Source organism: Pongo pygmaeus, chromosome 1 (genome assembly GCF_028885625.2).
Source record: "Pongo pygmaeus isolate AG05252 chromosome 1, NHGRI_mPonPyg2-v2.0_pri, whole genome shotgun sequence".
In the NCBI taxonomy this organism is placed as follows: domain Eukaryota; kingdom Metazoa; phylum Chordata; class Mammalia; order Primates; family Hominidae; genus Pongo; species Pongo pygmaeus.
The window spans coordinates 12,857,991-13,146,348 of NC_072373.2; the positions used below are offsets into that span (position 1 = coordinate 12,857,991).

General features: G+C 42.6%; 2 protein-coding genes and 4 pseudogenes across 5 annotated transcripts; 2 read left to right on the forward strand and 4 right to left on the reverse strand.

Moving 5' to 3' along the window:
• Positions 1–72,365: 72,365 nt before the first annotated feature.
• Positions 72,366–72,437, reverse strand: LOC129024273 (small nucleolar RNA U13; annotated as a pseudogene).
• A 13,821-nt stretch (positions 72,438–86,258) lies between these two features.
• On the forward strand, positions 86,259–87,270 carry LOC129014501 (peptidyl-prolyl cis-trans isomerase FKBP3-like; annotated as a pseudogene).
• A 4,044-nt stretch (positions 87,271–91,314) lies between these two features.
• ERO1B (endoplasmic reticulum oxidoreductase 1 beta) lies at positions 91,315–162,244 on the forward strand. Of its 3 annotated transcripts, XM_054479596.2 has the most exons (16): positions 91,316–91,631; positions 103,651–103,770; positions 120,665–120,748; positions 122,076–122,117; positions 124,255–124,337; positions 130,461–130,534; positions 137,434–137,554; positions 138,015–138,061; positions 143,801–143,812; positions 146,355–146,381; positions 149,881–149,973; positions 150,104–150,350; positions 151,399–151,468; positions 154,544–154,630; positions 155,599–155,732; positions 157,981–162,244. In XM_054479596.2, exons 1-16 carry the CDS (start codon positions 91,530–91,532, stop codon positions 158,039–158,041), a joined length of 1,404 nt encoding a protein of 467 aa, XP_054335571.1. In that variant the 5' UTR covers positions 91,316–91,529; the 3' UTR covers positions 158,042–162,244. The 3 variants fall into 3 exon arrangements, with proteins under 3 accessions (XP_054335588.1, XP_054335571.1, XP_063526937.1); XM_054479613.2 differs by lacking the exon at positions 103,651–103,770 and having other exon boundaries at positions 91,315–91,631; XM_063670867.1 differs by lacking the exon at positions 143,801–143,812.
• Positions 106,185–106,364, reverse strand: LOC129022756 (U2 spliceosomal RNA; annotated as a pseudogene).
• GPR137B (G protein-coupled receptor 137B) lies at positions 161,454–234,697 on the reverse strand. Of its 2 annotated transcripts, XM_054479637.2 has the most exons (8): positions 234,113–234,697; positions 208,369–208,418; positions 198,510–198,732; positions 197,120–197,269; positions 193,198–193,326; positions 171,480–171,604; positions 169,548–169,599; positions 168,468–168,599 (listed from the first exon to the last, which is right to left on the reverse strand). In XM_054479637.2, exons 1-7 carry the CDS (start codon positions 234,524–234,526, stop codon positions 169,551–169,553), a joined length of 1,140 nt encoding a protein of 379 aa, XP_054335612.1. In that variant the 5' UTR covers positions 234,527–234,697; the 3' UTR covers positions 168,468–168,599; positions 169,548–169,550. The 2 variants fall into 2 exon arrangements, with proteins under 2 accessions (XP_054335603.1, XP_054335612.1); XM_054479628.2 differs by lacking the exon at positions 169,548–169,599 and having other exon boundaries at positions 161,454–168,599; positions 234,113–234,693.
• A 30,215-nt stretch (positions 234,698–264,912) lies between these two features.
• Positions 264,913–267,222, reverse strand: LOC129008195 (aconitate hydratase, mitochondrial-like; annotated as a pseudogene).
• Positions 267,223–288,358: the final 21,136 nt, after the last annotated feature.

The following is a 288,358-nucleotide window of genomic DNA, read 5'->3' on the forward strand; positions in this document are numbered from 1 at the left end:
TTGGTTAAAACTATGCACCTACAAATCTAAGAAATCAGACCCAAGATTCATGAAGTAAAGTAAACCAAGCAGGCACAGTGGCTCATTCCTATAATCTCAGCACTTTGGGAGGCCAAGCTGGGAGGATTGCTTGAGGCCAGGAGTTCAAGACCAGCCTGGGCAACATAGTGAGAGCAACTCTGTCTCTACAAAATATAAAAAATTTAAAAATTGGTTGGGTGCAGTGGTTCATGCCTGTAATGCTAGAACTTTGGGAAGCCAAGGCTGGAGGATTGCTTAAGCCTAGGAGTTTGAGATCATCCTGGGCAACATAGTGAGACCTTGTCTCTACAAAAGATAAACAAAATTAGCCAGGTGTGGTGGCACACGCCTGTGGTCCCAGCTACTTGGAAGGCTGAGGTGGGAGGATCGCTTGGGCCTGGGAGGTTGAGGCTGCACTGAGCCCTGATTGTGCCACTGCATTCCAGCATGAGTGACAGAGAAAGACCCTGTCTCAAAAAGAAAGAGAGATAGAGAGAGAAAGAAAAGAAAAGAAAAGAAAAGAAAACCTATGTGATCACCTCAATAGATGCAGAAAAACTTTTGACCAAATCCAACATCTATTCCTGATAGTCTCAGTAAACTTGGAATAAAAGGGAATTTCCTCAAACTGATAGAGAAAATCCAAAAAACTACATCTAACATTATACTCAGTGGTGAAAAATGAATGTTTTCCTCCAGGAACATATTAGATAAGGAATAATACAAGGATGTCTGCTTTCAACAATTCTATTCAGCATTCTGCTAGAGGTTCTTGCCAGTGGAATCAAGCCAAGAAAAAGAAATAAAAAGCATCAGATTGGAAAGAAATTAAAACTGTTATTCATAGATGACATGATATCTATGTAGAAAATGTGATAGATTCTACAAAAGAGCTATTAGAACTAATAAGTGAGTTTAGCAAGTTTGCAGAGCACAAAATCAACATACTCAGATGAATTATATTTACCAGCAACAAACAATCAGAAATGGAAATTAAGAACTACAATTTACAATAGAATTCTAAAAGATGATGAAACACTTAGGGATTAATCTGAGTATGTGAAAGACCTGTATGCTGGTAACTAAAAACATTGCTGAGCTGTCTTAAAGAAGATATGAATAAATGGAGAAGTATACCTTGTTCATGGGTTAGAAGACTCAATACTGTTAAGATGTCAATTTCCTCCAAGTTGATCTATCTATTCAAAGTAATTATAATCAAAATCCCAGCTAGTTTTTTTTTTGTGGAAATTGAGAAGCTATTTAAAAAGTGACCTGGCAATGCAGAGTTCATAGAGTGGGTAAACAACTCTGCCAAAGGACAAAGGTGGAGGGCTGACACCACCTGATTTCAAGACAAGGCTATGACAGACCAAATAGCTTCATATTAGCAGTAAGATAGGCATACATCTGGGATAATGTATTAGTTCATTCTCGCATTGCTATAAAATGAAAACTGTTGTTAATTCCTTTAACTATAGGAATTAAGTTAAATATTATAAATACTATCAAGACTGGGGAATTTTTTTTTTTATTTTTTATTTTTTTGAGATGGGCAGTGGCGCAATCTTAGCTCGCTGCAACCTCCACCTCCTGGGTTCAAGCAATTCTCCTGCGTCAGCCTCCTGAGTAACTGGAATTACAGGTGCAGGTCACCACACCCAGCTAATTTTTTGTAGAGACAGAGGCTTGCTATGTTGTCCAGGCTGGTCTCAAACTCCTGACCTCAAGTGATCTGCCCACCTCGGCCTCCCAAAGTGCTGGGATTGCAGGTGTGAGCCACTGAGCGTGGCCAAGATGGGGTAATTTATAAAGAAAAGGGGTTCACTTGGCTCATGGTTCCACAGGCTGTATAGGAAGCATGATGCTGGCATCTGCTGGTCTTCTAGGGAGGCCTCAGGAAACAACCATGGCAGAAGGCAAAAGGGGAGCTGGATCTACCCCTTTTTATAGTGGATCTACTTCTTTTTAAAAATTGTTTGTGGACTGGTTGTGGTAGCTCATGCCTGTAATCCCAGCACTTTGGGAAGCTGAGGTAGGAGAATCGCTTTAGCCCAGGAGTTCAAGATCCCATCTTATTTTTTTAAGTAAAAATAAATAAATAAATACAAATCATTTGTGTAGAGACAGAGTCTTGCTATGTTGTCTAGGCTGGTCTCAAACTCCTGGCCTCAAGTGATCCTCCTGCCTTGGCCTCCCAAAGTGCTGGGATTACAGGCATGAACCGTGGCTGGAGAAGGAACATGTGGGGGACGTGACACACTTTTCAACAACCAGATCTCAGAAGAACTCACTGACTACCAGAACAGCACCAAGAGGGAAATCCACCCCTATGATCCAATCACTCCCACCAGGCCTCACCCCCAACATTGACATTACTTCTTGACACGAGATTTGGGTGGGGACACAGATCCAAACCATATCAGATGATAAAACAAACAAACAAAAGTTGACACATGGATCAATGAAAGAGAGTAGAGATGTCAGAAATAGATCTGGGCCAGGTGTAGTGGTTCATGCCTGTAATCCCAGCATTTTGGGAGGCCAAGGCAGGAGGATCACTTGAGGCCAGGAGTTTGAGACCAGTCTGGACAACACAGCAACATAGCAAGACTCTGTCTCTACACAAATTTTATATATATATATATATATATATATTTTTTTTTTTTTTTTTTTTTTTTTTTTTACTTAAAAAAATAAGACGGGGTCTTGAACTCCTGGGCTCAAGAGATTCTCCCACCTCAGCTTCCCAAAATGCTGGGATTACAGGCATGAGGCACCGCAACCAGCCCACAAATAATTTTAAAGAAGTAGATCCACACATAAATCGACAATAAGTTTTTGGTAAGGGCACAAGGCAAGGCAGCGGAGATAAGATGGCCTTTACAACAAATGTTCCTGGAAAAACTGGATATTGATTCGGAATAAAAAAAGAATTTGAATACTTCACAATATACAAAAATTAACTCAAAATTGATTCTAGATCTAATAAATCCTAAAACTATAAAACTTCTAGAAGAAGCAAAGGAGAAAACCCTTGGTGACGTTGGGTTAGGCATTTCTTAGGTGCAACACCAAAAGTGGAATCCATAAAATAGTAACATCAAATGAAAACTTGGACTTCACCAAAATTAAAACTTCTGCTCCACAAAAGACACTGCTAAAAGAACAGAAAGACAAGCCACAGGCTGGGGAAGTGTTTTGCAAAGCATCTACTTGATAAAGGATTTGTATCCATCATAAATAAATATCTCACAAAACTTGACAATAAGAAAACGAACAGCAAAATTAAAACTAGGCTAAATATCTAGGCAGGCAATTCACCAGAAAGATATGTGGGTGGCAAAGAGGAACAAAATAGACACTCAACATCATCAGTTTTTTCCATACTTGCAAATTAAAGCCACGACAAGATGCCACTGCAGACTCTTTAGATGGCAGAGATTTAAAAAGATGACAAGTAATCCCAATACTTTGGGAGGCCAAGGTGCGAGGATCACTGAGCCCAGGAGTTTGAGGTTACAGTGAACTACGATTGTAGCACTGCACTCCAGCCTGGATGACAAAGCGAAACCCTGTCTCAAAAAAGAAACAGATGACAATACCAATTGCGGGTAAATATTGGAGCAACTGGGACTCTCCTATTCTGCTTGTGAGACTGTAAATTGACAAAGCCCCTTTAGCAAACCATTAGACAATTTCTTAAAATGTTAAACATACGTCTACCATATAATCCAGGCATTCCATGCCTAAATATTTCCCTAAGATAAAAGAAAGCATATAATTATACAAAAACTTGTGTACAGATGTTCAGAAAAGTATTATTTGTAATAGCCCCAAACTGGAAACAACCTAAATGACCATCAGTACGTGAATGAATAAACAAACTGTGGTATAGCCACACAAAAGCCATAGTATTATGGAACAATAAAAAGGGACCACTGATACTAACAACAGATGAATCTGAAAATAATTGTTCTCAGTGCAAGAAACTAGACAAAAGTAGAATACCTATGGTATGAATGAATATATTTATATAAAATTTGGCCATGTGTGGTAGCTCACGCCTGTAATCCTAGCACTTTGGGAGGCTGAGGTGGGCAGATCACTGAAGGTCAGGAGTTCGAGACCAGCCTGGCCAACATGGCAAAACACCGTCTCTACTAAAAATACAAAAATTAGCTGGGTGTGGTGGCAGGCACCTGTAATTCCAGCTACTCGGGAGGCTGAGGGAGGAGAATCGCTTGAACCCAGGAGGTGGAGGTTGCAGAGAGTCAAGATCGCGCCACTGCACTCCAGCCTGGGTGACAGAGCAAGATTCCATCTCAATAAAATTAAATATAAAATAAAATATAAAACAAAACCAAGGAATCAATAGTGGTATAAAGTAGATCATTGTTGCTTAAGGACTGGTGGCTTAGGGGAAGGGGATTACACAGGATTATGAGGAAACTATTGGAGATGATAGACTTGTTCACTGTCTTGACTAGGTAATGCTTTCATGGGTGTACACATATGTCAACATTTATCAAATTTTATTCTTTAGATATGTGCACTTTGTTGTGTGTCATCTGTATGTCAATACAGCAGGGTTCTTTGTTTTTGTTTTTTACAAAAACCTTAAAATGAGACTGTTTTAGGTGTCACTCCAACACCTGTTTCCAGGCCCTGGCAATGCTGCCTCTTTCCTTGTGTCCTTATTGTTGGCTGCCTTCCTACTCTGGCTGATCTCTGTTTCATCTCACTGTCCAGTTTGGCTTCCCAGTTCCTTCATCACCAGTGTAAAAAAGTACCCCTGGCTGGGCATGGTAGCTCATATCTATAATCCCAGCACTTTGAGAGGCCAAGGTGGGCAAATCACTTGAGCTCAGGAGTTTGAGACCACCCTGGGCAACACAGAAAAACCCTGTCTCTACAAAAAAATACAAAAATTAGCTGGGCACAGTGGCTCACACCTGTGGTCCCAGCTGCCTGAGAGGCTGAAGTGGAAGGGGCACTTGAGCCTGGGAGGTGTAGGTTGCAGTGAATCAAGATGGCACCACTGCACTCCAGCCTGGGTGACAGAGCAAGACTCTGTCTCAAAAAAAAAAAAAAAAAAAAAAAAATCCATGAATTAAAATCCCTCTGTCCTGAATATTTGAGGTTGCTTCTGTTTACCTGATAGATCCTGTCTGATATATTTGGTCACCACACAGTAATAATTTATCCAGGCCAGTAGATGAATCTCTGCGTGACCTTGGATGGATGTCATAAGGCTACCTGTTTTCTCCTTCTAGTCTCCTAAGTACCTGAAATTCCCACTTCTTTTTCTTTTTTTTTTTTAAGACAGGATCTAGCTCTGTTGTCCAGGCTGGAGTGCAATGGCTCAATCATGGCTAACTGCAACCTTGACCTCCTGAGTTCAATTCACCCTTGCCTTGGCCTCCCAAGTAGCTGGAACTACAGGTGTGCACCACCACATCTAACTAATTTTTTTTAAATTTTTCTTTTGTAGAGACAAGCTCTTGCTATGTTGACCAGACTGGTCTTGAACTCCTGGCCTCAAGCCATCCTCCCTGCCTCAGCCTCCCAAAGTGGTGGAATTACAGGAGTGAGCCACCACACCTGGCCCTCCAGTCTTAATGTCATGCTTTGTTGGCTTTCTAGAGAAATAGATATCTATTTAGGGGAAGATTTTAGTAGTTGTCTTAGCCCACTTGTGTTGCTATAACAAAATATCACAGACTGGGTAATTTATAAAGAACAGAAATTTATTTCTAACAGGAGGCTGGTGATATGGTTTGGCTGTGTCCTCACCCAAATCTCATCTTGAATTCCCATGTGTTGTGGGAGGGACCCTGTAGGAGGTAACTGAATCATGGGGGCAAGTCTTTCCCATGCTGTTCTCATGATAGTGAATAAGTCTCATGAGATCTGATGGTTTTAAAAAGAGGAGTTCCCCTGCACGAGCTCTCTCTCTTTATCTGCTGCCACCACCTAAGACGTGACTTGCTCCTCCCTGCCTTCTGCCATGACTGTGAGGCTTCCCCAGCCACTGGGAACTGTAAGTCCATTAAACCTCTTTCTTTTGTAAATTGCCCAATCTCAGTTATGCCTTTATCAGTAGTGTAAAAATGGACTAATACAGCTGGGAAGTTCAAGATCAAAGTGCCACCAGGGTTGGCTGTCTGATGAAGATCAGATCTCTGCTCCCAAGATGGCACCTTAAACACTATGTCCTCACATGGCAGAAGGTTGAAGGCAAAAAGAGCTCAAACTCCCTTCAATCAAGCCCTTTTATAATGGAATGAATCTATTAATGAGGGCAGAACCCTCATGACCTCCCTAAACATTCCAATTCCTAAGATTGCTGCATTGGGAATTGCATTTTTAATACAGGAATTTGGGGGATACATTCAGACCACAGCAGTGGTTAAAAAGGACAGTGTGCATCCAATAGGGGACTAAATATCTAGAGAGTGAGGGTGAGATGACATCAGGAAAGGGATCCTAATAGGACAAAAAGTTTCCAAAAAGATGTGGAGAATTTGAAGATCAAGTTTACCTCTTTTACAACTGTGCTTAGAACTATCTACTAATTCATACAAGAGCACTCAGATTCATAAAACAAGTTCTTAGAGACCTACAAAGAGACTTAGACTCCCACACAATAATATTGGGAGACTTTAACACCTAACTGTCAATATTAGATAGATCATCAAGACAGAAAATTAACAAATGTATTCAGGACATGAACTCAGCTCTGGATCAAGTGGACCTGATAGATATCTACAGAACTCTCCACCTAAAAACAACAGAATATACATTCTCCTTGGTGCCATATGGCACTTACTCTAAAATTGATCACATAATTGGAAGTAAATCACTCCTCAGCAAATGCAAAAGAACTGAAATCATAAAAAACAGTCTCTCAGACCACAGCGCAATCAAATTAGAACTCAAGATAAAGAAACTCACTCAAAACCACACAACTACATGGAAATTGAACAACCTGCTCCTGAATGATTCTTGGGTAAATAATGAAATTAAGATAGAAATCAAGAAGTTCTTTGAAACCAATGAGAACAAACAGACAATGTACCAGAATCCCTGGGATGCAGCTAAAGCTGTGTTAAGAGGGAAATTTATAGCACTAAATGCCCACATCAAATTGACACCTTAACATCACAACTAAAAGAACCAGAGAACCAAGAGCAAACAAACGTCAAAGGTAGCAGAAGACAAGAAATAACCAAAAATATTTTAAAAATTCTTTGCATATTGTGAAAAGACAAACCTACAACGAATTTAGTTAAAGATCTCAGTTGGCTTTATTTTGATTGTAGAATTGGGCAACAGTTCGTTCCATAAAATAGAATAAGTATTCCAATGAGTTGAGCAAGGGGATTGTCTTTATAAACAGAAAGGGCTGAATAAATCAGAAACAAAGAACAAAAAGCAGATTGGTCATTTTAAAGTTACTTTCCTTGTGGCCAGGTGCAGTGGCTCATGCCTACAATCCTAGCACTCTGGGAGGTGAAGGTGGGTGGAACACCTGAGGTCAGGAGTTTGAGACCAGCCTGGCCAACATGGCAAAACCCCATCTCTTCTAAAAATACAAAATTAGCCGGGCGTGGTGGCAGCACCTATAATCCCTGCTATTCGGGAAGCTGAGGCAGGAGAATCGGTTGAACCTAAGGGGCAGAGGTTGCAGTGAGCCAAGGTCATGCCATTTCGCTCCAGCCTGGGCGAAAGAGCGAAACTTCATCTCAAAAAAAAAAATTAAATAAAATAAAGTTACTTTCCTTGTAAGGTAGTGATATAGTTTGAATATACGTCCCCGCCACATCTCATGTTGAACTGTAATCCCCAGTGTTGGAGGTGGGGCCTGGTGGAAGGTATTTAAGTCACTGGGGCAGATCCCTCATGTCTCGGTGCTGTTCTCACACTGGCGAGTGAGTTCTCGGGAGATCTGGTTTGTGAAGTCTGTGGCACCTCTTGCTGCACTCATGCTTGCTCCTGCTTTCCTCATGTGAAGTGCCTTCTCCTGCTTCACCTTCCACCATGAGTAAAAGCTCCCTGAGACCTCCCCAGAAGCCAAGCAGATGCTGGTGCCACGCTTGTAAAGCTGGAAGAACCTCTTTTCTTATAAATTACCCAGTCTCAGGTATTTCTTTATAGCAATGCAAGAATGGCCTAATACAGGCAAGGACAGGGAGACAGAACAATTGAAAGATAACTGACTGGTTCTCATGTTTCTTGTACAGCCCACAGAACTGTGAGCCAAATAAACCTCTTTTCTTCATAACTTACCCAGCCTCAGGCATTCCTTTATAGAAACACAAACAGACTAATGCAGTATTTTGTGAAAAAGCCTGCTGATTCAGCTCACAGCTGAACCAGATGAGTGTTTTCTTTAAGATAACCATTGTACTTGGATTTGCAGCACAAGTGCTTTCTTCATTCTTCCTATTTTGTCACACAGAATATTAGAAAGATATGTACTCAAAGATTAAGATTTAATGAAATCAATCATTTTTATTGCTCTATCAAAAACTTTTTTTTTTTTTTTTTATTTGAGACAGAGCCTCACTCTTGTTGCCCAGGCTGGAGTACAGTGGCGCAATCTTGGCTCACTGCCATCTCCCCCTCCTGGGTTCAAGCAATTCTAGTGCCTCAGCCTCTAGAGTAGCTGGGATTACAGGCATGCACCACCATGCCCGGCTAAGTTTTGTATTTTTAGTAGAGACGGGGTTTCTCCATGTTGTCCAGGCTGGTCTCGAGCTCCTGATCTCAGGTGATCTGCCCACCTCGGCCTCCCAAAGTGCTGGGATTACAGGTGTGAGCCACCACTCCTGGCCTCATCAAGAACATTCTTAAGCCAAATTGGTGTGTTTTTTTGTTTTGTTTTGTTTTGTTTTGTTTTAAAGGAGCTGTACGTACACGGTAGTAGAGAATATGATTATTTGCACTGTTTGAAGCCACAGCCTTAATTCTTGCCATAGCCCACCATTTACATATCATTTAATTTATTTTGCCATTTTATCAATATTACCATTTTACCCACCATTGCTTTTAACTGTGCAAATGTTAGCACAGTTTAAAAGACAAAGAATATCATGGTATACTATGAAAACAGCTTTGACCTCACAGGCCCCTTGCAGAAAGGTTCTCTGGCCTAGCCGCAAGAACAGTGATACTCAAACTGGGGTCTGGGCATCCCTGGGGGAGAATCATTGTTCTCCGGGCTAAGCCAGAGTGCCCAGTAAACATAATTGCTCCAGAAAACGGCATAAAGGGCTGTCTTGTTCTTATCAGTGTATCTCCTCTGACAGGAGGCTACTTTGATTGCTCATTGAGAATCTCTACTGTTTCCAGAAATATTCATCTCCTCCCTTCCTCCCCTGCTCCGTAACCTTCATCCAGAATTCATGTCAGAGCTCTGAGTTGAAGGACTAGGGAGAGGCTACTGCTGGTATCCTGAGATGAAGTCACTGAGCCCTGAAAGCCATAAAACAACTGCTAAGTTTTTCCTCTCTGCCCTACTCTCTGCTGGCCTGTCAAGCAATCTTCCCAAATTTTGGAAGATCTGAAATCCAGTCTCAGGAGTCTGATAAGATGCTGCAGACACTGATGAGTTTTTTATCTGCATAAAATAAACCCTATTTAAAAAAATTTTTTTTTTTTTTGCCTGTGATAAAGCCCCCAGGAGGTCCTGGGAACACGTGCCCCATGTTTTTAAGAGTTTAGCCTGACAAATATCCACTGACAGGAGCCTTAGAACTGGTCATGGGTTTGGTGTGATGAAGACAGGAGCAATCAGCTGTGAGGTCCAGAAGAGAATGAGTGAGCCGGGAGTGGTGGCTCACGCCTGTAATCCCAGCACTTTGGGAGGCTGAGGCAGGTGGATCACCTGAGGTCAGGAGTTCGAGACCAGCCTGGCCAACATGGTGAAACCTCGTCTCTACTAAAAATACAAAAATTAGCCAGGCATGATGGCGTGCACCTGTAATCTCAGCTATTGGGGAGGCTGAGTCACAAGAATCACCTGAACCCGGGAGACTGCGGTTGCAGTGAGCCGAGATCGTGCCACTGTACTCCAGCCTCAGTGACAAGAGCAAAACTCTGTCTCAAAAAAAAAAAAAAAGAAAAAAGAAGAAGACAATGAGTGGATGGGAAATGTAAGAATAAGCACAGAGCATTCACAGGATGCATTAGCAAAACATCAAAGAGAGATTAGAGAGGGCTAACAGAGTCTAACACACAAATACATTTTGAAGCTAGTCATGGTTGAGCATGTCTTAATCTAGCATAAAAGAGTGATAGAAAAAAAGTGATGGAATGAGTGAAGGTACTTTGAAAAATACAAAAGTGGATGACAACAAGAGGAAGAAAATAATAACAATCATAACAGCAACGTAGCAGTAAGTATGGGCCATCTACTTCACTCAATTCAGATACACTGAATGTATATCATATTGTACTGTTTCTCACTTAGTCTTTAAAACAAATCTATGAGATGTATGGTCCAAAAGACCATCAGGATAGCTTAACAGTAGAAAGGAGAGCTTTGTGATATCGGTTTGCAAACCAGGAAAAGACAGTTTTGGCATGTAATAAAGGTGCTTCCTCTCCAAAGAGGGAAAGGGCAGGATGGTTTTTGTGCCTCACAGGGTCTGTATTACACAATAGTCATACATATTCAGGTTTTGGAGGAAAGCTATACATATTTATGAGGGAAGCCAAATGCATGCACAATGGCTACACATATAGGTAATAATCCATCCCATGTTCACTTTGGGGAAGGGTTTTGGCATTAAAATGAGATGGAATTTGGCTCTTTACATTAAAGGTGACCTATAGGACACAGAGACAGTTTGTGTGTGCAGTCTCTACAGTTTGCTAAAACTGGCTTGAGGTTGGCAGTTACTTGTCAAGAAAGTGTTTCTAAGGCCAGGTCTCTGTCCAATCGGGGCTGTAGTGGTCTGGATTGTACGTCAGACTTAGGAAGTGTCTGATAATTTGCCTGATAATTCCTACTGTTAGGGAGTTTAGCAAGAGTGTGGTTTTTCTTGTAGCCACAGGAATTTAGGAAATTGCCATGCCAGCTGAGCCCTGAACCCTTGATTCGTTGGTAACTTTTGTTTCCATAACCTAAAGGTTTGACTTAGTTGATAAAGGGATGCCAACTTGGCTCTCCCAGATCACAGATATTATCATCATCTTATGGCTGGGGAACCTGAGGCTCAGAGAGTTTAATTAATTTGTCCAAGGTCACAAAGCCAAGAAGGAGAATGCTGGATTCGAACCCAAGTATTTCTGACATTCTATATTCTAGCCTTTTCCCTCATTCTGATATTTTCTCTGAAAACCCCTGGGTTTATCCTGGCACTTTCATGTGTGTAAGTCATTTGTGCACAAGCCAAGGTTTGTTTCCTGGGTAGGCGCTGCAATACCTACTTGGTATTTGAGCTCAGTACATTATAGGAATAAATTGTGCTGTGTCTAGGCTTTTAAGTATCTAAATGATTGAGAGTTCATCTTCAAAGGAGAAAATAGCCTTATAAAACAGGATTACAAAGGCAAGGCTTAGTGTCTTAGAATCCCTAAGCCTCGCAACCCGAAGAGCAGAAGAGAAAAAATGTCTCCAGCTATAAGAGAACTAATGAGCTTTAAATGAAAGAGCTAGAGTCACATTTTCCCCTGAACTCTCATACATACATGAATATAAATTCATCTTTTCTCTTGCAAAAAAAAATTTTTTTTTTAAGGAAAGAGCTGTCATTTTGCTAAGCAACACCAAAAGCTGATTATCTGGTGCCTGCTCTGGGTAAAAGGCAGAAAAGCCAAATGATGAAAAGATGCCACCTCATTTAACAACTAAAATATTACACACAGTCGAGTAACTACCAAATAGGGTCCATTTAAACACCAACCTTCGTCCAATATCTTTTTTTTTTTTTTTTTTTTTGAGATGGAGTCTCGCTGTGTTACCCAGGCTGAAGTGCAGTTGTGCAATCTTGGCTCACTGCAACCTCCGCCTCCTGGGTTCAAGTAATTATCTGCCTCAGCCTCCTGAGTAGCTGGGATTATAGGCTAATTTTTGTATTTTAGTAGAGACAGGGTTTCACCATGTTGGCCAGGCTGGTCTTGAACTCCTGACCTCGTCATCCACCTGCCCCGGCCTCCCAAAGTGCTGGGATTACAGGTGTGAGCCACCGCGCCTAGCTGTCCAATATCTTAATGTAACATCTCCTTGTGTAAGCAGTCGCCTCATGCACAGTGGGTGTCCAATAATCCTACAAACTCAGAGCTAGAACGACTTTTACCACCACTTATCATAGCTGTGTGCCGATACAGATAAGGGAGACCAGGAGGGGAAGAGTTTGCCCAAGGTCACACAGTTCTCTCCTGCAGAGCTGAAACAAATCCCAGGTCTGTGGGGACTGAGAGGTAACAACCCTGGCCTGTGAAGTGAGGCTGCCTCAGTTCAAGGCTGGAGTCCTGTGACAATCCCAAGAAAGGATGAGTCATGAGGTATGTGGTGTGTTTGCCCTAAATTCACTACTGTTAGTACCATTATTACTGTTAGGTAATTTGTTTTTTTTTTTTTTTAGAGACAGAGTCTTGCTCTGTTGCCCAGGCTCAAGTGCCATGGCATGGTCATAGCTCACTGCAGCCTTGAACTCCTGGACTCAAGTGATCCTTCTGCCTCAGCCTCCCGAGTAGCTGGCACTACATGCACACACCACTGCACCTGGCTTATTTATTTATTTATGAGATGGAGTTTTGCTCTGTCGCCCAGGCTGGAGTACAGTGGCACAATCTCGGCTCACTGCAACCTCCACCTTCCAGGTTCAAGCGATTCTCCTGCCTCAGCCTCCCCTGTAGCTGGGATTACAGGTGCCCACCACCATGCCTGGCTAATTTTTGTATTTTTAGTAGAGACAGGGTTTCACCATGTTGGCCAGGCTGGTCTTGAACTCCTGACCTCAAGTGATCCACCTGCCTCGGTCTCCCAAAGTGCTGGGATTACAGGCGTGAGCCACCACGCCTGGCCCTGGCTAATTTATTTTATTTCTTGTAGAGATGGGGTTCTTGCTTTGTTGCCCAGGCTGATCTTGAACTCTTGGCTTCAAATGATCCTCCTGCCTAGACCTCCCAAAATGCTGAGATTACAGGCAGGAGCCACTGAACCTGGTCTATTAGATAAAATTTACGGGAGGCTATTGGTTTAGACTGAGCTCCTGCACTTGGCTCAACAGACCAAACTAAAATGGAGCCACTCATGCTGAAGTTCCACACCACCAAGCCAAACCTAAGTTGTTTATCTGATCTTCCAAGAAATCAGGAGAGACAGAGATAATAACCTAACCCCCTAAAAGGCCAGTTTTAGTGGGCATTGAGACGGAAATAATACAGGGTGGTCATAGGAGTATAGAATATTCTAGGCAGCAGTTTCACATGAGCAGCCAAAGGAAACTGTAAATAGCTACAGAAGCTATGGGCTGATAAGACCCTAAAAAACCAGGGTGTGGACCAAGCTGGCTAAGACTGACTGGACCCAACATGGCACTGGAGTGACCTGGGTTTCACCTGGGACCTCATTATGCACTCATTAACATACCAAACACACACACCCCAGCGCCATGACAGTTCTGGGAACATCCATATTTGGTGTAAAAATGAGTGGCACCACAGTTCTGAGAAACCTCCACATTTTTCCAGGAATTCTCATGAATATTCGGCCCCTTGATTAAAAAAACCCATAAAGGTAGCACCCCCAAACCCCCTTGTGTGTGACTCTCTAGTGAGTACACATACACTCCCTTTTCTTGAGTGTATACTTTTCACTCTGCAATAAATCTCCCTGTTTTCACTATTTCCTCACTCGTTCTTTTTTTTTTTTTTTTTTTTTTTTTTTTTTTTTTTTGGTGAGACAGAGTCTCGCTCTGTTGCCAGGCTAGTGTGCAGTGCGGTGATCTCGGCTCACTGCAACCTCTGCCTCCTGGGTTCAAGCGATTCTCCTGCCTCAGCCTCCTGAGTAGCTGGGATTACAGGCATGTGCCACCACGCCCAGCGAATTTTTGTATTTTTAGAAGAGACAGGGTTTCACCATGTTGGCCAGGATGGTCTCTATCTCTTGATCTGCCTGCCTTGGACTCCCAAAGTGCTAGGATTATAGGCATGAGCCACCGCACCCAGCCTCCTCATTCATCCTTGAATTCCTTATTGAGATGGTGTCAAGAGCCTGGACACGGGCCAGGGTCAAGGTCCCACTGGTATTTGGAGACCTCCTCTGGCCCACTGGTATCAACAAGATAAGGAAGCCCCCTCTGCTTTAACCTGTCTACCTAACAGGAAGAGGCTGAAGCAAAATTAATGTAAATAGTTTATTTGGGCCAAGCTTGAGATTGCATCCCGAGAGCATAGATTCAAGCTGCCCAGTGAATATTCACTGGGACTAGCAACAATTACAAGTAGGGTTTTAAAATTTTGTTTTGTTTAGAGATGGGGTCTCACCGTCGCCTAGGCTGGAGTGCAGTGGTGTGATCATGGCTCACCGCAGCCTTCAATTCCTGGGCTCCAGCAATCCTCCTGCCTCAGCCTCCCAAGTACTTGGGAATGCAGGGACTTACTACCTTGAGGTTTTTAAAGGAAAAGAAGAGGCAGTTCCTAAATTGTTTACCAAGATTTCACATTAAAATAATATAAGCTATTGATTGGCTATACATTGTTCTTTGTATCACAAATTCCAGGAACAGGAAGACACTGGGTGAGGTAGCTAGTCAGGAACAAAATTACCTTAAACAATTGACCCCAGGTATGCGGCAGGGGGAGGGCTAGAGGCGAGCATGACTGAAGTCTCACACTCCTGTGTCTCTGGTCCCGAGTACTTTACAGAGCTCAGAATGCTTGGAGCTATTTTTCTTCTCTCAAACCTGTAGGAGGAAAATAACTTTGAAAGGACCAATCTGCTTTTTGTTCTCAGCTTCTACTAATACTTTCCTCAGCCTTTTTCTGTCTACCAAGCCAACCGCCTCTGCTCAGCTCAACAGAACACTCATTCTGTCCCAGCCTGTTGGCTCACACCTATAATCCCAGCACTTAGGGAGGCTGAGGCGGGAGGATCACCTGAGGTCAGGAGTGCGAGACCAGCCTGGCAAACATGGTGGAAACCCTGTCTCTACTAAAAAAAAATTAGCTGGGTGTGGTGGCACACACCCGAGGACTAAGCCCTGATTTTTTTTTTTTAATCTTGCCCAAATTCCTATCTAAGGGATCTGGGGAGCCATACCCTACAAACCACAAATTCTCATCAGATGGGTTTTATTTAACCCTATATATCATGACTTACTTTCCAATTTGACCCTGGCATAACAAGGAAGAAAATCAAAATATTTTACCCCAAAACATGTTTCTCTGCCACATCTTGAAATGGCCCTGCAAAGCCATCCCTTGTGGGAAAAATCCACATCTACAGAGAATCCTCTTTCCCCCTTTTTATCGTTGCTCTTTTTTGTTTTTGTTTTTTTGAGACAGGGTCTCACTCTGTCGCCAGGCTGGAGTGTAGTGGCAAGATCTTGGCTCACTGCAACCTCTGCCTCCTGGGTTCAAGCAATCCTCTTGCCTCAGCCTCCTGAGTAGCTGGGACTACAGGTGTGCACCACCTCACTGGGCTAGTTTTTGTATTTTTAGTAGAGACAAGGTTTCGTCATGTTGGCCAGGCTGGTCTTGAACTCATGACCTCAGGCGATCTGCCTGCCTCGATCTTCCAAAATGCTGGGAATACAGGCATGAGCCACTGCGCCTGCCACCCGCCCCCACCCCCCGGCCCTTTTTTTTCCTTCCTTCCTTTCCAGATCCAGGAGATAATCAACTAAGAGCCAGACACTCTTTTAGGTCCGATAAGAAACATTTTACAACCTGCTCTCTCTGAAGTCTGCTATTGGAGAACTTCCTCTACACAATAAAACTTGGTCTCCACAATCCTTTATCTTAACCTGAACATTTCCTTTCTCTTGATCCAAGGATAAACTCAACCAATTGTCAACCAGAAAATGTTTAAATTTACCTATAGCCTGGAAGTAACCCCACCCCCACTTGAGTTGTCCCACCTTTGAGTTGTCCCCGCTTTGAGTTGTCCCACCTTTCTGAACCAAACCAATGTATTTCTTAAATGTATTTGATTGATGTCTCATGCCTCCCTAAAATGTATAAAACCAAGTTGTACCCTGACCACCCTGGGCACATGTTCTCAGGACCGCCTGAGAGCTGTGTCATGGGACACGGCCACTCATATTTGGCCATCTCATATTTAAGAGAATAAACCTCTTAAAATATTTTACAGAGTTTGACTCTTTTTGTCAACGTGCCTATAGTCCCAGCTACTGGGGAGGCTGAGGCAGGAGAATTGCTTTGAACCCAGGAGGTAGAGTTGCAGTGAGCCAAGATCCCATGACTACAGTCCAGCCTGGGTGACAGAGCAAGACTCCCTCTCAAAAAAAAATTTGAGTACACCGTGGTGCCTGCCTGTAGTCCCAGCTCCTTGGGAGGCTGAGGCAGGAGGATCACGTGAGCCCAGGAGTTCGAATCTAGTCTGGGCAATATAGCAAGACCCTGTCTCCAAAAAAAAGGAAAGAAAAGAAAATCAACTATTTACTGGGCTAACACAGGAGACATTTCTGGGCCTTGTTTTTATTTTTATTTTGGGGGTACCTTCTTTTTAGACACCAGCCAAAATCAGTAGGAAGCTGTAGGCAACCAACACTTCGGATTGCAATATTTTACCACAATTCAAACTTGAAATGGGTTCATTCAGGGATTCTTCCATTTTGATAGGGCACTCAGTTAGAGAAGGACTGGAGAAAAGGTGGGCGCCTTCCACAGAGGTTCACGTGTTGCAGCTTCATTGGGCAGTACATGGACGGCAGCTTGAAAGTAGGTCTTTTGAGTTTGCACCTGTGGACCGAGCAGGGTACCAGATTTCCAAAAGCAGCTTCTGTTTACTCCAGGATCCTACAAGTCACTGGTGTAATGTCTAACAGCCTGTAGGTATGAGGCTACAGAAAGACTCATGAAGGAGGAGAGCCCCCTGTTTGCAAAAGTCCAGGCCTATCTTTGGAAAATCAAGGCTGTGCAGGGTGAGGGCGCAAACGCTACATTTAGAGACTGTAACCAGGGATGTGGGAGGACCCAGGGAGGGGCGCGGCGACGGCCGGCTGGGCCAAGAAGAGGGCGCCCAGCAGCCCCGCCGGCACCTCAGGGTGTTTTGGAGGCCCACGTGGTCCCGCCTCATTGGCCGTCAGGGAGCTCCAGCCCCAAGGAGGCGGAGCCGCCACCGCAGCTGTAGTTCCCGAGTTTCCTCAACCGGCTCCCCAGTCAGTCTGCTGGTCCCTACCCTACGGTCTTCCGGGATCAGAACTCCCAGAAGGCTTCGCGCTCGGGGGCGTGGCACTGCAGGGTGGGCGTTGCAGAAACGCAAATAAAGTCGCCGCGCCCGGCATCTGCGTGCCCTCAGTGGGCTTCCAGGGGGCGGGGTAAAGTTTTCTCACCGCTCGACGGGTTCCTCCTCCTCTGACCTCTGGACTCTCTCACCTCCCCGAACGTCACGTCGGACCACTGCTCGACGGGCAGCATGTTCCAGAGTGGCTGGGGAGGCGCAGGGCTGGGGACTGGGTTGCGTTGAAGCTGCTGCTCCTCCGGGCTGCCTGGGCAGCCTGTTTGGCGCCCAGGAGGTTACAGTGCTAAGAGGGGAATCACGGGGCAACTCCGGGGGTCCCCACCCAGGACCCTCAAGTCCAAACCAGCACCACGGGGCGGAAGCTGACTGTAATTGGGAAAAAGCTGAGCCGCTAAGGTACTTTAATTTTGGATAAGAAGATGAGCAGGAAAGACTACAGCCAAATCAATGGGATGAATGTCTGTGAATTATGCTGCGGCGTTTAAATCTGTCCTCCATAATTCCTTGTCTGCCTTTCATAAAGCTTTGATCATTTTATCCCTTAAGTTACCTTCTGGGAGAATTCCTTGGCTTCGTATTTATTCCAGCTCTCTGGTTTGCTTTTCAGCCGTGCCTGGTCTGCTGTTTTGCCCACCTATTGAAGGTTTCTTTTTCTTTCAGTAGTTGTTTGTATGTCCAAGATCTCTGGTTAATTATTCTTATTATTCTTATTCTTATTTTTAGATGGAGTCTCGCTCTGTTGCCCAGGCTGGAATGCAGTGGTGAGATCTCGGCTCACTGCAACCTCCACCTCCTAGGTTCAAGCGATTCTCCTGCCTCGACCTCCGGAGTAGCTGGGATTACACGCACGCGTCACCACACCTGGCTAATTTTTGTATTTTTAGTAGAGACGGGGTTTCACCATGTTAGCCAGGCTGGTCTCGAACTCCTGACCTCAGGTGAGGCCTGCTTCAGCCTCCTACAGTGCTGGGATTACAGGCGTGAGCCACCTTGCCCAGCCTGGCTTTCTTTTCATAACTGCCTGCTGTCATTTCACGCTGTGATATTCTTGCTTATCCCTATACGTATTTTAGTTACACTGATTTTCACTTTTAAACTGTTTTTTTCCAAGTGCAGGTTCTCCTTTAGAAAAAAAATGAGGCCAACTGCGGTGGCTCACGCCTGTAATCCCAGCACTTTGGGAGGCCGAGGCGGGCAGATCACCTGAAGTCAGGAGTTGGAGACCAGCCTGACCAACACAGAGAAACCCCGTCTCTACTAAAAATACAAAATTAACTGGGCGTGGTGGTGCATGCCTGTAATCCCAGCTACTCAGGAGGCTGAGGCAGGAGAATTGCTTGAACCTGGAAGCGGAGGTTGCAGTGAGCCAAGACAGTGCCATTGCACTTCAGCCTGGGCAACAAGAGTGAAACTCTGGCAAAAAGAAAAGAAAGAAAAGAAAAAAGAAAGAAAAATATATAAGGTTATTCTTTCCGCGTGTGGTTTTCCTCAAATGTTTGTGACTGGTTATGTCCCATTTCTGTACCTGAGATTCCTCGTTAGCCTGTTTTCCACTCTTTGCACAGATTTGCCCCTCCCCCAAGTGTGCAAAGAGAGGTGGGAGCTACAGGATTTAATTAAAATTTTTTTTTTCTTTTTGAGATGGAGTCTCGCTGTTGTTGGCCCGGGCTAGAGTTCAATGGTATGATATTGGCTCACTGCAACCTCCACCTCCTGGGTTCAAGCGATTCTCCTGCCTTAGCCTCCTGAGTAGCTGAGATTACAGGTGCCTGCCACCATCCCTGGAAAATTTTTGTATTTTTAGTGGAGATGGGATTTCACCATGTTGGCCAGGCTGGTCTCAAACTCCTGACCTCAGGTGATCCACCTGCCTCGGCCTCCCAAAGTGCTGGGATTACAGGCGTGAGCCACCGCGCCCGGCCAATTTGTTTGTTTTTTATTTTATTTTAAGAGACAGGGTCTCATTCTATCACCCAGGTTGAAGTGCAGTGGCATAATCATAGCTCACCGCAGCCTCAAACTCCTGGGCTCAAGGGATCCTCCCACCTCAGCCTCCCAAGTAGTTGGGACTACAGGCATATGCCCCAACACTTGGCTAATTTTTTAATTTTTTTGTGGAAATGGGGTCTGGCTTTGTTGACCAGGCTGGTCTTCAACTCGTGGCCTCAAGTGATCCTCCTACCTGGGCTTCTGAAAATGTTCGGATTCCAGGCACTGTAATCCCACAGTGAACCACTGTGTCTGGCCCTAGTTTTTTTTGTTGTTGTTGTTGTTTTTTTTTTTTTTTTTTTTTTAATGAGAAAAGGGCAGTATTTGTAGCCTAGTGGCCAGCTGGGGGCTCCCTGTTCCCCGCTAGTGTGATAATCATTGGCATACTCACAGATGGAAGCAGAGACCCCATTTTCTGTTTGCTGGAAGGTTGTATTTTGGTGAAACTTTTTGTTGTAGTGTCTCAGTTACCCTGTCACTCACTGGTCAGATGTCTTATTGCTTGAGATATTTGCACAATAGACTGATTAAAATCCATCTCCAGCTACTTGCAAACTATTACAGGCAGTGGAGCTTTGAAGGCTTTTGCTACAAGTCAAAGCCCTGGTTGTTAAAATTGTAGAACAGGCTATTATGTAGCTTAGGCAGTGTGGCAAATTGGCACCAATTGTTTGTAGGGGTGAGAAACATCTGGAAGGTTCCCAGGAAGTGGTGGGTTTTGGGGGGAAAGAAAATGAGGGTGGGATTACCAGATTTAGGAGGTAATGAATAACGCTTGAGAGGTAGGACTCGAGTCATGAATTTTTGTTGTTGGCCTGGCAGGAGCTGAGGTATGAGAGGGCATCCTGGTGCGACACTGAGGTGGATGGGATGCAGGGAGCTAGCAAAGTTGCTACTCCAAAATGAAGCCGGCATTCAAATTTGGGTATCCAGAAACCACCAATGTAATTCAGCTGAATTATCATATTTGTAGTTTTGTGTGTGTGTGTGCACATGTGTGTGTCTCATGTGGGTATGTTATGGTAGCATGTGTCCCAAGCCCCCAGTGAGTTTATTTTATCCATAACCAGACCCAGATCCTTGGGCTCCAAGTCTGCTAGTTGGGCTGACCATCCTATATGTCAGGTGCAAGACAACCACTGGTGAGAGGTAGATACCTTTCATTTCCCCTTGCAGAGAGGGTGGACCACCTCTATGAACTCTGACCAATAAGGGAAACCCAGCAAGTCCCTGGGACTGCATGCCCGGGGCAGAGTGTGCTGGTAGGAGACTGACAGGAGGCGGGCAGGAGGTGCCTCCACTTGTTCTCCTGCCATCACGGAAGGTGCTTTGAGGTAGAGCATGGAGCAGTGTGGAGATGGAGCAGCAACAGGCCTAGAGAAGACTGGAGCCATTGGAACGGGAGGGTTTGGTTATTGTTTTTGATTTTGCAAGTGTGTATGCATGTGTATGTGTGTGCGTGAGAGAAAATGCACTAATTTTTTTTTTAATTTTTTTTTGAGACGAGTCTCTGTGTCACCGAAGCTGGAGGGGTGGCACAATTACGGCTCACTGCAACCTCCACCTCCTGGGCTCAAGGGATCCTCCTACCTCAGCCTCCTGAGTAGCTGGGATTACAGACATGTGCCAATTTTTTCCATACATATATGTGTATACATATATTTTATATATGTGTGTGTGTATATACATATATATGTGTGTGTATACATATATTTTATATATATTCTTTAGAGACGGCTTTTGCCATGTTGTTGTTGCCCAGGCTGATCTCGAACTCAAGCTATCTGCCTGTCTCTGCCTCCCAAAATGCTGGGATTATAGGTGTGAGCCACCATGCCCAGCCTAAATTTTTAAATAAGAAAATAGCATTTGCTTTTTGTCTGATGAGTTTTTTTTTCTGTGATACCAAGAAATTCAATATGATTATAAATGGAGTGCCAGTGCTAGACCCAAAGATTTGGAGAGGCAGATCCAAAGAGCTATCTTCTTCTTTTTTTGTTGTTGTTTTTTTGTTTGTTTGTTTATTTATTTGAGATGGAGTTTCACTCTTGTCACCCAAGCTGGAGCGCAGTGACGCAATCTGGGCTCACTTCAACCTACGCCTCCTGGGTTCAAGTGATTCTGCTGCCTCAGCCTCCCGAGTAGCTGGGATTACAGGCACATGCCACCATGCCCAGCTAATTTTCTTTTTGTTTTTAGTAGAGATAGGGTTTCACCATGTTGGCCAGGCTGGTCTCGAACTGTTGACCTCAAGTGATCCTCCCGCCTTGGCCTCCCAAAGTGCTGGGATTACAGGCGTGAGCCACTGCTTCTGGACTAGGAGCTATCTTCTTAAGTGATATAAACACCTAGCCATTGGCAAGACTGCAGTTCTAACAATACAATATGCCCAATGTAGTATTGAACCTGCTAAACTTGCCTCACTGTTTTTAATCTAATGGAACGAATCTTCGTGGCATTAAGTGAAAAGGGCCCTGCTGCAGTGCAGTGTGAGGAAGTTGTGGGCAGCTGTGCCCTTTGGGGCCTTTGTGCATGGTGCCCTCCTGGCCTCCCCTCAGGGCCACTGACTTGCCACTTCAGCAGCATTCAGCTTGTACTCGCTGTGCAACCTATAGCAGTAAAAATAGCAACGGAGGTCAGTTACGGGTGCTTACTCTACTCTGTTCCAGGCACTGTGCTATCACCTGGGTTTATAATGGTGAGATAAAAATAGAAATAAAAAGAGATTTGGTCTCTATTTCCATGAAGCTGAAGCCCCCCTGTTCTCTTTCCCATTCTGTCTTCTTGAATCACTGTGCAAGTGCCTACAGGGTTGCAAGTGTCTGATTCTGTAAAATGACTGCAGTGTCCTCAGTGGGCTCCTAAGTTTGGCTCCGCCTTGAAAAGGCAGGGCATTTCTCTTCTTTCCATTCAGTAACTATTTTGTACTCTGGTGGCGGTTTCTAGTTGCTGAAAGTTGTAATTAATCTGCAATGTCCAAGGTGTTATTTGTGAGAGAAGAGTGGGGAATCATGGAAGAAGAGCAAGTCCCCGGTGGTCCCTCTTACTCTTGGGAGTCAAGCATATTCCAAGAATGTGGCTAGTTCCCAAAGGATGGTAGGCATGCTGTGCAGAGTGGTTTGGCATTTAAAAGCAATGCTAACAGCCCAGTTATGTTAACTGACTTCCTGATGTTTTGCAATTCTGCAAGGCCTCTTGTGCTGAATAAGGTGGTCTGTGGAACAAAGGGGAGAATGATGGAAGAAGTTTGCCAGTCATCGAGTTTGTTAAGTTTTTTCATTCTGAACAGCATTCATTAATCTCTAGCCTAGTTGATATGTTAGTTATAAAAATGGGCTTTCTTTAAACTGACAATTCTAGTTTTATATCCTCTTTTAGGAATGCAAATCATTCTAACTTTATCCCAAATTTATCTAACCCTGTCTAGTAAAGTCAACTTGAGAGTTTTATAGTTCTATAAACATTGAAGAAAAACAGTGGATTCATTCTAGTTACTTTTTATCCTGTGTACTTGCCAAAGAAAGGAGAAAGTAAATATCAGAAATCTTATCACCAAGTACAAATTGCTATTTATGCCCACGTCAAAATCATCAGGCTCTTCAGAAGCCATATTTCTTGTCATATCTCTATTATACCATACAGATTAAGGTAGTTACCAGACCCCAGTTGGTTCATTTATCAGAGTTCGGCTTACTCCTGGAAGTACAGTTTGTTACACTTTTTTTTTTTTTTGAGATGGAGTCTCACTCTGTCACTCAGGCTGGAGTGCAGTGGCGCAATCTTGGGCTCACTGCAACCTCCGCCTCCTGGGTTCAAGTGATTCTCCTGCCTCAGCCTCCCTAGTAGCTGGAACTATAGGTATACACCACCACGCCCGGCTAATTTTTTTTGTATTTTTAGTACAGATGAGGTTTCTCCATGTTGGCCAGGCTGGTCTCGAACCCCTGACCTCAAGTGAACCACCAGCCTTGGCCTCCCAAAGTGCTGGGATTACAGGCATGAGCCACCGTGCCCGGCCGTTAGTTTTTTTGTTTTTGTTTTTTGAGTTTTTTTTTTTTTTTGAGATGGAGTTTCGCCCTGTTGCCCAGGCTAAAGTGCAGTGGTGCAATCTTGGCTCACTGCAGTCTCTGCCTCCCAGGTTCAAGCGACTGTCTGCTTCAGCCTCCCTAGTAGCTGGGATTACAGGTGCGCACCACCACTCTCAGCTAATTTTTGTATTTTTAGTAGAGATGGGGTTTCATATGTTGGCCAGGCTGATCTCAAACTCCTGGCCTCAAGTGATCCACCCACCTTGGCCTCCCAAAGTGCTGAGATTACAGGTGACAGCCACTGCACCTGGCCGTTTGTTACACTTTCATCTCATTACCTTGACACTAATACAGAATTAGCTGATTCATTAGCTGATTCCTAAATCAGGAGCCCACAAAATTTTAATGGCAAACAATACCTTCGATTGTATCATGAAACTGTAAGTGCCCAGAGCAAGCTTCTTAATTTGTACAATTACTTAACCACTATAATAAATGAACCAATGCCATTGTCAAGCTTCTGTCAAGGAGAGTCATTAACTAGAGGAATAATTTCCCATTGCTTTTGGGGATGATAACCACCCGCCCCCCCACCCCCGCCCCATGCCATGAGCTGACAGGTTCCATTACTTGGCTACACACATTTGGCCGCCTTGCAGACTTTTTGACAGCTGAATAGCAGACCTATATTTAAAGCTTTGTAATCCTTTTTCTTGACGCAAGAATGCTAGTTTTATTACCTTTAAGGTCGCTGCCCTCCTCAGGAAAGGTACTGACTCACAGAGTATGAACCAGCTCTCCAAGGGAATTTTCAGGAGAACCAGCTCCAAGGTGATCACCTGAGATATCATTCAAGGCAAAACTGCAATTCTAAACAACATTTACCATAAGTCTGTTAATATTTATAAGACAAGGATTTCCCCCTGCATACCGTAATGTCATAAACACCCATATATGGTAGGATAACTCAAAAAAACAGAGCAGCCCAATAAATGGAAGGAAGAATAGGCCGGGCTTGGTGGCTCATGCCTGTAATCCCAGCACTTTGGGAGGCTGAGGCGGGCAGATCACTTGAGGTCAGGAGTTCAAGACCAACCTGGCCAACATGGTGAAACCCCCATCTCTACTAAAAATACAAAAAATTAGCTGGGCGTGGTGGCGCGCACCTATAGTCCCAGCTACTGGGGAGGCTGAGATGGGAGAATCGCTTGAACCTGGGAGGCGGAGGTTGCAGTGAGCCAAGATCATGCCATTGCACTCCAGCCTGGGTGACAACAGTGAGACCTCGTCTCAAAAAAAAACCCCACAAACAAACAAATGGAAGGAAGAGTAAACATGAAAATTCTGAGGAGTAAGCCCTCTAATATATGGACTCCATGAGATCAAGGTCTTGGCCTGTTTTGTTCACTGCTGTGTTACCAGCACCTAGAACAGCACCCGGCACTTCGTAGCCACTCAAAATCAAATAGTTTTGAATGAATCACTTTGGTCTTTGACAGTGAAGTCGTTGGTTAGCTTATGAGACTCAGGCAAGGGGTGAGATTTGTGTTGGGATTTCAAGAATGGAAGGAGCCAAACAGCAAAATTGAGAGGCTAAGACTCTAAAGGACACACTTTGGTGGATTGGAGTGGGTATAAATTCATTTTTTAAAAGTTTATTGATGTATAATAGATGTACATAGTTTCAGGATACATGTGATAATTTAATACATTCATATAATTTGTAAAGATCAAATTAACATACTTGGGGTACCATCACCTTAAATATTTGTCTTTTGTTTATGCTCAAACCACTTGAATTCTTCTAGCTATTTTGAAATATACAATAGATTACTGTAGACTATTGTCACCCTACTGATGTAACAGGAGGTCTTATTTCTTTGATCAGACTGTCTATTTGTAGCCATTAATAAACTTTTCTTCACTCCCCACCCATCCTTCCCGGCTTCTAGTAACCACTAATCTACTCTCTACCTCCATGAGATTCACTTTGTTAGCTCACACATATAAGTAAGAACGTGTGATATTTGTCTTTCTGTGCTTGGCTTATTTCGCTTAGCATAATGACCTCCAGTTCCATCCATGTTACTGCAAACGACAGGATTATGGCTGAATAATATCCCATCGTGTAAATATACTATGTTATCTTTATCCATTCATCCATTGATGGGCACTTAGGTTGATTCCATGTTTTTGCTATTGTGAATAGAGCCTCCATAAACATGGGAGTGCTGATGTCTTTTTGATATATTGATTTCCTTTCTTTTAGGTATATACCCAAGAGTGAAATTGCTGGATCAATCATATGGTGATTCTATTTTCAGTTTTTTGTTTTGTTTTGTTTTGTTTTTGAGACAGAGTTTTGCTGTTATTGCCCAGGCTGGAGTACAGTAGTGGGTTCAACCTCCCAGGTTAAAGTGATTCTCCTGCCTCGGCCTCCTCAGTAGCTGGGATTACAGGTCCACGCCACCACACCCAGCTAATTTGTATTTTTAGTAGAGACGGGGTTTCACCATGTTGGCCAGGCTGGTCTCGAACTCCTGACCTCAGGTGATCCGCCCACCTTGGCCTCCCAAAGTGCTGGGATTACAGGAGGGAGCCACCGTGCCCAGCCTATTTTCAGTTTTTTGAGGAATCTCCATACTCTTCTCCATAGTGGCTGTACTAATTTACATTCCCACCAACAGTGTATGAGGATTTCTCTTTCTCTGCATCCTCACCAGCTTCTGTTATTCCCTTTTTGACAAAAGCCATTTAAAGTGGGGTGAGATGATATCTCATCGTAGTTTTGATTTGCATTTTTCTGATGATTAGCAAACGTTGAACATTCTTTCATATACTTGTTAGCCGTTTGTAGGTTTCATTTGAGAAATGTCCATTCAGATATTCTGCCCATTTTTCATTTAAATCATAATTAGTCTATGGCTGTGGTCTGCACCCATTCTGATAATTTTCATTTGAAAATGTGAGGCATGTAGATGTTGCCCACAGTGAATTCTCTTTGGCCATGTACAGAATCACAAAAAAGGTCCTGACTGAACTCATTCCTCTCCCTCCAAGTTTTTCTGATGTCGTGTACTTTCAGGTTGAGCCCTCCCGTGTTCAGACCCACTCCCATCAGTTGTAGATTATTTGCAGTGTTTGCAATCTTGGACTTGCAGTACTGCCTGACTTTGTCATACTAAGTCTTTGAAAGCCATTGTGTGTTTTAAATTTAAGTTTATAGCATATCTCAGTTTAGACTAGCCACATTTCAAGTGTTCACTAGCCATGTGTGGCTACTGGTCACAGTATAGGACAGTACAGGTCTAGATAGTCCACATATTCTTCCATTCAAAAGATGTTGTTCTGAGTTATTCTTCATCTTAATTTCAATTAAGTCAATTAATTAAGTGGTGGTAATAACTCAGTCATGGAATCATGGTTTTTTTGTCGTTGTTGTTTTGAGACAAGATCTTATGCTGTCACTCAGGCTGGAGAGCAGTGGCATAATCACAGCTCACTGTAGCCTCCAATTCCTGAGCTCAAGTGATCCTCCTGCCCCAGCCACCAGAGTAGCTGAGACTACAGGTGTATGCCACCATGCCTGGCTAATTAAATTTTTTTTTCTTTTTGTAGAGACAGGGTCTTGCTATGTTGATCAAGCTGGTCTTAAACTCCTGACTTCAAGCTGTCCTCCTGCCTTGGCCTCCTAGAGTGTTGGGATTACAGGCATAAACCACTGAGCCCAGACCTGGAATCATGTATTCTAAACCTAACAAGGCGAGTTGTTGCACTGCCCGTGTCTCTGCCAGAGTGCTTATATATGTTGTTGTTTTTACGGTTTTAATGCTCCTCACTTACTGTGTGTTTGATAAAAGAATTAACGAAATGTGTGGCTGCAAAAAATAGGATGAGTCATGACAAAGACTCTCTCCTTTAACCAAACTAGAGTCAGGCTCCTCTGAGTTCTTCTGACTAATCACCAACTTTGGGCTCTGTCCTTCGTCCAGTGACTCTGCCCACTTAATCCAGTTTTAGCAAGAACCCTGCTGTGTCAGTTTAGTGAAAATCTTTCACACTTGCTATCTGACCATTCTTTTTGTTTTTGTTTTTGAAATGGAGTCTTGCTCTGTTACCCAGGCTGAAGTGCAGTGGCGCAATCTCAGCTCACTTCAACCTCTGCCTCCTGAATTCAAGTGATTCTCCTGCTTCAGCCTCCTGAGTAGTTGGAGTTACAGGTGTGTGCCTCCATGCCCGGCTAATTTTTGTATTTTTAGTAGAGACAGGGTTTCTCCATGTTGTCCAGGCTGGTCTCCAACTCCTGACCTAAAGCGATCTGCCCCCCTGGGCCTCCCAATGTGCTGGGACCACAAGTGTGCACCACCATGCCCAGCCTATCTGATCCTTCTTGATAGCTGATCAAATTCCTTATCCTCCACCCTCAATATCTCGTCACCCTTGCCTGCCTTACACAATAATCCTGCCAAGGTGGCTTAGCCAGAATCCCAACTTATCCCTGGTGTTTTCTCTTAGTAATTTTCTCTCCACTGACACTCACCATACTCCTTGGCTATAAATTTCCACTGGTCCTTGTATTCAGGGTTGAGCCTTGTTTCTCTCCCTTACTACAAAACCCCATTGTCAGAGCTTGCCTTGAATAAAGTCTCCCTTACCATCTTTAACAAGAGTTGTGACTAATTCTTTCTTTACAAGTCAAAAGGTTGCTAATGGAAAAATGTGACTGAAACATGACCTCCTATAATGGACATTTGTTGGGTTTGCTAAACCAATATACTTTTCCTATCCCTCCGGGGTACTACCATCCCCAATTGCAGGTGGTCTTAGTGGAACTAAGTGAGTGTGGACAAGTGAATCAGAGTAGACCAAAATTAAAAGTCTGTTCTGAAATTGAACCTTGAGGATTCAAACCAAGAATGAAAAGGGACTGTTGGTGTTCCATTATTCTGATGACCCATTGATTCTTGCTTTCTTGGTCCCTAGATCTACCGAACTTCCTTTCTTTTTTATGTTTTATTTTTTTAGAGACAGGATCTTGCTCTGTTGCCCCCACTGGAGTGCAGTGGCTCCACCATAGCTCACTGCTGCCTCAACCTCCCAGGCTCAAGTGATTCTCCCACCTCAGCCTCCTGAGTAGCTAGGAGTACAGGTGCATGCCACCACACCCAGCTAATTAAAAAAAAATTGTAGAGACGGGGTTTCACAATGTTGCCCAGGCTGGTCTCAAACTCTTGGGTTCAAGGGATCCTCCTACCTTGGCCTCCTAAAGTGTTGAGACTACAGGCGTGAGTCACCTGGCCCAGCCACTTCCTGCCTTTCTGAAGATAATGACCACTTGTTTGAGTCTATTGTTTGCAGAGTGTCTCTATAATGACCTATGCGGGCCAAGGTGTGGAGCATATGATGAACCTCTGTAAGTTTTAAAAAGATGCCTTTGTCCCTGTTGTACGTGACCATTCAAGATAGAAGGTCTGGGTGTGGGTGGGAGATGATTGAAAAAAGGTGAAGTTCTAGTTACTGGGTAGGCTCACTGAGTGTGTGATGGTGGGGGAGGAGCAACACTCAGGTACCTGGAGAGGGAACACCCTTGACCCCAAGTGGTGTTGGGGAGGGATTGACATTAATGATCTTTTGCCTTTCAGAAATGTACTTGAAGCCATCCTCACATAGGAAAATGCCCTGGTGCAGGTTCTCCTAAATCCTGACAAGCCCTTCACATTTAACTGACTGTTGTACCTCCCATCCCCTGCCAGATAGCTCTAACCATGGTTTGATTGTCATGCCTCTTCATCTGACCAAAAAGGCCACTGCAGGGGATGGCCCAACTCCTGCACGTCCCACACAAAACACCTGTCAACACCTGTGGTCATCTTCCCTACCCTATTTCTGTAGATGTTGCTTGGTCTTGGTCATCCCTTGGGTAGATGAACACTGCCTGGTTGGTGATATGGACAAACTGGATAAACTGGACTTGAAGCAAAACAAGGACTAGATATTACTCAAACTAAGCTGGGAACTTTAGGGTTTTCAGCCTGCCAGGAAGCCATGTTGGAGGCACTCAACCTATGCCCTTCAACTGATGTGGGTCTTACTTGGGGGATCCCAACAATTGTTACTTTTTTTCCCAGGGGCACCATGTGGTGCCCTGACACTGCACTTCCGGTGTGGAAGCCATGCATTATTTTGCCTTCCTTCCAAAATACATGGATTTGTATTTTAGGGGTGGGCCTAAGAGACCTTAAGAGTATTTAAGAAAACACCACTAGGGAATTAAGTAGCCCTAAGGTAACTGCAGAGATCTCTCCAAAATGAAGCTGTTCTTGGTGTCTTGGGGGAAACTTCCAGGGGGATAACTGACCCATTTTATTTATGTATGTATGTATGTATGTATTTATTTATTTATTTATTTATTTATTTATTTTTTGAGACAGAGTCTCACTCTGCTGCCCAGGCTGGAGTACAGTGGCACTATCTCAGCTCACTGCAACCTCTGCCTCCCAGGTTCAAGTGATTCTCCTGCCTCAACCTCCTGAGTAGCTGGGATTACAGGTGTGCGCCGCCACGCCCAGCTAATTTTTGTATTTTTAGTAGAGACAGGATTTCACCATGTTGGCTAGGCTGGTCTTGAACTTCTGACCTCAGGTGATCTGCCTGCCTTGGCCTCCCAAAGTGCTGAGATTACAGATGTGAGCCACCACGCCCAGCCAAGCGACCCATTTTAATGCACACATTACAGGCTGTTTTCTCTACCATGGGAGTCACCTAGTTAGAAAAAGTGGTACAAATTTGTCCCTGACTTTAATTATCACCACTTTGGACCGTCAGGTCAACCTGGACCCATCAGCCAGGTGTCAGAATTGCTCTCGATTTCTTTCTTGTGAGCCAAGGCGAGACTGTGCCTCACTAATACATCCTGCTGCACCTGGGCTAATGCCTCAAGCCACGTGGAGAGGTCAGTACAGAACTTTAGTGATAATGATGGCTTATGAGATTTGTTTAGCTGGGTCAGTCCAGGATCTTGGAGGAAATGGTTGAGGTCAGTACTGTAAGTTGGCCTCATCCTGATGCTTGGGTCCTGTGGATACTGGCTTTAAATGCTGTGTCCGATAAAATGAATAGATTTGGTCCCAGCCTCTATTGGTCAGAGCAATCAGAGTGGCTGACAAAGTGACTCACTTATGACGAAATTCACCAGAAGCCAAGAGTGTAGAAATAAAAAGTGAATATTGTTTGGAGACAATTCTCCATCAGTTGCTCCATTTCTGCACATTTTGTAAGCAGAGGCACTGAAAGCGTTTGTTCTAGACTACATTGTCAGTGATGTTAATATAGTAAACCTTCCTGGACTATAGAGGGAATGTCTCTTTCCAAAGCAGAGGGCAGATTTGTTAACTGCCTAGTGCAATAAAGACCATGTCACCCTCTGGGGAAAGAGCATCAGACAGGCTTACTGTCAAAAAAAAAATTTTTTTTTTTGAGATGGAGTCTCACTCTGTTGCCCAGGCTGGAGTGCAGTGGCATGATCTCAGCTCACTTCAACCTCCATCTCCCAGGTTCAAGTGATTCTCCTATTTCAGCCTCCCAAGTAGCTGGGATTACACGTGCGTGCCACCACGTCCGGCTGATTTTTTTTTTTTTTTTTTTTTTTGTATTTTTAGTAGAGATAGGGTTTTACCATGTTGGCCAGACTGGTCTTGAATTCTTGACCTCAAATGATCCACCCACCTCAGCCTCCGAAAGTGCTGGGATTACAGGCATGAGCCACCGCGCCGGCCTGCTGTCAATTTTAAAAGGTTTGGGTTCCCAGTGCTCAGAGTTCCTCACTGTGATGCAGACTTACTGCATGTGCAGCTTCCACCTGAGCCGCTCTCTGTTATCTGGGGAGCCAGGGAAACTGACATGAACAGGAAGCTCATGCTACCTGCTGTGCTATGAGGAATAAAGTTCTTCATTTCTGACTTCAACACCTTGTGCTTTCTGTCAGCATCCAAGAAACTATGGCAGGCTAGCTTCTTTGCTAGCAGGTTGGGCAAAGTCTCAGACCCTTCACAGTTCTTGATAGAAAGTCAAGTAGGTAGTTGAATTTCCAAACTGGAGTTCACAGGAATGGCCTGGGAATCTTATGTCCTGGAACATCCCTAATTTGCAGACAAAGAGCCTGAACCTTAGGCATAAGCAGCCTATCCAACATTATGGCAAAGTTACAACCGAGCTGAAGCTGGAACCAGGTCTGTATGTTTATTGGTTAAGACTGAATGTGAAGTCAGACATTCTGGATTCAAATCTTGGTTCTTCTTTTTGCTACTTCTTGTTCTGTGTCCCTGTTTCACAATGTATGAAATCGAAATAATAATAGTACCTGCTTTAGGCCGGGCATGGTGGCTCACACCTGTAATCCCAGCACTTTGCAGGGCTGAGGCAGGTGGATCACTTGAGGTCAGGAGTTCAAGACCAGCCTGGCCAACATAGTGAAACCCGGTCTCTATTAAAAATACAAAACTTAGCCGGGCGTGGTGGCAGGTGCCTGTAATCCCAGCTACTCAGGAGGCTGAGGCAGGAGAATCGCTTGAACCCAGGAGCCAGAGGTTGCAGTGAGCCAAGATCACGCCACTGCACTCCAGCCTGGGCAACAGAGTGAGACTCCGTCTCAAAAAAAAAAAAGTACCTGCTTCAAAGGGTTATTTTTGAGTTTCACGTTTTAGATTTTGTCAGGCATTTATCACAAACTTGGTGTGTGCACACACACGGAAATGCCTGGCACCCAGAAAATCCCTCGTATTGGGATAATGTATCAGTGCACTTTGTACCCAATATCGATAGACTCTTTTGTCAAGAGCTCATTAAAACAGAGTTGTCCTAAGAACTGGCACCTGGAGCCCTGTGAGAAACTGGCACCTGGGAGGGTTTATCTTGGCTGTCCCTCCTGATTAGGAGGTGGCAAAACAGGCCTCAGAGAAGCGGCTCACCCCTTCATGATCCAGTCTATCAGGAAATTTCTCAGAGGTATTAAAGCCGAATCTTCCAAAGACCACCACGGACAAGCCTGTAGCCTGTTCAAATCAAACTCTTTGACTCGGTGCAGTGAGAGGGACATTCCATAGGAACCATAGCATCCTATTCAAAATGAGGGAGGAGAAATGCCTCTTTAGCAAGGTTTAGGATCCCACTGTAGGAGTCTGAGGCAGATCTAAGGGAAGCAGAGATCAGTTCTGGATTGGTTGTGGTGTCTAAAGTGGGGTTCATAGAAGCAGGGATTAATCACGACGTGGGTGCTGTCGTAAACCCTTCCCAGTTGGGTATTGCCAGTAATGGACAAGATTCGCAAAGCAGGTCTGGGGGCGTCATCGGTGAGAAACCAGTAGTCACTCAAAGAGGGGATCCTGTGACCCTTATGGCATTTCAAACTGCAGCATGACCTTGGAGCAGCAGTCCCTAACATTTTTGGCACCAGGGACCAGTTTTGTGGAAGACCATTTTTCCGCAGACAGTGTGTAGGGTGGCAGGGGGGATGGTTTCCAGATGAAACTGTTCCACCTCAGATCATCAGGAATTCGATTCTCATAAGGAGAATCACATGTACAGTTCACAGTAGGGTCCGTGCTCCTGTGAGAATCGAATGTGGCTGCTGATCGGATAGGAGGCGGAGCTCAGGTGGTAATGCGTGCTCACCTCCGGCTGTGCAACCCAGTTCCTAACGGGCCACAGACTGGTACCAGTCTGCAGCCCGGGAGTTTGGGGACCCCTGCCTTAGAGAAATGATGATTCTCGTACCTTTGCAGCTAGTCTCTCTGCCTGTCCTCCGAGCCTGATCCACAGCAGAGCCACTGTTTCCTTTTTCAGTTCAAACTGATTTCCTCTTTCAGTGCTGACATATTGTGGCCTTCTCAGAGTTAGCGTGTTGTCCATCAGAATTTAGCAAGTTTGTTTGCACAATTGTGGAAACTGCCAAAGGTCTAGGGTCACTGGTCTCTGAACCCAGCCTCTGTCGGTGTTCACGAGTTAGGGAACTCTAGTCTTGTTCACATCCTGGGCTGCCACCAATGGGTTCATATACATTGGCTTGTTTTTGTTTTTTAAATTTAATTGCTTATATGTGTGTTTATATATATATGTGTGTGTGTGTGTGTGTATTTTTGTTGTTGTAGAAATGGGTCTCGTCATGTAACCCAGGCTGGTCTTGAATCCTGGCTTAAAGCGATCCTCCCACCTTGGCGTCTCAAAATGCTGAGATTATGTGTGACCCACCATGCCTGGCCTTATGTGTGTGTTTAAATAGCAGTGATAGTGAGAGCCCTTAATTGGGCTTTCAGTGAAAATGCGGCAGAAGCTGCACCTAGAAGTTGCTAATGAAACTTCTAAGAACTCCCAGTTGGTATGAGGCTAAAGAGTGAAAGAGAGAGAAGCACTTCTGCCTCTATTTTTTGAAAGTCTGGGCCAAGTGCCAGGGCTATGTGTGGTCCCAGGACAGGCTAAATTAGTTAAAGAACTTTGGAGACTCCACGCAGGGAGGTCCTCCTAAGCCTCATTTACTTGGGCTGTTCCAGGAGCAAACTTTAGTTTAAAGCCTAGGCTTGGGAAGGAGGAGCAGCAGGCCAGGATACAAAGAGCAGGAACACACCTCAGACAATGTGGCACAAGAGGGCAAGGTCAAGTGCGGTGGCTCAGACCTGTAATCCCAGAACTTTGGGAGGCCAAGGCAGGCAGATCACTTGAGGCCAGGAGTTCAAGACCAGCCTGGCCAACATGGTGAAACCCTGTCTCTACTAAAAATACAAAATTAGCTGGTGTGGTGGTGCACAGCTATAATCCCAGCTACTCCAGAGGCTGAGGCAGGAGAATCACTTGAACCTGGGAGGCAGAGGCTTCAGTGAGCCGAGATTGCACCACTGCACTCCAGCCTGGGCAACAGAGCAAGACTCCATCTCAAAAAAAAAAAAAAAAAAAAAGAGGGCATGCTCTCTGGCCAGGCTGGTACCTCCTCAGCTCTTCAGGTGTGGTGGTGCCTTTGGCCCCTGTAATGGGGTGTGCAATACCCCAAATCCAGGGCAGAGAAGAGGCTGGCTAACAGAACTTATTTTGGGCTAAGAAGAAAAGCAAGAAGCTGGTCTTTACTTATGACAGTCACATCAGCAAAGTAACTTGGAAATAATGGAACTCGAGGATCTGTCCCTCCTATCTTTTAACTTTTCTTTCATAACTTGCCTCTCCTGTGTGTTGTATTCTCAAAGAAGTCCTTCGCTTCATATTCTAGTTCACTGATTTGCTCTTGGACTGTGTCTTATCTGCTATTCAGCCCATCTGTTGAATTTTTTACCTTTAAAAGCTATTTTTCTCATGAAAAACCTTTTCTTATCATCCAGTCTACATTTTGCAGGTGATACTGGCTCTTAGCCCTCCAAAAATATTAACTATAGTTATTTTAGAACCCCCTTCTGCTTCGTTAAAGTCTCCTCATGTATAGAGATTACTGTCTCTCAGGACATTGGTTTTCCTCAAATGTTTGTGATTGTTGATTATTAACAAATCTAAGTTTGAGAGTTCCTAATAACTTGATATCTTGCTGTCCATATCATTGTGGGAAAAACTCTTGTCTAAAGGCAGGCCCTCCATGTGCTGCTACCTAGCTCAAAGAGAGGCATGAAGCATTCTGGTTGCATTTTCCTCATCTCTGTGTTGTGATGAGAGGATGATTTAATATGTCAAAACATTGAATTTTTATAGTTTCTTCATAACTGAGACTTAAACAGGCATATATTCTGGGAATATCAAAGAACATAAAAAATATTAAGCATTACATTTTTTATAGAAACCACTATTTTGCATAGTGGTTTTTAGTGGTAAATCTTATCATAAAATAAGATTTTTTATGTTGTCAAAGATACAAATAATTAAAAATATATATTTTTAAAAATTAGCTGGGTGCGGTAGCATACATCTGTAGTCCCAACTACTCAGGAGGCTTAGGTAAGAGGATTGCTTGAGCCCAGGAGGTGGAGGTTGCAATGAGCCGAGATTGCACCACTGTACTCCTGCCTGGGTGACAAAGCAAGACCCTGCCTCAAAAAAAAAATCTATACATATTTAGATAGATAGATAGATAGATAGATAGATAGATAGATAGATATAAAGAATTAATTTTTAAAAACTTATGTTTTAGATATGAGAGTAGGTTGCAGATAATCATATAGCATATTCTTTCTCATTTCCAAACTCATATTTAAAATAGCAACAAAAGGACCACCTCTCATTCTAGCTTCTCCTCAAAGTTTTTGTAATATTGACCCTTAAAGAAAATTATCTGAAAACTGGCGAAATGCAATTAATAGTTTAAATCCTGTAAGTACCATCAATCCCTGGAATAATAAAATTGTATTTTTTTTTTAGTTGAGAAAGTTGAGGTCAAATGTCTTTAGTTTATCCAATTTTGACTTCTCAGCATTCTTCAGGTAAATAACCAAGGGCGCATAGAGTTATCCAAAGCTCAAATGTATTCTTATGGAAAAGTATGGTATGAAGGTGTCTAAGATTTGAACTAACAGAATTAGAATATTATATTCCTATTTTATATTACTGAACTTTAGATGAATTAATGTTTTCTTTTCTTTTCTTTTCTTTTTTTTTTTTTTTGAGACAAAGTCTTGCTCTGTCACCCAGGCTAGAGTGCAGTGGTGTGATCTTGGCTCAGTGCAACCTCCACCTCCCAGGTTCAAGTGATTCTACTGCCTCAGCCTCCCGAGGAGCTGGGATTACAGATGCCCGCCACCACTTCCAGCTAATTTTTGTATTTTTAGTAGAGACAGGGTTTCACCATCTTGGCCAAGCTGGTCTTGAACTCCTGACCTCGTGATCCACCCGCCTTGGCCTCCCAAAGTGCTGGGATTACAGGCGTGAGCTACCATGCCCGGCCTGTTTTGTTTTATAATATCCCCAAGATCATAGTGAGCTTATTTCAAAGACAGGCTATGACAGTATCAGACATCACCAGATTTTAAAATATAATATTTCCCTTTATAAAAATTCCCATTTTCCTCTTTCCTTAAGACAAGAAGAAATTCTTTTTTTCTTTTTTTGAGATGGAGTCTCACTCTGTTGCCCAGGCTGGAGTGCCGTGGTACCATCTCAGCTCACTGCAACCTCCACCTCCCAGATTCATGTGATCCTCCCACCTCAGCCTCCCGAGTAGCTGGAATTACAGGCCCATGCCACCACGCATGGCTAATTTTTTGTATTTTTAGTAGAGACAGGGTTTCATTATGTTGGCCAGGCTGGTCTTGAACTCCTGACCTCAAGTGATCCACCTGCCTCGGCCTTCCAAAGTGCTGGGATGACAGGCGTGAGCCACCGCGCCTGGCCAACAACAGGAAATTCCACAAAACTAGACAAAATATATAGGGCAATGGTTTCAAGGCACTAGGCAAACGCAACATAGACTGCAATCCCTGAGAGAAGGGAAACTCAGACAAAGACTTCTACAGTTGCCCAGCACTCTGTCTAGGAACAATTTCCTGACTGCATTGCAGGAACCTGGAACCCAAGCAGAGCCTGGTGGTCCCATGGAGCTGAGGAGGGACTTTAGAGTTTGGGGCTATTGATATGGCTGGATTCCGCAGAGCAGGACACTAGAAACGAAAGAACTGCACAGTGAACAAAGGCAGAGTTGTGTGTGGGAGTTTTCTGAAAATCCATGCCAGGGAGAAATCTGAATGGGTTTCCTGCAAATCTGTGGCAGAGGGATGGGATTTATATGCACGTGGAAAGATAAATCAAGGATTATCTGATAGTGGCTGCTATGGGGTTGAGAGTGGAACAGAGATATTAGAAGTTAAGAGTTGCTGGAAGACCAAGTTCTGGCCCTGTTAGATAATGACTTTTACAACACCTCGTGCATCAATATAAAACAACAGAAATCCCGTACCTTAGGAATAAAGTCCGTGCTCTAGATCACGGGTTGGTGACCTTTTTCTGTAAGAGGCAAGATAATAAATGCTTTAGGCTCATGGGACTAGAAAATATGATCACTAGATGGCCCAGATGTCAGATTTCATCAAAGATATTAAAACAGCTAGTATAAATGTCCAATGACTTAAAGGAAAATATGGTTTTATAAATAAACACATTAGATAAAAAATGTCAGCAGAGAAATTAAAATTACAAAAAAATAACAAACAAAAAAGCTAAAGCTAAAAGTATAACTGAGCTGAGAACAGAGGTTCTGTTTTATAAGGTCATTTTTTTTTTTTTTTTACTTCCCCCTCCATTCTTCTAATTCTCTCTCTCTTCTAGCCTCATCTGGTGCAGGTAGGATACATGCAAGCACATGGAGGGACACATAGCTAGGATTTAGGTGCCCTGGATTATCTGCAGCAAAGAGCTACTTCCTCTTTGGTTGCTCTGTTCTCATTGTGCTGGAGCTCTTCACACTATTAAAATAACTTAAAAAAAAAAAAAAAATCCCAAGCTGGGCACAGTGGTGCATGCCTGTAGTCCCAGATACTCAGGAGGACTGAGGCAGGAGCATCCTTTGGGCCCAGCAGCTCAAGGCCAGGCTGGGTGAAATAGCAAGACCCATCTCAAAAATTAAAAAACATCCTCTTTAGTGCAATCAATTTTTTAATGTTTTAAGTGTTTAATTACAAATCTGATAATAATAACCTCTTATTAAAAGAATAAAAAAGGAAGCATCTCCCTTTCTCAACTTCTAATACTCAGATAATGCAATGTTAAACTGACTCAAAATTTAAAATGACCCATACTATAGTTTCTTCCCCTTCAAAGGCTTTTTAACTATGGAGAGGCCTCATGTGTTCTGCCTATTTCTCCTTACTTTAGTGAGCTTCAATCCAGGAAAGGCATCTTCCCCTAAGTGAAAATGTGTTGAAAGTAGTTAACATTATTACTAAAAGCTTTATGTAAATTGCACTAAAATTATTTATTTATTTATTTAATTTATTTTTGAGACGGAGTTTCACTCTTGTTGCCCAGGCTGGAGTGCAATGGCACGATCTTGGCTGACCGCAACCTCCGCCTCCCAGGTTCAAGCGATTCTCCTGCCTCAGCCTCCCGAGTAGCTGGGGTTACAGGCATGCGCCACCACACCTGGCTAATTTTTGTGTTTTTGTAGAGACAGGGTTTCTCTGTGCTGGTCAGGCTGGTCTTGAACTCCCAACCTCAGGTGATCCACCCACCTCGGCCTCCCAAAGTGCTGGGATTACAGGTGTGAGCCACCGTGCCTGGCCTTGTGCTAAAATTATTTCACTTAAATATGTCTATAAACTATAGATCTTCATGGAAATGACTTTTGAAAATTACAGACACGCATAGCACCACATCAAAGTTTTCAGTGTAAAGGAAAATATACATGAAAATAAAAGTAATAAGTAAAAAATAATAAATCCTATAATGTTAAATTTGAATTGGGACTAGCAATATGAATTCATGTGCACTGAAAGGATCTAAAAGTAGTGATATCCTTTAGCAATATCAAATAGCAAACAGATTGGTATTTCTAAATACCATTTTTTACCTATAAAGAAATGGCAAATTCAAGGTCTAGATCAACAAATACTGTATTGCAGATAAGCCTGCCACTTTTGTGCCGAAAAGCAAGGAAGCTGTGAAATACTGTGAACACAGCTAATTTAAAGGGACTCTCACTGGTGAAAGAATCAAGTTGAGCATCAAAAAGAATAATGACTACAATTCCTGAATTATATTCCATTGTATGTATATACCACATTTTGTTTATCCATTCATCTATTGATGGAGAATTGGGTTGCTTCCACTTTTGTTGTTGTTGTTGTTGTTGTTTTGTTTAGATGGAATCTAGCTCTGTCGCCCAGGCTGGAGTGCAATGGAATGATCTTGGCTCACTGCAACCTCTGCTTCCCGTGTTCAAGTGATTCTCCTGCCTCAGCCTCCTGAGTAGCTGGATTACAGGCAAATGCCACCAGGCCCGGCTAATTTTTGTATTTTTAGTAGAGATGGGGTCTCACCATGTTGGCTAGGCTGGTCTCAAACTCCTAACCTCAAGTGATCCCCCTGCCTCAGCCTCCCAAAGTGCTGGTATTACAGGTGTGAGCCACTGTACCCGTCCTGCTTCCACTTTGTGACTATTGTGTATAATGCTCCCATGGGTGGACAAATATCTGTTTGAATCCCTGCATTCAGTTATTGGGAGGTGTGTTTCACAATGGGCAGGTCTATGCAAACCTACCCCAAAGTCCAAGGAAGCTGAGAGGCTCAAGAGGTGGACAAATCCAGTTTCTTAGGAAGAAACATTTAATAGAGATTTGTGAGAATCTCTATTTGTGAGAGTGCCCTGATTTACGGCGAGTAGGTGGTCTTACACAAGGAGCAATAGACAAATTGGAAATCTCAGAGGCCTTCCCAGATTTGGGGTTAATCAGAAGGTAATATGGCATATGAGCATCTAAGATGGAGTTGCTTCAGCCTGCACAGGGTATATACTCAGAAGTGAAATTGCTGAATCATGTGCTGAAATTGCTGAATCATGTGGTAATTCACTTTTTAAATGATTGACTTTCATTTGCTGCACCATCCTTGTATTCCAGGAAAAAAATCCTATTTTCTCATGGGGTATGATCCTTTCAGTATGCTGTTGAATTTGGTTTGCTAGTATTTTGTTGAGTGTTTTTTACATTAATATTCATAAGGATTATTGGTCAGTAGTTTTCTTGTATTGTCTTTGTCTGGCTTTGACATTAAGGGTAATGCTAATCTCACAGAATGAGTTAGGAATGTTCCCTCATCTTCAATTATTACGTTATCCAATTTGTTGGGATAACAGTTGTTGATAGTACTCTCCTATAAATCTTCTTATTTCTGTAAAATCAGTACTTATGTTCCCACTTTTGTTTCTGGTAGTAGTAATTTGAGTCTTGTCTCTTTTCTAAGTGTATCTAAAGACTTATAATTTTGTTCATAATTTCCAAGAATGAACTTTTGGTTTTTTATTTTTTTATTGTTTTTCTATTCTCTATTTTATTTATTGCTGTTCTGATCTTTATTGTTTCCTTCCTTTTGCTAGCTTTGGATTTAGTTTGTTCTTCTTTTTCTAGTTTCTTAAGGTGTAAACTTAGTTTTCTGTTATTTGAGAGTTTTTCTTTTTTTTTTTTTTTTTTGAGATGGAGTCTTTCACTGTCACCCAGGCTGGAGTGCAATGGCGTGATCTCGGCTCACTGCAAGCTCTGCCTCCTGGGTTCATGCCACTCTCCTGCCTCAGCCTACCGAGCAGCTGGGACTACAGGCACCCGCCACCATGTGTGGCTAATATTTTGTATTTTTAGTAGAGACGGGTTTCACCGTGTTAGCCAGGATGGTCTGGATCTCCTGACCTCGTGATCCGCCTGCCTCAGCCTCCCAAAGTGCTGGGATTACAGGCGTAGCCACCGCGCCCGGCCGAGTTTTTTTTTTTTAATGAAAGCATTTCCAGCTATATATTTTCCTCTTAGCACTGCTTTCACTGCATTTTATAAGTTTTGATATGCTGTATTTTGATTTTCACTTTCATTAGTCTCAAGATATTTTCTAATTCCTGTTGTGATTTCTTCTTTGACCTTTGGTTGCTTAAGACTGTGTTAATTAATTTCCACATATTTATAAATTTTCCAGTTTTCCTTCTGCTATTGATTTCTAGTTTAATTCCATTGTGATCAGAAAAGATGCTTTGTATGATTTTATTCTTTTCAAAATTTTTAAGACTTGGTTTGTGACCTAATATATTAACCTATATTGAAGAATGTTCTACGTACACTTAAGTAGAATATACATTTTGCTCTTGTTTGGTGGAATGTTCTATGGATGTCTTTTATTATTATTGTAGAGCTGTCTATTTCCCCCTTTAATTCTATCAATGTTTGCTTCATATGTAGGAGATTTGATGTTTATTGCATACATATTTATAATTGTTATGTTTTCTTTGTGAATTGAAGCCTTTATTATTATTCAATATTCTTCTTTGTCTCTTGTGACAGTTTTCTACTTACAGTCTATATATCTATATTTTTTTAGTATAGCCACCCCTAGTCTCTTTTGGTTACTATTTGCATAGAATCTTTTTATGCTTTCATTTTCAATCTATGTGTGCCCTTAAATCTAAAGTGAATCTTCTGTAGACAGCAGATAGCTGGATCCTGTTTTGTTTGTTTTAAATCCATTTTGCCAATCTATGTCTATTCATGGAGGAATTTAATCCATTTACATTTAATGTAACTACTGACAGGGAAAGACTTACTTTTGGCATTATATTGTATATTTTCTGCATATTGTACAAATTTTTGTCCTTCATTTCCTGCATTACTGCTTTTCTTTGTTTTTAGCTGATATTTTGCAGTGACACATTTTGATTCCCTTTTCATTTCCATTTGTGTGTTTTCATAGATACTTCCTTTGTGGTGACCTTGGTGATTACATATAACATCCTGAAGTTATAACAATCTATTTTGAATTAACGTCAACTTTAATCACATACAAACACTCTATTCCATTATAGCCCTGTTGCCACTTCACTTTATGTTGTTGATGTTGTAAATTACACCTTTATGTGCCCATTAACATAGATTTATGATTACTTTATGCATTTGTCTTCTAAATTCTTTAGAAAATAAAAAGTGGAATTACAAACCAAAATTATAGTAATACTGGTTTTTGCATTCATCTATGTATTTACCTTTACCAGAGCTCTTCATATTGTTGATTTATAGTCTAGTATACTTTCATTTCAAACTGAGAGAATCTCTTTAGCATTTATTGCAGGGAAGGTCTAGTGGTAATGAATTTCCTCAGCTTTTTAAATCTGGGAATGTCTTAATTTTCCTCATATTTTTGAAGGACAGTTTTGTTGAATATAAAATTCTCAGTTGACAGGTTTTTTTTTTTTTCTTTTAGTATGTTAAAGATATTAACCCACTGCCTTCTGGCCTGCTAAGAAATATGTGTGTAGTCTAATTAAAGATCCCTTGTATGTGACAAGTTGCTTTATTCTTGCTGCCCCTCCCCATCTTTTTTTAAGATAGAGTCTTGCTCTGTTGCCCAGGCTGGAATACAGTGGCATGATCATAGCTCACTGCAGCCTCAAACTCCTGGGCTCATGGGGCTCATGTGATCCTCCCACTTTACCTTCTAAAATAGCTGGGACTACAGGTGCATGCCACCATGCCTGGCTAAATTTTGTATTTTTTGTAGAGACAGGGTCTCACTGTGTTGCCCAGGCTGGATTCAAACTCCTGGCTTCAAGTGATCCTCTCACCTCAGCTTCCCAAAGTGCTAAGATTACAGGCATGAGCCACCACACCCAGCCACTCTTCCTGCTTTCAGGATTCTCTCTTTGTCTTTGGTTTTTGACAGTTCTATCATAATGCATCTCAGTGTGGGTCTATTTGGGTTTGTCCTTCTTAAAGTTCACTAGGCTTCTTGGATTTGTAGATTTGCATCTTTCATCAAATTTGGGGAGTCTTTTGTCCGTTACTTTTTCAGATAAACTCTACTCCTTTCTCTGCCCCTTCCACTTCTTAAATTTTCATAATGCCTATGTTGGTCGAGGTGGAGGAAAAGTTAAATATCAAATTTGAACTCAACAACATGGACACAAACAATGGTCACCAAGTCCTGGAACAGGCTGTGTAAGCCCCTTGAGGCATTCATCCAACACTGTTTCAGAGAAATCTCTACTTCGATCTATTCCTATATATATTAGTTATTGGAAAATAACAGACAATTCCAAAAACAAGTTGACCTTTTTGTGTTCCTTGAGCCCAGTGTGAAGGGCCCTCATGACTGGGCCTCATGCCAAACAACTTGTTACAAAAAGAGCTAGGGTCCCAGACTACATCAAAGCTTCATGAGACCTCTCCTCATCTGTGCACAGACAAGTGGCCGACTCTGGAGCCCAGGCTGTTGCTTCCTGGCCTGGTGGTGAATCCTCCATAGTCTGGTGAGTGTAGTGTCTGACTCTGGCGCCCAAGTTATTGCTTCCCGGTCTGGTGATGAATCCTCCATAGTCTAGTGAGTGTGTGTATATATATATATATGTAAATATATATATATATACACACACACATATATCTTTTCTCTTCTCCCCTTCCCATTGCAGTTTGCTTATTATATCAATTTGCTTATTATATCATTTGCTTATTATATCTCCATTGCCATTTATGTGGGATAAAGGTTGTTTGCCCTTAAAGGTATTGTGTGTGTGTCTTTTCTTCTCCCCTCATGTGTTTCAGGCACAGAATAGTCTGCTAGATGGTGTCCCATAAGTTGGACTCTGTTCACTTTTTAAATATCATTTTTCTTTTTGTTCCTCAGATTCAATACTTTAAAATAACTTGTCTTAATTGTTTGAACCTGGGAGGCGGAGGTTGCAGTGAGCCGAGATTGCGCCACTGCACTCCAGCCTGGGCAACAGAGCAAGACTCCATCTAAAAAATAAATAAATAAATAAATAAATAAATAATAACCTGTCTTAATGTTCATTGATTCTTCTACATGTTCAAGTTTGCTGTTAAACCCCTCAGCTGTATTTTTTAAATAGTTATTGCATTTTCCAATTCCAGAATTTATGTCTGGTTTTTATTTTAATAATTTAAATCTTTTTTTGTGGTGGTGGTTCTCATTTTGTTCATATGTTGTTTTCCTGGTGTCCTTTAGTCTTTCTCCATGTTTTTCCTTAGTTCTTTGAACATATGTAAGATCACGGGTTTAAAGCCTTTGTCTGGTAATTCCAATGCCTGTGCTTCTTCAGTTACAGCTTCTGTAGATTTATTTTGTTCCTTTGAATGGACTATGTTTTTTTCTGTTTCTTTGTACGCCTTGTGATTTTTTTTTAACCGGGCATTTGCTAAAACAGCCACCTCTCTCAGTCTTTGCAGACTGGACTGTGACAAGGAAGATCTAATTAGCAGTATAATTTCTAAGACTCGTGATCAGCTTGGGAATTCTCAGTTTTCTTTTGGATGTGTACCCTGCCTGGGCGTGTGTGTTTGCATGTTTTTTATTACCCCCATATACATATCTCTTTTTACATGTCTTAATTTCCCGAAGAGTCTCACCACAGCTTCTTCTCAGGGCCTTAGATGTTCTCATGTATTTATCCACAGTCTCTTGCCCCAGGCATCTAAAGATCTGCAGTCCCCCTATAGCTTTCACATGCTATGGTGCCTGTCACACTACTTTCTAGCCTGCACTCTGAACTATTCTGCCTTTTCCCATCTGAAAATTAATACACCTATCTTGATGTCATTTAGTTTGGAAAATTTTAATTTTAGGCAAGGATAGCTGGCAAGGCTTTGAACAGGGTAGAGAGGCTTGAGAGTTCTATGCTATGGGAAGACCAAATCAATAGTGACAGCATATGGTGATTCTTAAGCAAATGTTTATCAGAAGGCCAGCTGCCAAAAAGACATTACAGAATGTTCTGCTTAAGAGATCATTTAGAACCAACTGCACCCTGAGAAATTCTGTGCTTTGATGTAAAGATTACTGTCTCACTCTAATTTTGTGATCTTGATCTGCCCATTATTCTTGAATTCTGTAACCATATAACTTGAGATATTCATTTATGGCAGTCATATTCACCACCCATGCTCCTTGATACCTCATCTCTTCACTGACATGGCTTTCCTCATGTATAAAAGACAAGAACTCAATAGCCTTTTCACCTCAGCAAAGTTCACTGCTGAGAAAGAGCTGTATATTTCTTTCACCTGGAGTAGATAGTGGTGGAATGCCTGATTCCAAGAATAAGGAGAGCATTATTCCCAAGTGGTATGGGCTGCCACCATTGATCATACCCCAATGACTACTGAATTCTGTCATTAGAGTCCATACTAGCCACAGAGTGAAGATGGATGGGGAAAAAGGTATGACAGCAATAGGCTTGAAGAACAAAATTCCCCAGAGGGGACCCTTGTCCTGCTCTACACAACTGAAGCTCCTTGGGAAATATTTGTGACTTGTTTGAGTTAATGTGCAAAAATAAACAAAATATTTTAAACTAATATTTTTAAATTTTAGGTAATTGTCAATTCTTACTTGAAAATCACAATAAATAGTTTCTTTTGCTGTGCAGAAGCTCTTTAGTTTAATTAGATCCCATTTGTCAATTTTGGCTTTTGTTGCCATTGCTTTTGGTGTTTTAGACATGAAGTCCTTGCCCATGCCTATGTCCGGAATGGTAATGCCTAGGTTTTCTTCTAGGGTTTTTATGGGTTTAGGTCTAACGTTTAAGTTTTTAATCCATCTTGAATTAATTTTTGTATAACGTGTAAGGAAGGGATCCAGTTTCAGCTTTCTACATATGGCTAGCCAGTTTTCCCAGCACCATTTATTAAATAGGGAATCCTTTCCCCATTGCTTGTTTTTGTCAGGTTTGTCAAAGATCAGATAGTTGTAGATATGCAGCGTTATTTCTGAGGGCTCTGTTCTGTTCCATTGATCTATATCTCTGTTTTGGTACCAGGACCATGCTGTTTTGGTTACTGTAGCCTTGTAGTATAGTTTGAAGTCAGGTAGCGTGATGCCTCCAGCTTTGTTATTTTGGCTTAGGATTGACTTGGTGATGCAGGCTCTTTTTTGGTTCCATATGAACTTTAAAGTAGTTTTTTCCAATTCTGTGAAGAAAGTCATTGGTAGCTTGATGGGAATGGCATTGAATCTGTAAATTACCTTGGGCAGTATGGCCATTTTCACGATATTGATTCTTCCTACCCATGAGCATGGAATGTTCTTCCATTTCTTTGTATCCTCTTTTATTTTATTGAGCAGTGGTTTATATATAGTTCTCCTTGAAGAGGTCCTTCACGTCCCTTGTAAGTTGGATTCCTAAGTATTTTATTCTCTTTGAAGCAATTGTGAATGGGAGTTCACTCATGATTTGGCTCTCTGTTTGTCTGTTATTGGTGTATAAGAATGCTTATGATTTTTGTACGTCGATTTTGTATCCTGAGACTTTGCTGAAGTTGCTTATCAGCTTAAGGAGATTTTGATCAGAGTGAACAGGCAACCTACAAAATGGGAGAAAATTTTTGCAACCTACTCATCTGACAAAGGGCTAATATCCAGAATCTACAATGAACTCAAACAAATTTACAAGAAAAAAACAAACAACCCCATCAAAAAGTGGGCAAAGGATATGAACAGACACTTCTCAAAAGAAGACATTTATGCAGTCAAAAGACACATGAAAAAATGCTCATCATCACTGGCCATCAGAGAAATGCAAATCAAAACCACAATGAGATACCATCTCACACCAGTTAGAATGGCAATCATTAAAAAGTCAGGAAACAACAGGTGCTGGAGAGGATGTGGAGAAATAGGAACACTTTTACACTGTTGGTGGGACTGTAAACTAGTTCAATCATTGTGGAAGTCAGTGTGGCGATTCCTCAGGGATCTAGAACTAGAAATACCATTTGACCCAGCAATCCCATTACTGGGTATATACCCAAAGGAGTATAAATCATGCTGCTATAAAGACACATGCACACATATTTTTATTGCGGCACTATTCACAATAGCAAAGACTTGGAACCAACCCAAATGTCCAACAATGATAGACTGGATTAAGAAAATGTGACACATATAAACCATGGAATACTATGCAGCCATAAAAAAGGATGAGTTCATGTCCTTTGTAGGGACATGGATGAAATTGGAAATCATCCTTCTCAGTAAACTATCGCAAGGACAAAAAACCAAACACCACATGTTCTCACTCATAGATGGGAATTGAACAATGAGAACACATGGACACAGGAAGGGGAACATCACACTCTGGGGACTGTTGTGGGGTGGGGGGAGGGCGGAGGGATAGCATTAGGAGATATACCTAATGCTAAATGGCTAGTTAATGGGTGCAGCACACCAGCATGGCACATGTATACATATGTAACTAACCTGCACATTGTGCACATGTACCCTAAAACTTAAAGTATAATAATAAAAAAAAGAAAAAGAAAATCACAATAAATAATATGCATTTCCCAGAATTCATATATACAGATTAGAAATTATTAAAAAGACTGAATCCTAGATATCAAAGGAGATATCAAATTATCAGAAGAAAACACCCTGTAGGTAAAGAGTCCACTGTATGTTTAATATTAACATACAACATGATTTATATAATCTTGGTCTTTAAAAAAACTTGTCTCCTTGTTTTTATTTTTCTCATCTTGATAAAATTACCACTATTAAGGTTCTTATTAAGTTTTACTGTCAGCTCTGTAATGGGCCTTGGTCTAGAAAAGAGTGAAGATTGAGGAACCAGCACCAGATAAGGCCATGATACGGAGTCCACTGTCTTTCACCTTGTATCACTAGTTTCCACTTCAGCAATTTTTAATACCATTACCTTTATGACTTCTCCAAAAATTAAAACAGCAGCTAATGTGAATGTTTCCTCCGTATCAAGGAAGGCTCATGAGCTGTGGATCTAGTAGAACAAGGCTAACATCTTCCATTTAAGGAAATTCAATAAAGCTCACTCTTGTCTCTGTCCTTTTTTGCTTCGTTATGGGCATTACTTAATGGCACTGGGTGCTGTCAGGTTTAAAAATAGCTACTGATCCTGTTTCTTACTTTGTAAATTCATAAAGCTATACCTAAATTGGCTGGGCGCGGTGGCTTACGCCTGTAATCCCAGCACTTTGGGAGGCCGAGGCGGGTGTATCACCTGAGGTCAGGAGTTCAAGACCAGCCTGGCCAACATGGTGAAACCCAGTCTCTACCAAAATATAAAAATTAGCCGGGTGTGGTGGTACATTCTTATAATCCCAGCTACTCCGGAGGCTGAGGCAGTAGAATCACTTGAACCCAGGAGGCGAAGGTTGCAGTGAGCCAAGACTGTGCCACTGCACTCCAGCCTGGGTGACAGAGTGAGACTCTATCTCAAAAGAAAAAAAAAAAAAAGCATACCTAAGTTGATGGGTTCAAGAAGAGACAGCGGTCCAAAAATTATTTCTCATTTGCGTTTCAGTATAATCTAAACGTAGTAGATACTTATTGGGTTGCCTGTTCGTCTTTCTCTACAGCAACCCCTTACCTTTCCCCCTTTCAGAAAACTGTCCATTCATACCTATAGGTTTGCAGAAGGAGCAGCCACAATTGTACCACATGTCCTTGCCTCAGCCCCAGTTGCTGTTCTGAGAGTTAACATCTAATCCCTGCTGAGCCAAAGTCCTTTTACTGAGAATTAGGAATTATTACCAAGGTATCCCCGTTACAGACTAGGCGCTTTTAAAAGGGGTGCTGTAGAAGTCGGGGTACTGGGGTTGTCCATGTCCTGCCATGTACACTGAGAAGCAGAAAGGTCTGATCTGCAATGACATATGAGGGTAAAACAGATGTTCAGGGAGGAATGGAGGGGTGTGTGTGTGTGTGTGTGTGTGTGTGTGTGTGTGTGTGTGTGTGTGTGAGAGAGAGAGAGAGAGAGAGACAGAGAGAGAAAGAGAATATCCTGGAGTTTTAGGTTGCCCATTTCCAGTTTGTTTCCAAAATTAGACACCCTCGTAGTCCTCGTTGGCCTGAGCCAACTTAAACAACAGAAACATAAGGCACAGACCCTGAAGCCAGACTCAGTGGTATAAATCCCAGGTCCATCACTTACTAGATATGTAACCTTTGGCGAGTTACTCAACTTTTCCAAGAAAAAACAACTCTGAGGGTTGCTAGAAGGATTAAACATTTTCAATATACTTAAGGCACTAAGACCAGTGCCTGGCACACAGAAAATACTGAATCAATGACAGCTACCATGGACCAAGTGGTTCCCTGTTCTCACAGTGGCTAGAGGACAGTATGAGGGGCTATTCAGACCATTTCCTCTCCCCATAATAATTGCTCCACACACAGGAACCTAGCAGTCATTGGTCAGAATTCCAGGTGAGCGCTACTTGAATCAGAACCAGCAGTGCCAGAAATATCTTGAAACCAGCGCGGGGGCAGTGGCTCACGCCTGTAATCCCAACACTTTGGGAGGCCGAGGGGGATGGATCACCTAAAGTCAGGAGTTCGAGACCTGCCTGACCAAGATGGTGAAACCCCGTCTTTACTAAAAATACAAAAAATTAGCCGGGTGTGGTGGCGGGCACCTGTAATCCTAGCTACTTCGGAGGCTGAGGCAGGAGAATCGCTTTAACCTGGGAGGTGGCGGTTGCAGTGAGCTGAGATCGCATCACTGCACTCCAGCTTGGGCAATAAGAGTGAAACTCTCTCAAAACAACAAAAACAACAAAAAGAAATATCTTGAAAACAACTTCTCTCTACTGTCTCATCCTATGCTCACTTTCCAGGAGGCTATTTCTGTCACCAAGCATTATACAGCATTCCTATTTAAAGAGTATAATCTGTATTTTATGATGATACTTTGTTTTTCACACAATTTTATTAAAGAACTAAAAAATTCATTTTAAAACACCATGCTTTCAATATGTTAAATAAGTTAGATAATAAAACTAGAAATCATCCACTGACTGGCCAGGTGCAGTGGCTCATGCCTGTAATGCCAGCACTTTGGGAGGTGTCAAAGTGGGAGGATTGCTTGAGCCCAGGAGTTCAAGACCAGCCTGGGCAACATAGCAAGACCCTGTCTCTACTAAAATAAAATTAAAAATTTCATTTTAAAAAAGGACTCATCCATTGACTATGCAGGCTAGCTGATATTTGGTGAGAACCTAAAAGGAAGGGAGATTCTGTAAATGGCTGATGGGGGATACAATTGTCCCAGCTATGTGGTTTGCTGTGACAGTCACTCGCATTAGCAATATATCAAGAAATGAGAAAGCTGGGCCGGGCGCGGTGGCTTATGCCTGTAATCCCAGCACTTTGGGAGGCTGAGGCTGGTGGATCACTTGAAGTCAGGAGTTCAAGACCAGCCTGGCCAACATGGTGAAGCCCTGTCTCTACTAAAAATACAAAAATTAGCCAGGCATGGTGGGTGGCACACACCTGTAATCCCAGCTACTTGGGAGGCTGAGGCAGGAGAATCTCTGGAACCCGGGAGGCAGAGGTTGCAGTGAGCCAAGATTGCACCATTGCACTCCAGCCTGGGTGACAGAGCCAGAGTCCGTCTAAAAAAAAAAAAAAAGAAGAAAAGAAACAAAAGAAAAAGAAAAGAAATAAGAAACCCTATTAAGGACTAAGTTGGACAGTTTTATTTTTATTTTTTGTTTTATAGAGGCAGAGTCTTGCTCTGTAGTCCAGGCTGAAGTGCACCACTATACTCAACTAGTGAAAAAAAAATTTTTTTAAGAGACAGAGTCTCACTATATTTCCCAGTCTGGACTTGAACTCCTGGCTTCAAGTAATCCTCCTGTTTCAGCTTCCCAAAGTGCTGGGATTACAGGCGTGAGCCACTGCACCTGGCCCAAATTGGATTATTTTAAAGACTTGCAAAACATGTATATCTGCTTACCTTTCCTCCAAACAAAAACACGGGATTAGTGTATATCATTCAAAATGCCAGCTACTAGCTGGGTACAGTGGCATTCACCTGTAGTCCCAGCTACTTGGGAAGTTGAGGTGAAAGGATTGCTTGAGCCCAGGAGTTTGAGGCCAGCCTGGGCAACATAGTGAGATCCCATCTCTAAAACCAACAACAAAAAAAATACAAGCTACTGTCTTCTTAAGGAGAAGGCAAAAATACTTGAAGAATATATGCTGGTTCTATTCCATTTCTTTATGATTCCTGTTTTATTTTTATTTTTTTTTTTATTTTTCAAGACAGGGTCTCATTCTGGGTCTCATTCTGTCACCCAGGCTGGAGTGCAGTGGCACGATCAAAGCTCACCGCAGCCTTGACCACCCAGGCTCAGGTGATTCTCCTGTAACCGCCCAACAGGTTCTCCTTGCCCGCTGCCTAGACAGAGCTGATTTATCAAGACAGGAGATTGCAATAGAGAAAGAGTTTAATTCACACAGAGCTAGCTGTACGGGAGATGGGAGTCTTATTATTACTCTAATCAGTCTCCCCCAACACTCAGGAACTGGGGTTTTTGAGGATAGTTTGGTGGGTAGGGGTTTGGAATGTGGGGAGTGCTAGCTAGTTGGTCGGGTCAGAGATGCAATCAAAGGGAATCAAAGCTGCCCCTTGTACTGAGTCAGTTTCTGGGTGGGGGCCACAAGACGAGATGAGCCACTTTACTGATCTGGGTGGTGCCAGCTGAGCGTCAAGTACAGGGTCTTGACAAAATATCTCAAGCACTGATCTTAGGTTTTACAACAGTGATGTTATCCTCAGTGACAATCTGGGGAAATTCAGAATCTTGCAGCCTCCAGCTGCATGACTCCCAGACCATAATGTCTAATCTCGTGGCTGATTTGTTAGTCCTACAGAGGTAGTCTAGTCCCCAGGCAGGAAGAGAGTTTGTTTTGGGAAAGGGCTGTGATCATCTTTGTTTCAAAGTTAAACTAGAAACTAAGTTCCTCCCAAAGTTAGTTCAGCCTCATCCCAGGAATGAACAAGGGCCGCTTTGAGGTTAGAAGCAAGATGGAGTCGGTTAGGTCAGATCTCTTTCACTGTCATAATTTTCTCAGTTACAATTTTTGCAAAGGCAATTTCAATCCCACCTCAGCTTCTCTAGTAGCTGGGACCACAGGCATGTGCCACCACACCTGACTAATTTTTGTATTTCTTGTAGAGATGGGGTTTCTGAGCTCAAGCAATCCTCCCGCCTCGGCCTCCCGAAGTGCTGGGATTACAGGCGTGAGCCACTGCACCCTGCGATTTGCAGTTAGAAGTTAGTGTGTGAAGAAATGGTGCAGAATTATGGCATGACTTTTGCCCATGTTTTGAATATTAGAGCCTCCTAAACATGTCTAGCACATTAAACTCTAGCCTAGTACAATATGTTAGTCATTTTATTTATTTATTTATTTATTTATTTATTTATTTACTATAGAAGGAATTTCATTCTTGTCACCCAGGCTGGAGCGCAACGGCACAATCACGGCTCACTGCAACCTCCGCCTCCCAGGTTCAAGCAATTCTCTTGCTTCAGCTTCCCAAGTAGCAGGGCTTACAGTTGTGTGTCACCATGCCTGGCTAATTTTTGTTTTGGTTTTTTTTCAGTAGAGACAGGGTTTCACCGTGTTGGCCAGACTGGTCTCACCTGACCTCAGGTGATCCACCTAGCTCAGCCTCCCAAAGTGCTGGGATTACAGGAGTGAGCCACCACACCCAACCATGTTGGTTGTTAGAAAAAGGTCTTTCTCTTGCCAGGTGCTGCAGCTCACACCTGTGATCCCAGCATTTTGAGAGGCTGAGGCGAGAGGATCCCTTGAGCCTAGGAGTCTGAGACCAGCCTGGGAAACATAAGGAGATCCCATCTCTTCAAAAATAAAATTTAAAAATTAGCCAGGTGTGTGCCTGTGATCCCAGCTACTTGGTAGGTTCAGGTGGGAGTGTACAGGAAAGGGATCTCGATCCAGACCCAAAGAGAGGGTTCTTGGATCTTGAGCAAGAAAGAATTCAGGGCAAGTCCACAGAGTAAAGCAAAAGCAAGTTTATAAAGACAGTAAAGGAATAAGAGAATGGCTATTCCATAAACAAAGCAGCCTCCAAGGCCAGCTGGTTGCCCATTTTTATGGTTAGTTCTTGATATGCTAAACAAGGGGTGCATTATTCATGCCTCCCCTTTCTAGACCATATAGGGTAACTTCCTGACATTGCCAAGGCATCCATAAACTGTCATGGAGCTGGTGAGGATGACCAGAGGTCACTCTCGTGGCCATCTTAGTTTTGGTGGGTTTTAGCCGGCTTCTTTACTGCAAACTGTTTTATCAGCAAGGTCTTTATGACCTATATCTTGTGCCAACCTCCTATCTCATCCTGCAAGTGAGACTACCTTAACCATCTGGGAATGCAGCCCAGTGGGTTTCAACCTCATTTTACCCAGCCCCATTCAAGATGGAGTTGCTTTGGTTCACATGCCTCTGACAGGAGGATCGCTCGAGTCTGGGAAGTCGAGGATGCAGTGAGCTGTAATCGAGTACTCTAGCCTGGGCGACAGAACAAGACGTTGTCTTGAAAAATAAAAATAAAATAATCAAAAGGTATTTTTCCACACAACATTTCTCATTACATAAACTCAGAGCCTTTAATGATTTTGAGTTATTCCATGTTTTTTTTTTTAATGTCGTACGGTAAAGAGAAGAAAGTTTTAGACTCAAGAAATATTTCAGGGGAAAAGGATTTCTTTCACTTTGGTAACTTTTTATTCCTTTCATTTTTCAAAAGAAAGAGGAGTGTCCTCAGAAAAGGCCAGAAAATCTAAGGTCAAGCAAAAATTCACTCCTATAAATCCAAGAAATGAATCACTAGTCTCCCCAGGACACCATTACAGTATTTGTAAACACCAATATCCAGCTGCTTTATTAATACAAATTCGCTTGGCTATTAAAATGCAAATTATGTTATTACATTTTTATGCTAACACCTTTACATTGAAATAGAACTGTTCCCCAACGGTTTCCTCATTCCGTAAACTGACAAGTCAACCGAAACCCAGTCCTGGTAGAATGGTAATACATTTGCTAGTGTCATGGAAATGCAAACCCTCAGTGCAATTTAATTCACACACTCTCTTATGCATTATAGTAATCTTACTAGCTGCTCTGAAAGCTTTGTTACCAAAATATATTGTCAGTCACTTAAAATAGTGCTTCAGCGAAAACCTGGAGCTGATGGGATCCCATGCACTGGTACCACACACAGGATAAGCATTAAGATGTTTTGATGCTGATGACCTTTTTTGGAAGAAGCTATAATATCCTTTTTTTTTTTTTTTTTTTTTTTTTTGGTGAGATGGAGTCTGGCTCTGTCACCCAGGCTGGAGTACAGTGGCGCTATCTCGGCTCACTGCAACCTCCGCCTCCCGGGTTCAAGTGATTCTCCTGCCTCAGCCTCCCAAGTAGCTGGGATTACAGGCGTGCGTCACCACGCCCGGTTTATTTTTGTATTTTTAGTAGAGAAGGGTTTCACCATGTTGGCCAGGCTGGTCTCGAACACCTGACCTCAGGTAACCACCCGCCTCGGCCTCCCAAAGTGCTAGGATTACAAGCGTAAGCTATTGAGCCCAGCCTATAATATCCTTTCTTAGTGAAAGATCACTTTCCATCTTGCTGCCTTTTCCAGAAATGCCATATTTAAGTCATTTAAAAGAAATATTCAAGATATCGGAAAAACAAGAATCATATTTTACTTAGAAATATGTCTGTTAAAATCATAAAATGTATTTTTCCTAAACAGGTGTGAGAAAGATTGTAAAGACAAAGTGTCTTAGTGCTTTCTGCCTAGAAAATGGATTTGTGCTACATATATACTGGTGAAGTTATAGCAGAATGTTATAAGGCCATAGATGGTGAACTAATCATAGAGATGGTGTTCCGTTGTTCCTACGTATCCATGGGGAATCGGTTCCAGTATCCTCCATGGATACCAAAATCCACAGATGCTCAAGTCCCTTATATAAAACAGTATAGTATTTGCATATAACCTATGCATATCCACCCATATACTTTAAATCATTTCTAGATTATTTATAGTACCTAATCAATGTAAATGCTATGTAAATAGCTGTTATTCTGTATTGTTTAGGGAATAATGATAAGAAAAAAAGTCTATAAATGGTCAGTACAACACAGCCATCCTTGTTTCCCCCCCTCCCGCCACCCAAAATTACGGGTATTTTTGAGACAGGGTCTCACTCCGTCACGCAAATTGGAGTGCAGTGGCGCTATCAAGGCTTACTGCAGTCTCAACTTCCCATGCTCAGACAATCCTCCCATCTCAGCCTCCCAAGTAGCCAAAACTACAGGTGCACACCACCATGCCTGGCTAATATTTTAAATTTTTGTAGAGTCAAGGTCTTGTTATATTGCCCAAGTTGGTCTCGAACTCCTGGGTTCAAGTGATCCTCCCACCTCAACCTCCCAAAGTGCTAGGATCACAGGCATGAGCCAACACAACCCAGCCTCCAAATATTTTTGATCCATGGGTGGTTCAATCAGCAGATGCCATATGGAGGGCCAATTGCATACATTAAAACTTAGGTGGGTAAGCTAAATTTTTACAATAAATGAGTTAAAAAGTTGCATTTCCCTATAATAAACATATAATAAATACAGTATCCGACAACAAACTTGTAACCTCAGACTCAAAGTTAAGGGTTAAATTCCATAGGAGTGGGCAAAAAAAATTTGCACTTAAAAATTTATTATTACAAGAGGATGTTTTGCCCTTCATTAAAAAAAAATTAGCCAGAAACATGACTTTATGATACTAAAAATCAGAATAAGTTCAGAACTTTACCCCACTTGGCTAATGCTCTTTTCTCCTTGTGTTGTTATGGTGACTGACAAGTAAATATTTTTCAGCCTTCTCCCTCTTCTCTGTCCAAGGGTAACAAGTTCAGAGTTTCCTTCTCAAAAGTCTTTGCATCATGGGTCATCTTACCATCTCAAAGAAATACTATCCTGATTTTTCTCTCCCTATGGCTTCACTTTTAATAAGAGCTAAGTCAAAGTCTAGGGTTTATAATTTTCTCTTTGCACAAAGGGCACCAATTCTAGAAGGGTCATCTGAGATATCCTTGACATCAAATGGAACATTGAAACACTATCAATGATTCAAGCAACTAATGTTTACTGGCAACTGTGGAGGGGTGCTGTGAGAAATAGAGAGCTATTGCACGGATGAGGAATTCTCTCCTCAGGGATGTTACATTCTGGATAGATTATGATACAAACACACATAAAAGACAACTCATAACACGCAGCAACTAATGGTGAGTGGTAAATAGATTGTGATGGACTACTGTTGCCAATGAACTTCAAAGAAGAGAGAGATTGCTTTAGCCTGTGGCCGTGAGGTTGGCTGCACTGCAGGGTAAAGAAAGAAATCCCTTGGGATGGTGTAGAACAGTGGTTCTTACAACTGGGCAGTGTCCACAGCCAGTTTTGACTGTCATAACCGGCAGGGGGCTACAGTCTTCTACTGGGTAGAGGTCAGAGGTACTGCGAAATACTACGATGCCCCAAAATGACCACAGTGCCAAGGCTGAGAATCCCTGATGGAGGGGAAGGAATGCCAAGACTTGGAACGGTAGAAATACTGGCTCTGAGCCACATGTATGTCAAACTCATCCATGTCCCCTCACTACACCCCAAGAAGGCCAAGAAGATTATTTAGACCCCATTGCAAAGGAAGTTTTAAAATAAGGAAGCAAGATCACCTGAGGTCTAAATGTTAGTCTCCTTTTCCCCTTGCCAACCCAGTGTGTTCATAAATATATCATTCTTTTTTTTTTTTTTTAAGACTGAGTCTAGCTCTGTTCCCCAGGCTGGAGTGCAGTGGCATGATCTTGGCTCACTGCAATCTCTGCCTCTCGGGTGCAAGTGATTCTTCTGCCTCAGCCTCCTGAGTAGCTGGGATTACAGGCAGCCACCATGCCCGGCTAATTTTTATATTTTTAGTAGAGACAGGGTTTCGCCATGTTGGCCCTGCTGGTCTCAAACTCCTGATCTCAGGTGACCCGCCCGCCTCGGCCTCCTAAAGTGCTGGGATTACAAGGGTGAGCCACTGTGCCTGGCCATGAATATATCATTTAGTGGCAAGGCTTCAAGTTATGTAAAAGCTCATTAATATGGGCTTTCCATCATCAAAGCTTTCACTGCTGAGTGCCTAATTTTTCTATTTTTTCTGGCCACCTTAATTCACACTGGACACCTACTCTGGCACCCTATCTCAAGGTGACCAGCCAGCTACCTGGTGGTATGCCAGTGACTTTGGACTCCTTTCTTCTTGGAAAGGGCAGCAATTTTTCCTGCCCCAGGAGATATCCATTCTGCATTTGGATTTGCTTTCTCTGTCTGCCTCGACTCTGTCAGCATCATTATCTATGAGTTCTCTCCTGCAATTGGCAATGATCAAGAATGAAGCAGTGGGTCAATAAGTTATTTGGGGCTGTAAAACACAGCAGAACACATTAGTAAGAATAATCAAAAGACTTTTAAAGATCCTAAACCTGATGAAACTTGTTCTCTGACAGCTAAAACTTGGTTACCTATGGAAAGAGAAATATTATGAAATTGCAAGAGATCTGTTACATTGCTTACACTGTGTTTGATTAGCAGTTGAAATATCATATAACAAAGAAATTGATTTCTTTTTAGTAATTTAGAAAAACAGAATTCTGCTTTGAGCACTGCGCTTTTACAATAAATTAGGGCTGGGTGTGGTGGCTCATGCCTGTAATCCCAGCACTTTGGGAGGCCAAGGTGGGCAGATCATCTGAGGTCGGGAGTTCGAGACCAGCCTGGCTAACATGGTGAAACCCAGTCTCTACTAAAAATACAAAAATTGGCCAGGTGCGGTGGCTCACACCTATAATCCCAGCACTTTGGGAGGCCGAGGCGGGTGGATTACGAGGTCGAGATGGAGACCATCCTGGCCGACATGGTGAAACCCCGTCTCTACTGAAAATACAAAAATTAGCTGGGTGTGGTGGTGGGCACCTGTAGTCCCAGCTACTCGGGAGGCTGAGGCAGGAGAATCACTTGAACCTGGGAGGCGGAGGTTGCAGTGAGCCGAGATCGTGCCACTGCACTCCAGCCTAGGAAATAGAGCGAGACTCTGTCTCAAAAGAAAAAGAAAAAGAAAAAGAAGATTAAAATAAATTAGAAGTGATTTGGTTAAACATAGGAATAAGGATCTAGTAACCCTGATTAAACATTTAAGCAATGTAGCAGAGAAGACTGCAGACTCCCTTCCCTCCAGGGCACAAGATGGCCGCTAGTAGCTTCTAGAACAAGACACTTCTTCACTTACCTCTATCCTAGCCCTTCCCATATGTCCCACTGGACCAACTTTGATCACTTATCCTATGTCTGAACCAATAATATTGCCAGAGATTGTCATGAGGACAACTTGGAGTTGAGATTTTTTTTTTAAAAAGTAAAATTAGATGTGACCAAGATTGCAATCCAGGTAGATTTGCAGACATGGTATCATGAATTGAAATGATACCAAGATAAGAGAGGGTGCAGATTTTGTTGGCAGCATTGTGTGTCACCAACAGCTGTGATTTCAGAGGCTGCCAAAGCCTACTGATGTTGAATGGCAGAGAACTTTGGGTGCCCTGTAAAATATCGTAAGTAGATGGCTGCCTTCCTAGGGAATTGTGGTTAAAATATTTTATGAAAATTAAAAGTAAACAAAACTATGAGTTGTCCTATAAATATTTAAAAAGACATAAAGTTTGGGCATGGTGGCTCACGCCTGTAATCTCAACACTTTGGGAGGCTGAGGCAGGCAGATTACCTGAGGTCAGGAGTTCGAGACCAGCCTGGCCAACATGGTGAAACTCTGTCTCTACTAAAAATACAAAAATTGGCCAGGTGTGGTGGCACACGCCTGTAATCCCAGCTACCCTAGAGGCTGAGGCAGGAGAATTGCTTGAGCCCGGGAGACGGAGGTTGCAGTGAGCCGAGATAGTGCTGCTGCACTCTAGCCTGGCTGACAGAGCGAGACTCCATCTCAAAAAATAAATTAATTAATTAAAATAAAAATAAAAAGACATAAAGTAATTTTAATTGTGTCATTAAATAAAGTTCAACAAAAACTAGGCTTGCAAATATAAGACTTCAAACTACTATGTACACTCCTTGTTCTTTCTGGATAGCACATCTATTGTCAGCAATGTTTTCTCATTTCTACTTGAGAAATGATAAAATGTGATGCTTTTTATACTGTACAGTACCAGCTTTAAGAGATGCTAAATATAACATAAATCTATAATTACTGATTACTTATGGGAGAGGTGATATTCTCAATTATGGCTTTGATGATACTGCTCTCTTTGTTCGTATCCACTTAAATCTGAATGGACTTTCATTATATATGGGACTATAGCTCTAGATTTTCCAGAGGTCTTGATTAAATATGGTTTAACTATTGTCAAAAATAATGAGTTCTGTAGTAGATCTATTACCAAAGGTTCCATAGTGAGATACTATCTTAGAAAGTATCAAATTAGGAAAAAAAAAATCTAAGACCGCAACTGGAGACTGAAAAGTTGCTCATGAAGAATTATCATCAAGAAAATTCTCTCTATGAAGGATTTTGTTTTATTCACTTATGTACATATTATTTTAGGAGTTTTTAAGAAACAATCCCTTAATAAGTTAGCAATAAGTCGATCGTCAGTACAGATTTCTTTAGACATGACATTTGGAACATATTATCCATATAATTCTGGATCTTGACTTATCCATTTCTCAAAATGAGTCACTTCTCAAAAGTGACTACTGGTAAAATAAAAACTCTATAAAGAAACTATAGCCTTAAAATGTCTCTAATATGTGCCCTGAAGATGATTTATTGTCAAGCAAATCCTGCTGAAAGGCCATTTATAACATGGGTCTTCTGGACTCCTGAAATCCTATTAATCCTATTCCCTTAATGGCCTCTAGGGAGATGTTTGCATTTTAGCAAGGCCATGTTTCCGGGTTTTTTAAAAACCTGGAAAGAGTCTCTAATTGAGTTAATGAAGCGGACAGACTTCAACCAGCAAAGTGCTAGGCATTTGGTGAAAAGGGCTGATGTCAGGGAAAGGCAGGAGTCGTGATGGCCATTTCAGTTGCTATTAGGAGCCAGGAGGTATGGACATTAGTGAAATGGGACATTAGTGAAAGGAACATTCGTGAGGGGGCTGTGGGGAAGTGCGGTACATGCCCATTCCAGTAGCAGCAGTGCCTGCTAAGCTCCAGATGATGATTGACATGTCGGACTGTTGTCAGATATTCTGATTTTTCTTTCTTTTTAAAAATCTTTCCATTTTTATTTATTTATTGATAGAGACAGGGTCTCACTGTGTTGCCCAGGCTGGTCTCAATTTCCTGGGCTCAAGTGATCCTCCTGCCTTGGCCCCCCAACATGGTGGAAATACAGGCTAGAGCCACTGTGCCTGGCTCCTTCAGATTTTTCAATGGGCCAGCAGCTTGAATATAAATGTGAATTGCCCTTCTTGTTAAATGTTAGTAACTAATTCAATTTAAGCAAAATCTGTATGTCAACACTTTGCAAGCCAAACAGGATAGTTTTGCATCATATGGTGCCACAAATTTCAGACCACCAGTTTGAAACCCTAAGGACAGGACATTTCCCAAAGGAAGCTGAAGAATCTTGAAGACAAAAGTTGCCCTCTTTTGGCCCAGCGCGGTGGCTCACGCCTGTAATTCCAGCACTTTGGGAGGCCGAGGTGGGTGAATCACCTGAGGTCAGGAATTCGAGATCAGCCTGACCAACATGTCAAAACCCATCTCTACTAAAAATACAAAAATTAACCAGGCGTGGTGGTGGCCGCCTGTAATCTCAGCTACTCAGGAGGCTGAGGCAGGAGAATCGCTTGAACCCAGGAGGCAGAGGTTGTAGTGAGCTGAGATGGTGCCACTGCACTCCAGCCTGGGTGACAGAGCGAGACTTCATCTCAAAAAAAAAAAAAAAACCGTTGCCCTCTTCTCAGCTTAACCTAGAGCTAATGACACAAGGAATTCTCACCTTTATTCTTGGTGAACTATCCATGATCAAGCTTTGCCTGAGAAACGTTTCCATGAGCTAGGCCTGAAGATGAAGTTCAAAGCCAATATTCAGCTCTGTCAACATTTTCAGAACAAGCAGAGGCCCTATCCTTGCCCAGAAGTCACAAGTCAATCTTCTGAGTTAATGAAATCATGGGAAATCCTGCTGCTACTTCTTCCAGGGATTTAAGAGCATAAAAGTTTTGAGATACTTCCCTTACTCAGCTCTCCTTCCATATATTGTATATATAGTACAGTGCTTGGTTCCTTCAATGACAAATTACTAGGAGCTTGGAATATGAATGTCAGGATTGGGAGTTGGGAGTTGGTATTATATACACTACTAAGTCAGTTACGGTTCTGCTATGTTTAAGAACATGACCCCTGGAGCCAACTGCCTGGCTCAGATTCCGTCTCCACCACTTAGTAACTGAGCTTAGGCAAGTTGCATAACCCATCTGTAAGATTGGGGATAATAAAATATCTACCTCGGTGGTTGTTCTGAGGATTGAACAAGTTAATACTTAGAACAGGGCACCATATAGTTGTTTGTTATTATGGGGAAAATATTACTTTGAAGAGCTGAGGAAACTAGTGCTCAGAGAAGCTAATTGGCTTATCTAAAGTCACACTAACTAAAAAAAAAAAAAAAAAAAAAAAAAGTAGGTGCTGACATTTGAACTCCAGTTTGTCTAATTCTAAACATACTATTAAAATATTCCGATCCTTTCACTCCACCCCAAATGTTCTTATATGATGTTGGGTTTATTTGATTGTTCTGTGTTAGGCTTGTCTGATTGTTCAATATACCTTTTTTTTTTTCTTTTGAGATGGAATCATGCTCTGTCGCCCAGGCTGGAATGCAATGGCACAATCTCTGCTCACTGCAACCTCCACCTCCTGGGCTCAAGCAATTCTCCTGCCTCAGCCTCCTGAGTAGCTGGCACTACAGGCACCTACCACCACGCCCGACTAATTTTTTAGTAGAGATGGGGTTTCACCATGTTGGCCAGGATGGTTTCGAACTCCTGGCCTCAAATGATCCACCTGTCTTGGCCTCCCAAAGTGCTGGGATTATAAGAGTGAGCCACCATGCCCAGCCTGTTCAATGTAACTTATAAGTTCAATATAAGTTTATATATAACCATGTTTTGCTGCAAATCCTGGTTGCATCTGAATCAGTATATTATAGAATTCAATGGAGGTAATTCTAGGTCAATAGCCTTCTAAATGATCAAGACTGATTCTCTAAAGAGGAAAGCGGGTTCAAGTCAATAGATGAACATTAATAAGGCAAAGCTGGTATAGGTCCTATAACCCAGAGGGCGGGGGTAAAAGAGTCTCTCCAGAGACAGTGGATTGATTCCAAATATTAATTAAAAGTTTTGTTCTTTTAGTGGAGAAAATGAAAAGCTTTTCACTTGGTGCTTGTTTGGGGATGTGGTAGAATAAATTCAAGACTGGGTAATAAACCAGTCAGTAAAGCCTAGAGACTGAAAGAGGACTCCTGAGCTAAATGGCCTTGCGAAATTAATGTACAGCAAAAAGTTCACCCAAAAACACTTACAGCAGTTCGACATCTCTCTATCAGCAAAGGCCTTCTAAACAGCAGATGCTCAGTAATAGTCATAAAACTTCAGCTAAAAGCGGCTTAATGTGATAATTTATTTACAGATAAGGAAACCAAGGCCGTGACAGATGACTGACTTGCACAATGTCACCCAGTGAGTTAGCAACAGAATGAAAGCTAGACTCCAAGCCCATATACATTAGTGGATGGGCCCAGGTCCCTGGAATCGAATTCTATGGAGCCATATCCTACATTGCCTGTTGTTGCCTCTGTTAGTTTAGGGTATTGTGAACTATTTCTGAGCTTCAGTTTTCTCATGTCTAAAATAAAAGGGAGAGCAGCCCTTGCTTCATCACACTGTTGTTCTGAGGTTGTGATCCATGAAAAGCCTTCGCCATAAAGCCTGGCACAGAGGAAGCACTCAGACATTAGGTCTTACTGAGATTGACAGCTCGCACAGTGCATCTTCAACTGCACAACTGTATTTAATAAATAAAGGAGGAAAATGGAATAAAAGGATCATTTTATTGGGTTGATACAGGAAGGTACTTCTCCCCCAAATCAGTTCAAAGCAGTAAAAGCTGTGGACAACCTGCACTTGCTAGGTTTAACCAGGCCTGGGATTAGGCTTCTCATGAAGCAGGTTCACTCAGGCCTCTGGAGTCCATTAATAACGGGTGGTAACTAGGGTTTCAGTGGGGCAGTCGGACTCTGTGGACAGGTAAATCTGGGCACGTTTAGGTGAGTAGGCTGTGACTGCTTTCGCAGGCTGAGGGGAGAGTCACATTCGGCCTGCCTCTCTCTCTTGCTTTGCTTTAAAGGCTGCTTGGTTCTCACCCTTTTCGAGCCCCAAGGTCATGGGCTCCCCTGGAGGCTAAGCTCCTGCCACTGCTTACTACCCAGGGCTGCTTCCTCTGGTTGCTACATTGCATACTCCACTGGGGGACCTGGAGACCCAAGACAAGACTCCAAATACCACAATGCAAGACAAGCCACTGCAGGGCCCTGGCCCAGGGCAAAGGAGCAGGTTTGGGCATGAAGGAGAAACTGACGGCATTGAGCTTTGGGGTCTTCACCGAGGACTACTAGCAGTTGGAGGGGGATTTTTCTTTTTCTTTTTTTATTTTTTTTAATTGTACTTTAAGTTCTAGGGTACATGTGCACAACGTGCAGGTTAGTTACGTATGTATACATGTGCCATGTTGGTGTGCTGCACCCATTAACTCATCATTTAACATTAGGTATATCTCCTATGCTATCCTTCCCCACTTCACCCACCCCACAACAGGCCCTGGTGTGTGATGTTCCCTTTCCTGTGTCCATGTGTTCTCATTGTTCAATTCCTACTTATGAATGAGAACATGCGGTGTTTGGTTTTTTGTCCTTGCAATAGTTTGCTCAGAATGATGGTTTCCAGCTTCATCCATGTCCCTACAAAGGACATGAACTCATCATTTCTTATGGCTGCATAGTATTCCATGGTGTATATGTGCCACATTTTCTTAATCTAGTCTATCGTTGTTGGACATCTGGATTGGTTCCAAGTCTTTGCTATTGTGAATAGTGCCACAATAAACATATGTGCGCATGTGTCTTTATAGCAGCATGATATATAATCCTCTGGGTATATACCCAGTAATGGGATTGCTGGGTCAAATGGTATTTCTAGTTCTAGATCCCTGAGGAATCGCCACACTGACTTCCACAATGGTTGAACTAGTTTACAGTCCCACCAACAGTGTAAAAGTGTTCCTATTTCTCCACATCCTCTCCAGCACCTGTTGTTTCCTGACTTTTTAATGATTGCCATTCTAACTGGTGTGAGATGGTATCTCATTGTGGTTTTGATTTGCATTTCTCTGATGGCCAGTGATGATGAGCATTTTTTCATGTGTCTTTTGGCTGCATAAATGTCTTCTTTTGAGAAGTGTCTGTTCATATTCTTTGCCCACTTTTTGATGGGGTTGTTTGATTTTTCTTGTAAATTTGTTTGAGTTCTTTGTAGATTCTGGATATTAGCCCTTTGTCAGATAAGTAGATTGCAAAAATTTTCTCCCATGCTGCAGGTTGCCTGTTCACTCTGATGGTAGTTTCTTTTGCTGTGCAGAAGCTCTTTAGTTTAATTAGATCCCATTTGTCAATTTTGGCTTTTGTTGCCATTGCTTTTGGTGTTTTAGACATGAAGGCCTTGCCCATGCCTGTGTCCTGAATGGTATTGCCTAGGTTTTCTTCTAGGACTTTTATGGTTTTAGGTCTAACATTTAAGTCTTTAATCCATCTTGAATTAATTTTTGTGTAAGGTGTAAGGAAGGGATCCAGTTTCAGCTTTCTACATATGGCTAGCCAGTTTTCCCAGCACCATTTATTAAATAGGGAATCCTTTCCCCATTGCTCGTTTTTCTCAGGTTTGTCAAAGATCAGATGGTTGTAGATATGTGGCATTATTTCTGAGGGCTCTGTTCTGTTCCAGTCATCTATATCTCTGTTTTGGTACCAGTACCATGCTGTTTTGGTTACCGTAGCCTTGTAGTATAGTTTGAAGTCAGGTAGCGTGATGCCTCCAGCTTTGTTGTTTTGGCTTAGGATTGACTTGGTGATGCGGGCTCTTTTTTGGTTCCATATGAACTTTAAAGTAGTTTTTTCCAATTCTGTGAAGAAAGTCATTGGTAGCTTGATGGGAATGGCATTGAATCTATAAATTACCTTGGGCAGTATGGCCATTTTCACGATATTGATTCTTCCTACCCATGAGCATGGAATGTTCTTCCATTTGTTTGTATCCTCTTTTATTTCATTGAGCAGTGGTTTGTAGTTCTCCTTGAAGAGGTCCTTCACATCCCTTGTAAGTTGGATTCCTAAGTATTTTATTCTCTTTGAAGCAACTGTGAATGGGAGTTCACTCATGATTTGGCTTTCTGTTTGTCTGTTATTGGTGTATAAGAATGCTTGTGATTTTTGCACATTGATTTTGTACCCTGAGACTTTGCTGAAGTTGCCTATCAGCTTAAGGAGATTTTGGGCTGAGACGATGGGGTTTTCTAGATATACAATCATGTCATCTGCAAACAGGGACAATTTGACTTCCTCTTTTCCTAATTGAATACCCTTTATTTCCTTCTCCTGCCTGATTGCCCTGGCCATAACTTCCAACACTATGTTGAATAGGGGTGGTGAGAGAGGGCATCCCTGTCTTGTGCCAGTTTTCAAAGGGAATGCTTCCAGTTTTTGCCCATTCAGTATGATATTGGTTGTGGGTTTGTCATAGATAGCTCTTATTATTTTGAGATATGTCGCATCAATACCTAATTTATTGAGAGTTTTTAGCAAGAAGTGTTGTTGAATTTTGTCAAAGGCCTTTTCTGCATCTATTGAGATAATCATATGGTTTTTGTCTTTGGTTCTGTTTATATGCTGGATTACGTTTATTGATTTGCGTGTGTTGAACCAGCCTTGCATCCCAGGGATGAAGCCCACTTGATCATGGTGGATAAGCTTTTTGATGTGCAGCTGGATTTGGTTTGCCAGTATTTTATCGAGGATTTTTGCATCAATGTTCATCAGGGATATTGGTGTAAAATTCTCTTTTTTCGTTGTGTCTCTGCCAGGCTTTGGTATCAGGATGATGCTGGCCTCATAAAATGAGTTAGGGAGGATTCCCTCTTTTTCTATTGATTGGAATAGTTTCAGAAGGAATGGTACCAGTTCCTCCTTGTACCTCTGGTAGAATTTGGCTGTGAATCCATCTGGTCCTGGACTCTTTTTGGTTGGTAAGCTATTGATTATTGCCTCAATTTCGGAGCCTGTTTTTGGTCTGTTCAGAGATTCCACTTCTTCCTGGTTTAGTCTTGGGTGGGTGTATGTGTCAAGGAATTTATCCATTTCTTCTAGATTTTCTAGTTTATTTGCATAGAGGTGTTTATGGTATTCTTTGATGGTAGTTTGTATTTCTGTGGGATCGGTGGCGATATCCCCTTTATCATTTTTTATTGCGTCTATTTGATTCTTGTCTCTTTTCTTCTTTATTCGTCTTGCTAGCGGTCTATCAATTTTGTTGATCTTTTCAAAAAACCAGCTCCTGGATTCATTGATTTTTTGAAGGGTTTTTTGTGTCTCTATTTCCTTCAGTTCTGCTCTGATCTGAGTTATTTCTTGCCTTCTGCTAGCTTTTGAATGTGTTTGCTCTGGCTTCTCTAGTTCTTTTCATTGTGATGTTAGGGTGTCAATTTTAGATCTTTCCTGCTTTCTCTTGTGGGCATTTAGTGCTATAAATTTCCCTCTACACACTGCTTTAAATGTGTCCCAGAGATTCTGCTATGTTGTGTCTTTGTTCTCGTTGGTTTCAAAGAACATCTTTATTTCTGCTTTCATTTTGTTATGTACTCAGTAGTCCTTCAGGAGTAGGTTGTTCAGTCTCCATGTAGTTGAGCGGTTTTGAATGAGTTTCTTAATCCTGAGTTCTAGTTTGATTGCACTGTGGTCTGAGAGACAGCTTGTTTTAATTTCTATTCTTTTACATTTGCTGAGGAGTGCTTTACTTCCAACTATGTGGTCAATTTTGGAATAAGTGCGGTGTGGTGCTGAGAAGAATGTATATTCTGTTGATTTGGGGTGGAGAGTTCTGTAGATGTCTATTAGGTCTGCTTGGTGGGGAGCTGAGTTCAATTCCTGGATATCCTTGTTAACTTTCTGTCTCATTGATCTGTCTAATGTTGACAGTGGGGTGTGAAAGTCTCCCATTATTATTGTGTGGGAGTCTAAGTCTCTTTGTAGGTCTCTAAGGACTTGCTTGATGACTCTGGGTGCTCCTGTATTGGGTGCATATATATTTAGGATAGTTAGCTCTTCTTGTTGAATTGATCCCTTTACCATTATGTAATGGCCTTCTTTGTCTCTTTTGATCTTTGTTGGTTTAAAGTCTGTTTTATCAGAGACTAGGATTGCAACCCCTGCCTTTTTTTGTTTTCCATTTGCTTGGTAGATCTTCCTCCATCCCTTTATTTTGAGCCTATGTGTGTCTCTGCACGTGAGATGGGTTTCCTGAATACAGCACACTGATGGGTCTTGACTCTTTATCCAATTTGCCAGTCTGTGTCTTTTAATTGGAGCATTTAGCCCATTTACATTTAAGGTTAATATTATTATGTGTGAATTTGATCCTGTCATTATGATGTTAGCTGGTTATTTTGCTCATTAGTTGATGCAGTTTCTTCCTAGCCTCGATGGTCTTTACAATTTGACATGTTTTTGCACTGGCTGGTACTGGTTGTTCCTTTCCATGTTTAGTGCTTTCTTCAGGAGTTCTTTTAGGGCAGGCCTGGTGGTGAGAAAATCTCTCAGCATTTGCTTGTCTGTAAAGTATTTTATTTCTCCTTCACTTTTGAAGCTTAGTTTGGCTGGATATGAAATTCTGGGTTGAAAATTCTTTTCTTTAAGAATGTCGAATATTGGTCCCCACTGTCTTCTGGCTTGTACAGTTTCTGCCGAGAGATCAGCTGTTAGTCTGATGGGCTTCCCTTTGTGGGTAATCTGACTTTTCTCTCTGGCTGCCCTTAATATTTTTTCCTTCATTTCAACTTTGATGAATCTGACAATTATGTGTCTTGGAATTGCTCTTCTCGAGGAGTATCTTGTGGCATTCTCTGTATTTCCTGAATTTGAATGTTGGCCTGCCTTGCTAGATTGGGGAAGTTCTCTTGTATAATATCCTGCAGAGTGTTTTCCAACTTGGTTCCATTCTCCCTGTCACTTTCAGGTACACCAATCAGACGTAGATTTGGTCTTTTCACATAGTGCCATATTTCTTGGAGGCTTTGTTCCTTTCTTTTTATTCTTTTTTCTCTAAACTTCTCTTCTCACTTCATTTCATTCATTTCATCTTCCATCACTGATACCCTTTCTTCCAGTTGATCAAATCGGCTACTGAGGCTTGTGCATTCGTCATGTAGTTCTCGTGCCTTGGTTTTCAGCTCCATCAGGTCTTTTAAGGACTTCTCTGCATTGGTTATTCTAGTTAGCCATTCGTCTAATTTTTTTTCAAGGTTTTTAACTTCTTTGCCATGGGTTTGAACTTCCTCCTTTAGCTCGGAGTAGTTTGATCGTCTGAAGCCTTCTTCTCTCAACTCGTCAAAGTCATTCTCCGTCCAGCTTTGTTCCGTTGCTGGTGAGGAGCTGTGTTCCTTTGGAGGAGGAGAGGTGCTCTGATTTTTAGAGTTTCCAATTTTTCTGCTCTGTTTTTTTCCCCATCTTTGTGGTTTTATCTACTTTTGGTCTTTGATGATGGTGACGTACAGATGGGGTTTTGGTGTGGATGTCCTTTCTGTTTGTTAGTTTTCCTTCTAACAGTCAGAACCCTCAGCTGCAGGTCTGTTGGAGTTTGCTGGAGGTCCACTCCAGACCCTGTTTGCCTGGGTATCAGCAACGGAGACTGCAGAACAGCGGATATTGGTGAGCAGCAAATGTTGCTGCCTGATCGTTCCTCTGGAAGTTTTGTCTCAGAGGAGTACCCGGCCGTGTGAGGTGTCAGTCTGCCCCTACTGGGGGGTGCCTCCCAGTTAGGCTACTCGGGGGTCAGGGACCCACTTGAGGAGGCAGTCTGTCCATTCTCAGATCTCAAGCTGCATGCTGGGAGAACCATTACTCTCTTCAAAGCTGTCAAGGACATTTAAGTCTGCAGAGGATTCTGCTGCCTTTTGTTTGGCTATGCCCTGCCCCGCAGAGGTGGAGTCTAGAGAGGCAGGCAGGCCTCCTTGAGCTGCAGTGGGCTCCACCCAGTTCGAGCTTCCTGGCCACTTTGTTTACCTACTCAAGCCTGGGCAATGGCAGACACCCCTCCGGAGGGGGATTTTTCATGTGCTTTGGAGTAATTGACTAATTCTGGTCTTTCATTTTCTGAGAACTGTGCTCTAGATGGGGACAGCCTGAGCCGTGCAGATGTCCACATCTTACTGGAGACTGCAGGGGCTGCTGAGGGGCTGCTGTTGGGTCTGGGCTTCTTAGAGTGCTCCTTGGAGGCACATGTGTTGGCCAAGGCACAAGCCCAGGCTCCAGTCCAGGCAACCAGTAGGGCCAGTGCTGCTGGCTGGAACCTATTGCTAGGTGGAAATTGGGATGGGGGTGGGACTGAATTAGGCCCCTTAAGGTAATTTCTCTGGGGGTGAAGTTGATGAGGCACGAGGACAATGAAATCAATGAAATGCATGAGCCCCAATGTTAGAACTTTTAGTTGTATCCACTTTGCCTCTTAAATTGGGGTGAAATTATTCAGCTGCTATTCTCATTCTTCTATGTAAAACAAAGTGGTTTTTCTCTTTTCTCCTTCTCCTTCTCTTCCTTCTCCTTCTCCTTCTCCTTCCTGTTCTTCTTCTTCTTCTTCTTCCTCTTCTTCTTCTTCTAGAAATGGGGTCTTACTATTTGCCCAGGCTGCTCTTGAACTCCTGGCCTCAAGGGATTCTCCTGTCTCATCCTCCCAAGGTGCTGGGATTACAGGTGTGAACCACCATGCCTAGCCCCATAGTGATTTTTCTAAAATTGTGGTAAAATATGCATAACATAAAATGTATCATTTTAACTATTTTAAGTTAAATTCAGTGGCATTAAGTACATTCATACTTTGTGCAACCATCAGCACTATACATTCCCAGAACCTTTTATCATCTCAAACAGAAACTCTGCACCCAAAACAATAACTCCCCACTCCTTTCTTTTCCCAGCCATAGCTAATCTTTGTTACACTTTCTGTCTCTATGTATTTGCCTATTCTAGGTACCTCTTGTAAGTGGAATCATACAACATTTCTCCTTTTGTGTCTGCCTTATTTAACTTAGCATAATGTCCTCCAGGTTTATCCATGTTGTGGCATACTTCAGAATCTCTTTCCTTGGCCAGGTGCAGTGGCTCATGCCTGTAATCCCAGCACTTTGGAAGGCCAAGGCAGGAGGATTACTTGAGCCCAGGAGTTGGAGACAAGCCTGGGAAATACAGCAATCCTGTCTCTACAAAAAATAAAAAAAAAAAATTAGCTGGGAGTTGTAGCACCACTGCACTCTAGCTTGGGTGACAGAGCAAGACCCTGTCTCAAAAAAAAAAAGAAGATAAAAAAAAGAAATTCTTTCCTTTTTAAGGCTGAAAAATATTCCATTGTATGTCTATATCATATTTAGTTGACCTATTCATCTGTTATTGGCCAAAAATGATTTTTGAACAACTAGGCATTTCATTTCCAAGATCCCTAAATGTTTTTAAAATACATAATAGCCTTTCATGTAAGTAACGTCTTCTCTTAAATTTGGAGACTATGTACTTTTTAAATATATAAAGCCCTGACTTGTTTCCTTTATTAACTCTGTTTTCTCCTGAGTAAGTAATCCCTTTATTTTCTGTTCTCCAGTGTCGGCTTGCCCCAGGTATTTGTTAAGTTTAGACCATGGGCTTATCTTTCGGGATCAGAGTCCCTATAGAGTGTCTGTTGCCCTTATTTGTACACCTTCGGGAGAGGGGTGATGAGAGTCTACAGAGGCAACAGAGACTTATGTTCTGGCCAATTTCTGGTTGGAATGAGGGAGAAGCAGGATGTGCTGCCCACCCTTACAAGTCCAGCCTAGAGGCAGATCCCCTCCCACTTCTCACTCCAGGCCCAGAAGAGGGAGAGGGAAGAACCCAGGTGCCGGGACTACCTTTGCTTCAGTTTCCTAACTAATTGGCTTGGCTGTTGTCCCAGGGCCTCCTTCTGTGATGATTTCTCCCACCTCCATTTCCACAGGTGTAAAAATGGGCATGAAAGCAGAAAGAATGTTTCCAATAGATTAACATTAAATTCTTATGCTCTTTTCTTCAGTATATATATTTTTTTAATGTCAGGTGGGTAATGTGCGGATGTAGTAACAAAGTTTTGAATCAGCAAGTTTCCCTGACCCCTTCATGAGCGGGAACTGGAGTGCAGCTGCTGGAACTAGCTGGCTACTTCCACGCCAGCAGGGGTGAACTCCAGTCACTTGAACCCGCTGCACTCAACCTCTCCCAGGAGGGAACATGCAGGTGAGCAGGTGCAGGAGCCAGGGTGACTGCTTTTGGGCGCCAGCAGGAACAAATTTTTACTGCCCCATGGCAGCCTCTAGGGGTGTGCCCACAACCCCTGAAGCCCCAGAAGGAGTGTTACAGTCAGTGCTCTTTTAGCTTTGCTCTCCACAGACAGCTTAAGTGTTAACAGCTTGGTGGAGGGTCAGTGTGACAGCCTTTCACACCCGTACCTGAGTTCTTGTCCAGCATCCAGAAGGAATGAGGTCACACAAACAAATTGGAGATGGTAAATGCAGGGGATTTTATTGCCGATGAAAGCAGCTCTCAGCAGGAAGGGGAGCTGAAAAGGGGATGGAGCAGGAAGGTAATCTTCCCCCAGAGTCTGGCCACCCTCAGCTAGACGCCTCTCCAAAGCTATATGGTCAAGCTGTCCCTCTGAAGTTAAGCCACTTCTCTCTGATGTTCACCCGTAGTCTCCGACATCCAGCTGCTTCTCCTCTTCTCTGCCCGCAGAGTCTGGGGTTTTTATAGGCACAGGATCGGGGGTGGAGCGGGCCATGGGTGGTCTTGGAAAAGGCAACATTTGAGTGGGAAAACAGAGATGTCAGTTCTCACTTTGGGCTGCGGTTCCAGGCTTAAGAGTGGGGCCCTTGCCAGGGACCCACTCACTTCTGCCCAGAATTTCCCTGCCTTCTGTCCCTGTCAGTTTGAGGGAGGCACATTTCATAAATGTGTGTGAAACCTCAATCATCATGCTTATGAGCTACAAAAGGATCTAGTGTTTCCATTAGAGAGAGTCTTTCCTAGGAATATCAAAGAAACCACATGTATCCATGTACACACAGGAACTATGATGTATCCATGGTGAATATATGTGTGTGTGATTTTGAGAAATGCTATATAAAAAGGAGTAGTGATTTTAAAATTATGGGCTTTTTGTTTTTGTTTTTGTTTTTGTTTTGAGAGGGTCTTGCTCTGTTGCCCAGGCTGGAGTGCAGTGGCGTGATCTTGGCTCACTGCAACCCCCACCTCCCGGGTTCATGTGACTCTCCTGCCTCAGCCTCCCAAGTAACTGGGACTACAGGCACGCATCACCACACCCAGCTAATTTTTTGTATTTTTAGTAGAGACAGGTTTTGCCATGGTGGCCAGGCTGGTCTTGAACTCCTGGCCTGAAGTGATCCACCCGCCTTGGCCTCCCAAAGTACTGGGATTACAGGTGTGAGCCGCCATGCCCAGCCTGAAATTATGATTTAAATATGAAATTATTTGGATGTATTTATTTGGAAAATGAGGCATTAAAAAGTAATTTCTGTGTTGCCAGGAACTGAAGGGTTCTATTGCAACTTAAACTAACAATAAAATGATAATCCATTCTTCTTAGGTAAAACAAATTCTCTTAAAGCTGTAAAAATAACACAAGCTACTTCAACAAATATAGAACATTGGTCCAATATAATTATTAAATTAGTTCTTATCTGGGCAACAATTACAATTTTAAAATTGAACCAGTGTTTTTTAACAGAGAACTTCTTTGTAGGTGAAAATTTGTTAACCCTTAGCAAATATTGGTTAGGAAAAAAAGACAAATATGAAATTTCTAAACCTCGTAGATGGACTTATGAAAAATAAGAGTAAATGATGAAGTAACGGAAGGCTTCAAACTAACAGGGTTTTTTTTTTTTTTGTACAGTATCCCTATCTTATTGTTTATTTATTTATTTATTTATTGAGATGAAGTCTCACTCTGTCACCCAGGCTGGAGTGCAGTGGCACGATCTTGGCTCACTGCAACCTCCGGCTCCCAGGTTCAAACGATTCTCCTGCCTCAGCCTCCCGAGTAGCTGGGAATACAGGCATGCGCCACGACGCAAGGCTAATTTTTGTATTTTTAGTAGAGATGGGGTTTTGCCATGTTGGCCAGGCTGGTCTTGAACTCCTGACCTCAAGTGATCCGCCCACCTCGGCCTTCCAAAGTGCTGAGATTACAGGTATGAGCCACCGCGCTCGTCCTGTATTTTAAATTACCGTAATTTTTGGTTGAATAAATTGTTGTAAGCCAGCATAGAGTCTAGCTGTTTATAAGCCTGCCTTCAAGACAGCAGCGGGTACTAGAGTTTCCAGGCCTGCTGGCGAGGCTCAGCTCAGAACAATCAATGCCAGGATCAGATTTTGTTCAAATTATGAACTATAATCATTCCTTTTCCTCATTCCCATTTTTCCCCTTTTCTTCTCAGGTGGAGGGAATATTTGCTTCAAGGGTACTACATATTTGTGTCTGGCTCCTGAGAGAGAGAAAGAACTTTTTACGAAATGACCCAGAAATGAAAAATTTTAAATCATTATAAGGAGGTTCATTCAGCCCATCTTTTATGATGTAGCTATATAATCTATTAAAGAGAGAGAATTGTCATGAGGACCTATAACCAGAACTGAATGAACCAAGAACAGTGATCTATCCAAAGGGACTTATAACCAAGGTTACTTGGGTCTGAGTCTTCTAGGGAGCTGTCCTCACTACAAACACAACAACAAAGACCACAGTTCATCCAGCAAACACTTTAACTGACATTACTGTTAATGCTGTCTGTGAACTACCTACCTGTAACATTTGAAGAGCCAGTGATTTCCTTAACTCTATATAACAAATCAAGTAACATATGGCTGTTTTGAGTAATCTCTACCCACATTCATATCCACATTTATAGATATGTAGACTTCAAAGACAACATAGAATACTGCTTAAGCAAGCAAGTAGAGAGCCATTAGTATATACTTTCCAAATCCCTCCCTGTCCGGCTGCCTTCTACATCTCGTAGAATATTGAACACTGCGCGGGTACAGGGGCTCACGCCTGTAATCACAGCACTTTGGGAGGCCAAGGCAGGCGGATCACGAGGTCAGGAGTTCAAGACCAGTCTGGCCAACATAGTGAAACCCCATCTCTACTAAAAATACAAAAAATTAGCCACATGTGGCGGTGTCGCCTGTAATCCCAACTACTCAGGAGTCTGAGGCCAGAGAATCGCATGAACCCAGGAGGCAGAGGTTGCAGTGAGCCGAGTTCGTGCCATTGCACTCCAGCCCGAGCAACAGTGCAAGACTCTGTCTAAAAAAAAACAGAAAAGAATATTTACTACTGCATTCACATCCTAAGTACAGGCTACTTTCTCAGAGCTAATTTCTCCATAGAGATAACCATGAAGGCCAATCTGCATGTCCATTTGACAAATATCTGTAGACTGACTACTTATGTGTTAGTCTCCTGGCCTGGGGCTGAGCATTCAGTTGTGACCAAACAGACCCTGTCCTTGCCTTCGTGGATGTTAAGGTTTTGACATCTGGGTTTATTTTTGCAATTCACAATCCAAAATATGGTTCCATTTATAGTCCTTTTATTATGAAGTTGGATCCTCCAGTGAAGCTTGGGTGAACCTTGAAATGAAAGGAAAATTGCCTGAAAATAGTAAGGAGTCAGTACCACCAAATGCTATTATTTCATTTTACTTGTACATCAGCTTTATAAGGCTTAAGGAAGGCAAGAATTATTGCACTCACTTTACAGATGAGGATATCTAAAAACAAAGGTTAGATGACTTGACTCAGTCACTTGGTGGTAGAAAAAGGACTGGAAGTTTGGTTTCCTATAGACGGGTTACCAGTAAGTAGCATCACTGTTCTTTTCTCTTACTGAACAAAGTCTCCCTTCTACTTTCCCCAAAGGGCCCAACTTCCCATGAAAAGAAAAATTGTAGTGCATCCCAGTGGACACTAAGCATTATCAGGACTAGTGTTCCTTAAGTCCCTTTAGTAAGTCTTATCAAATTGCCACTTCAATAAATCTTTTCCAGAGACTTCCCAAGTTCTGAAAATCTGAACTTAGGACTGTTTCCTAGAGAGTTGGTAGTAAACTTTTAAGAACAGGCAAAGGGCATATAGATATAATACTTAAAAGATTAACTCAGTTTGAAAACATTTGATCACACATATATGCATGCATGCCTGTTCCCATCCTATCTTTGTCTCTCGCTGTAGATATGCAGTGTCATCACTAACTTTATGTCACAGATAAGGTAGCTATATAAATGTATGTGGCTGACTGCCACTACTGCTACTTGAGACCGTCACTAGAGCAATTACTACTGTTACTGCTTGAGACCTTCGTTATGACTGAACAAAGAGACGAAGGTAGAAATGATAACTTAAAACAAAAGTAGCTATTTTAAGGAAAGACTAGCATGAGGAAGAAGAAGAGAGCTCCCTGCTTCTAGTGAGTAAAGGCAGTCCCCCAGCTTCTACAGCTCTTCCTATTTATTGGGTAACAAGAGCAGGAAGGAGGAGGTAATGATTGGTCAGCTGCTTAATTGTTCATATTGTTACTGACAGGCTTATGATTATGCCTAATCATAAGAAACATTTGTGCCTCCAACAAAAGTACATTTAAATAAACATTTAAAAATGTACCTACATTTTTGCAAGCATATCAAACCGATTTCATTTGTCCATGTTTTCTAACCGGATCTTATCCACATGCATACAAATGCCATATGTAGTTTTTAATCATCGTTCAACTTTTAACAATTTTTTATTTATTTTTTGAGAAAGGGTTTTCTCTCTCACCCAGGCTGGAGTGCAGTGGTGTGATCATGGTTCACTGCAGCCATGAACCCCTGGGCTCAAGCAGTCCTCCCACTTCAGCATCCTGAGTAGCTTGGCTATAGGCACACACCACCACACGTGGCTAATTTTCAAAATTTTGTAGAGATTTAGTCTTGCTATGTTGCCCAGACTGGTCTCTAGCCCCTGGGCTCAAGTGATCTTCCTGCCTCAGCCTCCCACAGCACTGAGAGTGCAGGTATTAGCCACTATGCCCAGCCTCAACTTTTATTTTTTTAAAAAGTATGTAAATAACATTACCCTAATTGACTTATGGTCATTTTATTCACTTTAAAAATTTTGATTGATCTAAAGGAAAGAAAATCAAAGACCATTGCATCATACTTGAACCCTCAACTGAAGGATTACGTCTTCATAAAAAATTCTTTCCTGGCCGGGCGTGGTGGCTCAGGCCTGTAATCCCAGCACTTTGGGAGGCCAAGGCAGGTGGATCACCTGAGGTTGGGAGTTCGGGATCAGCCTGACCAGTATGGAGAAATCCCATCTTTACTAAAAATACAAAAAATTAGCCGGACATGGTGGTGCATGCCTGTAATTCCAGCTACTCAGGAGGCTGAGGCAAGAGAATAACTTGAACTCGGGAAGCGGAGGCTGCGGTGAGTGGAGATCGTGCCATTGCACTCCAGCCTGGACAACAAGAGCCAAACTCTGTCTCAAAAAAAAAAAACTTCTTTCCTTCATGGGTCATAGAAAGTAGAAGAGAGACATGCACCAGTTTTGCCTTTCAGCATAGGAAGTACTTACAGATGAGAATCCATGTGGAAGAACAAGAAAAAAATTTTGGGGGGATAGGAAGGACTCATTTAAAACAAGTCTCAGCTTGCTTTTTTTTTTAATTTAAAAAGGAAAAATTGACTCAAATGCTCATTCACAACACAGAAAATCCTATAAAAGTGGCAAATATAGTACAGCATATTATTTTCTTTCCTTTTCTTTTTCTTTTTTTTGATACAGAGTTTCGCTCTTGTAGCCCAGGCTGGAATGCAGTGATGTGGTCTTGGCTCACTGCAACCTCCACCTTCAGGGTTCAAATGATTCTCCTGCCTCAGCCTCCCAAGTAGCTGGGATTACGGGTGCCCGCCACCACACCTGGCTAATGTTTGTAATTTTAGTAGAGACAGATTTCACCATGTTGGCCAGGCTGGTCTCAAACTCCCGACCTCAGGTGATTTGCCCTCCTTGGCCTCCCAAAGTGCTAGGATTACAGGCATGAGCCATTGTGCCCAGCCAACATACTTATATTTTAAATATAATGACAGTGATGGATGAGACACTCACTCTGGGATGAAAAGATTGTCTTCAAAATCTGCAAAGTCCTAATGTTGCTAATGCTGGTGCTATGAATGTTGGAAGAAACGGTGTACTGATATCCCAGGACAGTCCAATGACGTTTCTCCCAAATAGTTATTTATGACACTAATATCCAGATACTTTAAAGTATTTCTTTAGTAATCAACTATATTAAAATAACCCCACAATAACTAGTTCCCTTCATGTCAACAACAGCTTTTATTTGTTTCGAGCTTCAATCTTTGAGTCAGAAAGTTTTTCTTTTTTTTTTTTATTTTTATTTTTTGAGACAGTTTCACTCTGTCATCCAGGCTGGAGTGCAGTGGTGCGGTCTTGCTCACTGCAATCTCTGCCTGCTGGGTTCAGGCAACTCTCCTGCCTCAGCCTCCCAAGTAGCTGGGATTACAGGCATGCACCACCATGCCCCTAATTTTTTATATTTTTAGTAGAGAGGAGGTTTTACTCTGTTAGTCAGGCTGGTCTCAAACTCCTGATCTCAAGTGAACCTCCCACCTCAGCCTCCCAAAGTGCTGGGATTACTGGCTTGAGCCACAACGCCCGTCCACTTCCTTTTTTTTTTTTTTTTTTTTTGTTAAGTATACTACATTCCCGTTTCCTGGGCATTATTATATGTAGTCTAGTCTAGTTTATTTCGTGACTATGAAGACTGTGACTACTGATGGCCCCATTCACTCAATCCAGTTCAAACTATTGAATGTGGGAGGACAGGACAATGGGCCACTTACTGAGTTGCTGACACTGATTTTCATACTAAAAATAAAATGGGATTATTCTAAAATGTTTCAAATAGGTTAGAAAAAGTGTTTTTCATTTGTTGGTTGGTTGGAAAAAAGCTCAGTACAGCTCTATTTTTTAGGTGGAATCATGAAAGTCAAGGTTGAAAAACTCTTAAAACCCATGTGGCCCAATCCTTCATTTTGATGCCCAAAACCCCTATAACATCCCTGCGAAGTGGTTGTCTACCCTTTACTTATCTCTAGTGGCAGGGGAGTGTCTATTCCTCCACATCATAGAAATTAACAAACAAGAACACATTAGTAGGTTTCCATTAAAAAATGATTCAGAAAGGGCCGGGCATGGTGGCTCATGCCTGTAATCCCAGCACCTTGGGAGGCTGAAGCAGGCAGATCATGAGGTCAGGAGTTTGAGACCAGCCTGACCAACATGGTGAAACCCTGTCTCTACTAAAAATACAAAATTTAGCCAGGCATGATGGCGCGTGCCTGTAATCCCAGCTACTCAGGAGGCTGAGGCAGGAGAATCACTTGAACCCAGGAGATGGAGGTTGCAGTGAGCCAAGATTGCACACTGCACTCCAGCCAGGACAACAGAGTGAGACTCTGTCTCAAAAAAAAAAAAAAAAGATTAAGAATTGTATGCAACTTTTCAGGACAGTAAGGGGATTTTTTAGTTGTCACTCAAAACATGATGTCAGAGCTATGTTTTTTACATGGGGAAATGCAGGTGGCATAGATACCTTATGCAGCAGGCTGAGGTGTAGAGAATCCTAAGCCAATTCTGGTCGGAAGCACTTCAGAGGTGACCGCACAGAATGATGTGGGAAGTCTTTGCTGTAGGGTGTTATTCCAAAGACACCTAAGGAAAATCACTGTCTTTCTGTCTGGGCTTCTATAACAGAAATACCATAGACCACATAGCTTAAACAACAAATATTTATTTCTCACAGTTCTGGAGGCTGGGAGTCCAAGATCAACGTGCCAGGTTCTGTGTCTGGTGAAGGCCCACTTCCTGGTTCATAGACTGCCATCTTTTCTCTGGGTCCTCATATGGAGAAGAGATGAAGGAGCTCTCTGCAGTCTCTTTTATAAGGGCACTAATCCCATTCATGAGAGCTCAACCCTCATGGCTTAATCACCTCCCAAAGGCCCCACTTCTAAATACCATCATTTTAGTGTGCATACATTTTGGGGGGGGTATGCAAATAGTCTACAGCAGTCATCGTATCTTAATTTTCTTCCATAACCTTGACAGTGCTACAGAGATTTTTCTTATCTGTGATTTAGCTTATGCCATCTGGATTGCTGCAAGATTTAAAATCTCACTTTCCTGGTTCATAATTTTGGTCAGAATATTAAGTTGATAATCATTAATGTTTTATAAGATAACTAGGCACAACGACCCATCAGTTCTTTTTCTCTTGAAACCACATCATGCGGACAGAATGAAGAGAAACCATTTTAAGCTAATGAATTTGATGTCTTGTTTTAATCTACATGGTTAGAATGAATTCCAGCTCATATAGACTCTTCCATTTGTGAGATAAACCTCTAGGTAGTAAGGTTTATTTTAAAATTATTTCACTAGGGCAGAGAGGAATGAAAAGGTGGAGTGCAGGGGATTTTTAAGGCAGCAAAACTATTCTGTATGATTCTACAACAGTAGATACACGTTATTAAACACTTGTCAAAACCCCCAGGGTGGGCCGGGCGCGGTGGCTCCCACCTGTAATCCCAGCACTTTGGGAGGCCAAGGTGAGTGGATCATTCGAGGTCAGGAGTTCAAGACCAGCCTGGCCAACATGGTGAAACCCTGTCTCTACTAAAAATACAAAAATTAGCCAAGTGTGATGGCACCCTCCTGTAATCCCAGCTACTCGAGAGGCTGAGGCAGGAGAATCGCTTGAACCCGGGATGCGGAGGTTGCAGTGAGCCAAGATCCCGCCATTGCACTCCAGCCTAGGTTACAGAGCCAGACTCCATCTCAAAACAAAACAAAACAAAAACCCCATAGGATATATAATACAAAGAGTTAACCCTAATGTAAACTACGAACTTGATAATGATGTGTCAATGCTGCTTAATTGATTGTAACAAATGCACCCCGGAGGTGGTGATGTTGACTCCAGGGAGGCAGTGTGCACAGGGCAGGGTTATAGGAGAACTCTCTGTACTTTCCACTTGACTTTGCTATGAGACTAAAACTGCTCTAAAAGATAAAGCCTATTTTTAAAAAATGACTACACAAAGCTTTCACATATAAACATTTGGTTTCGAATAAGCACACCTTCTGATTTTCAAAAATGTTTTTTCCATTATTAAAAGTCTTAGAGCCTTTTTTTGATAAATTAGTAAATTTTATGTATGGTGATTTCAAAAGTACAATGAAGTTATTAGGTAGGAAAACCTCTTTGGTAAGTTATTTTGTATGGTGAAGAATCGCTCTAATGTGGTTGTATGATAAATCCAGGGATCCCTTTAAGAAGCACCACCAGGAGGCTGGGCGCAGTGGCTCACGCCTGTAATCCTAGCACTTTGGGAGGCCGATGCGGGCGGATCACGAGGTCAGGAGATCGAGACCATCCTGACTAACACGGTGAAATCCCGTCTCTACTAAAAATAAAAAAAAATAAAAAAAAAAAAAATTGGCCTGGTGAAGTGGCGGGTGCCTGTAGTCCCAGCTACTGGGGAGGTTGAGGCAGGAGAATGGCGTGAACCCAGGAGGCGGAGCTTGCAGTGAGGGGAGATCGCGCCACTACACTCCAGCCTGGGTGACAGAGCGAGACTCCGTCTAAAAAAAAATAATAATAATAAATAAAAACCACCACCAGGAACATGAGACTTTAAAACATCATTAAAACAGTATCTGGGCCGGGTGCAGTGGCTTATGCCTGTAATCCCAGCACTTTGGGAGGCTGAGGTAGGTGGATCACGAAGTCAGGAGTTCAAGAGCAGCCTGGCCACATGGTGAAACCTCATCTCTACTAAAAATACAAAAATTAGCTGGGCGTGGTGGTGGGCACCTGTAATCCCAGCTACTTGGGAGGCTGAGGCAGAGAATTGCTTGAACCTGGGAGGCGGAGCTTGCAGTGAGCCGAGATCGCGCCAATGCACTCCAGCCTGGGCAACAAAATGAGACTGTCTCAAACAAACAACCAACCAAAAAAACAGTATCTGAAAACTGGGGAGAAGATACTCCCAAATAATTATAATCTCTGAAATAATTGGACATTTTCTCTCTGTTTTCTGATTGTTTTATAACTTGGTGGCAATGCAGACTGGTGAAAATATTCCTAAGAAATAGCGAGATGATTTCATTGGATAACAGAATAGAAAGCAAATCCCTGGAATCACGGGAAAAAGGAGACACATAAAATGGCCTTTTTCATTCTTGGGGACTAGAATAATTTTCTCACGTAAGTTTACTATGGTGCTCACTCATCCTGCTTCTGTGGGTGACTGTCTGTGGATGATCACAAACAAGAATTCCACTGGGATTCCAACCTTGAGAAGTATTAGGTAAGAGGCACTTTTAGTGCCTTGCGGATTATATGATAAGCTTGTCTTTTCTAGAAAAGGAGCACAGCATGTTTAAATACAATTCTATATGCAAGGCCATGCTGCTCAAGTAGAAGAAAAGGATCCTTGAAGAATGTGTATCTCTGAGAGATCATCAAAAGTCCCTAAATGGAACAATGGAAATTATATAAAATAAAACCGGCAAGCAGGTGATTCTGTTAAGGCTAAGTGGAATCCAAATCTAAGTCCAGATGTGGGCAAGTGTGAGAGAGGATAACACACAGGAGGTCGGGATTTTACCTCACTGAGGCTGCACAATAAAAACCCGACTCTCGGCTGGGCGTGGTGGTTAATGCCTGTAATCCCAGCACTTTGGGAGGCCGAGGCAGGAGGATCATGAGGTCAAGAGATCAAGAGTATCCTGGCCAACATGGTGAAACCCCATCCCTACTAAAAATACAAAAACTAGATGGGCGTGATGGTGCGTGCCTGTAATCCCAGCTACTCGGGAGGCTGAGGCAGGAGAATCGCTTGAACCCCGGAGGCAGAGGTTGCAGTGAGCTGAGATCGTGCCACTGCACTCCAGCCTGGCGACAGAGCAAGACTCCATCTCAAAAAACAACAACAGCAACAACAAAACCAGACTGTCCTGGCAGGTGGGTGGGGAAGGGGGACAGTAAGGCAATAGCGGCAGAGAAGCAGCAGCAGCATAAGGCATGGATGACGCATCTGACTGTAATCCATGTACATACTCAACTGAACTCACGAAAAAGCAGCTGAATGTAGAGAAACTAAACTTATTGAGGCTCCCAGTGACTTGGGGTACAGACCAACAGGAGGGAAGAACTTAGTACCAGCATAGAACCACCCACTGGCCACCATGTCCAGCTGGGCTATGCAGTCAGCGTTTTCCTATTTGCTGTCATCATCTCTATGACCGTGATCCTTTCTACGTCCTGTGATGTTCCTGGTATTAGCTGTCACTGTGATTTACCCTGGACCCTATGTGGAATGCAGTGGATAAGGAGAGTGGGTAGAAGTCAAGTGGTCCCAATGTGCCTCACGATTCTTTGGTTATGTGAAGGCTTTTTTTTTTTTTTTTTTTGCACTATAGAAGTTATGTGGGGGGTGGAAATTGGTAGAATTATGTTTCTAGTTTTTCCAATTATTTAGATTCCTCGTCACATCATATATTAACTTCTAGCATAGTATCATGTTTGTTATAGAAAAGGTTTTATCCAAACTATATCACCATGTCAACTCCTTTAGAAATGGAATTAATTCTAACTGATTCAAGTTTATCAGCTTTAATGCTCTTAAGTGAAAATACTTGAGAATGACACAGCTGAGTAAATATTAAAGAAAAACAAGGAATACTTAAGGTAGCATAACTAATAACAAGCCGCAGGCCAGACAAGTTCTTTGATTTTAACAACTTTTAATCCCTATTAATTGTCAAAAGACAAGGCGAAGAAATCCCCTCAGTAAAATTCAGAAATCTAATCACCAAGCCAAAATTCCCCTATAACTATGTCACAGATGGAAATCCAGTTTTAAGAAACTGGCATGGTCAGTTGTTAACACACCAGTACTATCTACAAACACAGTTGTTTAAACACAACAGATTGCCATTACACAGCAGGTTCATTAATCACAATTCAGCTTGCTATTAGGAGAGAAAATTACTGGTGTATTTAGTTTCCATCCCATTACCTTGACTTTCATTTAGAGCCATTCAACAATTTCCTCCTTCATTAGAAGTCACAAGTTAACCAAGCCATACGGTCATCAAAGAAACACAGTACATTTGATGATATCTTGAAAATGTAAATGCTTAGTGCAATTTTGTTAATTCACCACGTTTCTTAAGCATTACAGCAATCTATTCAAGATAATTCTCAAGCCTTTGCTTCAGAATCCGTTAGCTATAGACATTCCAAGTACTGCTTGAGGCAAACTCCTGCAGTAATGGTTTCCAGCAATGGGCCTCCACCAGTCTGAGGAGTCTGTTACTCCCTCAGTCTTTTTCATAGCCCCCAAATGCACCTCTGTTGTAAAAAAAACTGTAATCCTTTGCTTTAATGGAAGACTGTCAGTTTCATTTTACTGCATTCTCCAGGAATATTCCTTTCTAACGAAGCCACTTCCCAGCCCTCCACAGGAAATGTTCAGGGGCCCCCACATTCAGGATTGGTTCTGAGATATTATCTCCTAAGATAAATTGAGATAGTAAACAATATCCAGTCAATGAACAAGTGTTTACTGACTATTGTTCTTAGGAACAGTAGCCACTAAAGAGAATACCGTACAAATAGAGTCTACTAAAACTTTGCACTCTAGATGGGCTATAATACACATACACAGTACACAGAAAAGCTAACTCTGATACAGAGTGGCAGATTGTTGGTGCTACGTGAATACTGTGTGTAGGAACTGCCATAGGACTCCACTGATTCACTCTGGACTACAGAGATGAGATGATTAGCCACCCTTCCACAGAAAAGGGGAACATGGAGTGGGAAGAAGGGAAGGGAAGCATAGAAACAAAGAGATGAGGGGAATCATTTCTATTTGAGAGTAAAACAGAGTCCATCTGTAATAAATGTAAATCTGTTTTTGTTTAATTTTTTCTGTTCTTCTGGCTTCTCAACATCAATCTGTTTTTGTACACGGTGTCAGTGTGACTACATTTCCAATACAAATAAGGTTAATCTTGATCGAAACACTTTTTGAAGCGGCTTCGTTGTCTGGGGTAAATACCCAGGATTCGTCGTCTTGCGCCAGGAAGATTTAGGACAGGAACACACATGAGTTTAGGAGCAGAGGCTTAACAGTGAGACAAAGGCTTCTGCAAGGAAAGACGGGTGGGTGGTGGAGTGCGCTGGATTTTATAGTTCAGCTTGAGGAGGCGGTGTCTGATTTACATAAGGCCCATAGATTGGACGGATCAGGTGTGACATTTCCATAGCGGGCGGGGAAGGTTGGCTACCCCACCCTAATCTTATTATGCAAATGGACTTTCCACTTGACCAGGCCATCTTGCCTGCTCCTTTCTGACAAAGAAAAGGGAAGATGGGGCCACTAATTTGAAGATGTCTAGACCCAGGTGGCTTTTTTCCTACCGTTATTCACCCCTGCAAGCTTCCGGCTTGAATGTCTACGTCTGCAGCTCAATTTTGCAGGCTGCTCTTCGTTAGAAAATGATTTGGGGACTGATTTCATTAAAAAGAAAAACCTTACTGAGGACTCCCATACCCTCACTATCTGCCTAAGTAGTTTCTTCTTAACTCCTCTGTCATTTTGACACTATCCATTTGAAAAGGTGAAGCACACTGAGGTCATCCATGGTTGAGTCTGTTTGGCTTCATTTAGAATCACAGGAAATACAGTCTCATGGCTGGTCAAGCTTGTCCAACCCACCTTCTTCTGTCGTTGTTTTGTTTAGTTTAGTTTTAGGCTTTCGGCGGCCTGAAGCCATAGTTTTTAGTTTCTGTCTCTAGTGATAAGCAGAAAAAAGGGATGAGGAAGGCGCTCGTTAAAAGAAAAACTTCAGCCAAACTAAATTTAAAAGAGTTTGAGCAATGAACGATTTGTGAATCGTGCAGCCCCCAGAATCACAGCAGATTCAGAGAGACTCCCGTGCTGCCACGTGGTGGAAGATTTATGGACAGCAAAAGGAAAGTGACCTACAGGAAATGGAAGTGAGGTACAGAAACAACTGGATTGGTTACAGCTTGGCGTTTGCCTTATTTTAACACGGTTCAAACAGTTGGCTACATTTCTTTGGCCAAAACTTAGTGACCGGCACAGGTGTGGGCCACAGTTGGTTTATACCTCCAGTTGTTATAGTTCATGATGTATAGAAATACCTTTAGGCTGAAATTAAATATGTAAGGAAGCCGCTTGAGGCTAAACTTAATAGGCTTTAGTGGCTTAACCAGAAACAAAAACTAAGAACCCATGACTGGATTCTCTCTCTTGGACACCCCTGCAACCCACTGTCATAATTGATCTTGGCCAAGTCAATTATATATTATCATTGCTTACAATGAGGGAATTGCGCTGATTGACATAGCTAGCCCTGATCCATCTCAGATTAGGAAATATAAGAGGCTCATAAATTCTTCCATTCAAAAAATGTGGTCAGTTTTCGTGTAAGTCACTTCCAGGTAATTAGGTTCATCTAACCTCGGTGGTGATAGTAAATCATAAATTACATAAGCTACAATAGGCATACTGTTGCCATTTCTGGTCAGCCAGTGTCCTGACGCATGCTTTTTGGTGTACCACAATCAAGACATCTGTGGGAACTGCGGCCGGCTGGCTCAGTGAGGCACAGCCAGCAGGGGAAGATGGCAGTGGCCGTTCCGCTGCAGGTGTGAACCCTGGAGCAGCTGTGCAGTAAGCACCTGCCCAAGAGGGACTTTATCAAGTTTCTGCAGGACCACAATTCAGATTCATTTCTTGCAGAATATAAATTATTAGGAAACATTAAAAATGCGGGCAAGACAGCTAACAAGGACCATTTGGTTACAGCCTATAACCATCTTTTTGAAACTGAGTGTTTCAAGGGTATCAATACTGTAAGTGTTTGCAAGTGAAAAATGTGAAGCTTAATGAAGATAAACCCAAATAAACCCAAAGTCTGGAGAGACTCTGGCTGAGGGTCCACCAAAATATGCAAAATCTGTTCTAAAAACGCGAGATAAGGCCAGGTGCATTTGCTTATGCTTGTAATTCCAGCACTTTGGGAGGCCGAGGTGGGTGGATCACCTGAGGTCAGGAGTTCAAGACCAGCCTGACCAACATAGAGAAACCCCGTCTCTACTAAAAATACAAAATTTGCCGGACAAGGTAGCACATGCCTGTAATCCCAGCTACTCGGGAGGCTGAGGCAGGAGAATCGCTTGAACTCAGGAGGCGGAGGTTGCGGTGAGCTGAGATCACGCCACTACACTCCAGCCTGGGCAACAAGAGCGAAACTCCATCTCCCCTCCCCCCCAAAAAAAAAAAAAAAAAAAAAAGGAGATGAACAGCAGTGAATAACATCTCTCCTTTTTGGGAGATGGGGAGATGTTGTTCACGGCTGGTATACAGGAACACTACAAGATGGGACTGTTTTTGATACTAACATTCAAACAAGTTCAAAAAAGAAAAATACCAATACCAAGCCTTTAAGTTTTAATGTCAGAGTAGGCAAAGTTATCACAGGATGGGATGAAGCACTGTTGACTGGGTAAAGGAGAAAAGCCTCGATTGAAGAGTGAAGCAGAAAGGGCTTATGGAAAGAAAGGGCAGCCTGATGCAAAAATTCCACTAAATACAAAGTTCGTTTCTGAAGTGGAATTAGTGGATACTGATTGAAATAGCAGTGCTTCAGCTCTAAGGATATCAGCAACAGTGATAAAACTTGGCCTTAAAGAAACTTACGTAACTAACTAGAGTTTGTTACTATTGGAAGGGAAGAGTCACCTGGAAAATTCAGAGTTAAAACTTGTTTGAGGTGGGCGGATCACGAGGTCAGGAGTTTGATGCCAGCCTCGCCAGCATAGTGAAACCCCATCTCTACTAAAAATACGAATACAACAAATTAGCTGGGCATGGTGGTGTGTGCCTATAATCCCAGCTACTCGGGAGGCTGAGGCAGGAGAATCGCTTGAACCCAGGAGGCGGAGGTTGCAGTTAGCCAAGATCGCGCCATTGCACCCCAGCCTGGGTGACAGAGCAAGACTCCGTCTTGAGAAAAAAAAAAACAAAAACTTGTTTAACCTGATCCCAGCTTTTCAGAAATGTAATCCCTTATAAATCCCTGAAGTCCAAAATGTTTTACACTAACAACTGTGTAAAATACTGGTCAAGGAGAACTTTTTCCTTTTACCTCATGTTGTAAACTAAATGGCTGAATAAAAATATATCCACTTGGCGGGGGCGTGGAAAGACATCTTTTCCACGTGGAAAGATAATTTAATGAATGTGTGAATACAAGCTGAGGTAAAGGAAGTGAATTCGAATGGAGTACTCAATAAAAACTCAGCATCCTGAAGGAGACATCTGTTGCCTTTGTCTGACCAGCATCCCTTTCCCCTCTATTAAAAATAGAAAGTTGTTTGAGGCCAGCCTGGCCAACATAGTGAAACCCCATCTCTTCTAAAAATACAAAAATTAGCCAGGTGCGGTGACACACTTCTGTAATCCCAGCTACCCTGGAGGCTGAGGCATGAGAATCGCTTGAATCTGGGAGGTGGAAGTTGCAGTGAGATGGCGCCACTGCACTCCAGCCTGGGCGACAGAGTGAGACTCCGTTTCAAAAAAAAAAAAAGAAAAGAAAAAGAAAGTAGTAGTTTGTGCAACTACCTCTGGCTCATTTCTTGTGGTCTGTAGGACTGTGAATCAAGGTGCTCACATTCTACCTGCAAGCTAACCTCCAGAAAGAATGTGAATTTTGATACGAGGGACAGAAGACTAAAAGCGATGGGAATTGATAAGTATAACGACAACGCCCTAGAAGAGACGGTTCAATCATGAGTTGTACTCTAATTTAGAGTCCCTGAATTCTGTCCTGATGGACTTACCTTTCTAGAGGTGTGTGGTGAAATCTGCCTCAGTACTGTAAGCAATTTGACATTTTTTTCATTTGCTATTTCAAAAAAAATTAGAGCTAGAGCTGATTTTTGTGGCGTGCAATCACAGGGGTTTAGTGTATGCACTTTCTTCCTGTTTCAACTTCTAACCACAGCCTTGGGAATGGGAAGGTTCTAACTGAACATCATCTGCAGGAAGCATGGGTGATAGCACATCCCCGGGGCCTCTCACAATGCCGGTTTCAGTGTAGCTGATTTTAGAGAAAGCAGAGGTAAATCAGCCAGAATGAGAGAACAAAGAGGAGGGCTGCCTGTTCACAAAGGAACAACCCCGTCATACCACTCTTAACAATGAACACTAAAACAGATCATGACAGACGCCACTCTAAGTGAGTCTTGGTATGCCCCTATCTCATGACAAACACCTGCTATTTCCAATTTCACTCACCAAGAAAAATCTCATTTGTCCCTAGAAGTTATGTGTAAGGTTTCTGAGCTGAAAACAAAAGCAAACGGGGAGGTTTGTTGCGGTGACTTTCTGGATTAGGTAACTAAGAGGACAAAAGCTATCTGACCCCTGTCGGCATTAAAGTTCCCTGTCCACTTTGTCTCTCTCTCTTTCTTTTTTTTACTCCACCCCCGAACCCACTTTCTTCCTTTGTTCTTTAATAACAAATATTTCAAGCCTCTGGAAAGCCATGAATTCTGCCTTTGATATCCAGGCACTAGAGATTCCTTAAAGAACCTGAGATTTTATAATAGGAAAATTTATAACCCACAATTTAAAAAAAGAAGTTTTGCATAACAAAAGTCCAGGAAGTATGTGTTATTGACAACCTCAAATACAGCACAGACAAGGAATCTTTTAAAAAGTCTAACAAATTTGATAAAACGTTTCTCTTATCAAAAGCACATTTATATGAAGGGAAGAAGACAGTGAGCAGATAGGAAGTATAGGTTTGGAAGAGAAAAGGAGACATGGAGAAGTAGCTGAAAAAATCAAGCAACAATTTTTTTTTTTGAGACAGAGTTTCGCTCTTGTTGCCCAGGCTGGAGTGCAATGGCGTGATCTCAGCTCACCACAACCTCCGCCTCCTGAGTTCAAGTGATTCTCCTGTCTCAGCCTCCCAAGTAGCTGAGATTACAGGCATGTGCCACCTTGCCCGGCTAATTTTGTATTTTTAGTAGAGACAGGGTTTCTGCATGTTGGTCAGGCTGGTCTCAAACTCCCGACCTCAGGTGATCTGCTCGCCTCAGCCTCCCAAAGTGCTGGGATTACAGGTGTGAGCCACTGCGCCCAGCCAATTTTTTTTTTGCTTTTAAGCTAGGGAAGATCTGGACAGTTTGGAGAGAGAAGGGAAAGAGTTGCTGGAGGGGAAAAGGACAGGCAGGACTGGCTTCATGGGCATGTGACCTGTGCAGTCAGCCACCCCAGGACCCTGCATTTGATTCAATGCTCTGCTGGTTCTGAAAGGTATAAACCACTATGTGGTAAGCTGATTAATGACCCTCTATTTATAAATCCACATCCTAATCGCTGGAACCTGTGAATATGTTATCCTATATGGCAAAAGGGACTTTGCAGATGTGATTAAGTTAAGGATTTTGAGATAGGATGGTCTGTAACCAATGTAATCACAAGGGTCCTTATACAAGAGAGACAGAAGAGTTAGAGTCACAAGAGAAGGCATGTGACGAGGGAAGCAGAGAGAGTGAAGGAGATGTGACCATAATGTGAGGTCATGAGGTAAGGAATGCAGGTGGCCTCTGGAAGCTGGAAAAGGTAAGGAAACACATTGTCCCTGAGAGCCTCCAAAAGGAACACAGCCCTACAGGTCCATTTTGGACTCCTGATCTCCAGTACTATAAGGTAATGAATTTCTTTTGTTGTATGCAACTAAATGTGTGATAGTTTCTTACAGCATCAGTGAGAAACTAATACATGCTACATAAACACAAGGGAGATGTATTACTCGTTTTGTGGAAATCAAAGACATTAATAAAACTAATAGCAGTTACCATTTATTGAGTGCTTCCTAGGTGCTAGGCACTATACTCAGCTCTTTCTGTACCTAATCTTATGTAGCCCTAGAACAAGATATGAGGTGGGAATTAAGGCCCAATAACTAGCTAGAATGTTTTAGAGTTGGGATCTGTGCCCAATCTATGTCACTCTAAGTTTTTTTGTTTTACCCCATCCCCATATTTCATCATAAGCCTTTGGGTTTGTCTTCATTCTTTAGCATGAGTTATACTCGCACGTGTCAACCTAAGAGTCGGGCTGGGGCGGGGCAGGAGATGACATCCATATCTAGGGTGCATGAAATTAAAAAAGAGCCGAAGCCACCTCTACAAGTCACAGGTAGCTTACATAGGCACCTACAGCAGATGTGAGGCTACAGAAAAATGAATGAGACAGAGAATACGCTTCAGACCGAAACTCAAAGATCCCGCACCGTTCGTTCCTAACTTGCCCGCGTACTGGGTGAATTCTGGAGCCTGGCGGCTGCGAGGACCCCGGGAGCGACAGCAGGGACCGACGCAGAGAGGTCCTCAGCCTGGTTTCCCGGAGAAGAGGTCGCCCCGCTTCCCCTGCCCGCACCTCCCGGTGTTTTGGAGGCCCGCGTGGTCCCGCCTCATTGGCCGCCGTGGAGCCTGAGGCCTCGCGGAGGCGGGGCGGCCTTCGCAGTTGTAGTTCCCGAGTCCTCCTGTTCAGCGGCTCCGCCTTCCTGCCGCGGCGCCTAGGCGACCGCCCAGGACCACAACTCCCACAAAGCACCGCTCTCGGGGGCGTGGCCGGGGAGCCAAGCGAGCCGGGGGCGGGGCCGCCTGGGGGATGAAGTGGGGGCGTTCGCCTTTTCTGCCTCACTTGCAGCTGCCGGGTGTTGGGGAAAGAGTCTCCTGCCTCCGGACCGGAGTGTAGACCTCTGACCCTGGAGTCGCTCGGCCGCTGGGAACCGTCCCCTTGGGTCGTCGCCTGGGCCGCCCGCCGTTCCCCGGCCCCGAGGGGCCCGGCTGGCCGCGGCGAGGGGAGAGGTCAGCATGAGCCAAGGGGTCCGCCGGGCAGGCGCTGGGCAGGGGGCAGCGGCCGCGGTGCAGCTGCTGGTCACCCTGAGCTTCCTCCGGAGCGTCGTCGAGGCGCAGGTAAGCCCGAGTGATGGCGGGCCGGGAACCGCCGGCCGAACACCCGCGGCCGCTACACATGGGCCGCGGCTGTCATGCGGGGAGGGCCGGGCCAGAAAAGAGGTGATTTCTGGCGAGCAGAAAACCCGAGGAGCAGACACCTGACCGTCCAGTGCGGGAAACCTCTGCGAACCGCCCGCAAGGTGGGGGGACGGCGACACTCCGGGTAATGGCAGTCAAAAGAGAAGATGGTGACTGTCCCCCTGAGCTGTTTCGTTTTTTCCTCTCGGATGTTTTAAGCGGCTGGGAGTGTGGCGGGAGATGGAACGGGCATGAACCACCTCGGCTGTCTTGCGAAGGGAGCGAGCACCCAGAGAAGCGGTGACGTCCTTTCCTTCAGGAGTTAGCGAGGGAGGGAGACTGAGAGTAGGGGGCACTCCGCAGACCCCCGAGGCCCCGCCAGGCGCAGGGGATTGGGAGGGGACAAGACTTCACTCGAACTGTCGGACTAGAGCTTTCTGGGCTTTTACCCTTCCTCGAGCACCTTCCCTTGCTCAAGATTGTTTTATTTTTACCCAGCTGAGCTGTGTCTGCCAAGTGGCATCGCCAGGTAAGTCCCAATACGAGACTGGGGGTTCTGAGTCTGGCGTTGTGGCTCGTGGATGGAGGCTCTGGCTCTGGCAGTCGTGAGGTGCTGGCTGGTTGTTGATGTGAAGCGATGATTACAAGTGTTCTCAGTGTGCTAGAAATCTGAGGCTTAGCGACCAGATCCTTTCGCCTTCAGAGAGGTGTTTGCTTCTATTCAGTAGAATTTGAATTGATTGCCAGGTGCTGCTGCCTTTGTCTGCACCTGCTGCAAGGTGGCAGCACTGCTAAGGGCCAAAAAAATAAAACGAAGGTCTCAGGTGGCCTGATAATGAGGGGAGATGTCATTTGAAGCAATTAGTGCTCATCTTAGAAAAATTGAAGGTGACTCTGAGTGTAACCTTGAAAACATTTTTTTCTGAATTGAGTCACTTTATGTCATGGTTTTATGGTGCCCTGCACTAAATCCCAGAGTGCCTGAATAGTCCGTTTGTGTCTGTGTTTGAACCATAAAAATAAAAGGGGCAAACTTTTGGTATTGGGGAACAGTTAAAATGCAAATTCTCTGGCCCTACCTCCAGATGTATTGATTGGATCTGGAATGTGGCCCAGATATCAGCATTTTAAACAAACATTGCAAGTACAGTAACTGTAGCAAAGTTATCTTTTGACTACCTCTTGGACCTCACTTGGAAAACACTGAGATAGATAGTGGTAATCTGGGCAGACTTACGAAAGTAAATTTTCCAAATTGTCTTGGGAAAAGTTATTTTCCAGTCACTAGTTGAGTGTTTCTGAGTGAAATTTACAATTCGATATTTTTCTGAAATGAGAGTTCCCATTTTCTCTTTTTATATAGCACATATTAATTTATGCTTATCTGTCTAGAAACTTCATTTTAGATTTTTTTCATTTACCACACTAATTATGTGTAATTAATGTTTTATAATTTCACCTGTATTTTTAAAATTCTTGTGTAGAGATGGGGACTTACTATGTTATTAGGCTGATCTTCAACTCCTGGCCTTCAGCGAGCCTCTTATTTTGGCTTCCCAGGTGCTAGGATTACAGGTGTGAGCCACTGTGCCTGGCCTGCCCCTGTACTTTTAATTTCATTATATCCAAATGAATATAAATATAGTTCAACAGTTAAAGATTTGTGAATATTTGAAGTAGCATTGTGCCAAACAGTCTTCCAAGTGAATATATTTGGTTTTTGTTGCCAGCAGTACTTTCTCTTTTTTTTTGAGATAGTGTCTCACTCTGTTGGCCAGGCTGGAGTGCAATGGCATGTGTTGGCTCACTGCAACCTCTGCCTCAGCTTCCCAAGTAGCTGGGATTACAGGTGCTTGCCACTGCGCCTGGCTAATTTTTGTGGGTTTTTTTTTTTTTAGTAGAGACAGGGTTTTGCCATGTTGGCCAGGCTGGTCTTGAACTCCTGACCTAAGGTGATCTGCCTGCCTCGGCCTCCCAAAGTGCTGGGATTACAGGCGTGAGCCACCGCGCCCAGGCCGCCAGCAGTACTTTCTACTGTGCTGTTTTGTTTTTTTTTTGAGACAGAGTCTTGCTCTGTGTCGCCCAGACTGGAGTGCGGTGGCACCATCTTGGCTCACTGCAGCCTCCACCTCCTGGGTTTAAGTGATTCTTCTGTCTCAGCCTCCTGAGTAACTGGGACTACAGGTGTGTGCCACCACACACGGCTAATTTTGTATTTTTTAGTAGAGATGGGGTTTCACCATGTTGGCCAGGCTGGTCTCAAACTCCCGACCTCAGGTAATCCATCCGCCTTGGCCTCCTAAAGTGCTGGGATTACAGGCGTGAGCCACCGTGCCTGGCCTGATCATCTTTTAGATAGTACTTTAATCTATAACATGGTTACATGTACATTATCTCATTTTATTTGATACATCTCTCCGAAGTGGGACCATTGAGGTAATTGAAGTTCAGAGAACTTAAATGTCTTAATTGAGTGAGTGACTTTACAGTGGAGCCCTAATGTGGAACCCTTTCTGGTCTATACAGTATGTTGGTATTTTCAGTTCTCTCTAGTATAGAAAAGGAGACGGAAAATAGGAAAATCAAAAAGTGGAATTCAGCCAGTTCTTTGACTTCATCCATATAATAAATTGGTAGAAAACTGATAAAGGGAGAATTAGAATTTTTGAAAACTACCTCTGTTCACAAGAAATCAAAGTCATTTAAGGAGATACATATTTTAAATGTTATCTCCTTCCAAAATAAAAGCAGAAAAATATTTTTGAGCACACAAAATGATACGCGTTTGTATATCTCATGCCCCATTATCGTATAAATGAAATGTAAATATACTTTGGTAAAGCACTGGAAACTAAAGACATAGTGCATACAAGTGATAAACAATCTTCCTTTAAAAAGTAATTTCAATTAGATATATATAAGTTTTTCTAAATGTATTTCTGAGGTGGCATAAAATTGAGGAATACACAGAACCCCTCAATATATGAAAAGCCAGAAACCTAGAACTCAAATAGTGCTATACCAGTCCGTTACTCTGAGGGCTTCTCCTAAACCCTAAAGATCTTGAGCTACTTTAACAGTTGCATGGAGTGGAGTGGGCAAGAAATACCCCGTGTCTGCCCAGTGAGAGGAAACTAATAGGAGGCTCCACCATAATTCATTTCTCGTTTACCCTTATATTGAGGATGTAGCTGTTTGGAGCCTGGACTTCAAACAATTACATCCTCAGTATAAGGTAAACAAGAAATGAAACCCATTCTAAGTAAGGGGAATAAAAGAAACTTGCTGGGAGAAGCAGGGAAGAAACTTTGAGAATTTGTAACCATGAGGCAGTCCTCACACAGGTTTGCAAGCCAAATATTTATTCTGGGAAAATTCATAGCAGTCCCAAATTTGTATGCCCTGGGTTACCAATAAAAGCAAATATCCATCACCTCTGGAGGAATTTATTTTCAACTCAAACCTTAAAAAATTATTGAAGATAAAGTGCCAAGGAGAATAAACAGCTAGCAGTAAAATATCACAAAACACACAAGGAAACAGGGCACCATGAATCAGATATTAGACACAGACAACAGAAACAAACACATAATGACCTTAGGTTCTGAAATTATCAGATAGATAATTTAATATCACTATGTTTAATGTGTCCAAATAAAAAGAAACTTGAAGTATAAAAGGGAAAAAAGATTTTAAAGAGTGGCCAAAAAGATTTTAATAATAATGAATTAGAAGTTCTAGAACTGAAATTTAAAACTCAATGGATGGATTAAATAGCTGATCATATCCAGCTGAATAAATGATTGTTGAATTAGACAACCATTTTGTGTCTTTTTTTTGTCCCTAATCCTCCATCACCTTTTCATCTATCCTTACTCTCAGTTCATACCTTACTAAAATTGGAGCAATCAGAAGAGAAATTCCGTAGAGTAACCCACATCTATCCATTTACTAGTCTCTGTACCCACATATTTGGACTTCCTATTGGTTACCATTGATGAACTGTGTGCTTTTATCAAAGGCAGTCCCTTCACTTGTATGTTAGGTTTCATTCCTTCTTTCCTGCTCACGGACATGGGTCCAGTAATCTTCTCTTTCTTTCCTGGATCAGTTTTTCTTCCTCAAATAGAATTTTACTGTCATCATGTATTAGTCCATTCTTTTTTTTTTTTTTTTTTTTCCTGGAGTAGTCTCGCTCTGTCACCCAGGCTAGAGAGCAGTGGCTCGATCTCAGCTCACTGCAACCTTTGTCTCCCAGGCTCAAGCAATTCTTATACCTCAGCCTCCCAAGTAGCTGGGATTACAAGCTCCTGCCACAATGCCCAGCTAATTTTTGTATTTTTAGTAGAGATGGGGTTTTGCCATGTTGACCAGGCTGGTCTCAAATTCCTGACCTCAAGTGATCTGCCTGCCTTGGCCTCCCAAAGTGCTGGGATTACAGGCATGAGCCACTGTGCCTGGCTTAGTCCATTCTTGTATTGCTGTAAAGAACTACCTGAGACTGGGTAATTTTTAAAGAAAAGAGATTTAATTGACTCACAGCTGTGCAGGAAGCATGGCTGGAGAGGCCTCAGGAAACTTACAATCGGGGAAGTGCTGCACACTTTTAAACAACCGGATCTCATGAGAACTCACTATCAGGAGAACAGCAAGGGGGAAGTCCGCCCGCATGTTCAAACACCTCCCACCAGGCCCCTCCCCAGCACTGGGGATTATAATTTGACATGAGATTTGGGTGAAGAGATAAAGCCAGACTATACATCATAAAACATGCTGCTAATTCTACTGTTTTAAAGTTATATTTTGATCCACATATTCCTTCTGCCTTTGCCTATTTTTTCTGTTCCCTCTAGAAAATTCAAGAGTTAGATTTAATTTATTCTTCCTATGCTGGTTCTTCTATTTTTCAGCCCATTCTAATCAGACTTTTGCTCCTACCACACCTCTGAAACTGCTCTTGGCAAGGTCGCCAATGTCCTCCTTGTTGTTAAGACCAATGGTTTGTTCTTAAACCTCAGCTTTACCTATTGGTGACATTTTTTCACAACTCATCACTCACTCTCCTTAAAATAATTTTTATTCTGACATCCTGGATACTAAACTTTTCTGGTTGTCTTCTGTCTAGTGGGCCAGTCTGTCTTAGCATTCTTTCTTTGTTCCTCCCCTGCCCTTGAGCGCTAATCATTTGAACCTCAGGGTTCAAATCTTGTACTCTTTCTTCTCTTCATCTTAGTCATCTCTTCTGGTCTCTTAGCTTTAAATACCAAATGTACAGTGGACTCTCAGTGTTAGTCTCCAAGACTAAGATTCTCAGCTTTAGATCTATGTATCCAACTTCTTTTTGGACATCTCCACTTGGATGGATAGATATCGCAAACTTGATATAGAAACCACATTTCTGATCTTTTCCCCCAAATCTGCTTTTTCCACAGTCTTCCCTCACTTATACATAAGCTCCAGCCAAATTGGCCTCCCTGTTGTTCTTAAACATGGCAGATACATTCTTGCCTGAAAGCCTTTGTACTGTTTCTTCTACCTAGCACACACTTTTCTCGTGTATTCATATGATTCACTCTGTTAGGTTTCTGCTAAAGTGTCACTTTATCTGACGTGTCTCTTGTCTTAAATGTCCCTGACCATACAAATATAAAAGAGAAACCTTCTATCCTCACCAAATTCCTGTCACCATTTGATTAAAACTCCCCATTGGCTTTCTGTCTCACATGGTGTCATCCAAAAATATATTTGGTCTTTATTTCTGATTCCTGACATAGAGCCCTTTAAAACCCTTGGAATTTCTTGAGTCATAGGAGTGCCTTTTGTTACTCATAATGAGCCCCTTTCAATCACACTTGTGTTTATAGTAATGAAATGACTTAAGACGGGGACCCTACATAGCCTCAGGATTGGGGGCTGGTCACTACAAAGACCCAAGTGATTAGAAAGTTGAAACTTTTAGCCCCACCAATCTGCAGGAAGGGGAGAGAGGTGGGTGCTAGAGATTTAGCTCTGTAAGAACTTTTGAACAACTAGATTTGATGAGCTTCTGGGTTGGGGAATACATTGACTTACTAGGAGGGTGGCATGTTGAGAGAGGGCACGGAGGCTCTGCACATCCCTCTGCCTTAGTAGCTTGCCCAATGCATCTCTTCCATTTGGTTGTTACTGAGTTGTATCCTTTAAAATAATTGGTAACTGTAAGTAAAGTGTCTTTCTGAGTTCTGTGAGCCATTCTGGCAAATTATCAAACCTGCAGTGGAAGTGCTAGGAACCCCTAATTGATAGCCAGTCAGAAGAACAAGTGGCTCAGGACCTGAGATTTGTGTCAGGAGTGGGGCCATCTTGTGGGACTCAGCCCATAATTTGTGGGTCTGCACTGGTGGTGGATAGTGTCAGAATTGAATTGTTGGACACCACCCAGTTGGTCTCAGAGTTGGAGAATTGGTTGGTGTGAGAAAATAACTCAGATTCAGTAAAAGCTAAAATCTTATAGTGGTCTAATTCTCCTTCTTGCCTGTTGCATAGTCCTCCTTATTCCTCAAAAACATGGGGCAAGCTTACTCCATTAGGATCTTTGCACTCACTCCCAATGCCTGGAATGCTGTCCCCCCAGATACCTGCATGTCTTGCTCCTTGCCAAAATTTCATGACACCTTCTGTAACTGTCCTATTTTAAATGGTTAGCAGCCCCGGTTCTGCAGTCTGTTTCCAGTCCCTAGTTTTCTTCTATATCACTTTATTACCATCTGACATTCTGTACTTTGTTCATTCATTTTGTACCCCCCTTTTCCCTATGAGAATGTAAACTCCTTGACGGCAGAGATTTTTGTCTGTTTTTTTTTTTTTCTTCTAATTTTATATCGCCAGCACTTAAAGCAGTGCAAATCTTATGTTGGGCCTCAGTAAATAGGCTGAATTAATGAATAAGTGAATGGAAGATAGATGCAAATAAATTATTCAGAATGAAATCTAAAGAGACAATGTGATAATAAATATTAAAGAGAACTTGAGATACCTGGAGAATAGAGTGACAATGTCTAATACGTCTAATTGGAGTTCTAAAAGAATATAATAGAATAGGGAAGAAGCAGTATTGATTTCTGCAGATGAGTATGAAGAAGATAACCTAACAGAAAAGTGAATCAAAGATATAAATAGACATTTTACACAAGAAGAAATACAAATGTGTCATAAAACATATGAACATTGTACCTTATTAGTGCAAATAAGAAAAAAGATAACCTTTCATGCTAACTAGATTGGCAAAAATTAAAGCATAGATTAATATTAAATATTGGTGAGGATATGGGCTGGCACAGTGGCTCACACCTGTAATCCCAGCACTTTGGGAGGCTGAGGCAGGCGGATCACTGGAGGCCAGGAGTTTGAGACCAGCCTGGCCAACATGGTGAAACCCTGTCTCTACTAAAAATACAAAAATTAGCTGGGCATGGTGGCATGTGCCTGTAGTCCCAGCTACTCGGGAGGCTGAGACACAAGAATCACTTGAACCCAGGAAGCGGAGGTTTCAGTGAGCCAAGATTGTGACCCTGCACTCTTGCTTGGGTGACAGAGTAAGACTGTCTCAAAAAAAAAAAAAAAAAATTCTTGAGGATATGGCTCAACAGTAACTCCCATTCATTGTTGGGGGGCTGGTAAATTGGTAAAACTGTTTTGGAAATCGTTTTGCCATTTCCTGAAAAAGCTGAACATATACTTTCAGCGGTTCCATTCCTAAGCATATAACCTGGAGAAACTCTTTTTTTTTTTTTCTTTTGAGACAAGGTCTCGCTCTTTGCCCCAAGCTGGAGTGCAGTGGTGTTATTTTGGCTCACTGCAACCTCGACCCCCTGGGTTCAGGTGATCCTCCCATCTCAGCCTCTTGAGTAGCAGGTGCTCACCACCAGACCTGGCTAATTTTTGTACTTTTGTAGAGACAGGGTTTTGCCATGTTGCCCAGGCTGGACTCAGTTCTCCTGTGTCCACCTCCCAAAGTGCTAAGATTACAGGTGTGAGTCATTGTGCCTGGCCCAACCTGGAGAAACTCTTGCATGTGTTTTTACACCAGGATATGTGTCCAGAAACATTTGTGTAGCAATGTTCTTTAGCCAAATCTGAAAACAATCTAAATAGGGATTGTGGTAATTTTCTATTGCTGTTGTGACAAATTGCCACAAATATAATGACTTAAAAACAACATGAATTTATTATGCTGTAGTTCTGGGGGCCAGAATTCTGAAAATGGGATTTGCAGGGTTAAAATCAAGATGTCAGCAAGGTTGCATTTCCTTCTGGAGGCTCCTTTTCAAGCTTCTAGATATTGTCATGATTTTTGGCTTATGACCTCTTTATTCTTCATCTTCAGAGCCAGCAGTATAGTATCTTCCAGTCTCTCTCGGACTCTGACACTCCCGCCTTCCTCTCTCGTAAAGAACTTTGTAACTACACTCGTCTCACCTGAATAATCCAGTGTACTCTTTCCATCTCAAGATCCTTAAATTAATCACATCTTTGAAGTCCCCTTTGCCATGCAAAAATAATATATTTGCTTATTTCAGGAATTAGGGACATCTTGGGGGTGGGGCATTCTGTCTACTGTAAGCATCAAGAGTAGAATGGATAAATTATGATATTCTAATAAAATGTAACAGTTGCAACAGGGAAAATGAATGAGGTGCTACAAACCTCATCATCATAGATGCCATAATAAAGTGTTAGCAAAAGAGGCACATCACAGAAAAATTCACACATTAGATTCCATTAATATTAAAGTTCAAAAATGGGGGGAAAAAACCTCAAGCATATTGTTTAGGGATGCGTTACCAGAAAAGGAAAAATTGATAACAAAAACAAGATTTATTTCTACCTTTAGGGAGAGGGAGGTAGATGTAATTAAAGAGAAGCTTAAAGGATACTGGCAGTATTTATTTTTATTTTTTATTTTTTTCCTAAGATTCAGGGGGTACATGTGCAGGTTTGTTACATGGGTATAGGGAATTTTTCAGCTCTTGTCCCCCTCTCTCCTCACCTTTTGGGGTCCCCAGTGTTATTTCGTTCTTTATGTTCATGTATACTCAGTGTTAGCTCCCACTTACAAGTGAGAACATGCAGTATTTGATTTTCTACTTTTGCATTAATTCACTTAGGATAATGGCCTCCAGCTGCATCCATGCTGCTGCAAAGGACATGATTTCATTTTTTTTAAATGGCGACTTAGTATTCCGTGGTGTACATGGACCACATTTTCTTTGTTCCATCCACCGTTGATGGGCACTTGACTACGTGATGATTGCATGACTTCACTACTGTGAATAGTGCCGTGATAAATGTTCAAGTGCAGGTGTCTTTTTGATATAATGATTTCCTTTGGGTAGATCAATACCCGGTAGTGGGATTGCTGGGTCAAATGATGGTTCTACTTTTAGTTCTTTGATAAATCTCCATATTGTTTTTCATAGGTGTTGAACTAATTTACATTCCTACTAACAGTGTATAAGCATTCCCTTTTTTCCACATCCTTGCCAACATCTGTTTTTTTGTTTTACTTTTTAATATGATACTGGCAGTATTTAAAAAGTTTTTGGTGATACACAGGTTTCTGTCTCAGTAGTCTTTTAAAGGTTACAGATATGTACATGGCAACTTTGTTAACCCATCCCCTACCACAATTAAAATGTTTTAAAGAAGTAAAATATGGTGCTTTATAAACTAAAAGTCAACAATTTAAGAAAAATTTATAAGAAAGAACAAAAAAACTCAAGCATATTGTTTAGGGATGCATTACCAGAAAAGGAAAAATTGATAACAAAACAAAAACAAGATTTATTTCTACCTTTAGGGAGAGGGAGGTAGATGTAATTAAAGAGGAGCTTAAAGGATACTGGCAGTATTTATTTTGTTATTTAATTTTATATATATATAAATGTTTTAAAGAAGTATTTATTATATATATAAATATATATAAATTATAATATAATAATTTATATATATAAATTATATTTATATAATAATTTATATATATAAATTATATTTATATAATAATTTATATATAAATTATATTTATATAATAATTTATATATATAAATTATATTTATATAATAATTTATATATATAAATTATATTTATATAATAATTTATATATATAAATTATATTTATATAATAATTTATATATATTATATTTATATATAATTTATATATATATATTATATTTATATATAATTTATATATAATATATAAATTATAAGGAACATTATATATATAAATGTTTTAAAGAAGTGTATATATATATATAGAACAATCACTAGATAAAATATTTTTAAAACCTAGAGAGCTTTTTGGTTTGTATTTTTTTCCTATTTAGGGGCTAGCATTTGAAGTCTTTACTAACATATTTCAGGCTGGCTGGGGAGGAAGGAAAAAATAGAACTCGCAGTCTTGTAAGTAGTGAGAGCAATGGAATGAAATTTGGGAGTTAGTGACAGGATCCTAGTGAGTCGGACAGCAAAGTAAATATAACTCTAGAGCCAAAATTCTTGATAACGATCACTTATCTCAAGATAATATAGCCCTAACTCTGTTGAAGGGAGTCTGGGGACACATTTATACTCCTAGGGAGAGAGAATGAGAATGAAACAGCTTGCAAGGACTGGTTTCCATTTTCTGATCATTACTTGCATATATTCCGCCTATGGACCATATAAATAACCTTTAACAGGCTGAGACCCATTTTTTGTTTTTTGAAAATTTTAGTTGTAAGTTCATATGCAGTTGCAAGAAATAACACAGAAATCCCATATACTCTTTATCTATTTATCCGAATGGTAACATCCTGTAAACATGTAGTACAGTGTTATAATTGGGACATTGACAGTGATAGAATCTACTGATCTTGTTCAGATTCTCCCAGTTTTACTCGTTTTGTTTGCGTGTGTATGTATTAGTTCCATATAGTTTTATCACTTACATAGGTTCATGTATTCACCATCACAGTCAAAATACTGAACAGTTTTGTCACCACAAATATTCCTTCTGTTGCCCTTTTATAACCACACTATTTCTTTCCTACCCTACATACCCCACCTTCCATCCCCTACCCGAGTCCCTAATCCCTGGCAACAAATAATATGCTTTCCATTTCTAAAATTTTTTCATTTAAAAAGTGTTCTGTAAATGGAATCATATAGTGTGTAACCTTTTGGCTTGGCTTTTCCATTCAGGATAATTCCTGGAAGATAAATCCAGGTTGTGCATATCAGTCAATGAGTTCTATTTTTAATTTAGCCGAAGTTTGTTTTATGGAATTTTGGGACTCTAAATTTACTTTGTAAATACCAATTTCTCTTCTTGGATTAGCAAATAATCTTTGAATAGTGGATAAGATCATAGATTTTAAAGTCTGATAGATTGGGAATAAGTTCCATTTCTACTTTGGAAAAATTACTATAAGGCTGCTAAACCTTAATTTCCTTATATGTAATATGAAGATTATAATACCTCATTCATGGAATACTTTTAAAGAGGAAATGAGATAATATAAAGCTCTTAGTACTGTGCCTATCATGTAAGTGTTCCATAAATGGCCACCTAAAGGAAAGATAAAAGACATGGGTTATTACAGCAATATTATTACAGTCTGTAACTTCTAAGTTAGTTTGGGAAGATATTGCTTTGGTATTCCAGTGGCCACCTGGATTTCATATATGTTTAAGTAGAGGAAGGAGAATTCAATAGTCTTCAAGTGCTAAAGAAAAATGTTCTTCCAAATGGGTATAGCTGATCTTTCTATTGTTTTTTATTTCATTGACCACAGTAAAAAGTAAGTTGACTGCTTTAATGTTATATCTTAATCAGCAAGTACCGGCTAACTTGAATGAATAAATTACATTTTTATATAATAGTGTAGATTTGTTAAGGTTGAAACATCAGTAGTTTACGTATTTTAAATTATATAAATTCTAGGTCACTGGAGTTCTGGATGATTGCTTGTGTGATATTGACAGCATCGATAACTTCAATACGTACAAAATCTTCCCCAAAATAAAAAAATTGCAAGAGAGAGACTATTTTCGTTATTACAAGGTAAGGTTGTAATTTTTTATTCTGTTGATATCAAAGGTTTATATGTGACCTTTGTGATCCTTTTGAAAGCCCATTTCAGTTCCTCTCAGCACCCTGTGTATATCTTTCATCATTGAATTTATTATGTATTGTAGTGAAAACCTATTGATCTTTTTAAACAGTACAAATCTTAGCCCCCTTCCTTTGTATGGGGAGTTCCTCATTTTTCAGTTTTGGTTTTTAGGCAGAGACTACTCTCTCTACAGAAGCTGAAAATGCCACAGACTTATTTTGTCAGCCTCTCTTATAACATAGTTCTGCCATCTGGACACACCTACTCAGCCTTTGAGTTGTGCTGATGGCAGTGTGCTAGCATTGTTAGCAGTGGAAAGGACCACAGCAGCATCTTTGTTGGACCTCTTTCTGAGAGGGCTGGCAAAACAGGCTGAGGCTTCAAGTAGACCACTACCGACAGTAATACTCCAGAATTGGTTCTTAAATCTAGTAATAGTCTACTCTAGACCTTTACAAAATAACCGGTGATAGTTTAAAGGCAGCAGCAATCTTTAAATATAGCAGTAAGGCAATATTCAAAAGAACAGTGTTTTAAATTTTAGAACAACATTTTATTTTATTTAATTTTTTATTATTCTTACTATGTTTGAGATGAAGTCTTGCTCTGTCACCCAGGCTGGAGTGCAGTGGCACAATCTCAGCTCACTGCAACCTCTGCCTCCTGGCTTCAAGCGATTCTTCTGCCTCAGCCTTCTGAGTAGCTGGGATTACAGGCGCCCGCCACCATACCTGGCTAGTTTTTGTATTTTTGGTAGAGACGGGGTTTCGCCATATTGGCCAGGCTGGTCTCAAACTCCTGATCTCAGGTGATCCACCTGCCTCGGCCTCCCGAAGTGCTGGGATTACAGGTGTGAGTCACTGCACCCGGTCTAAATATATATATTTTATTATTTAATAATATATATATGTTTTTGCTTTTATTTTTTTTCTCAAGACAGAGTCTCACTCTCTCGCCCAGGCTGGAGTGCAGTGGCGCGATCTCAGCTCACTGCAAGCTCCACCTCCCAGGTTCACGCCATTCTCCTGCCTCAGCCTCCCAAGTAGTTGGGACTACAGGCACCTGCCACCACGCATGGCTAATATTTTGTATTTTTAGTAGAGACGGAATTTCACCATGTTATCCAGGATGGTCTCGATCTCCTGACCTCATGATCTGCCCGCTGTGGCCTCCCAAAGTGCTGGGGTTACAGGCATGAGCCACCGTGCCCGGCCTTGTTTTTGCTTTTTTTAGAGACAGGGTCTTGACATGTTTGCCCAGGCTGATCTCAAATTCCTGGCCTCAGGTGATCTATCGATTGATCGATCTATCTATCTATCCATCTATCTTTTTGTTTCCTAGACTTACGTCAGCTAAATTAATTTTTTTTTTAGACAGAGTCTCGCTCTGTTGCCCAGGCTGGAATGCAGTGGCTCCATCTCAGTTCACTGCAACCTCCGCCTCCTGGCTTCAAGCGATGCTTCTGCTTCAGCCTTCTGAGTAGCTGGGATTACAGGCACCTGCCACCATACTTGGCTAGTTTTTATATTTTTAGTAGAGACGGGGTTTTGCCATATTGGCCAGGCTGGTCTCAAACTCCTGACCTCAGGTGGTCCACCTGCCTCGGCCTCCCAAAGTGCTGGGATTACAGGTGTGAGTCACTGTGCCTGGCCTAAATATATATATATTTTATTATTTAATAATATATGTTGGTTTTTGTTTTTGCTTTTGTTAGAGACAGGGTCTTGCCATGTTTGTCCAGGCCGATCTCGAATTCCTGGCCTCAAGTGATCTCTCTCTCTCTCTCTATATATATATATATATATGTGTGTGTGTGTGTGTGTATATATTTGTTTCCTAGGCTTAAGTCAGCTAAATTAAATTTTTTTGTTTTTTATAGACGGAGTCTCACTCTGTCCCCCAGGCTGGAGTGCAGTAGTGTGATCTCAGCTCACTGCAACCTCTGTCTCCCGGGTTCAAGCAATTCTCCTGCCTCAGCCTCCCTAGTAGCTGGGATTACAGGCGCCCACCACCACGCCTGGCTAATTTTTGTATTTTTAGTAGAGACGAGGTTTCACCATGTTGGCTAGGCTGGTCAAATTAAATATTTTTGCGGATTAAAAAAAAATCTAGTATCTTGTGCAGAAAGATAATAAATAAGAGAATTAAAGATTTGGGAACACATCTCTCTTTCTTATCAGCACCAGGAATATCCAAAAAAGGTGATGTATGTTTCTCCTCTGTACAAAATCCTTTAGGAAAGCATATTTCATGAATTTATTTCAAAGAGTAATCTATACCTAAATCAACTATTGAGTGTCTGTTACTCTAGGCATTTTACATACGAATAAGACATGTGCTTCTTTTTTTTTTTTTTTTTCTGGAGGGGTGCACCGTTCGTGGAAGTACTGCAATACCAGGTTGATGCGAGGAGTGGATGGAGCAAGCTCCTATTCCATCTCCCTACTCCAAAAATCCATTTAATATATTGTTCTCGGATAGAGGACATATCAGGTATTAACAGATACTTCACTTGATCTTAGCCAAAAGGCCGAGAAGCAATTGGAGAGACAGGTGCTTCTTTAAATTCCCACCACTAAATCTATAAATCTAAGTGCATTTGTAGCTGCTTTCTCTTGTTTCTTTTCTACCATAACATTGAACTATATGAAATTTTTACTTTTATATTTCAAAAATGGTTGAACATGCCAGTTTCATATGGCTCAATGTAATACAGTGGGGGAAGTGTTTCTTGTATCAAAAACCATCTCTTCACAAGAGGTCCGGTTCACATCTCTGCATAATGTTATGTCCCTCACTCTTTCACTCCTTCATTTTGGGTTTATATCTTCTGTTTCTCTATCCCTAGCAGGCTCGGTCAGTAGAAGTACTCAAATATTTGAATGTTTGAATGAATATCTCATTTAATCTTCACACCAAAATTTTCTCAATATTAGTCACATTTTTCAAACGAAGCAGTAATAGTTTAGGTATTCCAGGTAGGGGATTTTTGTTGGCTAACAAACAAAACAGAAGTTTTATTAAGAAAAGATATGAAGTAGCTAACAAAATTGAAAGACAAGCTGAGGGAGCATACTTCAGGAAAGGTAAAACTAAAGCTGGAACTAATGACCATTTTCTTTAAGGAACCACTGGGATTTTGTATCCAATTAACTATTTTCCCATATTTTCCAAACTTTATGCAAGAGTTGTATTTCTGTCCAGATAGGGTCATATGACCCCCTGGACCAAAAGAAGGAAGGACACCTTGGTTAACAGTCTCATTTGCATGAGTAAAAGTGGAGTCATTGTTTCCCAAAGGGAAATTAGGGATTGTTACAAAAGAAGGAATAATGGAACTTGGATAGGCAAAAGTGACAATGTGGCTCTTGGCTACTGAACAATCTTGTTCTTCCTCTTACACATGCAGTTTAAAAATGTTCTGATCAACACAGTGAAATTATTCCGTATGAAACCAAAACATGCTCATACCCTCTCACAGAGGAGGGTTAATGCCGTGATCTAGTTAATGCATTCAGCTCTAACTCTAGAATATTTGGGTGATATCTATGCCTCTTTTTGTTATGTCAGCCTATAAAAGAAATAAAAAGGAATATACTTTACTCAATATACTCTACCTACAACAGTGGCAAAGAAAGGAAAGCTTTAAAAAGAAAAAGCTAAGAGAAGAGGTTAATTCAACTTGTTATTATTATTTTTTAATTTTAATTTTTTTTTTGAGACAGAGTCTTGCTCTGTTGCCCATGCTGGAGTGCAGTGGTACGATCTTGGTTCACTGCAACCTCAGCCTCCCAGGTTCAAGTGATTCTCCTGCCTCAGCCTCCTGAGTAGCTGGGACTATAGGCCCACACCGCTACACCCGGCTGATTTTTATATTTTTAGTAGATACGGAGTTTCACCATGTTGGCCAGGCTGGTCCGCAACTCCTGATCTCAGGTGATCCACCTGCCTTGGCCTCCCAAAGTGCTGGGATTACAGGTGTGAGCCACCATGCCCAGCCAAAAAGAGGTTAATTTTAAACACATGATTCAGCAAGCAAGGAATACAGGTGGAGGTAACAGTCCGCCTTTATGCAGTTGGGCAGTTGGCTGCTGTAGATGGTATTTCTAACTTCTCTTTTTTACTTATTCCATTCCTTTATGCACTAAATATTTATTGAATGATTAGTTTGTGTCAGGTACTATGGATACAGTAGTGAATAAGACAAAACTTTTCTGATAAGAGAGACAAACAATAAACAAGTAAACAATAAAATATAATTTCAGATGCTTATAAGGTAAGTTCTATGGAGAAAAGTAAAGTAGGAGAGAATGAATATTGGGGAATTGGAGGGTGGGAGAGGTAGGTAGCACTACATTAAAGAAAGTATTTGGGAAAATAAGGTATTTATGCTAATGTAACATTTGAGCAAAGTCCTACCTAATGTGAAAGAGCCATGAGAAGGTTTGGGGAAAGAACATTCCAGGGAAAAGATGTAGAATACCAAGTAAATGGTCTTGAGATAGAAATAAGCTTGATGTGTTGAACAGGCAGAAAGCTGGTATAGCTAGAGGAAAGTGAATGAGAGGGAGAGTTGGAAATATAGGTAGGCACCAGATTTAAAAAACAGTAGGACCTTATTGACCACGTAAGCATGCTGGATTTTATTTTAAGCAGGATAAGAAACTACTGAAGGGATTTTTGTGCAAAAAATACAAGAAATAGAGGAACCATTTAGGAGACTATTGCGTTAGTTCATATAAAAACAATACAGATTTGCAATAGAATGCTACAGCTGAAAAATGTAGAAAATGATCAAATTAGGGTTGTACACAAAAGGTAACACCAGCAAGCTTTTCTGATGAGTTGAGTGTGAAGTATGATGATAGAAGTGAAATCAAGAATGATGCCTAAGTTTTGAGTGCACATATATATACAAGCACAAATGTACATATATGTAAAATCATGACCAAATAGATTTTATTCCAAGAATGCAAGGATGATTCTTGCATTGATGTTGATCATCAACAAAATTCAATATGTGCTCCTGACTTTTAAAATAATAAGAATGATGTATATTGCTTAACATGATGATTTCAGTCCTAACATCAGCATAGCTAACATGTCTTGCATGTGGGGAAACACTAGAGGAATTCTCACTTAGGTCAGGAACCAAGACAAGGATACCCATTATCTCCATTAACTGTTGGATATACTACCCAGCACAGTTAAATAAGAAAAAAACGACTATCCAGTGTGATGGCTCTGATTTAAAAAAAAAGAGAAAAAAATAACTAGAGCCATAAAATTTTATTTTACTTTTTTTTGTATAAATTTAAGGGGTACAAGTGCAGTTTTGTTACATGGATATATTGCCTAGTGGTGAAGCCTGGGCTTTTAATGGAACCATCACCCGAATAGTGTGCATTGTACCCCTTATGAAATTTCTCATCCCTTACTCCCCTCCCATCCTTCTTTTTTTTGGAGACAGTCTCACCTTTGTTGCCCAAGCTGGAGTGCTGTGGTGTGATCTCGACTCACTGCAATCTCCACCTCCTGGGTCCAAGTGATTCTCCTGCCTCAGGACTCCCAAGTAGCTGGGACTACAGGTGTGTGCCACCATGCGTGGCTAATTTTTATATTTATAGTACAGATGGGGTTTCACCATGTTGCCAGGTTCGTCTTGAACTCCTGATCTCAAGTGATCTGCCCACCTTGGCCTCTCAAAGTGCTAGGATGATATGCATGAGCCACCATGCCTGGCCCACCCCACCCTTCTGAGTTTCCAGTGACTATTACTCCACATTCTATGCCCACGTGTATACATTATTTACCTCCTACTAATAAGTGACAATGGAGAGGCATACAGATTTTGAAGGAATAAGTATAGCTATTTCCATTTATAAATGAAAAAAGTTGCCTGGGCATGGTGGCTTCTGCCTGTAATCCTGGCAGGTTGGGAGGCTGAGGCAAGTGGATCAGTTGAGGCCAGGAGTTCGAGACTAGTCTGGTCAACATGACAAAACCCTGTCTCCACTAAAAATACAAGAAACTAGCTGGGCATGGTGGCATGTGCCTGTAATCCCAGCTACTGGTCGGGGGGCAGGCAGAGGCATGAGAATTGCTTGAACCCAGGAGGTAGAGGTTGCAGTGAGCCAAGATCACGCCACTGCACTCCAGCCTGAGTGACAGTGAGACTCTGTCTCAAAAATAAAAAAATATAGTTACATGAAAAAAGTTATATGTGAAAAAGGCAAAAGAATCAATAATAAAAACAATAAAATATATGTTAATATAGCAAGCCATAAACTTGATATACAAAAAGTCAATATCTTCATAAATGTAAATAATAACCATTTAGAAGTTATAACAGATAGGAAACCACCATTTACATTGGCAATGAAGCCAGGCATGGTGATGCATGCCTGTAGTCCCAGCTACTTGGGAGACTTAGCTGGAAGTATCGCTTGAGCCCAGGAGGTTGAGACAAGCCTAGGCAACATAGTGATACTACTGACTCAAAAAAAAAAAAAAAAAAAAAGCAAACAAAATGAAACAAAAAATATATTAGCGATAAAACAGATAAGATCTATAGGAATAAGTACATCAAGAAGTATGCAAAACCTAAAGGAGGAAAGCTTTAAAACATTCTTGAAAGACAAAAAAGTAGATTTGAACAAATGGAAAGATATCCTTTGTAGCCTAACAATTTTAATTCTCCCTTAGTTAAGATGTAAATTTAATGTGATCCTAATAAAAATACTGAATTTTGGCCTGGTGCAGTGGATCACACCTGTAATCCCAGCACTTTGGGAGCCGAGGTGGGTGCATCACTTGAGGTCAGAAGTTGGAGACCCGCCTGGCCAACCTGGTGAAACCCCATCTCTACTAAAAATACAAAAAAGTAGCCAGGTGTGGTGGAGTGTGCTTGTAATCCCAGCTACTTGGGAGGCTGAGGTGGGAGAATCGCTTGAACCTGGGAGGTGGAGGTTGCTGTGAGCTGAGATCATGCCACTGCACTCCAGCCTGGGTGACAGAGCAAGACTTCATCCCCCCCAAAAAAACAACAACAACAAAACTGAAGTTTTTGTTTATTTTCCTGGAGCTAGACAAGTTGTCACAGGTTAGGTTCTCTAGGAAGCATATGCTGAGACAGTGATAAGTGTACAAGAGCTTAGTTAGGGACTCCTCTTGGGACCAACAGTTTGGGGAAGGCAGGGAATCAGGACTGGGCAAAGGGAGATGTCAAGCTGTGATGCAGCCTCAGTGGAAACCTCAGGTAAGCCTGTGGGGAATTCTTAAGATGGAATAACCCTTCCGAGTTAGTCGTCCTCATTTGGGGCGAGAGCTCTAGGCCTTTATATCTCTCCATCAGTTGGTCATTGGATGAAGGCCACCAGAGGAAATAAGGATCCAGTCTTGGGTAAGGTGGTTCTTTTCACCTGAGGTTGTCTACCTGCAACATTTCCACAACTGAGGTAATTACAACCCGTTCATTCTTGAAGGGTGATCTGAGTAGTATGTTACAGTGTCTACCGCAGTCCACTCCTTGCACCATGTATTTCTGTTGCTGAATTAAAAAATTAGCTTTAAATTTAGCAGCTTAAAACAGCAGGGCTGGGCATGGTGGCTCACGCTCGTAATCCCAGCACTTTGGGAGGCCGAGGCTAGTGGATCATTTGAGGTCAGGAGTTCAAAACCAGCCTGGCCAACATGGTGAAACCCCATCTCTACTAAAAATACAAAAAAAATTAGTCAGGCAGTAGTGATGTGCAACTGTAATCCCAGCTACTTGGGAGGCTGAGGCAGGAGAATCACTTGAGCCTGGGAGGCAGAGGTTGTGGTGAACTGAGATTGCACCACTGTACTCCAGCCTGGGTGACAGAGTGAGACCCTGTCTCAAAAAAACAAACAAATAAACAAAGACTGAAAAGATGCCATTTCAGGAAGACCTAAAGAGTGTGAGAAAGCAAGCAATGTGAATACCTGGGGAAAGAGCATTTTGTATGAGGTAAGGATCCAGCTTCATTCCTGTGAATGTGAATATCCAGTTTTCCCAACAATTTATTAAAGAGACTATCCTTTCCCTGTTGTGTGTTCTTGGCACTTTTGCCAAAAATCAATTGACCATACATACTTGGGATTCTTAGGTTTATTTCTGGGCTTCCTAACTTATTCTATTGGTTGATGTGTCTATTTTTATGCCAGTACCATGCTGTTTTGATTACAGTAGCTTTGTAATATATTTTGAAATCACAGTGTGCAATGAGTCCACCTGTAGATTTTTTGCTCATGATCGCTTTGGCTATTCAGAGTCATTTCTGGTTCCATACAAATTTTAGGATTGTTCTTTGTTTGTTTGTTTGTTTTTGTTTTTGTTTTTTTTTTTGAGACAGAGTCTTGCTCTGTTGCCTGGGCTGGAGTGCAGTGGCACAGTCATAGCTCACTGTAGCCTTGAAAACCTTGTACTGACCTCAACTGATCCTCCCACCTCTGCTTCCTGAAGTGCTGGGGTTACAGATGTGAGCTGCTGTGCCTGGCCGGATTGTTTTTTATATATCTGTAAAGAAATGATATAGGAATTTTGATAGGAATTATATTGAATCTGTAGATCACTTTAGGTGATATGGACATTTTAACAATTTAATTCTTCCAATCAGTGAATATGGGATATCTTTCCACTTATTTATGTCTTCAGTTTCTTTCATTAGCGTTTTAGTTTTTAGTGCATAGATCTTTCACCTCCTTGGTTAAAGTTACAACTATTTCATTTCTTGATGTTATTGTAAATATGATTGTTTTCTCAATTTTGGGGGGGATTGTTCATTGTTAGTGTATAGAAATGCAATGGACTTTTGTATGCTGACATTGTAACCTGCAACTTTGCAGAATTTATCACCAGTTTATTACTAGATTTTTTGGTGGAGTCTTTAAAGTTTTCCCTCTTGCTGATGAGATCACGTCATCTTGCTGATGAGATGAAGTTTTCATCTTGCTGATGAGATCACGTCATCAGCAAACAGACATTTTCATTTCATTTTCTATGTAGATGTCTTTTATTTCTTTTTCTTGCCTTATTGCTCTGACTAGAACTTCCGGTACTATGTTGAATAGAAGTGGCGAGAGTGGGCATTCTTGTCTTTTTTCTAATCTTACAGGAAAAGCTTTTCAGTTTTCACCACTGAGTATGATGTTAGCTATGGGTATATGACCTTTATTATGCTGGGGTACATTTTTTCCATACCTTATTTTTTGGGGGTAGTTTTTATCATGAAAAGATGTTGAATTTTGTCATATGTTTTTTCTGCATCTATCAAAATAATCATGTGGCTTTTGTCTTTAATTTTCTGAATGTGTATTATTTTTATTGATTTATGTATTTCAAACTACTCTTGCATCTCCGGGATAAATCTCACTTGATCATGGTGAATGATCTTTTTAATATGCTGTTGGATTTGGTTCATTAATATTTTATTAAGGATTTTTGCATGTTTTTTCATCAGGGCTGTTGGTCTATAGTTTCCTTTTTTTTTTTTTTTTGTAGTGTTTTTGTCTGGCTTTGAAATCAGGTAAATACTGGCTTTCTAAAATGAGTTTGGAAGTATTACCTTCTCTTCAATTTTTTTGAAAAGTTTAAGGATTGATTGCTATTCTTTATATGTTTGGTAGAATTCAGCAGTGAAGCCATGAGGTCCTGGTCTTTCTTTTTTTTTTTTTTTTTTTTTTGCTCTGTCACCCAGGCTGGAGTGCAGTGGCGTGATCTCAGCTCATTGCAACCTCCATCTCCTGGGTTCAAGTGATTCTCCTGCCTCAGCCTCTCACGTAGCTGGGATTATAGGCCTACGCCACCACACCCAGCTAATTTTTGTATTTTTAATAGAGACAGGGTTTCACCATGTTGTCCAGGCTGGTCTTGAACTCCTGACCTGACCTCAGGTGATCCACCTGCCTTAGCTTCCCAAAGTGCTGAGATTACAGGCATGAGCCACTGTGCCCAGTGCCTGGTCTTTCTTTGATAAGATACTTTTTATTGAATCAGTCTCCTTAATTATTATTGGCCTATTCAGATTTTCATTACTTCCTTACTCCGGCTTTGGTAGGCTGCATGTTTCTAGTAATATCTTCATTTCTTCTAGGTTATCCAATTTATTGGAATATAGTCGTGATTAGTAGTCTCTTTTTCTTTGATACCAGTTGTAATGTCTCTTCTTTAATTCTGATTTTGTTGACATCTTCTCTTTTTCTTTGTTAGTCTAGCTAAAGGTTTGTCTATTTTGTTTATCTTTAAAAAAAACTTTGGTTTCATTGATTACTAATTTCTAGTTTCATGTTAGTGTGGTCAGAAAAGATACTTCGTATGATTTCAGTGTTCTTAAATTTGTTAAGACTTGTTTTGTGGCCTAACATGCTCTATCCTGGAGAATGTTCCATATGCACTGAGAAGAATGTATATTCTGTTACTGTTGTATGGAATATTCTATAAAATATCTGGTAGGGCCATTTGGTCTAAAGTGTAGTTCAAGTCCAGTGTTTCCTCATTGAATTTTTTTCTGTCTAGATGATCTAATGTTGAAAGTGGAGTATTGAAGTCTTATTGTATTGCTGTTTATCTCTCTCTTCAAAGCTATTAATATTTGCTTTATATATTTACCTTTTCTGAAGCTGGGTGCATATATATTTAGTTTTTGTCACTTCTTGATAAATTGACCCCCTTATCATTTTAAATGACCTTCTTTATCTCTTTTTACATGTTTGACTTGAAGTCTATTTTGTCTGACATATGGATAGCTACCCCTGCTCTTTTGATTTCTAGTTGCATAGAACATCTTTTTCTATCTTTTCAGTCTGTGTGTGTCCTTAGAGGTGAAGCAAATCTTTTATAAGCAGCATATAGTTAGGTTTTATTTTTTAACTCATTCAGCCACTTGATGTCTTTTGATTGGATAATTTAATCCATTTACATTCAAAGTAATCATTGATAGGTAAGGACTTACTATTGCCATTCTGTTAATTGCTTTTTTTGTTAATCTGTAATTCCTTTGTTCTCTCCTCCTCTCTTGCTGTTTTCGTTCGTGGTTTGATCATTTTTTTGTAGTGGTATGCCTTGAATCTTTTATCTTTTCTGCAACTACTAAAGGTTTTTGCTTTGTAGTTACCATGAGACCTACATACGTCTTGTGTTAGTAGCAGGCTGTTCTCAGCTGATACTGACTTAACTTTGATCACTTGCATAAATGCTATACTTTTACTTGCCTCCCTGCCCCAATTTGTTTTTAAGGACATGTCTTATATCTTGTATAGTTTGTGTAGTGTATTATAGCTATAGTTCTTTATTTTTAATATTTTGTCTTTTAACTTTCCTATTAGAGATATAATTGATATTTACACTACTAGTACAGTATGATAGTGTTCTGAGTTTGACTGTATGCTTACTTTTACTAGTGAGTTTTATGTTTTCTAATTTATTTATTTATTTGTGTTTGAGATGGAGTCTCGCTCTATCACCCAGGCTGGAGTGCAGTGGCATGATCTTGGCTCACTGCAACCTCCGCCTCCCAAGTTCAAGTGATTCTCCTGACTCGGCTTCCCGAGTAGCTGAGATTACAGGTGTGCACCAGCACACCCAGCTAATTTTTGTACTTTTTTAGTAGAGACAAGATTTCACCATGTTGGCCAGGCTGGTCTTGAACTTCTGGCCTCAAGTGATCCACCCGCTTCGGCCTCCCAAGTTGTTGGGATTACAGGTGTAAGCCCCCTGCACCTGGCCGTTTTCATATGTTTTTAATATTGCTAGTTGGCAGCATTTTTCTTCAGCTTAAAGGATCCTTTTAGCATTTCTCATAAGGCAGGTCTAGTGGTGATAAATTTCCTTATGTTTTGTCTGAGAAAGTTTTTATTTCACCTTTTGTTTTTGAAGAACAGGATCACTGGATATAGTATTTTTGGTTGACAATTTTTTTTTTTTCTTCCCTTTCTTTTGGCTTTTTGAATCTAACATTCCACTCCTTTCTGGCCTACAAGGTTTCTGTTGAAAATTTTGCCTGTAATTTATTGGAAGTTCCGTTGTTTGTAACAACTCACTTTTCCCTTGCAGCTTTCAATATTTTCTCTGTCTTTAACTTTTGACAATTTGATAATAATGTCTCTTGGTGCGTGAGTCTCTTCGGATTCCTCCTATCAAGTTTTCATTGAACTTCCTGGATCTCGCTGGGTTGTTTTTTTTTTTTTTTGCTTCATTTTTCTTTTTTTTCTTTCTCTCTCTCTCTTTCTGTCCTTCTTTCTTTCTTTCATCATAAGCAAGCTAACAGGAGGGATCTGGCTTTCTGTTTCCTTCCCCAGACTTGGGAAGTGTTCTGCCACTTTTTCTTTGAATTTTTTTTGTCCCTTTTTTCTTTCTTCTCCTGGTACTCTGATAATGTGTGTAATTCTGCTTGGTGGTCTCCTATGAGTCCCTTAGGCTGTCTTCACTCTTTTTCATTCTTTTTTCTTTTTGTTCTTCAGATTGGATGATTTCCAGTGAACTGTCTTCAAGTTTGCTAATCCTTTCTTCTGCTTGATCTAGTCTGCTGTTGGACCCCTCTATTGAATTTTTTTAGTTTGGCTATTGTGTTCTTCAGCTCAGTGATTTCTGTTGATATTTTAAAAATATTTTCTACCTCTTTGTTGACATTCTCAGTTTGTTCATGCATTGCACTCCTTACCTCAGTGAGCATATTTATGACTTCTTCTAAATGTCCTGTTAGGTAAATCACATATCTTCATTTCAGTAGGGTTGACTTCTAATTGAGATTGTCTTGATCTTTTTTTTTTTTTTTTTTTTTGGAGCATATTTCCCTATTTCTTCATTTTTCTTAACTTAAGGCACATAAAATGCTGTCCCTTCTGTTTAGGCTTGAGGAGGTTTATTCTTTATTTGCTACATAGGCTCCTAGATACTGGCTTGTTAGAAGCCAAAGCTGCTGGAAAGGCTGCCAAGATTTTGGCTTGAGGAACTGGAATAATGGAGTTGCTGTTTACTCAGATGGTGAGTATTACTAGAAGGAGTAATTCTTCATTTTTCTTAACTCTGTATTGGTTTCTGTGTATTATATAAAAGAACTACCTTCTCTAGTCTTGTTAGACTGGTCTTATGTAGCAGGTGTTTCTTCCCAATCAGCCTGGGTAGTATTCTAGTTCCGCAAAACTTTGTGCTTGCCCAGCCTGCTGTCTTTGTTCTTAGTGGCCTCCGAGAAATTAGAGTCAAGTTGTACTATTGCCTTGAGAGAGGTGGTATAGAAACCATTCCCTTGGGATATGACTAGAGATATTGGGATGTTAGATGTGTACTTTGGTTTCTTCTTTCCTTGCAGAGAAGCTGAAAGCCAGAGTTTATCTCCCACTGATTCTGCTCTGCACCAAAGAGAGCGTCTGAGGCAGATGCCTGTATTCTTGATCTAACTGCTGACTTTTAACTTGGAGGAGATAGCTGCTGAATATTTATTTGCAAGTTTAAAAGTCACCTGTTTGTTCTCTGTGGTCTAGGAGACTCAGGAGTGTAGGGCTTCATCAACTCCCAGAGCTAGGTGATTTAGCAGCCTATCCCTCCAATGAAGCCTATAAAAGTTGGGGTTCTCGATGTGTTCAAAAACTATTTTCATGGAGAGTTTGAAGACCTGGAATTATTGCCAGAGCCTGCAGGGAAAAAGGTGCAGGAAGCCCACTCTACTTTTTGGGCCAGCAGGTCTCATGCCCCCCTAGCAGGGGGAGACTTCTGATCTGAAGCTATTACTGAAGCATGCCAGGAGAAAGGCACAGGGAGTGCTTACTTTCCTTTTCAGGAATAGGGAGGTCCCCTGCCTCCTTCCATTGAGAGATTGTGGGAGTTTATCTCTAGAGCACATGGAGGCAGAAGGCATGAGAAGTGCTGTCCCTTCCATTCGTGGTGGCAGAGATTTCAGAGCTGGGATTGTGTCTGGAGCAAGCCAGGGAAGGAGGTGCAGAGAGTGCTCACTCCCCCATTCAAGCAAGAAGTCTCACATGCACCTTGCAGGGGTAACCTTTTGGTCTGGAGTTCCCTGAAGCAAGCCAGGGAAGAAGACACAGGGAATGTCCCCTTCTCTTTCTTGTCATGGAGAGGTCCCCTTGCCTCCTTCTAATGAGAGGTTGCAGAAACTTATCTCAGGAGCAAGCCAGGGAAGAAAGCGCAGAGAGTGCTGTTCCTCCTGTTCTTGCTGGCAGAGGCCTCCAACCTTTTTCCAAGGAGAGAGTGGATGGCTGGGATGAGCGCCTGAAGTAAGCCAGGGGAAGAAGGCACATAGAGTGCTGTCCCTTCTGTTCAGGCTCAAGGAGGTTTATTCTTTATTTGCTACATGGGTTCCCAGATACTGGCTTGTTAGAGGCCAGAGCCTCAGGGAGTTGCTGGAAAAGCTGCCAAGATTTTTGGCTTGAGGAACTAGAATAATGGAGTTGCTTTTTACTCAGATGGTGAGAATTACTAGGAGGAGGAGGTGCAGTTTTGGATATGTTAATTTTGAGGTACCTATGAATGCCTTGTCCAGGAAGAGATAATCCAGGAAGCAGGTGGGTATACAGGACAGAAGCTCAAGGGAGGTGTCCAGGCTGAGAACTTGCAGTCCCCAAATGTGCCATGCTGTTTTAAGGTTCTTTGTTTATGCACATCCTGCCCCACTGCCTATAAATCTCCCTCAAACACTTCTAGTCATACCCATTTTACTTATTACCAAAAGTCAGAGTTGATCACCCTCTCCTCTATGTTGCCAATCTACCTATTTTTGCCTTCTTCTCTGTAATATAGAGATTGTTTACTTAACCATATTAATTAGGTGTCTACTATGTATTATACCACTGTTCCAAGCACTAAGGATAAGATGATGCAAAATTCTGATCCTTATGATGTTGGGAGGGGCAGACAATAAGCAGATAACATTCAGGTAGTGATAAGTGCCGTAAAAGAATGTAAAACAGTACGTTGGGATAGAGGTTGCATACTGAGCACTACTTTAGCAAGCCTGGCCAGGAATGGTCTCTCTGCTTAGGTGTGATATGTGAGAGAGACTTGAATGAGGTGAAAGAGTGAGCTGTCATAAGATCTAGAGGAACAGTAATACAGGCAGAAAGGACAGCAAATATAAAGACCTTGAGGCTGGGCATGGTGGCTCACACCTATAATCTCAACACTTTGGGAGTCTGAGGTGGGTGGATGGCTTGAGCCCAGGAATTCCAGCCCAACCTGGGAAACATAGTGAGACCTCGTCTCTACTTAAAAAAAAAAAAAAAAATTAGCCAGGTGTGATGTTTCATCTGTGGTCCCAGCTACTTGGGAGGCTGAGGTACAAAGATCGTTTGAGCCCAGGAGTTCAAGGCTGCAGTGAGCCAGGTTCGTGCCACTGCACTCCAGCCTGGGTAACAGAGCAAGATTCTGTCTCAAAAAAGAAAAAAAAAAAGATAAAGACCAGCCAGGCACGGTGGTTTATGCCTCTAATCCCAGCACTTTGGGAGGCCAAGGCAGGCAGATCACCTGAGGTCAGGAGTTTGAAAACAGCCTGGCCAACATGGCAAAACCCTGTCTCTACTAAAAATACAAAAATTAGCCAGGCGTGGTGGTGGGCACCTGTAATCCCAGCTACTTGGGAGGCTGAGGCAGGAGAATCGCTTGAACCCAGGAGGCAGAGGTTGCAGTGAGCCAAGACTGCACCATTGCACTCCAGCCTGGGGGACAGAGCGAGACTGTCTCAAAAAATAAAAAAAAAAGTAAAGAGCTTGAGACATAGGGAGCATGGTATGTTCCCAGCAAGGCCAGTGTGGCCAGAGGAGCGCAACTGAAGAGGTCAGAGAGGTAGGCCAGAGGCCAGGTTGTGGAGGGTCTTGTGGAGCTTGCTGCAGAGTTTATAAACTCTTAAGGGTGATGGGAAGCCACAGGAAGGTTTTGAGGAGGGATTGATATGATCTGATTTGTTTTAAATAGGTAACTGTAGTTGCTATATGGAAATAGAAGTAGAAGCAGGGAGACTATTGCAATAGTGTAGGCAAGAGGTAGGTGGTAAAAAATGGAAAAATGAATTGTTTGATGGGGAACAAGAAAAGGGAGAAAAGAGAATAAAACCTAGATTTTGGCATGGGCAATCTGCAAGTCCTATTGAATTACTGTCTTGCTGTAATGTGTAGAATAGGAAAATCCAGAGTTTTTACCATGGTTAAAATGTCCTGCATGATCTGTCCCTTGTTTACCTCCATCCTTGTTCTCTGCCACCCTCCCCCTTCTACATTAAACGTCAGCCCAACTGGTGTTTTTTAGTTCACACAACTGTCCAGGCTTTTTATTGCGTTATCCAAATGCTCACTTCCTCCATCCTAAAATGTTACCGCCTCAGAGGCCTCCATCCGCCAGCCCCACTATTACAATTCTCTGGATTTTCTTTGTAGCACTGACTACAACTCGTACTAAACATACAAATATTTAATTTGTTTCCTTCAATAGGTTTTTAAGTTCCAGAGGGGTAGGGGAGTTCTTTTTCTGTCCATCTTTTTCCCCCATAGCCTACCCAGTGCCTGACACGTAGTGGATGCTCAGTTCTTATTTGTTGAATAAATGGGTGCATGAGAGAACTCTCATTAATAAGATAACATTAGGAGGCTGGAAGACATTAAAGCAGTTCTAAATGCTTTCACTGTCACCCAGGATGGAGTGCAATGGCATGATCTAGCTCATTGCAGTCATTTTAAATTCTGAACCTTATAGGTGCCACGACGATAGGAAGTATTCCTGCTTATTCACCACCATGTCACTGGTGCCCAACACAATGACACTTTGAGAGCATCCCATAACTATAATATGAGTTTACTAACTTTGTTCTTTCTTTCAAGGTTAATCTGAAGCGACCTTGTCCTTTCTGGGCAGAAGATGGCCACTGTTCAATAAAAGACTGTCATGTGGAGCCCTGTCCAGAGGTATAATAAATAAAATAACAGGGCAAAGCCAATTTTCTCTTGGACTTTTAGAAAAGCATAACCTCTATTTTATTTCAGGCTAATGTCAATGGATTTGGATGTGTCAGCAAATTCATATGCTCTCAGCTCTCTCCTTTAGAACCAGATTATTGAAGATTCCATACTTGACACCAAAATGGGTTTGAAGACATTTGTATCCAGTGATACTGGTGATTGAATATGGAAATACAGTCTTATTCTAAAATGGAAGGAAAATCAGAGGCCTGTTCTAGGATTGGATCTGCAGTTGTTTTTTATTTCATGCTTAATCGAATCAGCATCTTGTTTCATAGGAAAAAAAAACAAAAACAAGCTACTGGACTCTATATTTCAAATTTATAGTGATTTAATTGGGGAAATTTCAGGCTTGGAATTAGATTTTCACTTGGGCTTGTTACATTTACGTTTTTTAAAAAAAAACCCTATACTTAATACCAAGAGAATGCTACATTTTAGACTTTGATTTTTGTTATCTAACATAATTAATTATATTCCTCTCCTTCAACAGTAGTTAGTTGTAAGCTTTGTTTTCCTTTCACTTTCTGCTTTTCTTACCTAATCAGTTAGTCTAGTTCGTTGTCCTTAAAAATCTGCACCAATGTCCTTCCTAAAGGGAAAATTCTTTAAAAACTTATAATATTCAGTTTCCTTTAAGAATAAAATATGTATTAACTATTTTGTTTAAAGTTCTGTTTGATAAACCGGTTGTAATAATTCAGATACATTTATTAAAGCCTAACACTAATTATTGGCCTTGTGAAAAAGAATGTTCCAGCTACATGCAGTTCTCCCATTGGTAAACCCTAGATTAGATTGGTAAACTCTAGGTTAATCATGTGGGCCAAAAAAAGCTTTCTAGTAATCCAAAATTGCCTACACTTTATTAGAGCAGAAGTTAAAATTGCACATAATACATTGCAATTAATTTTGAACTTTTAAAACTTTCTTTTCTATAGTAACAAAGTTTGTGGAAGAAGTGATTGTCAGTGTTTTCAACCTAAATTATATAAACTATAAAAAATACTGCAATAGTTATTAGAGCTGCTTTTGACTTTCTTACTTTGTGTGTGTCATTCAGTTTTCTATACTTTGATTTATAAGTCTATGTATTGGGATAACACTTTTACCTTATGAGATAGTGTGAAAACAGAATTTGAGTGAGTGTATATTTGCCCCTCATAGAATAAAATGCTTGATGAACTAGAGCAATGCATTGACAATTTGTGAAGAAATTCCAAAAAAAATAAAGATCACTTAAAAAATTTTTTGTTTTTCTTGTTTTTTTAAGAGTAAAATTCCGGTTGGAATAAAAGCTGGGCATTCTAATAAGGTAAGTCCCTCCGCTTCCTTGAGTGTTTCTGCTTTACATTGTGAAACTTACCATTTACTGACTAACAGTGGCTGTAGTAAAGAACCATCTTATGGTTAGTTGGGAATGGAGACATTTTGCCTCAGAATTCCAAATCCCTAACTCTTGCATCAAGCAGATAGGTTGTACATTCCTAGATTCTTTTGAAATTACTTCAGTACTGTTTTTGGAATCTGGAACAACTATTAAATGTAACTATAGTGTCAGATCCCCTAGTCAGCAGGTGTTTTATCACATAGCTATTTTTAGTCTTCTGTTTCAACTAGTTAGCCTGGCAGGTTCAGAATTATATTGTATAGAGTAAATAATTATCAAGCTATTTTGAGCAGAGTACTTTCAGATGGTATTAAGATATTCATTTTTAATGATTGTTCTTGTCCTCTTATGAGAGTATTATAATTTATTTTGCCACTGATATGTTTTTAGAGACTGTTTATTTCCTGTTTTTCACTACTGCGCGTCCATAATAAAGATCGTCATACCCTCTCTCTCGTCTCCTTCTTGTGCCTCTTTTGCATTTTCTTCTTGCTCTCTCTCCCATGTAATCTTTTGTTTTTACTTTATTGTATTTATTTTTGCTTCAGATCTGAAATAAATAAAGCCATATAAAAGCAGTTGAAACCCCCTCAGCTCTTTCCCAGTTTGTTCTACTTCCTTCCTGCCAGAGCTAACCATTTTTCTGAAGTATCCTTCTGTGATTTTATATTCTTATTGCAGGTGTATCTACAAGTAATATGTTTTACACTTTTATTGCATGGGTATCTACAAGTAATATGCAATTTATTGTGTGTAAATTTTTTTAAATTTAAATAATATTAAATAATATTTTTGTATTTCTTTAGGTTACAAGCTTTTTTTCAGTTTGTGCTTTTACTGAGTTTTAACGCTTTTGAAATTTTCTCTGTTGGTATATGTGGATTTTGTTCATCATCTTAATAGCTGTAGTCAGTTGTATGACTATAACACATATTAGCCATTCCTCTATTGATGGACATTTCAGTTGTTCCCAATTTTTTGCTATTTCAAACAGTAATGCACTAGCATTTTTGTCCTTTGTCTGATTGTGCACACATGTAAGAGTTTCTCTAGGTCTACATGTAAAGGCAGGATTGCTGAACCATAAGGCATGCCTGTCTCAACATCACAAATAATACCAAATAATTTTCCAAGGCAGTTGTACCTTTTTAAAAAAATGGTTGCCCTGGGATATGGTCTCACTAGTGGGACTGCAGGTTCAAAGGTTTAAGCACTTTGCAAACGTGTGTGTGTGTGTATGCGTACATATATATGTACGTATGTATATATAACTTTTATATAAAAACCCTCTGGAACTAAATTTGACCATATATATATATGTATATATATGTATACATATATATATATACGTATATATGTATACATATATGTATACATGTATATGTATACATGTATATGTGTATATGTATACATATATGTGTATATATACACACACACATATGTTTGATATATATGTATATATATGGTCAAATTTACTTCCCAAGAGGGTTGTTTTTTCAGTTGATATCACCAACACATCAGTGCTAATTGTTAACTTTTATTTTTGAATTTTTATTTATTTTTTTGAGACAGAGTCTTGCTCTGTCACGCAGGCTGGAGTGCAGTGGCATGATCTCAGCTCACTTCAACCTCCACCTCCCAGGTTCAAGCAATTCTCCTGCCTCAGCCTCTCCCGAGTAGCTGGGATTACAGGCGTGTGCCACCACACTCGGATAATTTTTGTATTTTTAGTAGAGACGGGGTTTCACCATGTTGACCAGGCTGGTCTTGAACTCCTGACCTCAAGTGATCTGCCCGCCTTGACCTCCCAAAGTGCTGATTACAGACGTGAACCACCGTGCCCAGCCTGATTGTTAAATTTTAATATGTTGTTGATGGAAATAATATTTAATTGGTGGAAATTTCTGCCTCATTTTCATTTGTATTTCTTACATATGATAGGGATTTTTATAATGGAATGTATCTGTATTTAGTGTATATCATTGTTGACAGATTGATTATTCAGAAACTGAAATAAACAATAAGGTAATAATTTTTACTAAACTTATGAACTTCTTTGCAGTACTTGAAAATGGCAAACAATACCAAAGAATTAGAAGATTGTGAGCAAGCTAATAAACTGGGAGCAATTAACAGCACATTAAGGCAAGTTTTATTTTGGTAGTATTAAGAAAATAGTCTCTTATTGATATCAAGAATCAATTTCTTTATGATTTTGGTAAGACATTTTTGTACCCATTAAAGTTTTAACTAATATATTTTTAAAAGGAAGAAAAAGTTTTTCTTTATCCTAAATTTCATAATAGCTTTGCCTCTTCTTGGCTGATTTATCCTTAAATTTCTAGAATGTATCATCCATAGTAAATCTTTTAAAAAGTAGAAATTTACAAGATTGTTAAGCTAACAGGGTTTATGGATCCATTTTTCCTGATTACTATGGAAGAAGGGGCTTGAACTCCTAAATCTTTTTAAATAGTGATTGAGTCTGGATGTTACATTTTGAATGATAAAAGTTATTAGCCTGTTAAATTTCGTAGATTTTTTTTTCTGTTAACTTTTCCTTATTTGTTCTAAACAGAAACCAGCATAAACAATGTATAAATGGCCTCAAATTGTGTAGTATAAAATGACTAGACATAATCAGTAGTTGGGAATGAGATATCTCAGAAATTCCTTTACATTCCCATTTGATTAGGTTTGTATTTATGAGCCAGGCACGGTGGCTCATGCCTGTAATCCCAGCACTTTGGGAGGCTGAAGTGGGCAGATCACCTGAGGTCAGGAGTTTAAGACTAGCCTGGCCAACATGGTGAAACCCCGTCTCTACTAAAAATACAAAAATTAGCCAGGCATGGTGGCGGGTGCCTATAATCCCAGCTATCTGGGCGGCTGAAGCAGGAGAATTGCTTGAACCTGGGAGGCGGAGGTTGCAGTGAGCTGAGATCGCACCATTGCACTCTAACCTGGGTGACAAGAGCGAGACTCTGTCTCAAAAAAAAAAAAAAAAGATTTGTATTTATGTACCATAATTGCTAATGACTCAGTGTAAGTTAGCAATTTTATTTATTGAAGACAAAATTTAATATAGGAAAATAAAAGATAATAAACACCCACATATCCTCCATTTCAAATAAATAATCCTCCATTCCAAGTAAATAATCCTCCATTCCAAGTAAATAAATATTAACATTTTTTGCCATATGTTTTAAGGAACAGGAAACATCACAGATAAATTTAAAATCCCTTATGCTCTATTCCCTAATCCAGTAGAGGCAACTACTATCATGAATTTGGTGGTGTATATCCAGTCTGTTTTTGTTTTTATATATTTGTGTGTATAAATAAGATAGTTTTATTTTGTGTATATGGTTTTATTTTTCCTTTATATAAATGGTATCCTATATTTAACATTCTGCAGCTTTTTTCATTGTACATTTTGCTTTCTAGATCTGTCCATGTCGAAACACAGATTTATTCTTTTAACTGATGAAAGATTTTCATCATATAAATATACCATATTTTACTTAGCTAAAATAGCTATTTTCTTATTGATGGATGTTTAGCTGTTTCCAATTATTTACTTTTACAAACATGCCACCTTGAGCATTCCCAAATGTTTTTTCACATTAGAAGTAGAATCGTTGAATCTTAGGATTGTCTTTTTAATACCCATTCTTGATATTGCCTGATGACATTCCATAGTACTTGGTGTGAATGTACACTGACTCCAGTGCTGACAGCTTGTATCATTCTCTACATCCTTACCAAAAGTTGATAATGTTTGATGAGTGTGAAATAGTACCTCATTTTTATTTTATACTTCGTAATTACTAGTGGATTTGAGCATTTTTTATTTATTGGACATTTGAGTTTCTTATTCATTCAACAAATGAATGTCTACAATGTGCCAAGCACTGTTCTAGGGTACTAGGAATCCAGTAGTGTAACTGATAAAATTTCCGCCCTCGTGTAACTTGATCCTTGTCAGAGGAAATAACACGATAAACAAGTAAAATATATGGGACATAAGTAAGTAAAATGATGATGAATGCTAGGAAAGACAGGCAGGGAAGAACAAAGAGGGCTAGGAGTGAGAGAGTGGCACGGTTTTAAATTGGGTGGTCCGAGAAGACCTAAGTGATAATACAACATTTGAACAAATTGCTGAAGAAAGTGAAGGCATGAGTCATACTATGGTTGGCTGGGGGATGAGTATTCCAGATATATATAAATGTTAGTTGAAAACCCCCATGGCAGGATCACGCCTAGACTTAAACACAATAAGACCAATGTAACTGGAGCACAGTGATCAAGGGCAAAGTAACAGAAGACAAGGTCAAAAGATGCTAGGGATGGGGCAGGAGGTGGGGTGGGTAGAGATCTTGTAGAGCCTTGAAAGCAATTATAATGAGTATTTGCTTTTAGACTGGGTGGAATAAAAGTCACGGGGAGGGAGCCTGATATGTTGCAGAAGCCTTATTACGTGATTATCGTAGTAATCCAAATAAGACATTATGGTGATTTAAACCAGGGTGATAGCAGTGGAAATGATGAGAAGCGGTCAGGTTCTGGATGTATTTTGAAGATACAGCTAACAGGATTTGCTGTAGTATTGGATATGTGGTATTGAGAAGATATGAGCTTTTGGATGACTACAAGATTTGGAATTATTAAATGGAGTTGCCATTTACTGACCTGTGGACAGCTGCAGGAGGAGAAAGTCTGATACAAAGTTATAGTCAAGTTTGGATTTGTTAAGTTTGAGCTGCCTGTGAGACATCCACCTGGAGATTTCAGGTAGGCAGTTGGATATACAAATCTGAAATAGGGGAGAGGTCTGGAAGTCAGTCAATGAATAGATGGTGTTTAGCAGCCATAAACCTGAATGAGATCACCAAGGAGAGAGTGTAAATAGAGGAATGATCTAGGGACTAGGCTTAAGTCATTACAAGATTTTGGGGTACATTGCCAGTTTATATTCTTTGTCATTTTTTTCTCCATTGAGTTGGATTTTAAAATTATTACTGATTTGTAAGCATTCTTTATATAATGTGGTAATTCTTTGTTGGCCGTGTGGTTAGGACTTGTCCTTTAATTTTGCATATAGTTTTTTGTTGTTGAACAGAAATTATTCTTTAAACTTAAAAAATTTAAATGTAATACACATACGGTAGAGTAGAAAATTCTTAAGTGTAAAGGTCAATTTAACTTTACAAAGTGAACCCAACTCTATAGCCACCATCCAGAGCATTATACTTGCTGTCCAGATTACTATGTGTACTTTCCTAGTCATTATCACCTTCCAAAGTTAACCATGATTTTGAGATACTGACAGAGATTAGTTGTAACTGTTTATAAATAGAATGATATAGAACATATTCTTTTGTATCTGGCTTCTTTTTGTTAACATGTGTCTGAGATTCATTCATGTTTTTGGGCATAGTAATGTTTAATTCTTTTTTATGGGCACATAGTATTCTGTAGTAAGAATGTGCCATGTTTCCATTCTGCTCTTGACAGCTTATGCTTTGGGGCCATTTCAGAAATATTTTGGTGGATACAGTTGGACATGGTGGCTCATGCCTGTAATCCCAGTACTTTAGGAGGCCACGGCAGGAGGATTGTTTGAAGCCAGGAGTTCAAAATCAGCCTGGGCAACAAGTGAGATCCTGTCTCTACAAAAAGTTTAAAAAAAAATAGCCAAGTGCAGTGGCATGGGCCTATAGTCCCAGTTACTTGAGAGGCTGAGGCAGGAGGATCACTTTGAGGTCATGAGTTTGAGACTGCAATGAGCTATGATTGTGCCACTGTACTCCCCAGCCTGAGTGACAAAGTGAGACACTATCTGTGAAAAAATAAAAAATAAATTTGGTGCATACATATGTATATTTTTATGGAGAATATACCTAGGAATGAGATTAGGTACTGCCAAATTGTTTTCTAAAATTGCTACCAAATTATATTGCTACTAGCAGTGTATCAGTTATCTGTTCTACAACTTCTCCAGTGATTGGTACTATGATTTTTAAACAGCTTTACTTTGAGGTACAATGAAATATGATACACTGCACATAAAGTATACAGTTTGATGTTTTGACATGTGTCCACCCATATAACATCATCACAATTAAGATACCATAGGCTGGGTGTGGTGGCTCATGCCTGTAATCCTAGCACTTCGGGAGGCCGAGGCAGGGGGATCATGTGAGGTCAGGAGTTCAAGACCAACCTGGCTAACATGGTGAAAATACTACTTAAATACTACCAAAAATAAAAAAATTAGCCAGGCATGGTGGCAGACGCCTGTAATCCCAGCTACTCAGGAGGGTGAGGCAGGAGAATCACTTGAACCCAGGAGGCGGAGGTTGCGGTGAGCCAAGATCGTGCCACTACACTCCAGCCTGGGTGACACGGTAAAACTGTGTCTCAAAAAAAAAATACATATATATATATGTATATATATTGACTGGGCATGGTGACTCACACCTGTAATCCCAGCACTTTGGGAGGCCAAGAGAAGCAGATCATTTGAGCCCAGGAGTTTGAGACCAGTCTGGGCAACATAGCAAGACCCTGTCTGTACAAAAAAATAAATAAATAAATTAGCTGGATGTGTTGGTGTATGTCTATAGTTCGAGCTACTTGGGAGGCTGAGGGTAGAAGGATCACTTGATCCCAGAAGGTCAAGGCTACAGTGAACTATGATGTCAGTGCACTCCAGCCTGGGTGCAGTGAGACCCTGTCTCAAAAAATATATATATATATTTATCACTCCCAGAAAGTTTCTCATTCACTATTCCATCTTTTATGCTCCTCATTTCCCAGTTTGAAGACTACTACTTTAACCTCGGGACACTATCTTGAAAGGAAGTGCTGAGTTAAGCCCAAGAAATTCTCATGCAAATAGTGTTGCATCCATCCTCAAACTGACGTTTGGAAAAGCTGAAATAGATAACCTCTAAGGTCCCTTCTAACTCATTTGTAAATCAAACTGAGCCAGCTTTATTAGCATTAGATGCACTTTCAATGTTTTTTCAGGCTTAGGCATGGCTTTACTGTGGTTTTAGGCAGGGGTTAGGTGAAAGAATCAGCGAAGCCTCTTCAAATGAGGATGCTCAAAGAAGAAAGTTTCTGAAAGTCAGTGATATTGTTAACAAGAAAATAGGAATTTATATCATTATTGATTTGTTCTTCACTACTTTCAACGTAAGATCTATCTTATTAAACACAAGTTTAGTTAATGTCATTTTAGCTGTAATTAGGCATTATTATTTATGGCATCATGTATTTCAGTTGAGTCAACTATGATACAATATTTTTGTTAATTTTTATTATATACTCCCATAGGGAAAAAAATTCCACAGTCAGTTGAACTGGAAAAATGTATTGATAAAGTTGATGTAGTACAGCCAAGCTTATACACTTCTTTGTAGTGGCTTCTCAAATACAAAACAAATTCTTGATTATGACAGTACCACATTTAGGAATTACCTGATTTTTACCTTTATATACCTGATTTATACAGTTTCTTGTACCTTGTTTTTTCCTTTTGTGTTATGAATAAAGAGGGTAGCAAAATGATGCCTCTCTGATAGATCCTACCATCATGAGTATTCAATACAGAGAAGGCCTGAATATAGGTTCAAGTTAATGTAGATCAAAGTTGATTTTAATGAATGTAGTTGTTCCTTATCAGTTCTTCAAGTTAGAAATCTTGATCATAGATTTTGTTAAATGTTAACTAGGCTGTGAAATGAATGATACACCATGATAAAAGTGGCATTGTTGTAACCAGTGAATACCACATTGGATGGGAGATTATAGAAATACAGTTATTGGTATTTTAGCTCTTGTAAGTGTAGACGCAATTTAAATTAAAAGAATTCTGAAAGTAAATTTAATTACTTCAGGAAAAAATACATTTAACATTATAATTTCTAAGTTAATTGAAAAGTTTATCTTGAGTTTTGTGTTTAACTACATGTTATATGTATTTACCAATTAATTTCTCATCAAAGTAATTATTATTGACTAGTCCTAATAATTCAGTGTAGTTAAGAAATATAAATTACTCAAGGAAATTAATATATATATTTTCATATAACTCGTTTTTTATCATTCCTTCATGTAATCACTAATAGCAGAATTGTGACATCATCTAATCTTTAACTGACCTCAGATTATCTATTTTAATTACACTAGAATACAGTATTAAAAGTTTCAGCTCCAAATTTAATAATTTTTCTTTTTTATTCCTCCTTCCCTTAGTAATCAAAGCAAAGAAGCTTTCATTGACTGGGCAAGATATGATGATTCACGGGATCACTTTTGTGAACTTGATGGTAATACAATAAACTATTAAATTATTTTAACTTTAACCCTTTTATAAGACATTTTAATCAATGAAAATTTAAACTGAATTATAGCTTCAGTACTGGATTTTGCTATGTAGACCTTATTATTCATTATGACATTTATTGAGAGCCTGTGTTCCAGGTCCTGTGTTAAGTGCCTTAAATACATTATTTCTGGTCTTCTCAGCTACCTTCATAAGTGTGTATTATTTCATATCTGAGAAAACTGGGTCTGAAAAAGACTAAATAACTTGCCATAGACACAATAGCAAGAGGCTAAGGCAGGATTTGATCCCATATCCGAATCCAAAACCTGTATTTTTTCCATTGTGATATACCATCTGCCATAGACCTTCAATTGAAGCCACTCAGTTATAGGTCTGTGAACATTTTGTAAAAATATTTACACTGGAATTTGCTAGAGGTCTTAACAAACTCCTGTAAAGATGCTTTCTAATGCTGGGGAGGACTCTAATTCAACTTCTCCACAGCCCTTTTTCCAAGAGTCCCCTGGAATGGTAGAAAGACTGGACACTCTCCACCAGAGTAACTACCACTTCTCTTAACAGAAGGTAATTGCAGTGACTCAAAATTTTTTATCTGTAGGATAATATTCCCAAAGAATTGTGCTGAGTAGGCATAAATCATTCATTTAGTTTCTCTTCACCTTTTTCCTTAGTATTGTTATATTTTTCATAGTGGAAAAGAATTTGGGGATTAAGTGTGTAGTTGGAAATAGTAGTTCTTTGGAACTCTTCAAGCATCTAGAGTGATCTGCTTTCTAAAGTTTTAAAAAAGATTCATAGGTAGAATTGTGCTATAAATCCAGCCCATAGTGGAGTAAGTTAGAGTGAGCTTCTATGATAGTATGGTAAACTGAGAATAATACTGGGAGATGGAATGTTATCTTGGCTTATATGGTTTCAGTAAGGAAATCTTAAAGGAATCTGAGTGAGGTTATACTAAGTGGTAATTAATGAAGTATCTGTCCTCTCTGTGATATAGAGAATTGGTAAAAGTTTTATCAAAGCAAGCCATTGAACCTCTCCTTACTCTCACATTTGCTCTTTGGTTGCCATTTTATTTGAGTGCTTAACACTCATAGTCATTTATTTCTAAATTGTCCATTTACCTATTCTTTGATTAAAGTATAAATAATAGTGCTTATTTAATAGGTTTTCAAATTAATAATTTGTGTGAATATATATTACTCTTATGGTAAATAGGTATTTAATAAAAATACTTAATTGCAAGAAGTACTTGCTGTAAATAAATCGATATGTAGATTACCTGCCATCAGTATAAACAGTGTTAACGATTTTTTTTTTTTTTGAGACAGAGTCTCGCTGTGTCGCCCAGGCTGGAGTGCAGTGGCACGATCTCGGCTCACTGCAAGCTCCGCCCCCCGGGTTCACGCCATTCTCCTGCCTCAGCCTCCCGAGTAGCTGGGACTACAGGTGCCCGCCACCACGCCCGGCTAATTTTTTGTATATTTAGTAGAGACGGGGTTTCACCGTGTTAGCCAGGATGGTCTCGATCTCCTGACCTCATGATCCACCCGCCTCGGCCTCCCAAAGTGCTGGGATTACAGGCTTGAGCCACTGCACCTGGCCGTGTTAACTATTTTTTAAAATATTGGTTTCTTAAATTGTAAAAAGTAAGAAATTTTTTTAAAGAATTTATATGAAATCATCACCTTAAGATTTTCAAGATCATATTTAAAATCAATTATTTTTATATTCTTATAAAACCATGTTACCTACTAATTGGTTTACCATGACTCTTCTGAGTTGTAATGTTCATATATATTCCAATGGTTTATATGCAGTTTGTTTTTGTTTTGTTTTGTTTTGAGATGGAGTCTCACTCTGTTGCCCAGGCTGGAGTGCAATGGCACAATCTTGGCTCACTGCAACCTCTGTATCCTAGGTTCAAGCAATCCTGCCTCAGCCTCCCTAGTGGCTGGGATTACAGGCGTGCACCACCATGCACAGCTAATTTTTTTTTATTTTTAGTAGAGACAGGGTTTCGCCATGTTGGCCAGGTTGGTTTCGAACTCCTGACCTCAGGTGATCCGTCTGCCTTGGCCTTCCACAGTGCTGGGATTACAGGCATCAGCCACCATGCCTGGCCTATAGTAGTTTTTAAAATTACTGTCAGGGTAGCTTTAGAATCATTGTTTAGTTATTGCTGTTTCCCAAATTCAGTGGATTAAAACAAAAATATAAAGAATATTCACCCAGTTTACTAGGCAATATATCCATATACCCATTTCCTGCTGTTTTGTTGTTGATAATGACTTCATTTGAATGGAAGATGATCCCTATAGATCAAATAGTAGTTTTAAAATAATGTAGTAATTTAATATTCTTTCAGGTAAACTGCTTTCCCTACCACCCTTTTTTGTTGTTGTGGTTACTGGCTTCATCATGGCTTGCTTCTTGTTCATGTTTCTCCTCAGATGTCACTTTCTCAGAAAAGCCTGCTCTCATCTCGCTATGTAAGATAGTAGCCACTATCACTCCCTGTCCCTTTGCTTTGATGGCCCCCACCCTGCCCAAGCACTAACAACTGTCTGACAGTATATGGCATATTATTGAGTGTATCGGTTTCTTGTCAGTCTTCCCCAGCTAGATTGTGAGCTACTTGAGGGCAAGGGCTTTGTTTTTGGTTCACTAATGTATCCCTAGTGCCTAGAATGGTGCCTGGACATGGTAGATGCTTACTAAATACTTGCTGAATGAGCTAGTTGGTTCATAAAAAGCCTAAATAGCATGATAGATTTTTAGTTTTATTTTTTCCCTTAAAATATGTTCATTAATAAATTTAATGTTTAAAACAGTAGTTTCTAAATCTGGTTGTGTATCAAAATTTCTTGAGAGCTTTATAAACTGTAGCTTCTCCTTGACTGTAAATCATGTTTTAATAGTGAGTTAGTAGCAGTTTGGGGTAGGGTTGGTGATGGAGGGCTTTAAGCTTAATCCTGAGTCTATAATACAGTATTTTTTTTATCTGTGACCGTAGCAAAGAGCTTGCACACTAAGTTGTCCTGTATGCTACCATTAATGTTTAAGAGATATATGAGTTAGGAAGTAGGGAGGAAAGTTTAACATCCTAGAAAATGTGGTATGACCTCATAACGCTATTAAATTAGGATGGTGGAAAGGAAATTCAGTTAGAAAAAAATCGTATACTTGAGGCCGGGCACGGTGGCCCATGCCTGTAATCCCAGCACTTTGGGAGGCTGAGGCAGGTGAATCACCTGAAGTTAGGAGTTTGAGACTGGCTTGGCCAACATGGCGAAACCCTGCCTCTACTAATAATACAAAAACTAGCCAGGCGTGGTGGTACATGTCTGTAGTCCCAGCTACATGGGAGGCTGAGGCAGAAGAATTGCTTGAACCCTACAGGCAGAGGTTGCATTGAGCTGAGACCATGCCATTGCACTCCCCCCTGCCCAACAGAGTCAGCCTCATCTCAAAAAAAAAAAAAAAAAAAAAAAAAAAGTATACTTGAAGAGGAGGAAATAACACTAGTTCAACTTCATGAATTCCAAGAATAAAGAATTATGAAGCTGCTTTGTAGAGGCAGAAAGAAGATAAAACTTTTGTGGGGGAGGGTCATAGCAGAGGGCCAGATAACTGAAAGAGAATTATCTGAATGAATGATGCAGCTGTGCAAACTGAGACAAGTTGCAGTTGAACAAATGAAAATCAGTGTCACAGATGGCCCAGAGATAAGGATGGGCACTACCAGCTAGTGTGTTTATAGAGAACTTAGCCTGTAGATGCTTTCTGCCACACACGTTGCTCACTCTGGATGTCCCATGAAATTCTCGTCAGTATAGAGCAGAGGTTGGTAAGCTTTTTAAGAAAATGGACTAATGATAACTATTTTAGGCTTTATAGACTGACTATAGGGTCTCTGTTGCAATTACTCATCTCTGCCATAATAGTGTGAAAGCAGTATGTAAGCAAATGAACATGGCTGTGTTCCATGAAAACTTTATTTACAAAAATAAGCAGCAGGCCAGATTTGCCACACAAGCTGTAGTTTGCAAACTCCTTGTATAGGTTAACAAAACCCACTCTTTTCATGATTTGAAAAAGTATTACAAGATTTTTTTAAAAAGTATTGATTAAACTAAGGGAATAAACATTAAGAACATTGAAAATGTAAGTTTTACTTAAGTAGTTATAAAAACTGATGTAATTGAGCTGTGTGTCGTGGTGAGCACCTGGAGTCTTGGGAGGCTGAGGCAGGAGGCTTGCTTGAGCTTAGGAGTTCGAGTCCAGCCTGCACAACAAACTAAGACCACATTTCTTAAAATAGAACAATGAAAAACCTGATATAATTGATTTTCCTCTTGTGATTTTTTAGCTCCCTTAAAGTATGTTTTAAATCATCATAGTTTAATATCTGAATCATGGTTTTTCTTCTTTATTGGTTATTTGGTTTTCTTGGGAGAAGAGGTTGGTACTAGTCCAATTTGCACGTTTGTAGAGGATTCTATACACATGTAGTTAGTCCTACATGTACACACACATACACAAATTATTTATAAATATGTACATATATATGCATCAGAGAACATAAATTAATGTTATATTTAATTGTGAAGCTTATATATAATTCAATTTTGTAGACGAATATATTCAAGAGCAGCTTATGGAGATTAAAACTATACAACTTAGAAATTAAATACTGAATTTTAAGATTTTTTTTCTTTACTAAAAGCCATACTTTCTTTCTTTTTTTTTTTTTAAAAAAAAAAAAAAAAAAAAAAAAAAGGCTGTTGCCCAGGCTGGAGTGTAGTGGTGCCATCATAGTTCACTGCAGCCTCCGACTCCTGGGCTCAAGTGATCCTCCCACTTTAGCCTCCCAAGCAACTGGGACTAGAGGCATGCGCCACCATGCCCATATCAAAAGCCATACTTATACCTCATAATTTGAATTTTTATTTTAAATTAAGATTTTAAAAGTTATTGTTTTTGAGCCCTGAGTCAGTCTGTGTTCTTGGACAGTTTTTTCTATCCGTCTGTAAATTGTTTTCTTTGCCTTGTTTTTTATAGGGGAGTATCTTTACAGATTTAGAGCTAGAAATAGAGCCAGTATTCTTATGGTCTGCAAAATCATGTTTCCATTGTCTCAGTTATATACAACCCATTTAATATAGTAAATTGTTAGTTATCCTCGTATTCTTCCTACATCATGAAAGTGCCAGGCAGGTAGATCACCTGGCTAAGATGGTGTAACCCCATCTCTACTGAAAATACAAAAAATCAGCCGGGCATGGTGGCGAGTGCCTGTAATCTCAGCTACTTGGGAGGTTGAGACAGGATAATTGCTTGAACCTGGGAGGCGGAGGTTGCAGTGAGCTGAGATCTCACATTGCACTCCAGCCTGGGCGACAAAGCAAGACTCTGTCTCAAAAACAAAAGTGCCAGGTAATTCTTGGAAGGCATGGATCAAGATGCTGTTTTGCCCTTGTGATCATGGATAATCCCAGTCTGTGGTCATTGACTGTCCAGGGAATACTGTTTACTGACAGGAAAATATACTATCAGATAATGAAAGAGAGACATTTAATGACCATATTTGACTCCTGTTTTAAACCAGCTGCCTCTGTACTATTGTTTAAATTCATGACAACAAAAGGTAGTAAGCATATAAATAAAGGAATATATCTGTGCCATCATATATAACACTTGAGCATATATGTATTATGAGCATATATGTGTGAGGCATGGTCATTATAATTTTTCTTTAGCTATGAAAAGCACATGTTTCCCATTTCTATTCAGAATGTGAGCTTCAATAATTAAGTTTTTTTAATCTTTTGTATTCCTCAGAGATCTCAATTAAAATGTCCAAATAGGGCCAGGCACAGTGGCTCACACCTGTAATCCCAGCACTTTGGGAGGCCGAGGCAGGCGAATCTCGAGGTCAGGAGTTCGAGACCAGCCTGGCCAACATAGCGAAACCCCGTCTCTACTAAAAATACAAAAATTAGCCAGACATGGTGGTGCACACCTGTAGTACCAGCTACTTGGGAGGCTGAGGCAGGAGGATTGCTTGAACCTGGGAGGCGGAGGTTGTGGTGAGCTGAGATTGCGCCACTGCACTCCAGCTTAGGCTACAGAGTGAGACTCCATCTCAAAAAAAAAAAAGTTCAAATAGTGGAGATCGGGTAAATACTCATTTGGGTTTCAATATGGAAAACGGTTATTTAGTTTTAAATATTTCAACAAGTTTGTGAAAGTTGTGCCTACTATGTTTTAGTTTGAGAGCGAAAAAAGCACTTCAATATGTTAACATCAGTAAACATAGTAATACATAACTTTTAAAAACTAGAGCATGGTATAGCTTTATGAATAATCAGATTTGGATCACAAAGTTATGGAGCCATTTACTTCATAAGTCCAAGCAGACAGTAGCAGAGAAATCTCTGTTTTTAATACAATACGTGTTACAAAATGTTTCCAAGTGCGTGGCTAGGTGGGTATATTCTTAGAGAAGAAATCATATGAAATACTAAAGCAGGTTATGATTCTGTTTGGTCTTTTCAATCCTGGGTGGTTAAAACTTAAGAAATGATTCATGTTTCTAATAAGGTGAAGGGGGTGTTATATTACTTAAAAGAGCACTGCGTATCCAAAGGAAATGGAAGAGTTGTTTTTTCTTCTCTTAAGGAATTTGTCCAAGTTATTACAAATCTTGCATCAAGTACAGTCACAAGTATACTAACCACTATACCATTTAAGTTGGAGATTACTTGAAAAGCATGACATTTCTCTTACCTTTGAGTAGTCCGGTTTGCTTTGTACTATTACATCTTAGATAAATGGTGAAATATGGATGGTTTTTATGAATTGTTTCTTGTTCAGATGAGAGATCTCCAGCTGCTCAGTATGTAGACCTATTGCTGAACCCAGAGCGTTACACTGGCTATAAAGGGACCTCTGCATGGAGAGTGTGGAACAGCATCTATGAAGAGAACTGTTTCAAGTAACTGGAGGGGGTGGGGGAAGGAATGACTGATAAAGAGAGGGTCGGGAGAGGCCGGGTGCTGTGGCTCCCACCTGTAATCCCAGCACTTTGGGAGGCCAAGGCGGGTGGATCATCTGAGGTCAGGAGTTCAAGACCAGCCTGGCCAACATGGTGAAACCCCATCTCTACTAAAAATACAAAAAAATTAGCCAGGCATGATGGCAGGTGCCTGTAGTCACAGCTACTTGGGAGGCTGAGGTGGGAGAATTGCTTGAACCCAGGAGGCGGAGGTAACAGTGAGCAGAGATTGCGCCACTGTACTCCAGCCTGGGTGACTAAGTGAAACTCCGCCTCAAGAAAAAAAAAAAAAAAAAAAAAAAAGAGGGCGGGGAGGGGAGTATTTGTTTCTTTTGGAATAAAATTATACACTATAAAAGTTAAACCATTCTATGTTTGGGTATTATGCTTTCCTTTTCAGGCCTCGATCTGTTTATCGTCCTTTAAATCCTCTGGCGCCTAGCCGAGGTAGGTTTTTCATATGTACATTTCATGCTTTTCGTTATTTATAAAATGTCTTTATAAATAAACTTTATATTGAAAAAACTTTCATTTTTATATTTTGTTTAATTTGAATGATGAATAAAAAGTGTAAGATTAGTTCATAGTCAAGTCTCGAGATTTCTAGGCATGTTGTTTTACATAATTACTGTCATTTATTGAGTGCCTGCTCTGTGCCAGACCCTAAACTAGGAAGTTTATGTAAAATAATTAAAATATGTGAGTAATCAATATATATCAAAGATTTCCTGGGGATATATTAAAAAATCTGGTTGCTCAGGCCCTACGCTATACTAATTAAGTCAGAATCCTTGGAATGAGAACACCAGGCATTGGTATTTTTTAAACTCTCCGCATGGTTCCAGTATGCAACCAAGTTTGACAGCCAATGTCTCGTAACAGTGCTTCTAGACTTCAGTGTGCATACAAATCACCTAGGAACCTTGGTAACATACAGGTTCTGATTCTGTAGATCTTGGGTGAGGTCCAAACACACTCCTAGGTGCTGCCTCAGGTGGCGACTCATGTGCCACACTTTGAGTAGGAAAAATGTACAAAAATTTTAGAAACTAGCAGTGCTCTATATCTGTACTGTCCAATAAAGTAACCAGTTTCCACATGGGACTGTTGAACACATGAAATTTGGCTAGTGTGAAACTGAATTTTAAATTTTATTTAATCTTAGTTTATTTAGATGTAAAAACTGTATTGCCGTTAAACAGAACCTTATTGTTTTTGGTAAGACTGCTATAACCTATACGTCATGTAACATATTTTTGTTGTAGTGTGTGTATACTTTTGAATTTAAAAAATGTGGCTGTTAGAAACATTTTAAGTTAACACTTGTGTGTTTCGTTATATTTCAATGGAACAGCATTACTGTCATCAGTGGGGTACATCCTCATTCTGTTCTCAGTGAGGAACCAAACTCTGGGAGCAACTCTGTCATTGACCTGCCATTCCAGTGTTTTCTTCAGACGGGGAGTGTTTTAAGAAATTTGATTTCCTTTTTTTGATGGGGTTGTTTGTTTTTTTCTTGTAAATTTGTTTGAGTTCATTGTAGATTCTGGATATTAGCCCTTTGTCAGATGAATAGGTTGCAAAAATTTTCTCCCATTTTGTAGGTTGCCTGTTCACTCTGATGGTAGTTTCTTTTGCTGTGCAGAAGCTCTTTAGTTTCATTAGATCCCATTTGTCAATTTTGGCTTTTGTTGCCATTGCTTTTGGTGTTTTAGACATGAAGTCCTTGCCCATGCCTATGTCCGGAATGGTAATGCCTAGGTTTTCTTCTAGGGTTTTTATGGTTTTAGGTCTAACGTTTAAGTCTTTAATCCATCTTGAATTAATTTTTGTATAACGTGTAAGGAAGGGATCCAGTTTCAGCTTTCTGCATGTGGCTAGCCAGTTTTCCCAGCACCACTTATTAAGTAGGGAATCCCCATTGCTTGTTTTTGTCAGGTTTGTCAAAGATCAGATAGTTGTAGATATGCAGCGTTATTTCTGAGGGCTCTGTTCTGTTCCATTGATCTATATCTCTGTTTTGGTACCAGTACCATGCTGTTTTGGTTACCGTAGCCTTGTAGTATAGTTTGAAGTCAGGTAGCGTGATGCTTCCAGCTTTGTTCTTTTGGCTTAGGATTGACTTGGCGATGCGAGCTCTTTTTTGGTTCCATATGAACTTTAAAGTAGTGTTTTCCAATTCTGTGAAGAAAGTCATTGGTAGCTTGATGGGGATGGCATTGAATCCATAAATTACCTTGGGCAGTATGGCCATTTTCACGATATTGATTCTTCCTACCCATGAGCATGGAATGTTCTTCCATTTCTTTGTATCCTCTTTTATTTCATTGAGCAGTGGTTTGTAGTTCTCCTTGAAGAGGTCCTTCACATCCCTTGTAAGTTGGATTCCTAGGTATTTTATTCTCTTTGAAGCAATTGTGAATGGGAGTTCACTCATGATTTGGCTCTCTGTTTGTCTGTTATTGGTGTATAAGAATGCTTGTGATTTTTGTACATTGATTTTGTATCCTGAGACTTTGCTGAAGTTGCTTATCAGCTTAAGGAGATTTTGGGCTGAGACGATGGGGTTTTCTAGATATACAATCATGTCATCTGCAAACAGGGACAATTTGACTTCCTCTTTTCCTAATTGAATACCCTTGATTTCCTTCTCCTGCCTAATTGCCCTGGCCAGAACTTCCAACACTATGTTGAATAGGAGTGGTGAGAGAGGGCATCCCTGTCTTGTGCCAGTTTTCAAAGGGAATGCTTCCAGTTTTTACCCATTCAGTATGATATTGGCTGTAGGTTTGTCATAGATAGCTCTTATTATTTTGAGATACGTCTCATCAATACCTAATTTATTGAGAGTTTTTAGCATGAAGTGTTGTTGAATTTTGTCAAAGGCCTTTTCTGCATCTATTGAGATAATCATGTGGTTTTTGTCTTTGGTTCTGTTTATATGCTGGATTACATTTATTGATTTGCGTATATTGAACCAGCGTTGCATCCCAGGGATGAAGCCCACTTAATCATGGTGGATAAGCTTGTTGATGTGCTGCTGGATTCTGTTTGCCAGTATTTTATTGAGGATTTTTGCATCAATGTTCGTCAAGGATATTTATCTAAAATTCTCTTTTTGGTTGTGTCTCTGCCTGGCTTTGGTATCAGGATGATGCTGGCCTCATAAAATGAGTTAGGGAGGATTCCCTCTTTTTCTATTGATTGGAATAGCTTCAGAATGAATGGTACCAGTTCCTCCTTGTACTTCTGGTAGAATTCCGCTGTGAATCCATCTGGTCCTGGACTCTCTTTGGTTGGTAAGCTATTGATGATTGCCACAATTTCAGAGCCTATTATTGGTCTATTCAGAGATTCCACTTCTTCCTGGTTTAGTCTTGGGAGGGTGTATGTGTCGAGGAATTTATCCATTTCTTCTAGATTTTCTAGTTTAGAACAGACACTTCTCAAAAGAAGACATTTATGCAGCCAAAAAACACATGAAAAAATGCTCACCATCACTGGCCATCAGAGAAATGCAAATCAAAACCACAATGAGATACCATCTCACACCAGTTAGAATGGCAATCATTAAAAAGTCAGGAAACAACAGGTGCTGGAGAGGATGTGGAGAAATAGGAACACTTTTACACTGTTGGTAGGACTGTAAACTAGTTCAACCATTGTGGAAGTCAGTGTGGTGATTCCTCAGGGATCTAGAACTAGAAATACCATTTGACCCAGCCATCCCATTACTGGGTATATACCCAAAGGACTATAAATCATGCTGCTATAAAGACACATACACACGTATGTTTATTGCGGCACTATTCACAATAGCAAAGACTTGGAACCAACCCAAATGTCCAAGAATGATAGACTGTATTAAGAAAATGTGGCACATATACACCATGGAATACTATGCAGCCATAAAAAATGATGAGTTCCTGTCCTTTGTAGGGACATGGATGAAATTGGAAATCATCATTCTCAGTAAACTATCGCAAGGACAAAAAACCAAACACCACATGTTCTCACTCATAGGTGGGAATTGAACAATGAGAACACATGGACACAGGAAAGGGAACATCACACTCTGGGGACTGTTGTGGGGTGGGGGGAGGGGGGAGGGATAGCATTAGGAGATATACCTAATGCTAAATGGCTAGTTAATGGGTGCAGCACACCAACATGGCACATGTATACATATGTAACTAACCTGCACATTGTGCACATGTACCCTAAAACTTAAAGTATAATAATAATAAAATAAAATAAAATTTGATTTCCTGATCTAAATTTGTATCTTTAGACCTTTCTGAGAACCAAATAGACTTGGAAGGGTTGACTGCATAGACCGCTTTTTCATGCTTACTCTGTCACAATGTGGCAAATACTTGTTTTCCCCAAATTCACATTGAAACTGCCTGGAGAAGGAAGTTGGTCCTGAAAAAGACGTGCCTGGCTTCTTATCCTTTGTCTCTTTTACTACTTTTCCCTCACAACTTTTCTGTTTTCAACTTAAAGGTTTTAATTACACAACATTTTGTAAAAATTGAAGCAATATAGTAGTTATATAAAGTGAAAAGGGAAAGCTCTTCTATTCCATAGTACAGAGTTTGAAAGGTGTTCTTCCAGACCTTTTCTACAGCCACTTAATACTTTTAAAGCAGAAGATACAATTTTTTCACTTAAGAAAACCGTCAAGTCCTAAGAAACACTTCATTTCCATGTTAGTGATATATCAGAGATATAACACTGCTGGAAAGATGAGGAAAAGGAAACTACTACATAGAAAAAAGAGGAAGGGAAGAGGAGAAAAGAAGAAAAATAAATTATGAAAGAAGACAAGACTAGGTAAAGAGAATGGTTCCTAGCTGTTATAGGAGTACTCTGTGCAGTAATTAATAGCTCTTACTGTTGCTATTTACCTGCTATCTCCATTGAAATTGGTTGATTAATAGTTCTTTAATCTTCTTAACTCTTTCTTCCACGTTTCTGAGTCATAACCCCTAGGCTTATACAACTATTTTCTAACAGGTTTTGAGCAATAGGAACTTTTGTCCAAAAATGAAATCTTATTTCAGAACCCACATAATAAAGCTGATAGGCAGAGCTGCTATGTTGCCCTAGAGCCCAACCTCTGGCCTCTTCCCCACCTCTAGGCCTCCTGGAAGCAGCACCTTGCCCAAGGGTTTCACTGATTACAGTTTGGGATATACTCTTATTAAGGCCTGTCTCTGCTGAGGAGCAGTAATTTAAAAGAGAAAAATATTCCAGGTTGGAAACAGTAATGTTCAGAGAGGATTGTGTGCATAATGATTAAAGGAGCAACTTTATGTAGTAATTAATTAATTATTGAAAATAGTGGTCTTTATGACCATTTTTAGTTGCTTTCTGATGTTATTTATTTTAAAATGTGCAAATCTTTTTTTTTTTTTTTTTTTCTTGAAACAGAGTCACGCTCTGTCACCCAGGCTGGAGTGCAGTGGTGTGATCTCGGCTCACTGCAACCTCTGCCTCCTGGGTTCAAGCAGTTCTCTGCCTCAGCCTCCCCAGCAGCTGGGATTACAAGGTGCCGGTCACCACGCCTGGCTAATTTTTTTTTATTTTTGGTAGAGATGGGGTTTCACTATCTTGGCCAGGCTGATCTTGAACTCCTGACCTCGTGATCCTCCCAAAGTGCTGGGATTACAGGCCTGAGCCACTGTGCCCAGCCTTCTTCTTCTTTTTTTTTTTGAGACGGAGTTTTGCTCTTGTTGCCCAGGCTGGAGTGCAATGGCGCTATCTTGGCTCACTGAAACTTCCACCTCCTGGGTTCAAGTGATTCTCCTGCCTCAGCCTCCCAAGTAGCTGGGATTACAGGTACATGCCACCATGCCTGGCTAATTTTTGTATTTTTAGTTGAGACAGGGTTTCAAATGTTGGCCAGGCTGGTCTCAAACTCGTGACCTCAGGTGATCCACCCACCTCGGCCTCCCAAAGTCCTGGGATTACTGGCGTGAGCCACCACGCCTGGCCAAAATGTGCAAATCTTACACTCTTTGGCCTGTATTCTGATTAAGAGGACTCATTTGCAGGGTGTCTACTCAGTGACCAAGGTTCGTGATAATTAATAGTTGAACAGTTTTAATCTCAAAAAATAGTATTGGGATCTGAGCTATGTAAGACATTTTCTAAAATCTTTTCTATTATTTTCTCTTTTAGGCGAAGATGATGGTGAGCAAAACTCATGTTTGTTTGCTTCAAGTGTGGAGGAAATTTTTTGTAACAATCAGAATTTGATTTTTCCTTTATGTAATTCAAAAGAAAGTATTCCTATTTTCTAAGAAAATAGCTACTAATGAATGGTGACCAAAAAAAAGATTATAAAGTTATCCTATGTTAAAAAAAAAAAGACCATTTTTCCTAAATGCTTAGTTTGTAAATCAATTCACATTACAAGTTCCCCATTTTAATACGTCCTGAGGAAGTGGGGAGAAGGAGTTAAGGTAGTTTTACCAGATAATTTGTCTTGTGACCTCTTTATTTTCTTATTGACTGAAATTTCTAACCTCAGGTGTCAATATAATACTTAATTTGATGACAAGCAATTTATCAACAATTGATTATTGAATGAATGTTGGTTAAAAGATACCCCCAAAATAGCCAAAAGAATTATTTCAACTGAATGTTTACCTCTCTGTGTTCAGGGGCACTGATGGGCGTTGTCCAGGGTGGGAAGATGTTTAAAGCAGGGCGCTTTCCCTCTAGGAGCTGAGGATGCATAGGATAGTAGGAAAGATAAGCACTGTACATAAACAATGGTAATGAGGTAAAGAAATACTCCATACATGGTACAAACAGTAGGTGATATTATAGCTCCTTAGAGGAGAAACAGATCCTGTCTCACGGGAGCAATGTGGGAAAGCTTACTGGAGGAGGGGTAGCATTTGAGGTGAATTTTGAATAATGGGACAGATTTAGATCCGTAGAATTGGATAGTGCGTGTTGGAGGAAACAGCATGCAGCTGGGAGTTGAGACAAGTCAGGCATGTTTGGGGAGACAGTAAAGAGACCCTTGTAGTGGTAGGTAAGACTATATAGTGGTAGTTTAAATTAGATTGATAGAGGCCATATTTTTTAGTACGTTGGATACTAGACTTTTCCTGTTGGCACTTGAGGTATTTTGAATCACAAGTGATATAATGATAAATGTTCCTTACTATATGTTGAATGAATTAATTTGTTAGATGTTTTCATTGTTGTACAAAGTATGAAGACTCTCAGTAGGCAAAGTAATTCCCCACTGTCTAATTTATCCCTAGACTCCTTACTCAGCTCATCTGAGTGTTCGGTTTTTCTATAATTTCTATCGTTCTCAATTTTAAAAAAATAACATCAAGGATAGGTAATGCAGGAAGTGCATTAACAATTTTGATTCTTATTGACTGCTCTCTTTTCTTTCTCTGTCCCCCACTCAGAATAAGGTTACTGGGCCAGGAATGGTTTGTTTTTTTTTTCCCAAGTGTTTAACATGTTTTGAAATATATATACATTGTGGAATGGGTATATTGAGCTAATTAGCTCACATACCATTTTTTTGGTGAAAACACTTAAAATCACAGCAATTTTCAAGAATACAATACTTTGTAATTAACTATAGTCACCATGTTCTACAATAAATCTCTCGAACTTACTGCATTTCTTTAACTGAAATTTTGTATCCCTTGACCAGCATCTCCCCGACCCCAGGAATGTTCTTCAGCATTAGTACACAGATTAGTCAAGCCCTTCTGTATTCTATTAACTTTCCTGAAGAATTATATTGAAAATTAAGAGATTTTTTAGCTGTCCCTTAAAACTTATTAGTCTTAGAAAATTGAGGAAATATTCTTAGTTTTATTGGATTAGGAAAAATGGAATAATCAATAGTTGGATGTTTGTGTTAATTATAATTCATTTTTTTGGAATATTTAAAAAGCACTATGGTTGTTATGAAAAGCAAATTTGAGATTGTTAAAATGTTTGCCCCATGTTTTCAGATATTTACACCTTCAATGAATAAGATTTATATACTTTTTTTTTTTTTTTTTAAAGAGGCAGGATCTTGCTATGTTGCCCAGGTTGGATCTGATCTCCTGGGCTCAAGCAATCCTTCCCCCTCAACCTTCTGAGTTAACTGGGGCTACAAGTCCAAGCCACTGTGCCCAGTTCATATTTTGACTGAAATGTTTTCTTAAAAAAGTTAAGAGTCAAAATATTTGTAAAAACACTCTCTTAAAGTTACTTAAATTATTTGTAGGCTTTATTTCCTGGAACCATATGGCTATTTTTCTATTTTACCTGAAGCAGTAGACATTTTAGAGAGATTACTTAATCTGTCATAATTTTTTTTTTTTTTTTTTTTTTTTTTTTTTGAGACAGGGTCTCACTCTGTCACCCAGGCTGGATGGCAGTGGTATGATCTCGGCTCACAGCAACCTTAGCCTCCTGGGTCCAAGCAATTCTCCTGCCTCATCCTCCCGAGTAGCTGGGATTACAGGCCTGCACCTCCATACCCGGCTAATTTTTTGTATTTTTAGTAGAGATGGGGTTTCGCCATGTTGGCCAGGCTGGTCTTAAACTCCTGGCCTCAAGTGATCCGCCCACCTCGGCCTCCCAAAGTGCTAGGATTACAGGCATGAGCCACCATGCCCTGCAGAAAGATTTTATAAACCTAATTTATTCTACTTTATAAATGACCATATAATGTTTTAATCCACTTTTCTCTCTCTCTCAGGAGAATCATTCTACACATGGCTAGAAGGTAAACAGTCTGTTCTAAATTTATTGGATTTTTTGTAAAAAATACTGATTTATTTAGCATATTTTTGTAAGGTCTAGGATTTTATTACCTAGTCAACTAATTTTGACAGTTTGAAAAAAAAATGTGTTTTAGGTTAACATATAGGGATAAAATTATGTGAAAAGTTTGAAGATAGTGGTCAGCTAAAAACCAGGTTTATATAAATACACAGGCCAAATACTGTCATCAGGTTTTCATAATACTGTCATCAGGTTTTCATAACTGGTTCCCTAATCTTATTTCTGTTCTGTATGTAATGTTCATTCAAACTACTTCTCTAGTAACGAGTATGCAAGATATTTTAAAAGTGGAGACATTCCTTTCGGAAGGAAGTACTTTTTATATATAAAATTAATGGAAGATAAATATGAATTCAAAAGGTTCGAAACATATTTGCCATGTTAATATAGTCTAACCTTGTCTAATGAAAAGATAAAGCAATATAGATCCTGCTACATTAGATGCTTTTGCATTCTTGTACTTCCAGTGTTGAAAATATCAAATGCTATTAATGGAAAAGTGAAATGTTGTAGGATTTTAATAACTCAGGTTAATAACTGGATATATAATGCTTTAAAAAATTTACCTTACCAAATTGCCATTAGTATATGAAATTAAAAATTAAAATATATTATTAACAGATAAGCAAGTAGAATGACATAGGAAAATTGATATTTCATAGCCATAACCTTACAGGAATACTACAGAGTAAAACTAATTCTATTTTATGCATGTCAGTTGGTCATGTTATCTTATGAATATTATTTCTTTTTTTTTTTTTTGAGTCAGAGTCTCGCTGTTGCCCAGGCTAGAGTGCAGTGGCGCCATCTCGGCTCACTGTAACCTCTGCCTCCCAGGTTCAAGTGATTCTCCTGCCTCAGCCTCCCAAATAGCTGGGATTACAGGCACCCGCCACCACACCCAGCTAATTTTTGTATTTTTAGTAGAGATGAGGTTTCGCCATGTTGGCCAGGCTGGCTTGAACTCCAGGCCTCAAGTGATCTGCCCACCTCAGCCTCCCGAAGTGCTGGGATAACAGGTGTGAGCCACCATACCTGGCCTGTTTCTTTGTTTGTAATGAACTATGTGCATGTGTTGGCCATTATTAAGGTGAACATTATCGATGTGCAAATTCTGTTAGGAGTTATATGAGAAAATCGCTTAGGTAGAAGATGTTTAGCTTTGTTTAATAAGCTCTACTCTAAAGATACAAATTGTGGAAAGTAGCATTTAGGCTAGAAAAGGTAGTCAGAGACTCTGAGTGTTAGTAATGCAAATGAAATTTAGAAACAATATTGGATTCTATGTATACTATATCAACCATTCTTCCAGTCTTACTGTTGTGAGTATCTGAATATTGATACATGGTTCCAAAGAGCATTCCCCTATAGGCAGCTGACTCAACCTTTTCTGAGATTCAGTTTCCTCATCTGGAGCATGGAGAGGAGCCATAGCAATCCTACTTACACTGTGAGTGTAGATGATTCCTGTAAAGGTCCCTTTGGAAACCACAAATCCATGTCCAAATGCCACATATTACTGTTACAGTAAATGCAACCCCTTTCTGAAAGTTCAAGTGCTGAAAATGCATTTTAATGAAATTAAAAAGAGGAAGAAGAGAACCATTTTCTAAATTGTGTAATTGAATTGCTCTATGTTGTTAGAAGTTGGTGGATTCTGCCTTGGTAAGTCAGCTTTTGCAGATGTCACTTCAGAGTGAGATTGAGAAGGCTTTGCCTGGACCTCAGTAATTAAAGATGCCATCCAGCCTGGCATAGCCTGTATGTAGGCCAGGAGAAGCTCTCCAGCAATTTCCTGCTAAGTGTGTTGTGTGTCTGGGTGCACTTAGTTGGTGCATATTTTATTATTAATTTGGTTAAAGTTACCTGTTTTTCACAGTTTGTGGAAATACATTTCTATTCCTCTCCCCTCACTTTATCCCCTACCTCATTGCAGTGGTAGGGGCTTTTTGGGCTTTGCAAATTATAACTGCTTTCCAGTTTTCCAGGTCCTGGTTTGTAGGCATATGGATTTTCAGGAGTTTTGCTTTGCTTACTGTCCCTTCTCTTGTCTTTATCCATTTTACTGGACATAAGCACAGCTTAGAGAGAGGTTGGGAAGAAAATAAAGTGAACTCCAAATCTGATATTTTGTTACTTGATAGTAGATTTGATGAAAAGTTTTAGTAGAAGAGAAGTTAGTACTTAATGTTGTATTAAATATATTCATATTGTTTGTATCCATTGTTATCGTAAACATTCAAAATTGTCATATACTTTTAGGGAGGAAGCTACAAAATAAAATTTAATTTATTTTGGTCCCCATCCATGACAATTTGAATATTCTAGCAAGAATTCCCAATTAGGGAACGAGATCTCAAAAGAATTATTTTTTCCAGTTAGAGGCCACGGGCTTCAGAATCATCTGTGATAGGACAGAAAGAGAGATTGAATTGCTGAAAAATCTTAATAGACACAAAGAAAACCACATACTCTTACATTAAAAAAAAATTCCCCCATCATATAAATGAGACTATTTTACTTTCCACTATTAAAGCCCATTTTCCTGCATGGGGAAAGTGTTAAAAACCTGTTGGATGAAGGAGGGAAAAGCTCATGGCCCTGTATCCAGTGACTTCTTAAAATTTTCTGCATTTTTATTTATTTAAGAATTTACCATCTTAATCATTTTTAAGTTTACTGTTTAGTGGCATTAAATACATTCACAATGTGTATTACTCCTATTATCAGAGAAAAATCTTTTAAAATGGGGGCAGGGGTTAGGATAGGATGATGGGCTGTCTTGACCTCTTAAGTTCTCAGCAAAAAAGCCCCTGTGGCTTAAGAAGGCTACATCAAATAACGCTCTGTTATATTCCTGTACTCCACTGATATGATTCCACTGAAGTAGTAAATAGTCAACATGTTCTTTTTTTAATTAGTTGAAATTCCTGGCTTTCTGTTTTCCAAGTTTCAGCTCCTTACAAGTAGAATGCATGGTTAAAAAATTAGACAATTCCAGGGCAGAAGGTTAATAAAACCCTTATTTCTCTGCTAGCAAATAACACATATGAGGAAGGGGAAAAAAATCCGGCAGTGACTTTATAATTACATTTACTTTAGTAAGTTCTTAGCCTAAACCACAAGAAAACCTGTGCTGTTGCTGTCTGAGTAACATGGGAACTTGCCAACTTTATCCATAGTGTTTTGACCCCTAGTTGCTCAAACTTTTCTGCTTTTTTCAGCATTAAGTTCTCATCATATTCAGTTAACTCCATTCTGAAGCCAAAATCTTATTTTGCCTTCTAGTGAGAGAATCTTGATCTAATCAGTTTTATATTATTCCTTGATATATTTTAATGTTCTTCAATCAAAAATAAGCCTACATACTGAACCTCCTTGAGTCAATATTTCTGGTATCTAAATAGGTGTAATTTCTTTTTCAATATTTTTCTGAATAGGTTTGTGTCTGGAGAAAAGAGTCTTCTATAAGCTTATATCGGGACTTCATGCTAGCATCAATTTACATCTATGCGCAAATTATCTTTTGGAAGGTAATCATATTTTTAAGTGGAGATTTTGCCTTCTATTAGTGTAAAAATTATTGGAGGGAATACATATTCTTTAGAGCAGAAAAAAATCCTATTTACTAAAACAATGTAATGTATTTCTCTTTCTCTTTAGAAACCTGGGGTAAGCCCAGTTGGGGACCTAATATTAAAGAATTCAAACGCCGCTTTGACCCTGTGGAAACCAAGGGAGAAGGTCCGAGAAGGCTCAAGAATCTTTACTTTTTATACTTGATTGAGCTTCGAGCTTTGTCAAAGGTGGCTCCATATTTTGAGCGCTCAATTGTCGATCTTTACACTGGAAATGCAGAAGAAGATGCTGACACAAAAACTCTTCTACTGAATATCTTTCAAGATACAAAGTAAGAATTGACTATCCATGATTTGAAATTCTCCTCTCTGTATTCAAATGAGGTAGCACTTAAAGTACACAAAAACTGACTCCTAAAAGTTAAGCGAGGGGAGATGTAGAACAGAAAAGGAAAGTGATCAATAGAACAACAGAATTTAAAAATATTTCTGAAAATGTTGATGAAAAAGCATCAATAAGGCTTTCTTTTGCAGAAATTTTCACACTTGAGAATAGTGCTTTAAAATATCACTAAATTTTATGTAGTATCAAAATTTAGTGCTACTTTAATGGTCTTTCTACCAATTTTGTATTCTTCTAGTCACTTTATTTACTTACTTATGTTTGAGACAGAGGCTTGCTCTGTTGCCCAGGCTGGAGTGCAGTGGCACGATCTTGGCTCACTGCAGCCTCTGCCTCCCAGGTTCAAGCAATTCTTGTGCCTCAGCCTCCTAAGTAACTGAGATTACAGGTGTGTGCCATCACACCCAGCTAATTTTTGTATTTTTAGTAGAGATAGGGTTTCACCATGTTGGACAGGCTGGCCTCTAGTCACTATATTTAAATTTAGATGATAATATACGTGTGTTTGCATTGGGATGGATATGTAAGGAAACATTAGCCTTATCTTCTAGAATGTAACCTTTTAAACAAAACACTTGGTCAAGAAAACTTGAGTTAACTGGTTTTTAAAATAAGCCTGGAGGAGAAAGATTAAAAAGTGTTTAAAGTAAATTATGTATTAAGTTTTTAAAGAATATTAAGAGAATATTGCCTATTTTTTACATAGATTGTTTTCAGTTAATTTTTTAGATTACCTATGTCATTTATTTAAAACATTACAGTCTTACTAAATTTAACAGCCATCTGTGTCTTGCTTTAGTCTTTTATGAAATAGTTTATGTGTGAACTGTTTGTCACTTTTCTACATTACCAAACCTTACATCGTAGTAAATAATGAATTTTAAATATTTGTAAGGATAGAAAATGTTATCAGATTTGTGATACAGAGTACGTGGATTTTTCGTGTGTAACTTATTCCAGTACTATCATTTTATCAGGTCCTTTCCCATGCACTTTGATGAGAAATCCATGTTTGCAGGTGACAAAAAAGGGGCCAAGTCACTAAAGGTAAAAAGTTCTTGATTGGGACACGGGGTTAGGAGCAGTTTGCTGGTTATATTGTAATGCTGTGCATCTAAACTGTTTTCTTTCCCCGTTTTCCAGCTTGTCAAAGTTGGTCTGATTGGATTTTACTACAAATGGTACAAAAAGCCTCTCCATATTTCTCAGTTCCATTGACCAACTGCTTAGTGAATCGTTGGTCATTTAGTATGTCCTATAACACCTTTATAAATGTCTTTTTAAAAGATACTAGTTGAGGGAAAGTTTTCTTAGTTTAAAATCAGTGTATATTGTTGTTTTGATGCAGCTTTCAAAATATGAGCTTTTAGCCACTTTGAGGACAATAAATAATATATTTTTCTAAAGTTTATTTTATGGAATGTTACAGTTTTTGAAACATATGTTTGTATCCCTTTGGACTAACTTAAAAGGTAAAAATTACCTGTTAACCTGTGATATCAGAAGGAGAATATGTTTTCAGAACATTACCAAACTTCATGTTAGGTGTTCTTTATTTTCATTTGCTTGAAGTACATTAAGAAACAAATTGTACCCTTAAAATGTTCATGAAAGTATTTGAAATTGGCAATTTTTTTTTTTTACTTTTAAATTTATTTTTTGAGATGGGGTCTCACTATGTTGCCCAGGCTGGTCTCAAACTCCTGGCCTCGAGTTGTCTTCCCACCTCAGCCTCCCAAGTACCTAGTATTACAGGCACAAACCACCACACCTGGCCACAAATAATCTTTGAGTACAGCTTCGCAGTCTTTTATATGCACTTCTGAAATCTGGGTAGTTTCAAAAACTGAAACATTTTCTCACGTTTAGTGCAAGGTAATTTTTTAGCAAAACCTGACCTAAACTGATCTAAGAATATAGCAGATATTCACAGTTTTGTGGGGTTGTTTTCAAATTCTGCTTGGTATGAGTTTTTTATATTTTGCTACAGAAACATTAATGGATTTGACTGCAGGGTGTCTCCTCACACTCTGGTGAGATGTTTCATAATATATAGTACATGTACTGTATTTCTCAAATTTAAAAACTTCTGAATTCTAAAACACATTTGACCCCAAGATGTTTTAGATGTGGATGTACTATAGGAACCAATAAATCAATACTTGGGTGATTCTCCTTTGGTGAGACTTTCTTGGTATTTCTGAAATAAGTAATTTAGTCACAACTATATTTTAGTGTTGGAAGGTTGTTTTATTTTACAGTTGTTTTAGAGGTATATTGCCATTTTGGTATTTTATATGTTAATTCATTTTTATAATGCTTCCTGTTTTCTAAGTATTGACCTATACGTTCTACTTTTAATCTTCAGAATGATCTTGTATAATAGGGCAACTATAATTATGTATGTTTTTGTAGATGAAAGTGAGACTAAGCAAAGCCTAAGGGTCTCACAACAAGCTTTTAACTACACGATGCTGGGATTTTGTTTGCTGTTTGTCAAGGATGTATGAAGGAGAACCTATGTCCATTTTCCATCTGCTGCAAAAAACTTGCATGACATGAGAACATGACCAGCACAGGAGTTTTTGTGTTCTGTTTATATTGTCTTTCTTTGCCAAGGTATTGATTCCTTTCAACCCTTTGGCAGCTGGTCAGGGCTCGTGGTAGCCAGAGTTTACAGGCTACTTGCCTCCAGCTTCACGCAATAAAATATTTCCCTCAATGCAATAAAATGATTTTTATTTTCTACAGTTGCCATGTGAAACAAATGAGGAAATTTTCTCTTAACCAATCTTATCCGCAGATAAAGTGAGACCAACCTTAAAGGCATATTGCACACAAGTGCTTACAGGCAGAAGAATTTCCCCAGTGTAGGAAACTTCTTTTTTTTTTTTTTTTTTTTTTTTTTTTTTTTTTTTTTTTTGGTGAGACGGAGTTTCACTCTAGTTGCGCAGGCTGGAGTGCAGTGGTGCGATCTCGGCTCACTGCAACCTCCACCTCCCGGGTTCAAGCTATTCTTCTTCCTCAGCCTCCCAAGTAGCTGGGATTACAGGCATGCACCACCACACCTGGCTGATTTTGTATTTTTAGTAGACATGAGGTTTCACTATGTTGTTTAGGCTGGTCTCGAACTTATGACCTCAAGTGATCCACCCACCTCGGTCTCCCAAAGTGCTGGGATTACAGGCGTGAGCCACCATGCCTGACCAGTGTAGGAAACTATTACAGCAAAATAGAGGTATCCAGTAAGCATCTCCATAAAAACTGCATTAGCAAACGTAGAGGACTGTGGGACCATATGTGCCACCCAGGCCTGTTATCTTTCATATTGATTGAGCAACCATGACAAATATAGTATGGTACTAAGGAGCGATACAAAAATTGGTCATTGTTCTAGGACTAGCTTTCTGATACAGGCTTACACAAAGCAAAGGATCAAAAATAAGTGAAACATAAACTAGACATATTTATTGTTGGTTGTATGTAGATAACAAACGGAAGCAGCAATTAAGTTCCTTAAAAGTAAAGACTATGTATTATTTACTTTTGTGTCTCCCATAGTGCATATTTTGGTGCTTTGCATAAAGTAGCTCCTCAGTGGAAAGTTTATTGAATTAATATGCAGAATGAATTTTATTAATTTCCATTAATGTCAGTATTTTAGGTACTATGTTATAGTATACAAGTTCAAATATTTTTCTTTACTGTTGAAAAACACAACTCAGGTTGGGTACGGTGGCTCACACCATAATCCCAGCACTTTGGGAGGTCGAGGTGGGCGAATCATTTGAGGTCAGGAGTTCAAGACCAGCCTGGCCAACATGGCGAAACCCCGTCTCTACTAAAAATACAAAAATTAGCTGGGCATGGTGGCATGCGCCGGTAATCTAAGCTACTTGGGAGGCTGAGACAGGAGAATCCCTTGAACCTGGGAGGTGGAGGTTGCAGTGAGCTGAGATTGCGCCACTGCACTCCAGCCTGGGTGACAAAGCAAAACTCCTTCTCAAACAAACGGAAAACACAACTGATTTATTAATAAGCATCAAAACTTACTTATCGTTTAGCCAAATGCAGTTCAATTTTAAAAGTCTAATTAGACTGAAAATATTTTCTGCTTGCTAGGAGGAATTCCGATTACATTTCAAGAATATCTCCCGTATAATGGACTGTGTTGGATGTGACAAATGCAGATTATGGGGAAAATTACAGGTACGTGTGTTGTCTTCTCTTTTGAAGCCATTACTAACCTTTATTTTTTCCACTGAGTGCAAGCTTTTTATTAAAATGTCGTCATTGTTCATTGAATTAGAATTTAGAAATAGGCAGATCCAAGGTGTTTTTTCTGTTGATGAAAAAATTAATATTATTAAAGTATATGTGTTACATGTATGTGAAAGGATGTTTCTCATATTATTCTTTAGTGATTTTAGTTTTATTGTGTCTATGTTTCTATTGGTACAATACCAGATTCATTTGTGAAGTTGGTGGTCATTACGAACTGAGTATATTCGTATTTTACACATGTATATAGAAAGGTAAAATGTAATTACATGAAAAGATTGAAGTACCAAGTCTTGGTCATTGAATTTGTTTAAATGAGGAAAAGAAGGTCACTTAGTCAAAATAGGAAAGCTCTGCAAGACAGGTCCATCACTCTGTGTAAGCCAGTGTCAAAAGGATTGTTGAATATTTTATCTCTTTCTAACAAAGATGATAATTTATAGAAAATTAAGAGAGAATTATTACAATGGAGGCTACACTTGAAATAAAATATATCTTTTTCTATAGTGCTATTAATTGAGAAATTATTAAGTATAGGTATCATTAATAATCTCTGAGTTTTGAATTGCTAAAAGCTGTAAAAACTCCTTTATAGTTACAAATTGAACATTGTAATCCTAATATGATATTTTCAAGGTTAAAAAAGGCTTTTTAATAATTTGGAATAGTATGATATGTATTCAGTAAGTGTTAGACTATTCAGGTTTCCTTAACAGCTCAGATATGTTTATCATATGCATAACCTGTGAGAAAGTAGAAACTATAGTAACATTTTTGTGAAAAGCTCAGTTCATATGAATTTCCTAACTGTCATAACAGTGGCTATATTCCTTTAAGCTTTTATACTAGTTATTATTATTTAAAGTTAATTATGAGTTTATTGGTATTTTCTTTAGACTCAGGGTTTAGGAACTGCCCTGAAGATATTATTCTCTGAAAAAGAAATCCAAAAGCTTCCAGAGAATAGTCCATCTAAAGGCTTCCAACTCACCCGACAGGAAATAGTTGCTCTTTTAAATGCTTTTGGAAGGTAAGAACCATTATATGTTGGAGATTTTTGATTTGCCATTGGGTTTCAACAAACTGCAAAGATAATCTTCTCTGCTAAAAGTAGGGTTTGTTTTGTTGACAAAAAAATATTTTATATTGTATCTGTACTAACTTAGAGAGGCCTTAATGCTGACAAGTCAGTTTCTCTACAGGTCATAGGAAAAACTAAGTTTCCAATTGCCAGTGTTTTTCAGTTTGCTACCTTAATTTTGTGAGGAAGATATTCTTCTAATACTCTTTTTATTTGGCTATAACTTGTTCAACTACAATAGCAGGAGTAAGGAATGCGTGATTGAGAAGGTGATAAAAGAAAATTAAAACCTTCATCTGCTCCTTATTTTTCTTAAATTTTCATTACTATTTTTTTCTTTTTTCACCTTTTTCCTGCAGTATGCTCTTTATTTTGAAGCTCAGAGGTCATTTTTCTTTCACTCATTTCTACATGATTTACTTCTGTATACAGACATATAATTTGCTTGCTTGTTTATATCACCAGTGGTTTAAAAAATAATTTGAATTTGCCAGCAGAGATACATGTAATGCCAACTGAGGAATACAGAACAGAAGGAAAAGAATCACAGAAAATAATACTATGCTTCCTTGGGGAAAAAGAGAAAAAAGTCAACTAGAGGAAGAATTAAAAAAAAAAAAAATAGGGGACTAAGTAATACAGAGATTATTTCTTGTTTTTCTTAACATGTGTTTTAAGTTAAAAAGAAGTAGTTAAATTAAAAACAGATTTATTATATGTCCCCCCGCTTTTTTTTTTTTTTTTAAGAGATGAAGGTCTTGCTCTGTCATCCAGACTGGAATGCAGTGGCGCGATCATGGCTCACTGCAGCGTCCAAATCCTGGAGTCAGGCGTTCCTTCCACTTGAGCTTCCCAAGTAGCCGGGACTACAGACACATGCTATTTTGCCTGGCTAATTAAAAAAAAAAAAAATCTGTATAGATGGGGGTCTCACTTTGTTGTTCAGTCTGGTTTCAAACACCTGGCTTCAAGTGATTCTCCTGTCTTGGCCTCCCAAAGTGCTGGGATTACAGGCATGAGCCACTGTACCTGGCCATTTCCCATCTTAATAGCAAGGATTTCACCTGTTGCTTCCCTGTATTTAAAGATGACTATGTAGGTTGAGATTTCAGACACAGGATAGATATAGACTATCCATTAATTGGTATTTCATAAAAAATTCAGTCCATCCACTTCTGAGGCCTGTAGAAAGATAACATAGGAGATACTGAATGAAATTTAAATAAATTGAAGTGAAAAATATTGTAAATAACTTAAGCATCTCTTAAGTCCAAATTAAATTGAGAAAGTTGAAAACAATTGAGAATTTCAAAACAATTGAAAATTTCCTTCAGTCTCATAAAAAATATTCACAAATGCAGCCTTTCTTGTTTTAGTTCTATATCTAGAACTTATGACCTTTTATTGTTCCCTAGAGTAATGGACTCAGAATCAGGGGTCCTAAAGTTCTGGAATCCTGGCCTGCTCTTTAGTAGTGGTATGAACTCAGGCAAATCACTGCTTTCCTACTTTGTTGCCTGATAATGAGATCATATATGTGATGGGCTTAGAACATTGCCTGTCCTCCTAAGTGATCAAGGAATAACTTTTCTTCTATCAAATAGTTAAAGATTTTTCTTCTATCACCCCTGAATTGTACATAGGGATACTTGAGCTTTTAGAATTACTTTTTTATATTTCCCATCCCAGAGTTTCACTTTTTGGCCTGGGCTGAGAAGCACTTCATTTAATCAGTCAGTAATCATTTATTGAATACTGTAAGCATCAATGGGTATGGGGCACAGGAGAGAGACTCAGCAGGAGACGAAGTAGAGTCTTTACCCTTAGGGAGCTAACAACATAAGACAAATTAGTGTGTTTGGGGAACATTGAGTAAAGAGCAATCATTTGAAGAGGAATGTGCAAAATAAATTTATTAGACCAATTGTAAATGATTTGAGATTCTTTATTAAGAATTATTCATATCACTGTTCCCATTATTAATCTAATGTCTCTAGATAGTATGAAGTAACAGGCTTCCTTTGCCCCTTCTAAACCAGTCTTAATGAGAATACTAATGTAAACATGGAAGCTTCAATGTTTGATGTTTTTTATTTTAGATTTTGCTTTCAAATTATAGCTTATGTAACAATATCAATCATTTGAAATACTATGCATCATGTTAGCCTTACTAATATGCTTTTTCTTTCTTCCATAGGCTTTCTACAAGTATAAGAGACTTACAGAATTTTAAAGTCTTATTACAACACAGTAGGTAATAAAGGCTTTTATGTGTCTAACTAGAGACATAAAGTGACTGTGGAAAGCCTTTTAATTATGGACATTCATCAGAAAGAGACTAATCTGACTTCAAGAATTCTGAACCCTTAAATAGAAAATTTAAATGCTCACTTGAATATTTATGATTCTTAATAGATTATTATCAACTAGAGATATTTATAAATGAAGTAAATACTTTTAAAACATGTAAGTTATACTAATTTTGTGTTTAATTTCATGTGTTTTCATGTGCTGAAAATTCTATTTTTTTTAGAATTGGTTTTGTTTTTATTCTGTTATCCTTTATTTCCAGTTGTCAAACTTTAAATGGCTATGTCTGCATTCTAATAACACTGTTCCGTCTGTTATGGAAAAGGAGAACTAGGGAACAAATGTTGCTTGGGGCTGGTGTCAGTGAGAAAAATTTATCAATGCTTTTTAATGTGTTTTTACCCTTGCCTCACTCTGTGTATGTGTCACTTTCTATAATATAAAGAAATATTATAATATTTCTAGAATCTGGAACTGTCACCATGATGAATGGCCCTTTCAGTGCATAGTTACAGAAATTCCTGAAGATTCCCCAGGACTTCAGTTTCATTGGTTTTTATTTGCAGTTTTTAGTTGCTGTTATTGTTGCTGTTTCCAGTCTAAAGGACCTGCTTTGGTAAAGGTGAACAAGACCTCTCCCCTATGCTACCCAGCCAGATTTCATGTATGTGTAATGGGCTGGCCCAAGAGTGTTCTTTTACTTAGAACTCCTTTTGATTTTGCTTTTCTCTGCCCCTAGAAATTTTAGGGACAAAGACATTTTGGAAATTGTCAGTTACTTTTAGAAAGAAAACACTGCAGAAATATTTAACAGATTACTTCTTGATAAAATTTAAATGGGATTATATGAATTTATAATGCCAATTGAAAATATTACATACACAAAATTTGCTATTTTCACTTAAAGTAAGCATTTTTAGAGGATTTATTTTAGAATACAACCTATGCAGTCCTCGAACCCAGTGTGCTTTTCCCTGACAGGATATATAAAAAGGTAGATTAGGTCAACCCTCCTTTAAGCTTCCTCTCCCCTCACCTTTTCTTTTCACTATATATAAATGGTACTTTCTGTGATTCATACCAACAGAGGACTTTCTGTGATTCATACCAACAGTCCTAAACTGTCATTTTCTAAATCTGAGATTTAAAATCTTTAAACAATATTTAAAATCTTGATTTTTTTTAAATGTCAGCAGATAAATTTGGAAGATTGCATCTGTGTAGAAGTAATGCAGGTACAAGATCTAGAGTTTTTCCTTAGACTCTTTAGTCTTTTCTGAATTAAATAATAAGTGCTCTTAAATCCATATTTTATCCTGTCAAAGTCTGAAATGTGTTCATTGATGATTTGGTGACATCTAAAAAATTGTATTTAGTTGGCTTGGCTCACCCCTCTTAAAAATACTTAGCCATCTCTTGGTGGGATGTGGTGGGGGTATTAAGGTCTCAGAGTTATTTATTTTCTCACCTAATTTCAAACCTTTATAAACTTGGGGTTTTGTTGTTGATGGTGGTGGTATTTTTTGTTAAGTTGTTTAAAAGGCTGACTTGATTGGAGCCTCCTCTACTTTTTCTTGAGGGTTGCAAGTATTGTATGGTGGGGGAGGGGGGCCTTAAGGCAAACTGTCTAAAAAGTGACTATCCAATTAATTTAACTAGTAGATTAGTAAGAATTATTCTTAGTATTCATTCAGAGTTTAAGATGTGAAAAATTTGCACTTTGTTTACTACTCTAAATGTAAAGAACTTTTTGATAGTGTTATTTCACCGTTCCCTCAGTTAAAGATAAAGGCTATTATTTAAACTGTTTACTAGAGAAAATTCTTGCTCATGTCCATTTATTGTTTTTTCTGTACTGTGATTTGTTTCAAGCTTAGGAAAACTAGTATATTAGAGTATGTTCTAGGAAATTAAAAGATCTAGTTAGAGTAAAAAGTTCTTTTTAAGGTTCTTAACTAATTTTTTCACAACTAAGAAAATAAATGAAGTATTCTTAGGCTGAAATTCATCTTGATTAACTTTATTTTATCATAAATTAGATTGTAGGGGCAGCCTACATTTTTGTGTATGTGTTTTTATTTCTTAAATGATTGTGTGAGCCTGGTGACATTTTATGGTTCTTGTGATATAAACTGTTTTTCCAATTCACATCTTTTGTTGTGAAGTGATATTATACTAGAGTACTGTTTGCATTGTAAAAATGCTTTGCTGGTGCTCTGGCATTTTGTCTTTATCTCATCACCTAATTAAAAAACCCAGCACTTGATAATATAACTGACAGAAATGATTGTACCCGCTGATGAAGTAATGAAAATGAAAAGGAAAATATTCCTTCCTTCAATGGCATAAGTTTATTTTTTACTTAAGTGGCATCTATTTAAGTTAGACAAACTATATATTAAAATTGGTAAACTTTGAATGTTTGTTTTGATTCTTAGATTATGAGGAGGATCAGACAGAATGACTCCACAGTTTTGAAATTTGATAAGTCAAAACATTTTATTTTGACATTTTTAACATTGTGAATTATTCAATATTTGTAATCTGTTATGTATATGAAACTCTGCCATGTTTTTCAACTTTGCCTATGTGCCACTGTATATAAGAAAGGACAACTATTTTGATCTTCATCAGCATTGCCTTCAGTTGAAAATTTGGGAACAGTTCACAGTAAACCTCTCAGTAGTTTGCAAACTGAGGTACCTGCAGAAACCATAGCTACTCACCAAAATACACAGATTAGGTGCATGGTATCATGGAAATTATTTGGTAAAAATACACACACACACAAATCTATGTGTACTGTACTTTAAGTGATATCTATAGGTGCAGCTTTGATTTTGAACAGAATTCCAAATAATTTACTATTGTACCTACCAGAATCTAGAAAATGTGAATTAAAGTACATGTTTCTGCAATCTTTTCTGTCTTGTTTTTCCCCCCTATTTTAAGTGTTTCTTTTTATGGCATGAGGATTTGATTGTAACCTGTGGAGAAGGGAGAAAGTGTATTTATAAGTAGTCTGAGGTTGTTTCTTATCATAATGGCAAGCATTGGTTGGCACTGTATTAAGGGCTTTTACATGCATAGTTTGGCTTTAAATGAATACACCGTTAATCTTCACAATAGCACTAGTAGGTAGGTACAATTACTTCTCTGTTTTATAAGTAAGAAGACTGAGGATAAAAAAGGCTAAGTAACCCGTCCATAGTCACAAATTCTAGATCGTGGAGCAAGAATTTGAGACGAGAAAGACTGATTCTAGAACCTTTGTGACGTTTTGTAAGTTGGCCTATTTCCATTCAGCTACAAAGTGGGAACGATTAAAAGCACTGTTTGATTTGTATTGAATCATAAAGCTTACAAAATATGATTATTTTATTTAATTTTTTGAACAGGTAATACATTCACATGGTTAAAAGAAACAAACAATATAAAAAGTTATTCAGTGAATGTGTTCCTTTGTCCTTGGCCCAGCTTCCTCCACTGCACATTCATCTCCCACCATGAATAGCCTGTGCTCTTGGTTTTTTAGGTTTCCATTCACACTGTTGTAGACAGGTACAAACATATACAAATGGAAAGTCTTATTTTTTTCTCTCATTTTTATTCAAATTGACATCATATACATACGATTTCATTTTTTTCACCTAGTATTTCTTGGCAGTCTTCACATATGACTAGATAGTTTTCTCATTTTTTTAAATAGATACTTGGTATTCTGTTATGTGAATGTGCCAGTGTTGAATTAACCCGTCCTCTATTAATGGGCAGCTGGGTTGTTTCCAGACCTTGTACATATGTCATTTCACATTTATATAAATATTGTACCTGTACAATAAATTCCCAAAGATAAGAATTTTGGGGGCAAAGACTATGTGCATTTATAATTTTGAAAGATATTGGCATATTGTCCTTCATAGGGGTAGTCATCAATTCACATACCATCTAAAATTTATGATAGTACTTGCTAACCTGCAACATTACCAATGTAGATGTTATTAAAATGTTGGATTCTGGCCATTCTGATAGATGAAAATATATATCAATATGTACATTCTTTTCTTTTCCTTTTTTTTTTTTCTTAAAAAAGAGACGGGGTTCCACGTTATCACCCAGGCCGGAGTGCAGTGGTATGATCATAGTTCACCGTAGCCTCAAACTCGTGGGCTCAAGTGATCCTCCAGCCTTAACCTCCCGAGTAGCCTGGCTTATAGGTGCACACCACACACCCGACTGCTCAGTATGTAAACTTTTATTATACCTAAGGTTGACCACCTTTTAATATGTTTAAGAGCCATTTGTATTTCCTTTTGTTTCCCATATTATTTTGTTCCTATCCATTTTTCTACTATATCATTGATATGTTGTTTATTATAGTTAGGGATATGAACCCTTTGACAGTAATGAGTTGCAAATATTTTCTTTCCAGTTTGTCATCTGTCTTTTGCTTATGATGGTTTTGTCATGAGTTTTAAAAAAATTTTATGTAGTCTGAATTACCAATTTTTTAGTGGTTTCTGGATTTTGAGTCATAATTAGAATGTTTTTCTCAATCCAGAGCAATAGAATAATTCACCTAAATTCTACATCTAAATTTTGAACCTCTGAAGTATATTCTGGCATAAGATATAAGTTATGGATCTAACCTAATTTTTTCCGCAGGTGATTAACCCAGTTGTTCCAATATTATTTATTGAACTGTTTGTTTTTTCCTGACGAGTTTGAGAGGCCATATTGATCTTATCTTAGAACCCCCATATGTATTTAGCTCTGTATCTGCTTCTTCTGCTTCTTCTGTTTCTCTGTATCTGTTTCTATTTCATTGCTCTATTTAGTCATGCACTAGTACCACATTGTTTTAATTACCCAGGCTTTAGTTTTAATCTAGTGCATTGGTCCTCCCTCATTCCTCCCCGCCTTTTTTTTTTTTTTTTTTTTTTACAGTTTTTCTGACTGTTCTTATTTTTCCATATGAGCTTTAAAAAATTCTTAACATATAGAGCATACTAAAACTGTCCAACTCAAGTTCTCTCCCAAGGGTTGCACTTTTAACCACTTATTTTGTCACTGTTCTTTTGATACTTTACCTGATAAAGATACACTTTTTACTACTTTTAAATTATTACAGTGCTCTATTTGGCAGTGCCCAAACAGATGACGGCAGATAGAGGCAGGATGCAATGCCCGTGTGGACAGAATGTCATCTCAGTGCTTCTATTTTAAGATAGTCTCTAGGAATGATTTAAGGACTGTTCTCATGTAAAATCCCTATTTCCTTTTTTATTCCATTACGAATTATTTGCCCAAAAGTCGGATATCTGTCAAAGATTCATAAGACAAGAGGGAGAGACCCTTAAATGAGTACTAAACTTGTAAAATCAATATGTGGATAAAAGTGCAAGTACAAGAAGTTACTTTGAAAAAAAAAAAAAAAAACAGACATCTACCAAAAAACAGGATTTGACTATTCATTCACTGTTATAGGAGCTGGGACTATAGCAGTGAACAAAACACACAAACATTCCTGCCATCATATAACTTAAGACATTATAACCTACCTAGATTGTAGTGAGAATGCACCAAAAGAAAAAATACATCAACCAAAGGGGAATGGCCAACTAGACACCTATCTAGTGCAGAAGGTGTCCTCAACTTGAATGAATCTTAGTGTTGTCTTGACAATGCCATCAGATTGTCATAGATTGATGCTATTAATCAATTAAAGTCATTCCCCTAACACTGGTCAGAGCGGAGTTAACATTCCAAGCAACATTCTGGTATCATTTAACTTCCGCTATGGCTTTCCTTCATAGAATATACCTCCAAATGGGTGTGTGTTCTGTTCCCTTTAATGAGCTTAAACCTGCGAACCTGGAGCCCAGACTCTTGGCTAGTGAATTCACCAAGGAGATAGCACTCAAAGGATTCTAAGTTACACATATTTAATGGCCCTGGTAAAGCACTATTTGTTTAGGATAAATGCATGCTAATCCATTAATGCAGTTAATCCATTCAAGGAGCACTGTAACTTGGGCCTGCCAAGAGACTGGAGGGACTGTTGTAGGTTAGTGCAATTGATGGGGAAAAGGTCATAGTAACAGGAATCAATAGAAAAGGGGGGCAATTTTGGGAATCTTATAGGCATCTGATCTCCACTTAAGTTCAGGGGCAGAAAATCTGTTCTGGACATAGAAAGTCTAATATTTTGAATGGTAGGACATCCAAAGTCCAAAAGGGCAGACCAGGTTTGGAGCTAGTGAATTAGTATTAGCAAGATGTTAATCAGTTTGAGAAAACAGAAGACAGGGTCCAGCCATAGCTCAAGGACTAGAGGTAGAGAATCCAGACTTGGAAGAACCAGGTAGATGTCATTAGCAGTTGCTGAGTCACTGGATTTAGATCTTATGACCCTGAACCCATAATTAATGACCTGGGCAGACAATCGCAGAACTCCACATGGAATGAATGTAGTATCAGTGCCCTGGCCCACAGAAACCGGGCAACAGGTATAGGGACTCTGACACAGATCTAGGTTACGGGCACACGGACATCCTCAGAAGACTTCAACATATTTTGACCATTGGTGCAAGAGTTCTTCATGTATCCTTGCTAAGGGCCTAGAGTAACGTTAATATGTGGGTGTTCCTGAGTATAGACTAGGATCCACAGAAACGTGACAAGTGCCTAGTCTAGCGTCTCACATATAATAGGTACTGAATAGACATTGAATCCTACTCTCTTATCCTCACTGTTTCTTGTTAAATGTTTCCTCACTTTAATCCGTTTATTAATTGAATCTTTTTGATGAGAAGAATTCCACAATTTTAGCCTGATCCTTTTCAGCAGCTCCTCCATCTGGACCCATGTCTTAAGTAGCATGATATACAGTTAGAAATGTCCTTTAATAAATTCTCACATAAGATGAAAACTGGGAATGCATATTAGATGTGTCTCTGATCAGATCTATGCTAGTCTGTTCTTCATCATGCAACAATCTAAAGTGAAAGAATGGTATTTTTTAGATAAAGTTTGTCTAGTTGGAAATCTCGATAAAAGTTTCAAATATTTAGACCCATTTAGTTCTAATATAAGTTTACCTTTACTGTTAAAAGATAAAAGCAAGTAATATCCACTATGTAAATACAAAAATGAGAACCTTTTTCTCACAGTGCTTCTCAAGTTCTAGGGTTTACTAATATGTATTCCTTTCTTCTTAATAAGGTTTAAGTGTTCAACTAGGTGTTGGCCCAGCACTAAGGTCAACAAAGAGCAGTTGACTTGGATTTGGTAGAAGAGGAAATTTGAGGAGGCATTAGTGAGTGTGCCTGATCTAAGCAGCTAAATTTAACCAACAAAGCTTTTCATTTGCCTGATACATTCAAGAGATAATTGGCATAAATATGATTGATGTGTATTATTGTAATAGTCAAACCTTCATACAGTCACAACTCTGTGTAACATACTCTAGATGTTTTAATCAGCAGCTCAACTGAGTTCATTGTAAAAAGGATAAAGAGCCAATGAAAAATATCTATACAATATTCTTAGACAATTAGCTGCAGAGGTAGACACCTGTTCCAATAGTCAGAGAAACCACTTCCAACAGTTACCCAGAAACGTTCACATGAAACTTTTCAGTGTTGCATCAGACTTAGCTAAATGATGGCACAAAAGTTTCAGTGATTCCCTCTTCCCCATACACTTTAACTTTCTAATCATCAGGGCTTTAATTTCATCGTGTTGCTTTAAAACAAAAGGACATTTGGGTATTTTGCAACCAGTAATCACCATTCCTTTTTCCTCTTAGCATTTAATATTCCACATAAGTAGTTTTTTTTAATTTTTTTGTTTTTTTTGAGACCGAGTCTCACTCTGTTGCCCAGGCTGGAGTGCAGTGGCGCAATCTCCACTCACTGCAAGCTCCACCTCCCAGGTTCACGCCATTCTCCTGCCTCAGCCTCCCAAGTAGCTGGGACTACAGGCACCCGCCACCACGTCCGGCTAATTTTTTGTATTTTTAGTATAGACGGGGTTTCACCGTGTTAGCCAGGAGGTCTAGATCTCCTGACCTCGTGATCCTCCCACCTCGGCCTCCCAAAGTGCTGGGATTACAGGCGTGAGCCACCACGCCCAGCCAGAAGTAGTAGTTTTGTTAGTGTACCTACCAGAACAAGTGAATTAGAAAGCCAAAGGGAATTTTAATTTTCCTTACTTACTAAGAAGGAAGGAGAGTTTGATGTAATCAATCACAGTTTTTTTTGTATTCCATGTTTACAACACTTCTAGAAATTTTAACCTTACATTTTTAAAAGGGGAATGAGAAAAATAGGCACTTAGAACATTTTTATACTATCCAACAAAAATAATAGTTCAAATAAATCCCAGTAGCTTCATCATAAAAGTAGACTGACTTCTCTCAGTTAATGCTGGGTATTCTAATTTTTCTGTCAGTAACAACAGAACTATGTTTACATATTATAGGATGAGTATGATATTAGTGATAGTCTTATCACTGTTTTTAAAAATATATCTTCCCTTAGCTGACCTAATACTGAAGGACTGCAGGACTTTCTGAAGATGTGACTTAAAGGAGTTTAAAACATGCTGAGTCTGCCTTTAAATTCTCCAAAGTATTTATTAGTAATACAGTGTGACCACAATAATCTGTTAAAGCTATTTAGAATAATAGCTTATAATGTGTTAGGCAACTTGAATAACAGTGTAGGGTTCACTTCAGTGTAGAATTTTCCCTGACAACTATTTTAAATTCTATGTTACCCCAATTTTTTCATGTACTGAAAGACAAGAATGTTGTTATGTAGGACTATGCAGAGTGAAGGTGTTCTCTACAAATGAAAAGCCCAATGATGATCGATTTGAAACTTGAGATCCCAATTTTAAATACTACCAAAACGATAGTAGACTTCATCTCTCTGAAATCAATGCCCAGAGATCAGTTATTCCTGAAGATGAAAATGAAAAGAGTCATTTGAAATGGGTTGCATCATATAGCAAGACTTGTTAATATAAGTTCCTTTTCATTGGACCTTCCCTCTGTCCCCAGATGAGCATTCCTAGGCAGAGCAGAAAGGTACCTTGTTTCTGGTAACAGTACTTCCTCTAGAACCTTATCTGTTTTTTATAGAAAAGCAGAGCATTTAGCCTCCCAATAGGCAGTTTTATGGCTCCAGGATATACATAGTGGAGTTTTTAGAATGGCACTTCCGGTCTGGGAGGCAGTATTTCATAACATGTTTTTTACTTAAATGAAAGATGACTTACAAGGAATTGTCTGGAACATGCCCTTTACATGGGTGACAGGCATCATGCTACAGCATACTGCAATGCTATTGCCATTTTTAAATGTGCAGCTTCCAATAGGCTTTTTACAGTGCTATTTAGAAGTAAGGGCATTATTATAAATATAGTTGGAGATTACAGAAAAAAGAAAGATTCCACATAGTCTTAGCTCAAGGGCTTGGGGTATTTGTTATTAATGCCCTTTATGGACCCTCTTATTTTGTCCTTGAATGTAATGAACATTCAGTGAGTTGGGAAAGGGGTGTACTCTTGATATAGCCCTGAGGAAATGCATATTAGATTTCATTAGCCTGAAAGAAAAACTATGCAGAATCTGTGAATATAGCAGAAGAGGTTTAATAGGATAAGTCAGCTACATTTTTAATGTTATCAACTTATTATCATTAATGTGTATACATTAGCGCCCTACTGAAAGGAAGTACCAGTCTTTTTGGGCAAAACTTAAGAAATTCTTTGAGGGACCTACTGCCTGAACCTTAAAAAAAAATCTCTAAAGACCTTACAAGTCTGCTGCTTTACCATTTCATTTTAACTGTCATCACTGGAGTTGCAATTGGCTTTCTAAGTTGTCAATTCTATTTTAGGAGTCTACCAATGTGGCACTCAGAATCGGAGTGACCATCAGTGACCTGAAGAGGTAAGATTTGAGGAATACTTTAGTCCAAAAGCTTTAAAAAACTATTAGACCATATATTCTATATTTTTAAAGTGAATTATGCATAGAAGTCTGTGCAAACTACAACATAATTGCAGTAACATTCTCAAGAAAAAAAAAACCCTAGTATACTTTAGCATTATTATTTAAGTTATACAAAATACATCTTTATAAAAGTACAGATTTTCTTTAAAAAGTTTAAATTATACCCACTGAAATAGCAAGGCTCCCTCTTTAGTACTAAAATAAGGGTTTATCAATCTACATTATTGCTTAGTCCTATGGAGCCAATGGAAACCTGTAACAAGTAAAAATCAAGTTCTATTTCTTAAGGAAAAGTGCCCTAAAAATTCAGCTGTCACTACACTTTTCTGAAGCTTTTCATCTGAGGAATCGTCCATAAAACTGTTAACTGATGCTACCCAAGGCTTGGTTTGTCAGGATCCAAAGTTGAGTCTTGCAAAGTTCCTGCTTGTGCCAGGAAGCTGTTAGTTTGTTGTCCCCAATCGTAGTAATCTGGAGCAAAACTTAAAAAGAAAAAAATATTTCAGTGACTTGAAACATTATATGGTATGTATAACACGGTCTAGTTTAGGTAGACAGAGCTGAGATTTTTGTATAAGCTATAGATAACTCTAAAGTTCTTTAAAAATGGCTCTTAAAGTCCATTTTCCCACAAAACCGTGCTACACACAGGGCTAAAATGCCCACCCACAACTCTATTGAACTCTTTAGAGCACAGAAGTATACAGCATTACTAGAGAACCCCGCCAGTCATTATGTATAGGAAACCACAACTCTATTGAACTCTTTAGAGCACAGAAGTATATAGCATTACTAGAGAACCCCGCCAGTCATTATGTATAGGAAACGTTTTTAGCAACAAACTGTATCTGAATCCTAACATGGAGTACAGCTCACAACCTGTGGTGGTGTCTTTGGACAAATAACTTCTATGCCTCAATTTCCTCATCTTAGAATGGGAGTAATATTAGTAACTACATCGTGGGCCTATTGTGGGGACTGAGTTAACATCTGTAAAGTGCTTAGAACAGTATCTAATATATAGTTAATTCTCAATACATGTAAGTCGTTTTCATTATAATTATGTTCCTCTATGTAGTAGAAAGGGGGTCTTTTCTTCACTGATATAGGTAGTGAGGACTCCCTCAGCTCTAAGTCATTTCTGGCAGGTGAGAGGGTAGGACAGCTCCAGCAGAATATGGGTTTAAAGGAGGAAAAAAAAACTAATAGGAAATGCAACGGGGTAACTGGAAAAGAACAGTTTTAGGGAAGAGGTGGAGCTCAAAATCTGAGTGACCCAAAGGACAGCTTTTGACTTCAAGAAGTCCTTGTTTGTTGGCTTGCTTCCAGCTTACGTTCTTTACATCTGCTGGCTCAGCGGATTGGGCAGCTTTCTTCTTTTTTCTCAGCCACAATCTTTTATCCTATCTGACCAGGATTTCTCTGCTCACCGATCACTGAGAAAGCATGTATTCTCCCAGCTTTTCTTCAGTACTTCTGTCCCTAAAACAAGGACTCTTTTCAGAGCTCTCTTAAAGTTTTCTAAAGACTTTCACTGTTACTAACAAGGAGTAAAAAGGCAAGCATATATTTTTTATCATTTCATCCCAGAGGGAAAAAAGTTGTAAAGTTGTTCATGCTAAGTCTTTAATCTTAAAAAGATTACATAAGATAACCTTTCACTTCTAAGAAGCTTCCCTTTCCCAGGAACAGGATGGGGGTCCTGGGAGGACAAGCAGAGAGAAGACAGGCTCGGCAGGCACTATGTCAGCCCTTTTGGCTCCTCTCACCCCTGCTGGCCTTGGTGGCCTCACCGTCTCAGAGCCACAGGCTGAAAGGGGAAACATGATAGTCATTGGGTAGTAGAGTATGGCTGAGCACAGCAGGCTGAGGAAAAGGGAAGGGAATCCCAATAGCTACTACCCTTCCTGTTTGCAGACCATGCCCATGCTGAGGTAAGCAAAACTTGGAATCCTGGGGTGGATCTCTGCTATGGTTGCAATTTCAGGTGCTTCCCTCTTTTTATTTGCCTTCCCAATTCACTGAAAATTAGGCGATGGCAGCAGACTTGTAGTTCATGTATTGTCTTACACCCTCTATGTATGCTGCTTTGAACTCTTAGTATTTAACTGCCCTCTCCACATTTTCTGGGCCAGATCTGCAAGTGGATTCAACGAAGGAGACTCCTGTTATTAAAACTCACATGAAAGTATAACATAAGCATAGGTGAGACTAAGAGACAGGATACTTATATACAAACTCTACATAGTATAGTGATTCAGAAAACGAATTTGAACAAAACTACCTGAGTTAGAATTGTAGCCTAACCACTTGCTAGCTGTGTGATCTTGGACAAGTTACCTACCCTCTAGATACCTCAGTTTCATCTGTATTATGAGGCTAATAATAGTACTGACCTCTCAGGACTGTTAAGACTAAATGAGTTGATATTTGTGAATCTCTTAGAACAGTGTCTGATACAGAGTAGATGCTATAGAAGTATTTATTAAATAAGTATTCATGAAAATTGAGACCAAAGTAAATATCCTTCATGTAAATGAAATTTTAAATTAAGAACGGACATCATTCAAATTTGAAAGCTTGGTCCTTTATAATGTATAACTTATTCTAAGAAATAAATACTACTGCATTTACTCTCTAGCTTTAGAACACGTGATTAAAGATACCATGTTCCATTGAGTGATTCCATAGACAAGTGCTATATTTCCCTCTTGGAGATTCAGAGCACACATTAGCATATTACAGGCTCTCTTGGCATTTTCTAAAAAGTTTTTTTTCTGGCCGGGTGCAGTGGCTAATGCCTGTAATCCCAGCACTTTGGAAGGCCAAGGTGGGCAGATCACTTGAGGCCAGGAGTTCAATCCAGCCTGGCCAACGTGGCAAAACCCCGTCTCTACTAAAAATAAAAAAATTAGCTGGGTGTGGTGGCGCACACCAGTAATGGCTACTCAGGAGCCTGAGGCATGAGAATTACTTGAACCTGGGAGGGGGAGGTTGCAGTGAGCCGAGACTGCACCACTCTGCACTCCAGCCGGACAACAGAGTGAGACCCTGTCTCTAAAAAATAAAGTTGATTATCATTTCCTTTTGCACAGCATAGCTATTAAGAAAATAGTGTTTCATGGAATATTGTTTAGGAAACACTACTGTATACAGTAATGCTATGGGGCTTTAAAAAAATCGGATGTCCTTTCTCATTCCTGAATGTTTCACATAAGTAAAATGATCTACTGATAATCCAGTCTTATACCACCTAAGCCTGCACAGTTTTAATGTAGGAATTTTCTTTTAGCTTGAATCTATTTAATTGGTGTAACCCTTCCCTCCTGATGAGGCTTGTCTAACATGAAGTAGGGTCTTACCCTCCCTGAAGTCCCTGAGGGGCAATGTTCCAGGCAAGGTCATCATCACTGTCATATCTTCGAGGGTTGTCAAAGAAATAAGATCTGGGACTGAATCCATGGCTGGGGACCATTCCAGGATTGGTCTAGAAAGACAGGTAATTATTCAGCATACTTACAGACATCATGCCTTGCAATAGACAAAAATCTCTTCCTTGTAGGAAACTAAAGATGTTCTATTCATTTGAATGTAGGCTATATCTGTTCAGCTGGAATATTCATTTCAGTTACTCTTACGTTTGAGAGGGATTTGCCTTGCCGTTTATCAGTATGGGCAAAATCTTCTATCAGAGTCTTGCTTGCAACAGTGAGTCATCATTGTTTTAATCCCTTATTGAAAAGCTAGATGATGAGTAACTATATGCCAATAAATTGTAAAATCTAGAAGAAATGGGCAAATTCCAAGACACATACAGCCGACCAAGACTAAACCGGAAAGAAGTCTAAAACCTGAACAGACCAATAACAAGTCTTTTATTCTACCTGACTAGAATTTCTCTGCTCCCTAATCCACTGAGAAAGCAATGTTTTCTCCCAGCTTTTCTTCAGTTCTTCTGTCCCTAAAACAAGGGTTCTTTTCAGAGCTCTCTTAAGGTTTTCTAAAGACTTTCACTGTTAGTAACAAGGAGTAAAAAGGCAAGAGATCAAAGCCATAATAAAAAGTCTCCCAGTAAAGAAAAGCCTGGGACCCAATGGCTTCACTGCAGAATTCTACCAAACATTTAAAGAAGAATATCAGTCCCACTCAAACTAATCCAAAAAAAATAGAGGAAGAGGGAGTACTTCTACACTCATGGAGGAGGCCAGTATTACCCTGATATTAAAACCAAAGACACATAAAAGAAAACTGTAGGCCAATGTCTCTGATAAATATTGATGCAAAAATCCTCAACAAAATACCAGTAAACCAAATTCAACAATACATTGGAAAGATTATTCATCATGACTAAGTGGGATTTATCCATGTGATACAAGGATCCTTGGCTCAACATAACACACATCAATGTGATACATCATGTTAACAGAATGAAAGATAAAAACCATATGATCATTTCAATTGATGCTAAAAAAGCACTTGATAAAATTCAATGTTCCTTCATGATAAAAACCCTCAAACCAGGGAAAGAAGAAACATACCTCAACATAATAAAAGCCATATATGACAGACCCATAGCTAGTATCATACTGAATAGGGGAAAACTAAAAGCCTTTCCTCTAAGATCTGGAACACACAGTCACCCCTGTTATTAAATATAGTACTGGAAGTCCTAGCTAGAGCAATCAGACAAGAGAAAGGGTATCCAAATTGGAATAGAAAAAGTCAAATTAATGACTCCACAAAAAGTATGAGAACTAATAAATTCAGTAAAGTTGCACAAAAAATCAGTAGCACTTCTATATACCAAGAGTGAACAATCTGAAAAAGAAACAAAAAGTAATCCCACTTATAATAGCCACAAATAAATATCTAAGAGTTAACCAAACAAGTGAAAGAGCTCTATAATGAAAACTATAAAACATTTAAAGAAACTGAAGAGGACACCAAAAAATGGAAAAATATTTTCTGTTCATGGATTGGAGGAATCAATATTGTTAAAATGGCCATACTACCCAAAGCAATCTACAGATTCAATGCAATCCCTATCAAAATACCAACGATATTCTTCACAGAAATAGAAAAAACAATCCTAAAATGTATACAGAACCACAAAAGACCCAGAATAGCCAAAGCTATTTTAAGCAGAACAAAACTGGAAGTATCAACATGACCTGACTTCAAATTACACTACAGAGTTACAGTAACTAAAAACAGCATGGTACTGGTATAGGAACAGACACATAGGGCCAGGGACAGTGGCTCACGCCTGTAATCCCAGCACTTTGGGAGGCTGAGGCAGGCAGATCATGAGGTCAGGAGATCGAGACCATCCTGGCTAACATGGTGAAACCCCATCTCTACTAAAAATACAAAAAATTAGTCGGGCGAGGTGGTGGGTGCCTGTAGTCCCAGCTACTCAGGAGGCTGAGACAGGAGAATGGTGTGAACCTGGGAGGTGGAACTTGCAGTGAGCCGAGATCACGCCATTGCACTCCAGCCCGGGCGACAGAGCAAGAGTCTGTCTCAAAAAAAAAAAAGAAAAAGAAACAGACACATAGACCAATGGAACAGAATAGAGAACCCAGAAACAAATCCACACACCTACAGTGAACTCATTTTCAACAAACTGCCAAGAACATACACTGGGGAAAAGACAGTGTCTTCAATAAATGGTGCTGGGAAAACTAGATATCCATATGCAGAAGAATGAAACTAGACCACTATCTCTCACCAGATATAAAAATCAAATAAAATGGATTAAAGACTTAAACCTAAGACCTCAAACTATGAAACTACTACTAGAAAACATTGGGGAAAATCGCCAAGACATGGGTCTGGGCAAAAATTTCTTGAGAGTGTCCCTGTGGACACTGCCATCATGGCAGAGGTTTGGGGCTAAAGAGCAGAGAATTTGTTTCCTGAAGAAATGAAAGTGCAATGGGCAGGGAATGGATCACAGATTTGCATCTGGATCTAGATTCTGTTCATCTATTCTATTTACGTATAAATACTTTGAGGGGAAGATGGTGGATAGGAGACAGGGCTTACATGCAGCTCCCACTTGGACAGACGGAACAGTGTGTGGAGAGTCACACCATGGACTTTTGCTCCAGGAACCACCACAGGAGCATACCAGGAAAACTGAAAGAATTCACAGACACTTGGAAAGAAGCGGCAGGCCACTGCAAATTCTGAGAGACAGGTGAAAAACTGGTGCTCTCTTAAAAGCGCCACCTCCTGGCTGGAGGCCAACCAACTCAGGACATTACAGCAACTCATGACAGATCCCCTGCTCCAAGGAAGGAGAAAACAACAGCTAATTCTGCTGCCTCCAACATCCGGGCTAAACAGTGGTCCTGAGTCTGTCCATGGTGGCAACTTCATTGCTAGCATCAAGCATTTAGGAAAGCCAGCACACTAAACGTACTTACAACCAAGGACTTTCACAGAGTCTACTTCAATCCCCTGCCACCTCCACAGGAGCAGGTGCTGGTATCTACAGCTGGGAGACCTGAAGATGAATTGCATCACAGGACTCTTTGCTGACATTCCCCAGCACCAGTCCAAAGCCTGGTAGCCCTGCTGGGTGACTAGACCCAGAAGAGCAATAACAATCACTGCAGTCTGGCTCACAGGAAGCCCCATCACTAGGAGAACGGGAAGCACCCCACATCAAGGGACCACGCTGTGGGACAAAAGAATCTGACCAGCAGCTTTGAGTTCTAGATTTTTCCAGTGAAATAGTCTACCCACATGAGAAGGAATCAGAAAAGCAGTTCTGCTAATATGACAAAACAAGATTCTATAACACCCCCCAAGGCTCACACTAGTTCTCCAGCAGTGGATCCAAACCAAGAAGAAATATCTGAATTGCCAGATAAATAATTCAGAAGACTGATTATTAAGCTACTCAAGGAGATACCAGAGAAAGGTAAAAACCAACTTAAGTAATCTTTTTTTAAACACAGGTATGGATGAAAATGTCTCCAGAGAAACAGATATAATAAAAAACTGTCACAACTTCTGGAAATGAAAGACACACTTGGAGGATAAAAAATTCACTGAAAAGTTTCAACAATAGAATCAAGTAGAAAAGAAAGGACTTCAGAACTTGAAGACAAGGCAATTACCCAATCGACAAAGACAGAAAAGAATTTACAAAATGAACAGAGCCTCCAATAAATTTGTGATTATGTTAAATGGCCAAACATAAGAATAATTGGTGTTCCTGAAGACGAAGAGAAATCTAAAGTTTGGAAAACATATTTGAGGGAATAATCAAGGAAAGCTTCCCTGGCCTCACTAGAGATCTAGACATCCAAATACAAGAAGCTCAAAGAACACCTGGGAAAATAATTGCAAAAAGATGATCAGGCATAGTCAGGTTATCTAAAGTCAAGACAAAGGAAAGAATCTTAAAAGCTGTTTAACAGCAGATTTCTCAGGAGAAACCCTATAAGCCAGAAGGGATTGGGGTCCTATCTTTAGCCTCTTCAAACAAAATAATTGTCAGCCAAGAATTTTGTATCCAGCAAAACAAAGCTTCATAAATGAAGGAAAAGATACAAAGTCTTCAGACACCAAATGCTGAGAATTTGCCACTACCAAGCCAGCACTACAAGAAATGCTAAAAGGAGTTCTAATTCTTGAAACAAAACCTCAATATACACCAGAATAGAACCTCCTTAAAGCATAAATCTCACCAGGCCTATAAAACAATGAAAAAAAAAAGTATTCAGGCAACAACTGGCATGATGAATAAAACAGTCTCACATCTCAATACTAATGTTGAGTGTAAATGGCCTAAATGCTATAAATATAGAATAGCAGATAAAAGATATAGAATAGCAGAATAGATAAAAATCCACAAATCAAGTATCTGCTGTCTTCAAGAGACTTAACTAATGCATAAGGACTCACATAAACTTAAGGTAAAGGGGTGGAAAAAGATATTCCATGCAAATGAAAACAAAAAGTAAGCAGGAGTAGCTATTCTTTTATCAGACAAAATAGACTTTAAAGCATCAACAGTTAAGACAAAGAGAGACATTATTTATTAATAAAAGGATCAGTCCAACAGGAAAATATCACAATCCTAAATAGATATGCACCTAATATGGGAGCCCCCAAATTTATAAAACAATTATTATTAGACATTAAGAAATTAGATAGACAGCAACACAATAGTGGGGTACTTCAGTACTCCACTGACAGTATTAGACAAGCCATCAAGATAAAAAGTCAACAAAGAAACAATGGACTTAAATTATACCCTAGAACAAACGGACTTAACAGATACTTACAGAACATTCTACCCAACAACTGCAGAAATATACATTCTTTTCATTGGCACACAGAACATTCTCCAAGATAGACCATATGATAGGCCATGAAATGAGTCTAAATAAATTTAAGAAAATTGAGATTATATCAAGTACTCTCTCAGATCACAGTGGAATATAAAATTGGAGATTAACTCCAAAAGGAACCCTCAAAACTATATAAATGCATGGAAATTAATCTGCTCCTCAATGATCTTTGGGTCAACAATGAAATCAAGATGGAAATTAAATTCTTAGAACTGAATGATAATAATGACACAACTTACCAAAACCTCTGAGGCACAGCAAAAGTGGGGCTGAGAGGAAAAGTTCACAGCATTAAATGCCTACATCAAAAAAGTCTGGAAGACCACAAATAGAAAATCTAAGGTCATACCTCAAGGAATTAGAGAAATAAGAACAAACCAAACCCAAACCCAGCAGAAGAAAAGAAATAAAGATCAGAGCAGAACTAAATGAAATTGAAACAAAAAGGCAATACAAAAGATAAATGAAACAAAAAGCTGATTCTTTGAAAAGATAAACAAAATCGATAGACCATTAGTGAGATTAACCAAGAAGACAGAAGATCCAAATAAGCTCAATTAGAAACAAAATGGGAGATATTACAACTGATACCACATAAATACAAAAGATCATTCAAGGTTACTATGAACACCTTTACACAAACTAGAAAATCAAAATATACAACCCTCCTAGATTAAATCAGGAAGAAATAGAAACTGAACAGACCAATAACAACTAGTGAGATCGAAACAGCAATAAAAACATTTCCAACAAAAGTCCAGGACCAGGTGGATTCACAGCTAATTTCTATCAGATATTCAAAGAAGAACTGGTACCAATCTTATTCTGAAACTGTTCCAAAAGATAGTGAAAGAGGGAATCCTCCCTAAATCATTCTATGAAACCAGTATCACCCTAATACCAAAACCAGGAAAGGACATGGCAAAACTATGTTTATGCCTGATGAACATAGATGTAAAAATCCTCAACAAAATATTAATAGCTAACTGAATCCAACAGCATATCAAAAAGATAATCCATCATGATCAAGTGGGTTTCATACCAGGGATGCAGGGATGGTTTAACATACATGAGTCAATAAATGGGCTATATCACATAAACAGAATTAAAAACAAAAATCATATGATTATCTCAATGGATGCAGAAAAAGCATTTGAAAAAATCCAGCATCTCTTTAGGACTAAAGCCCTCAGCAAAACTGGCATAGAAGGGACATACATCAAGGTAATAAAAGCCATCTATGACAAACCCGCAGCCAACATTATACTGAATCAGGGAAAGTTGAAAGCATTCCACCTGAGAAATGCAACAAGACAAGGATACCCTCTTTCACCACTTCTATTCAACATAGTACTGGAAGTCCTTAGCCAGAGCAATCAGACAACAGAAAGAGGGCATCCAAACCAGTAAAGAGTAAGTCAAACTGTCACTGTTCACCAATGACATGATTGCATACCTAGAAAACCCTAAAGACTTATCCTAAAAGCTCCTAAAACTGATCACCAACAACAACCAAGCTGAGAATCAAATAAGGAACTCAACCCCTTTTACAAAAGCTGCAAAAACAAAATACTTAGGAATATACCTAACCAAGGAGGTGAAAGCTCTCTACAAGGAAAACTACAAAACGCTGCTAAAAGACATCACAGATGACACAAACAAATGGAAACACATCCCCCATGCTCATAGATGGGTACAATCAATACGAAAGCGACCATACTGCCAAAAGCAATCTACAAATTCAATGCAATTCCCATCAAGATACCATCATCAGGCTGGGTGCAGTGGCTCACGCCGGTAATCCCAGCACTTTGGTAGGCCAGGTAGGTAGATCGCTTGAGGTCAGTAGTTCGAGACCAGCCTGGACAACATGGCAAAACCCTGTCTCTACTAAAAAATACAAAAGTTAGCCAGGTGTGGTGGTGCATACCTGTAATCACAGCTACTTTGGAGGCTGAGGCACAAGAATTACTTGAACCTGGGAGGCAGAGATTGCGGTGAGCCAATATCATACCACTGCACTCCAGCCTGGGCGACAGAGCAAGACTCCGTCTCAAAAAAACAAAAAGGTCATCATTCTTCACAGAAATAGAAAAAATTCTAAAATTCATATGGAACCAAAAAAGACCCTGCACAGCCAAAGCAAGACTAAGCAAAAAGAACAAATCTGGAGGTATCACATTACCCAGCTTCCAACTATACTACAAGGCTATAGTTACCAAAACAGCATAGTACTGGTATAAGAATAGGCAGGCAGGGCCGGGCACAGTGGCTCAAGCCTGAAATCCCAGCACTTTGGGAGGCCGAGGCGGGTGGATCACTTGAGGTCAGGAGTTCAAGACCAGCCTGGTCAACATAGTGAAACCTCATCTCTACTAAAAATACAAAAATTAGCTGGGCATGGTGGTAGGTGCCTGTAATCCCAGCTACTCAGGAGGCTGAGGCAGGAGAATCACTTGAACCTGGGAGGCGGAGGTTGCAATGAGCCAGGATTGCGCCACTGCGCTCCAACCTGGGTGACAGAGTGAGGCAGGTACACCAATGGAACAGAATAGAGAACCCAGAAATAAGGCCAAATATTTACAGACAACTGATCTTCAACAACACAAATAAAAACATAAAAGTGGGGAAAGGACACCCTGTTCAACAAATGGTGCTGGGATAATCGGGAAGCCACATGTAGAACAATGAAGCTGGATCCTCATCTCTCACCGTATACAAAAATCAACTCAAAATGGATCAAAGACTTAAATCTAAGACCTGAAACCAGAAAAATTCTAGAAGATAACATCAGAAAAACTCTTCTAGACATTGTCTTAGGCAAAGAGATCATGACCAAGAATCCAAAAGCAACTAAAACAAAAACTAAGATAAATACATGGGACCTAATTAAACAAAAAGTCTTCTGTACAGCAAAGGAAATAATCAGCAGAGTAAACAGACAAGTCATAGAGTAAAAGAAAATATTCACAGACTATGCATCCAGCAAAGGACTAATATCCAAAATCTTCAAGGAACTCAAACATTATCAGCAAGGAAAAAAAAACAACTAATCCCATCCAAAAGTGGGCTAAGGACATGAACAGGCAATTCTCAAAAGAAGATATCCAAATGGCCAACAAACATGAAAAAATCCTCAACATCACTAATTCTCAGAGGAATGCAAACCAAAACCACAATGAGATGCCCCATACCTTACTCCTGCAAGAATGACCATAATTCAGAAATCAAAAAATAACAGATGTTGGCATGGATGTAGTAAAAAAGAACACTTTTATACTGCTGGTGGGAATCCCCCTTACTGGGTATCTACCCAGAGGTAAAGGAGTCATTATACGAAAAAGACACTTGTGCAGGCATGTTTATAGCCACACAATCCACAGTTCCCAAAATACAAAAATATGGAACCAGCCTAAATGCCCATCAGCCAACTAGAGGATAAAGAAAAATGGTATATATATACCATGGAATACTACTCAGCCATAAAAAGGAATGAAATAGCATCCACAACAACCTGGATGGAGCTGGAGACCATTATTCTAAGTGAAATAACTCTCAGGAATGGAAAACCAAATATCATATGTTCTCCCTTATAAGCAAGAGCTGAGCTATGAGGACGCAAAGGGATAAGAGCGATATAATGGACTTGGGGACCTGGGGGAAGGGTGGAAGAGGGTGAGGGATAAAAGACTACACACTGGGTACAGTGTACAATGCTAAGGTAATGGGTGCACGAAAATCTCAGCAGGCACCACTAAACAACTTTTCCATGTGACCAAACACTACCTATTCCCCAAAAACTTTTGAAATTAAGAATAAAATTAAAAAATAATAATAATTCTTGGCCAGGCACAGTGGCTCATGCCTGTAATCCCAGCACTTTGGGAGGCTGAGGCAGGTGGATGACTTGAGGTCAGGAGTTCGAGACCAGCCTGGCCAACATGGTGAAGCCCCAACTATACTAAAAATACAAAAATTAGCTGGGTGTGGTAGCTCATGCCTGTAGTCCCAGCTACTCGGTAGGCTGACGCAGGAGAATCACTTGAACCCAGAAAGCAGAGACTGCAGTGAGCCAAGATCACGCTACTGTACTCCAGCCTGGGCAGGAGAGCAAGACTCCATCTCAAAAATAAATAAAAATAAATGAATTCATGAGCAATATCCTACAAGCACAAGCAACCAAAGCAAAATGGAAAAATAGGATCATATCAAGTTAAAAGCTTTTGCACAGTAAAAGAAACAACAAAGTCGAGACAACCCACAGAATGGGAGAAAATATTTGCAAACTACCCATCTGACAAGGAATTAATAACCAGAATATATAGGAAATTAAAAATGGGCAAAAGATTTGAACAGACATTTCTCAAAAGGCGACATACAAATGGCAAACAGACATATGAAAAAGTCTTCATCAATGATCATCAGAGAAATGCAAATCAAAACTACAGTGAGATATTACCTCACTGCAGTTATAATGGCTTATATCTAAAAGGCAGTAACAAACGCTGGCAAGGATGTGGAGAAAAGGGAACCCTTGAACACTGTTGGCGGGAATGTATATTAGTACAACCACTATGGAGAACAGTTTGGCAGTTCCTCAAAAATAAAAATTGAGCTACCACATGATCCAGCAATCCCACTGCTGGTATCTACCCAAAAGAAGGGAAATCAGGATATTGAAGAAATATCTGCACTCCCGTGTTTGTTGCAGCACTGTTCACAACAGCTAAGCTTTGGAAGCAACCTAAGTGTTCATCAGCAGATGAATGGATAAAGAAAATGTGGAACATATACAGAATGGAGTACCATTCAGCCATAAAAAAGAATGAAATCCAGTAATTTGGAACAACATGGATGAACTGGAGATGATTATGTTAAGTGAAATAAGCCAGACACAGAAAGACAAACACTGCATGTTCTCACTTATTTGTGGGATCTAAACTCAAACAACTGAACTCATGGACACAGAGAGGAGAAGGATGTTTGCCAGAGGCTGGGGGCGGGGGGGCGGAGAGAGTATGGTTAATGGGGAGAAAAAAAAAAAAAAGAATTTGAGTGAATGAATAAGACTTACTATTTGACAGCACTAACAACAGGGTGGACTATACAGTCAATAATAACTGTACATTTTAAAATAAAGAGTGTGATTGTAAAACAAAGGATAAATGCTTGGGATGGAGACACCATTCTCCATGATGTGATTATTTCACACTGCATGCCTGTATCAAAACATCTCATGTACCCCATAAATATACACACCTATTATCCATGTACCCACAAAAAAATTTTTAAAAGGTAGATGATGCCCAAATTAGCCAGAATAAAATAGATAGTTCAATTTGGATATAAATCATGAGAGCAGTCATAACAATGGTGAAATCATTTGGGGAGGATTTCTCATCCCATTTCCATCTCCTGCCTCTATAATCATTTCATCCTGTTTCTGCCCCCAAACTGAGTTTACCTCTCAAAAAATTTCTAATGACTGGTCTCAGGTACACCCTAGAGGTCATTGCCAGTTTTCAATATCACAGCTGCCCTGGGATGACTGTTGGGGTTTGAAAAGCCTTTTCTGCCAGCAGCTTCTAAAAAGTAAAGTTGTCTTTGTCAGGAAAGCCTATTTTAAATAAACAAGATCAGAACTAGATTATATGGCACACCAAATCAGACATATGTTTTGACATCATTGTACTTAACATCAGTGACCTATTTAAAAGTTAATAGAACATGAACAGAGGTGGCCACATGATGGCTATCTAAATGTGAATTCCTGCTTTGCTAAGATTAATTGTAGCCAAACATAAGGAGCAAAGTGGAACTAACACAGGGTGGATTGCCTTAAAATTTACTCTTTTTAATAGTTTAAGAATACCTATGAGCCACATGCAAAAGAATGAAGTTGGATCCTTATCTCATACCATATACAAAAAATAACTCAAAATGTATTAAAGACCAAATGTAAGAACAAAAACCACAAAACTCCTAGAAAAAAATATAGGGGCATGTTTTCAGGGGCAAATACAGATGCTTCTCAAATTATGATGAGGTTACATTCTGATAAACTCATTGTAAGTTGAAAATAAATAAAAAATACACACCATAGAGTATTGGTTGTTGACCCCTATGATCGCATGGCTGACTGAGAGCTGTACCTCACTGCCCTATACATCTTGAGAGATTATCATACCCCATATTGTTAGCCCAGGAAAAGATTAAAAAATTCAAAATTTCAATTATAGTTTCTACTGAATGTGTCCTGCTTTCACACCATCTGTAAAGTTGTGAATTGTTGTAAATCAGGGACCATCAATATAGGATGTGGCAAAGGGTTCTTGGGTATGACACCAGAACACGAGCAACAAAAGATAAATACAGTGGACAAAAGTAAAAGCTTTTGTGCTTCAAAGGCAACCAATCAAGAAAGTGAAAAGACAGCTACAGAATGAGAGAAAATATGTGCAAATCATATACCTGACAAGGGACTTAGAGTATATTTAAAACATATAAAGAACTCTTACAACTCAATAATAAAGACAACCCAGTTTAAAAATGGACAAACGATGTGAATAGACATTTCTCCAAAGAAGATATACAAATGACCACTAAGCACACAAAAAGATCCTCGACAAACTTAGTCATCAAAGAAATATACATCAGAAGCCAAAAGGAGATATCATTTAATACCCGTTAGGATATCTAGAATCAAAAAGTCAGATAACAAGTGCTAGGAGCATGGAGGAATCAGAACCTTCATACACTGCTGCTGAGAATGTAAAATGGGTGCTGTCTCTGTGGAAAATAGTCTGGCAGTTTTTCAGAAAGTGACACTCAGAAATACCATATGACCCAGCAATTCCACTCCTAAGAATATACCCAAGAGAAATGAAAACATATGTTCACACAGAAACTTACACACAAATGTTTATAACAGCCTTATTCATCATAGCCAAATGGTGGAAATGACCCAAATGTCCACTCATATCCACAAATGGTTTCCTTAAATGTGTCCTTTTTATCATTTCAAACTTCTTGATGTGGGTCGTCAAGAAGTTTGAAATGATAGTCCAGGCACAGTGGCTCACACCTGTAATCCCAGCACTTTGGGAGGCCAAGGCAGGTGGATCGCCTGAGTTCAGGAGTTCAAGACCAGCCTGGCCAACATAATGAAACCCCATCTCTACTAAAAATACAAAAATTAGGTGTGGTGGCAGGCACCTGTAATCCCAGCTATTTGGGAGTCTGAGGCAGGAGAATCGCTTGAACCCAGGAGGCAGAGGTTGCAGTGAGCTGAGATCACCCCACTCCACTCCAGCCTCCAGCCTGGGTAGCAGAGCCAGACTCTGTATCCTCCAAAAAAAAAAAAAAAGCTGGAAATGATATATCACCTATTAGATGGCCGAATAGGAACAGCTCCAGTCTGCAGCCCCCAGCGAGATCGACACAGAAGGTGAGTGATTTCTGCATTTCCAACTGAGGTACCTGGTTCTTCTCACCGGGACTGCTTGGACGGTGGGTGCATCTCACGGAGGGCAAGCCGAAGCAGGGTAGGGTGTCGCCTCGACTGAGAAGCGCAAGGAGTCAGGGAATTTTCTCCCCTATCCAAGGGAAGCCGTGAGGGACTGAGCCTGAGGAACTGTGCGCTCTGGTCCAGATACTGCACTTTTCCGACAGTCTTCACAACCCACAGACCAGGAGATTCCCTCTGGTGCCTACCTCTCCAGGGCCTTAGGTTTCAAGCACAAAACTGGGCAGCCATTTGGGCAGACACTGAACTAGCTGCAGGAGGTTTTTTTTTTTTTTTTTTTCCCATACCCCAGTGGCACCTGGAACGCCAGTGAGACAGAACCATTCACTCCCCTGGAAAGGGGGCTGAAGCCAGGGAGCCAAGTAGTCTGGCTCGGCAGGTCCCACCCCCACGGAGCCCAGCAAACTAAGATCCACTGGTTTGAAATTCTCGCTGCCAGCACAGCAGCAGTCTGAGGTCGACCTGGGACGCTCAAGCTTGGTGTGGGGTGGGGCATCCGCCATTGCTGAGGCTTGAGTAGGTGGTTTTACCCTCACAGTGTAAAAGCTGCTGGGAAGTTCGAACTGGGCAGAGCCCATGGCAGCTCAGCAAGGCCACTGTGGCCAGACTGCCAGATTTCTCCTCTCTGGGCAGGGCATCTCTGGAAAAAAGGCAGCAGCCCCAGTCAGGGACTTATAGATAAAACCCCCATCTCCTTGGAACAGAGCACTTGGGGAAAGGGGCAGCTGTGGGCACAGCTTCAGCAGACTTAAATGTGCCTGCCTGATGGCTCTGAAGAGAGAAGGAGATCTCTCAGCACAGTGTTCAGGCTCTGCTAAGGGTCAGACTGCCCCCTTAAGTGGGTCGATGACCCCCATGTATCCTGACTGGGAGATACCTCCCAGTAGGGGCTGACAGACACCTCATACAGAAGAGCTCTGGCTGGCATCTGGCAGGTGCCCCTCTGGGACGAAGCTTCCAGAGGAAAGAACAGGCAGCAATCTTTGCTGTTCTGCAGCCTCCGCTGGTGATACCCAGGCAAACAGGGTCTGGAGTGGAACTCCGGCAGACCTGCAGCAGAGGGGCCTGACTGTTAGAAGGAAAACTAATAAACAGAAAGGAAGAGCATGTCCACTCAGAGACCCCATCCGAAGGTCACCAACATCAAAGACCAAAGGTAGATAAATCCACAAAGATAGGGAGAAACCAACACAAAAAGGCTGAAAATTCCAAAAACCAGAATGCCACTTCTCCTCCAAAGGATCATGACTCCTCGCCAGTAAGGGAACAAAACTGGACAGAGAATGAGTTTGATGAACTGACAGAAGTAGGCTTCAGAAGGCAGGTAATAACAAACTCCTCCAAGCTAAAGAAGCACGTTCTAACCCAATGCAAGGAAGCTAAGAACCTTGAAAAAAGGTTAGATGAATTGCTAAGTAGAATAACCAGTTTAGAGAAGAAAATAAATAACCTGATGGAGCTGAAAAACACAGCGCAAGAACTTCGTGAAGCATACACAAGTATCAAGAGCCAAATCGATCAAGTGGAAAAAAGGATATGAGATTGAAGATCAACTTAATGATACAAAGCGAGAAGACAAGATTAGAGAAAAAAGAATAAAAAGGAATGAACAAAGCCTCCAAGAAATATGGAACTATGTGAAAAGACCAAATCTACGTTTGATTGGTGTACCTGAAAGTGATGGGGAGAATGGAACCAAGTTGGAAAATACTCTTCAGGATATTATCCAGGAGAACTTCTCCAACCTAGCAAGACAGCCAACATTCAAATTCAGGAAATACAGAGACCACCACAAAGATACACCTCGAGAAGAGCAACCCCAAGACACATAACCGTCAGATTCACCAAGGTTGAAATGAAGGAAAAAATGTTAAGGGTATCCAGAGAGAAAGGTCGGGTTACCCACAAAGGGAAGCCCATCAGACTAACAGCAGCTGTCTCTGCAGAAACCCTACAAGCCAAAAGAGAGTGGGGGCCAATATTCAACATTCTTAAAGAAAAGAATTTTCAACCCAGAATTTCATATCCAGCCAAACTAAGCTTCATAAGTAAAGGGGAAATAAAATCTATTATAGACAAGCAAATGCTGAGAGACTTTGTCACCACCAGGCCTGCCTTACAAGAGCTCCTGAAGGAAGCACTAAATATGGAAAGGAACAACCAGTACCAGCCACTGCAAAAGCATACCAAATTGTAAAGCCTGTCAACACTATAAAGAAGCTGCATCAAGAACAAAAAACCAAACACCACATATTCACTCATAGGTGGGAATTGAACAATGAGACACATGGACACAGGAAGGGGAACATCACACTCTGGGAACTGTTATGGGGTGGGGGGAGGGGGGAGGGATAGCTTTAGGAGATATACTTAATGCTAAATGATGAGTTAATGGGTGCAGCACACCAGCATGGCACATGTATACATATGTAACTAACCTGCACATTGTGCACATGTACCCTAAAACTTAAAGTATAATAATAAAATAAAAATAAAATAAAAAATAAAAAAAGAAGCTGCATCAACTAACGGGCAAAATAACCAGCTAACATCATAATGTCAGGATCAAATTCACACATAACAATATTAACCTTAAATGTAAGTGAGCTAAATGCCCCCATTAAAAGACACAGACTGGCAAATTGGATAAAGAGTCAAGACCCATCAGTATACTATATTCAGGAGACCCATCTCACGTGAAAAGACACACATAGGCTCAAAATAAAGGGATGGAGGAATATTTACCAAGCAAATGGAAAGCAAAAAAAAAAAAAAAAGCAGGAGTTGCAATCCTAATCTCTGATAAAACAGACTTTAAACCAACAAAGATCAAAAGAGACGAAGGCCATTACATAATGGTAAAGGGATCAATGCAACAAGAAGAGCTAACTATCCTAAATATATATGCACCCAATACAGGAGCACCCAGATTCATAAAGCAAGTTCTTACAGACCTACAAAGACACTTAGACCCCCACACAACAATATTGGGAGACTTTAACAACCCACTGTCAATATTAGACAGATAAATGAGACATAAAATTAACATGGATATTCAGGGACTTGAACTCAGCTCTAGACCAAGCGGACCTAACAGACATCTACAGAACTCTCCACCCCAAATTAACAGAGTATACACTCTTCGCAGCACCTCATCTCATTTATTTTAAAATTGACCACATAATTGAAAGTAAAACACTCCTCAGCAAATGCAAAAGAACAGAAATCACAACAGTCTCTCAGACCACAGTGCAATCAAATTAGAACTCAGGATTAAGAAACTCACTAAAAACTGCACAACTAATGGAAACTGAACAACCTGCTCCTGAATGACTACTGGGTAAGTAACAAAATTAAGGCAGAAATAAAGATCTTCTTTGAAACCAATGAGAAAAAGACACAATGTACCAGAATCTCTCGGACACATTTAAAGCAGGGTGTAGAGGGAAATTTACAGCACAAAATGCCCACAAGAGAAAGCAGGAAAGATCTAAAATTAACACCCTAACATCAAAATTAAAAGAACTTGGGAAGCAAGAGCAAACAAATTCAAAAGCTAGCAGAAGAAATAACTAAGATCAGAGCAGAGCTGAAGGAGATAAAGACATGAAAAACCCTTCAAAAAAAATCAATGAATCCAGTAGCTGGTTTTTTTGAAAAGATCAACAAAATGGATAAACCGCTAGCCAGACTAATAAGAAAAGAGAGAAGAATCAAATAGACGCAATAAAAAATGATAAAGGGGATATCACCACCGATCCCACAGAAATACAAACTACCATCAAAGAATACTATAAACACGTCTATGCAAATAAACTAGAAGATCTAGAGGAAATAGATAAATTCCTGGACACAGACACCCTCCCAAGTCTAAACCAGGAGAAGTCGAATCCCTGAATAGACCAATAACAAGTTCTGAAATTGAGGCAGTAATTAATAACCTACCAACCAAAAAAAGTCCAGGACCAGAAAGATTCACAGCTGAATTCTATCAGAGGTACAAAGAGGAGCTGGTACCATTCCTTCTGAAACTATTCTAAACAACAGAAAAAGAGGGAATCCTCCCTGACTCATTTTATGAGGCCAGCATCATCCTGATACCAAAACCTGGCAGAGACACAACAAAAAAAAGAAAATTTCAGACCAATATCCCTGATGAACATCAATGCGAAAATCCTCAATAAAATACTGGCAAACCGAATCCAGCAGCACATTAAAAAGCTTATCCACCACGATCAAGTCAGCTTCATATCTGGGATGCAAGGCGACGAACACAAATCAATAAATGTAATCAATCACATAAACAGAACCAATGACAAAAACTACATGATGATCTCAATAGATGCAGAAAAGACCTTCGACAAAATTCAACACCCCTTCATGGTAAAAATTCTCCATAAACTAGGTATTGATGGAATGCATCTCAAAATAATGGCTATTTATGACAAACCCACAGCCAATATCATACTGAATGGGCAAAAACAGGAAGCATTCCCTTTGAAAACCCGCATAAGGCAAGGATACCCTTTTTCACCACTCCTATTCAACATAGTATTGAAAGTTCTGGCCAGGGCAATCAGGCAAGAGAAAGAAATAAAGCACATTCAAATAGGAAAAGAGGAAGTCAATTGTCTTTTTCTGCAGATGACATGATCATATATTTAGAAAACCCCATTGTCTCAGCCCAAAATCTCCTTAAGCTGATAAACAACTTCAGCAGAGTCTCAGGATACAAAATCAATGTGCAAAAATCAGACAAACAGAGAGCCAAATCATGAGTGAATTCCCATTCACAACTGCTACTAAAAGAAGAAAATACCTAGAAATACAAGTTACAAGGGATGTGAAGGACATCTCCAAGGAGTACTACAAGCCACTGCTCAAGGAAATAAGAGAGGACACAAACAAATGGAAAAACATTCCATGCTCATGGATAGGAAAAATCAATATTGTGAAAATGGCCATACTGCCCAAGGTAATTTATAGGTTCAATGCTATCCCCATCAAGCTACCATTGACTTTCTTCACAGAATTGGAAAAAACTACTTTAAACTTCATATGGAACCAAAGAAGAGCCCACATAGCCGAGACAATCCTAAGCAAAAAGAACAAAGCTGGAGGCATCATGCTACCTGATTTCAAATTATGCTACAAGGCTACAGTAACCAAAACAGCATGGTGCTGGTACCAAAACAGATATATAGACCAATGGAACAGAACAGAGGCCTCAGAAATAATACCACACATGTACAACCATCTGATCTTTGACAAACCTGACACAAACAAGCGATGCGGAAAGATTTCCTGTTTAATAAATGGTGTTGGGAAAACTGGGTAGCCATATGCAGAAAACTGAAACTGGACCCCTTCCTTACACCTTATACAAAAGTTAACTCAAGATGGATTAAAGACTTAAACTTAAGACCTAACACCATAAAAATCCTAGAAGAAACCCTAGGCAATACTATTCAGGACACAGGCATGGGCAAAGACTTCATTCCAAAACACCAAAAGCAATGGCAACAAAAGCCAAAATTGACAAATGGGATCTAATTTAATTAAAGAGCTTCTGCACAGCAAAAGAAACTTTCATCAGAGTAAACAGGCAACCTACAGAATGGGAGAAAATTTTTGCAATCTATCCATCTGACAAAGGGCTAATATCCAGAATCTACAAAGAACTTAAACAAATTTACAGGAAAAAAACAACCCCATCAAAAAGTGGGCAAAGGATATGAACAGACACTTCTCAAAAGAAGTGCAGCCAATAAACATGAAAAATATGCTCATCACTGGTCATTACAGAAATGCAAATCAAAACTACAATGAGATACCATCTCACACCAGTTAGAATGGCAATCATTAAAAAGTCAGGAAACAACAGATGCTGGAGAGGACATGGAGAAACAGGAACGCTTTTACACTATTGGTGGTAGTGTAAATTAGTTCAACCATTGTGGAAGACAGTGTGGCAATTCCTCAAGGATCTAGAACTAGAAATACCCTTTGACCCAGCAATGCCACTACTGGGTATATACGCAAAGGATTATAAATCATTCTACTATAAAGACACATGTACATGTACATGTACACGTATGTTTATTGCAGCACTATTCACAATAGCAAAGACTTGGAACCAACCCAAATGTCCATCAATGATAGACTGGATAAAGACAATGTGGCACATATATACCATGGAATACTATGCAGCCATAAAAAGGGATGAGTTAATGTCCTTTGCAGGGACATGGATGAAGCTGGAAACCATCATTCTCAGCAAGCTGACCCAAGAACAGAAAACCAAACACCACATGTTCTCACTCATAAGTGGGAATTGAACAATGAGAACACATGGACACAGGGAGGGGAAAAACACACACTGGGGCCTGTAGGGGGGTGGGGAGGTAGGGGAGGGAGAGCATTAGGAGAAATACCTAATGTAGGTGATGGGTTGATGGGTGCAGCAAACCACCACAGCACATGTATACCTATGTAACAAAACTACACGTTCTGCACATGTACCCCAGAACTTAATAATATATAATTATATATTATTATATATTAAATATATTATTATATATATTATATATTATATATATTATATATATTATATATTATATATAATTATATATTATATATAATTATATATATTATATATTATATAATTATATATAATTATATATTATATAATTATATTATATATAATTATATATTATATATGATATATTATATATTATGTTATATATTATATATTATATATGATATATTATATTATCATATAATATATACTATATATCATACATTATATATCATATATAATATGCAATATATAACATATTATATATTATATATATTATATTATATATATTATTATATAATATATAATATATAGTATAATAAAAGAACAGTGATGTCCATCAGTGGATGAATGGGTAAGCAAAATGTGGTCTATCCATACAATGAAATATTTATTTGGCAATAAAAAGAATTAAGTACAAATATATGTTACAACGTAGATGAATCTTGAAAAACATTCTGCTAAGTGAAAGAAGCCAGTCACAAAAACCCACATGCCATATGATTCCATTCATATGAAAGTCAAGACCAGGGAAATCTATAGACACAGGAGATTATAGTGGCTTATGCCCAGAGATAGGGCAGGGACAGAAAGGAAATGGGGAATGACAGATGATAGTATGAGGTTTCCTTCTGAGATGATGAAAGTGTTCTAAAATTGGCTGTGGTGATGGTTGCACATATGTGAATATCCCCCAAACCACTGAATTACACACATGAAATGGGTGAATTATATAAGTGAGTTACATCTCAATAAAGCTGTTTTTAAAAGAAAAAAAAACAGCCAGGAGTTTGAGACCAGCCTGGGCAACATGGCTCATGCAAGTAATCCCAGCTACATGTGAGACTAAGGCAAGAGAATTGCTTAAGCCCAGGAGGTCAAGGCTGAGGTGAGCTGTGATCGTGCCACTGCACTCCAGCCTGGGTGACAGAGCAAGACCCTGTCTCAAAAAAGAAAAGGATAAGGACAGAGATTCTCAAACTTTACAGTTCATTCAGATCACTTGGATGCTTATTAAAAATGTACATTCCCAGAACCTACCCCAGAGATTCTGGTCTGGGTCTCCAACATGACCTAAGAATCTTTACACCAAGCGCCCTGAGGGATTCTGATACAGATGGTAAAGGGCTGCACTTTGAGTATCTCGTTACCTAGACTCTGAAGTTTGGCTCTAATGATGCCAAGTTTAGAGACCTGTTTGTACCAAATGAATTATGGATACAAATGTTAGATGACATTTTTTAAAAATGCCCCACCTGCAGTGTATTCCTTTAAAGTTGATTGGTATGAGTTATAGATTTCCCCCCAAAAGAGTATTACACTTTTTTCCTATGTAATTACAGAAGTTATAGATAGGACTATTAGGTCATCTATATTAAGAATATAATTTCTTCTCAAAACCTTATGATGCCAGAGAAAGCTACAGTGTAGGACAGGGATTAAAACCATGGACTCAGACGGGTGCGGTGGCTCACACCTTTAATCCCAGCACTTTGGGAGGCCGAGACAGGCGGATCACCTGAGGTCAGGAGTTCGAGACCAGCCTGGCCAACACAGTAAAACCCTGTCTCTACTAAAAATACAAAAATTATCCAGGCATGGTGGCAGGCATCTGTAGTCCCAGCTACTTGGGAGGCTGAGGCAGGAGAATCGCTTAAACCCAGGAGGCAGAGGATGCAGTGAGCTGAGATCGCGCCACTGCACTCCAGCTTGGGCGACAGAGCGAGACTTCATCTCAAAAAAAAAGCAAACGAAAAACAAAAAAACACCATTGACTCTGGAACCAGACTGCTTGGTTTGAAGCCTGGCTCTGTCTCCGACTTCCAAAAACAAGATAAAAAAACAGGTCAGTCATCTGGGTATGAAATAAGAACTGTGAATTATTGGAGGACATTATTCATCTATGCCTTCTTCACCACCCGCTCTTTGCTCACATTGCCCCAAATCCACTCACTGTACTTTTCTATGGGTTTCATAGATCAGTAAGTCAAAAAGCTACCACTAGTTTGTGTGGCTGGAATAATTTACGGAACAAGACTCCCAGGTGGTTTCTCACGCTACTTGGTTTTGCATTTTCTGTCCCGTCCCATAAAGACATTCATATAAAGTTGGTTGAACAGCAATGTGACCAAACTAGGGGAGCAGGTTTAGCATTCCTTACAATATTTCTTATTGCCCTATCCTCCCATTCCCTAGTCACCATCCGGCATACTATTTCCTATGAGTGTTCTCTATTTCCTGTTTCTCTATTCTCTATTTTCCTTTGCTATGAGAAAAGCTTCTATATTTGGTTCACAGCAAGTCCAAGTCTCAAATACTAATGAGGCAATGTTGCATTAAAAGAAATAGTTAATCACTTTCGCCAGGCCTTAAGATGCAACTTATAATAGTTTCATTTTTTTTGTAAAATAAAACTAAGCTGAAAACCATTTTCCCTCAAAAGATAAGGGAAATGAATGTCTCAATAAAATAGTCAAGGAAACTTTTCATACCACCACAAAAGGAAGAGGCCCTCTTCTCTTCTGAGAAGTGAAGAAAAAGTTCTAATTGCAGGTTTCATGATCAGAATTAGGAGACATTTTCTTACAAATATAAAATGGTTTACTTACAAGGTCCTTTGTAGGATTTCTAACTCGGAAGAAATAAACGACTAAGGTGGTAGGTAAGAGTTCCCAAACAAATAACACCACTCCAAATAATACGTATCCAGCATCTCCCAGCTGATTCTTCAAATCTGCCTGTTAGAAACAGAGAGGGGGAGTCACCAGACCAAGGGGAGAGGAAATAAATTTGATTGATTCTTTCTAATGTGAACAGAGAATAATTCTAATACTATAGTACAATTCATTCCCCTATATTTTAGAATGTACTGCAGAATATACTATATTAATACTTCTATTTAAAGTATTAAAATATAGTATAGTACATTCTCCTAAAATATGCACATTGAAATCAGATAATGGTAATGGTCTAGACCTCAGATAGGGATTATTTAAACCATATGGGATAAATTATTATCTTCTTCTTCAAAATATTCAAAGACAGAAACTTCTAACCTCTGATGTTTTAATACCTCATGCCCCCAAAACTCTTAAGTCCAAATTAACACTCTCACTTAAATCTAAGCTGATTTTCTTCAACAATTGAATAGTGAGAAGGTTATGTTGCCTCCTCCTAAATTCTTGAGAGCAGCATATAACTATTATCCCTTAGTCTTATCCCTAGGATAAAGAGGTCAACTTTCAAACGTTTCTTCACATAAACCATATCCTGTTGTTTACCCTTTAAAGCATACTGTAGGCTAGCTTGTCTAGAAAAACAATCCACAGAGCCTAAGCTGTTTGGTATGAGGCCCAGTGAGATGGCCAGAGAGTTTGGTGGAGCAGTGTTCTCTCTTCAGAACAGACAGAAGGTTCGTGAGTAAAGTGCATGGTTGGGTTTGGGCAACCATATCAGAAAGGCCATTGTTTCAAAGAAAGAATGTACCTTAAAAGGCCCAAACACCTAAACTTAACCCTTTTGCCTTCTCTATAACATCATACTTAAAGCATGCTGACCAAAACTACTCATGCTTCTTTCAGAAAGATCACTCTCCTACTTCCTCTATATCACATCTCAATCATGTGTTCTTTTTTGATTCTGCACAAATAAGGTATTCAACTGTGGTCATTTGTTTTGCTTGCTCCTAGATTATTTTGGTGGCAACACACATCTAGATAACCAAAAATATCCCATAAAAATAGAAGAATTTTAAAGACTGTCATATTTTAAATCCACTGCAATTATAAATTTTATATATTTTTGTTTGTTTGTTTGAGACAGGATCTTGCTGTGTCACCCAGGATGGAGTGCAGTGGTGTGATCACAGCTCACTGCAGCCTTCAGCTCCTGGGCTCAAGTGATCCTTCCAGGCAGCTAGGACTACAGGTGTGCACCAACATGCCTGGCTAATTTTTTAATTTTAATTTTTTATTTTTTGTAGAGATGAGGTCTTGCTATGTTGCCAGGGCTGGTCTCAAACTTCTGGCCTCAAGTGATCCTCCCAAAATGCTGGGATTATGGGCCACTGCACCCACCCATAAATTTTTTTTGTTGTTTTTAAGTGAAAGCAAGATTAGGAAAGTAAAGAAAGAATGGCTACTCCTCCATATATAGAATTTATAGGCAGAGCACCCATGCATTCTTAATTGAAAGAAAAACTGAAGTAATTTTGTTAAAACCAAATCTTTGTTATTTAATGGATACAGAGTTTCAGTTTAGGAAGATGAAAAAATTCTAGAGATGGATGGTGATGATGGCTGCACAACACTGAATGTACTTAATGCCAGTGAACTGTACACTTAAAAATGGTTAAAATAGGGCCAGCCAATGGTGGCTCATGCCTATAATCTCAGCACTTTGGGAGGCTGAGGTGGGCGGATCATGAGGTCAGGAGTTCAAGACCAGCCTGGCCAATATGGTGAAACCCCGTCTCTACTAAAAATACAAAAAAATTAGCCGGCATGGTGGCGCTTGCCTGTATTCCCAGCTACTCAGGAGGCTGAGGCAGAAGAATCGCTTGAACCCGGGAGGTGGAGGTTGCAGTGAGCCGAGATTGTGCCGCTGCACTCCAGCCTGGTGACAGAGACAGACTCCGTCTCAAAAAAAAAAAAAAAAGGTTAAAATAGCAAATATTACATATATTTTACTACAATACAAAATCAAATCCTTTGTGTATTATGATTGTCTCTAATTAATCATTGTTTAAAGTTTAGATTTTCATATACTTGATTTCCTCAAAATAGTGTACACCCTTAGCAGTGCCTTGCCCAGCTTTCTGCCATCCTGTGTTTGTGGTGTTGGTTTGGGTTGAGATGTGGTTTTAATCCTTTCTAATTATAACACAATTTTACTTTGTCCTCACAGGTTTAGCTTATCATGATCATTTTATTCTTCCACTGTCTAAATCCAGCTCAGGGTTTGAGCACTATTGAGATGTTAGAAGATTTATAGATGGTTAGGTATTCAATACTTTTCCAAGAAAAGCTAAGGAACCTTTGCAAATCAATCTAATAAATGTATAATAGAGAAGTTACATTTCTTTATTGTTAATGGCTAATCTGTGTGTCTCTTTTCCTTAGTGGACCATAAAGCTCCCAAAGGGCAGGGAATGAATCAGTTTGGTTTTGTATCCCTGGCACTTTGCACAGTGCCCAAGATAAGGAAAAAAAATGCTGTTTGTCAAATGAGTGAATGGTGGTTCATTCTCATTGTTGTTTTGAGTTTTTGTGAGCATGGATGGCAGATGACATTTCACTACCTTTGTACATTTGCTTTATGACTTGTAACTTATAGATTTATAGAATGTATTTTTAAAAAGAGTATCATATTGCGACAACTAGTGCCAATTATTAAAACTTTTATAAAACTTTAATATCCTCACTTTTGTCTCGATTTTCTCAAATGCTGTGTACATGCTCCATTAAAAAAACATTCACTCCGAGGATGATGATGACAAAAAAACAAAAACATTCTCATAACTTCATAGTCCTATGTATTTTCTAAAATCTGAATACAATTTGCTTAATATTTGCAAATGTCACCCTTTAATAATATCATCTTACATTTATATGGAAGCACGTTTAAAAAATTAAGTACTGGCTGGCACGGTGGCTTACGCCTGTAATCCTAGCACTTTGGGAGGCCGAGGTGGGTGGATCACCCGAGGCAGGAGTTTGAAACGAGCCTGGCCAACATGGTGAAACTCCATCTCTACTAAAAATACAAAAAATTAGCCAGGTATGGTAGTGGGTGCCTGTTATCCCAGCTACTCTGGAGGCTGAGGCAGGAGAATTGCTCGAACCTGGGAGGCAGGTCGCGCCATTGCACTCCAGCCTGGGCAACAAGAGCGAAACTCCGTCTCAAAAAAAAAAAAAAAATTAAGTACTGCTTAATAAAAGCCCTAAGAGGGAGAATGGAGTGAAAAGTATGTGTGTACACATGTATGTGGATACATACACACATATATGTAATCTCCTGGTTTTCTCAAAAGACATGTGAAAGGGAACAAGGCAGGTGCTGTGATCCCATCTGACAGATGAGTTCAGATGCCACACAGGGAAGTGACCTCTCATGGTCACTCAGTCATTCACCAGCAAAAACAAGGAGCGTGTACTTCTCTGCCATGTGAACCACTGACATGCAAATACAGTCGGCCCTCCATATCAGCGGGTTCCACATCTGAAGACTCAACCATCCACAGATCAAAAATATTTGAAAATAAAAAATACTAATAACAATTAAAAATAGAAATTTTCAAACAATGTAGTATAACAACTGTTTACATAGCATTTGTGTTGTATTTGGTATTGTAAGTCATCTAGAGATTAAAGTATACAGAAGGATGTGTGTAGGTTATATGCAGATACTACACCATTTTATATCAGGGACTTGAGCATCCAGATTTTGGTACTTTCTGGGGTCCTGGAACCAATGCCTCGAGGATACCAAGGGTCCCTGGTCAGGTGACACCCCCTCAGCGCCCCCACTGACCTGGTCTGATACATTGTACCAGTCGTAATCAAAGGAATGGACGCTCTTGTTCTGAGAAAATGACAGGATGAACAGGTTGTAGCAGGCCCGAGAGGTGTAAAGCAGTATCACGGTGACACCGATGGCAGTCACTTGACACACGGAGGAGCCCTGGAAAAGAGGGAGAAGGAGGTATGGACCACTTCAGGTCCAAGACACCAGCCCCTTCCCCAGCCCCCGCCTGGTATCACTCTGGTAAAGCCCTTTGGGATCTCAGGGCACTGTGGTCTCGTTGGGTCTTCCATCAGAGTCCTTTTCACACTCTTTCTTCCTACAATTTCAAGTGTCTTCATATGGACCCTGGGACTTGGTTTGGAGATGCCTTTAACGGGGTTAAAATATGCACCATTTTCCCGTGGCCTAGAGTGTACGAGCAAGAAAGTCAGATGGCTTATTTGCTAAATCTCTAATGGCCACTGCTCAGCTCCAAGAGGATCTTCTTGGCTTCTACACGCAGCAGGTGGGCCCGGGCCAGGGCCTCTGGCTCAAGGAGGCAAGTAAACAATCTCAGAGGGACAACAGCTGGGGCAGAGCTCAGGACAGCTCTGTCCAGAGTCTCTGAGGCCGGGAATACAGGAGCCCTAATGTGACTTTGGGCTTGGAATTACCTGGAAATCAGTGATTTGTGCCCCACGTTATGAAGCTATCAATTTCCAAAGACAGTTAAAAGACCCCTGGCTCAAAATGGTTAACATGACCAAAAAACTAAAACTGACTTTTGAGTACGGTATTAGACAGTCGTTAACTAAATCTAAGATATTATTTTCTTTTGCCAGTAGTGCTTTGTTAGCTTGTGTGCCATAGGGGTGAGCTCAGTGGTATTCTGACAACCTATGATTCAACCCCTCCTATTAAAAACCACAGTTCTGTTGTTAAAAGCCTTGAGTAGTCCGGGGACGGTGGCTCACACCTGTAATCCCAGCACTTTGGGAGGCCGAGGCGGGCGGATCACGAGGTCAGGAGATCGAGACCATCCTGGCTAACACGGTGAAACCCCGTCTCTACTAAAAAAAAATACAAAAAATTAGCCGGGCGTGGTGGTGGGCGCCTGTAGTCCCAGCTACTCAGGAAGCTGAGACAGGAGAATGGCGTGAACCTGGGAGGCGGAGCTTGCAGTGAGCCGAGATCACCCCACCGCACTCCACTCCAGACTGGGAGATAGAGCGAGACTCCATCTCAAAAAAAAAAAAAAAAAAAAAAAAGCCTTGAGTAGCCCCTGTGTGGGAGACAATAAAACAGAGAAAGTCAAGGCAAAATCAAGTCTAAAATTCATCAAAATGTACTTTTGCAAACCAGGAACTCTTTTTAGAACACGTTTCATGGGAGGGATCTTGACCGCATTTCCACCTACCTTGGACTCCAAGTAAATGTTGGCTAAGGACATCTTAGAGATTTTGTAGAGACAGATGGAGAGAGAGACGGCACACAGCACGAACAGCGTGTCATTAATGGCCACTCGCACGGAGACGATAACCTTCCTCTCCCAATTTCCCGTCTTTACCAGCACAGCACAGGTTAAATTCACCAACAGGAAAACAAGGCTGATGAACAGGGAGGCCAGGTAGAGGGGCAACCTGGAAGGCATGAGAGCAACTTGTCAGCTGCACATCCCAGGTCAGTCTAGAAGGAAACTGAGATGTGTTTTGGTGAACTGCTAGAAGCAGACACACCAAAGGTGACATTTAAGAGCTTGGACTTTGGCAAGAGACGTTCCCAGATTCAAATTACAAACTGACCCCAAATTGTGCCTCTGGATGGTCCTTTACCTCTCTGAACCCCACTTTCCCTATCTGTGGGATGTTGTGAGGACTGAGAGCTCACACACGTTGGCTGGCGTGGACACTCGCTGGGCGCTCCCTACTCACAGCAAAGAGTGGAGAGCACAGCTCGGGATGGGGTTTTACAGGCATTCTGACAACTCCACATTGCTAGAATTAACTGAGACAAAATGCAACCTCTTTGAGCCTTGGTTCCATCACTTGAAAATAAGACTACGTAATACCTACCTTATGTGTAGGTCTTTTGTGGGGATTAGGTCAGATAATGAATTTGTATAATGCATTTTTACCCCCAAAACTCATTACTGACGTGGAGTCCAGAGAGCACTCACTAATGTGATTAAAAATCTGCCACAGGCCGGGTGCAGTGGCTCACGCCTGTAATCCCAGTACTTTGGGAGGCCAAGGCAGGTGGATTGCTTGAGGTCAGGAGTTCAAGACCAGCCTGGCCAACATGGTGAAACCCCGTCTCTACTAAAGATACAAAAATTAGCTGGGTGTGGTGGCACACACTTGTAATCCCAGCTACTCGGGAGGCTGAGGCAGGAGAATCACTTGAACCGGGAGGTGGAGGTTGCAGTGAGCCGAGATTGCGCCACTGCACTCTAGCCTGAGTGATAGAGCAAGACTCAGTCTCAAAAAAACAAAACAAAACAAGAAAAACACTGCCACAGCAACTGCCCAAGAATCAACAGATGCAGAACTCTACTTCACTGGCCATTTTTAACCTGTAGTTTCTCAGAGCTACACACTTCCTAAGTGACCTGTGTAAAATCTATGGAAAGACCTGGACATGGAAACTGGGATTCCAGTCCCAGCTCTAGACATGCCACTGATAGTAAGTCAATGGGTAGGGAGAGGGAGGGGTGAGAGAGAGAAAGAGGCAGACAGAGAAAAAGAGACAGAGAGGGGCAGGCGGTATGGGCCAAAGAGACCTTGGTTCCAGCCCACCCAGGTCCATGCCCAGCTACAGTTTTATTTCCTGCCCTCAGATTCCAGTGTCATATAACAACCCCCCACTTACTCAGGCTAATCTGAATGGCATTTTATGTCTTGTAATTATTAATTCACTACCCAATGGCAAAATCTCTCACATAACTTTCAGAACTCAGTTCTACCAAAGAACTTTGTCTGCCCGGCTCCTGCTCATCCTCTAGATCTTAGCTCAAACAGCACTGCAGCAAACACACCCCTGACCCTCCCTGTACCTCTTCACATGCACGCACACCATGGGTACACAGGCAGTCAGGTTTCTCTGACATCTGCTCTCCTGGTCCCCTGTATTTTAACTTCACAGACTTATCACAGTTTATAACAAAACAGATGGGCGACCATCTGATCAATGCCTGCGTCTCCCTTGACAGAAAGTCCCGTGGAAAATGAGACTCTCCATTTCCACTCTCTCCATCCACACTGTAGGTGGCAGGGTCTCCATGAAGAAGGTTTAAGGGGGAGGGAGGGAAGAAGGAAGGAGTCAGTCCAAAAAGCATGACATCAGCTATCAAGGGCTGCCCTTTTATTTCCTATGAATGCTCTAAGCACAGCAGCTGCTAGGTCTTCCCCTGGCTAGTGGGGAAACAACCCGACATAGGGGAATTAACTTTCTGGGAAGGTGGAAAGGACTGCAGGCTTCTCCCTGCACAGCCCTGTGCCGGGGGCTGGCTGCTCATCAGGCCCGTGCTGAGAGAGTGGGATGAAGATGAAGTGGCCTGGGCCCCCAAGCAGCTCAGGGGGCAGGAAGGTGCCACAGTAAGGAACGTGTGTGCCCTGGAGGAGGGACAAAGTACTTGCATCGGAGAGATGAGCGAGTCGGACATGCAGGAGGGGAGCCGCCACCCCAGCATGGCTGCAGTGGGATGGGAACAGTGCCCCCTGCCCCCCAAGAGCTGTGTGACGACAGAGAGCACTGTGAAGTCTTAGGGATTTGACCTCATGTGTCATGATGCACTCAGAGCTTTTCAAACAGAAACGTTAATGATTTGCCATGGACAGATTCTTTTCTAGGCCCTGATCGCTGAGCAAGGCCCCTCACTCTCTCATGTCACAGGCCCTGCTGTTCCCTCCACACCTCCAACCTCTTCCCCACCAGATTGTGGGCATGAGAGGGGCAGCCCCACCCTCCCACATCCCCAGCCTCAAAATGCCATGCCGGACTCCCGCTAAGTGCATATCCTTCAATTCTAGGACACACTCTTTGCTTCATGTTTTCGTGTCTCCACAGTCAGGATCATCTTGCACTATGGAACACTGTGCATTCAGCGTGGGAGTGTTTTCCTGGAACCTGTTGTAAAGCCCTTGGTGTAGGAGGTCAGAATCAGGAAACTGAAATTTGCATGCAACCTTGAGCCAGTCACCCAACCAAGCAAGCCCCGCTGCTTCCTCGTGTCTAGAGCTGGAGGTGGTTCCGTGTCAGTCTCTTGGGGTCATGGAGTGGGGCCAGGGAAATAATGCCTGTGGAGCTTTGAGGGCAGCACCTGGCTTACAGGGAGGTGTTACGGTTTTCGTGTGCTCTGCCCCATGTTCTCACAGTGATGGGGGAATCAGGGGAGGGGGGTATGGGCCAAAGGACCTGTGGAGAGAGACAAAGGCAGGGCCACTTGGGAGTTACCAAAAATCTGTATTCCAGATTCTCAAAAGCCCTGCTTTTATTGTTTTATCCACCGTGCTTTTGTGAAGAGCACTAGATGGAAACATCCAGAACCGACGTGTACACACATTCCACGCAGCAGCCCCTGGGGAACGCACTGTCTGGCCACTTACGTTTTCCAGATGATTCCTCGTGGGTGCTGTTTGAAATACAGCTGACCCTTGAGCAATACAGGTTTGAACTGTGCAGGGCCACTTATGTATGGATGTCCCTCCACTGCCACCCTTGACACAGCAAGACCTTCCTCTCCCTCCTCCTCCTCCACTTACTCAGCATGAACACAATGAGGATGAAGACCTTGATGATCACCCACTTCCACTTAATAAGTAGAAAATTTGTTATCTCTTATGATTTTCTGTATTTTTTAAGAGACAGCATCTCTCTGTGTCACCCAGGTTGGAATGCAGTGGCACAATCATGGCTCACTGCAGCCTCAAACTCCTGGCCTCAAGTGATCCTTCCGTCTCAGCCTCCCAAAGTGCTGGGATTACAGCTGTGAGCCACCACACCTGGCCTACACTGTTCCTCAGAGAGTATGCTTGTTTCTGTAGCTTCAGTCATGACTTTTGTACAACTGACTTCAAACATCTTTTGTCTCAAGCCATGCCTCTGATCTGAGTTCCGGACTCATTTCCCTAACAGCCTGCCATTCGGAGGCCCTGCCCCCTCAAGCCAGCATGTCCCAATTCCCAATGTCCTTTTTTTTTTGAGTTGGGGTCTTGCTGTGTCACCCAGGCTGGAGTGCAGTGATGCAATCCTAGCTCACTGCAGCCTTGAACTCCTGGGCTCAAGCGATTCTCCCACTTCAGCCTCTTGAGTAGCTAGAACTACAAGCGCGTGCCACCGCACCCCGCCCCAGTGTCCCTCTTCTAACACGCCTCTAAGTGTTCCTATTTCTGTTAAAGGTGCCATAGCTTTTCATAGACTCTAACTGTAATGTTCTTCTTTGATTCCATCCACCCCCTATATAATCCATTGTCAAGGTCAGTAGATTCTTCATTCCCACTCTATCCACGCCTCCTGTGCCAGCCTCACACAGTCTCATGCCTCTGACCAGAACTAATGTAGTTTCCTAATTCACCTTTGCCCTAAAGCCCCACCCCGCATCTTCTAGAACCCAGCACTCAAGAGGCAGCTCAATCTATGGACAGGCTACATGCTAATCAAGCTGGTCGATTCCATGTTTTAAACATGTCCAGGTGTCTCCACCTCCTGTCTTTCCACAAGCTGATTTTTCTGCCTGGAACCTTCCTCCTTCTTGATTTTTGTCTATCAAATCCTATTCTCAGAGCCTTTAGGAGGCTTTGTTTAGTCTACTAAACAAAAGCCTGTTATTATCTTAGGAAAGGAGGCTGTGTTGGGAGATTTGAAACAATATGGAAAAAATATGTGTGACCTAACATCAAGCTAAAAAGTCAGGATGCAAAATTGGAAATGCAATATAGATATCAACTTTGTCTTGGGAAATCTATATAAAACCCTACAATGGAATACATCATTGTATTTCCTTAGGGCTGGGGGGGGGGTGGTTTATGTTGGGAGGAGGGAAAGTTCAGTGGACTTGCTTGCTTTCTTTCCACATGTCTATCTTTTTCTATTGTATAATTTTTTTCCTGATATGCTTGTTATCACCTTTATAATGCAAAACCATCTTGCAAAACAAGTTTTTTTTTTCCCCTCTATGCCTGCAGCTGTGGTAGAAAGGGAGCAATCTGGAGGTGTGGTGAGAGAGTTTTCAAAGGGGGCCAGAATAAACTGTATCAAAAAAGTATGTTTCCACAGAAACAGAGTTTTGTACACTGCCCCCAAAACTACTTCTTTTTAACCTAAACCATAGGGCCAGGATAAATAGTTCATCCTGGCATGATGACAGAAATGACCCAAAGAAATAAAACAATCAGTGTGACCCAGCATCTGGGAAGACCACTTTGTTTGTGGGACCAGAAGGATCAGTGCTGCTGGTCAGCAAATGCAGGGATGAGGTGAGTCTTCAAGGCAGCCAACACAACAGTGCCTGGCCACCTCCTACTGTGAGGGGACAGAAACAAGGCGTAAAGCATTGTTTAAATTTATCTCCCAATACCATCAATTCCTTCCTTCCTTTCTTCCCTCCCTCCTTCCTTCCTCTCTCTTTCTCTCTCTTTCCCTCCCTTTCTTTCTCTCTTTCCCTTCCTTCCTTTCTTCCTTTCTCTCTCTCTCTTTCCCTCCCTCCCTCCCTTTCATCCCTTTCTTTCTTCTCTTTTTTTTGAGACAGGGTCTTGCTCTGTCACCCAGGCTGGAGAGCAGTAGTGCAATCACAGCTCACTGCAGCTTCAACCTCCTAGGCTCAAGCGAGTCTCTCACCTCGGCATTCCGAGTAGCTGGGAATACAGGCGCACACCACCACGCCCAGCTGATTTTTTTATTTTGTAGAGATGAGATCTTGCTCTGTTGTCAACGGCTGGTCTTGAACTCCTGGGCTCAAGTGATGCTCCCACCTCAGCCTCCCAAAGCGCTGGGATTACAAACATGAGCCACTGCTTTTTCACTTAAAGAAAGGGAAAAGCATGCCAGGCGTGGTGGCGTGTACCTGTAATCCCAGCACTCTGGGAGGCTGAGGCGGGAGAGTCGCTTGAGTCCAGGAATTCAAGACCAGCCTGGGCAACATAGCAAGACCCTGTCTCTACAAAAAAAAATTTTTTTTTTAATTAGCTGGATGTGGTGACATGCACCTGTATTCCCAGCTACTCCGGAAGCAGAGGCAGGAGGATCGCTTGAGCCCAGGAGATTAAAGCTATAGTGAGCTATGATTGCACCACCGCCACTGCACTCCAGCCTGGGTGAGACCTTGTCTCTTTTAAAAAAAAAAAAAAAAAAAAAGGAAAACCTGGCTCACTATATTTTTTACTTATTTAAAAAAATCACAAAGCTAGAGGGCAAACAGTTGGAAATGTTTAAAATCAACATGCTCTTGAGCACTCCCATGCCAAATGTTCACATTTCTTAAACCAAATAAATTAAAATACATAGACTGAGAAAGAGAAGGCCTGAATCAAATTGCCTTCCATTCCAGCAAAACTCTGAGCTAGCAGATGTGGGAGGGTAGAGGTGGTTTTACGTGAAAAATAAAGTGATTCTTGGCTGAGTTGAATATAAATTATCTTCAAAACCAGTGAATTACTACAGGAATAGATTGGAGTGGAAAGTTTCAACGAGTTCTAGACTAATGGCTCATGTTTTATTTCAAGTGAGTTATGATTGAATGAGGGAAGCCAATCTATTTAGAAGCCAACATACCAAGGCATCTCAAGGGAGAGACTGTGGCGTGAAATGTCTCTAGCGGCATCTGGTTTAAGAGAACTGAGGAATTCTATAGATTAGGCTAAGGATGTGCCTACACAGGAATACCTCCCAGTATTTCTTTATATTTGGCAACAAAATCACTAGGACTGGGTTAACAGGCATGTCCCATTGAAACCTCACCCTCCTGTTTCAAGGAACTCTCCAACCTCACTGGCCTAAACATCTCACTTTTTTTTTTTTTTTTTTGAGATGGAGTTTTTGTTCTTGTTGCCCAGGCTGGAGCACAATGGCGCAATCTCGGCTCACTGCAACCTCAACCTCCTGGGTTCAAGTGATTCTCCTGCCTCAGCCTCCCAAGTAGCTGGGATTACAGGCATGCGCCATCATGCCTGGCTAATTTTTGTATTTTTAGTAGAGATGGGGTTTCACCATGTTGGCCAGGATGGTCTCGAACTCCTGATCTCAGGTGATCTGCCTGCCTCGGCCTCCCAAAGTGCTGGGATTACAGGCATGAGCCACCGCGCCCAGTCCCAAACATCCCACTTTTAACATCTGGATCCAAATATATTCCTCCCCATCTTCTCCCTTCATTTCTGCGAATCCCTTCCCAATAAAATGCAGCCATACGTGTCAGCATAGCCTGTCTTCGAGGTATACTTTGGCTCAAGGATCAAGTGAGGACTGCCCCACGCACAAATCTTCTCACCCGAAGACCCCAGTCCCCGTGCTCAGAGGTTGAAAGCTTTTTAAACAATTTCCTTTCTGACCAGTGCTTTCGTATTCCACATCTAGAAGACATCTAATTACCCCAGCCTCAACTGCTTCCAAGATAAAATCAGTTCCACGGTCCGATCAGACAGAACGTTCTCCTCCCGTGCCCATCTTCATTCATGCTTTGACCTACATTTCTGGTTGGGGGGATGCAGGACAAAGACTACAGATGCAGAGGAGAGGCTACTATCTTGTTACTGGAGAAGAGAGGGAACTGTCTACTTGTACTTTATACAGGTTGAACATCCCTAACCCAAAAATTCAAAATCCGAAATGCTCCAAAATCTGAAACTTTTTGAGCATCAATCAACATGATGCCACAAATGGAGAATTCCACACCTGACTTCATGTGATGGACTGCAGTCAAAACACAGTTACAACTGTTTTATGCTGAGTTATTAAAAATGTTGTATAAAAGTGCCTTCAGGATATGTGTATAAGGTGTATCTGAAACATAAATACATTTCGTGTTAGATTTGTGTCCCATCCAATCCCCCCATCTCTCATTAGGTATACAAAAATATTTCTTTTTCCTTTTTTTTTTTTTTGAGACGGAGTCGCTGTGTTGCCCAGGCTGGAGTGCAGTGGCATGATCTCCACACACTGCAACCTCCACCCTTTAGGCTTAAGCGATTCTCCCATTTCAGCCTCCTGAGTAGCTGGGATTACAGGCGCCTGCCACCACACCCAGCTAATTTTTGTATTTTTAGTAGAAACGGGGTTTCACCATGTTGGCCAGACTGGTCTCAAACTCCTGACCTCAAATGATCCACCTGCTTCGGCCTCCCAAAGTGCTGGGATTACAGGAGTAAGCCACTGTGCCCGGCCTGTATATGCAAATATTTCAAAATCCAAAAAAATCTGAAATCTGAAATATTTTTGGTCTCAAGCATTTCAGATTAGGGACACTCAACCTGTACTTTAAATTGCTCTCCTTGGGACCAACATCATCTCACAGCGGACGCTGAAGTTCCACCTGAGCCTGGTAGAGACGTGAACTGAACCACGTACAAAGCAGTGAAGGGAGACAGCAAGATCCGGTAAAAAACAAAACAAAGCCCGGGACGGTGAGTCTTGGGACTTGTATCTTGGCCCAGGCACCTTCACAGAACTTTCTGAACTTGAGAGAAACTTTCTGAACTGGTTTCCTTGGATATAAACTCGGGATTAAACTATTACACCTTCAGAATTTTAAGTAAAAAGTCTTTACATATTTTTAGATGATATATATTTAAATAAAATATGTATACGATTTAACATATTTTTAAAAATGACAAAATAACTTTTCATTTTGACCCAAGGAGGCAATGGCCAGAGTCACCTTTTCAGAAATGTTTGCCGTTGGCAGTGGAGTTCTCCTGGGCAGAGATGCCAGAACCCCTGGACTCACGCTGCACCCCCTCGCCTCTTCCAGAGGCCTGTTCTCCTCCCCCAACCCCAGTCAAACCTGACCATTCTTTTTTTTTTTTTTTTTTTTTTTTTTTTGAGATGGATTCTCACTCTGCTGCTCAGGCTGGAGCACAGTGGTGCAATCTTGGCTCACTGCAACCTCTGCTTCCTGAGCTCAAGTGATTCTCCCACCTCAGCCTCCTAAGTAGCTGAGACAACAGATGTGCGCTACCTCGCCCGGCTAATTTTTGTATTTTTAGTAGAGACAGGGTTTCACTATGTTGGCCAGGCTGGTCTCGAACTCCTGACCTCAAGTGATCCGCCCACCTTGGCCTCCCAAAGTGCTGGGATTACAGGCGTGAGCCACCGTGCCCGGCCAAACCTGACTATTCTTTAAGCCACTGGTTCTCGGCCTTAGGAAAGTCATAGGCCTCTCCCCTCTGGGGAGCGCTACGAACCGCTCCATAGGAAAATGCAGATCCCCCTCCTCACATAACTTAAGAGGTTCCCTTCCAGATTACACTCCGGCACAAGCCTCTCTTCTTCCACAAAATGTCCATGCCTCTCAGTGTCCATGTTTTTGGCATGTTGCACATCCTGCTCTGCCTGATTCTGTAAGCCTTTGTGTTAAGCCATCTTTACAAATACAGAGTGTTCACTTCTCAGCTATAACACATTCTTCCTCCTGGTGCCTAAATGAGCACTGAATGGTCAGAACAGTAATTCTGGATGTGGATGGATACCCTGCAAGCAGCTGTGTAGCAACTTAGGGTTCAATGGGTGCTGAAGTTCTGGAAAACAAGGAGCCGGAGCCCACCAGCAGCTGAGACAAGGCAGGCAAGGCCACCAGGTGGCAGGCTGCAGGGGCGAGGCCCTTCCACAGCTACAGCTGCAGCTGCAGCTGCACCTGCACCTGCACCTGCACCTGCACCTGCAGTGGGAGCGTGGGAGGTGCGGGATGGGGAAGAGGGAGCACCTGGCAAAGCACTGCATCTTCAAGGAACCCTGAACTCTTACTTCTTAAGTGCCTCAGAAAGGTTTAGAGGCAACATACACCTATTTTATTCCCATCTATTTCCTCCTGTTAGGAAAGGCACCAGGCTCTTGTTTCTGAACTGGGTAAGTATGATGCAAGTCCCCATGATTCATGAAGTCATGATTTGATGACCTGACCCTCACCGGCAATGCACATGATGCGCACAATGTGGGCAGCCAGCCAGCAGGCAGGACTGTTTCCGGCGGCTCACAGAGCAGTGATGTGTGCAAACCCCAATGGAGAGATGAGATTCCTGTGTCGGCACTTTCCCCTTCTACCACAGAAAGAGATGCCCCGCAGTACTTACCGGTATTTGAGTAATTCTGGAGAATATTTTGACTTGGCTTTGAAAATCACCTGCAACGACAGAAAAACATGGCAGGTTGGGGTCCAATATGTTGACAGAACCAGACTGATACCATCACTGGGAATTCCTCTGCCCCCTCATCCCCCAGCGCTGGGGCACGTTTTTTGTAATTGAAACGTCCATATTTGTTATGCCAAACATTTCTTATGTTGCACATACAGTTTTAATAGTAAAGGAATTCGAACATGGTTAAAAAAGAAAACAAAAGTAAATGTATTACTAGTCTACCATAGGCAAGTACTTCTGTTAAGATTCTTTTTTTTTTTTTTTGAGACAGAATTTCACTCTTGTTGCCCAGGCTGGAGTACAATGGCGCCATCTCGGCTCACTGCAACCTCTGCCTCCCGGGTTCAAGTGATTCTCCTGCCTCAGCCTCCCGAGTAGCTGGGATTACAGGTGTCACCACACCCAGTTAATTTTTGTATTTTTAGTAGAGATGGGGTTTCACCATGTTGGCCAGGCTGGTCTCGAACTCCTGACCTCAGGTGATCTGCCCACCTCAGTCTCCCAAAGTGCTGGGATTACAGGCGTGAGCCACCACACCTGGCCTTAAGATTCTTATTTAAGATAAACAGTCCACTCTCTTTATTAGAATTTTTGCTGGCACCAAATTAGTAAGTGTCTGCCTACCCAGGCCTCAAACTTTGCAGTACATTTAAAATAACAAAACATCTTTGGACAAAAGAAGTATCAAATTGGACTGTTTTCTAAAACAGAAATATTGCAGACTGGCGTTTCTCAAGCTCTTTTCTAAGTCTTCACAATTGCTGAATTGCCCACACACACTGGATGGCAGAGAGCCTGGCAGAGCCTTCGAGAAGGTGAAGAGGAGGCAGAAGGTAGGTGTCCACATATGCTTCCACTCCCCAGAAAAGGAGGCTGCTACTGCTACAGCACATGCTGGAGATTCAAGCAGGGGCCCAGGCTCATGCGGATCTCAGTGGGGGGTCTCTGAGGACTAGGGTAGCCTGTGGAGCAGTTACACATGAGCACATGGATCCCTGGTGTTTAACAGGGTTGCAGTACAGTACTGGGAGAAGGAAAGAAAGGGTGTGGAAGACTGGAGGAGAAAGGACAGCTTTTCAGAAACAATCTGTCGAGCATCTGAAGACCGCCGTTCTGGCAAGTCTGGACTCTTTGACCAACATCTCTCCATTCTCCCACCGCACCCCCTCATCCCCCAGCCCCTGGCAACCACCACTGTACCACAAGTACCACTGTACTCTCTGTTTCTATGAGTTCTAACTTGTTTAGATTCCACATATAAGCGGGATCTATTTGTCTTTCTGTGACTGGCTTATTTCACTTAGCGTAGTGTCCTCCAGCCATGTTGAGTAAGTCCTGGGGAGCTCTCCTACAGCGTGGTGACTACAGTCAGTAACAATGTATTGTTTACCTGAAATTTGCTAGGAGAGATCTTAAGTGTTCTCACCACAAAACAAGGGTGGGCAACTATGTGACGTGATGGATATGTTGTTAACTAGCTTGATTGTGGGAATCATTCCTTATGCACATGTATTATCAAAACATCACGGTGCACACTTTGAATATATTCCATCTTTGTCAATTATACCTCAATGAAGCTAGGGCGGGGATAGAAGACTCACATCCCCACTTGCAAGCAAGCTGCTCTCCATGGAGTTCCTAAACCTACCCTCGGCCTCGGGGCCTTTCCTCCCACAGCCCCCTGAAGCTCCTGAACCCCGGTGCTCAACATGCATACCCGCCTGGTCCTCCTCTCCCTCCTGAATCCCCCGGTCACATCCACTCTCCGCTGCTTCTCAGGGAGGAGGCTGAAATGGGAGGATCGCTTGGGCCCAGGAGTTCAAGACCACCCTCGCCAACATAGTGTGAGGCCTCAGCTCTTAAAAAAAAAAACCCATAAGATAATGATCTTATGACAGCCAGGCACGGTGGCTCATGCCTGACCTCAAGTGCTCCACCCACCTCGGCCTCCCAAAGTGCTGGGATTACAGGCGTTAGCCACTGTGCCTGGCCATTCCTAAAGATTTCTAAGTAAGCACCTCTTCCCCTTTATAACCTCCGAACTTCATACGTGAGGCTTCCAATCTTCTAGAAGAATTATTTGGTTCTGCTATGAGTTTTCTCTTTGTCATAAATCCTTTTTGGAAGTAGGGAGGAGGTAGGGATTTACACCATATATACATTAAGATATTTTTCTCTGGTAACGGCACAATAGATGGCTCAGTACAGTGACCCTCCTTTAAAGGAGTCCTGGTTCCACTTTATCTGACAACCCACCACGGGATTTTAGGCAAGACACGTCACCTTTGGTATTTCTCTGACATCCATAAAAAGAAATGTTACCAAACAACCTCTCTTAGAAACAAGAAATAGATTAATACATGACTCCAAAGTTCCATTACAAAATATGCTACTGATGTCACGCAACGCAGAACAATGCCTTTCTGTTAAACAGTCCTGAGGGATCTTGCTTTTAATAACTGAGGCTTCTTCACAAATGCCAAAGTGAGAAGAAGAAACTACAGAATTTTTTTTTAAATGTTTGACCCGTTCAATATAAAAATCTGTTTTGATATTTTGCCCACTTAGTGGGGTTTACCAAGCGGTAGGTAACCCAGTTCAACGCGCCTGGATTACTCTTACCCAACACATGAAGTGGCTGTACTGCAGCGCTCCTGGCCACCACATATAAATGTTCATATGCTTTGCCCAATGATTCCACTTGTAAGAATTTATTCTGAGGCAGGCCTTCTCAAGGTGTTCCAGCAGAACTGGAAATTGGTAAGAAATATGACTGAAAATAAACGTCACGTGATCAAACAAATTTAGAAACTGCTAGGAAAACTTTTTCCCCCTGCAGGAAATGTAAGAGCCTTTCAAAGGCAAATATATTGTCAGTCTTCAAGAGAAACATATGGTATACAGTGGTTTTCCAAATTTATTTGACCAATTACAGTCTTCCTAATGAGCGTTCCCGGGAATAGAGTTTGGGAAGCACTGCGCTATGGAACCAAGTATGAACACAAGGTTCACTGCAGCCTTCATAAGAGTAATGATAACAGTAACAACAACAAAGGAGAGGCAACAGCAACTTTAAGATGCTCCCCAGCCTTTACTCCATGAACATGAACACAGATCAAGCAATGCACTGAGTACAAGAGGGCCCTGGAGTTCACCATTCTAGCCCTGAAAGGCAAGGATGACTTACGCCAGCCAAGATGCGGATAACTCACAAACCCTTACTCATTTCATCACTAGGTCCACCTCCCTGCCTGGAGGGAAAAAGTCATCAGCATATCAAGGCACAATCTGATGTTAAATCAGTCATTTTCATCCTCCCAAGCTCAAAGCCATGGGTGCAAACATCAAAATAAAAGCCTTGACCATGGTTTTGAAAAGCTCTATCCACTTCTTATAATTTGTGGCAATAGATCTTGAATTCAGGCTGGGTGCAGTGGCTCATGCCTGTAATCCCAGCACTTTGAGAGGCTGAGGCAGACGGATCACCTGAGGTCAGGAGTTCGAGACCAACCTGGCCAACATGGTGAAACCCTGTCTCCTCTAAAACTATAAAAATTAGCTTGGTGTGGTGGCAGGTGCCTGGAATCCCAGCTACTTGGGAGGCTGAGGCAGGAGAATTGCTTGAACCCGGGAGGCAGAGGTTGCAGTGAACTGAGATCACACCATTGCACTCCAGCCTGGGCAACAAGAGCAAAACTCCATCCATCTATCTCTCTCTCTTTCTCTCTCTCTCTCTCTCTCTCTCTCTCTCTCTCGAATTGATCTGGGCACTATTCAAGCTGCGCTGAGAAACTCTTCCTTAATCCTTCAGGTTAATTCCTAAACTTAAGTTCTTTAAAGTTGTGTTTGAATTCCTGGCATGTGAAACTGAAATAATATATATATGTACTTACATTATCTATATAACTTATTCTATAGATAATATCAGCACACACACATATAATTTCTGTACAACTTTTGCCCTCGTTAATTAAAGGGCATAAACCAAGTTTTCAAAAACAAAAATCTAAACTCTCTCACCCACTCCCCTCTGTGTTCTGAGAGACTTTGCTAAAGACTGGTGGGTGTCCGGAACTTGAGCTAAACCTCCTGGCTCACCCTGGCTCTCTGGCCGGCCGGGCTCTCATATCCGGCTGCCCATCTCTGCCAGTCTGCACTGGCTCCCACTGACCTTTGCAGGAACTCAGCTGGGAGGGGCGACAGCTCCTGTGGGGAGGCAGACATGAATTCTGCTGTCATATTCTCTGGTGCTTTGACAGCACGGGCACCCCCTGCTCAGTGTCCCCAGCTGTACAAGAATGAAAAAGAGGGAGGTGTGACCCCTATGAGAGGCTAAGGAACAAATGAGGCCAGATGAAAATTCACATCAACCTGGCTTTCCAATTGGTGGTGTTCAAGTCAGGTCAACTGATACTCAGCACTCAGTCTGCATCAGACCCTGGGTTGGACCCAAGAATTGTAAAAAGGAGGAGAAGCTGGGTCTGTCCCAGAGAAAAACACAGGCAGACAGACATGTCAGTAATAAGCACCAGTGGTGTGAGGAGGTGTAGGAAGTGTGAGAGGTGTGGGGAGGCATGGGGAGGTGTGGAGAGGCATGGGGGCTGTGAGGAGGTGCTGAAAAGTGTGAGGAGGCATGGGAGGTGTGAGGAGGTATGAGAGGTGTTGAAAGCATGGGGAGGTGTGGGAGGTGTGGGAGGTGTGGGAGGTGGGAGGAGATGTGAAAAGTGTGTCGCGGTATGGGAGGTGTGGGAAGCGTGAGGCAGTATGGGAGGTGTGAGGAAGTGTGAAAAGTGTGGAGGCATGGGAGGTATGAGGAGGTGTATTAGTCTGTTTTCATGCTGCTGATGAAGACATATCTTAGACTGGGAAGAAAAAGAAGTTTAATTGGACTTACAGTTCCACATGGCTGGGGAAACCTCAGAATCACGGTGGGTGGCAAAAAGCACTTCTTACGTGGCAGCAGCAAGAGAAAAAAATGAGGAAGCAAAAGCGGAAACCCCTGATAAACCCATCAGATCTCCTGAGACTTATTCACTATCACGAGAATAGTACAAGAAAGACTGGCCCCCGTGATTCAATTACCTCCTCCCAGGTCCCTCCCACAACACATGGGAATTCCGGGAGATACAATTCAAGTTGAGATTTGGAGGGGGACACAGCCAAACCATATCATTCCATCCCTGGCCCCTCCTAATCTCATGTCCTCACATTTCAAAACCAATCATGCCTTCCCAACAGTCCCCCAAAGTCTTAACTCATTTCAGCATTAACCCAAAAGTCCACAGTCCAAAGTTTCATCTGTGATAAGGCAAGTCTCTTCTGCCTATGAGCCTGTAAAATCAAAAGCAAGCTAGTTACTTCCTAGATACAATGGAGATACAGGCATTGGGTAAATACAGCCGTTCCAAATGGGAGAAAGTGGCCAAAACAAAGTGGTTACACGGCCCACGCAAGTCTGAAATCCAGCAGGTCAGTCAAATTTTAAAGCTCCAAAATGACCTCCTTTGACTCCAAGTCTCACATCCAGGTCACAGTGATCCAAGAGGTGGGTTCCCATGGTCTTGGGCAGCTCCATCCCTGTGGCTTTGTGGGGTATAGCCTCCCTCCCGGCTGCTTTCACGGGCTGTGTTGAGTGTCTGTGGCTTTTCCAGGAGCATGATGCAAGCTGTCGGTGGATATACCATTCTGAGGTCTGGAGGACAGTGGCCCTCTTCTCACAGCTCCACTAGGCAGTGCCCCAGTAGGGACTCTGTGTGGGGGCTCCGACCCCACATTTCCCTTCTGCACTGCCCTAGCAGAGCTTCTCCATGAGGGCCCCACCCCCACAGCAAACTTTTGCCTGGGCATCCAGGCATTTCCATACATCTTCTGAAATCTAGGTGGAGGTTCCCAAACCTCAGTTCTTGACTTCTGTGCACCTGCAGGCTCAATACCACATGGAAGCTGCCAAGGCTTGGGGCTTCCACCCTCTGAAGCCACAGCCCGAGCTCTACGTTGGCCCCTTTCAGCCATGGCTGGAGCAGCTGGAACACAGGGCACAAAGTCCCTAGGCTGCACACAGCATGGGGACCCTGGGCCCAGCCCACAAAAGGGACTTAGGGCCTATGATGGGAAGGGCTGCCGTGAAGGTCTCTGACATGGCCTGGGGACATTTTCCCCATGGTCTTGAGGATTAACATTAGGCTCTTTGCTACTTATACACATTTCTGTAGCCTGCTTGAATTTCTTCCCAGAAAATGGGTTTTTCCTTTCTATTGTATAGTCAGGCTGCAAATTTTCTGAATTTTTATGTTTTGTTTCCCTTTTAAAACTGAATGCCTTTAAGAGTACTGAAGTCACCTCTAAATGCTTTGCTGCTTAGAAATTTCTTCTGCCAGATACCCTAAATCATCTCTCTGAAGTTCAAAGTTCCACAAATCTCTAGGGCAAGGGTAAAATGCCACCAATCTCTTTGCTAAAACATAACAAGAGTCACCTTTGCTCCAGTTCCCAGAAAGTTCCTCATCTCCATCTGAGACCACCTCAGCCTGGATTTTATTGACCATATCACTATCAGCATTTTAGGCAAAGCCATTCAACAAGTCTCTAGGAAGTTCCAAACTTTCCCACATTTTCCTATCTTCTTCTGAGCCCTCCAACTGTTGCAATCTCTGTCTGTTACCCAGTTCCAAAGTTGCTTCACATTTTTGGGTATCTTTTCAGCAACACCCCACTCCTGGTATTAATTTACTATATTAGTCCATTTTCACACTGCTGATAAAGGCATACCCTAGACTAAGCAGAAAAAGAGGTTTAATTGGACTTACAATTCCACATGGCTGGGGAGGCCTCAGAATCACGGCAGGAGGCGAAAGGCATTTCTTACATGGTGGCAGCAAGAGAAAAAAAAAGAGGAGGAAGCAAAAGCAGAAACCCCTGATAAACCCATCAGATCTTGTGAGACTTATTCATCATCACAAGAATAGCATGGGAAAGACCAGCCCCCATGATTCAATTACCTCCCTGTGGGTCCCTCCCACAACACGTGGGAATTCTGGGAGATACAATTCAAGTTGAGATTTGGATGGGGACACAGCCAAACCATAACAGGAGGTGTGAAAAGCATGTAGAGGTGTGGGAGGCGTGAGGAGGTGTGAGTGGGAGGTGTGAGGAGGTGTGAGTGGGAGGTGTGAGGAGGTGTGAGGAGTTGTGATGTGAGGAGGTGGGAAAAGTGCATGGAGGTGTGGGGAAGCATGAGGAGGTGTGGGAAGCATGAGGAGGTGTGAACCTGCATGTGGACTTAGGAGTGGTGAGGGAGGGGGTGAGGAGAGGTGCTGCAGGAGCCTGGAGCTGGGGAGGGCAGCAGAAGGCCAGGCTGGGGTGCAGACCAGCCAGGAAGAGGCTGCTGTCCAGGGTAAGGGTGCGGAGAGCTTCATGGGAGCAGTGGCACAGCTGGAATGCAGACCTGTGCTATGAGAAGGGTCCCTGGGGTACAGAGCAGAGCAAAGGCTGCAGACCGTGGGTTGACAGACAAGGTGAAAACGAAGACAAATCAGAGGCCCAACACAGATTCATGATGCCTGGGCCTGGAGGGCGTGGCGGGGAAATGGAGGGTGACCACTAAGAGGCACGGGGTTCCTTCTGGGGTGGAAAAGGTCTACAGTGGACTGTGGGGTCACTGCGCAACTCTGAATATGGTACACTTCGAGATGGGGACAGCACAGAAAATGTGAATTATATCTCAATAAAGCTGTTATTTAAAAAAAACAAAAAGACAAAAAAAAACTAAGAGTAGGGAGGAGGTCAAAGAGCAGTCCCCTCAGTGGTCAAGGCCTCAAAGACTGCAGGGGAGAGAGGCCCCGGGCAGGAGACAGGGTGTCCAGTGCGGCTGAGAGGCTGGACCACTTCACCTTAAGCTGCCACAGGGCCTGGCCAAGGGCAGGCTCGGCTGACGGGGAGGCTGGAGGGGGAACAGGCAGGCCCTGGATGGCAGCAGGAGGAAGTGGGAGCAGTGAGTCAATTCAAGAGCATAAACTGCTTTCCAAAAGCGCATGTTTGTGAAATGCAAGAGAGAGGTTATTCAGGGGGTCCAGACCTTGTTTTTAAGATGGGGAGACCTGAGCATGCTTGTGGACAGACAGAAGGAGCCTGGGTCCTGAGAAGGGCAGACAGGGAGAGGCAGGAGGCAGGGAAGGGTGGAGGGCCGAGAAACTGAGGCAGCAGGGAGGGGTCTGAGGGAGCACGGCAGGGACAGCCATGGGGGTGCCATCTGCCTAATGACAGGGACCCCGGGGAAGTGAGGTTGGGTTGGAGAGTCCCAGCTGCTTCTTGGGGAACCCGCTCAGGAACTGAACGGTGGGTAAATGAGCCCCACTTCCTTTCCCTCCCCTTCCTTGGGCTCCACACAGCCTCTGAAAACACCAGGGTTTTTCAGGGCTTCCCCCATTGCGGCAAAAAGGATGGGAGGACAGGGGAGGGGAGCAGAATCAGGCCTGAAGGAGAAAGAAGAAATTGCGGCAACTTTCATCGGAAACCCTGAAGTTTGTCATCTGGTGAAAATAAAGCATTTCTCCCTAATGGCAAATTCCTTTCGGTTTTAGCATCGTTTCTTCTGCTTTTGAAAGTCCCACCTAGAACCTCAGCAGAACCTAGAATAGATCTGGTGATGGCACTGTGGGTGATGCTGGCTTTTTGACTGTTGAAGGCTGAGCCGCGGCTGGGAGATGTCCCCAGCTGGCTGCTGTCAGGCGCTGGGGAATGTTCGAGAGCCCTCATGGGCTTTCCGCACCACCCACTCCCACAGTGGGCCAAGGCCTCCTCATCCCGGACCTGTGGGCGACTTGTGCCCCCTCAGTAACCCAGGCCTTCACCCCATCCTTTCGGATGACACAGGAGGGCCTAGAGCTCTGCATGTGATGTACTTGTTTCGACAGAAGCATAAAGGCCTTTGAGCAGCTGCTGGACTCTGCCCCCTGCCCTCATAAATCAGTCTGTTCACGCGTCACTGATTTGTTCCCACCCTTTGAACTCCTGCTTGCCTATTTGTTCTTTTTCTTTTCTTTTTTTTTTTTCTGCAAACTCTGCCTCCTAAGTTCAAGTGATTCTCCTGCCTCAGCCTCCCGAGTAGCTGAGATTACAAGCACCCGCCACCATGCCTGGCTCATTTTTGTATTTCTACAAATACAAAAAGAGACGGGGTTTCACAATGTTGATCAGGCTGGTCTTGAACTCCTGACCTCGTGATCCGCCTGCCTCGGCCTCCCAAAGTGCTGGGATTACAGGCATGAGCCACCCCGTCCAGCCTATTTTTTCAACTACTAACTCAAGCTGACATTTGCTGTCTTACAATCTTTCTGTTTGTTTTTAAGAGACGGGGTCTTGCTGTCACCCAGGCTGGAGTGCAGTGGTGCCATCAGAGCTCATTGCAGCCTCCATATTCCTGGGCTCCAGGGATCCTCCTGCCTTAACTTCCTGAGTAGCTGAGACTATGTACAGGTGCAGCCCAAATGCCTGGCTAATTTATTTTATTTTTTAGAGATGATGTCTCCCTATATTGCCCAGGCTGGTCTTGAACTCCTAGACTCAAGTGATCCTCCCATCTCGGCCTCCTGAGTAGCTGGGTTACAATCATTTTTACTAATGTCTTAGTGGTGTTTCTGGCAGAAATGTCCCCTGCTATTCTTTGTGGGTATGACAGTGTCTTCTGTGCAGTCAGCAAAACTCAACAGAAGTCACCTCCGATGTCCCTGGAGGCAGTGCCTGTGCTGCACCAACAAAGCACTATGCTTCTAACCTGCGCTTGATTCAGAGTCTCTGCAGCCATTTTACTTTATAAATCCTCTCCCCTAAGCCAGGACCCACATCTGGACACCCTAGTGTCTCCACTTCTGTGCCACCACTCTCTGGACACTTCATAATCACCCTATCCTTAAAAGGGGGTGCATCCTGATCCTAGCTGCCTGTGGGCTGAGACTCCTGAGGAGACCCTCGCAGTAACTGAGGGGGTCTGAAACTCTGAGTGCACCAAGCACAGACTCCAGACAAAAGAAACCAGTCTCTATCACACACGCTGGTTCAAAACGTATGTATGCAAATTCATCTGACAATGTTACAAATGCGTGGCAGGTTGAAACTTTATATTATAAAATAGTTTATGTATATACAAAGAAATAACAGCAAATACTCATGCACCCAGCACTCCATCCTTAATATTTTGCCACATTTGCTCCAGCTATGTTTTGTTTGTTTGTTTCTGAGACAGAGTTTCACTTTTGTCGCCTAAGCTGGAGCGCAGTGGTGCCATCTCGGCTCACTGCAACCTTGTCTCCTGGGTTCAAGCGATTCTCACGCCTCAGCCTCCCGAGTAGCTGGGATTATAGGCACGTGCAACCACACCTGGCAAATCTTTGTATTTTTAGTAGAGACGGGGTTTCACCATGTTGGCCAGGCTGGTCTCGAACTCCTGAACTCAGGTGATCCGCCCACCTCAGCCTCTCAAAGTGTTGGGATTACAGGCATGAGCCACCATGCCCGGCCCCAGCTGTGGTTTAATAAATAAAAATGACACAGCTGGAGCTCCCAGCCTACCCCCTCCTGGTGCCATTCGCTCCCAGGAAAGTAATCACTATCCTGAATTTGGTGTTTTTATGCCTAGGCAGGCTTTCACTAGGTAAACCTGGATTCGTGAATGATACAGAGTACTGTCCTGTATGGTTTTGCACTTTATATGAATGCATTAATACCTTCCATAGCCTTCTGCAGTTTGTTTATTCCCCCATGATTATGTATTTGGAACGTATCTATGTTGATACACACAGTTCTAGCTCATGCATCTTCACTAAGGCACAGTACAGTTGACCCCTGGGCAGCATGGGTTTGAACTGCCTGGGTGCACCTATACATGGATTTTTTTCAACTGAATGGGAATCAAAACTACAATGTTCTCAGGATGTAAAACCTGAGTATAAGGAGGACCAACTCTTTGTACATGCAGGTTCTACAGGGATGTGAGTATGTGGGGCTCTGAGCATACTTGGGGGTCCTGGAACCAGTCCCCCACGTATACTGACAGACGACGCCACTCCTATGTAACAGGCCACAGCTGTGTAGCCCTCTCTGACACAGGGACACAGAAGGATGGTTAAGAGTGTGGAATCTGGAGCTGGCTTACCTGGGCTTGAATCCTGGTTCCACCAATTATCAGCTGTGTGGCCTTGGAAAAGTCACCTGACCGCTCTGTGCCTCAAGGACCTCACCTGTAAAATGAGACTAATAACACCATCCACCAGGTTTTCGTAAGCATTTGGTGAATTCATAGACATGTAGAGCACTTGGACAAATGCCTGCCACCTAGTAAGTACCATGTGGGTGGCTGCAACCCCTGCTGTTGGTATTATTAGTCCTTATATATGTTCCCAAACCATGATTCTAAATGCACAGCTACTAAACTGTGACCACAGATGCTTTCTTAACCATAAAAGGAACTTTCATACTGAAAAAGGTTAAGAACCACTGACGCATTCAATATTTGCTCTCCTGGTCCCTCTGCGCTACCCACTTCCTGATATATTGGGGAAATTATGCAAACCCCAAGGCCCTGGTCTCCCCAGGCAACAGTCATTAGTCAGCTGCTTCAGTCTGTTCCCACACGCTGAGCATCCTCACTCAGCAGAGCAGGGTGACAAGACAGTCAGTCCCCGAAATCCAGATGCCGGAGTTCTCCTTTCTGCAGGGTTCCCTGAAGACACACAAGGCGGCTCTGCGGCGGGGAGGGGATCTGCATTTGAGGCTGAGTCTCCAAGACAGTGCAAGCAAGGGCGGGGCCTCAATGCCTGCGTTAGGATGTTCTTTTCTTCCAAATGTCAGCTGTGGGTTATAGGTCCAGGGACTCAGGACCTGGAGAACCACCACTGCAGCCCCACTCATAGTCCTGTGTCTGTAGCAGTGAAGGTAACTGGCCAGAAAAGGCAAGCGAGCATGCTGTCCATGCCATAAAGTTCTGGGAGGCGGTGGCCTGAAGCCAAGGTGTGCCTGGTCTGTGTCCCAGGCTGGCTAGGTGTGAGAGGGGCACTGGAATACACGGTCAGGTGTTCACCGCATCACCTCCCACCTTTGACCTCGGCAAGCATGTTGCCCAAGAAGCTGGTTGTGCCTGCTCCTGGCCTCGTGCTGGCCCTTGGAATGTGGGCCCCCCAGACTTCAGTGAGCTTCTTCCCATGTGATCAGAGGCCAACCATGATTGCTTCTCTGGATTTCCATAGACCTCGGATAACGGTCTTTACCTTTATAGATAAAGGGCATCTCCACTCACTGTCCCCCTTCCCAACAGCTCCTCTTCTCCTTCCTGTTCCCAGCAGCCCAGCTCTCTGGGCAGCAAGCACCTCTCCCCTCCTCCATCCCTCCATCGGCTCACGAGAGCCTCCCTGAGCCTCAAAAACTGAGCTTGACTCCATCCAACAGTGCCAACGCAGGCTGGCCACCCAGAAGGCAGAACTCGGGGTGGCCCTGAGCCCCCACATTGATAAGTCAGCCCAGCAGGCAGCCCACGAGGAGGAGAGAGCACACCTCCCACCCACACCCTTTGTGGCTCTCGAAGTCAACCTAAAGCCACACCAAACGCCGTCCTTCACTCTCCCTGCTTTTCTGAATTGTCTCTTGTCCCCTGAGCACCTGGATTCAGGGGCGAGGCTGGTCAACCCCCAGGAACCTACTTTGTCGGTTCCTGGTTAGCTCCATTGACCTTTTTTAGGGTGTCTATCTGTGAGGTGAAAGCATTAGGACAAATATTCATTAAGCTGCTTCTACTTTGACAGCTCCATGACTTGAAGTTCCTTCCCAGGGACAGCCCATGTCAGCCCGTGTCCTCCACCCTGGAAGCCCCGCAGGAACAGCTGCGGCCCGGCCGCTTCAGCCACAGGAGCACACCGACCTGCCCGCCTGCCCAATGCCTGGGTAGAGTCCGTCTCGGCATCAGTTCCTCACAGAGATGGAGGCAAATAATTCTGATCTGCCTCCCTGGCAGGATTCTCTCTCTTTGGCCTTGGGAATGACAAGGGCTGTGGCCACACAAGGCCCTACCATCATTGTTATGTTTCTTAACTGCATAACCACACATTGCAGTTCACAGTTTACCAGCCAGGGCCCTGCCCCTAATTGTTCTAAATGTACTTAAGGAAGGTGACACATTACAAGCACAGAGGATGTGTTTCTCCCGGTGGCAAGCGCTGGCCCGCCAGGTCCTACGGCAGGAGGGTCCCGGGCCACGTGCGGCAGTGTGCGGTGTCGTACCATTGTGCCCTGATCCTTGCTGGCAAATGATGCAAAAACTACAAAATAAATTTGCAGGGAAAATACCCCAGTTTGTTTCTTCCCCTCCTCACAAAATAACTTTCTGCTTCAGAAGTGAGGAGAATTCTGAGGTTTTAGGATGCCCTGGGAACTCCTGGCCTTGCTGGACATGTCTGGTATTAAATGACGCTCCCTGTGTCCTGCCACCGAAAGAATGACCATCCGGCCTCCTTGAGGGGAAGCCATGTGGGTAACGGGGGAAGTTCTTCACGGGGGGTGGTGACTTGGTCTGCTCCTGACACTGTCCCAGCTCGCTGGGGCCTTCGGGAACAGCAACCAGGATGGCAGGGGACACGCCCACGTTCCTCCAGAAATAATGAAAAAAACTGGGACTAGCTAACCCCAAGCAGAGAGAACTCAGGGAAGACACAATATATGCTGTCAAAGCCGTGTGTCCTCGGGGGACGGATGACGCGTGCTGTGCACAGCCCCAGGGTGCAGGAGTGGGAGTTACCCAGCACCACCCTTCCATCCTCATGTTGGTCTGGACCCCACGATTCACTGAGAACAAACCCAGGCAGACCAGAAATTCCAGCTTAACCTGGAGCAGGACCCAGGAGGACACGGAGTCTGGGGGCTTCCACACACACAACCCAAGACTAGCCAGGAGCCCAACTTGGTTGCCCCAGAATCTGGTTCTGGTGAGAATACACCTGCTATGTCAACCTAAACCTAAGCCTTCACCTCCCAGTGGCTCCCAATCAAGGGGCCCTAGGAGCAGGACCAGGGCAATGGTGGGTGGAAACCCAACAGCCCAAATCACAGGTGGCGGCTTCCACCAAGAAGTTCCCTCCACAGCCATCCTGGCATCGCTTCATAGTGAATATCTGTGTTTAGGAAATATTTTGATTCCATTATAGTGAGATTTTTTAATTGGATTTGACTTTCATTTAAATAGCAGCAAAAAACACTGGTTCTTTTTAAAACATGTATCCTAGAGGGGGACTCACAGAGACGAAGGAATGAATTAAGTCTTCAACTTTCCACTGAAAACATCTCACACTTCATATCTCTACTGTAAGGACAGCCACTAAGTCACATCAGCCAGTCAATCGCACAATGGAGAAATCGTTGACATGAAGTCTGTTTTCTCTGCTCAAGGCTGAGTTCCACACAGGGAGAATCTAAGTTTGACCTTAAACAGTCTGCACAGTGTCTGGCACACAACAAGCACTCAAACACGCGTGATGAAATAACCTAAATGTCCATCAACGGATGAATGGATAAATAAAATGTGGTCTCTATCCATGCAGCGCAATATTATTTAACCTTATAAAGGAATGAAGTTCTGACAAATGTTACAATGTGAAGAATCTCAAAACACTATGCTAGGAGAAAGGAGAAGACGTACAAGAATACACACTGTATGATTCCTTTGATATGAAATATTCAGGATAGGTAAATCCACAGAGATAGAAAGCAAATGGGTGGCTGCCAGGGGCTGAGGCGACGGGGACTCAGGAGTGATTGCTTAATGGGCATAAGGTTTCCTTTGGGGGTGATAAAAATGTTCTGGAACTAGATAGAGGTGACAGCTGCGCAACACTGTGAATGTACTGAACATCACTCAGCTGCATGCATTCAATGGTTAATTTCACATTGTGTCAATTTTGCTTCAATATGTCTTCCCCCCCGCGAGATGGAATATTGCTCTGTCTCCCAGGCTGGAGTGCAGTGGTGTGATCTCGGCTCACTGCATCCTCCGCCTCCCAGGTTCAAGCAATTCTCCTGCCTCAGCCTCCTGAGTAGCTGGGATTACAGGCACCCACCACCGCACCCGGCTAATTTTTGTATTTTTAGTAGAGATGGGGTTTCACCATGTTGGCCAGGCTGGTCTCAAACTCCTGACCTCATGATCCACTCACCTCAGCTTCTCAAAGTGCTGGGATTACAGACGTGAGCCACCGCACCTAGCCCAATACATTTTTTTTCTTTTTGAGATGGAGTTTCACTCTTGTCACCCAGGTTACAGTGCAACGGCACGATCTTGGCTCACTGTAACCTCTGCCTCCCGGGTTCAAGCAATTCTCCTGTCTCAGCCTCCTCAACAGCTGGGATTACAGGCACCCACCACGCCTAGCTAATTTTTGTATTTTTGGTAGAGATGGGGTTTCACCATGTTGGCCAGGGTGGTCTGGAACTACTGACCTCAGGTGATCCACCCGCCTCGGCCTCCCAAAGTGCTGGGATTACAGGCATAAGCCACTGTGCCCAGCCCCAATACATTTTTTTGAGACAGGTCTCGCTCTATCACCCAGGCTGGAATGCAGTGGTGCGATCTCGGCTCACTGCAGCCTTGACCTCCCAAGTTCAAGCAATCCTCCCACCTCAGCCTCTTGAGTAGCTGGGATTACAGGTGCGTGCCACTATGCTTGGCTAATTTTTTAATTTTTTGTAGAGATGAGATCTCACTATATTGCCCAGGATAGTCTTGAACTCCTGGGCTCAAGCGATCCTCCTGCTTTGGCCTCCCAGAGTGTTGGGATTACAGGCGTAAGTCACCACACCCAGCCAATACAATTTTTTTAATTAAAAAAAAAAAAAACACCTGTTGAATAAATGAAATGAATCTCCATGTTCCAGTTGAACTTAATGTTGCTTTGTGAAAGCTGGGAGGATGAGGCCCTCTCGCATGGATAGATGTGTGCTGTCTTCCCAGAAAATGAGTGTGGTCCTGATGGGGTCAGGCTCACGGCACACCAAGGTGGCTCACACCCTGCCCACTTCCCTCTTTATCTGCCACCACTCATGCACTACAAACGGACCGTCACACAGCCTGATGGGACAACATGACCTCTGACAGCTACAAAGAAGCTGTGGCAGCAGAGTCCAAGGCACCAGGGAGAGTAGCCTATGGGGTGGGAGCAGCCCACAGAGCCAACCCCACCGTGTGTGGGGGGTTTTTCACAGTCTGTTTTGCAGACTGTGTAGCTCAGCCTCGCAAGTGTGTATGCCATTTAAAAATCGAGGAGGGAGGCCAGGCGCGGTGGCTCACGCCTGTAGTCCCAGCACTTTGGGAGGCCATGGTAGGTGGATCATGAGGTCAAGAGACTGAGTTCATCCTGGCCAACATAGTGAAACCCCGTCTCTACTAAAAATACAAAAATTAGCTGGGCATGGTGGCGGGCACCTGTAGTCCCAGCTACTCGGGAGGCTGTAGCAAGAGAATCACTTGAACCCGGGAGGCAGAGGTTGCAGTGAGCTGAGATTGCACCACTGCACTCCGGACTGGGCGACACAGCAAGACTCCATCTCAAATAAATAAATAATCAAGGAGGGAGCGAGTAAGCTGATAATATCACATGATGTCAAGACTGCCTCCCCAGTCCAGAGAGCCAGGATGACGGTCCCTCCTATGTGCCAAAGGTGCAGGTGGCTCCCAGCCCTCTCCTTTCTACTTATGTCTGTCCTTCCCAATAGACTGTGGCCCTTCAGGGAAGAAATCCCAACTTCCTATCTCTGATCCCAGACACCTGTGTGTAGGGATAACTACAGCTCGTTCACTGAAAGCATGAAACTCCCTAAACCATGAAAGAAACCGAAGCCCGTTTCTGACTTGCCTTAGCAAAAATAATAAAGGTGGTGATGGTGGAGGGGGATCTTGGTGACAAATAATGAGTCTGTCCTAACCCAGTGGTCAGCACACTACAGCCTGCAGGCTAAGTCCATCCCACAGGCTGTTTCAGTAAAGCCTGTGAGCTAAGATGGTTTTTACCATTTTAAATGCATTGCGTTTGCTGTTGTTGTTGTTTTAAAAAAAGGAATATGCGGCCGGGCGGGGTGGCTCATGCCTGTAATCCCAGTACTTTGGGAGGCCGAGGTGGGCGGATCATGAGGTGACGAGATCGAGACCACCCTGGCGAACATGGTAAAATCCCGTCTCTTCTAAAAATACAAAAATTAGCCAGGCATGGTGGCACACGCCTGTGGTCCCAGCTACTTGGGAGGCTGAGGCAGGAGAATCGCTTGAACCTGGGGGGTGGAGGTTGCAGTGAGCTGAGATCGCGCCACTGCACTCCAGCTTGGCGACAGAGCAAGACTCTGTCTCAAAAAAAAAAAAAAAAAGGAATATGCAACAGAGACCATATGTGGCTCACAGGCCTAAAATCCTGACCCACATAAGCTTGAGGAAATCAACCCACTTGCAGAGTAAAACCATTTGGGCTTCACCTGTCCTCATAGGTTAATGGAATCTAAACTTCAGCTGCAGGAAACATAAAAAGTGAAATATTTATGAGCCTCTGCAGCCCTCGGGGAATGCCTGTTGTCCCAGGTACTGTCTAAACAGTCTGCTGGGGCTATTTCTGTACTGAGAGAACTGGCCGGCCAAAATGTCAGGACCCAGACAGACCTTCCAACCAGGAACTGGCTTTCCTCTTCTCACTGGAAACGCAAGGCCAACAGGAACAGCCTGACAAAAGCGGCTCTTGGGATCACATGACTTTGTTTTTTGCAAAACCCTAAGACGCTTGCAGTGAGATTTTGTAGAGGGCCTTGGATCTCGCAAACGTTCCTCTCTGGGCAGCCCTCCCCTCACTGCCATGACCCCTGCCCGCCACTCAATGCTGAGCAGCTAGCCTGGGGCTCAGAGCGTGGGCACAGCAGCAGCAGGACAGCCATGGCTGGGCCCTGGAACTCCCCTGAGAACCTGCACTAGCCTCAGGACGGCGCTCCGGCCCTGCCTCCCTGCTGGTCACTACCAGTTCTGCCTGTCTGACTACAGAAAGGCAGGTGAGCAAGAAGCCGTAGCAAAGCCTGCAGGTGCCACAGTGTTCGGAGCCGACAGTAGGGCTCTCCTGATGGTGACTCGGCAGCAGCCTCAGCCCAGCCTCTGCTGTGGGGAAGTCCAGGCTTCCTGCATGGTCACTGGGGTTGGATGCTGAATGTGCTGTGAGGGGCCTAATTGTTCCCCGAGTGCTGAGGGCATTAACAGGATTTAGTTCCCCCTCGGTTGGCAGGGCATCACCGAGGCACTGATGCGGCCACAGCCTCAGCTGCAGAGAGAAGAGCACACTGCCATGGCTCGAGGAGAGGGTTCGGAAAACAGGGCTGTATATTTAGAAAGTGGCCTGCGGGGAGGTGCTGGGGGTGAACGGCAGACCAAATGAAAATAAGGAAACCTTTCCACACACACAGGCACACACACGCACAGACACACGCACAGGCACATACACACACACAAACACAGGCAAAGACACACACAGGCACATACACACACAAACACAGGCACACACACGGGCACAGACACACACACACAGAGGCACATACACAGACACACACAAACACAAACGGGCACACACATGCACAGACACAGAGGCACACACACAGACACAGACATACACAGGCACACACAGACACAGACACACACATGCACAGACACTCAGAGACCCACACAGACACAGGCACACAGAGGCAGGCACGCACACACAGGTACACACACAGGCACACATACACAGACCCCACACGCACACAGGTGCACACAGGCACACACGCATATGCATATACACACACACAGGAGCACGCAGCCACACATGCACAGGCACACATGTACATACACACACACGTGCACACAGGCACACACGCACATACAGACACATACAAAGGTGCACACCTAGGCGCGCACACGGCTCTGGCTGGCCATCAGCCCACTGAGCTGGCTCCGCAGGGAGCCGGTGCCAGGGGCTGAGGCCATGGGTGCGGGGCCCAGAAGCCAGGCTGAGCACAGTCCTTGCCCTTGGCCCGCCTTGTCTGTTTCCTAAGCCTCTTACTTCTTCACAATCACCAACAGGCCTAGAAGCTTCCCTCTTCACAACTCCTAGACTAGGGCCTGGCACACCACAGGTATCTGATAAACACGTCTTGACTAAACTGACTGCCAAGAGCCATAGCTGAAGCCCCTTACTCCTACAATCACCCACGTCCCTTTCCTGGTGAGCGTGGAGGACTAATTCCTGGATTCGATTTTCAGGGGCCTCTTAGTTCCCTACCAGCAAGAATGAGGACTATGACCCACTTCAAGTCAGAGTGTGGCGTGTGTAGCAAGCACGGATCGGTCAGCCTGAAACACGGGACTTGTCCTGCCTCTGCACGCCTGGCTGGGCTGCCTGGGAGAATTTCCTCCTCTGGTCGGCTCATCTGCAAAGGAGGGGCTGGGCTGCTGGACCCCCAGTGCCTTCTGCTCTCATGTCAGGCACTGCGATTAGGCTCGCCACATGCTCCCTACGGGTGCGCCAAGAGTCACCACTGTTTTACAAACAGAAAAGTTGCTGTTTGGTGGAAAAGTAATTTTGATGGCACAGTGGGCTGGAAAAGGGCAGGGTCAGCCTGGGGACCTGACCTTCAGGACAGTGGCTGGGTGTCGGAGAAAGAGCCCGGGTTCAGAGCTGTAGGCAACATACAGCGAGAATCTCAGCTAAGGGAGGCGAGGAGCAAAGGAATTCAAGATACACGGCATCTCCTTTAACCCACGCCAACCCATGGGATGAGTATTACAGTTTCTGTCTCCCTGGTGAAGCAGCAGCCTCGGAGAGGTGCTAACCGGCCATGGGACCCACACTGGAGGCAAAGCCCGGAATGGAACCCAGATCTGCACCCAGGGACCCTGCTCCTTCACTCCCAGAGCTGCCTCCTCATTCATAAGGCTTTGCTGGCCTAGTGCCCATGATGAGCTCCCAACACCGACCATGAGCCCCTACCATGAGCCGCAGGCCCTCACCACGAGCCCCTGGCACCATCTCACAGGACCACATGACTCACGAACCATCCCTGCTGCAGCTGAGTGGAGGGTGTGGAAGTCCCTAGCGGAGTTTCAGAACAGAACAGACCAGACCCCGATAAATGTCAGCTTCCCATCTGCCCTCCAAGGCGTGGTGAGGTCTCAGGTCTCAGCTCCCACATCAGAGCCCATTCATCACAGCACCTCTCCCCATGGAGAGAACTCGCTTCTCCATTTCCTTCCGCAAACCACGTGACTGCAATGGCAGGAGTTTGTCATAGGGCCCAAGACAAAGCTGAACCAGCCTGTTCCATTCTGCCAAACTCGGGAATCTGGAGAGTCTGAGTTCCAGGCTGGGAATCCGAGGAAGAAGGGCTGGGATACACGGCTGCCGAGGTGTCACCGAGCCCACCACCACACCAACTTCTGCCCCTGCAGGGCACAGACCTGTCTGCCCAGGAGCTGCCTGGGCACAGAAGCTACCGCCTTTGCTTCTGAGCCTCTACCCTGAAACCTGGAGATAGAAGGCACCATAATTCCTCATGAGCAGAGACCCCTGCCTGCCTCAGGTTTCAGAGTCCTGCCCCTCTCTAAAGTCCCCACTAAAATGGCGATTCGACACAGCGCTTAGAACAGGCTCTGAGTCAAAGACCTCGGTGCAAAGCCTTGGTCCCGCCACTTCCTCATGCAGCCGGGAGCAGAAGTTCAGCTGTTCCCCAAAGCTGGCACAAGGAGCCACAGCTGGAAACAACAGGTAGTCAGCACTCCATGTTCCAAACATTTGGGGCCAGACAGACACTGCATACAGACGGCCTGGAGAGTTAGCAGAACCAGTCCTACCACAGCCACCTCCCCATGTTCCCAGGCTGAACTGGAAGGTGGAGAGTAGAGATGGAGAAAAAGAGTTAACAGCCTGCTACCAGCAGGGCACCTCACCCCAGGTCAGAAAGGAGAAAGACACACGGACACTGCTCACAGGGATTGAGCAGGAAGGGGCCCGGGCAGATGCTTGCTGAGCTGGGACTGTTTGCAGATGGAGTCCCGGTGGAGCCTGACCTGTGCCCTGGTGATCTGGAGGCACCAGGCACTTGGAGGGTGATGCTTGCTTCCACCTGGGATTTTTCCAGGTAGGAGGGCCCCAAGGCAGGCAAGGGGTGAAAAGCAGCCAGGTGCAGGGTCCTGAAGACACTAGTTAGGCATCCAGCCTGTCACCCATGTAGCCAAGTGGCAGTGGAGGGGCCTCAGCGATCCCACGGCTTTCTAAGAAAAAGGGACCTAAAGCCACGTGGCTGCCCCCTGAAGAAGGAACTGGGACGGAAAGGAGACCAAAGATGGGGCTAGGAAGAAGCTGAAGGCCATCATGTCAACATGGCCACGGGGCAGAGTTACCCACAGAGGCGGCGCCAGAGCAAGACCAGAAGCCGACAGGCTGGCAGTCACGAGAGAGTGTGTCCCTCGCCTGGGCTGCCTGGGAAGATGGAAGGGGAGAGGCTGAGAGCATGGGGCGCACCCTCTGCACCAAGCCCTGCAGCTCGAAGCCTGGCTGGCCTTGGAAAGGGGAGAAGCTTTAAATTAGACGTAAAGATTCAATAAAGGAGTATGGGCCGGGCACAGTGGCTCACGCCTGCAATCCCAGTAGTTTGGGAAGCCGAGGTAGGCGGATCACCTGAGGTCAGGAGTTCGAAACCAGCCTGGCCAAGATGGTGAAACCCTGTCTCTACTGAAAATACAGAAATTAGCCAGGCGTGGTGGCGCACACCTGTAATCTCAGCTACTAAGGAGGCTGAGGCAGGAGAATTGCTTGAATCTGGGAGGTGGAGGTTGCAGTGAGCCAAGATCACACTACTGCAGCCTGGGTGACAGAGCCAGACTCCAAAATAATAATAATAATAATAATTACCGAGTATGACTAGAAAGCCATAGGATCTGCCTGAGAGGTCATTAGGGGTGGAAAAAGACTTAACATGGCAGAATTTAAAAGCAGTGATTTAGGGGGAAGTAAATCAAATTGAGCTTGCTCATGATCGCATTACCCTCAGATGTGTACCCAAGGGCAGCTGGGGCTGCGTACTGCAGCATCGTGTGCGTTGCACGGAGGCTCGGACAGGGCAGTGTGGGCAAGTGTTCTCACCCCTCCGAGCCTCAGTTGGGGGGTAACAGTACCCTCTGGGTCACCAGGGAGGGTGAGATGAGTAAGTAAGGCCCAGGTATGGGGACCCCACAAAAGGACAAAGGACTGACAACAACAGAAAAAAGCTTCCTCCCCATCTTGGACCTCCCCTTCCAGTTCATTCCCAATTCCCAAACTGCCCCACGACTTCCTTCCCACCGTCCTCTCCTCCCCACCCAGCTTCAGCCTCCAGACACCTGCTTCTTCTCAAAGGACTCAGGTCTCATTCAAGTCTCCTGATGCTTCAATATCCATTCCCTTCAGTGCCCCAAATCGTGCCTTAACTGTGCTGTATGTATACTTCGATTCTCTGCAACCTGATTTTGCGCTTCTGGAGAACATGAGGTTAGATTTAGAGGTGGGTATGTTTTCCCATTGTTAAGAGGTTTCATGGCCAGGCGCGGTGGCTCACGCCTGTAATCACAGCACTTTGGGAGGCCGAGGTGGGCAGATCACTTGAGGTCAGGAGTTTGAGACCAACCTGGCCAACATGGCAAAACTCCATCTCTACTAAAAATACAAAAATTAGCCAGGTGCAGTGGCAGGTGCCTGTAATCCCAGATACTCAGGAGGCTGAGGCAGAAGAATCACTTGAATCCAGGAGGCAGAGGTTGCAGTGAACCCAGATCACCACAAAGCAAGGCTCTATCTCAAAAAATAAAATAAAAAGAGGTTTCACATACTGTACATAAAAGACAAACCTCACACTCAGACAGCACAGATGTGCGTTGAATCCCAGCTCCACCATGCACTGACAGTGTGACCATGAGTAAGTCATCTACAACCTCTCAGCCTCAGTTTCCTCCTCTGGAAAATGGGGACAATATCAGTACTTTCTTCAGAGAGTTCTGGTAAAAATAAATATAACCAATTGCTTAGAAGTGTGCTTTCTTGGCCGGGTGCGGTGGCTCACGCCTGTAATCCCAGCACTTTGGGAGGCCGAGGTGGACAGATCACAAGGTCAAGAGATCAAGACCATCCTGGTCAACATGGTGAAACACTGTCCCTACTAAAAATACAAAAATTAGCTGGGCATAGTGGCACGCACCTGTAGTCCCAGCTACTTGGGAGGCTGAGGTAGGAGAATCACTTGAACCTGGGAGGCGGAGGTTGCAGTGAGCCAAGATCGAAAGTATGCTTTCTTAAACATACTTCTTAATTGTTAGCTGTCAGCCCCTTCTCCAAAAATCGCATTTACTTGGTCTGAGATGGGGGCCCAAGCAACAGTTATTCTTAAAGCTCCCCACTTTAGGTAATTCCAATGGTTTGTGTAAGAGAAAGAGAGGGTGGCGGGAGAGGAGGAGATGGGAGGCAGAGCTGGGTTGGTGACAAAAGGCTTTATAACTCCCCAGAAGTATCACAGTTTTGTCACTAAGCCAGAAATGGCTTTGTTCTGCCAGGCTCTGAGATGCCAGCACTCAGAGATGGAGACATGCCACCTTCTCCAGCCAGCCACCCTGTGCCCTCAGGCGAAATGCCTTTGCTGTGGTGCCCGCAGACCTGGGAGATATAAAGAGTACAGGGCCGTGACTTTGGGCCCTGTCTGCCTGGTCACTGTTTCCCTTGCTCAGCATTTACTCACCAACCAGCAGATGGTGCAGAAAATGTGCAGCCTGGCCCCTAATCCGGCTCTAAGTCCAGAATTTGCATGTGATTACCAGAGAGCTGTGGCAGTTCCCTACATTTTCCTCTTCCCCCACTGCCCCCCAAAAAGGGGACAAATATAAAGAGCTCAATGTGCAATACCACCATTGTCAAAGTCTTGGGGTAACATCACCTCACCTGTCTTTTGCATCTTGCTGGAACCACCTCATTTCAATTACAAAACCCAAGTGTCTGTGCAATGCAGCCGACTGCCTGAACTGGTTTGCAGGTTTAAAGGTTGTACTTGGACAGACAATACACATTACTCTCCGACTGGAAAATATGCTGATACGCTGGACTTATAAGAAGTCTCTGAGTGTAGACCCATTTTTAAAAGATTATAATGTCTACAAAATATCACATATGCTATTTTTTAGCCAAAAGCACTTCTTCCATATTTTCATTCAGTGGCTTCCACTGTACCAGAGCAATCCTTTTCCTACTTTTTTTTTTTTTTTTTTTGAGACAGGGTCTAGCTGTCACCCAGGCTGGAGTGCAGTGGTTCAATCTCTGCTTACTGCAACCTCCGCCTCCCAGGCTCAGCCTCCCACCTCAGCCTCCTGAGTAGCTGGAACTACAGGCGGGCACTACCACAGCCAGCTAATTTTTGTACATTTTGTAGAGAGGAAGTTTCGCCATGTTGCCCAGACTGGTCTCAAACTCAGGGACACAAGCGATCCTCCCGCCTCCGCCTCCAGAATGCTGGGATTACAGGCATGCGCCACCGCATACGGCCTTTCTTTTTTTAAATAAGTGACTTTTTCTCAAAAAAAAAAGGACACTTAAAATGAGATGCCTGCTTGCACAGGGTCTCTGTCCATCCTACAGTTCTTAAATTACCCTCACCAGGTGACACCGTTGGCGCCTCTCCCTTCGGCAGAGTCCTACTGAAAATGGACATCTTAGTGCTTGGAAAGCTAACGGGAATCAGAGATAATGATGACGATGATGACGGCGGCACCGCGTTATTAAACCTTTGTGCAACGCTATACAAAGTATTTGCAAAGTGCTCAACAATTACTGCACTCTCATTAAGTCAACCATCACCAGTAAAGCAGCAGCCAAGTTAATTCACGTACTCTCCCATTAGCTTATTTAATAATATGCCCCATAAAGTGATTTTTGTGTGGCTGTAAAAGAGCCCCAGTCAACTTTTATGGCCTTTTTTGGGGGCCTCTCAGATGAGCTCAGACAGTAAGTCTGACGAGCGGCAGCAGCTCGGAGCGGGGTGTTACCCCAGCCTGCCGTTTAGCAATCCGGTGGAATGAGTTAGTAAGCCGCAGTTCGGTAGAGCTCCTAAGCCGGAGGTTCAAAACATCTCCTCAAAACCAACACGGTCTCACCCTGCCAACGCTCAAAAAAGCAGTGTCAGGCCCAAATCTGGAGGCCAACGTGCAGAAGACCTTTCCAGGCCGGGAGTTAGGTGCCTTGGGAGGCAGGGCAAATTCTAGTATTCAGGCCTCCCTTGGGGGCACACCTTCCATCCGTACTAACTGGCGAGTGCAGGCGCTGCTGCTTCGCGCTGCGCACGGAGAAGCGCCCCGAATCCACCGCACGATGCGGAGCCAGGGGCAGCGAGTGACCGGCGGCCCCCAGCCCTCCCCTTCCTTCTCCTCGCCCCTTTTGGGAATGGCAGGGGGTTTCCTATGAGAAATGCCCGCAAACAGGACAGGGTTCGGACGACCCCAGAGCCGGCGCCTTCTCCCTACACTCTCAGCCCTAGGGCCGGACCCGCCCCCGCGGCTGCCAGCGCCCCTGCCTCGGGCGCCCCGCGGGGACCACCCCGCCAGGTGAGCGCCTCCAGGAGCCTCTCTGAGACTCACCTGCGTGAAGTACAAGTTCATCAGCGTGAGCGTGAAAAACTGCAGGCACACGGGGAAGCAGTAGAGCAGCCAGAAAACGAAGGGGCTGAGCGAATTGGCCGCCACGAAGTCTTTGAAGTAGAAGGAGAAGAGGACGGTCCGCAGGGAGGCCCAGAAGAGGCAGAGAAAGAGGAAGACGCTCTGGTAGCTGAGCCGCTTGTGGCGGTAGCGCAGCACCAGCCAGAGCTGCACGTAGATGAACACGAAAAGCAGCGCGTAGAACACGGTGTAGACGACGGTGAGGCCGAGCTTCACGTAGGGGGGCACGGCCGGGGTCAGCGTGGGCGGCAGCGAGTCGTTGCGGGCTGGGTCCCACGGCGGGGTCTCCATCGGGCCGGGGGCGCTGCCGCGCGGCCGGGGGCGCTCGGGCCTCATCGGGGCTCACGGCCGCCGCCGCCCCCGCGGGGGTCTCCGCGCATCGCGCTCAGCCTGCAGCCCCGAGACTGGAGGAAAGAAAACAAGCCGCACTTCCTCCCGCGGCACCACATGATTCACTGGGGCGGCCTTTGTCTGCGATTGGCAGCGCCGCGCCCGCCGCCCCCGCGCGCCGACCGGCCCCGCGCGCCCCCGCCCCGGCCCGCGCGCCCCGGCCCGCCCTCTCCCGGGCACCGCGCGCCTTCGCCCCGCGAACCCCGGCCCGCCCTATCCTCGCCACCGCGCGCTCCCGCAGTGCGCGCCCCCAGAGCCTCACGCCTCCTCCCGGCCTCCTCCCCATCCCCGGGGCCGCGCGCTCCCAGATTGCGCGCTCCCAGAGCCGCGCGCCTCCTACCCCCATCCCGCCCCCTCCCCATCCCAGGGGCCGCGCGCTACCCGTCCCCGGCCCCTTCCCCATCCCCGGGGCCGCGCGCTCCCGCACTGCGCGCCCCCAGAACCGCGCGCCTCCTCCCCGGTCCCGGCACCGCGCCGCGCGCCCCCAAAACTTCCCAGCCGCGCCCCGCGCCTCGGGGGATCGCACTCCTGGCCTCGCGCATTCTGCTGCTGATTGCTTGTTTTGCAGAAGTTAATTCCTTTATTTAAAAACAAATTAAAAAAAAAACTTTACAAGTCCTTTCCGTCTCCCCCTTTAAAAATAAAACTTTACGACTCTGTGGCTATGAACTGGCCGGCGTCTGGAATGATGTTTATTTCTAAATGCAGAAATGCCAAAGACAGGGTTTGTGTTTTTGAGGTCAAATTTGTATACTCAGTGAGGAAATAGACGGTGCCTGCGGCTGCTGCCTCCTCTCGGATGCAAGCTGGGCTGTTTTCTCCCGGAGAGTCTCACGCGCTCCCAGAGCCTCACCTCCCAGCGACGCAGCTGGTGCCGGGAGGCGCGCGGGCCGCGGGGCAGTGGATGGAGCCCACTGGGCTTCAGAGAGAAGTGGGGCAGCTGATGGCACACGGCCTCCCTTGTCCGATCCAACCCATCCCGAAGGAGGGTCTGTCCCCGCCACCCGAGAGCCCTTCTCTTTTGCTTTTGCTGAGCAGCTCTCTCCTCGAGGCTGTACATCGACTTAGTCTTTGCCCCGGGGCACCACGCCACCCTTGTCTTGGGAGAGCTGGGGCGTGCTCTGGGAAAAGAGGGAAAGCCGGGCTGCCCTCTGGAAACATTGCTGGGCAAGCGGTTCTGGTAAACAGAAGAAAGAAACCCGGATTTCCGAGGCTCCAGTAATTGTGATTTCTTTTCTTACTCCATTTCGTGCCTAATTGTGTGTTCTTTTTCCAAAAGACGGCCTGGCATATCCAGAATCCACCCTGGCTTTTGCTCAGAATTACTTAGTGGTTACAGCGCTCCCAGCGTATTCCAGGTGGTTCACTGGGGCCAAGTGTGCCTTTGGCGTGGAGCTCCTTTTCTAGTTTTTCTATCCTTTCCCTCTCTCCCTATCGCTATTTCAAGAGGAAATACGGAATTGGTCTCCACGCCTCTGATCTCGTTCCCCTCAATCCCCGTTCTGAACAGCGCAAGTGGAACGGATCGTTCTAAAGAACACCTGGCCACTTTACTCCCGTGCTTAAATGCCCTTCCCTTGCTCCTCATAGTTCTGGGGATAGAGTCTAAACTCCTACCCTAGCTTACCTCCCTGCCTTATCTCTTCCAAGGTGTTAAGCAGTGTTAACACCTCCTGACTCCCCTAGACTAAGATAATTCTGCCCTTTCCTCCAACAGCTGGTCCTTCGTATCTATCCATGAGGGTGTTACTTCCTGCAGAGAGCCTCTCCAGAACTCTCCACCCACCATACTGTCAGGGTTAGGCTAGGTGTTTCACCTGTGTGCTTCCCTAATATCCTTGCCTGATTGTTAGTTTCCCCTGCAACACACTTATTTGTGTGTCCTTATGATAGAAACTAGCCTTGTTTACCAGTCTCTCCCCGGCACATTGGAAAAGCATCCGTATACATTTTATTACACTGAAGGAATATTGTTTGTCAACAGAGGTCCAGACTCATATTTCTCCCTCCAGTGTGCATGGATTCTACCTCATGATCCAAAAGGGCTACTGCCTCTCCAGACATTGAGTCCACATCCCAGGCCAGCGTTAGGAGGAACAGGGGAAGACTAAAGAGCACTTGTTTTCTCCTGTTTCTGGAGCCTTCCCAGAAAGACCACATAATGCATCCACTTTTAGCTCATTGGTAGGACTTAATTACCCTAGTAAGCTGGCTACAAGAGATTGGGAAATGTAGTTTTAGTCCACGTGGCATTGTACACAGCTGAAAGCCATGGTTCTGTAATTATGGATGAAGGGGCGAATGGATTTAGGAAAAACTAGCATCTTTATCATGCCTTCAAAGCAGACAAAAAGAATGCCAGATGGCTACAACAGTTCACCTCTTTGACTACCTAGTGTCAAATGTGTTTCTTATCATCTTTACAATTCTGAAAATACAATAAAGATGCTCCCACTTAATATCCCTTGTACAATTGAAAAACATTCCAAGCCAGGTGCTCACGCCTGTAATCCCAGCACTTTGGGAGGCCAAGGCAGGTGGATCACCTGAAGTCAGGAGTTCGAGACCCGCCTGGCCAACCAGGTGAAACCCTGTTTCTACTAAAAATACAAAAATTAGCCGGGTGTGGTGGCACATGCCTGTAATCCCAGCTACTAGGGAGACTAAGGCACAAGAATCGCTGGAACCCGGGCGGTGGAGGTTGCAGTGAGCTGAGATTACACCACTGCGCTCCAGCCTGGGCCACAGAGTGAGACTCCATCTCAAAAAAAAGAAGGAAGGAAGGAAGAGAGGAAGGGAGGATAGAAGGAAGGAAGGAAGGAGAAAAGGAAGAAAGGAGAGAGGAAGGAAGGAAGGAAGGAGAAAAAAGAAAAACACATTCCCTCTTTCCCCAAAAAGGATCATCATTTCCTGTGTCCAGCTCCAAGCCCAGGAGCTCTGGGTGATAGCCATTCCTCTAATTCTGTCACCATCTCATCTCAACATTCTGTGTCTTACGGACTAAATTATTAAGTTATCCATCACTAGTTTGTCTTATATAAAATAGTAGAGGAAAAAAATGTAAAGGAAAGGAGAATTCATTATTAGGTTAGCACCAAAGTAATTGTGGCTTTTTGCCATTAAAAGTAATGACAAAAAACCACAATTACTTTTGCATCAATTTATAAAATACATATATATGACACAGCAAGAAAAAAATGTAAGTTAGAGTTGTTGTTTTTCTGACGGGTCATAGAGCTGTAATTGCTCTCCTTAATGGACGTTACAAAATTTCCCTTTCCCTTCATCAGGGATCTCAGCTAGTCAAGGGTAGACCTGATTTCTGAGGAATCTAAGCTTGTTAATGTTTGCCACTGGACATGCCAGCAGCAAGAGGCACTACCATGATTGAATTCTGTCTATTCACCTTTTATTGCTCATCATATAACAGCAACTCTACTTCCTCTTAATAGTTACTGTCATCACAGCCAACACCATCATACTGTTTTTTACAATTCACCCACTGGCTTGAGGAGTCTGAAATAGCCAGGGTCTCAACTTTTATTTCAATTAAACCACACTTGAATCTCCTGGGGTAGAAGAGTTCCTCCTTGGTTACTGAGACTTTCAAACTAGCCAAGCCTAGAGGCAAAGGAACGGGAAACAAAAAAATTTGCAAGTAAGTCATTGAGTGTTAGTGAAAGGCGCCATTCTCTTGGTTCCTGTAGCCATGTATCCTGACTGCAGGACAAATAGCACTATATGTCAGCTTTGGGTTCAGAAGAAATTCTATATATTATAGGACACCAATGCTACCTTTCTGTGCATTGTCGTCCTGCAGGCACAATAACTAAGTCTACAATTGGTCATTCCACCACTGGATAAGGCCAGCTGCTACTTGAGGGACAGAAATTAGCCCACCATATTTCCTCTTTTAGTATAAAGTGAGGTCCTTGGTTAGAGCACTATTGTATAGGATACCATGATGATGAGCAATGCATTCAGAAAGTCCCAGGACAATAACGCAGGCACAGGGGGCAAAGAAAGTCAGTCCAAGTTCAGAAACATTGTCTATTACAGCAAGGACAAATTGCTGATATCCTACGTGATTAAAGAGGTCTATATAATCTGCTTTCAGGTGGCTATCTAGGACTTCCCCTGAGTTTGAAACCTCTTGAAAGGCTCAGAGTTGGCTGGCGATGCTCATGAAAAGCCAGGGCAGCCTTGGTAGGGAAGTCCAGATTGTTACAAAATGGATCAGTCAGTCCCTGCCTGTGTGGTCACTGTGTCCATGAGCCTATTGAACAAGCAGTGGGCTAACTGGGGACAGAAGATGTCTTCCATACCCAGGGCAGGTCAACGTGTCCACCTGAATGCTGAGAGTCTCCAGTAGAGCTGGGTGTTTTGGGGAACCTGACTTGGTGGCTTGATGGATCAAAATAACATGCAGCTCACGACAGGCAGCTCAGACTGCATGATAATCTGACTTCTTGATGAGACATTCAGTCTCTTCCACAGCCCAGGAGCAAGCCATCTCTTTTTCTCAAAAGAAAAATAGTTATTTGACAAATAAGGCATGTATGTGTTCCAAAACCCTTATAATTGACACTGTGATTCTCCTAACAGGGCTTGTCACAGGTAACGTGCACCTCTCCAATCTGCCATTGACACTTTGAGCACCGTTAGATCCCCGGAGTCATGGATGACAAAACAGATGGCATTGCAGCCTGAACCAAATGGAGTATCTCCTCTGCCTTGAGCCCCTTCTCAAAATTAGCTCCTTTTTGAGACACCCCATAAGTGGGTCAGAGAAGCCCACTAATGTGACAAATGTTACTTCCATAAATAGGACCTCAAAGCATTATGCTTCTGCTTCCTGCAGGAGGCGGTGTAAGGTGTAATATCTCATCCTTCATTTTGGAGGAGCTATCTCAACCTAGACTCCCTGAAATGCTTCTGTGAGGTCACAGGCCCCTGTAGACTCATGAGATTTACATGTTTCTTACATGCCTAGAATAACTGCCATCCCTGCCTTGTGGGTCCTCATAGCATAATGTCATTAATGTAGTATCACTGTGATGTCCGAAGAACATTAAAATGATTAAGATTTCTGAAGACCAAACTGTGGCATGGAGCCAGAGTTGACCTAACCCTGAAGGAGATGGGAAAGTATCCTTACCAGATGAGACAAAGTGGCTTTTGGAGTTCTTCACTTATTGGGAATGAGAAAAAAAACATTTTCCTCCAGGGGCTGTGTGGGCTTGCTGTATTGAAGTCACCACCATATGAAGCTTATGATTACCTGTTTTATTTTCCAAGACCCCTCCATCTGTGTACCAACTGAGCAGTTAGATGAAAAAGTGATGGGAATTTACCACTTATTTTTATTTTTATTTATTTATTTATATATTTTTTGAGATGGAGTCTCGCTCTGTTGCCCAGGCTGGAGTGCAATGGTGCGATCTCGGCTCACCGCAACCCCTGCCTCCCAGGTTCAAGCAATTCTCCTACCTCAGCCTCCCGAGTAGCTGGGATTACAGGCGCCCACCACCACGCCTGGCTAATTTTTTTGTATTTTTAGTAGAGACGGGGTTTCACCATGTTGGCCAGGCTGGTCTTGAACTCCTGACCTCAGCTGGTCTGCCTGCCTCGGCCTCCCAAAGTGCTGGGATTACAGACGTTAGCCACTACGCCTGGCCTTTTTTTTTTTTTTTTTTTTTTGAGACAGAGTCTCGATCTGTCGCCCAGCTGGAGTGCAGTGGCGTGATCTCGGCTCACTGCAAGCTCCGCCTCCTGGGTTCATGCCATTCTCCTGCCTCAGCTTCCTGAGTAGTTGGGACTACAAGGTGCCCGCCACCATGCCCGGCTAATTTTCTTTGTATTTTTTTTTAGTAGAGTTGGGGTTTCACCGTGTTAGCCAGGATGGTCTCAATCTCCTGACCTCGTGATCTGCCGGCCTCGGCCTCCCAAAGTGCTGGGATTACAGGCGTGAGCCACCGTGCCTGGCTTTTTTTTTTTTTTTTTTTTTTTTTTTTTCAGATGGAGTCTCACTCTGTTGCCCAGACTGAGGTGCAGTGGCGTGATCTCAGCTCACTGCAACTTCCGCCTCCTGGGTTCAAGTGATTCTTCTGCCTCAGCCTCCTGAGTAACTGGGATTAGGAATTTACCACTTCTTTGGCATCCAGGTTCGGGTCTGAGGGTTGGATGTGGGTACAACACTCTCTGTTGGGATAGTTTAAGTCAGATCTAGGGAGTTTTTATTTTGTTTTTGTCAACTATATTAAGCAGGCCCACAGAGGACTGCCCATCTCATTTGTCCTAAGAGCTCATATTCAATTAGTTTCTGCCAAAGATCTTTGATGTGCAGGCAATTTGATTGTCAGACTGGCCATTCTCAGACTGGTCATGATCATTATGCCTTCTATTGGGATAACCTGTCCCTTACTGGTGGTTGTGCTGCCATGACCTCTGGCACCCACGATCCTGGCAAACATGAGGGAGTCCACTCATCTCCAGCAGCTCTCAATAGCATCCCTGATGTACAGACTATAGCTACGACAGTACTTTTGAGATATACTTCTCTCACCAGTGTCTCTCTCGGTGCCTTGACAAGGGGATTGTCTTCTGGTCCCTCTCCAGGACCAGTTAGGGGATTGATGAGTGGGATTTGCACAATAAATCCACAGCAACATTCCTATTTCCTTGGATTCCTGCTTCTACATTATGCTTGATAATTTCAGGCCTCTCAGCTTCTCTTGAATGATGTGGGCTGCCATTAATTCCAGGTTTCATTCAACCAATGAACCAGACAAACAGACCCCTCCCTGTGCTCCAGAAAGCATATTGAACTAGAATCTCTTGGTAAACAAATGTTCTTTGCCTCCTACTCTGGTTTAGCACCCTCAAAATCCATTCCCACATGTATTCCGAAGACTTTTTTCCAGAATAAAGAGCAAAGTCTTGTAGTTATTTTGGTGTGTAATTCTCCATCCAGGGTTGGCTTTATAAAATGAGGGATATGTTGGTATCTAGTTCTGTCTTTGAAGACAATGAGAAGTGGGAAACACACGGCAACTTGACTTCCTCAGGCAAAAACCATAGTTCTTCCAGCAAGGCAGGAACAGCCTCCTCACACAGAGAGAAAGGGCTGCTTTCTGTGATAAGGGGAGCTTTGTGCGCTGAGTCCTCAGTCCCATCTGTCCCCATTCTCTATCCCTTGATTCTTTCCAATCAGTCCCCGAACTATCACGTAAGAAACCAGAGAAGGCTGTGCATTTAACAGATGTTGAAAATCAGAAACCTGGCTCAGCACAGTGGCTCACATCTGTAATTCCAGCATTTTGGGAGGCTGAAGCGGGAAGATCACCTGAGGTCAGGAGTTTGAGACAGCCTAGCCAACATGGTGAAACCCCGTCCCTACTGAAAATACAAAAATTACCTGAGTGTGGCTGTGTGTGCCTGTAATCCCAGCTACTTGGGAGGCTGAGGCAGGAGAATCACTTGAGCCCGGGAGACGAATGTTGCAGTGAGCCGAGATTGCGCCACTTCACTCCAGCCTGGGCAACAGAGTGAGACTCTGTCAAAAAAAAAAAGAAAAGAAAGAGAGAGAGAGAGAGAAAGAAAGAAAACCAACCAGAAATGCACAGGCTCTCCCTTTTGGCTATGGTTGCAAAAGGTAAAATATTCTTTTAGCATTGTCATTGAAAGTCATCAAAAGTCCTAGGTTTTCAGACTGTGTGCCTTGAACTAGAATTTCAGCCCTTGCTATTCACTTCTCAAGCTATCCGGCCATTAGAATCAACCACTTTTCCCCACGGCTCTTAAATTCTTTGTGTCCCTCATACTGTTGTCTGACAACATCATTCTATTTCTGAAAACTTTAATGTCAATGGGATCTTCATTGTACTGGGTTACCTTTACCGCAGGTGACCACAAATGGCAATTTATGCCATGAACCATCTTAACACTATCTGAATTTTCATTTTCCTCCAGCTCAACTAGACCAGATAACCAAGCTCAAATTCTCACCATTCTCTGAGAGTATGTGGCTGCCAATACTCCCGGTGTCTATTTCTATATTTCCCAGAGTTCTTGGTTGCAAGCAACAGAAGTAAGATTTGGTTAATTTAAGCAGAAAAAGAATGCATTAAAAGGCACATTATACAGTTCCCCAAATCTTCAAGGGTGCTGGAGGAGCTTGGAGATTAAGAAGAAGGAATGATACCCAAAGTAATGCTGCAGGACTTGTTCTAGAATAATATCACTGCCCCTACCACTGGCTCTGATACTAGTAGTTTGCCCCACAGAAAATACTAATGCTGGACACTGGAAATTGCCTGTATCAGTTAGGCAAGAAGAAAGTTGCAAGTAACAGAAAATCTGGCTAATAATAGATTAATAGTAAATGTTTGTCTTTCTTACATATCTAGATGTCAGTTGTTGCAAGCATTGATTCAACCATTTAAAAAATCTGTCAGGGATCTTGGCTCTATCTATCTTTCTTCTCTATCATCCTTAGCATATTTGCTTTAATCTTCAGAGTTGTCCTCTCATGGTTGCAAGATGGCTGCTCTAGCTCCAGCCATCACATTTGCATTCAAGGCAGAAATTGGAAGAAGACAGAAAGAATGACTCCTATATCAGGAGGACAAGGTTTTACCAGAAAATCCCAAGTCAGGCCTCCACCTATATCTTTCTGGCCAGAAGTGTGCCATAAGCCATCTAGAGCTATAGGGGAAGCACTCATTTGGCACATCCAGCCTCTATAGTAGGGACAGGCAAAGGGAAGAGGTTACAAAGGGTTTTGGATAAATGAATCCGTCTCTAGAGTAGATTATGCAGTCCATGCTTCCTTAAGTCACACACTTCCAATCAAAGTCTGGAGCAGGGGCATTTGATTAGCATAGCCTAGACCATGTGCTCTCGTCTTAGTAGCAAGGGTGGCTGGGAGCATGACTCCCTGGCATCTGCTGCTTCTATGGTGGAAGCTTCCACTTCATTCCCTTCAAGTAGGGAATTTCCCAGGTGGAGAAAGGGAGTGCCCGTGCTGGAAGTCCAGATGAGGACAAATACCTTTCCATACTGTTACAGATCTTCCCAGATTATTTTATGCGTGTTGTTAAAAGTTGAAAATTGTTTGGGTGTGGTGGCTCATGCCTGTAATCCCAGCACTTTGGAGGCCAAGACGGGTGAATCACCAGAGGTCCAGAGTTCGAGACCAGTCTGGCCAACATGGTGAAACCCTGCCTTTACAAAAATACAAAAATTAGCTGGGCATGATGGCGGGTGCCTGTAATCCTAGCTACTCGGGAGGCTGAGGCAGGAGAATCACTTGAACCCTGGAGGTGGAGGTTGCAATGAGCCGAGATCGCACCATCACATTTCAGCCCGGGTGACTGAGCGAGACTCCATCTCAAAAAAAAGTTGAAAATTCACATTTTGGAAAATGTACATCACATTTGCATGAGATTATCTTTTTTATTATCTGCCCTCAGGAATTCTTTTCTATTTCCTTTTAAATATTTAGGGAGTGAAAAGAAGGCAAGCTAAAGACGGAATTCCTGTTCTGCAACTTGGCTGGTCTCTGAGATCAGGCTACCAACAGGCATCTCTTGCAGCTCCAGACCTCCTACCCTGCCTCTATACTGCTCAGGAATCCAGGAACCCCCAGTGTGAAGCTCCTCCAAGTCTGCTGACAGCAGCACGCAGGATACTCCTCCCAGAGTTTATTATAGAGAATCCCACTGGGGCTACCTGCTTGAATTAAGATCTGATTTGTATGTTATGACTGGAGGGATGAAAACAGTCTAACACAGATTTATGGTGATAGTTGCACGGCTTGGTGAATTTACTAAAAGTCGATGACTTGTGTACTTGAAATGAGCGAACAGACCCCTCCCATACTTCCTGCCCAATAAAACATATCTGTTTGTGTTCTGCTTCAGAGGACTAGAATTTCCAAGGTGGCGAGTAGCTTGTTTCGACAACCAAATCCGTGCTAGTATTTCCCTGGGAAGGAACACTTTGTACCATTTGGTTCTGCTGATTCCAGCTATAGAAATAAATTATCATTAGGAACCATATAACCAGTCATAGCCTGCTCAATCTAGAATATTAATAGAGGCCCCTAGAAAAACAACACTAGCCAGAAGGAATGTCAGTCAGCTAAGGAGTGCAGGCCCCTTAAAAAATGGAAACCTTGACCTAATAACAGAGAATCCCATCATCAGGCTGGACTTATTTATATTCATAGTTGTATATTGTTAGAGGAAACTACCTCAGCAGTTACAGTAGAATTCTAAAAATTCAAGCTTTGAAAACTTAGTGTCATGTGGCTCTTAGTCTCTGAATTCTGCCCATAAAAGACTTTTTGTTTGCTCTAGGCAATGACAAGTCCTGCTTCACCAAACCTAAAGTGATAGAAACACACAGTTATCTCTTCACTTCCAAGATCAGCACATATTAGGTGTTGGATTCATAATTGAATGAACAACTGATTCACTGGCTGGAGTTTTTGTTCTTAGCCACTCAGGACAAAGTCTACATTTTTTGTGAGTTTTTTGGTTTAAGTCACAATCTTAAAATTTGAATGCTAAGAGTTTCAAAGGTTTTAGGAATGCTGAGATTCAAGGAGTCGGTAAGATAGCATAAGTGATAAGTAGGGTTTTACAAGCTAAGATTATTCTTGTGTAAAAGCCAGGAGTGTTTTGAAAGTTCCCTTTTTAACTAACAAATTGTACTTTTTGTAAGATATACATGAATTTTATGCCTATTTTTTGCTCTCATGTTTGTAATTCCTAAATTGAAAGATCATTAAGCATATCAGATTTTTAAAAAACGTTTCAAATCAAAGTTGACTCATTTCAAAGTATATAAGTCAGTGATTTTCAGTAACTTCACCAAGTTGTGCAACTATCACCATAAATCTGTCTTAGACTGTTTTCATCCCTCCAGTCAAAAGACAAAAATCAGATTTTAATTCAAGCAGGTAGTTCCAGTGGGATTCTTTATAATAAACTCCAAATCTAGGACAATCCTTAACTAGTACCTAAGCAAACAGGCAGATGGTGTAGCCCTCCTAGAGTTGTTCAGAAATGCTCTCTTAATGATTCAATAATTTCATTAAAACTTTGGTATTAAGTGGATCTGTGATAAAAAAGGAAATTTAGTCTAAAAGGTCAAGAACATAGACTATTTCCTATTCGCCTGAATATAGAATGAAATTGTTACTATAAATGAATCCTAAGAAGCATGTTAACATACCCTTAGCCGGGCGTGGTGGCTCACGCCTGTAATCCCAGCACTTTGGGAGGCCGAGATGGGTGGATCACGAGGTCATGAGTTTGAGAACAGCCTGGCCAAAATGGTGAAACTCCCTCTCTACTAAAAATACAAAAATTAGCCAGGCGTGGTGGTGTGCACCTGTAATCCCAGCTACTCAGGAGGCTGAGGCAGGAGAATCACTTGAACTCGGGAGGCGGATGTTGCAGTGAGCTGAGATTGAGCCATTGCACTCCAGCCTGGGTGACACAGCAAGACTCTGTTCCCCCTACCCCACCCCCCAAAAAAAAACATCATTCCCTGCTCCAGGAAAGTCATAGTGAGTGGTTTGCTCAAGTTTCAGAGGGGAAAATTAGATCCAGTTCTTACCAGGAGTTCTTGCAAAAGCATTTAAGCTGCCTGATAACAGTCAATGTTCTTCCTAATAGGTTCCCATTTTCATCTCCAGAAAAGGCAGTGTTTCAAGGAGCTCATGCAGAAAGAGGTGGCTGGTTGTACCCACAGAACTTCATTACATCAAAGGGACTGAGAACTGACCAGATCTTGCTTTCAGGAGTATAAGATTCACGCACTGCAGGGAAAATTAGCTATTATGGGTTTCCCGGGGCACACAACATGTATAGCTATTGATAGTGGTTGAAATCTCCAGGCTTCGGTGAACTATGCAAGAAAGGCTTTACCTATGGCCCCATAGCAGGGCAAAAGGAATGAAAGTGAGGGACACGTTGAAAGTAGTGCTGAGAAAGCAGTTCCAGAGGCTGGGCCAGATCCAGTTTTTGTGGGACCTGCAACCTTCTTCAATACTGGAGATCGTCTTTAAGGAAAGAAAAAATAAAATTACATATACAAAATTTAATACTAAAGTGAATATTTATTTAGAACAAGAAATTTATTTGGAACAAATTACAAAGTTTCAGACGCAGACCAATACTACAAATATCACTAAACTCAGAAAAATAATGCAATGTTTTTGCTTAGTAATTGCCCCAGATTCCTCTGCATTTTTTTTTTGGCTGTATACCCCTCTTAATACAAGAATGATTCTGCACACCTATAGTCCTAGCTACCTGGGAGGCTGAGGTTGGAGGATCACTCCAGCCCATGAGTTCGAGGCCATAGTGAGCTATAATCATGCCACAGCACTCCAGCCTGGGCAAACAAATGAGACCCTGTCTCTAAAAATAAAAATAAAAAATAAAACAAATGACAACAAAAAGAATAACTCTGCAATAATATCTTTCTGTAGAGGGAATAGGAAGATAATTCTTTCCTCTTGCACAATTGATCACACCTTGTTTTTGTTATTAAAGCTCGGGAGAGTTTGTTTCAGTTTTGCAACTTGTTGTTAGCCTTGTAGATTCTTATGGTTGTTTTCAAGCTTGAGGACATTGTGATGAATGAAATTTTCTTTCATTTATGGTTCATAAGCTTTCAGAACATTTCAAGTTTTCTTGTGCAGCAACTAATCTTAAATAGTCTTTGGGTTGACGCTCATTACCCGGTTTATGGTGGTGTCCGTGTCCCGGCATAGTATGAGTTTTAAGTAATCTTCATATTTCAGGCACAGCCTGCAGAAAGGGAAAACAAAGGCTACCCCATAAAGAATGCAGGCCAGCACTTGGGGCCCAAGGAACTAGGCCACACCCAGAGCACCATTTGCATTTTTCCTCTGCACGGCAGAGCACAGTGACTGCTTTGTGCTTAGAGAGGGAAGAAAGACCTCTGTGCCCACAGCACAAGTGAAGGCCTTCTTGGGACAAGAGCCATCCTGTGTCTTCTCATCTGGACACTAGGGGACAAAGGGAGAGAAAGGAGGCAGGAAGGCAAGCCAGGGGGCCCTGCTAGTGGGAGCTTTCTGAGCTCTGGGAGAACCAGGACTTGGCTGGTAGGATTTGGCCAGCAGAGGCCCCGCTTCAGACAGATGCCCTGGGAATAGACAGACCCTGCTAGAGTAGACAGAGGGCTTAAACTTGGTCCAAGAGCACCTAGAGGCAGATTCTTAACAAAGTGCTTCTTAGTTGTGCTCTCAATGTGGGAAAACAGCAGGGATTGCAATTTCAAAAGGAATAATGCTGGATCTCATACTGGGAAATCAGCCAAAAGGAATCAGCAGAACAGGGTAGGGGAAAGCCTGGGTCTTGCAGGGCTTTTCCCAGGAGAACTGGAATTATAGGTGCTCGGAAGCAATTTGGAGAGTCAGTGGATGGGTGAGTGGCTGCTCTGCTCTGCACACGATCACAGCACAAAGCCCCACTGTGGCTGCAGCAGCCATGGCCTGACTCACATATGCTGCCTCAGCACGTTCTGGGCCGTGGGAATATTGCCAGCCTTCTGCTTTGACAACCTCCACAACCAAGCCTCAGGGCGATCATCTATGGCAGTCTGAGGACAGCCCACCACCAGGTTATAGTAGCAGCCTGCACAGTCCCCTGTCAGCGAGCTGGGTGAGTTTCTGGAGCGGGCTGGGGCCCCAGAGAAGGAGGCAGGCCACTGGCAGGTGGATGCCAGCTACTGAGGTGAGAAATGGGTCGCTCTGAGCTTTGCTGGGATGCACAAGTGCTGTGCTTCACTGACATACTGTAAGCACAGCCTTGTCGATACCCACCACTCTTCCTGTCCAGACTAGGCCATCAACCTCACAGAGCTACTGTGAAAATGAAATAAAATAATGCATGTAAGTGCCTAGCCCTACATCTAGAACATGAGAGCCCACCAATTGGGAGCCACGAATGGTGCTGATCCTGACAGTTTAACAGTGGTGACAGAAGAGCTTGGGCTGTTCTTACATTATTGGTGACAGGTAGATGCTGGTCTGTCTCACTCTTTATCTCTCTCCCCCTTATGACAACTGACTTGGGGCTGGGCACGGTGGCTCAAGCCTGTAATGCCAGCACTTTGGGAGGCCGAGGTGAGCAGATCACCTGAGGTCAGGAGTTTGAGACCAGCCTGGCCAACATAGCGAACCCTATCTCTACTAAAAATACAAAAATTAGGCCAGGCATAGTGGCTTATGTCTGTAATCCCAGCACTTTGGGAGGCCGAAGTGGTTGGATCACTTGAGGTCAGTAGTTCGAGACCATCCTGGCCAACATGGTGGAACCCCGTCTCTACTAAAAATACAAAAATTAGCCAGGCATGGTGGTGTGTGCCTGTAATCCCAGCTACTTAGGAGGCTGACACAGGAGAATCGCTTGAACCCGGGAGGCAGAGGTTGCAGTGAGCTGAGATCCTGCCACTGCACTGCAGCCTGGGCAACGGAGCGAGACTCTGTCTCAAAAAAAAAAAAAAAAAACAAGTGACTCAGCCACGCATGGCCCTGAAATGAGCAATCACTTACTAGGTGCACAATTTCACAGCTCCGGGACTGAGAATCACAGGATTAAGATGGAAAGAAGGAAGTATGCAATTAGGGAGGGCTCAAAGGACAAGTAGGAACTAGGAATGTAAAAAGAAAAAGAAAGGTTTGGTACACAGAAAAGTAGGGGGTCAGATAGCATAGCCTGTGTGAGCTGCTAGGATTTAGAGTGAGCAGATTTTGGAGAACCCTAAGAAGGTCAGACCATAAGAGGTAGAGGGTGAGGAGGACCACAGATTGGAGTTAAGCCAACCAAACAAGCAAATGAACCAAAAACAACCATTTTTAAGGTGTTAGAATTAAACACTTTAACACACAGTATTTTGTTCATCCCTAAATATGTCTTTATTAATGTATAATTATTGTTCTCTCTAACAGACGATTAAAGGAAGCTCAGGGTTAGGGACCTTCCCTAAAGGCACACAGCCAACTGAGGTCAGAGCTGGCCCAGAAAGCCTCATGTCCAGCTCTGAGCCACTGGGCAACGTGGCCCAAAAAGCCCAGTGAGGACCCACCACTTCTGCCAACCTGGAATGAGATCACAGCCGATTCCACAACCATAGTAGTGGCCCCTGGAGCTGATGACCTGATGAACTGCAGTTCCCCCTGCTGCCCTTTCTGGCTGGCATCCTTCAAAATGCAGCCAGGCTCTGGACTCTGGTCCCCCCCAGCAAGGGCAGCAAGGCCAAGGGCCAGTGAGCAGCCAGTTCTGTTCTGCTCTAGTAAGTGCTGCTCAAGTAATGGCATTTTAACTCTGACCTGCTGTGGAGGTTGATCTTGGTCTGGATCCTTCTTGACTCTGTAACAGCAAGCTATAAAAGAGTCAATGCTGGCCGAGCATGGTGGCTCACACCTGTAATCCCAGAATTTTGGGAGGCCGAGGCGGGCGGGTCACTTGAGGTCAGGATTCGAGACCAGCTTGGCCAACTGGTAAACCCTGTCTCTACTAAAAACACAAAAAATTAGCCGAGTGTGGTGGTGTATGCCTGCAATCCCAGCTACTCGGGAGGCTGAACCCAGGAGGCTGAGGTTGCAGTGAGCTAAGATCATGCCACTGCACTCCAGCCTGGGCAACAGAGCGAGACTCCACCTCAAAAAAAAGATCGATGTTGGACAGTGGTTGGCATTTCTGTGAGCACTCACAGGACTCCTGGGAGCTGAGGGACTGACGAGCCACCACGGGCTGGGAGCACATAGACCTTGCCAGTTGGTTAAAAGCAGCACACGTGCTGGGCACTGTGGCAAGTGCTGAGACTATGGAGATGATTATGACACAGGCCTGGGTCTCAAAAAGTCTGCCATCCAAAAGACTACCAGGATGGCTCAGTGGTAGAAAGGAGAGCTTTGGGCTGGGTGAGGTGGCTCACGCCTGTAATCCCAGCACTTTGGGAGGCCAAGGCCCGCAGATCACCTGAGGTCAGGAATTCGAGACTAGCCTGGCCAACATGACGAAACCCCGTCTCTCCTAAAAATACAAAAATTAGCCAGGCATGGTGGCAGGCGCCCGTAGTCCCAGCTACTTGGGAGGCTGAGGCAGGAGAATTGCTTGAACCTAGGAGGTAGAGGTTGCAGTGAGCCAAGATTGAGCCACTGCACTCCAGCCTGGACAACAAGAGAAAGACTCCATCCAAAAAAAGAAAGAAAGAAAGAAAGGAGAGCTTTGTCGGTTGATATCAGTTTGCAAACCAGGAAGAGATGGTCTCCAGCTTGGACTGAAGGTGCTCTCTCTTCAAAGAGGGAGAGGGCGGGATGGGTGTTGCGCTTCACAGGGTCTGTGTTACACAATAGAGTCATGCATATTCAGCAAGTTTAGGGCAAAATCAATACATATTTATGAGGGGCACTCAGTGTGCAATAGGTAAACACATATGTTTACCATGTTCACTTTGTGGGGGGCCTAGATTAAAATGAGGTGGAATTTGGCTCTTTATGTCAAAGGTAACCTAGAGGACACAGACAGTGTGTGTGCAGTCTCTAAATCTCCCTGGAACTGGCTGGAGGTGTACAGTTGCTTATCAGGAAAGAGCATTTATAAGATGGTCCTCTGTCCAATCAAAGTTTTAGTGGTCTGGGGTTGTAAATCAGAGTTAGGATAATTTGCTTGCTAGCTCCTATTGTTAGGGAGTTCAGCAAGTGTGGTTTTTCCTGTAGGAATTTGAGAAGTTGCCATGCCAGCCAAACTTTGAACCCTCGACCTGTCGGTAACTTTTGGCTCTGTAACCTTAGGGTCTGTCTTAGTTGATAAAGGAGTGTCTATTTTGGTGTTTTGTTTCGTTTTGTGTTGTGTTGTTTTGCTTTTGAGACAGGGTCTTGCCCTGTCACCCATGCTGGACTGCAGTGGCACAATCATGGCTCACTGCAGCCTCGACCTCCTGGGTTCAAGTGATCCTCTTACATCAGCCTCTCAAGTAGCTGGGACTACAGGTGTGCACCATCACATTTGGCTTTTTTTTTTGTGTGTGTGTGTGTGTGTGTGTGTGTGTGTGTGTGTGTGTGGTCTCCCTATGTTGCCCAGGCTGGTCTTGAATTCCTAGGCTCAAGGGATCCTCTCACCTCGGCTTCCCAAAGTGCTGGGATTACAGACATGAGCCATCACACTTGGCCAGGGGTGTCTATTTTGGTCTCTCAGATCATAACCTAAGACAGACTCACACCCACCCTTGTGATATGTGCTTAAATAACCATCGGCAAACGGTGCCAGGGAAGCCCACGGGAGGGAGCCCCAGGCTCTTGGTGAGAACCTGAGTAGCTGTCACCATCATCAGAAGAAGTGGTCTGGTTGGTGTCAGCAGATGCTGCTCAGCATAGACATCCACTCTGCTTAGAGGCTTGTCCCAGAGGCCCAGAGGTGAGAGAGGATGTGAGTGGCCCTGCAGTGCCCTGCACTACTACAGGAGTGAGACGCCAGAGCCCCGGCAGGAACCATTGACCAAGAGTAGCTGAACATCAGGATCTGACTCCATAGAGACTATGTTAGTCAAGACCCTCTGAGCTGCAAACGTCATAAACCATATCTCATTTACTTCAGCAAGAAAGGAAGCAGGGTTAGCCAAGGAATTGAAGCCCAGGCTGGCCTGAGACGTGCCAGAACCAGGTGGAATCTCTGGCAGATGCCTGCTTCCCCACAACCCCCAAATGGGGGCTTCTCTCTCTGGCAGGGCTGTGGCTGCTACAGCTCCACATGCATTTTCAAAGACCTGCCAGGGGAGCAGGTCTGTGGCTCACACCTGTAATCCCAGTACTTTGTGAGGCTGAGGTGGGAGGATTGCTTGAGGTCAGGAATCTGATACCAGCCTGGGCAACATAGCAAGACCTTCATCTCTGCAAAAGATCAAAAAAATTAGCTAGCGTGGTAGTGTGCACCTCCAGTCCCAGTTAATCAGGAGGCTTAGGCAGGAGGATCACTTGAGCTCAGGAATTCAAGGCTGCAGTGAGCTGTAATGGTACCACTGCACTCCAACCTGGGTGACAGGGTGAGACCCCAGTGCTTAACAACAACAAAAGAGTAGTCAGGAAGGCAGCTTCCATCCCCAGGCATAGCTGGAGAATTCCTGGGGAGAGGGTCAAGGGGCTCACCCTAGGGTGAAGCCTCCTTCACCTCCTTCTGCATGGAAACTCCTTGACAGGTGGTTGATTCAGCCTATGCCCTCGTAGCAGCACCACAAGGCTTGGCTCTAAACAATCAAGACAACTTCTCTAGTTGAATATATTTGAGAAATGCAGGGCTAGGCAAGGTGTGCTAGTCGGCTTGAGCTGCCATGACAAAGTGCCACAGACTGGGAGTCTTGAATGACACAGATCTCCAGTACTGGAAGGTGAAAGTTGGAGGCCAAGGTGTTGGCAGGGCTGGTTTCTCCTGATGCCACTCTCCTTGGCCACAGAGAGCCTCCCTCCCCTTGGTCCTCACACGGGCTTCCCTCTGTGTGTGTCAGTATCCTAATCTCCACTTTTCATCAGGACCAGTCATATCGGATTAGGACCCACACTGATGGCCTCATTTTACCTTAATTACCTCCTTCTATTTGGAGAGAAGGCCCTCTCTCCAAATACAGTCACATTCTGGGTACTGCGGGTTAGAGCTTCAACATGTGAATTCCAGGGGAAATACCCAGCCTGTGACACAAGGCTCACCGGGTCATCTGAGGTGAGTGTTGGCAGAAGGGAAGATTGCCTGTGATCATCATTCCTGCTGCTCATTGGCTTCTCTCTCTGTGCCAGGCTCTGTTCTATGTACTTTTCATGCAGTCAGGAAGTAACTCCTATTATCCTTGTAACGACCAATGAACTGACACTTCCCAGGAAGAGCAAAACAAAGCAAGCCCCAAGTATCTGGATTGGTCTTGGACTGGAACAGGAAAGATGCAGGCAGATGATGGTTCACTGGAGCAGGCCCTGTTCAGCGTGTGCTTTCATCCATCTGTAACACACATTGCAAACTCACCTTGTTGCTTGTCCAATGTGTTGGTTTCAAGATCATTAGTTAATCAAATCCATCAACAGATTTACTAAATGTACTGAATTTACTAAAGATTTATCTGGTGTTGGGCATGGAGCAAGACAGTTGGAAAGCTCGCAAGGGTAAGACATGACCCTGTGGGGGAAGTGCTTTCATGGTTACTTATAGGCAGATATAGAAACTCTGGAAAATAGAAAGAAAGAGTGAATAATACTAAGTATTTGATCACACACTGGGGACTGTGGTCCATAATGGTTTAACTGTATATTTTAAACTGGCAGCCAGGCACAGTGGCTCACGCCTATAATCCCAGCACTTTGGGAGGCCGAGGCGGGTGAGTCACCTAACGTCAGGAGTTCGAGACCAGTCTGGCTACCATGGCAAAACCCCGTCTCTACTAAAAATACAAAAATTAGCCAGGCGTAGTGGCGGGAGCCTGTAGTCCCAGCTACTCGAGAGGCTCAGGCAAGAGAATTGCTTGAATCCGGGAGGCAGAGGTTGCAGTAAGCCAAGATAAGGCCACTGCACTCCAGCCTGGGCAACAGAGCAAGACTCCATCTCAGAAAATAAAGTAAAATAAAATAAAATAAATAAAAAACTCTGGAATGCTACAAAAGAAACCAATAGTAATGGTTAAGGGTGGGACCTGGGCAGGTAGGGACAGAGAAGCAAGGGAACATTGTCACTGTATGCATTTTGTATATTTTTATTTTTTTGAGTTGTTTATCTACTTGGCCTATTCACAAGAATTATGTTGAGAGGGAGAGAGAGACAGAGTGTTTGTCAGATATGAGCTCCTCCTCAAGGGGCTTATCACTAGTCATGTTGGCGTTAGGCCTTGACTTTAACAACACAGCAAGGCTAAAATGATTTCACTTTCTCCAGGCAAGAGCCTATGAGAGTAAAGGGGACTAGAACCATGATCCTTACTTTGCAAGTAAAGAACTGAGGCCAAGAGAGAGCACGTGGATACGACCCCATGGTGAGCCGGGGTTCACGCCTGAACACAGGGAAAAGTCCCTGATTCATCATTTGAAACCCTCTTCACTCGTATGTGGTTGGCCCTTTGAGAAGTTGATGGAAGTTTCTGTTAAAGTCATCCAGAGAATACGTTTTGAGTCAAAGTGCCCATGGTCCCTGGCCTCTTGGGGTTCACATTTTAGTGGAGAAAATAAGGTAGATACTCAAATGAGCCTATGAGTACACGTTGTAGTAAGTCCGATGAGAAGGAGGAAAAAGAGATGCTATGAGGAGGAATAACCAGGGACAACACTTGGGTTCGGTGGTCAGGGGAAGCTCTGGCTCATCGACATTCAGCTGAGATCCACCAAGCTACGAGAGGGCTGTTGAGGTGTGGACAGGACTGTACAAGAGAAGGGTCATTCCTTGAGCCCAAAGCCTGTGGTCTTCCAATACAATGTCATTCGTGGGTTCCCTGTTGGCTCATCAGCTACCAAGCTTGGTACCAGACAATTTGGGATAGGATGAAAACAAAGTCGAAAACATGCTCTTTGACCCCAAAAAACTTGCCTCCTAGTTGGAGAAGTGAAAATAACCCAGAAACAACCACAGAGTGCTTTAGAGAGTCATGGGATATGGCCGGGCGTGGTGGCTCATGCCTGTAATCCCAGCACTTTGGGAGGCTGAGGCGGGTGGATCACCCGAGGTCAGGAGTTCAAAACCACCCGGGGCAACATGGTGAAACCCCAGCTCTCTTAATAATACAAAAATTAGCTGGGCATGGTGGCATGTGCCTGTAATCCCAGCTACTCGGGAGGCTGAGGCAGGAGAATCGCTTGAACCCGGGAGACAGAGGTTGTGGTGAGCCGAGATCGTGCCACTACACTCCAGCCTGGGCAACAACAGCAAACTCCATCTCCAAAACAACAACAAAAAAGAGTCTTGGGTTAGGGGAGGAAAGAAGGCGAGATGGAACCAGGTGTGATTTATTTAGCAGGTGGAAAAATGGAGAAGGCCTGACAGCCAGAGAATTGAGGTGGGTAGACTAGTCTTGTGGAGACAGACCGTGGTCCTGGAGTCATTGGTGTTGAATCCCAGCTCCTCCGTGTGCCCACTGGGTGACACTGGGCAAGTTTTTTTTTCTGTCCAAACTTCAGTCTTCTAATCTGGAGATGAAGTTATGTTTTCTACTTCTTATGTGGCTGCAAACATTAAACGAAGTAAGATGAATGTAGGATTTTGGAGAACGAAATGCCTGTGGCCCACAGCTGCCTACGAGGTAGGGGTGGCACATCTCCCAGGGGGTGAAGCTGGGTGAATTTCCAGTGTCAGCTGCAACCACCAGCTCAGCCTCCTGCTTAATAACCATCTTTAGGACTACAGACAGCAGTCCTCATCTCTGCCCCCTAATTAGCAGTCCTAACTAAGTGATAGGTGGGTTTGGTGCAAACCACACACAACTACCGAGGAAACCAGCTGGGTTTGTAAAAGGAAATCAATCTCCCTATCCCTCTCCGTGCCCCTTCCCTCCCCACTTCTCTTCCCTTTCCTTCTCTGCAGTGACCTAGGATCTCACTCAGTACAGCCAGCTTCCAAAGAACTCTAGGCAGAATCGCTCTCTCCTCGATGAATCAACTCTAAGGCCATTCATCTCAACCCATAACGTGAAAACAGTGAAAATCAAGAGTGAAACGGAAGTTATTTCCTCTAGAGAATCAAGAGTGAAACAAAAGTTATATTTCCTCTAGAGAATCAAGAGTGAAACGGAAGTTGTTTCCTCTAGAGAAGCCCCTTAAATAACTTGGACATTTCTATCAGCAACCATCTTGTAGAATCAGGTCACGGTCAAAGGTGAGGGGAGAAGTGTGTGATTCCCAGCACCATCAGAGGATGCAGCCACCACTTTGATACCTTGGAAAATGTGGATCAGTTTAATCTGAAAAATGGTGAACAATCTTTAAACACAGATGTCCCCACTTTCTGGATTTTTGGGTTGAAAGAGATGGAAAATACCCCTTTGTTTTACACCTGAAGGCTGCTGGGCCTTCTGGGATCTGCTAGTCAGTGGCAGATCTAGAAAAAACCAGGACTCAAGTTTTCTGATGCAGAGATGTCTTTCAGCCGCACCACTCTGCCTGCATCTTGGTCTTGTGTGAGCTCATCTAAAGCAGCAAACTCTTGCAGACTGTGATCTGGAGGCGGGAAGCATCTCCCCTCTCCAACCTCCTTAAAATGCCTCCCCATAAGAAGTCTTTCTACTCCAGTCCAGGATTACAACACTTACTTTATTTCCTTTATTTTCTTAGGACCATGCAGAGACTGCGTACATTTCCTCTAAGGCTTTGTCACCCTGGGAGGTCCCTCAGTAGAAAGGATGTTTACATAGTGGGAAGGGTCAGAACTTTCCAAGAGCTGATGTCCAGTCCTTGCTCTGCCCCTTACTGATTTTCACTCCATCGAAACAATGATCTCTTTTCTAGAGCAGCGCACATTTATTTATTCATTGTCCAAATATAAGGTACACTAAGCACTGAGACATAAAGAGGACAAGCGAGACCTCCCCCCACACGCCCCACCCCTGCTTTCAGGACCTTGCCCTGTTGTGGAGACAGATGGGCACACAGGCGACTACATCATAAGTTCTGGGATAAAGCAACCAGGTATGCAGAGACAGGGAGGCATGAGGCAGCCTGGGCTTCCAGCACTGGGACTGCAGACAGTTCTACTGCAGACTGTAAAGGGGTGGAGTGGGATGGGGATATTGTTAGAGGTCACCAGGGGCCAGATGACAAGGGACATCCTATATCTAACTAAGGAGGTTAGATGTTATCGTGTCAGCTTAGGCTGCCCTTGTAGACTTGAGGGCCCGATCCCATTTCCCTGGTAGAAAGATCGTAGTTGTCTAATCAGCAAGGCCAGAAGCAGGGAAACCAGGCAAGTGGTTATTGAAACGTTCCAGGGAGTGAGGATGAGTTCCTGAGCCAGGCGAAGGAGAAGCCTGAAGAAAAGACCCTGCTTGAGTCCAGGAGTTCGAGACCAGCCTGGGCAACATAGCGAGACCCTGTCTCTATTAAAAAAATAAAACAAAATAAAATAAAGGGGAGACTAATTTAAAAATATGAAAAGAGGCCAGGTGTGGTGGCTCACGCCTGTAATCCCAGCACTTTGGGAGGCTGAGGTGGGCAGATTACCTGAGATCAGGAGTTCGAGACTAGCCTGGCCAACAAGGCGAAACCCCATCTCTACTAAAAATACAAAAATTAGCCGGGTGTGGTGGCGGGCGCCTGTAATGCCAGCTACTCGAGAGGCTGAGGCAGGAGAATCGCTTGAGCCCGGGAGGTGGAGGTTACAGTGAGCCGAGATTGCACCATTGCACTCCAGCCTGGGTGATAGAGCGAGACTCCATCTCAAAACATAAAAACATGAAAAGAGGCCAGGCACAGTGGCTCACGCCTGTAATCCCAGCACTTTGGGAGGCCGAGGCCCGCAGATCAACTGAGGTCAGGAGTTCGAGGCCAGCCTGGCCAACGTGGTGAAACCCCATCTCTTACTAAAAATACAAAAAAGTTAGCCTGGCGGGTTGGTGGGCACTTATAATCCCAGCTACTCGGGAGACTGAGGCAGGAGAATCACTTGAACCAGGGAGGTGGAGGTTGCAGTGAGCCGAGATCTGCCCCTTACTGATTTTCACTCCATCAAGACAATGATCTCTTTTCTAGGGCAGCGCACATTTATTTATTCATTGTCCAAATATAAGGTACACTAAGCACTGAGACATAAAGAGGACAAGCAAGACCTCCCCCATGACCCCCACCCCCACTTCCAGGACCTTGCTCTGTTGTGGAGACAGATGGGCACACAGGCAACTACATCGTAAGTTCTAGGATAAAGCGACTGCTCTCCAGCCTAGGAAACAGAGCAAGACTCTGTCAAAACAACAAAAAGAAACAAAACAATCAAACAAACAAAAACATGAAAAGAACAGGAAAACACCCAAGAATTAGTATAGGAAACTCAGGAGAGAGAGTGGTATGGAAACCTGGGGAGGAGAGAATTTCTGAGAGAGACTGCAAAACACAATTGTCAAATGCTGCAGACCAGAAACAAGACAAGACCAGGAAGCAGCCCATGAAATTCAGCCCCCAGGAGGGTCTTTGACAGCCTGAAGGGGGTCTGTTCCGGGACAGCCACGGGCAAAAGCCAGACTGCAAGTGTTAAAGAGAAAACACAAAAGCAAGGTAAGGAAGAAAGCCTCAGTTTCCTCACCTGACGATGAGGACAGTAATAAAATGTTATGGGACTATGGATTCAAAAGCTTACCCACGGATGATTAAGAAGCTCCGGAGCTGGATGGTGGTGACAGTTGCCACATCATGAATGGACTTAAAGGCACTGAATTGTACACTTAAAATGATTTAAATGACACATTTTGTCTTATGTATATCACCCCACTGGATTGTACACTTAAAATGATTTAAATGATACATTTTGTCTTATGTATATCAGGCCGCTGAATTGTACACTTGAAATGTTTTAAATGATACATTTTGTCTTATGTGTATCACAGGCACTGAATTGTATACTTAAAATGATTTAAATGATACATTTTGTCTTATGTATATTTCACTGCAATTTTTAAAGGGGGAGAAAAGCTTACAGAAAATGGCAGTGTTCTGTGCAGGTGTTTATTTATTTAGAAGGCTGAGGAGGAGAGCTTGTGCTGAAAGCTTGGAGAGGTAAGGGGCTGAATGATCAGTAGTTTCAGGTGTCAGGAAAGCTCAGACGAAAGGAGGCCACACCCCGCTCAGGTAACAGGTCCAGGCTGGTCCCTGATAGGTGTTGTAAGATATCGGAGTCAGAACTGACTGTGGCCCTGCAAATGAAGTGTCTTCTTTTGCCCGGGAGGCTAAAGGGAGAAGGGGAGGCAGCGACTTCTCAGAAGCAGCACCGCCATCCTCATCTAGGCACAGGGTCCTCTGAGGACCAAATGAGAAACTGCTTGTGAAAACCCCGGGTGAAATACTGCATGCTAGAGGATCAGGAGGTAGACCACCATCAGTGTCCCCCGACCTTACAATGTTGCATTGTAGTAATTAATACAATATGAAATCATTTTTATGTTATTGAGAAGAATTTGGAAAATATAGAAAACCATGGAATAAAATTAAAAATAATCATTGTCGGCCAGGCGCAGTGGCTCACACCTGTAATCCCAGCACTTTGGGATGCCGAGGTGGGCGGATCATGAGGTCTAGGACTTTGAGACCAGCCTGGCCAATATGGTGAAACCCCGTCTTTACTAAAAATACAAAAATTACCCGGGCGTGGTGGCTCGTGCCTGAAGTCCCAGCTACTCGGGAGGCTGAAGCAGAAGAATCACTTGAACCCGGGAGGTAGAGGTTGCAGTGAGCCGAGATGGTGCCACTGCACTCCAGCCTGGGTGACAGAGCGAGACTCCATCTCAAAAATAAATAAAAAATAAAAAATAACCATTATCTCACAACTTGACACTTTTTTTTTTCTTTTTTGTGACAGGGTCCTGCTCTTTTGCCCAGGCTGGAGTGCAGTGGTGAAATCATGATTCACTGCAAACTCTGCCTCCTGGGCTCAAGCGGTCCTCCCACTGCAGCCTCCCTAGTAGCTGGAATCACAGGTGTGCACCATCATACCTGTCTAATTTTTGTAGTTTTTGTAGAGACAAGGTTTTCCTATGTTGCTCAGGCTGATATCGAACCCCTGAGCTCAAGCGATTTGCCCACCTCGGCCTCAAAAAGTGTTGGGATTACAGGCCCTGCCTGGCCATGATAACCTGAACAATTTTATAATATGATTTTTAAATAACTTTTCTTATTATAGCTTCATACTCATTCATATTCATAATTAAAAATCTGGAAAATACAGGAAAGTATAAAGAAGCAAATATGAATTCCTGGTAACCCCACAGTTTATACGTATTATACCAGACTTATTGATAGTCTTTCTGTAAATGCCCTTTTAAAAATTATGGTATATTGGCCGAGTGTGGTGGATTATGCCTGCAATCCCAGCACTTAGGGAGGCTGAGGTGGGTGGATCACCTGAGGTCAGGATTTCGAGACCAGCCTGACCAATATGGTGAAACCCCATCTCTGCTAAATACAAAACATTATCCAGGTGTGGTAGTGCATGCCTGTAATCCCAGCTACTCAGGAGGCTGAGGCAGGAGAATTGCTTGAACCTGGGAAGCAGAGGTTGCAGTGAGCTGAGATCACACCATTGCACTGCAGCCTGGGCAACAAGAGTGAAACTCCGTCTCAAACAAACAAACAAACAAAAACACAGTATATTATTACATAACCTATTCCTTCCACTAAATATAGCATGAATATTTTCTCATATTATGGAATATTCTTTTAAAACATTATTGTAAATGACTATATAGTATACCATCTTGCACATGTAAAATTCTTCTTATAAAGAGTTGTTTTAAGTTTTCAAGAGAAAAATGAAATATATTTGCTTTTTAAAATTAATTATAATGGTTCTATGCAGCACACATAGAAAAATTCAGAAATAGAAAAAAAACCGGAGCTGGGTGCAGTGGCTCACACCTGTAATCCCACCACTTTGGGAGGCCAAGGTGGGCAGATCACCTGAGGTTGGGAGTTCGAGACCAGCCTGACCAACATGGAGAAACCCCGTCTCTACTAAAAATACAAAAATTAACCAGACGTGGTGGCACATGCCTGTAATCCCAGCTACTTGGGAGGCCGAGGCAGGAGAATCGCTTGAACCCAAGAGGCGGTGGTTGTGCTGAGCCAAGATAGCGCCATTGCACTCCAGCCTGAGCAACAAGAGGGAAACTCCGTCTCCAAAAATAAAAAGAAAGAAAAAACCCACTTGCAATCCTACCTTTTTTTTTTTTTAAATGTATGTCTTATTCTATATACAAATCAACACACATGTATATATGCCTTTTTTTTTTTTTCTTTTTTCTGAGACGGAGTTCCACTCTTGTTGCCCAGGCTGGAGTGCAATGGCACCATCTTGGCTCACTGCAACCTCCGTCTCCCAGGTTCAAGTGATTCTCCTGCCTCAGTCTCCCGAGTAGCTGGGATTACAGGCACCCGCCACCACACCTGGCTAATTTTTGTATTTTTAGTAGAGACAGGGTTTCTCCATGTTGGTTAGACTGGTCTCAAACTCCCAATCTCAGGTGATCCACGTACCTTGGCCTCCCAAAGGCCTCCCAAAGTGAGCCCCTGCACCCAGCCTATGTATATATACCTTTTTAATTTTTTACTGATAAATCTATTCTGAACATTTTCTTAAATCAATAAAATTCTATAGAACAATTATTTGTTTATTTATTTTGAGACATGACCTCACTTTGACACCCAGAATGGAGTGCAGTGGCACCATCACGGCTCACTGTAGCCTCGACCTCCCTGGGCTCAGGTGATCTTCCCAACTCACCTTCCTGAGCAACTTGGGCTGCAGGTGTGCGCCATCATACCTGGCTAATTTTTGTATTTTTTGTAGAGATGAGGTTTTGCCATATTGCCCAGGTTGGTCTTGAACTCCTGGGCTCAAGCAATCTGCCCACCTTAGCTTCCCAAAGTGCTGGGATTACAGGCATGTGCCACCACACCTGGTTAATGTATTTAATTTTTTTTTTTTTTTTGTAGAGACACAGTCTCATTGTGTTCCCCCAGGCTAGTCCTGGCTTCAAGTGATCCTCCTGCCTCAGCCTCCCAAAGTGCTGGGATGACAGGCATGAGCCCCAGCTCCCAGCCTTCACTGACATTCTGATTAGCAAGCTGGCTTTCCCCTACCCCTGCATTCCAACATGGCGTCCACTCTCTAACCCTCCCACCATCTACCCATTTTCCTTTGAATTAGAAGGATGCTTAATAACTTCTCTAGGATATGGTTAGTGACAAGATAAATAACGCCCTTCGGATGGAATTGGCCACACCTTGAAATTATCCAATTCAGTAACATTTAGCAAGCACTTATACAACTCCTCTGATGTTCCTAACATTTCATGAAATGTTGGGTGTACAAATATTAACATGATAATGCCCCCCACCCTCAGGAGGTGCTCAGCTTATTGGGGAATGTGGACACACAGGTGGGTTGTCTGGGGCAGAGTCTGTCCACTGAGCTGAAGGCATGCTGCGCCATCTGCCTGAGTTCTCCCCATTTAGAAACATTTGCAGTTGCACGTTGCTCTGAATGACACATGATGGGGAAAGAACTGGGTGTGAGGCATACAGCAGGAAAGCAGATTGAGCAGCTTGGATGGCACAATCCTATCAGGACAGGGCACCAAGACCTGTCCTGTGCCCAAAGCCCATCCCTTCCTCTGCCCTTGCTCAGTCCCTTGTAGGTGCTGTGCTCCCTCCTGCCCCAGGGCCTTTGCACAGGCCATGTCCTGCCCAGAACCTGCTTCCTGACCTCTTTGACTGGATAAGCCTTTCTCAAGCTGCAGATCTTGGCTCAAATATCACTTCCCCAAATGATGTAGGGGAAATATATGTATATCAATATATCTTTTGTGTTCCCCCAAAAGATATTTTGAAGTCCCAACCCTGCCCCCCGCTGTAGCTATGAAAGTGACCTTATTTGGAAATGGGGTCTTTGCAGATATAATCAAGTTAAGATGAGGTCATGCTGGAGTAGGAACCCTACATCCAATGACTGGTGTTTTTATAAAGGAAAGAGATGTTTGGACACAGACAGAGTTAGAGGGAAGAAGTTCATGTGACACCAAAGGCAGAGACTGGAGTGATCCATCTACAAGCCAAGGAATCCCAAGGGCTACCAGCAATGCCAGATGCTGGGAAAGGGCCAGGAAGGAGCCTCCCCCAGGGCCTCCAGAGGGTGCACGGCCCTGCCTAACCTCAATCTCGATCTTCTAGCCTCCAGAACTGTGAGAATAAAATCCTGTTGTTTCAAGCCCCTCAGTTTGTGGTACTTTGTCATGACAGTGCTGGGAAACTAACACACTAAGCAAGCATTTCTGTACCTCCCCAGTTAGAACAAGGGTTCCCCTCTGAAATACTTGTCATGGTTCTATTTATATATTCATTGTGTCATTTAACTACCATTTATCTCCCCGACCAGGCTATCAGCTCCATGAAGGCAGTATCTTTCCCTCCCCAGGACCTGGTGTGTAAGGTCGGAATAGTTCCTGAATGAACACATGGCTCATGGGGCAGGTATCCAGGCCCGGCCACGTGCTGACGTACGTGCGACACAGGAGGGGACTGGATGAGAATTTCAGAGTCCGGTGCCGCCATCCACTCGTGGTCCTGAACACTCCACTGTGGGACTGCTTTGGTAACATGACCTTACAAGCAATGCTTCTTTAATCCTCACAGCAGCTCAACCCACTGATCCCAGCATCATTCCTACTTTATGATACAGAGATTAAGGGTTGCCGGAAGTTACGGTACTAGTGAATGGCAAAGCCAGAGCTTGAGTTTAGATTTGTGGGACTCCACAGCATATGGTGCAAACATCAAACACCTTCCAGAACTCTTGCTCTGTTCTGTTGGCTAGGCCAGGTCCTACACTGCAGGGTAACTGCATGTGGTTAAACTTGTCATTCAAATTTGCAAAGGCAGTGTGCAGGTGGGATCATCCCTGGACCGGGGGCCTCATTTGCTCAACACTCTGCATCTGGGGTCTGGAGCCCTCTAAGTAGTAAAACTCTTCATATCAATCACCTGCTTAAATCCCGCTGCTCTGGAGGTAGAATACCCTGGGTGCTGTGCCCACTGCTGACATCTCTACTGCTGTCACCCCACATGTTCACCCCACAGCATACCCTGGACCCTATTCTAGCCATGTGGTGTTATGTGCGATCCCCCAAAGGGCTGCTCTTAACACCTCCCCACAGCAGCTTGCTGAATCTGCCTTTTTAAAATATTTTTTTATTTTGGATTCTTGTTTTCCTTGCAAGAACAAAAGGTTCTCTAGAATGCTTCAACAACCAATGAAATGGTCAGGCAGGGGAAAAACTTTAGATGGGAGTCTTGTCAATAAAATAAATACAGTTGCATGGAGCTGCTTAAGATTTGAACCAAACACTAAAAATAGGAAGGCAGGGGCTAAAAAGTTATTTTAAGAACCTCCCCCAACCACAGTCGTTCTGTGGGCTGAGCAGGGAGCAGGAAGCATGTCTGGTCACACCATCTTGGAATCAGAACCCATGGCTGGATGGATCGGATCCGCTGAAGGCGCACATGGAACTGAACTTGAACATGACGCCAGCCCTGGGGGGCAAGGTTGGCGGTGTGGTGGGAGGCACTGCCTTCACTGCTGCAGCTCCTTCATTCTGTTGAGGGCACTGCCGGCACAGAACCACTTGATCCACATCTCGTTGACGGTGTGGGGTGTGGTTCAGGAGGATGGTCTCCTGGGTCCCACTGGGGTGCTTGATGATGCACTTCAGGGGTTTGTCAGGGGCAAAGTCCTTCAGGCCCTGAACGGTCAGCTTGTCCACAGGGTGAACCTTGTTGTAGTCAGCTGGGTCAGCGAAGGTCAGGGGCAGCAGGCCCTGCTTCTTCAGGTTGGTCTCATGGATCCTGGCAAAGTTCTTGGTGATGATAGCTCAGCCCCAGAGGCGGTGAGGCTCCAGCGCTGCGTGCTCTCGGCTCAAGTTCTCATCCCTGATCACCACCCACCTGATGCCATGTTTCCTGTAGTAGCGGGCAGTGTCAGGGATGGGGCCAAACTCCTGGGTGACGGCACTGCACACGGAGTTGGCCTGGCTGTTTTCAATGCTGATGGCACCAATGAGCAGGTTGTTGGAGATGTTGTCCAAGTGCCCACAAAACTTGAGCCAGGGGCCAGCAGCCGAGATGTGGTCAGTAGTACACTTCCCTTTGACCTTGATGAGGATCTGCAGGTCCTCCAGGTCCTTGCCATCCCACTTGTCAAAAGGCTCCAGGAGCTGCAGGCGCTGGCTGGTGGGGCTCACGTCCATGTGCTGGCCGCTGCTGTCCTGTGGGGGGTGCTGGTAGGTGTCCTGCCCTGGGTCAAACTCTGCTTGGGGAAGCCCATCTGCAATCGGAGCCTCCAGCTTGAACTTCTTCCCATCCTTGCCCATCAGGTAGTTGGTCTCTGGGTTGAACTTGAGGATTCCCACAATGGCCAGGGCTGTGACAGTCTCTGGGGACGTGACGAAGGCATGGGTCTCAGGGTTTGCATCATTGCAGCCGTGAAGTTCCTGTTGCAGGAGGTGACGATTGTGTTCTTCTTCCCCTTCTTGATGTCCTTTGTGTCCCAGTGGCCAATGCAGGGGCCACAAGCATTGGCCAGGACGATGCCGCCCACATTCCTCAAGATCTGTGCGTAGCTGTCCCACTCAATGGTGGCGCGGATCTGCTCGGAGCCTGGAGTGATGGTGAAGTGGGACTTGCACTTGAGGTCATGGGCCAGTGCCTGCTTGGCCACAGCTGCTGAGCGCCCCGGATCTTCATAGCTTTAATTGTTGCAGGTACCAATCAGACCCACTCGGATGTCCAGAGGCCATCCTTCCTTCTCTGCCACCTTGCCCACTTCTGCCACAGGGTGAGCCTGGTCAGGGGTGAAGGGCCCACTGATGTGCGGCTTCAGCTCACTGAGGTTAATTTCAATTAGTTGGTCATAATGGCAGCCAGGGTCAGGCACCAAGTGATCCTGGAATTCATCAGCTAGATTGGCAATGTCTGTCCGGCCGGTCTTACTTAGGTACTTCCTCATCCTGTGGTTGTAAGGGGACACGGAAGTGGTGGCCCCAATTTCTGTGCCCATGTTGCAGATTGTCGCCATGCCAGCACAGGAGATGGAGTCTATGCCAGGCCCGTCGTATTCCATGATTGCACCTGTGCCACCTTTCACTTTGAGGATGCCTGCCACCTTCAGGATCACATCTTTGGGTGAGGTCCAACCGGAGAGGGAGCCCGTTCACTTCATGCCAATCACCTTGGGGCACTTCATCTCCCAGGGGATCCCAGCCATGATCTCCACAGCATTGGCACCCCCAACTCCAATGCAGATGCCCCCCAGGCCGCCACCACTGGGGGTGTGGGAGTCAGTGCCAATCAGAAGAACCCTAAGGTATGCATAGTTTTCCAGAATAATCTAATGAATGATTCCAGATCCAAGCCTCCAGAAGTCCACGCCATATTTGGCACCTGCAGTTGCCAGGAAATTATAAACTTCCTGGTTGATGTCCTTGGCCTGGCGCAGGTCTTTCTCGCCCCCGAGCTGGGCCTCTTTCAGATGGTCACAGTGGATGGTGGATAGTATGGCCACCTTGGGCAGCCCACTGCTGACGAACTGCAGCGTGGCCACACGGTCCAGCCACAGCCACAGGTATGTCTTGCCCTGCTCGATTTCCTGGCTGGCCGGGTCATCCAGGTGTCCATACACGATCTTCTCCAAGAGGGTCAGAGGCTGGTTCAGTCGTTTGCGAACAATGTTAATGTTCTTCTCTAGCAGGTCATAGTGGACGTACTCTTTGGGCTCAAAGTGGCTCATCGCCATCTTGGCCCGTTGGCACAGGACTGAGGTCGCATGGTATTTCCGCACACCCAGAGCTTTCTGCAGCCGGGTCACCAGCGGGCTACAGGGCACCATTTTGTGCACTGACAAAGATGAGGTCGTGTGAATCTGCCTCTTTATCAGCGATGTCAGTCTCTCCAGTTGGCTGCTCCAAGACACCATCCCTAACCCCGTCTAGTTAGGGATGAGATGAGACGCCTCTTCTCACTGTTGTCACATCAGCCTGAGCAACCTCATCACACGGACTCTCTGTCACTTGCTCATCGCCCACCAGATATCCAGGACCTCTGTGTGGCTGGCAGATGAGTGAGTATGAGGTGTGCGGATCTGGGAAGCCTCTGGGCTCCAGCACCAGACACACCCGGGCATGATTCCTGTCTCCTCCGGTTGCTGGCTGGAAACCCTTTCACCAGACGCCTAGGTTGCTTCAGGTTCATTTTCCTCATCCGCAAGGTGAACATCCTGTTACTCGTCTTGCAGGGATGATGGAAATACTGAATTATATCTACAAATAATTGCATATATTAACAATGCCAGCCACATAGTAAATTTTCATTCCTTGCATATATCGCCACCTAGTGGACATCTTTAACCAATAAGATTAAATCCGCTTGGACATTCCAGGCACGACTTCACACTCCTCCTTTCCATCCTGCCAACCTCAGCAACTCACTGGATGCACCTGGACTGGTGCTGTCCAGCCTGCAGGCCGCCGGCCCCATGTGGCTGCTGACCACTTCAGCTGTGGCTAGTTGGAATGGAGACGCGCCCTCAGTGTAAAAGGCATACTGGGTTTTGAAGACTTAGTAGGAGCAAAAGAATGTAAAATACTTCAACAATTTTTTTTTTCTGAAATGGACTTTCACTCTTGTTGCCCAGGCTGGAGTGCAATGGTGCAATCCCGGCTCACCACAACCTCCGTCTCCCAGGTTCAAGCGATTCTCCTGCCTCAACCTCCTGAGCAGCTGGGATTACAGGCATGCACCACCACGCCCAGCTAATTTTGCATTTTTAGTAGAGATGGGGTTTCTCCATGTTGGTCGGGCTGGTCTTGAACTCCCAACCTCAGGTGATCCACCCACCTCGGCCTCCCAAAGTGTTGGGATTACAGGCGTGAGCCGCCGTGCCCGGCCCTCAACAATCATTTAAAATATTATGTTATAATTATTGTCATATTTCTTTTTACCTTTTTAAATGAGGCTGCTAATGGCCGGATGCAGTGGCTCATGCCTGTAATCCCAGCACTTTGGGAGCCGAGGCGGGGTGATTACCTGAGGTCAGGAGTTCGAGACCTGCCTGGCCAACATGGCAACACTCTGTCTCTACTAAAAATACAAAAATTAGCAGGGCATGGTGATGCACACTTGTCATGCCAGCTACTTGGGAGGCTCAGGCAGGAGAATCGCTTGGGTGCAAGAGGCGGAGATTGCAGTGAGCTGAGATCGGCTGAGATCATGCTGCTGCACTCCAGCTTGGGCGACAGAGCAAAACTCCGTCTCAAAAAAAAAAAAAAAAAAGCTGCTAAAAACTTTAAATTGCATATATGGCTCAGCTTTGGGGCCTGCATCATATTTCTATTGGACAGTGAGTGCTATTCTACTCTCAAAAAAGAATCTGGAGGCTTGTGTCAATTCATTCACTAAGTGTGTGTGTATGTAGGCGGGTGTTTCAACCCTCATGATTGACACTTTTTGAAGAGGCCATAGATAAGGAGCCGAACTGTACCCAGAGATGTTCTAAGCTGGATAACTGTGTGTCACAGAGAGGCTTCAACAAACAGAGGAGTCAAAGTCACTTGTTCTGACATTTCGCCCTGCCTCTCTGGACTTTCCCTGCGTGCAGCCCAACTGTTCATATCTTGGAAGGTGGCTTAGGCTTCGTTCGCAATCTCTAGCCCCAGAACCATTTGCTCATGTTCAATCTAGCAGTCAAGTATCTGGTGCTGTTTTGGTTTTGGTTTGTTTTTTGTTTTTGAGACAGAGTCTCGCTCTATTGCCCAGGCCGAAGTGCAGTGGCGTGATCTCGGCTCACTGCAACCTCCGCCTCCCAGACTCAAGTGATTCTCATGCCTCAGCCTCCCGAGTAGCTGGGATTATAGGCATATGCCACCACACCTGGCTAATTTTTGTATTTTTTAGTAGAGATAGGGTTTCACCATGTTGGCCAGGTTGGTCTCGAACTCCTGGCCTCAAGTGATCTGCCCCCCTCAGCTTCCCAAAGTGCTGGGATTACAGGTATGAGCCACTGTACCCAGCCTCATGCTGTTTTTGTTTGCTTTGAGACAGGGTCTGTGTTGCCCAGGCTGGAGTGCAGTGCCATGATGATAGCTCACTGCAGCTTCGAACTTCTGGGCTCAAGCAATCTTCCCGCCTCATAAGTAGCTGAAATTACAGCCATGTACCACCATGCCCGACTAATTTATTTTTAATACAGATAGGGTCTCACTATGTTGCCCAGTCTGGTCTTGAACTCCTGGACTCAAGTAATCCTCCTGCCTCTGTCCCCCAGACAGCTGGAATTACAGGGATGAGCCCAGCACACCAGCCCAGGCTGTGCTGTTGAGGTGGAAAGGGCTTCAGATTTTCCAAGATGCTTTCAACAAGAAGCAGTCATCATGCAAGCTGGGAAAACATCCATCTGGCAGATGTAAACGCTGAGGTCCAGAAAGCAAAGGCTGGTGTATTAGATCATATCGTATACGTGGATGAAAAACGTTTCAGTCTACCTCAAATTTAAAAAGCAATTTTCTGATTCTGGGAATCATGGCTTGGAGGCATTGTGATTCACCCTTGCAAATTTCTGAGAAATTAGTCTCAGAAAGCAAATGTGAGAAGATATAATTAAAGAGGCCAGATTGGGATAAAGTGCTTATTTACATCGAGTCTTTCAAAGAAAAGAGAAACCAAGCAGTCAGTTGAACATTAAAAAAAAAATTAGAAACAAGGCAAAGACAAATGACCATACCAGAGGAAGCAGATACATCAAAAAGTCAGAAAGATAATGAAAGACGAGAATCTCATTGTAGAGTATACAGATTAGATTAATTATCAAAAGCTCCGCACACACATTTGGAGAGAAAAAAGAGAATGCAAATTCAGAGAAAAACTCAGAGTCCTCAGTTATTTCCTCCGCATCTCCCTTGGCCTCAGTTTCCCCATCTTATGAAACCACCTGTAAGCCTCCTTTCAAATCCATATTTGTAATTCTACAAAATAAATAGCTGCATGAAGATCTTTTACGTCTCAGTTTTTATCTCCAAAATTTCGTAGCCAATTTTTGTAGAGAAAATAAAAATTACATATGAGCAAGAAAGGCTAATTAAAATAATGTTACCACCTAGAGATAGCCACTGTGAATATTTTAATGTATATTCTTCCCTATTCATATAGACATACATAGAAATAATATTGTATAAATTTTGTTATGACCTTTTTTTTTTTTGAGACGGAGTCTCGCTCTGTCACCCAGGCTGGAGTGCAGAGGCGCGATCTCGGCTCACTTCAGGCTCTGCCCCCCAGGTTCACGCCATTCTCCTGCCTCAGCTAGATATTGCAAGGATATTTCCTTGTCTTGGTTTCCTTTCCACACCATTGTCTGTGACTGCTGCCAGATATTTTAGTCTAAATGAAAGTATCAGGGTATAATATTAGTTGCAGTGAAAATGTAAGTGTGTCCAGATTGGAAAAGATGAAGAAAGCTGAGAAAAACAACATTTTTCCTTGCACGATGCCTTCTACTTTACAAAAGACTTGTATAAAACTTTGTATGGGAGGCCGAGGTGGGCAGGTCACGAGGTCAAGAGATCGCGACCACGGTGAAACCCCGTCTCTACTAAAAATACAAAAAAAAATTAGCCAGGCGTGGTGGTGGGCGCCTGTAGTCCCAGCTACTCGGGAGGCTGACGCAGGAGAACGGCGTGAACCCAGGAGGCAGAGCTTACAGTGAGCCGAGATGTGCCAGTGCACTCCACCCAGCCTGGGTGACAGAGCGAGACTCCATCTCAAAAAAAAAAAAAAAACTTTGTAATCAGCTGGGTGCAGTGGCTCACGCCTGTAATCCCAGCACTTTGCGAGGCCGAGGCGGGCGGATCATTTGAGGTCAGGAGTTGGAGACCAGCCTGGCCAATGTGGTGAAACCCCATCTCTACTAAAAATACAAAAATTAGCTGGGTGTGGTGATGCATGCCTGTAGTCCCAGCTACTTGGGAGGCTGAGGCAGGAGAATCACTTGAACCCTGGAGGCAGAGGTTGCAGTGAGCCAAGATCACGCCTCTGCATTCCAGCCTGGGTGACAGAGTGAGACTCCATCTCAAAAAAAAAAAAAAAGCTTTGTAATCTACAAAGTGTTTTTACATCTTCTCTTAAGACTGCCCAACTAGCAGTGTCTAGCATATGGGAAGCATCAATAAGTGTTATTAAATAACACTGCTTAAAGGAAGTCTGCTTAAAGGAAGAAAACTTTGGATTTGCTGGGTCTGAATCGGCTTCATAAACTCCACTGGGAGCACTGCTGGGCTCCTGGACTGAGAACAGTTGAACACTGGGGGCTTCTTGAAGGAGTTTGGGCCAAGGTTTGCCCTCAGCTTTGCAGAATGAAGCCTTGAGGTCTATCACCACCCACAGCTACCCTACAGCAGCCTTAACTGTGACCCTTGCCACACTGTGTCATTGTTTAAATGTTTGCCTATGTCCTCCAGGGCACGATGGCAGGAACAACTATCTTCATCTGTCCCAACACTGAGCAGGCACTCGGTAAACACGAATGAATGGGTGAGCGCACGGATGAATGGAGCTTACAAGATCTGTCTTTCCAATGGCCAGGGGGCATTTGGTCCCCACATTAAGGCTATTGGACATCTGCACAGGACAGTCCTATTTTTGATGTCCTTTCATTTCTGAAGATAAAGTTGTGCTTTGGAGAATGACTTGTGAGCACATCTTTAGGGACCAAGAGTGACTTTCTGTAAGGAGTGACTCGTGGCTTGCCTTTGTCTCTTGGGAATACTTTTCTAACTAGGGTTGCTCTCACCTGAGACATTCTCCACCTGCGGAATCTCAGGGTCCCAGGCTACGGCACATCACGACCTCAAACTGGCTCCTAATCTCCAGCTTTCCTGTCATTGAAAGCTTCGGAAGTTTACTGGCTCTGCTCCCGCCTGTTTTCTTTCTGACTCTATCTGGCAGCCTGATGCCACCCAGTACAGGAAGTGACACCAGTACTCTGAAAAGCATCATCCTTGGAGAGACTGAGCACTCAGCGCCTTCAGCCACGATTTCAGGATCGCTTCTTTGTGAGCCGCTGCCTCCGAAATCTCCTTTGAAGTCCAGACATCTTTCTCCAGCTTCAGACCTGTAGACATAACTTGTTCATCTTCATTTACTTTCCACTTTGCCCCCTGTCCTCTCTGTGTTCCCCAAATCAGAGAATAGCCCACCACCCCCCCGGTCACCTGTCTGGATTCCTCCCCATTCACCCACCTTGCCAGGTGCGGGTGAGAATGGTGCACCAGACAGGGTAGCTGTCCCCCAAAATGTGCCCCGTTCAGGCAGTGCCCCATCTCCACGCTTGTTTCCCCAGTGTCTGGTGGGGAGCCAGGTGACATCATAAATACTTGTTGAATGAATGCAAAAAAAAAAAAAAAAAAGACTGCCCAACTAGCAGTGTCTAGCATATGGGAAGCATCAATAAGTGTTATTAAATAAATGGGAAATCAAACAAATATACATTATCATATGTATCCTTATGAAACTGGGATTTGGTAGGCCTCAGTCTCATAATTTTATGAATTTTTTAAGGCTGCCTCTATTACCTTGATAAAATCCATTATAATTTACATAGTATCCACACAGACCGATCTCATTTGAGCCTCCCAGCCACTCTGTAACTAACTAGGGTAGATAGCATCAGTCTCATTAAAGAGAGGCAGAGGCTGAGGTAGAGATAATCAGGGTCAGATAGTCAATCAGTGGAAGAGCTTGACCTTAGACTCAAACCCATGACACTTTCAACTGCTTCTCGACTGTGACCAAATGTCCCGCCCCACCTTTATTTAAGCAGTTTGTGCTATAGTGAGGCAGAGTCACCAGCGTGCAGGTAAACGTTTAACGTTCAGCTCTGGGGGAGTGGAGGGAGCCCTGATTTGTGGAGTTTGCTGATTTCTCTGGTGTGAATACCCCTACATGGTGGACTTGAAACTACCGACGCAACGTCATGCTGTCATTGTGTAGAGACGTGCACAATCAGCTCACGGGTGCCAGCTGGCTCCAACGCATCCCTGGGTGGAATGAACTTTCTTTCCACCTGATCGTTAATTCCTGGAGGCCAGGAGCCACATCTCTTTGCAGTTCACTGTGCTGTGCACACAGATGGCAATGCATCAGCGTTCGGGCTCAACATCAGGGTTCAGCCTGGATTTCTCATTCTCTGGTTTCCTCACCTGCCAGCCCTCTTCCCCTGGACCTGGGGAAGTACTTGGAGACAATCCTGCCGCCTTTACCATTTCCCTTTCCTTCCTCTCCGTTCATGTCTCGGTCACAGCCTGAGGCAGAGTCATGGGTCCAGTGCAAAAAGAGAGGCCGTGGGAACCTTAGGATCTCGTGGGGTTTTGTTTGTTTGTTTGGCTTTTTGTTGTTTGTTTGTTTGTTGACACAGGGTCTTGCTCTGTTGCCCAGGCTGGAATGCAGTGGCATAATCACAGCTCACTGCAGCTTTGACCTCTACGGCTCAAGCACGCCACTATGTCTGGCTAATTTTTTTTATTTAAAATTTTGTTTTAGAGACAAGGTCTCGCCATGTTGCCCAGGCTGTTGGATCTCATGGTTTGTGGTGTTTTTTGTTTGTTTGTTTTTGAGATGGAGGCTCGCTCTGTCTCCCAGGCTGGAGTGCAGTGGGGCGATCTCGGCTCACTGCAAGCTCCGCCTCCTGGGTTCAGGCCATTCTCCTGCCCCAACCTCCTGAGTAGCTGGGACTACAGGCGCCTGCAACCACGCCTGGCTAATTTTTTGTATTTTTAGTAGAGACGGGGTTTCACCATGTTAGCCAGGATGGTCTCGATCTCCTGACCTCGTGATCCGCCCGCCTCGGCCTCCCAAAGTGCTGGGATTACAGGCGTGAGCCACCGCGCCCGGCCGCTTTGTGGTCTTTTAAGACCAAGCTTAGAGTCTTCTTCCTGTCCTGGAGTTCCGGCACTCACCTTCTCAAGAAGCTTGGGCAGCTGCTTCCATGGGGGCCAGTGGGAGGGAGAGAGGGAGCAGATGGGAGACGGCTCTGACCCTTAGAACTACAGGGCCGTTTCTTCAAAAGTGAACTGGCACAAAACCCATCAACTGTTTGGAAACCAGGATCCCTGGCTTCTGGTTTTACTGCCCAGGGCTACAACTCTTGGGGCTATTTTTCTTGCCAGACATCTTACTGGGATTTTCTGCTGCGGAGAGCACCTCGTACTGGTCTGCGCTGATAAAAAAATGTCATTTTCTCGAGGGTTGATGTGCTGATCTTGCAACAACGAAGAGCGCGCAGGGAGGAGGAGAAAAGACAGACTTTGGCGCCATCTACTGGAAACTTCTGTTTCTGCATGATGTGGATGAATTGGATAAAACTGACAAAATGGAAATTGTATGTATGTATATTCTGTTCTTTGATACATGATTGATGTTGAAAATCTCTTATAAGAGGAAATATGGAAAACATATATTTAATGAATCATTAGTTAAGTGCTAACTTCTCCTCTTTTAAAACTTCTATCAAATCTGCTGTCAGGCAAAAATGGTTGAATTTTCATTCTACTCCAACCCACCCTCCCTTACAAATACTGTGCTAATATTCAGGAACATAGCCAAGGACTAGAGAAGGGACAACAGGCAAAACAAAGGCTACGCAAGTCCACTGGCCTGAAAATCAAGTCCAGAGAAAAGGGAAAGTGATTCTACCCGCAAACCAACCCAGCCCCTTGTCTGAGGAGGGGGTGGACAGGCACCTCCAGCAACTTCTAAAATCAAGAGACCACAGCAAAATGGAAACAAGAAAAGATGCACCAGCTGCAGTCACCACCGAGCCCCTGCTTAGCGGCAGCTTTGCTGGAGAGTGTCTCCCTTTTGTGGGGTGGGGCCAGAGCCTCAGACACCTGGTGTTGGGGGCAGATGCCTTCACTCATTCCAGCTTCACCTTCAGAGGCTGATCTACAAAGGCCAAGCCCCAGGCCGCTGGGCTTCATTTCCACACCAAAGAGCAGAGTCAGCCATGCCTCAGGCTGCTTTCCCTCTGCCATGTTTAGGTTTTAGTTCATTCAAATCCATCTTCAGCAACGTACTTGCTGTACAGTATTTCAGCACACTGAAAAATAACCTTTTCTCACACCGAAAGCACTAGACCTGTTTTTTCAGTGCTGTGACTTGTTGTCTGATATCATTCAGAGCTTTTCAAAAGCTGCCACCGCTATCATCTTGCAACGGCCTGTGAAGTGGGTGGGAAGGTGCTGCTCCTAGTGCCAAAAGGAGAAACTGAGGCCCCTAGAAGCCTGAGCGCGACCCGTCACCACGCACGGCCCCTCCAGTGCCTCAGCCAGGTTCTCAGCCTCTCTGTGATGACTTGCAGACCAGGGAGGTTGACCTCATGTGGAGTTCCAGGTGGGGCCACCCTCATCAAAGCCTGCAGGGAGCTGCTGTCCCACCCACCCCCCCCAGGCTGCCAGGGCAGGTGTTCCTGGGGCTGAAAGCAGAAATGTAGGGGAGAGAAAACACCCCCAAGGACCCTGTGGAGAACACTGAGCGGGGGGGTGGGTTGATACGAGTTCACCAGTTATATACATTTTAAATAGAGACGGGGCTTCACTATGTTGACCAGGCTGGTCTCGAACTCCTGGGCTTAAGGGATCCTCGTATCTTGGACTCCCAAAGTGCTGCGATTACAGGTGTGAGCCACCGTGCCCGGCCTTCACCAGCTATTTGTTGAGCACCTACTGTGTGCTGGTGGCTTCGGGAAGACAATGACAGGCCGGATGTTGTGTTATCCTCAGGAGGCGTCCAGTTAGAAGCAGCAGAGATGACGGTACAAATAACTACCATGCAAGCAGGAAATGGCCACTGTGCAGGATGGGCTGTGCTAGGATGGGCTGTGCTAGGATGGGCTGCGCAGGATGGGCTGTGCTAGGATGGGCTGTGCTAGGATGGGCTGTGCAGGATGGGCTGTGCTAGGATGGGCTGTGCTAGGGTGGGCTGTGCAGGATGGGCTGTGCTAGGATGGGCTGTGCTAGGAGACCTCAGAGCGGGAGCAGACCTTCCACAGGCGAGAGGGACAGGGGAGTGCTTGGGGGGCCTTTAATGGGCCTCCGAACGGGAGAGTGGGTGTGAAAATGATTTGGGATCAGATAAATTATGTGCCCACACACTCACACCACACACTCATGCACACTCACACTCACCACACTCACCCACGCATACACATACTCACACCCACATAACACTCACATGCACTGCCACATTCACACACACAACACCCACATAACACTCACACACACACTCAGACCCCACACACACTCACATAGCACTCACACACACCACACACTCATGGACACTCACACTGACACAACGCTCACCACACTCACCCACGCATACACATACTCACACCCACATAACACTCACTCACCCACATACACACACACGACACCCACAAACACCCACATAACACACCCATATGCACATCCACATCACACACTCACACACACACCCACATAACACTCACCCATATGCACATCCGCATCACACACAACACCCACATAACACTCTCACACAAACACACACTCAGACCACACACACACTCACATAGCACTCACACACTCACACCACATACTCACACACACCCACATAACACACATGCACATCCACATTCACACACACGACACCCACATAACACTCACACATACACTCACACCACACACACTCACACCCACATAACACCCACATGCACATCCACATTCACACACACAACACCCACAGACACCCACATAACACTCTCACACAAACTCACACACACCACACACTCACATAGCACTCACACACTCATGCACACTCACACCCACACAACACAACACTAACCCACACTCACCCATGCGTACACATACTCACACCCACATACACTCACTCACCCACATACACGGCCACATTCACACACACACCCACAAACACACCTACATAGCACACAAACACACACACCACACACTCACATAGCACTCACACACTCATGCACACTCACACCCACACAACACTCACACACGTACCCACATGACACTCTCACACATACACTCACACACCACACACATCCACAGAATTACATTTACATACACATGCGCACACGTACACACACAACACCAACACACGCATACAGAGACACCCACATGACACTCAAATTCACACACACACACATTCATGCACTCACCCACCTCCACATTCACACACACACTCATACTCACACTTGCACACACACGAACAGAGGCACATCCTGAACCCCCTCCACACCTCAGGCTTCCCAGGGCGGCCTCAGGGGCCCGATCTCTAGCCCAAATGCCAGAAGGTGTTACTGGTGAGATCCGCTGAAGAGCAGGCCACATGTGTACTGATGATGCTGAGACCGGCGAAGGTTTTCTCTGAAGCAAGATGAAAGAGGAGCGTTCCTTCCCACCTTGCCATCTTCTAGACTTGCTTTCAGACTTGCCGGACCCAGGGCTGTGGGAAGCCGGGCCGCGTGGTGTCGCTGGCTTGGGCCAGTGTGGCTGCTTTGCCTGATTTCTAGAATCAAAAACGTTGAGGTGAGTTACGGGCCTGGGAGCTACTTCTGTGTTTTGTGGGGACTCCCAGCCCGCCCAGAGATGGGACAGTGGTCACCAAAATAGTTCAGTGGTGGAGTGTTTTGGTTTTGTTTTGTTTTTCGGGTGTGTGGCGGTCAAGGATGGGGCAGAGTGGTGCAAAAGGCTCAAGCTCTGGAATCAAACAGATCCCAGTCTCAGTCCAGCTCTCCATCAGCTCTGCCTCCTCGAGCCAGCTCTCTGCACCCCACTTCCTCATCCATAAAATGCTGTTGATAATAGTACCTGCCTCATGTAATAGGTGTATCAAAGGAAACTGCTGGGGATTCGTATGCTGTCTAGCACACTGGATGTACTCAATACATATGAGCAATACTATTACTATCGTTAGGCATGAGGGAAAGAGGGAAGGGAGAATTCGAAGAAGTCTCGGGGTTTAGGCAGAGCGAGTTGGGGAAAGGTGGTGTCCTGGGCTGGATGAGGAACCCAGGCATGCAAGTGCCTTTGGGAAACCTGTGAATTCCAGTTTTGGAAGTGCTGAATTTAGGATGCCTGGGGGACATGGATGGAAGTGGCCACTGGGTATTGAGAAGAGAGATTGGGCTGGAGTTGGAGATGGGGGGTTCACAGCACATAAGGGGATGTCTGGGCCAGCGGAGGACAGGAGGGCATTTGGAAAGGGAGCTTCCAATAGGAGGAAGACAGAACCCGGAGGGCCCAGCATGTAGAGGTGGCAGGAAGAAGGAAGCCCACAGGGGTGTGGGGGATTGTTGCAGATGGAGGAGGGAGGGTCCATCAGAAGGACCCTGCCAAGGGAGAGGAGACCTCAGCCAGCACCCACTGGGTGCCTCACTTTTGAGCAGCCTACAAAGATAGGTGAGACCCTGGCGTGGCTCTCAAGAAACTGGCAGACTCTAGGAGCTCCTGCAATTCTGTTTAATTGCTTCTTTTCTTTCTTCTCTCTTCCTTATGAACAAAGAGTCTTCAGTCTTTGCTTATAAGGTAGAGCCTGTGGGAGCTCAGAGGCTCAGCCCTCTCTGTAGGGGGCAGGTCTGCTGAATGCATTACGTGGGTGGGCAGGCCAGACCAGATGTCCCCAGTTGCCTTCCAGATCCATGGAGCTTCCCCTGGGGCATCATGGCACACCGCCCCAGACAGTCGGTAGTTTGAGAAGAGAGTTAAATGCCTGTTTGGGAAGGAAGGAAGTGTTGGAGGTCTCTAGGAATGCTATGCAGCTATATTACCATCTTTGGGATAGCAAAAGTTACATGCATTTCAAATTAATTTTAAAGCATGTCTAGCTTTGCAACAAAGCCGCACATGTCTAAGGCAGGCAAGAAGTTAGATTTATGCAAATCGAATGATTAAATGTAAACACGTGTTAGAGGGAGCCTGATGGCTGGGCTCGGTGGCTCACGCCTGTAATCCCAGCACTTTAGGAGGCCAAGGCAGGTGGATCACCAGAGGTCAGGAGTTCAAGACCAGCCTGTCCAACATGATGAAACCCTGTCTCTACTGAAAATACAAAAAACATTAGCCGGGCATGGTGGTGTGCGCCTGTAGTCCCAGCTACTTGAGAGGCTGAGGCACGAGAATCACTTGAACCCAGGAAGCAGAAGCTGCAGTGAGCTGAGATCCTGCCACTGTACTCCAGCCTGGACAATAGAGAGACTCTGTCTCAAAAAAAAAAAAAAAAAAAGAAAGAAAGAAAGAGCCCGATGATGAATGGGGTTGATGTGCTCAATATTTGCTCACACGGCTCAGCTGGTTAGTGTGGAGCTGTACCTCACCCACCCTACTGCCTGTCAAATTCTGCTCCCATTGTGATGAAAGACAGCCTCAATGCAAATATGTAAAAGATGCTCCCTATATACCCACTTTCTCTAGTAGGGCAACTGTGTCCAACTTCTTGCCCATATTCTGATAAGAGTGCACAGATTGTGAGCACAATTTGAACGGTGACTTTTAGCACTGTGCAAGGAAATCTTGGCATGCCAGTAAAATCCAGGTTAGTTAATTTACAGGTACATAATGATGAGGAGGAAGATGGTGCAAGAACAAAACACAGGTCTCTTGTGCTTAATGGGCCAGGAGTTGTTTTAAGTACTTTACATGCAATAACTTGATCCTTACAACAACCATCACAAATGAGGAAACTGAGGCAGAGGTTAGGTAAGTAGCCCCAGATGGCACATTGAATAAGTGGGGGAGGCAGGATTTGAACCCAGGCAGGCTGCCTGCCTCAGAGTCCTTTTCTTTAGATATTATGGTAGCCGCATTTCTGCATGATCTCATGTGACTTGATTAGCTTAACGCAGCTTTTTCAAAAATTAAAATCTCCGTATCCTCTCCCTATTCCTAGTTTCTCCTTCTTCCTTCCTTCCTTTCCTTCCTTTCCTTCCTTCCGTTCCTTCCCTTCCTTCCCTTCCTTCCCTTCCCTTCCCTTCTTTTCCCTTCCCTTCCTTTCTTCCTTTCTGATGGAGTTTCATTCTTTCGCCCAGGCTGGAGTGCAGTAGAACAATCTTGACTCACTGCAGCCTCTGCCTCCCGGGTTCAAGAGATTCTCCTGCCTCAGCCTCCCTAGTAGTTGGGATTACATGTGCACACCACCACACCCAGCTAATTTTTGTATTTTTAGTAGAGATGGTGGGGAGGTTTTGTCATGTTGGACAGGCTGGATTCGAACTCCTGACCTCAAGTGATACACTTGCTTGAGCCTCCCAAAGTGCTGGGATTACAAGTGTGAGCCACCGCGCCTGGCCCTATTTTCACTTCTTTCTAATACTTAGTGCCCTCTCTATCTCCTGCACTTGCTAATTCACATATATTCTCCCTTCAAATCTGCCTTGACAGCCTTCTGTTTTCAAGGGCCTCACAGCTACCTGGTTCCTTCTCTCAAAATTTCCCTCTTCTGCAGGTAACTTCTCACTCACTTCCCTTGGACTACCCCTCTGTCTCTGTTAGTGTGAGGTGGGTTGTGTCCAGGGCCATCCACCAGAGGAAAGGGGAGAGAAGCCATACTTCTTGGGTCCCAGGGGAGTCAAGGAGATCAAGGACCAGGTGTTGAGACCCGTATTTTGGTTTGGGAGGCTACAGGCAACGTAGAAATGGAAGGCTGTTCTTGGCCGGGCACGATGGCTCACGCCTGTAATCCCAGCACTTTGGGAGGCTGAGGCAGGTGGATCACCGGTGAATTCTACAGACACTTAAAAGCAAAAATAATAATTTGTTGAATACAATGAGTTCTAAATTTCTCTTCAAAGAATCAGTATGTCAGTATGTTCAGTTCTTTGTTCTCCATTTTAAAGTTGAACTTCCTCGTTCTCCTCAGCCCTAGTTTCACTAAACAACCTTTTCCAACAGTTCTAATCAGTAGTTAACATCTATTCCTATTCCCCTGGTCACCTGCTCCATTCTGAGTCACCCCTGGTCACCTGCCCTGACCTGAATCATCGTGAGTCACCTGTTCTGTAACCGCCCTTCCCACCAAACTACTCACCCCACCACTCTGGTTCATACCCCTGCTCTCTTTAAAGTATCCAGTAGGAATTAGCTTAGACTGTGCAGTCCAACCCTAGCCAATAGGGGAACGATGCATCAGTAGGGGCTACCTGCGTCAGGAATAAGAACCCGTTCCCCTCCCTTGTTCAGGTGTGTTCTGGCCATTGCTCCATCTGCAAGTCACATCCTTCTACAGAAGTAAAATTGCCTTGCTGAGAAAATTAAATTTATGTTCGAGTGCTATTTCTTTTGCAGCACCAAAAATTTATTTACAACAAATTCTACACAAATTTTTCCAGAAACTGGAAATGGAGATCTTATGTTACCCGATTTTAAGATTTACTAGAAAGATACAATAGATGTGACAGGATGGTATTGGTAGAAGAATAGACATGAAGATCAATGGAACAGAGTAAAAAGTTGAGAAACAGCTACATGGTCAATTAATTTTTGATGACTACCAACATAATTCAACATGGAAAGATGGTCTTTTTTGAAAAAGAAACATTGCTGCTTTGTGAATGAAGTGGATGTTCATACACAAAAATACCCTTAACTTTTACTTCACATCATAAAAATATTTAACTCAAAAAGTGTCTCAGACCTAAATGTAAGAACTAAAACTATAATATTTTTAAAACAGAGGTCGTCTTACTTTTTCTTAAAGGGCGAGGTAGCAAATGTTTAGGCTTGTGGGCCATGTGGTCTCTGTCATGACTACTTAACTCTGTCATAGCACAAAAGCAGCCATAAACATTACAAAAATAAAGGGTATGGCTATATTCCTGTAAAACCTTATTTAGAAAAACAAGCCACTGGCCCACAGGCCATAGCTTGGTGACCTCTGTTCTAGAAGAAAACATGTAGAAAATCTTTGTGAGGTTGGGTTAGGCAAAGATTTCTCAGAAGTGAGTTTTAATTGTATTTGAGATTTGTTTTAATTGGGTATGGTAAGACATGCAGATATGAAAATAATTGTTATAAAGGAAAAGGTTTTTGTTATACTCAGTCCCTAGAGACAGGAGGTGTGGCACTCCATGCAGGACCACAGGGAGAAGTACTCAGGTAAGACAGCAGGCTGGGGTGATGGGAACTGGGGGCGGGAGACTTTATCATGGTTTTCATGGGAAGAAATAGATTATGCAAGATAAGCAGGCTAGTCAGGGTTACTATTGGGCAGTTTGAACAATTTGGTGGCTCTGGGCCACAGGGACTGTCCCTAGTTGTCTGGTACCAGGTTCTGGGGTGACTAGGGCAGGTAGATAGTGGCCCAGAGTGTGGGAACCCACTAAGGGAAGTGGCTGGGGGTGTGAACTCTGGGTTGATTGCTTTGCATATGGAAGGCATGCTTGCAGGCATATCCTTTGCTGTCTCTGGGAATTAGCTTACCCTGCCTGGGAGGGGCAGCCCCTCTTGGCTCAGCAAGGTCTCAGATGTCAGAGCATCAACAATACCAGAAATAAGAAAATGTAGTTAATACAAATGACTATAAAAACACAATTCATAAAAAGCAATCAATAAATGGGTCATCATCAAAATTTAAAACTTTTGCTCTTCAAAGTACACTGTTGGCTGGGCACAGTGGCTCATGCCTGTAATTCCAGCACTTTGGGAGACTGAGGCAGGAGGATCATTTGAGCCCAGGAGTTCGAGCCAGCCTGGGCAGTATAGCAAGACCCCAATCTCTACAGAAAAAAAATAGCTGGGCAAGATAGCATGTGCCTGTAGTTCTAGCTACTTGGGAGGCTGACGTGGGAGGATGGCTTGATCCCAGGAATTTGAGGCTGCAGGGAGCTATGATCATGCCACTGCACTCCAGCCTGCCTGGGCAACAGGGTGAGACCTTGTTTCAAAATAAAAGTACACTGTTAAGAAAACAAAAAAGCAAGCCATAGAATGGAAGAAAATATTTGCAAAATATGTATCTGTTAAAGGAGTTGTATTCTGAATATATAAAGAACTATTACAACTCTGTAACAAGAAGCTAACAAACTAATTTAAAAAAAAATTTAAAACACTTTAAGTGTTGGGGAGGAGGTGAAATATTTGAATAGACATTTCACCAAAGAAAATATACAAATGGCTAAGGAAATCAACATCATTCATCATTAAGAAAATACAAATCATGGCTGGGCATGGTGGCTCACACCTATAATCCCAGCACTTTGGGAAGCTGAGGCAGGCAGATCACCTGAGGTCAGGAGTTCGAGATCAGCCTGGCCAAAGTGGAGAAACCCCGTCTCTACCAAAAATTAGCTGGGCGTGGTGGTATGCACCTGTAATCCCAGCTACTCGACAGGCTGAGACAAGAGAATTGTTTGAACCCGGGAGGCGGAGGTTGCAGCGAGCCGAGATAGTGCCGCTGCACTCCAGCCTGGGTGACACAGCGAGACTTCGTCTCAAAAAAAAAAAGAGAGGAAAAAGAAAATCAGGTTGCATGCAGTGGCTCATGTCTGTAATCCTAGCACTTTGGGAGACCGAGGTGGGAGGATCACTTGAGTCCAGGAGTTCAAGACTAGCCTGGGCAACATAATGAGACCTTGTCTCTACTAAAACAAACAAACAAACAAAAATCAAAGAAATTAGCTGGGCATGGTGGTGTGCACACATCTGTAGTCCCAACTGCATGGTAGGCTGAGGTGGGAGGATAGCTTGAGCCCAGGAGGTTGAGGCATCAGAGAGCTGTGATCACACCATTGCACTCTAGACTGGGAGACAGAGCAAGACCCTGTCTCAAAAAAAAAAAAAAAAAAAAAAAAAGAGAAAAGAAAAGAGAAAAAGAAAATGCAACTTGAAATCACATTGAAATATGTCTACATATCCACTAAAATGGCTAAAGTGAAAAAAACTGACAGTGTTGGCAAGGATGTGGAGCCACTAGAACTCCCATAGATAGCTGTTGGGAATGCACAATGATATACTCACTTTGGAAAACAGTTTGGCAATTTCTCATATATTTCAATATATACCACCTATACAGTCCAGCCATCCTACACCTAAATGTTTACCCAAGAGAAATGAAAACATGTATTCACGTAAACTTGTACAGGAACATTCATAGCAGCTTTATTTGTGATAGGTAAAAACTGGAAATAACCCAAATGTCCGTCAACTTGTGAATGAAACAAATCATAAAATGCTCATCAGCAATTAAAAACAAGAATCAACCACACATATACATAACAACATGGGTGAATCTGTCAGACACAGAAGATCACATACGGTAAGATTCCATTCATATGAAATTCTAGAAACAAAATGATAGCCACGGAAAGTGGATCCACGGCTGGCAGGGCTGGAGTGGAAAAAAGGGATTGACTGTAAATGAGGGATCTTTTAGGGGTGATGAAAATGTTTCATGTCGTGATTCTAGTGCTGGCTACAAAACTGTCCACATTTGTTAAAATGTAGCAAATTACATACTAAAGGTTGGCAAATTTTATTGTATGTAAATTGTACCTCCATAAAGCTGATTTAAGAAAAGAATGAAGGCTGGGCATGGTGGCTCATGTCTGTAATCCCAGCGCTTTGGGAGGCCAAGGCGGGTAGATCACCTGAGGTCAAGAGTTTGGGACCAGCCTGGTCAAAATGGTGAAACCCTGTCTCTACTAAAAATACAAAAAATTAGCTGGGCATGGTGGCTCAGCCTGTAGTCCCAGCTACTCGGGAGGCTGAGGCAGGAGAATCGCTTGAACCCAGGAGGCGGAGGTTGCAATGAGCCGAGTTCGCATCATTGCACTCCAGCATGGGCAACAGAGCAAGACTTCATCTCAAAAAAAAAAGAACGAAAAGGAAAGCCTTATCAGCTCTGTGAATTGGACAGATCATGTAACTGTTCCATGTCTGTATTTCCACACTTATAAGGATAATAATACCTAGCTCTCAATAAGTGTCAAGTTTCTGTCTCCTTTCCTTTCTTTTTTCTAGACTGTTAGTCTGAGTCAGCTATAAATCAAGATTGTCATTGATGGGTGGGGATTGGTGACCTCTCCCCTGAGGTCTTCAGATGGGAATCATGTCTCTCTAAAGGGGCGATCTCTAGATATGAAGACTCTCATATGTGTCAAAATGTTAAATGTGCAAACCCTTTCTGCTTCTGTATGATAGATTCCTATGTGATAGAAAGGCTGGCAAAAAAAAAAAATGTGCAAAAAATATGTAAAAGGATGTACATTGCTGCTTTGGCTGGGCACGGTGGCTCACGCTTGTAATCCCAGCACTTTGGGAGGCCGAGGTGGGCAGATCACCTGAGGTCAGGAGTTCAAGACCAGCCTAGCCAATATGGTAAAACCCTGTCTCTACCAAAAATGCAAAAATTAGCCAAGTGTGGTGGTGTGTGCCTGTAGTCCCAGCTACTCAGGAGGCTGAGGCAGGAGAATCACTTGAATCCAGGAGATGGAGGTTGCAGTGAGCTGAGATCATGCCACTGTACTCCAGCCTGGGCAACAGAATGAGACTCTGATTCAAAAAAAAAAAAAAAAAAAAAAAAGATGTACATTGCTGCTTTGTTTGTAATAGCAAAACTTGGAGACAACCTCAGTGTCCATCCATCAGTAAGACTTGGCTAAGTGAATTAAGAGATTTCCATTTCCTGGCCAGGCGCAGTGGCTCACGCCTGTAATCCCAACACTTTGGGAGGCTGAGGCGGGTGGATCACCTGAGGTCAGGAGTTCGAGACCAGCCTGGCCAACATGGCAACACCCTGTCTCTATTAAATATATGAAAATTAGCTGGGCGTGGTGGCGCATGCCTGTAATCCCAGCTACTAGAGAGGCTGAGGCTGGAGAATCGCTTGCACCCCATAGATGAATGTCGAGTGAGCCAAGATTGTGCCACTGCACTCCAGCCTGGGTGACAGAGTGAGACTCCGTCTCAAAAAGAAAAAAAGAGAGAGACTTCCATTTCCTCTCTGATGGGTGACATAAGAGAGCTGATGGATGACATAAACCAGATCTGTGTGCAGGAACTTAGGGAACAGCACCCAATACACTGCTCGATGAGAAACCCATATGTACAGCAGCACATACAAAATAATCCCACTAAAGAAAAATAGTGTGTGGCAGAGACCACCAGCTGTTCCCCAGTATCCTTTCTTTCATTTAGTAGAAGAAATCCGGCCCCCTCCAGCCCCATTTTAAGTGGTTGGCTTGGGTGGGTGTCAAGGCTCTAGGGCAATGTGGCTGAATCCTACATGTAAGTGAGCAGTCATCACCTCCCTTTTAGCCAGCTTTGGCAAAAGGTCTAAATTCTGGCCACAGGATGTGAGCGGAAGTGATATATGCAATGAAGGGGTTATATCCTTCAAAAGGAAGCTAGTTGTGTTCACGTCCTCTGTCCCCTTTCTGCAGTGACACCCTGGAGATAATGCTTTGATGTAGACAAGGGCCCCGTGCTACAGGACGAATCTTCATGCAACAGAGCAACTGCCTGCCTTGTCCCACTCCTCTAACGGCTTCTAGAAAGAGAAATTAACTTTTATCTTGTTTGAGTTACTGTAGTCTGGGGACTGTTAACAGAGGCAAATCCCATGTAGTAAGTAATACAATGTACCTTTATAGTATTACCTTTGCTAATAATGATAGTTTACCGACATCTAGTGCTCATTATGTGCCAAGCACTGTTCTAGGCACTTTACATAAATAACTTGTTTAGCTGGGCGCGGTGGCTCATGCCTGTAATCCCAGCACTCTGGGAGGCTGAGATGGGCAGATCACAAGGTCAAGAGATTGAGACCATCCTGGCTAACATGGTGAAACCCCGTCTCTACTAAAGACACAAAAAGTTAGGTGGGTGTGGTGGCGGGTGGCTGTAGTCCCAGCTACTCAGGCTGAGGCAGGACAATGGCGTGAACCCGGAAGGAGCTTGCAGTGAGCCAAGATCGTGCCACTGTACTCCAGCCCGGGTGATAGAGCGAGACTCCGTCTCCGTCTCAAAAAAAAAAAAAAAAAAGATAGTTTACCGACATCTAGTGTTTATTATGTGCCAAGCACTGTTCTAGGCACTTTACATAAATAACTTGTTTAAATCCCACAACAACCCTGGGAGGTGAGTACCATAATTGTGCTCATTTTACAGATAAGAAAACTGAGACACAAGGAGGTCAAGTATCATGAAAGGTCACACTGCTAGGAGGAGCGGCAGAGCTGGAGCATGCACCCAGGCAGTCTGACTGGGTTGTGTTCCTAACCATTGCATGCATAGAAAACCATTCTGGAGGTACAGATCCAAAATTACATCTGGAGTATGTGATGTAGGGAAGGGAGAGAAGAAATTTTCTTTTTTACATTGTACTTCTCTGAACATTTGAACTTTTTATAAAAGTCATGTATTACTTCTACAGTTTTAAAAAGGGAAAAATTGTAAAAGTCAAGCTATTTTACTGGAAAATAAATGTAATAGGGAGTGCTAACATTAGTTTAAAATATAACTGAGGCTGGGTGTGGTGGCTCATGCCTGTAATCCCAGCACTTTCGGAGGCCAAGGTGGGTGGATTACCTGAGGTCAGGAGTTCGAGACCAGCCTCACCAACATGGTGAAACCCCGTCTCTACTAAAAATACAAAAATTAACTGGGTGTGGTGGTGCACACCTGTAATCCCAGCTACTCGAGAAGCTGAGGCAGGAGAATCGCTTGAACCCGGGAGGTGGAGGTTGCAGTGAACCGAGATCAAGCCGTTGCACTCCAGCCTGGGCAACAAGAGCAAAACTCTGTCTAAATATATATATATATATATATATATCTTTAAAAAAGTCCCCTTCTCAGGCCTAGCTGTTCACCTGGCCTCTCAGAGAGGAGAGCTGTTCCATAGTGAGCCTGATTGTCTAACAAGACAATGTGAAGGGTGGAGCAGAGCAGAATAGAACTAAAAATGCTTTGCAGGGCCGGGCGCCGTGGCTTATGCCTGTAATCCCA

Coding starts and splice junctions, on each gene's coding strand:
- ERO1B (XM_054479596.2), top strand. CDS start 91,530: ATGAGCCAAGGGGTCCGCCGGGCAGGCGCTGGGCAGGGGGCAGCGGCC. Junction 91,632..103,650: donor GGAGCGTCGTCGAGGCGCAG/GTAAGCCCGAGT, acceptor TATAAATTCTAG/GTCACTGGAGTTCTGGATGA. Junction 124,338..130,460: donor GCAATTAACAGCACATTAAG/GCAAGTTTTATT, acceptor TCCTTCCCTTAG/TAATCAAAGCAAAGAAGCTT.
- GPR137B (XM_054479628.2), bottom strand. CDS start 234,526: ATGAGGCCCGAGCGCCCCCGGCCGCGCGGCAGCGCCCCCGGCCCGATG. Junction 208,419..234,112: donor TGAACTTGTACTTCACGCAG/GTGAGTCTCAGA, acceptor CTGTCGTTGCAG/GTGATTTTCAAAGCCAAGTC. Junction 168,600..171,479: donor CCTCAGGGACTTCAGGGAGG/GTAAGACCCTAC, acceptor TTTCTTTTTAAG/TTTTGCTCCAGATTACTACG.